The sequence below is a fragment of the Emys orbicularis genome, chromosome 2 (assembly GCF_028017835.1).
Source record: "Emys orbicularis isolate rEmyOrb1 chromosome 2, rEmyOrb1.hap1, whole genome shotgun sequence".
Lineage (NCBI taxonomy): Eukaryota > Metazoa > Chordata > Testudines > Emydidae > Emys > Emys orbicularis.
This window is the reverse complement of record NC_088684.1, coordinates 238082689-238328429: the sequence shown is the minus strand read 5'-3', so window position 1 is coordinate 238328429 and position 245741 is coordinate 238082689. Positions and strand designations below refer to the sequence as shown.

At 46.2% G+C, this 245741-nt stretch overlaps 1 protein-coding gene and 1 pseudogene across 1 annotated transcript; both read left to right on the top strand.

Moving 5' to 3' along the window:
• The first annotated feature begins 48853 nt into the window (after positions 1-48853).
• On the top strand, positions 48854-159826 carry LOC135873819 (ATP-dependent translocase ABCB1-like). Its single transcript, XM_065398433.1, has 29 exons — positions 48854-48955; positions 82504-82674; positions 84013-84064; positions 85335-85393; positions 104549-104702; positions 105913-105940; positions 106138-106329; positions 107414-107585; positions 108306-108430; positions 111912-112089; positions 114014-114127; positions 116345-116455; positions 118852-118977; positions 120548-120751; positions 121231-121401; positions 125425-125586; positions 126490-126714; positions 129827-129973; positions 130923-131027; positions 131692-131769; positions 133152-133235; positions 138747-138950; positions 146146-146246; positions 148194-148334; positions 153816-153972; positions 156165-156362; positions 157245-157451; positions 158435-158581; positions 159629-159826. The coding sequence occupies exons 1-29, from the start codon at positions 48854-48856 to the stop codon at positions 159824-159826; spliced, it is 4113 nt and encodes a 1370-aa protein (XP_065254505.1).
• Positions 159827-166702: 6876 nt separating this feature from the next.
• On the top strand, positions 166703-201467 carry LOC135873818 (ATP-binding cassette sub-family B member 5-like; annotated as a pseudogene).
• Positions 201468-245741: the final 44274 nt, after the last annotated feature.

Genomic DNA, 245741 nt, shown 5'->3' with positions numbered 1-245741 from the left:
ACTGCTTTTATATTAATGATAACAAGCCTTTCCTGGAAATATATATTGACAAAATAGATCACAAACTGTTTGTTTATAAATTATTGTTAAAACCTGTATTATTGACCTAACGGAACTTACTGGTTCTTTTGAAATCATTAAGGCTATTTCAAAAAGACAAATTATTATTATTGGCCCAGTGACCATGATGGCTCCTTTTGGAGCTGATAAATAATTATTTACATGATTGACATTAAACAAAAAACTGGGGTGGGGTTACCATATGAAGTTAGATTTAAACATTTTTTTCAGCTTTTTAAATGGAGTTTTAGAAATGTTGATCGAACCTTCTATAGTCATAGTGGTTTACACAGCTCTGTTATAATATTTTATTATCAGAGTTTTTTTCCCTTAATATAGTCAACCATCATGCTTAAAACAACAGTTGAGGAACATATGTCATGAGAGAGACAGACAGACAGACTCGGGCAGCCCTGTTTTGGGTTTGCTTCTGGCAAACTCAACTTTTGGTTTGCCAAGGACAAAATCAAAACCACCTTTGGTTTTTGTTTAGTATTTATACCTTACAGGAGCTTGGAATATTTCACACTTTCAGATGCTTCTGCTTACTTGTGACAGACAGAAATTAAAAATTATAATGTCTTTTGCTCCTTTGTTTCCCTCCTTCTAGGTCTATGAGGGAAACAAAATATAAAAACATTTAAACTTTGCTCTCAACCTCGCCAAAATACATGTGATCACTCTTCCCCATTCATCCTCATCCCCAATCAGCTTTTCTCAGCAGCTACCAGGAAGGGCTACTCCCACTATGGAGCATTGAGCCTCTGTAGACACATTGGGAAGGGCTGGTCAGTTTCTGCTGGCACCACCGTGACGTGTGCAGGAAAGTGACTTTCCACCTCTGGTCATAGAGAAATCAATGGCTGTTCTCACAGTATTTCCCCATTATCCAAACTGGGATCAAATGTGTCCCTTTGTCTGGCTTTGTTTTTACACTGGAACCAATTGTTAAGTCTGTTTACTGTAAAGGTGAAGCATATAATAAATAATGTGGAAAATCATTCAAATATTACACAGAGAGGATTGCCAAACTTAGTTTATTTTAAGACCATGTAATATATGAACTATAGAACATCTGTAGCTAGTTAATGGGATCTCATAGTCACATCAACACAGATAATGTAGAGTAGAGGCCAAAATGCTTCACTGCTCAATCTGCTTCCAATCTGTTAATTTTGAACTTGTTTGAATAGAGCTGGGCAAAACATTTGAGGAGACATGCACAATTGGACATTAAAGGTTTAGAAAAGGGCTCTGCTTTGGTCAACCGACAGTACATATGAGCTGCCACATCCATTAGACATGTGGTCCTATCATTTTGCCATCTTAGAGAAAGGTATCAGCATTACATATGACATACAGGAAGATGATTGTACGTACATCATTCTTGGCATGTTGCTTAATGTTGTTCATCAGTGCATTCTTCTGTGGCAATAGCCAGCCAAATTCAATCAAGTCTGTATTGCTGGAAAAATTGTTTTGACATAAAAGGCCTGGAAGTGTCAAGTATCAGATCATTCTTTAAAATATTGTGGGATTAGAAGTTTCTGGGGCCAGAACAACCAGCTCTTGCTAGTTAGTGTATTTTAGGCCTGGTCTACACTAGGCATTTATGTCGAATTTAGCACCGTTAAATCAAATTAACCCTGCACCCGTCCACACCACGAGGCTATTTAGTTCGACATAGAGGGCTCTTAAATTCGACTTCTGTACTCCTCCCCAACGAGGGGAGTAGCTCTAAATTCGACATGGCCATATCGAATTAGGCTTGGTGTGGATGGAAATCGATGGTAATAGCTCCGGGAGCTATCCCACAGTGCACCACTCTGTTGACGCTCTGGACAGCAGTCCGAGCTCGGATGCTCTGACCAGCCACACAGGAAAAGGCCCGGGAAAATTTGAATTCCTTTTCCTGTCTGGGCAGTTTGAATCTCATTTCCTGTTTGGACAGCGTGGCAAGCTCAGCAGCAGTGGCAACGATGCAGAGCTCTCCAGCCGAGATGGCCGTGCAATCCCAGAATAGAAAGAGGGCCCCAGCATGGACTGATCGGGAAGTCTTGGATCTCATCGCTGTGTGGGGCGATGAGTCCGTGCTTTCCGAGCTGCGCTCCAAAAGACGGAACGCAAAGATCTATGAGAAGATCTCTAAAGCCATGGCAGAGAGAGGATACAGCCGGGATGCAACGCAGTGCCGCGTGAAAATCAAGGAGCTGAGACAAGGCTATCAGAAGACCAAACAGGCAAATGGACGCTCCGGATCCCAGCCCCACACATCCAGTTTCTACGAGGCACTGCATTCCATCCTTGGTGCGGCCGCCACCACTACCCCACCACTGACCGTGGACTCTGAGGATGGGATATTGTCGACGGCCGCTTCCTCGGACATGTTAGCGGACGGGGAAGAAGAGGAAGGAGATGAGGAGGACGAGGCAGTCGACAGCGCTTACCAAGCTGATTTCCCCGACAGCCAGGAGCTCTTCATCACCCTTACAGAGATCCCCTACCAACCCTCCCCAGCATGTAACCCGGACACAGATTCAGGGGAAGGATCAAGCGGTAAGTGCTTTAAACATATAAACCTTTATTTTTTACAAAACTTGAATATTAAGACTAATAACAATCTGTGATTCATGATTTCTTCCCCCTGGGCGCTTAAGTAATCAGTAACAACTATTTATAAAAAAATCAAACAGTGTCCGGTTGTGCATGATTGTGCTGCCCAAGCTGCTCCACTCTTTAGTCCCTGCTACTGCAGCTAGATGAAAATCCTGTCTATGTCCGGGGATAGAGCAGTAGTCCTCCACGGACATCTCCACAAAGCTCTCCTGCAAGTAATGGGATAGCCTGTTCATCAGGTTCCTGGGGAGAGCGGCTTTACTTGGTCCTCCGAAGTACGAGACGTTCCCGCGCCAGGAGACAAGCAGGTACTCTGGTATGAGTGACTTGCATAGCATGGCGGCATAGGGCCCCGGTCTCTGCAGGCTCTCTCGAAGCATCCTTTGGATCTCGGTGTCCGGGATCCTCATGAGAGTAATGTCGCTCATGACAACCTGCTTTGAATTAGGTAGGGGACTGTTAGTATTGGGACTGCTTGCAACAAGTTCCTTTACAGAACTGTGACCGCTGGTTTACAGCCACGCGGTGGGGGCGGGAGAGGGCCAGCATCCAGGGATCTTTCCCTGGCACATCCGCGAGGGGGTGGGACAGGGCCAGAGTTCCTGCTTGGCCGATTGCTGGCAGCACAGACTGGCAGTGCTTTCAATGTGAAAGGTGGCCAGTGGTACTCCTAAAGTTTTAATCTGCCACAAGTCTACGGCTTACCATGTTTGCCTGCTACAGAGAGTACCGTGTCCTGCCCCGGTTCCCAGATCGGCAGTGCAAAAGCCCAGGCACTGAAGGCGAGGTTCGAAAATTCGACCTTGTCCTCAGTGCACATGTGATAGGTGTGGTTCATGGTCTTGTTCACAGAGAAAGACTATGTTCTTGATTCACAACTACATTTATCTTTCGGAGGAATTCACTGCCTTTTCCTCATTCCCACAGCCACATCTGCAACTGTCTCCCAACCCAGCCTGGCATCACACTCCCAGAGGCTAGCGCACATTAGGCGGAGGAAGAAGAAGACGCGAGAGGACATGTTCTCTGAACTTATGGGCTGCTCCCGAGCCCAGGCAGCACAGCATAACCAGTGGAGGGAGAATTTGTCCCAAATGCACCGGACACACATGGAACGTGAGGAGAGGTGGCGGCAGGAAGACCAGGAGGCGACTCAAACGCTGCTTGGACTTCTGAGGGAGCAAACGGACACGCTCCGGCGCCTTGTTGATGTTCTGCAGGAACGGAGGCAGGAGGACAGAGCCCCGCTGCAGTCTATCAGTAACCGCACTCCACCGCCACCAAGTCCCATACCCCCTTCGCCCAAAGTCCAAAGAAGGAGGGGCGGCAGAGTCCGTGAAAACTCTCACTCCACCCCTGCAGACTGCTCAAGCACCAGAAGGCTGTCATTCCCCAAAATTTGAAAAGTCCTTTCCTGCCCGCCTCACCCAAGCCCCCATCCAAGTTTCACCCCCCAGTTTCATGTGTGGTTGTTAATAAAAAATCCGTTTCTGTTCATTACTGTTTCAGTCATGCTGTTTTGAGGGAGAGTCTGTCTGCAGGGGGGGAAGGGGCTTGGTAATTGGACAGGACAGTCACCTTTAGCAGGCTACAGAGGCGGGGGCAGGTCCAGCAGCAGGGCACATACACAGTGCAGTGACTAGTTACCCTGGTCAGTCTGGGAGGTGGTTTTCATGTTCTGTGGGGGGCGGGGGGGTGGGGTTAGTTGCTCTGTGACTTTGTGGCGGGGGAGGGCAGTTACAGATCGTATGCAGCGGTCCTTGTCCTGGATCACAGAGCCACGCAGCAGGGGATCTGTAACCCTCCTCCCCCTGCCATAAAGTCACATAGCCCCCACATACACGCAGTCCCACTCAGGAGGGCTGGCAGGCTCCGTTGAAACAACCAGTCCACTACTGTGAATCCTGTCATTCCTGGAGTTTAGAAGGATCATTTGCATCAGTACACTACACCCGCTCCCCACCACAGTCTGCGTCCCCGGTTTCAAAGATTCCCGCGAAAAGAGTACTAAAGACAACGGTGTTCAATAACAAAAGTAAAACTGATTTTATTTTTTTGGAAGGGGGTGGAGGGGGTCTGTAACTGGAGAGGATAGTCATCCTTAACTGGGTAAAAAAACGGGGGCAGGTTCAGCTTCTCTCTCCAGAAACTTAAGTCACTGGTTACCCTGCTCACTGTGGAACCTGGCTTTCAAAGCCTCCCGGATGCACAGGGCGTCCCGCTGGGCTCTTCTAATCGCCTGGCTGTCTGGCTGGGCGTAATCAGATGCCAGGCTATTTGCCTCAACCTCCCACCCCGCCATAAAGGTCTCCCCCTTGCTCTCACACAGATTGTGGAGCACACAGCAAGCAGCTATAACAATGGGGATATTGGTTTCGCTGAGATCACAGCGAGTGAGTAAGCTTCTCCATCTCCCCTTGAGACGGCCAAAAGCACACTCCACCACCATTCTGCACTTGCTCAGCCGGTAGTTGAAGAGTTCTTTTTCAGAGTCCAGGGCGCCAGTGTAGGGCTTCATGAGCCAGGGCATTAGCGGGTAGACTGGGTCCCCAAGGATCACTGTAGGCATCTCCACATCCCCAAGAGTTATTTTGTGGTCCGGGAAGTAAATACCTTCCTGCAGCCGTCTAAACAGACCAGAGTTCCTGAAGACGCGAGCGTCATGAACCTTGCCCGGCCATCCAACGTTGATGTTGGTAAAACGTCCCCTGTGGTCCACCAGTGCTTGCAGCACCATTGGAAAGTAGCCCTTTCAGTTGATGTACTGGCTGGCCCGGTGGTCCGGTCCCAGGATAGGGATGTGAGTTCCATCTATAGCCCCACCGCAGTTTGGGAATCCCATCGCGGCAAAGCCATCTATGATGACCTCCACGTTTCCCAGGGTCACTACCTTTGAGAGCAGTACCTTGACGATTGCGTTGGCTACTTGCATCACAACAACCCCCACGGTAGATTTGCCCACGCCAAACTGGTTCGCGACAGACCGGTAGCTGTCTGACGTTGCAAGCTTCCAGAGGGCTATGGCCACTCGCTTCTGGACAGTCAGGGCTGCTCGCATCCAGGTGTCATTGCGCTTCAGGGCAGGGGACAGCAACTCACAAAGTTCCATGAAAGTCCCCTTCCGCATGCGAAAGTTTCGCAGCCACTGGGATTCGTCCCAGACCTGCAGCACTATGCAGTCCCACCAGTCAGTGCTTGTTTCCCGTGCCCAGAATCGCCGTTCCACAACATCCAGATGACCCATTGTCACCGTGATGTCCTCGGAGCTGGGTCCTGTGCTTTGTGAGAGGTCTGTGCCCCTCTCAGAGTTCAGGCCCTCACCGCGGTGCCGTAGCCTCCTCGCCTGGTTCATCTGCATCTGCCTCTGGGAAAGGTGGATGATAACCTGCGAGGCGTTGACAAGTGCCACAACTGCAGCGATGGTCGCAGCGGGATCCATGCTCGCAGTGCTGTGGCGTCCGCGCTGTCACTGACCCGAAAAGTGCGCAAACTGATTTCCCGCCGGCGCTTTCAGGGAGGGAGGGAGGGCGGTAGTGACAGACGGATGACGAGAATTACCCTAAAGCACCCTCGACCCTTTTTTTTTACCCAGAAGGCATTGGCGGCTCGACCCAGAATTCCAATGGGCAGCGGGGACTGCGGGAACTGTGGGATAGCTGCCCACAGTGCACCGCTTCCAATGTCGATGCTTTCCCCGTTAGTGTGGACTCACAAAGTCGAATTACTGTCCTTAGTGTGGACACACAAGTTTGACTTTGCAATATCGATTCCACATATTCGATTTAAGTGAAATCGAAATACCCTCGTAGTGTAGACATACCCTTAGTCTATGCTTGGAGTGTGCGTTCAGTGATGATGCTGATCTTATGTGTGGAGAAAGGACATGACTCTGTGGCTGCACCTCACTTGTTAAAAAATGAATCTGGAAAACCTCCCTGTAGCAGTGCCTGCTCCTGGCCCCTCCACAAACAGTCAGAGACCAACTGAAGTGCAGCACCTGTGTCCTTTTATTGTTTGTGTCCATTCCCACCACCTATTATTTACAGGTATTTACAACATTCTGGGAGACTACTAACTTCCCAGCCAGCAGGGATCTAGAGCCCACACTCCTCCCTTTCCTGTCTCCCCCTGCTTCCTGTCTCTTAGCCAGCTTTATAGGGCAGTCTGGCTACCCAGGCCTGCAGGTGGATCCACTCTGGTAATTAGGGCATGGCCCCTCAGCCAGCCCAACTAATACCCTTCTTCCTGTGGAACAGGGCTAACAGGGGCCTGGCTTGTTTCTCCTAGGCAGCACCCTGTTACACTCCCACTGTATACAATTGGCCTCTTCACTTGTATTACGAAGGACGAAATTTAACAGGAAAATGGCAAATATGATGAAGGTAACATGGGTCGATTTACTTTGTCTTCCACAATTCTACACCCCCCACTACTTAAAAGAACCAATATTTATTTATTTTCAGTGTAAACATAATAAAACACACCAATATCAGTCTCCCATTATAATTACAATCCAGCGCAATAGAACACAACACAACAAAAGCAAATCCCAGACGACATAAAACAGCCAGTGACCAAGAAAACAGAACAAACCCTTTACCTCTTCAGATTTCCAAAAGAAACCCCACACAATCAAATGCCTGTTCAAGTATGTGGGCTGTACTGCATAAATCTAACCAGATCTCTGTGTTGCAAGCTTTGCTAACAAATGGCCAAACACTCCCACTCATGTCGGGGGTCCCATAATCAGCCATATTCTCTGATAGCTTCTCCCAATGCACCATAATCACCCCCCACCAGCCTGCTCTCATTTTTACTCCAGTCTTACCCCACCACTGAAGGACCCACTTGCATTTTCCAGTCCAGATCAGCTGGAGAGACAGGCCCAGACAGCCTGCAAACTGGTCGAGATACTGGCCAGCAGTGAAGAGGCAAATGTGGTATTAAGCCACCTTTGCAGCTGCCAATTCTGGAACCAACAGGCAACAACCTGGTACAAGACACAGGAGCCACGCCGGAGGACCTGTAGGCTAAAATGGCATTTTAGCCCCACCCGCTTCTGCCTGGCCACAGCTGCTACACTGGGCAGCATCTTTGCCGCTCTGCAGCACTAGATCATATCTTGGCCAGTTTGCAGGCTGTCTGGGGTGCACGGCCAGAGGGTTCCCCTACTTAAGAGGATTCCTCCCCTGCCCAATGTGGCCAGTTTGAACCAGTGTGGCCATGAGCCTGGCCCACAATGCTGGTTGTCATCAGCATTCTGGAAAAAACATCAGCCCACATCTACTCACTGACTCTAATGGCATCTCAAACCCATTGAAGAAGGGGGAGGGGCATAAAACATGTATGTCACAATCTATGTTACGTTAGTGCTAGGATGACCAGACAGCAAATGTGAAAAAGTGGGACAGGGGGTGGGGGGTAATAGGAGCCTATATAAGAAAAAGACCCACAAATCGGGACTGTCCCTATAAAATCGGGACATCTGGTCAGTCCTTATCTAAGCATGCTGGGTTATTGCTAAAGTATGAAGTCCTGAGAGAGCAAATGTGCACCAAGATTTTGGAGAGCAGCCATAACATAATTAACCATTCAACTCACCTGTAAATTCAACATAAATTGCTGTCAAATTTGATTAGCTCTTTGGGGTCAGGAATCAAATTTACACTGATACATGCTAATTCAAACTGCAGCCATGGTGAGGAGCATAGTATAAATACTTAGACAAACTGATAGTAGGAGATGCCAATTCTGCTGGTGTTTAGGAGATAAATGTCCTTGTATTCTTATTTGCATTAGTGTAGGACAGTCCCAATGGGTGCTGAAGTTCCCCATTCCCCTGATAGCTATACTTTTGGATTACCTGTCACCAGGTTGTCAGCCAAACAATTTCCAGAGTGGTAGCTGAGTTTAACATTTAGCATCATTTCCTTCCCAAATGTTTCACCTCCTCTACAGTCTATAAAACTCCTATTCACACCAATCTCAAAACTGCAGAGGATTGTATAACTCCATAAAGAAGCTACTTTGTGACGGCCTTATGGGGATAAGGAAGAATTTCATTGGAATCACCATTTGCAACCCTCAGATCCTTAGAAACTTTCTCCCTGTTAAAAACAGATTTGCTATAATTTAGGGAAATGAAAAAATAATAAGAGTTTATTCAATTCAGCTGAAATGCTAAATCAGTGTGTCTTTATTTTCCAGGGATTAGCTTTATGAGTCCAATTTAAATTCTGAGCGAGTTTATGAAATTCTGTGACACAATCCATGACAGGCGATAAATAATCTGTCTATTCCTGGCTGTAATAGACATATATTGTACCAATGACTTTTTTACTTATGTGTTTATAATTGTGAATATGTCGGACTAATGGAGAGCTTTTCGGTCTTATGACATACCAGTAGTTAGGAAAATTACTGTCACTCAAGAGCTGGCCTGTTTAAATGTTAATGGGATATGACTTTTCCCAATTAGGGGAACCATGAAAATACTCTGCAGAATTGTTAAGGTCTATTCACCTGACATTGCTGGAGGGTTTGAAGTGAAAGTGCTCTCAAAGACCTTGTACGCCGTGTTGTTGTAGCCCTGTTGGTCCCAGGATATTAGGATATGTCTACACAGCAACTAGACACCCTCAGCTGGCCCATGTCAGCCGACTCAGGATCGCAGGGCTCAGGCTGCGGAGATGTTTCATTGCCGTGTAGACTTCTGGGCTTGGGCTGGAGCTCAGGCTCTAGGACCCTGTGAGATGGGAAGGTCCCAGAGCTCAGGCTTCAGCACAGTCCACACAGCAAGCTTGTCCTACGCCTATATCCCCAGCTCTATCAACATCTAGAGCTCCTGAACGCCCTCCTGAAGACGTGGGCTATGAACGCTTCCTGGTTTTACCAGCTCCTGCCTCGCCATCAGCCGCAGAAGTTACCCTCATGCCTCCACCTCCACAAAACATGGATGACTTTAAGCAATTCCAGGAACTTTTTAAGAGAATGGCACTTAGACAGGACATCACTTTGGAGGAAGTCCAGGAGACACAACATAGGCTTCTCAAAATCCTCCAACCCTCTGCACCTTCAAAAAGATAGCACTACCCATCAACAAAGCTCTCCTAGAACCAGCTGGTACTCTCTGGCAGACCCCTGCCTCCATTCCACCAACATGCAAGAAAGCTGAACATAAATACTACATGCCCGTGAGGGACGTAGATTTCTCATTTTTCCACCCACAACCCAATTCTATTCTGGCGAATGCAGCGATGCAGAGAACAAAGCAGCCACACTACCGGCCCACTCCGCAGGACAAGGACCTCAAACCCTTAACCTCCTGGACCGCAAGGTTTATACCTCTTCTACTCTACAATTTAGAATTGCAAAGTATTCCGCCCTCCTTGCAAGCTATGACCATGACAACTACAACAAGCTCTTTGATTTGCCTCCCACATACCAGAGGACAGGAGAGTGGACTTCAAGTTAATCTTCGTCGAAGGTGAATTGGTGTCTAGGATGGCACTACAAGAGTCCATGGACATGGCTGATCCAGCAGCCCGCACCACTGCAGTGGTGATGCGCCGGTCTTCCTGGCTCTCGGCATCCGGTATCCCCAAAGATTTGCAGTCCAAAGTGGAGGATCTCCCCTTTGACAAAGATAATCTCTTTTCCAAAAAAAAAAAAAAAGCTGAAGCCCCTTCACACTATGAAGGACTCTAGAGCCACTTTGCGCACACTGGGCATATACCCATTCATCCCCAGGAGACCACAGTATCAACCTTATCAGAGCCCCAGCGCACAACAACATCACCGATCCCAGTCCAGACCGCATGACACTGGGAAAAACCACAACAGACCTCATAGGTGCAGGCAAAACCAGGCGCAACAAACTACTTCCCACCATCGGATAACAAACAATTTGGAAGCACTGCTCGGGGGTCTGCTCGACCACCTTGACTCCGCCGCCTATTTGCCCACTTGGCTACCGCCTCCAGGCTTTCCACCATGTCTGGCAACAGATCACGCAGGACCGCTGGGTCCTGGAAATAGGAAAGGGATGGAGTAATCTGACTGAGCTATCTCCCCCACCCATCCTTTCCCCTTCCCCGTCCCTCTTAGGGACCCCTCTCACGAGCACCTTCTCTGCATGGAGGTGGCTCATCTTCTCCACCTAGGTGCAGTCAAACATGTACCGACGCAACATCAGGGAAAAGGATTCTACTCCCACTACTTTCTAACCCAAAAGAAAGGCGGGGGGTGGAGACCTATATTGGACCTACACCGACTGAACAAGTTTGTACGTTTACAAAAATTCAAGATGGTCACGTTGGACACAATAATACCCTTGCTGGAACAAGTGGACTGGTTCACAGCCCTCGCCCTACAAGACGCCTATTTGCATATATCCATTCATCCAACCCAGCAGACATAGTTTCTGCACAACACTGACTCCGCCACCGAACGTACTGGCCTCCCTACATTGGTGGACAAAACCAGAGAACCTATGCGTGCGTGTTCCCTTCCATCCATACTCCCCAGTACTCATGCTGACCATGGACACTTCCCAGATAGATTTCAGAGCGCACTTAGGTGACCACAAGGCACTGAGCCGCTGGTCCCTATCAGAGACACGTCTGCACATCGATCTCCTAGAACTCAGAGCACAATCTCACTCCCTATGCACAGCAGCCATTAAACTATGGAATTGGTGCATACAAGATCACATAAACATCACCGCTTCCTACCTGCCCGCGTGTCACAACACTACCGCCAACACACTCAGCAGACACTTCTCCGAGGAACACGAATGGGAATTACATCCCACGATATTCCGACAGCTCTCTTCCCACTGGGGCACTCCGTCGATAGACCTGTTTGCCACTCCTCAAAACTGAAAATGCCATCTATTTTGCTCCAGAGCGGGACTCGGAAACGCATCTCTAGGGGATGCGTTCCTCATTCCTTGGAACAGCTCCCTCATGTACGCCTTTCCACCGATTCCCTCATACACAGGGTTCTACGCAACATCACAGAGGACAAGGCCCGGGTCATATTTATTGCCCCAGCTTGGCCCAAGCAGACATGCTATTCTTACCTGCTATGCACGTCCATCCATCCTCCCCAAACTCTCTCCAACAGACCAGGTCACCTCTCCCAGAACTGTCGTTGGCTTCTTCACCCGCAGCTCTGGAAACTCCATCTGATGGTGTGGTTCCTTCATGGTTTCAATCCCACAAATGAGCTTGCTCGGAACAGGTCCAACACATCCTCCTGCACAGTAGAAGGGACTCCACTTCTAACACTTACCTGCAAAAGTGGAAATGCTTCTCCATCTGGTGCTTCCACAGATGCCTAATACCCCAGACTGCAACCCTCGCTGACTATCTTTTCAAACTAAAACAGGACAGGCTTTCGCTCACGTCTATCAGAGTACACCTCGCAGCCCTTACCATTTTCCATGACACTCTGGACAGCTATTCACTTTCACCCACCCCACCATCAAACGCTTCTTCACGGGCCTGCAAAATCTCTACCCTGAGATGCATTCACCAGTAGCCTCCTGGAGTCTCTACCTAGTTCTCCGCACTCTTATGAAACCCACTTTCGAGCCCCTGGCCACCTCATCCCTGCTCCACATGTCCATGAAAGTGGCTTTCTTGGTTGCCATAATGTCAACAAGAAGGGTTGGTGAAATAAGTGCCCTGATGGCCTACCCTCCCTACACCATTTTCTCTAAACACAAGCTTACTATACGAACCCGCCCCAAATTCCTCCCCAAGGTGGTGTCTACCTTCCACCTTAACCAGTCAATACACTTACCTGTATTCCATCCCAAGCCTCACACGACTCCACAGGAAGCTGCATTACATACCCTCAATGTCTGACGGGCTCTTGCATTCTATCTTCACAGAACTATACCATTTCATAAATCCCCTAGGCTATTTTTTTCTACTACCAAGAGATCAAAGGGTGACGCTATCTCTAAGCAAAGACTCTCCAAGTGGATCTCGGTCTGCATCAGATGCTGCTATCAGACCCAGAATGTTCAACCACCAGCGGGTGTTAGGACTCATTTTACTAGAGCAATGTCAACATCCATTGCCTTCCTCCACAACGTACCTGTTACATACATATGCAAGGCAGCCACGTGGACATCTGACCACACATTTGCCAAACATTATGCTATCACGGGATACCATGGAAGACACCATAGTTGGCCATATGGTACTGTCTACCGTTGTCCCTCACACAACTCCAAAATCCTACCAGCCATAGTGGGTACTGCTTCACATTCACCTAGAGTGGAGCACCCACAGGGACAGCACTCGAAGAAGAAGAGAAAGTTACTCACCCGGCAGTAACTGAGCTTCTTCGAGATGTGTGTCCCTGTGGGTGCTCCACTCCCCACCCTCCTCCCCTCTACTTTGGAGCACTAGTATGATTTCTCCATGGTAGAGAAGGAACTGAGGAGAGTGCGGGACTCACACGCTCAGGAAGATTCCAACGAGATGGGAGATACCAACTGAGTGCGTGCGTCCCGACCAGGCACTGCTACCGAAGATCTCCGATCAACGGCGCCGGGACGCACTGTCATCTAGAGTGGAGCACCCACTGGGACACACATCTTGAAGAACCTCAGTTACTGCAAGGTGAGTAACTTTCTCTTTCTAACTTGAATTTGTCTGCACTTTTTAGTGGTGTAATGCCATCAGCATTAGATGGGGAGGTTGTACCATATCAGCATGGTTAAAGCACCAAAACTTTCTAGTGTAGACAAGGCCTAAAAAAGTAAATTTTCTCCTCTATCTGTGCTTAAATCTGCATATACCAATGGGAGAATTTAAAAATCAAACTTTACAATCAGAATTACATTATTTTAACTATTTTTATTTGACTTGTCTATGTCTTGCTCAATTTTTATGCAAGCAAAGTCGTGTGTGTGTGTTACATTAAAAGAACATGTTTTAATGTTCTGATGGGGGGAGGGATAGCTCAGTGGTTTGAGCATTGGCCTGCTAAACCCAGGGTTATGAATTCAGTCATTGAGGGGACAATTTAGAGATCTGCGGCAAAAATCTGTCTGGGGATTGGTCCTACTTTGAGCAGAGGGTTAGACTAGGTGACTTCCTGAGGTCCCTTCCAACCCTGGTATTACCCAAAGCGCTTTTACAAATTATAAGCCAAATTCTGCTCTCTGTGACACTGTTAATGTATAGCAGTGGTTTACAACCTTTTTTCATTTGCAGACCTCTAAATAATTTCAAATGGAGGTGTAGACCCCTGGAAATTTTAGACATAGTCTTCGGACCCACAGGGGTCTGCAGACAACAGGTTGGAAACCACTGATCTATAGCAACACTGTTGTCTTCAGCTGAGTTGTGCCTGGATATAATACCTGTGTCAGGGTTTTTTTGTTTGGGGTTTTTTTTGTTTGTTTTCTTTTTTTGGTTTATTTTAACAGAAATTATTTCACCCCTACTCAAATGCAGATGTTTATATATTGGACTGCAACAGCTGGTTATGCATAGTAACACTACACAACACTTCAGGACAGGATGATATGAAGAATGTCTTATCCAGTTGAAACTGCAGATGGAATTTAAGTAGCTAGAATGTAATTACACAGTGAAATGTAGGGAATACACTGGGCGTAACAACTCTGATGTTGAGAAAACGGATATTGACTCTTTAATGAGCACAAGTGGTAAGGGCCATAGCTTTTCATCTCATCAGCACAGTGTCCCCTCCTGCTCTGCTAGTGGGACATTTTGTGCAATAGTACTGACTCAAAGGGAAGAATGCCACCTACACTAACATCACTTCCTACCGAATGATGGGTTTTCTTGGTGGCTTCTCATTGAGGTGTTAAACAGGACTGACCCCATTTAGATCTGGGGAGGTCACAATCCAGGATGGTATGGCTGCAGGCCATAACTAACATAGACTGAGCAGACTCGGAAAAAACAGTTTAGTTTTTCCATGTAGAAACCTTGGGCCAGACACAACAGAAACCAGAACTGCGTATGTGTTGCCCAAGGTCCTAGAAAAGTGATTTTTCCCCCCCAGGGCTTCTGCAACATTGCTTGAACTATTGTAGTGTAGAAGTAACATCTTGCTTATTGAAATGGAATTGTAGGGGGCAAACCCTTCTCTCATAAAATTCAGAGGTGAAAGCAACTGCACCTGTGTAATTGGGAGGAAGTGATGGGCCTTTAGTTGCTGACTAATGGTTTATTAAAAAAAAAAATCATTCTGGCAGAGAAAAGTATAAGTACAAGAAAATTTAATCCATTGTACAACATTTTACTCTATTTAATCATCAAATTACAGGGTAAAATGTACCTTTAATATCAAACATAAAACTCCAACACAGGAGTTCTATAAACTGTGTAAAACACAGCACCGCTTACAGTAGTGTTAAACAAAGAGGCACTCAGATACAACAGCAATGACGGTGGTATAATTCCCTCAACAGACAAACAGAACATGAAGTGGATATATTTTACAAAATTAATATTGTTTGTTTTAAAGTGAGCGGCTGATGGACAATTTAAACTGAAACTGGACTAATTTTAACTCCATATTTTGAAAAAAGTAAAGAACTCAGTGAATGACATATGTCAATGCAGTACAGTGGAGGAGTCCTCAGTTTACTGTTTATTTCATAATGTATAATACTAACACTGGGTACGGTGAGATGGGAAAAGATTTTTAATTGTATTTAATTTCTTGGTGACTGTGTTTTACTTAGGGATTTATTTGTTCATTTAAACTCTGTTTGATAAATAGGGAGAGGAAATTTTATGACAAAGGAAGAAGCTAGGAGTCCAAAATTAGTGCACAAGCTGAACGTATCCTGGAAATGTGTATTATTAGCCCAATTTGTATATTAAGTTGAACCTTCCTCTTTGTATTTTAAAATGAATTGGACCAAATTTCCAAATATGGATGCAATGGCCACACCTGCCAAAAATTGCTCCTGCACGTACTCCTGGGTAGCTAGAGTAGGTGTGTGATCCCATGGACTGCATGTGCAAATGTGGGATTTGGGCAGGTGCCAAGTGTATTTCCTTTTCCTGGCCACATTTTAAAGGGTGAGGCCCACATTCCATCTTTGGACATTTGATTCACTACAATAAGCCATCAGACCATGGCATTTGCTTTATTGAATTACTTGATATGGGGACATGATAGAATTCAAGATCGCAGGTGAAATTTCTGGTCTTGTGATGAAAGCAGGGCCAACGAGAGAGGGGGAAGCCGGTACAAATTACCGGGGCCTGGCGGTCCGGAAGGGGGCCCAGGGCCCGGCTACCCTGGCTTCCCCACCTCTTGTCGGCCCTGTTTAGCCGGTCCACCCTTGCTGGGGGGCCCGAAAAAATTCCGGGCCCAGCTTCGCCGGCTTCTCCCCCCCCTCTCTCGTCAGCCCTTTTTAGTTGGTATGCCTTTGCTGGGGGGCCCAAAAATGTTTTTTCACCGGGGCCCTAACCCGCTCTCGGTGGCCCTGGATGAAAGTTCTCAGAAATAGAATCCTTTTCACAAACTGATTGCTGAAAAAAGAGTTTCTCCTTTTAAAGCCCCAATCCTGCAATTGGGTGCAGAGGTGTGCCCAGTCCGTGCCATCAGTTATTGGATCCAGGCCTAATTTTTGTTTTTGGGAACGCAACATTCTTTGTATTGATGAGGTGCATCTCCTAAAGTCATCTAACACTTTATATTATAACTAAAGATGGAGAGTGTTATCCCAGCTCCCATTAAAGTCAATGGCATATCTCTCATTGACTTGCAATGAACTCAGGATTTCACCCAAGATTTATAATGGGCTTAATTCAGCACAGGAGCCTGAATGGTGTAGCCATATTAGGGGGAAGCTCATATAAGGGGTAACTGTGGACACTAACTTCATTTGCTGGGTAATTAGAATGTTCACTTGCTGTACTGGCACATTGAGAGAGATGATAAGCCCCAAATATATTGCTCAATATTTGTGTTTTGTAAAATATGCCAGTAAGTTTATTTCTTAGACAACAGTAGGAAAAAGAAAATCTGCAATTCATTTCCCCTGGCAGCGTAGAGAGTAGAGTCAGTGAAAACCTTAACTCTTTGAATAGTTAATAATTGTGACTGTTTAAAAAGATAAACACTTAAAGATTAAAGTTAAAGAGCAGAATCATAACAGCATTACTCCAGTGTTATATCAGTGTGAATTCCATTGATAAATAGGGGTCTACTTAAATTTCAGAGAAATCCCACATTTTTCATGGGTTGGGGTCACAGCATAAATAGCAAATTTTGTGGATGTGTAACATGTCCATGAAATTTGTAATTTATGCCATGACCAAGCCACAAAAACGTGTGATGTCTCAGCTGCATTTCTCAAACTGGGGGCCCCGACCCCAAAGGGGGTCACAGGTCTATTGGGGGTAGTGGTACTGCCACCCTTACTTCTATGCTGCTGCTGACAGCAGTGCTCCCTTCAGAGCTAGGTGCCTGCCCATCAGCCACTGATCTCCACTTTGCCTTCAGAGCTGGCAGCCAAAGGCCAGATTTCATGGGGGTGACCAAATGTCACAGTCTGTGACATGATTTTCACACCCGCAAATTTGGTTGACCCCTATTTATAAAGCTGGAGTAATGCCGTGGTGAATCAGGCCCAAAATACATCGCAACCTCAATATAACGCTACCCGATATAACACGAATTTGGATATAACGCGGTAAAGCAGTGCTCTGAGGGGCCGGGGCTGCGCACTCCGGTGGATCAAAACAAGTTCAATATAACGCGGTTTCACCTAAAACGCAGTGAGATTTTTTGGTTCCCGAGGACAGCGTTATATCGAGGTAGAGGTGTATATGCATTGTAAAGAGCTGGCTGTAACTAACAATTTGCTTTAATTCATGCTAAGGAATCGGTTGCAGATTGTGGCATCAGCGAAGCCCTGAGACTAAATTAGTATATTGATTCTGTATCAACTATTATCTTCTCAATTGTTGTACAAGTACTGTAAATCAACACATTGATTTATACAGTGACCCAGTGACACTGCAAAGTTGCAACATCGTCCTCTACAGTGCATTGGATCTATGCCACCCGAGGAGTACTACTACTTTAGAGTAATCAGCCACTAGCCAGCACTGCCAGCTTCAGGTTCAATTTGTGCCAGTGGAGCAGGAAAATTGCAAGAAATTGATTTTTTGAGAGAGAGAGAGAGAGAGAGAGAGAGAAATGTATTTTCTTTTTAAATTGATTCTATGCCTTTAAAGATGAGCATTGTTTTATGAACTGAATATAGAATCAGATTGTAAATTGTAAACTCGCAGGAAAAATCTATAATGAAGTATGGCCAATACGCCCTTTTTAACAGCATCAACTAGTGCAGCAATTGTTGTATTCTAATCGTATCAGTATTTCTATTAAAAAGGACTGTTTTCATGATGACAAGCTATTACTTAACAGTGGTGTCTTGGATCTGTGAAGGAATATATGGAAGTATTTAACATGGGCTTTTTCAGTTTTATCCAGTGGTTTCAAATCTCAAGAGAACACTCCTTTCCTCATCAAGGAATCGCTCCTCCCAGGGCCGGCTCCAGGCACCAGCCTAGCAAGCAGGTGCCTGGGGCGGCCATTGAAGAGGGGGGCGGCACGTCCGGCTGTTCAGCAGCAATTCGGTGGCAGGGCCGTCACTCCCTCTCGGAGGGAAGGACCTGCCGCCGAATTGCCGCCGTAGAATGAAGTGACAGTAGAGCTGCCGCCGCTTGTGATTGCGGCTTTTTTTTTTTTTCTGCTTGGGGCGGCAAAAACACTAGAGCCAGCCCTGCCTCCTCCACACTTGAATTGGTCAGATATTCATATAACTACTATTTATTCATCTGTTTCGGAATTATGCCTATTAAAAATCTGCTTTGTTACAGCTTGGGAGACTCTGGGATTCTAAACTGGCCATGTGCCATTGTTTCCACATGTAAACTCTGAGTTATTCTCAATCTCCATAGTTGCTTTGTGTTTTTACTACTTCATGGTTATATTTATTTCCGTTCATTTTTACAGGGCCTGTCTGGGATTCTAGATGCCTTACAAATTTTAAAACCAATCAATTTAAAGTCATAAACACTTAGACTCCACTTCTGTGCCTTGTTTGGTGTGAAGAGACACCTGTTCTCATGCACCTTACTGAAGTCAGCAATACACCCATTAGATACAACTTCCAACAGCAGGGCCTGACGGCAAAATTCACCCTTGTGTGGAGGTTAAACACAAGGACTGTGCCCCTCTTTAGTTACACTTAAACCTGAGATCTTAAATTTGTGAAATTTGTGGTGCATAGGCATTGTGCTACACAGGGATGAATTGTCACCCTTATAGAATTTTCCATTCCCAATAACACAATAGCCCACCAGATTGTAGTAGCCTATAATCTAAACCCTCCATACCACTGCATATGTAAAATCGATTTCACATCTTTCTTACTTTTTTTAAAAAAAGGAACAACAGCAAGGCGGGGCGCTGGAACAATTTGTACAGTGGGGATACTGAAAGCCACTGAACCAAACTGTAATCCCTGTGTCTGATAGAAATTACTTCAAGCCGGGAGGCTGCGGTAGCACCCCCAGCACTCCTTGTTCCAGCACCTATGCAGCTAGATACAATAGTTTGAGTTGTGTATTGCATAATAACTAATGTCCTGGAAACATGAGGAGCCAAATCATAGTCCCAGTAAACTCAACTGTGAAATTCCCATTGACTTCAATGAGAGCAAAATTAGGTCCTATGAATTTTAATATTTTTTTTTTTAAATAAACAGGCCAAATTTCATTCTGTTAAACTTCTGTATTGCCACTGAAGACTTACCTGTCTTTATTTCTGCCTTTGTTTACTCCCTTGAAGTTAATGAAGTTGCACGGGTGTAAATGAAAGCAGAGTTCTGCCATTTGTCTATTGCTCAAATAATTGATTTTTTTTATTTGTTAAACTTAGTAGTTTTTGCACAATGTTATACACTTATGGATTCAAACACTGTGCTTCTTCCTTGCTGTACCTTGTTGGATTTGCACTTACATTTATTACATTGTTTTTAAGAGAAGTAGTTCAAATTGAGCCTGTTCATGTTATTTGTTCAAGTTATTTATTCAGTAAAAGAAAAACTGGTTTAGCATTATTTAAGTAGAGCAATTGTTCCATCCATTGGCTGGCTAGATGAACTCATATGAACTGTTTTAGTGTGATCATTCAGGTAGTTTCTTATTTAAGGATAGATTTAATTAACATGGATTTTTTAAAGTAAATGACTACAATGTGACGAGAGTAACAGACTGGATGTTGTGGATGTGCAAGAATCCACTCAATGCATTTTCTAAAAATAGATATTTGAGACAGAAAAATGTGAATGAGATGAATATTCCTATGGACTGTGCTGGTGCTGTCACATGCTTGAGAAATTCCAGGCTTGAGAAATTCAATGTATAACCACCCTCTTCTGTATATAGACATTAATGACACGGTACACAGTAAGAGGCACCGCTCCATGAGTCAATGTTTGGAGAAAGAGTGCACCATTACAAGGATGGTAGATTGCTAAGTTGTGGATGATGTATCACTCAACACCGAAAGTGCCCAACCCAGCCCGGTTTCATAGTGCAATACAGTGTGTATGGTAAGATCGGAAATATGCAAAGCTACAATACAAGTAAAGGGCTATATTGTTGCTGCTCCTGCAAGAGAGTTCGCATGGTAGAGAAGGATGCAAGGAGCCTTTTCCCATCCCTCTGCACTTCTGCTTGGGCTTGTCACAGGCCTTGTGCTCCCCAGGTTCAAGTACAAAGACTACCTAAAGGGACTGGAAAGGCATGGAAGCAAGGGAGAGCAGAGCTCCCATCTTAAGGCATATGTTGCACCCTGTATTGCAGCTCCCACTCTGATGTGTGCTCCCCCAGAGGAATTCTGACTGAATCAGAAACACCACTATCAGGGAGTCATAGTTCTCTTTCTCCACACAGCCCTAACATGGACTATGGCTTAATGAATCATGATATTGTCCGTAAAGAATTAAATTTTTCCCTGGGAATTGGGTATGTATTTTCTGTATGACAAGGGATAATAACTGCACAGTCAGCAGCTGAGAGTTTCTATAAAATCTCCTGGTAACATTGTAGTGTGATAATGCCCCTGAAAGACTTTACTTGCTGTGGGTTCTCACTGTATTTTGTAATTTGCAGTTTGATAGGAAAGAATAGTTGACCCAGTTGTAACTTTCTTCTTATGGAAACAGTGTGTGGTCTCTTGAGGGGAAGTGCTTTGAGCTACTCAAAATTATATCTTGGCCTAATCTTTTTTTCAATGGCTAGTTAGTTGGGGTGTTTGGGATTTTAGGTGTCCAATTTAAGACACCTTAAAATGGCTTTGTTTTCAGATGGTGGGAGCTCAGCCCCTTTTTCAAAATCAGGCCCCTCCAAGACATGGCACTTTGGACACACAGAAAGTAAGGCCTCCAAAATCACTAGTCATTTATTAGAATGTAGTCTGAGATGCCCGGGTCCCCCTAAAAATATCCACATCTGTAAAACAGCTTTGGTATGTGTCATTATATTGTAGCACTGAGGCTGAAAAAGGCACTTTTATTATTAACCTTTGTTTTCAGACACTGCCAACTTTCATGAAAAAAATCCATTGCCCTGAAATCTCATATTTGGTCTCAAGCTGAGGGTGACATTTTTGGTAAATTTAGTAACCTTATATTGGTTTATTTTTGAGTTATTCTTTCAAGGAAAGCCCAATTTTTCATGCTTAAAAAAATCAGATACTTATTTGTCCTTAGATAACTCAAAAATTGCACAATAGTTTTTTTTTGTTTGTATTTCATTCAATTCAATTTTTTCTCAGTTCTTATTATTTTCCTTATTGTTGAAGACCAAGGCTTGTTAAAAACATGTAAGCTTGGCCTGAACCTAGTTCCCACTGATAAAATGTAATGAGGAGAAGTTAAGGTTGAGTGGAGCCACCTGTTCTTGGTCCCCAAGGGAAATCCAGTCCTGGTTAGCTGACAAGAGCTTCTCAATCAAGGTTTCACTTAACTCTTCATTAATGCAATTCCATTTGGGAGAAGGGACGTTGACAACTTTAAGGTCAATGATAAAAAATTTTTTTGACTTCACTAGGAGTAGGACCCAGGGCCTCTGCGATATCGGGCAAGCTATTTAGAACTCGAACTTGGATTAACCTTTGTGAGGTCCTTTGAAGAAGGAAAGTGCTAATAGGTATTCTTACACTGCACTCCAACCACATTATTATCTGCAGTGCGAGTCTCTGCTGGGTATCCTATAAGTGTACAACAGATAGAACCCACAAGTGAAGTCAATGGGACTTTTGCAAGCAGATACAGATTCATACCAAAGATCTCATCTCTGCTATGTAAGGGCTATCTTTTCAAAGGGAGGCATCTAAGCTGTTCTAACACGTGTGTAAATGTGAAATATTGGGCCTGCATCAATGCTTGCATAAATTTTGCATGGTGCAACTTAAGTAATAATAAGCATACCTCACTCTTTCTTTATGTTGTGTACCCATACCTCCACCCACATATTTAATTTGTCATCCCATCATGAGTTTTTTGCCTTATTTAGACTGCATACTCCTCACAGAGCTTTGTACTTGGCAGCTATGGTATCTGTAACAGTGTGCACTCACCCCTGCGGCGCTTCCTGCTGGTGACTTCTGGGAACTAGCTAGTTCCAGCTCTGGAGCGCCCTCTGCAGGCTGGTGATCCACCTGTCCTCTGGCCTCTGTGTCCCTCCCTGGACTCCAGTGCCCTTGTACCTGGGGTGCTGCCCCCTAGCAGTAACCCCTCAGTCTTAAGGTGCACCCTGTGGCCCCGTGGCCCTCCCAGGACCCCAGTGCCCTTGTACCTGGGGTGCTGCCCCCTGGCAGTAACCCCTCAGTCTTAGAGTCTCCCCTCCCAGGGGAACCCCCACCCACTACCCCCACTTCACCTTAGTCTTGGCTACTGCCCAGTCTCCATCTAGCCCCATTCACTAAGGCAGACTGCAGTATCAGCCACTCATCACAGGCAAAGGGGTTCGGACCTGCTGCCTCTGCCTACCCATGGGCTGCCCCCTGCAACCGTACACCTACTAGGCCTTGCCAGGCCTGCAGTCTGGGGCTTTCCTAGACCGGAGCTCCCAGCTCCTCTGGCCCTTCCACAGCCCTGCTCCCAATCTAGGTATCTGGTAAAACGCCCTGCAGCCAGGCCCTTCTCTCTCTGAACACACAGAGAGAGACTGTCTGCTTGAGCTCCTGGCTCAAGCCTTTATAGGGCCATCTGGGCCCTGATTGGGGCATGGCCCCAGCAGGGCCTGCTTCCTCCCAATCAGCCCAGGCATCTTGCCCTTCCACAGCCCTCTTCCAGGGCTGTTTTAAGCTCCTCAGGGCAGGAGCAGGCGTCCACCTCTCTACAGAGCGTGCTCAGTGTTCTCTGGCTGCCTGGAGCTCTCCCTTCTCCTCCTTTCCAGCTGCCCGCTGGCTGGATCTCCTTCTCCCTTATTCCCTGGGCTGCTGCTGGCTAGAGCTCCTTCCCTGGACGACTGCTGCTGCTGCTGCCACTGCTACTGAGCGAGGGGTGGGGGGGCTTTGCCGGCCAGCCCCCCCTCCCCACCGTCTCTGGAGGGAGAAGCCAAGACCCCACCTTCACCATCACCACTACCACCTGTGGGGGGTCTTTCCTGCCCAGCTGCCAGGGTTGCCGGAGCTGCTGCTGCTGCCGCTGTTGCATTTGTCCTGGGGAGCTGCTGGAGCCTGGAGGTGGAGGAAGAGGACTACATAGACCATGGGCTGCTGGGGGAGCGCACAGGACTCTGGAGACCACTGTGGAGGGGGCCCTTCAGGACTGAGTAATTTTCGAACTGTGCTCTAGTGGTGGGGGTCTAGACTGTGTTTGTGGGGACACAGGGGGTGTGGCGTGGAGCCTGCCCCCTGGTCCATCTGTATCCCCCCTCAAACCCCCACCACCACCGTTGCCCCCTCCACCACCCCCACAGCCCATTTACCATCTGCCTCCGCTCCTGCCTCTGGGACTCTGCTGCTCTCCTGGCCTGCCACGCCCTATTGACATCGTTTGGGCCTGCAGCGGCAGGCAGCCGCACCTTGACTTTGCACAAGCGCTCGTGGGCGCACCTACCCCCCTGGACTGACCCCTTCCCCTTCGCAACAGGCCTCCCAACTTTGCCCCTTGCTGCCTACCTCATTTGCCCTCTGTAGCCTTTTGCCCCTCCCCAGCTTCAGTCTGTTTGCCTGCCCCGCCCTTTTCCCTCTGCAGTTTGGTTCGGTTGTCCCACTCCAGCCCTGCGGTTAGCTCCTTGGTTTCTCTGCCCCATTCCCAGCCTAGTTGCTCCCCTTCCTTTGTGTCCCCCCTTGCCTTGATTGACCCCTCCCCTCGTGCGCTTGTGCCCCCACCATGCGCTTGTGCCCCCCATCACATTTTGGTTAATCACTGCACCCCCTTCTGTTATTGTGACCTTCCCTCCCCTAGTGCAGCTAGAGGAGCCGGCGTCAGTGACTGTCCCTCCCACACAAGCCCTTGATACTCCCCCTGCCCCCCCCCATTTCAGCGCCCTCCTCGCCTGCCTGCAGCCTAGCAGGAAGGAGTGGTTGACCTGCTTCCCCTTTACCCACCCCCCTTTTTCTCCGGTGTGTTTTCCCCTCCCTCCTTGCTCGTTATGGAGGGGAACACGGCGGGTGAGCCCCTCCAAGTAGGCCCTGTCACCTCTCCCCCGCCTGCCCCCTTAGCCTCTTCCTCAACCTCCACTGCCAAATCACCTGCCACCGCCCCCGCTGCGGTGTCGGCAGCAGCGGGCGACGGGGTGACCTCCGCTGCTGTCACGTCCCTCGCTCCCTCCGATTCTGGGGGAGCTGCCCCAGCCGGCAGGAAAGGCCAGGGCGAAAAGAAGGGGAAGAGCCCCGCTAGGAAGACTGGGCCCTCCATGGCAGGGGCTACCCCCACTGCCGCAGCCCCGCCACCGGCCGCGGCGTCCCTTCCCGCTGCTCCCTCCACCAGCTCTGCGGGTGCCCCTCCCCGGCCCCCAGGGCGTATGCCCAGGTGGCGGCGGCCCCCCCGCCTCGCCAGTACACCATCTCGTCCATCTACCGCCTCCGCTTCCATCTATAGCGGCCTGGGCCCCTTCCCCACCTTGACTAAGAGGCATGGCATCCGTTGCCTCCAGGTGCTCTCCTCGCCCCATGTGGAGATCTACGTGCGGGCGTTGGCGAGGGTGGTGGGGCCCACGGCCATCATGGCGGCCTCCAAAATGTATGGCAAGGTTGTCTTCTTCCTTGCCTCGGAGGCCGCCGCCCAAGAGGCGGTGGAGAAGGGCCTGGCAGTGGGGGGCGTGTTCGTCCCCCTGGAGCCGCTGGAGGACCTGGGTGTCCGTGTGGTCCTCACCTCCGTTCCTCCTTTCCTCCCCAATGTCGCCCTGCTACCTGCCCTTTCTACCCTGGGGAAACCGATCTCCATCATCAGCCCTCTCTCGCTGGGCTGCAAAGACCCCGCCCTCTGCCACGTCCTCTCGTTCCGCCAGCACGTGCAGCTCCAACTGCCGCCGGCGGCGCGTGGCGGAGAGGGGTCTTTCCTGGTCCCCTATCAGGGGGCCCATTACCGGGTGCACTACTCCACGGGGGAGGCCCGGTGCTACCTCTGCCGGGCGATAGGGCACGTCCGGAGGGACTGCCCCTTGGCCCGGCACAGAGGAGCCCCAGCAGGGCGCCAGCCCTACCATTGCTGGCGCCCCTGGTTGCCCGGTACCTGGAGCCGCCCCTCCTCCTTCTCGGACCACCACTGCTCCCGCTCGGGGCTTAGGGGTACCTCCCCCACCATGCCCAGACGAGCGGGAGAGCCCCGCCTCTGCTACGTGCATTGTGGCGGGGCCTGTAGAGGAGGGTGCGGTGGGGGTGTTGCCGGGTGCGGGAGAGGGCCCTCCCAGGGGGAATCCGCCCCCCCTTCTGCTGCCCCATTGTTACCTCCTCGGGTCCCCGAGCCGTCATCTTTGCCCCCTGACCCAACCCCTGTCACCCAGCCCGCAGATAATGCCATGGAGGGCTGGACCCTAGTACAGGGAAAGCGGGGCAAGCGGAAGGCTCGAGCTCCGCTCCTGCCATCTGGTGCGGAGGCCCCACGGAAAACCAGGAAGGGGGGCACCGTTGCCGAGCCTTCCGCCTTGCCCGCGGGTACATTACTTCAACCGTTGCCGGCTGGGGAGGGTGTGGCGGCACCGGAGGCTACCGCCATCCGTTCTCCGCGGTCCCTCCTTGCGGAGGCCCCCGTTCAAGCCCCTCCTGCCCCCTTGCCATCTGTATCCACTGTGATGCCCGAGGAAAGTGTCGCCTCAGGTGGTAGCGGAGAAGACCCCGGGGTGGTGGGAGGTGAGCTGCCTTCTATCTATGAGGAGATCGAGGCCCTGGGTCTGACCCCGGTCACCCAGGGGGAGGACGACCCTCTGCCAGCGGGCCTCGATCTGGCCGACCTAACCCCATCCTCCCTTTCCCCGTCATCCGTGCCCCTAACTGCTGCTCCTGCTCCTGCCTTAGAGGAGCCCCTGGACTCTTTGACCTGCCCGGCTGCAGGTGACACCCCGCTGACGGCCGCCGAGCCTGTTGAGGCGACGGCCGGTGCCTCGCAGCCGGGACACGAGTTACCATGGGTATCCCTCGTTGGCGTGGGGCAACCGAGTTCCTTCCTGGGTGGGGGCGCCGTTGCAGATTGTTCTCCTCCTGCTGCCGTGGCTGTTCCATCTGCCGTAGAGCCTGAGCCCGGCATCACTGGGGACCCCCTCCCTAACCCTCAGACCCCTGAGCCCAACTGAGAGGAGCTACCTTCCAGCAGTCCAGCTCCTGGGGACCAGGATCCCACCTCTGTCCCTCTTCCCGACCTACTCCTGCCCCTGGCCCTGCCCTTACTCCTGACCCCGGCCCTATCCCCTCCACCTCCTGCGATGCCATTGCTGCCCCTGGGGATGTCTCCTTCTCTTTCCCGGAGGATGACCCCCAGGAAGTGGCCTTTGTTTTCCCCAGTCCCGACCCACTAGGGGCTGCTATCCTCCCTCCGCCGCCGCCCCCATTGAGCCGGGGTCTGAGGCGGGCCATGTGGCGCCGGCCCATCGGGCGCCACGTCAAGGGTCCGCCCCTTGCCTGCCCATCTCGGTGGGCCACGGGGCCGTGCCAGGGGCCCCAGCGGGGGATGACCAGAAGCCAGTGACCCCACTCCCCCCATATGCTGAGAGAAGAGCTGCGGGAGTTTTTAGAAGACATCCGTGGCTCCCGCAATAAGGTGCCGCTCGCTCTCCAGCAATGGGGGGATTTCCATCAGATCCTCCGGGCCGCGAGGGCCCTCATGGGGGAGGGTAAAAGGACTGGGAAGCAGGGTGCCACGGCTTACCAGCGGGTTTGCAGCTTCCGTGATGCTTTGCTCACCTTCGGGGTGGGTCACGGTTTGCTGCGCGGCCCAATGGGGGCCGTGAGCGTCCCTGCCAATGAGGATCCCCCCTCCAGCCCTCCTTATGCCACCTATCACCTTTGCAACATTGAACACCCGGGGCTGTAGGGTGGGTCTCCGCAGGTGCCAGGTTCTCTCCTTCCTTCGGGAGGGGCGGTACTCTGTGGTTTTCCTGCAGGAGACCCACACGGATCCGGCTGCCAAAGACAGCTGGCGGCTGGAGTGGGGGAACAGGGTCTATTTTAGCCATCTTACAGTTCGTACGGCTGGAGTGGCTACCCTGTTCTCCCCCGGCCTACGGCCAGAGGTGCTGGGGGTTGCCGAGGGTGTGCCGGGCCGCCTGCTGCACCTCCGGGTCCGCATGGAGGGGCTTGTGGTCAACCTTGTCAACGTCTATGCCCCGACATCGGGCCGGGAGCGGTTGCCTTTTTATCAGCAGGCGTCCGCCTTCCTCGGCTCCTTGGATCCTCGTGAGTGCCTGGTCCTGGGCGGGGACTTCAATGCTACCCTCGAGGAGCGGGACCGCTCGGGGACCGAGCAGTGCCCGGCCGCCGCGGACGTCCTCCGGGAGATTGTGGAACATCACTCCCTGGTGGACGTCTGGCGCGACCACCACCCGGACGATGTCTCCACATTCACCAATGTCCGGGTGGAAGCCCATTGGTCGTGCCACTCCCGGTTGGACCGCATTTACTTGTCACGCTTCCATCTTTCACAGGCCCACTCCTCCGACGTCCGGCCGGCCCCCTTTTCAGATCACCATCTAGTCACCGTGACAGCCTCTCTCTGTGCGGAGAGGCCGGGGCCGGCCTATTGGCACTTTAACAATAGCTTGCTGGAGGATGTGGGCTTCGCGGCGTCCTTCTGGGAGTTCTGGCTGTTCTGGCGAGGGCAGCGGCATGCCTTTCCCTCGGTGCGGCGATGGTGGGACCTAGGAAAGGTGCGCGCCCGGCTCTTCTGCCGCGACTACACCCGGGGCACCAGCCGACGGAGGGATGCGGCGATAAAGCAGTTGGAACGGGAGGTCTTAGAGCTAGAGAGGCGTCTGGCCGCCAGCCCTGAGGATCCATCCCTTTGCGGAGCGTGCCGGGAGAAGCGGGAGGAGCTCCAGGCCCTCGACGATCATCGGGCCCGGGGTCCTTTTGTTCGATCCCGCATCCGCCTCCTTCAGGACATGGATCGCGGCTCCCACTTCTTCTATGCCCTGGAGAAAAGGAGGGGGGCCAAGAGGCACGTCACCTGCCTCCTGGCAGAGGACGGCACCCCCCTCACGGATCCGGTGGAGATGTGCGAGAGGGCCAGGACCTTCTACGCACACCTTTTGTCCCCGGATCCGACCGACCCTACCGCTTGCAGAGTGCTCTGGGACAGACTCCCGATGGTCAGCGCGGGCGACCGGGACCGGCTAGAGTTGCCTCTCTCTCTGGCCTAGTTCTCGGAAGCCCTCCGCCGCATGCCCACCAATAAATCTCCGGGCATGGATGGGCTGACCGTGGAGTTCTACCGTGTGTTCTGGGATGTCCTCGGCCCGGACCTAGTCACCGTCTGGGCCGAGGTCTTGCGGAGCGGGGTCCTCCCTCTTTCGTGCAGGCGAGCCGTGCTCGCCTTATTGCCGAAGAAGGGGGACCTCCGCGACTTACGGAATTGGCGTCCCGTCTCGCTCCTGAGCACGGACTACAAAACCGTAGCCAAGGCCATCTCGCTGCGGCTGGGGTCCGTGCTGGAGGACGTGATCCACCCAGATCAGACCTACACCTTCCCGGGTCGTAGCATCTTTGATAACCTCTATCTGGTCCGGGATCTCTTGGAGCTTGGGTGTAGGGATGGTCTGTCGTTCGCCCTCCTGTCCCTGGATCAGGAGAAGGCGTTCGACAGGGTGGACCACGGGTATCTCCTGGGCACTCTGCGAGCGTTAGGCTTCGGACCCCAGTTTGTGGGTTTTCTCCAGGTGCTGTACGCTTCCGCGGAGTGTCTGGTCAGGCTCAACTGGACCCTGACCGAGCCGGTCAGCTTCGGGCGGGGAGTGCGCCGGGGTGCCCCCTCTCGGGCCAGCTGTACCCTCTGGCGATCAAGCCCTTCCTCTGTCTCCTCCACAGGAGGTTGACGGGGTTGGTGCTTCGGGAGCCGGAGCTGCGGCTGGTCCTGTCGGCTTATGCCGACGATGTGCTCCTCGTGGTCCAGGACCCGGGCGACTTGTTGCAGGTGGAGGCTTGCCAGACCGTGTACTCGGCGGCCTCTTCCGCCCGGGTCAACTGGGTCAAGAGCTCTGGCCTGGTGGTAGGGCCGGGTGGCAGGCAACCTCTCTCCCACCCGCGCTTCAGGCCATCCGGTGGAGCGCGGGTCCACTGCTCTATCTCGGCGTTTACCTTTCTGCCACACATCCGTCTCCGCCGGAGAACTGGCACGGTTTACAGGGCAGGGTGACGGAGTGGCTCCGGAAATGGACAGAACTACTCCGGTGCCTCTCCCTTCACGGGAGGGCACTGGTACTCAATCTACTTGTCCTGTTCATGCTCTGGTACCGTCTCAACACCCTGGTCCCGGCCCCGGGCTTCCTGGCCGACCTCCGGAGGGCGATTCTGAAGTTCTTTTGGCCAGGACTGCACTGGGTCTCTGTGGGGGTCCTCCATCTGCCCCTGGAGAAGGGAGGGCAGGGCCTGAAGTGCCTCCACACTCACATCCATGTCTTCCGCCTCCAGGCCCTGCAGAGGCTCCTTTATGGTGCAGGTAGTCCGGTGTGGAGTGTACTGGCGCACACCTTCCTGCGCCGCTTCCGAGGGCTCCGATACGACCGGCAGCTCTTTTATCTCGATCCGAGAGGTCTTCCGCGAGACCTCTCCAGGCTGCCGGTCTTCTACCAGGACCTCCTCCGGACCTGGAAACTGTTTTCAGCAACCAGGTCCGTGGCGGCCACCGGGGGGGCAGATCTCCTCGCGGAGCCCCTGCTACACAACCCCCAGCTTCGTGTGCAGGTGGCGGAGTCCCCCGCAGTGCGCCAGAGGTTGGTCCTGGCAGACGTCACTAGAGTCGGAGACCTCCTGGACTACGACCGGGGAGTCTGGCTGGATCCCCTGACGCTCGCTCAGCACATGGGGCTCTCCAGGCCTTGTACTCCCTGGCGCGTACTTCAGGAGGTGAGGGCCGCTTTGCCGCCCGCTGCTTGGGTCTACCTCGACCAGGTCCTGCGCGAGGGCACGCCCCACCCACCCTCCACCCCTGGTCCTCCGGACCTTTTTATCGGGCCCCTGCCCCGTGGACCCAACCGGCCCCCCCGCCCCTTCTCCGTGAGCCAGCTGCACGATTTGCAGCCGGTTCGTTTCCTGACTGCACCAAGGAAACATCTATACACGCTCGTGCTCCACACTCTTCACTTCCTCACCCTCATGTCCCGCCCCGATACGAAGTGGCGGGACCTCCTGCCACCTGTTGAGGGTGAGAAGCCCCGGTGGGCCAGCCTCTATTTCACCCTGGTCCCGAGGCCCGCCGGGGATGTCAGTTGGCGGCTCCTTCATGGGACCGTGAGCACGGGCGTGTACTTGGCGCGGTTTACCCCTGTCCCTGCCACCTGTCCTTTCTGCGGCGTGAGGGAGACCCTGGCTCATGTTTACTTAGAGTGTGCCAGGTTGCAGCCCCTACGCTGGCTCCTCACCGACATTATGTTGCATTTTTGGTTACACTTTTCCCCTCACCTTCTCATTCATGCACTCCCTATCCGTGGCCCCACAAAGTCACGGGACCTCCTGGTCAACTTCCTCTTGGCCCTGGCTAAACAGGCCATCTATAAAACCAGGGAGAGGAGGTTGGCCGATGGAGGTTCCTGTGACTGTGGGGCCTGTTTTCGATCCTCTGTCCGTTCACGTATCCGGGCAGAGTTCCTCTGGGCGGCGTCCACTGGCTCCCTTGATACCTTTGAGGAGCAGTGGGCGCTGTCCGGGGTTCTCTGCTCGGTGTCCCCGTCAGGTTCCCTTCTTTTGACCCTTTGACTGCACTCCTGTCCCTGTTTTTACATTAGTTGTCCCCCGTAATCATTTGGGTTCTAGGCCCTGTGGGTCCTCCCCTTAGGCTGGGGGGGGGGGGATCCTTTAGCAGTGGGCGGGCTTTGCCCGCCCACTTCCCGGAACCCAATATGTACAGTGCCATATACATAATTTTAAAAATTAAGTTTGATCTTTTACACAAAATGGTGAAAATAAGGGACATTTAATCAAATCATTGAGGAGCTTGTTGTTCATGGTATTTCCAGTTGAAACCTGGTTTTAGGCATAGGAAAACACACACAGGAAAAAAAGGTTGGTTGGCACCAGACACAGTTAGGATTTTCGGCAATGAGGGTGGCATCTGTTCTGTTTAGAGGGCTTTGAAATTATTAGCAAACTTTCTCCGTTTGGTGCTGTATCTGACATAGGATATGGGGCTGATTGGAACAGAAGTAGGAGATGTAGGTGGCATTCCAGGCTTCCTTCCAGAAGACCTCAACATGAGGGATTGGAAAGTCTCTGCTCTAGTTCTGTAAATACATTTTTTACTTTTGCCTTATTTTAACATAGTGAAGATACATGGGTTGGAGTGTAAAATCCAGGACTGCTGCCAGCTGTGCTCTTCTAATAATTCATTAGATTCTGACTAGAACTGGAAGGGGTGGGGGGAAGAGAGCATCACTTGGTCCTGTCATCTCCTCTTAAAAGGCTCTACGCTATCTCTAGAGGAAATACATATCAATCCCCCACATTCCAAATTTCCTTCTGAGGATAAATTCATTAGTGTTTGGAAGGCAGTCAGGCCCATATACTCAAAGGTATTTAGGTGCCTAATTCCCATTGAAATCAGCAGCAAAATGTCTTTGAGAATCTGGGCTTCAGTAACAACACTAATGAGACCGTATAAGTACTAAACTAGCTAGCTGTCCCAGTAGCACTTTGTGAGATAGTAATAAAAATAAGATCCTTAGATAGTAAAGATTGAAAACCACAAACCAGGGTACATAGAAGTATACATGGCAGAGATGTGGTGTCACTCATTTTCAGGTAAGTAGAATATAATCACCTTAGTATTTAGCCAAGAAAAGACATCACTCTTAGCAAAACCTCTATGCTTGAAAGAAATATCGTGGATTTTAAAGGAAAGCAAGTTCTCCTTTATTTGGGTGAGTATAAAAAGTCCTAGTTTGTCTTAATTTTGTGCCCTGCCCAAGTACGTTTTAATAAATATTTTGGGTATACTATAAAATATTTAACTTCACACTCTCACACATGGAAATATTTGAAATAACTAATTGAATGTGAGGAACGTGTTGCTATTTAGACTAGTAAGCCTGACTAATCCATATCCTACTTAAATGTCTCTAATTTATAATGTCCATTCTTACTTCTCCATAAGTAATTTTCTTTGAACTGGTTTGCATGTAATTTGCACCCACATTCTCCCCATTTTTGTTTAATATTTAGTTAACTATTTCTTTGTGCCACTGAAATTTGAAGACATGCTGTTAAACCTCGCAACAGAATTCTGTCACACCTACTGACAATACACCAGTTTTTCCTGAGATATCATTTATTATGTTAGTGCCAAATATACTATGTGCTGTACAACACAGAGAGAAAGACATTGTCCCTTCTCTGAGGTGCATAAAATATAATACAAGAACAGACACCATGTATAGGATAATAAACAGTAGAAGGTGAAGGGGCAAGGAAAGATGAGGATTACAAAAGTAAGATCACACAGGTACTCCATTTAGTTACATGCACATCTTGGTGTTTGAATTCAAAGGTGGCTTTTAAAGACAATACTCAGTATTTGTTATAGTTGACTCACGTATTGGGGGATCATTCTTTCATTGTTCATTTACAAAACCTTTTCAGTTCACCCTTAAAAGGCCCCCGGTGCTCCAACTGTGCTGACTGGGAAGGAAAGAGACATTGCCTAAAATTAAAATAAAATGTCTGTGTTTGAAAAAGGGATGGTAGTGAAGTCATCACAATCTCATTCATCTCAAGTTGTCTAGAATCAATTCAAATCAAATGGGCAAAGTATGAGAAACTGTATTTAGTACTTTGTGAAGCATGCTTTAGCTTAGAGAAATAATGGTTTAGATTTTAAAATAATATATATTGTTCTATTAACACACATTGAATCCTATGGATTTAGTTAAGTTAATTAAGGCCCCCGATTTAATTCCCCTTTAAATCTGGGCATCTTTCCATTGGTTTTGGTGGGAGCTGGATTGGGTCCCAAAAGAAGGTATGTTTTCAGAGTGAGTTTCAAATGAAGGAAACTGGATTGCTGATGCTATGACTTATGACTTTGTGCCTAATATGATCTGGAACAGTTTTAATTAGTTTTAAGGCCTAAAAGACTATTGGTTTATTATTCATTATTTTCCACTGTACATTTTTGTCCTTATATTTGGTATTCAATAATGAGGCAATATTAACATTTTTAATTTACAATATTTGGACATGTTAATACCATGTGCACATGAGTAATAATTACCATGAGATAGATTTTCACAAGCAGCTAAAGGATTTAGAAGCCCAGGTGCTTTTGAATATCTCCTTCACAGTTTTTATTAACCAGGAGTAACTGTGTGGGACTTTGAATGGGACTTAGGCTCCTGCAAGGAAAACAATGTTGCTTTCCCGCATTTCTAACTGGCTGTAGCCAAAAGCCTTTCAAAGCAACTACAGGCTGGAGTTGAAGAAGAATAGCATTCATTGGAGGCAGATTTTCAATGAGGTCTGTACACACCTCTCTAGCATATCTCATTGGCTTTATGTAATGTACTGAGTCTACAGGTCTCACCCAATGAAGTTTCTCCTTCTTTTTTTGCCTTTCTAGAGCCAGCTGTCCTTGCAGGCAAAACTCTCAGAGATGTAAATGCAAGAAAATTCCTATCAGTTAGAGAGCTTGATTCACTCTTGTATTAGTCCAGTTTACACGGGTCTAACCCAGTAAAGCATATTGAGTCCTCTACTCCATGGTATTTTATGTATATTTGCTACAAAACTGCACCGTGTGGAGGTATCCCCTGCCCCCACACACAGAGGAAGGCAGAACAGTTGAGTCTGACCCTTCAGCAGAATTATCTTTTACCTGGCTGAAATGATTTATCTTTTGGCCTGCCACACCAGAATGTCTAGATAAAGTGCCATGTAAAACGTTGTCTATAGTGTTCTGTCTGTAGTGTCATGTTGTCAGTAGTGTTGTCTCTATTGTTTCCTGGCTCTGACTGCAATGCAGCATAGTGTTTGCAAAACACTATGAAACCGATTGCTCTTGGAAATGAATTGCTCTAAGAGTCTGTGTGGTGAATGCCAATGGTACGATGCCTACCGTAGCTGTGTCTCCTTAGGCACAAGTAATGACTGTGCACATGAATAGAGACCCTTATTCACAGAACTTTAAAAGCTGATGGTAAGGGCATGACTATTTGAAGATGACAGCACACTTACTCTTTGCTGGAACTGGGACTATCTGATGTTACGTCATTTTTGCTCACCATTCGAGGGCACAGTAACGTCATTTTTCCTCCTTTGTTGTTCCATTCCTCATTATGTTTTCCAAGTTAGTCGCTTAGGTCTAACAGTCCATTAGCTAATAGTCAGGATTTATAAGTCAGCTTTTTGAAACAAGGGGGTAGTTTAGCAAGTCTTCAGTATTATGTTTAATAAAAAATAATATGGTGGATGCAGCTAAAAGTCCCTTTCCAGTTCCAATTAAGTTAAAGTGATTAGAAAAAAAAAATTGGGAACTGGATTTTTTTCCCAAGTTCTTTTTACTTTTTGTCTATCTAGAAATATTTCAGTCTCAATTACTGTACCTAATGCACTCCTCGTTTCTCATTACGATAACCAGGGAGGGAGGCAATGCTACTAGACAAACAAATTTACATTAAGGGTAGTCATGGAAAGTGTTTACATTATTCACAACTGACCTGACATAACTCAGCCATAATCTCATGCTCTATGACCTACTTCAGGAAGTTTTATATCCGTATTTCTAAAACTGATTGATGATTCTCCTCCTCCTGTGTTGATAGCATATAGTTTGACAGAAAAGAGGAAAGGCTAGGCAAACAAACTACAGAAAGTAAATAACCTTTCATACGCTATACTTTTGTTGGTTTGCTGGTATGATACAGAGACAATAAAAGTCCTTCTTCGAGTGATTGCTCATGTGTATTCCACAGTATGTGTGCGTGCTCACCACGTGCACTGGTTCCGGAAGTTTTTACCCTAGCAGTACCTGTAGTGGGGGAGCGTCCCCCGCGATCCCTGGAGTGGCACCTGCCTGGCGTAGTTTAAGGGGAGCTGCGCGCTCCCCCACCCTCAGTTCCTTCTTGCCGCCAGTGAAGGTGCGTCGGAACTGCTCATCTCCAGCCTTGCTACAGCTTGTCCCCAGAACTGTTAGTTCAGTAGTACCTGTAGTCAGTTTAGCTTTCAGCGAAGTTTAGTTAGTTAGTGAGCCCGGTCCGGGGCATGCCCCATGCCCCGGGATTTAAGTCGTACGGCTCCTCTAGACGTTCTATGCCAAGGAGTGACCCGCACACAGACTGTCTGCGCTGTTTGGGAGAAATCCATATCAGCGAAAGGTGTAAGATTTGCAAGTCGTTCAAGCCCCGGATTAAAAAAGAAAGGGACATTAGACTCTGGGCCATCCTGATGAAGTCGGCGCTGGCCCCGACCCTGCACGCCACTCCGATCCGGTACCCGGCACCGCGGCGTCGGTGCACGGAGACCCTCCGGTACCTTCGACTAGTCCGCACCGCTCCCCTTCCACGGGGCATGCCAAGAGGACCGGAAAGACTCCCTCTTTGCAACGGTTCTGAGGGAAGTCTGGAACAGAGACTAGACCCATGTTGGGTAGTCCTCGGTCCCCATCAGGCCCTAGGCCTCCGACTCACGCGGAGCGCATAGCCCGGCCTCTTTGGAGCAGGCCTCTCCGGATGTCTGGATGCCATCTATGCCCGAAGCCCTCCAGGCGGCTAAGGACGTCATGTCCATGCCGGTGCCGGGAGAGCCACCGATGTCAGCCCCACGCTCCAGAGGCAAGCCGCCACTGGGATCGCCACAGTCACCGCCGACCCAGTACCGGTCTCGGTTGAGGGAACGTTCCTGACACCGCTTGCTGCCCAGGGACTGTTCAGGGCTCAGTCCTTGTGGATCGCCCTCGACGCCGGCCAGACTGTCTGGATGGGTGTCATCCGATCGGGACTCCCGGCACTGCTCGTCTTCGTGGAGCGAGCACAGACAGGACCACGGCGGCCGTCACCAACGGTCCTCGTCTCAAAGGCGATACCACAGTTGGTCGCAGCATGACCATCGATGCCATTCCCACTTGGAATCCTGCTCAAAGTCTCCGCCAAGGCACCGTAGTGCCGGACATCGATCGCTGGCTCCTTGCTGTTGTGGGTCCACCCGTCGAGATCACTCGCGGAGCACCCACTTCCGTCAGTCCCGTTCTCCTACCTCGAGGTCACCCCCGCCACTCCTGGTCCAGAGGCAGCAGCGTGTCGTACGCCAGCCCGTCCTCCGCTCACAGTCGCCCGTCTACAGGCCAGGCTAGCCAGCCTGATTGGCAGGCCCCGCCGGTGCCTCAGCAAGTGCAATGGCACCGTGCGTCGTGGCCAGCCCAGTGGTCCCAGTGGGTACCGTGGACTCCAATGCAGCCCCCGGTGGGGGCTTGCTCTGTGGCCAGGGCGTCGAAAGTACCATCGGCCTCCATCCCTAGGCCGCCAAGAAAAGGGTCGATGGCTTCCTTGGTGCCATGCCCGGAGTCCGACCAGGTGGTGGACCCTCCGGTGCCGGCCGACACCCAAAGCACCGCACCGGCCTCCTCGCCTTGTCCTGAGGAGCTGATTGCGGCCCGCCCCCCTCTGTCCCGCAGGAGGACTACCGGGCCCTCAGGACTTACTAAAAAGGGTGGCAGCGAGCCTCCATCTCCAGGCTGAGGAAATGGAAGAGCCCTCAGGCTCCCTGTTCAATGTGCTGTTCCCCTCGGCACCGGGCAAGGTGACCTTAATGCTCCATGAAGGGGTGGCGAAAATTTCAAATGCCCTGTGGCAAGCACCAGCCTCGTTGGTTCCCATCTCTAAAAAGGCAGCGCGCAAGTACTTCGTACCCACTAAGGCGCATGAGTATCTGTATACCCACCCGGAGCCCAACTCCTTCATGGTTGAGTCGGTCAACCACAGGGAGCAACAGAGGCAGCCAGCCCCGACCCCACAGAACAAAGACTCTCAGAGGCTGGATGCTTTAGGGAAAAAAATTTATTTGTCGTCAAGCTTCCAGCTGAGAGTAGTAAACCATCAGGCTCTCCTGGGTTGCTACGAGTTTAACCTCTGGGGATCCCTCCCCAAGTTCGAGGACTCCCTCCAGGAGCGTGATAGAAAGGAGTTTAAGGCATTCGTGGAGGAAGCGGCAGCCACTGCAAGGGCGTCTCTGCAGGCCGTTTTGGATGCAGGGGACACGGCCGCATGGTCTATGGCCTCGGCGCTGTTCATGAGACGGGCGTCCTGGCTTCTGCTCTGGGCTATCCAGCAAAGCACAATCATTGATGCAGGATCTCCCTTTTGACAGGAAGGCGCTGTTTGCGGAGGAAACGGACACAAGGCTGCACAGCATGAAAGACTCTCACATGACCCTCCAGACCCTGGGCCTCTATGTCCCTGCTCTGGCAAAACCCAAGTTTAAGCCACAGCAGGCTCCCGCCCAGGCTGCCCTCCCAAAATACGAGGCTGCCCACAAGAAGCAACAGGACTATAAGAAATGCCCGCAAAGACAATACCGGCCTGCCCCCCAGCCTGGGTCCTCTAAGGGCAAGCAGGCGGGTAAAAGGCAGTTTTGACGGAACGCTCGGGGGTACCCCACCAATTTTCAGCAGGAATCCACCCCCAATAAAGCTCCCCTTTTCCAATGGATTGTGTGCGTTCCTCCCGGAGTGGTCACGGCTCACCTCAGACCATTGGGTCCTCAACACCATCTCCCGAGGTTACACCCTCCAGTTTACCTCCTACCCACCCAATCACCCCCCGCCCCCATCCCTCTTGGGGGACCCATTACATGAGGCTCTGCTCGAGCAGGAGGTTGTGAGGCTCCTGGAACTAGGAGCGATACAGGCGGTGCCCAAAGTGTTCCTGGGCAAGGGGTATTACTCCTGGTATTTCCTTATCCCGAAGGCCAAAGGGGGGCTCAGACCCATACTGGACCTGCGAGTCTGAACCGGTACTTGGTAAAACTCAAGTTTCGCATGGTTTTCCTGGCCTCCATCATCCCCTCCTTGGATCCCGGGGATTGGTACGCAGCCCTTGATCTACAGGACGTGTACTTCCACATCCACATATTCGAGGGGCACAGGCGCTTCCTCCGTTTTGTGGTGGGACAGAATCACTACCAATTCACCGTCCTCCCATTTGGTCTGTCCACTGCCCCCAGGGTCTTTCCAAAGTGCATGTCAGTAGTAGCGGCCTACCTCAGGCGCCGGGGGTCCAGATATTACCCTATCTGGACGACTGGCTGGTCAAGGGCACCTCCCAGTCGCAGGTGAGGGATCATGTGGCACTCCTTCTGTCCACATGCACTGCCCTGGGCCTGTTGGTAAACAACATCAAGTCCACGTTAGTGCCGGTCCAATGCATAGAGTTTATTGGGACGCTCCTGTATGCAACGTCGGTCAGGGCCTCTCTACCCCCAGACAGGTTCGAGACCCTGAAAGGCTCATCGACTTGATCATAAGGTTCCCGGTGACGACAGCCAGGTCCTGCCTGCAGCTGCTAGGTCACATGTTGGCGTGCACGTATGTGGTCTGCCACGCCAGGCTCAGGATGAGGCCCTGTCAAGGCTGCTTCCCCACTTTGAACTCAGGGTACAAATGTGGGGGCCTGCATGAAAACTTCTAAGCTTAACTACCAGCTTAGATCTGGTCCGCTGCCACCATCCCAAAGCTAATTCCCTTCCCTGGGTAGCCTTGAGAGACCTTCACCAATTCCCTGGTGAATACAGATCCAAACCCCTTGGATCTTAAAACAAGGAGAAATTAACCATCCCCCCTCCTTCCTTTCACCAACTCCCGGTCAATACAGATCCAACCCCCTTGGATCTAAAAACGAGGAAAAATCAATCAGGTTCTTAAAAAGAAGGCTTTTAATTAAAGAAAAAGGTAAAAATCATCTCTGTAAAATCAGGATGGAAAATAACTTTACAGGGTAATCAAACTTAAAGAGCTCAGAGGGCTCCCCTCTAGCCTCAGGTTCAAAGTACAGCAAACAGCGATAAACACTCTAGTAAAAGGTACATTTACAAGTTGAGAAAACAAAATAAAACTAACATGCCTTGCCTGGCTGTTTACTTACAAGTTTGAAATATGAGAGACTTGTTTAGAAAGATGTGGAGAACCTGGATTGATGTCTGGTCCCTCTCAGTCCCAAGAGCGAACAACCCCCAAACAAAGAGCACAAACAAAAGCCTTCCGCCCCCCCCCCCCAAGATTTGAAAGTATCTTGTCCCCTTATTGGTCCTTTGGGTCAGGTGTCAGCCAGGTTACCTGAGCTTCTTAACCCTTTACAGGTAAAAGGATTTTGGAGTCTCTGGCCAGGAGGGATTTTATAGTACTGTACACAGGAGAGCTGTTACCCTTCCCTTTATAGTTATGACAGGCCCCTACAACTCTGGCTGGCCTCACAGTTCTCCCAAGCCACAGACAAGTTGGACAAGGTCCTCACCGTGCCAAACTCGGTGGCTACCTCCCTACGGTGGTGGTCCACACCAAGCAACATGCTCCGAGGGGTCCCATTCAGGGACAGAGCCCCATTCGTGGAGCTGGTGTCCGATGCATCGGACCTGGGCTGGGGAGCCCATGTGGGGAATTTTCAGACCCAAGGCCTGTGGTCCCAAAAGAAGGTATGTTTTCAGAGTGAGCTTTAAATGAAGGCAACTGCATTGCTGATGCTATGACTTACGACTTTCTGCCTAACATAATATTTTTGCAGTTAACACTCCTGCTTAGTAAATTCCATGAGATAGATTTTCAAAAGCAGCTAAAGGATTTGGAAACCGAGGTGCTTTTGAATATCTCCTTCACAGTCTTTATTAACCAGGAGTAACTGTGTGGGACTTTGGCTCCTGCATTGCTTAGACGTTTTTGAAAATTTTACCAAGTCCCAGTGGAAACTTGAGCTCCTACATTTCCTATTTTTGAAAATCTCCCCATGTAGTTTAGTGAGCACTGAGTGAGCAGGAACCCAGCTATCCTCTGGTTGCAGAGATGGGGCAAGGCTGGGACAACCAGAGAATACTCAGCATCAGGACATCTTCACTGTTACCTTGGATAGTGTCTGGGTGGCCTTCTAACATCATCCCCATGAGCAACAATGGCTCTGTGTGATTTATGAGATGGCAAGGCCTACTAAGCTTAGTTTCTAACCAATGCAGCCTGGTTGCCCCAGGTATTGAATGGGGCTTGGGGAAAAGATTAGGTAGGTTGATGGAGTTATTTAGGTGAAAATCAGAGGCAAGTTTTATAGGGACCGAGGGTATGAAAGAAGCATGGAACACCACATCGTATGAGTCAGCAATGACATCACAGATCTCATAGATTCTCTAAACTGATATGTTTATTAAGAATTATGTATTCAGTGAGACATGGTACAGGAAGTATGCTCTGTTCCCTGATAGGAAGTATGGTCAAGCAGTTAGGGCATTAGCCTGGACCTCTACAGACAGGGATTCAATTCTCTGCTCCACCACAAACTTCCTGTCTCACCTTGGGCAAGTCACTTGGTCGCCCTGTGCTGCTGTTCCCCCTCTGTAAAATATGGATGACAGCACTTCCCCACCTCACAGGTGCATTGTGAGGATAAATGAATTAGACTCATAGACTTTAAGGCTAGAAGGACACATCATGATCATCTAGTATGACCTCCTGCACACTACAGGCCACAGAACCTCACCCACCCATTCCTGTAATAGACCCCGAACCTCTGCTCAGTTACTGAAATCATAATTTAAAGACTTTGAGTTACAAAGAATTCACCATTTACACTAGTTTAAACCTGCAAGTGACCCGTGCCCCAGGCTGCAGAGGAAGGCAAAAAAACATAGGGTCTCTGCCAATCTGATTCAGGGGGAAATTCCTTCCTGACCCCAAATATGACCATCAGTTAGACCCTGATCATGTGGGTAAGACCCAGCAGACAGACACCTGGGAAAAAATTCTCTGTAGTAATTCAGAGCTTTCCCCATCTAGTGTCCCATCACTAGCCGTTGGAGATATTTGCTTCTAGCAGTCGCAAATCGGCTACATGCCATTGTAGGCAGTCTCATACTCTCCCCATTAAAGACTATGAGTGATCAGATGTAATGGTACATTGTATGTACCTTAGATTGTGACAATGGCTCAGTAGTTCTGCATAAGAGTAAAAGGAAAGCAATGTTGCTGTCCCGCATTTCTAACTGGCTGTAGCCAAAAGCCTTTCAAAGCAACTACAGGCTGGAGTTGAAGAACAATGGCAATCATTGGAGGCAGATTATCAGTGTGGTCTGTACACACCTCTCTAGCATATCTCATTGGCTTTATGTAATGTATTGAGTCTACAGGTCTCACCCAATTAAGTTTCTCCTTCTTTTTTTGCCTTTCTAGAGTCAGATGTCCTTGCAGGCAAAACTCTCAGAGATGTAAATGCAAGAAAATTCCTATCAGTTAGAGAGCTTGATTCACTATTCTATCAGTCCAGTTTACACGGATCTAACCCAGTAAAGCATATTGAGACCTCTGCTCCATGGTATTTTATGTGTATTTGCTACAAAGCTGAACCATGTGGAGGTATCCCCTGCCCCCCCCCCCCCCACACACACACACACACAGCAGAAGGCAGAACAGTTGAGTCTGACCCTTCAGCAGAATTATCTTTACCTGGCTGAAATGATTTATCTTTTGGCCTGCCACACCAGAATATCTAGATAAAGTGCCATGAAAAACGTTGTCTATAGTGTTCTGTCTGTAGTGTCATGTTGTCAGTAGTGTTGTCTCTATTGTTTCCTGGCTCTGACTGCGATGCAGCATAGTGTTTGCAAAACACTATGAAACCAAGGACAAAGAGTCCTTTGGCACCTTTGTCACTTTTTACAGATCCAGACTAACATGGCTACCCATCTGATACTTGACACTATGAAACCAATTGCTCTTGGAAATGAATTGCTCAAACTGTCTGTGTGGTGAATGCCAATGGTACGATGCATACCGTAGCTGTGTCTCCTTAGGCACAAGTAATGACTGCGCACATGAATAGAGACCCTTATTCACAGAACTTTAAAAGCTAATGGTAAGGACATTTGTACATATTGGGGTCCAGGAAGTGGGCGGGCGTAAGCCCGCCCACTGCTAAAGGGTCCCCCCCTCCCAGCCTAAGTGGAGGACCCACAGGGCCAGAAACCCAAAAGATTACGGGGGACAACTAAAGTAATAACTGGGACAGGAGTGCGGTCAAACGGTCAAAAGAAGGGAACCTGACAGGGACACCGAGCAGAGAACCCCAGACAGCACCTACTGCTCCGCAAAGGTGTCAAGGGAGCCAGTGGACGCCGCCCAGAGGAACTCTGCCCGGATACGTGAACGGACAGAGGATCGGAAACAGGCCCCACAGTCACAGGAACCTCCATCGGCCAACCTTCTCTCCCTGGTTTTATAGATGGCCTGTTTAGCCAGGGCCAAGAGGAAGTTGACCAGGAGGTCCCGTGACTTTGTGGGGCCACAGATAGGGAGTGCATAAATGAGAAGGTGAGGGGAAAAATGCAACCAAAAATGCAACATAATGTCGGTGAGGAGCCGGTGTAGGGGCTGCAACCTGGCACACTCTAAGTAAACGTGAGCCAGGGTCTCCCTCACGCCGCAGAAAGGACAGGTGTCTGGGACGGGGTAAACCACGCCAAGTACACGCCCATGCTCACGGTCCCATGAAGGAGCCGCCAGCTGATATCCCCGTTGGGCCTCAGCACCAGGGTGGAATATAGGCTGGCCCACCGGGGCTTCTCACCCTCAACAGGTGGCAGGAGGTCCCGCCACTTCATATCGGGGCGGGACATGAGGGTAAGGAAGTGAAGAGTGTGGAGCACGAGCGTGTATAGATGTTTCTTTGGCGTGGTCAGGAAACGAACCGGCTGCAAGTCGTGCAGCCGGCTCACGGAGAAGGGGCGGGGGGGGGCCGGTTGGGTCCACGGGGCAGGGGCCCGATAAAAAGGTCCGGAGGACCAGGGGTGGAGGGTGGGCAGGGCGTGCCCTCGCGCAGGACCTGGTCGAGGTAGACCCGAGCAGCGGGCGGGAAAGCGGCCCTCACCTCCTGAAGTACGCGCCGGGGAGTACAAGGCCTGGAGAGCCCCATGCGCCGAGCGAGCGTGAGGAGATCCAGACAGACTCATCGGTCATAGTCCAGGAGGTCTCCGACTCTAGTTGACGTCTGCCAGGACCAACCTCTGGCGCACCGCGGGGGACTCTGCCACCTGCACACGAAGCTGGGGGTTGTGTAGCAGGGGCTCCGTGAGGAGATCTGCCCCCCCGGTGGCTGCCAGGGACCTGGTTGGTGAGAACAGTTTCCAGGTCCGAAGGAGGTCCTGGTAGAAGACCGGCAGCCCGGAGAGGTCTCGCGGAAGACCTCTCGGATCGAGATAAATAGCTGCTGGTCGTATCGGAGCCCTCGGAAGCGGCGCAGGAAGGCGTGCACCAGTACTCTCCACACCGGACTACCTGCACCATAAAGGAGCCTCTGCAGGGCCTGGAGGTGGAAGACATGGACCTGAGTGTGGAGGCACTTCAGGCCCTGCCCTCCCTCCTCCAGGGGCAGGTGGAGGACCCCCACAGAGACCCAGTGCAGTCCTGGCCAAAAGAACTCCAGAATCACCCTCCGGAGGTCGGCCAGGAAGCCCGGGGCTGGGACCAGGGTGTTGAGATGGTACCAGAGCGTTGAGATGGTACCAGAGCATGGACAGGACTAGTTGATTGAGTACCAGTGCCCTCCCGTGAAGGGAGAGGCACCGGAGTAGTCCTGTCCATTTCCGGAGCCGTTCTGTCACCCTGACCTGTAAACCGTGCAAGTTCTCCAGCAGAGACGGATGTGTGGCAGAAAGATAAACGCTGAGATAAAGTAGCAGACCCGTGCTCCACCGGATGGCCTGAAGCGCGGGTGGGAGGGAGCTTGCCTGCCCCTATCACCAGGCTATCCCCTATCTTGCCTGCCCCTATCACTGCCACCCGGCCCCTATCACCAGGCTAGAGCTCTTGACCCAGTTGACCCGGGAGGAGGAGGCCGCCAAGTACACGGTCTGGCAAGCCTCCACCCGCAACAAGTCGCCCGGGTCCTGGACCACAGGGGGAGCACATCGTCGGCGTACGCCAACAGGACCAGCCGCAGCTCCGGCTCCCAAAGCACCAACCCCGTCAACCTCCTGTGGAGGAGACAGAGGAAGGGCTCGATCGCCAGAGTGTACAGCTGGCCCGAGAGGGGGCACCCCGGCGCACTCCCCGCCCGAAGCTGACCGGCTCGGTCAGGGTCCAGTTGAGCCTGACCAGACACTCCGCGGAAGCGTACAGCACCTGGAGAAAACCCACAAACTGGGGTCCGAAGCCTAACGCTCGCAGAGTGCCCAGGAGATACCCGTGGTCCACCCTGTCGAACGCCTTCTCCTGATCCAGGGACAGGAGGGCGAACGACAGACCATCCCTACACCCAAGCTCCAAGAGATCCCGGACCAGATAGAGGTTATCAAAGATGCTACGACCCGGGAAGGTGTAGGTCTGATCTGGGTGGATCACGTCCTCCAGCACGGACCCCAGCCGCAGCGAGATGGCCTTGGCTATGATTTTGTAGTCCGTGCTCAGGAGCGAGATGGGACGCCAATTCCGTAAGTCGCGGAGGTCCCCCTTCTTCGGCAATAAGGCGAGCACGGCTCGCCTGCACGAAAGAGGGAGGACCCCGCTCCGCAAGGCCTCAGCCCAGACGGTGACTAGGTCCGGGCCGAGGATGTCCCAGAACACGCGGTAGAACTCCACGGTCAGCCCGTCCATGCCCGGAGATTTATTGGTGGGCATGCGGCGGAGGGCTTCCGAGAACTCGGCCAGAGAGAGAGGCAACTCTAGCTGGTCCCGGTCGCCCGCGCTGACCGTCGGGAGTCTGTCCCAGAGCACTCTGCAAGCGGTAGGGTCAGTCGGATCCGGGGAGAAAAGGTGTGCGTAGAAAGCCCTGGCCCTCTCGCACATCTCCACTGGATCCGTGAGGGGGGTGCCGTCCTCCGCCAGGAGGCAGGTGACGTCCTTCTTGGCCCCCCTCTTTTTCTCCAGGGCATAGAAGAAGCGGGAGCCGCGATCCATCTCCCAAAGGAGGCGGATGCGGGATCGAACAAAAGCACCCCAGGCCCGATGATCGTCGAGGGCTCGGAGCTCCTCCCCCTTCTCCTGGCACGCTCCGCAAAGGGATGGATCCTCAGGGCTGGCTGCCAGACGCCTCTCTAGCTCTAAGACCTCCCGTTCCAACTGCTCTATCGCCGCATCCCTCCGTCGGCTGGCACCCCGGGTGTAGTCGTGGCAGAAGAGCCGGGCGCACACCTTTCCTAGGTCCCACCACTGCCGCGCCGAGGTAAAGGCACGCCGCTGCCCTCGCCAGACCAGCCAGAACTCCCGGAAGGACGCCACGAAGCCCACATCCTCCAGCAAGCTATTGTTAAAATGCCAATAGGTCGGTCCCGGCCTCTCCGCACAGAGACAGGCCGTCACGGTGACTAGATGGTGATCCGAAAAGCGGGCCGGCCGGACGTCGGAGTGGGCCTGTGAAAGATGGAAGTGTGACAAGTAAATGCGGTCCAACTGGGAGTGGCACAACCGATGGACTTCCACCCGGACATAGGTGAACGTGGAGACATCGTCTGGGTGATGTTCCACAATCTCCCGGAGGACGTCCATGGCGGCCGGGCACTGCTCGGTCCCCGAGCGGTCCCGCTCCTCGAGGGTAGCATTGAAGTCCCCACCCAGGACCAGGCTCTCATGAGGATCCAAGGAGCCGAGGAAGGCGGACGCCTGCTGAAAAAAAGGCAGCCGCTCCGGGCCCGATGTCGGGGCATAGACGTTGACAAGGTTGACCACAAGCGCCTCCATGCGGACCCGGAGGTGCAGTAGGCGGCCCGGCACAGCCTCGGCAACCCCCAGCACCTCGGGCCGTAGGTCGGGGGAGAACAGGGTAGCCACTCCAGCCGTACGAACTGTGAGATGGCTAAAATAGACCCTGTCCCCCCACTCCAGCCGCCAGCTGTCTTCGGCGGCCGGATCTGTGTGGGTCTCCTGCAGGAAAACCATAGAGTACCCCCTTCCCGAAGGAAGGAGAGCACCTGGCACCTGCGGAGACCCACCCTACAGCCCTGGGTGTTCAATCTTGCAAAGGTGATAGGTAGCATGAGGAGGGCTGGGGGGGATCCTCGCCAGCAGGGATGCTCACGCCCCCCATTGGGCCATGCAGCAAACCGTGACCCACCCCAAAGGTGAGCAAAGCATCACCGAAGCTGCGGACCCACTGGTAAGCCGCGGCACCCTGCTTCCCGGTCCTTTTACCCTCCCCCATGAGGGCCCTCGCGGTCCAGAGGATCTGATGGAAATCCCCCCCCATCGCTGGAGAGCGAGCGGCACCTTATTGCGGGAGCCACGGACGTCTTCTAAAAACTCCCGCAGCTCTTCTTGCAGCATATAGGGGGGTGGGGTCACTGGCTTCTGGTCATCCCCCGCTGGGCTCCTGGCACGGCCCCGTGGCCCACCGAGACGGGCAGGCAAGGGGCGGACCCTCAACGTGGCGCCCGATGGGCCGGCGCCACACGGCCCGCCTCAGACCCCAGCTCAATGGGGGGCGGCGGCGGAGGGAGGATAGCAGCCCCTAGTGGGTCGGGACTGGGGAACACAAAGGCCGCTCCCTGGGGGTCATCCTTCAGGAAAGAGAAGGAGACATCCCCAGGGGCGGCAATGGCATCGTGGGAGGTGGAGGGGATAGGAATCGGGTCAGGAGTAGGGGCAGGGGCGGGGGCAGGAGTAGGGTCGGGAAGTGGGATAGAGGCGGGATCCTGGGCCCCAGGAGCTGGACTGCTGGAAGGTGGCTCCTCGCGGTCGGGCTCAGGGGTCTGAGGGTTAGGGAGGGGGTCCCCGGGGATGCCGGGCTCAGGCTCTATGGCAGGTGGAACAGCCACGGCAGCAGGAGGTGAATAATCTTCAACAGTGCCCCCACCCGGGAAGGAACTCGGTTGCCCCATGCCAACGAGGGATACCCCTGGTAACACAAGTCCCGGCTGCGTGGCATCGGCCGTCGCCTCAACAGGCTCGGCGGCCGTCAGTGGGGTGTCACCCGCAGCCGGGCAGGTCAAAGAGTCCAGGGGCTCCTCTAAGGCAGGAGCAGGAGCAGCAGTTAGGGGCACAGAAAATGGACAAAGGGGGGCTGGGGTGAGGTCGGCCAGATCGAGGCCCGCTGGCAGAGGGTCGTCCTCCCCCTTGGTAACCGGGGTCAGACCCAGGGCCTCGATCTCCTCATAGATAGAAGGGAGCTCACCTCCCACCACCCCGGGGCCTTCCCCGCTAGCACCCGAGGCGACGCTTGCCTCAGGCATCGCAGGGGGTATAGGTGGCAAGGGAGCAGGAGGGGCTTCAACGGGGGCCTCCGTGAGGAGGGACCGCGGAGGATGGATGGTGGTATCCTCTGGTGGTGCCACACTTTTCCCAGCCGGCAACGGTAGATGTAATGCACCCGCGGGCAAGCGGAGGGCTCGGCAGCAGTGCCCCCCTTCCTGGTTTTCTGGGGGGCCTCCACAGCGGATGGCAGGAGCGGAGCTCGAGCTTTCCGCTTGCCCCGCTTTCCCTGTGCTAGGGTCCAGCCCTCCATGGCATTGTCTGTGGGCTGGGTGACAGGGGTTGGGTGGGGGGGCAGAGATGACGGCTCGAGGACCTGAGGAGGTAACAATGGGGAAGCAGGAGGGGGGGGCGGATTCCCCCTGGGGAGGGCCCTCTCCCGCGCCCGGCAACACCCCCACCGCACCCTCCTCTACAGGCCCCGCCACAATGCACGTAGCAGAGGCGGGGCTCTCCCGCTCGTCTGGGCATGGTGGGGGAGGTACCCCTTGGGCCTGAGCGGGAGCAGTGGTGGTCCGAGAAGGAAGAGGGGCAGCTTCGGGTACCGGGCAACCAGGGATGCCAGCAATGGTAGGGCTGGCGCCCTGCCGGGGCTCGGGGGTCTCGGACACTCCTCCGTGCCGGGCCAAGGGGCAGTCCCTCCGGACGTGCCCTATCGCCCAGCAGAGGTAGCACCGGGCCTCCCCCGTGGAGTAGTGCACCCGGTAATGGGCCCCCTGATAGGGGACCAGGAAAGACCCCTCGAGCGCCTCTCCGCCACGTGCCGCCGGCGGCAGTTGGAGCTGCACGTGCCGGCAGAACGAGAGGACGTGACGGAGGGCGGGGTCTTTGCAGTCCAGCGAGAGAGGGCTGACGATGGAAATCGGTTTCCCCAGGGTAGAAAGGGCGGGCAGCAGGACGACATTGGGGAGGAAAGGAGGAACGGAGGTGCAGACCACACGGACACCCAGATCCTCCATTGGCTCCAGGGGGACGAACACGCCCCCCACCGCCAGGCCCTTCTCTACCGCCTCCTGGGCGGCGGCCACTGAGGCAAGGAAGAAGACAACCTTGCCATACATTTTGGAGGCCGCCACGATGGCCGTGGGCCCCACCACCCTCGCCAACGCCCGCACGTATGTCTCCACGTGGGACGAGGCGGGCACCAGGAGGCAACGGACACCATGCTTCCAGGTCAAGGTGGGGAAGGGGCCCAGGCCACTATAGATGGAAGCAGAGGCGGTGGATGGATGAGAGGGCGTATCGGCAGGCGGGGGGGCTGCCGCCAACTGGGCATACGCCCTGGGGGCCGGGGGAGGGGCACCCACAGATCTGGTGGAGGGAGCAGCGGGAAGGGACGCCGCGGTCGGTGGCGGGGCTGCGGCAGTGGGCGCAGCCCCTGCCATGGAGGGCCCAGTCTTCGTAGCGGGGCTCTTCCCCTTCTTTTTGCCCTGGCCTTTCCTGCCGGCTGGGGCGGCTCCCCCAGAATCGGAGGGGGCGAAGGACGTGGCAGCAGCGGAGGTCACCCCGTCGCCCGCCGCAGCCAATGCCGCACACTACCATATTGCTTTCATGGCTAAATGCCAAGATTCCTGTACTATAAACAACCTTAATATCTACATTAACTTGATGTTAATTGGGTTCCAAATATTTGCCAGAGCTTGTATGGATAAAGTAGCTGTTTTCTTTAGTTCTTGGCAAGATCACGTGAGACATACAGGAATCCTGCTGCAAGAGCAGATCCAATCCACTATTGTTCTAACTAAGTCTTACCTTTAGTTTGTAAAGAGGTTCAATCATGTTATTGAACATGACTTTGATAACCATTTTTGTTATACACTGGTATGACTTCTAACCCAATACTAGCTGTAGTGAGACAGACCCAAAGATGGGGAGCTCTTGGGATGCAGTCAGTGATGTTTGTGTTATCCCTTCCTGCATCAATTTTGCGTTGGGGGTGTGACGTTATTGATATAATCTGGGACCATATAGATCATTGTTGCAACCAAGGTCCTGTAGTGGCACCCAAATCTTGTATAAAGGGGGTCAAATGGGGTGTCTAAGACAAGGTTATGGTTTACTGGTTATGATTATGCTGTCTATATGTGTGTATCAGTTTTATAGTTGAAGTTATGAATATTGGCTCTATGCTGTCTGTATTGCAAACTTATGCTATGCTTCTGGGTGACATCCCAGACAAGCTGGTGTTAGCTCTGCCTAGCCTGCTTGATGGCCCGTTAAGAACCATCAGCTATACAATGGACTCATTGAGAAAAGGCAAATATGCCTTCAGACTCAGCAAAGTATGCAGGGACTGGCCCATGTGACTCCAGACTCCATTTTGCTGTAATTTTCCACAGTAAGAACAAAGAGGTGTTCTTACACCTGGAAAAGACTATTAAGGCTGATGCCTCATCTCCATTTTGTCTTCAATCCTGCTTCTTATCTCTGGAGGCACTTTGCTACAACTGAAGCTCTGAACAAAGGACTGAGGACCCATCCCACCTGGGGATGTTCCAGAGACTTGATTTGAACCTGCAGTTTATTCTATTGCTGCTGCAAGCCTGAACCAAGAACGTTGCCATTGCTGTATGTAATTGATTCCATTTAACCAATTCTAACTCTCATCTCTATCTTTTTCCTTTTATGAATAAACCTTTAGATTCTAAAGGATTGGCAACAGCATGATTTGTGGGTAAGATCTGATTTGTATATTGACCTGGGTCTGGGGCTTGGTCCTATGGGATCAGAAGAACCTCTCCTCTTTTTCTGGGGTATTGGTTTTCATAACCATTTGTCCCCATAACGAGTGGCACTGGTGCTGATACTGGGAAACGAGTGTCTGAGGGAATTGCTTGTGAGACTTGTGGTTAGCCAATGGGGTGAAACAGAAGTCCTCTTAGTCTGGCTGGTTTGGTTTGCCTTAGAGGTGGAAAAACCCCAGCCTTGGGCTGTGATTGCCCTGTTTTTAGCAATTTGTCCTGAATTGGCACTCTCAGTTGGGTCCCGCCAGAACCGCATCATCACGGGGGGGGGGGGGGGGGGGAGACACATGGAGCAGGGGTCAGGCTCCACGCCACAACCTCTGTGTCCCCACAGACACAGTCTAGACCCCCACCACTAGAGCACAGTTTGAAAATTACTCAGTCCTGAATGGCCCCCTCCACAGTGGTCTCCAGAGTCCTGTGCGCTCCCCCAGCAGCTGATGGTCTACTTAGTCCTCTTCCTCCTCCAGGCTCCAGCAGCTCCCCAGGACAAATGCAACTGCGGCAGCAGCTCCAGCAACCTCGACAGCCAAGCAGGAAGGACCCCTCACAGGTGGTAGCAATGGTGGTGAAGACAGGATCCAGACTTCTCCCTCCAGAGGTGGTGGGGAGGGGGGGCTGGCCGGCAAGGCCCCGTGCTCAGCAGCAGTGGCAGCAACAGCAGTCCAGAGAGGGAACACTCCAGCCAGCAGCAGCAGTCCAGGAAAGGAAGGGAAAAGGAGCTCCAGCCAGCAGGACAGCCGGAGAGAAGAAGGAAGGAGAGCTCCAGCAAGCAGGGCAGCCAGAGGACACTAAGCACACTCTGTAGAGGGATGGCTATCCTGCTTCTGCCAGGAAGGGCTTAACACAGTCCTGGCAGAGGGCTGCAGCTCTAAAAACACTGGCTGATTGGGGGAAGTGGCTGCAGCTGGGCCACACCCCAATCAGCCTTCAGCTGGCCTGTATAAAGAGGCTGGGAGCCAGACCCTCAGCAGTCTCTCTTTGCCTTCAAAGGGAGAAGGGTCTGGTTGTAGCAAGCTTGAGATGGAGTATCTGGGTGGAGCAGGGCTGGGGAAAGGCTAGAGGGCTCTAGCCTGGAAAGCCCCAGGCTGTGGCCTAGTAGAAGGCCAAGGGGGTACTGGGGGTTGCAAAGGGCAGCCCAGGGCTAGGTCAAGGCAGCAGGTCCAAACCCTCCTTGCCTGTGATGAGTGGCCTATACTGCAGTCAGCCCCAGGGAGCGGGGGCTAGTTGGTGACTGGCAGTGGCCTTATTCTGAGGTGAGGTAGGGATAGTGGGTGGGGGTTCCCCAGGGAGGGGAGACCCTAGTACTGAGGGGTGTACTGCCATGGGGCAGCACCCCAGATACAAGGGTACTGGGGTCTGGGAGGGACATGGGGGCCAGAGGACAGGTGGACCATTGGCCTGCAGAGGGTGCTCTGGAGGCTGGATTGCGCTAATTCCCAGAAGTCACCAGCAGGAGGTGCCACAGGGGTGAGTCTGCTCCTCTACAGCATGACTATTTGAAGATGACACTTACTCTTTGTTGGAATATTTCATTTTCATTTCCTCACTAGAGCTGTGCCTATCTGATGTTACTTCATTTTTGCTCACCATTTGATGTCACAGTAACATCATTTTTTGTCCTTTTTAGTATTGTAGTTCCATTTCTCATTATGTTTTCCATGTTAGTCACTTGGGTCTAACAGTCCATTAGCTAATAGGATTTATAAGTCAGCTTTTTGAAACAAGGGGGTAGTTTAGCAAGTCTTCAGTATTATGTTTAATAAAAATAATATGGTGGATGCAGCTAAAATTCCCTTTCCAGTTCCAATTAAGTTAAAGTGATGGGGAAAAAAATCCAGCTCCCCAAGTTCTTTTTATTGTTTATCTAGAAATATTTCAGTCTCAATTACTATACCTAATGCACTCCTCGTTTCTCATTACAATAATCAGGGAGGGAGGCAATGCTACTAGACAAACAAATTTACATTAAGGTAGTCATAGAAAGTGTTTACATTATTCACAACTGACCTGACATAACTCATCCATAATGTCATGCTTGATCTACTTCAAGAAGTTTTATATAAGTATTTCTAAAACTGATTGATGATTCTCCTCCTCCTGTGTTGATAGCCTATAGCTTGACAGAAAATAGGAAGGGCTAAGCAAAGAAACTACAGAGCATTAAAAACATGTGTAATCTTATAGTAAATAACCTTTCATATGCTATACAAGGTGTAACCTTTTGTTGGTTTGCTGATATGATATAGAGACAGTAAAAGTTTTCAACAGGCATCCCTTCTCTAACAACAACAATATTAGACTCTTATGCTTTAGAAAGTGGATTGGAGGTCTGTTTTCATACAATGAAATATTGAGCGCACCAACTGTTCTGCCCTTGGTATTTCATGTTTGCTCTGCCCGGCACTGTTGGTATTTCATGTTAAGGATTTTATAATTAAAGGTATACCCACCCTCAGTCGTTGCAGGGCTAAAAAACAAAGTGGTTTAGCATTCCTCTCTTCACCCTGGTCCACTCTGGGCGGTGGGGGACATAGCTGCAGGTGGATATACCCCCAGTTGTAATAGGGTGGGGCAATTAAAAAAAAACACAAAAATCCCTGCTCCAAGCCCCCCCCCCCAAAAAATCCTTGGTGCAAACACCCTCAGCCGTAGCATAACTAAGCATAAAAGAAGAACTTAGTGTTTCTCGCTCTGCCCGGGAAGGGTTTTATATTTGGTGTATGGACCCTCGGTGGTGGTAGGCTGAGTAATACAGGGGAAGGCTTAGCGTTTCTCCCTCTGGCGCAGGCTGGGTTAACATTGTAAGCCCCGGTGCCGGCATGGGCAGCGTAAAATCTCAAGTAACTAAAAAAACCTTAAAAGTTGTACTAACGAATTGTGACATGTTCAGGAAACAGAAGGGTACAACTGTGGACTCGAAAGTCCCGCAGTCGTGGGTGATGGCATCAACAATGGGTTCAAGGCTGGACGGATGGGCATTAGGGAGCTCGGACATGGGAGTCCCGCTGCCTGGCCCGCTGGTGTCACAGGAGGCTGGTGGACTTGATGCCCATGCCATGGAAGGGGCGACAAGAAGGGACGTGACTCTGTTGCCTCTTTCAAAGGGGGGGGGTAAGAACCTCACCAAGGTGGGATACAATCCCTGGGGTTCCATGGCAAAGCTTCAGAAAAGCGTGCATACTTGGCAAAATTAGTTAAACCTGTATGCCAAGTATGAGAGACAGAAGCCTAAAAACTTAGGGGCAGCTATGGGATTGATGTAAACTGCAGTGGCTATGTGGTACCAAATGTTGTCAAAATAAAAAAAAAAGTTGGGGGAAAAGGGCAGAAGTGTGTACCCGGCAGCTAGTAAAAATTAAGCAACTAAAAACAAATTACTAACCAAGCAGCAAACCAAGCCTGTGCTAATGAAAAGGGTTCAACAACACAAAATTGGCCCCAAAAAAGCAGGCAGGCAGCAACAACAACAAAAAATTAAAAACAGGTTGGAAGCCCTGAGGGCACAGTGGCAGAAGTAAGGAAAGGAGTAAGTGCAGACATGGAAAATTCAAATCCCTAAAATAGTACTTAACTTAGATTTTACCATTTTATCATTTTAAAAAATAAGCAAGTAATTATTAAAAATTAACAGAGGGTCCTGTGGCACCTTTAAGACTAACAGAAGGTGCCACAGGACCCTCTGTTGCTTTTTACAGATTCAGACTAACACGGCTACCCCTCTGATATTAAAAATTAGCGAAGGCTAAAAAAAATAAGCAGTGAAACTTGGTAAAAATATTTTTTAAAAAGTGTTATAAAAAATTCTTGGTTTCTTTGCAGCCGTTCTGAAGAAAAATTTCTAAATAATCCAGACAAAAAAACTATCCAATTAAAATATTTAACTATAAACAATTTAGTCAGATTTTCTAAAAAAAAATAAGGGGGGTTCTATTAAAACGTAATTGCCCCAAATATATAAAAAAATGTAATCTATATACAAGTATATAAAAACAAAACAGTGTAAAAAAATGTGCATTTTCCCCAGAACATGTGCAGTGTATATTGTAGAAGGGGTAAAAAAATTTGCAAACATACCATGCTACATAATTAAAATCCTATTCGGGCTCCAAAGAAAGCAACAAGAGGTTGTGTTTTCTTTTTCAAATTTTTGTAGGTTTTAAAAGCAAAAGTTAAAAGTAATCACAATTAACTTTTACCAGAGTTTTATCCCTTTTAAAACAAACTCTAAGCTGCTAATGGCTTTGAATCCAAAAGCAAGCCAAAAAGCATCTGGGTTAATGCAAATTACCTAACTAATAAAGGTAAAAACCATTAAAACCTGGCCTGCCTATAAAACAAACACAAAAAAATATGGGGGTAATTCCTCTGTTTTGCCTGCAGTCAGCACAGGTATTTATAAATATATATATTAAGCAATAATCTGCCACCCTCCAAGGGGTAAAAACATGTTTTTGTCTTTCAAAAAAAATCAAAAAAAGCTAATACCAGCAAAAAAGCAACCCAAAATACCATAAATCTACAGTCGTAATAAAAATTGTTTTGTGTTCTATGTTTTGTCTTGTGGTGTTTGTCTTGTTGCTAGCACTATTGTGTAATTAAAAAAAAAATACTGCAAAAAAAATCCTCAGGTAGTAAACACCATATTAGGGGAAATGGTTTTAAAGCAAAAATTATAAATACTGTATACCTAAAGGTAATTAAAAATAAATTAAGCTCTCTGTCCCAACTACAAAACAGCCTAATACAAAAACAAATAAAAATAAAAAAACATACTGCTATAGCTATAAAATGTACTAAAATGGAAATACTTGATTTGTCCACCTTAAAACACAAAATGTTTTGGGTAATATCAAAAAATACTAAGGTTTTAATATACTTGCTAAAGCAAAAAAAATAAATAAAAAATCACTGTCTAATACTTATCAATACAAATAAATGCAATGTGTTTCTAGCATAGTAAGGCCAAACCTTATAATTAAAAAAAAAAAGTTATTAAAAACGCATAACCAACAAGCTCTAAAAGCAAAAATATTAAAAGTTAGCCCACTCCTTATATGGCACATAAAATCCTTCTGGCTACCCCAGACCTCGAGCCAGTGGGCTGGGGAGGGAGAGAAGCTATTGAACACCAGAGGTTGTACCAAGTAAACTCCTCCAAAAGTGGGTGCGCTTGTCCTTGCCTGTTGCTCCAAAGCCCTGTAGTAAAAACATTTTACTGAAATCTTGTATATAAAAATAGATTAAATAATAAAACCAAAGTACTGTATAATGGGCAATGTGTGTGTTAATTCCTAAAAAAAGTGTTAAAAAAATAAGTGTTAGCAACCCGCTAGTAAACAAATGTAAATGTAATGTAAATACTGTGTTTACCAATAATCACATTTACTGTTTGCCACAACCAAAAAAGTCTCAGCTTTGCCCAGGTTTTTTTAAAAAAAAAACCTATGTAAAACCCGCAAAGCCGTAAAGGCCGCTTTAAATTAAAAAAAGGCCAAGTGTAAAAAAATCATTGTTATAAACATCTAAAAATGGCAAATTAAAAACAAAGTAATGTTGCAAAAGCTAAAAAAAGGCAGCCCACACTCTGAACACTAAGAGGGTGGGTCCGTACTCCATTGTAAATCGCATCTCCCCAGTAGTGTACGAACTTCAGCTACCAGGTAAACTAAAATGGGCGCATGCCAATCAGCTCAAAACATATGCTTCTCCCTAGGTTCCCGGTCATGGTGTCGTGGGCCTTGGTTGTGGACCTGCCATCTGCCTGGACTATCCGGGTCTCCATCTGCTCATGGGATTATCTGGATAATTATAATTAGGAGGAGGGAAAGTACCTCCAAAGCCTCTCCCTGGTTCAAGCAAGTGCTGGGGCCCAAGCCACAGCGTGGCATAAGGCTGGAGGGGAGGAGCCATAAAAGCAATGCATAGTCCAAATAAACACAGCAGGGCCACAGCAAAATACCTGGTGGGTGGCCCCGGACCCTCCCATGGACCCCCAAGGGGCAGATTCTGTTCCTCATGTGGTGGTTTGAAGCGAAATAAAAGTCCCTTTGGCGGGCAATAGCAAGTATTAATCCCTAAATGCAATATCGTTGTTGTAACCTCCTAAACCAGGCAAACAACCTCCATAACAGAAGCCAGGGTGGGCTGTAACAGGACAACTAATGGCTTAAAAAGTTTTTGTGTGTCTCAGTTTCCCTAATAGGTGCATTTCCATTGTCCTTTTTCTTTCCTTTGCTTTGTTAACAGAACAGGCAGTAATAGCGAAAGCCCAGGAACACTGCAAACAAAAGTGGTAAAATTGCTCCTGCTGCTTCAAGCCTTCAAAATCCTTCATTGTAATACAATGTATACATGGTGGCATATTTTTATAAAATTCCTTGTGTTTCTGATGTTTTTGTCCTCCTTTGTTAATTTTACCATTATCCAAAATTGGCCATGGTACAAAAGGTCTATTGTCCATTGGCAAGGGGGCAATTGCAGTGCATCATCCTGGAAGTGTGGCACCACGTATTACCTGGGCAACACCTGGCAGCTATGGCCTACAAAGCCCCCTCAAATAATGTGTGTATTTAAAAAAAAAAAAAAAAAAAAAAAGCAATGCCAGGCCGCTTTTATGAGGTGGGTCAACACATCTGCTGAAAAGGGGAGGCATCGGGATATGCCCCCACTAAGGGACATATGTTTACCAATACCGCTGCCTGTGTCTGAAGGACCACCTACCCCAGGGTGCCCCTTGATTTTCTGTTACACTCTCAGGTGCAACATTTTTCCATGCATTGGCCCACAATTTTAATATTTCTAACTATATTGTGTTTAATTTTTCATGGATTATGCCCAATGTTTTTCTCCCATTGATGCACATCCAGGAGCAACTCACCGTATTCCAGATAAATGTCTCCTCCTTTACAAAGTTGCAGCACATCTTCAATGTGGAGAAAGCCGCCTTTGCCACCGCCATTCGGATGGGGCATCTATGTCAAGAAGGGAATGTGTTATGCTATGTTACTAATAAAGCCAGAAGCCATTACTGGCTTGTGTATGCAATTGTTGCTGCCCTAATAATTTTGTTTGGGTTATATTGCTGCTTGTGCAGGAGGCCAACGGTAACACTGGCCATGGTGTCGAAGGGAGGGTGGAAACCTAAGTGGTGACCCCTCAATACAGAATGTTGATTCAGGGTCAAGGGGGGGAATGTCACAATAAAACTGCCCCCAGGGGGTCCCCTGGGTAAGCACCAGCACTGTATATTGCTAATGCTTTTACATGCATTGGAAAGGATTTGGGGAAGGTTTGGAGGTGTGAGTGTGGAGTGAAAGATTCCTTTGCAGGTTGCGAGAGGCGGAAGGGAGTAAGGAACGGGTTAACTTGATGATTCAGCTAGGCTCGACGATAAGGAGTGAAATTGCGGCTCAAGGCCAGTGCACACAAACAAGCTCCCTGCTGCCAAACAGCCAAAAACCCGTGGGAAAGGAGAACTGAACAAAACAGACCTGTAAAACAAGAAAGATTGTTTCTTTAACTCACTGGCCTTTGCAGTCTTGCGTCCCTGAAGCCAGTGTGTTTTGGGGAACCTAAGGGAGCCACAGAAGGTCAGTTTGCACTGGTACAGAAAGCACGGGAGATGAGGATCCCTGGACGAAAATGCCCCCAGAAAAAACCAGGGTTTAATCCGAGAGCTGAAGCAAGTTGGAGATCAACAGCGGACCCTGGATGGCCTGTGCACAGATCAGAACTCTCGTCCACCCTTCCCCCTCTTCTTCTTATGTTACACCCGGGCTTGGCCAGCCTTGGGTTATGTGTGTGCGAGTATGAAAATGGGTGAGGGCTTTGGCACTAATGCTTTCTTCCTTCCTTTGAGTGACCTGGGAAAAACCCAGCACTCACCGCTGTTATTTAATTAATAAAGCTTTAAAATTAGTGACTTAGTGTGCTCCTTCATCTCCTCCCCTAACTATCCTGCAGCCTCAGCCTAATCACTTGACGCCTCAGACAGATTGGTAACATAAATCTGTCACAATATGGAGAACACTTTAGAGTTCTCTACAATTTACACACCCATAGACCAGACTGTGGTGTCATGTAGACAAGTGCTGAGATTTCTTCCCTCTCATTTTTATGTGTTGTGGATGCAGGGCCATCCTTAGGATTTATGGAGCCCTACGCAGTATTCTTAAACCAGTGCCCTTATGCCTGACGTCAGCCCGGGCTCATAGCCCGGTGCGGGGGTGGATGAGGCATCAAAGGACAGCGAGACGCCCAGCCCACCTCAGGGTGGCGGGGAGTCAGTTCCCTGCAGAGACCCCGGTACTCTCTCCCTCACGCAGAATGAACATGCAGAAGGTACCTAATTAAAAGCACTAAACTTGGGAATAAAAGTCAGTCACAGGTTTTTTGATATGCCCTGAAATTTGTCAGACATTTATTTGCAAAAACTTTGTAGTAAGGGTGAGTCAGCTGTCTTCCTGAATACAACATTCAATATTATGGAATACATGATGCAGCTCTTCTCTGCTTTACATTTTCTTAATCAGTATTTCTAAACTGATTTTATATTTTAAATGTACTCTTAAGCCTTCATAAAGTAATCATTCCAGATTATTATATATTCAACTCCATAAAGACATTATTTTAAATTAATCATTCACAGAGGTTTAGTGTGTTCATAAGAATGTTCATTGCTTTTAGAAAAAGGGAACACTAATTTACTCTGTGTGATCTCCCTAACAATAGACATGTTTATGACATTTCACCAACTTTAAAAAATAAGTTTCCAAAGATTTTAGCCATAACAAAGGATTTGATATTTTACTAAGGTACTGATTTTGCTGGAGGGTTCTCTTAAAACTACTTCATCAGATAGTCAGAAGGAAGGAAAGGGAAACTTTGTCCAGCTATCTGAAAGGAAAGGGGTGTTGTCCCTTTAAGGGCTCTCTTCAACTGGGTGTGTGGGTGGGGGGGGAGGGGTCGGTGAAGGGAAAAAGGGATGGACAGGGAGGACTTTGAAAGCAAGTTTTTTTTTTTTTTTTTTTTTTTTTACTATAGTAATTAAAATTAAAATGTGTATTTTAGATAAGGGTGGTCTTTTGAAGGGTTTATTTAAAAAACTATGTCTGAAGATCCAAACATTTAAGGCTAAAGATGATTGTGCATCTAAAAATCTATGCAAGGATTTTTCAGAGATGTGATTTTATAATCTTCACCAACTCACTAATGAAATATTTTGAAAGCAAATTTTAAACTAAGGTCCTGTAGACTAACATGTTCTGAGTAAATATTACAGTAATGCACAACTGTTTTTGTTAGTAAATTCAGAAACTGACAGTATATACCTGGGGGTTGGCAAATGCCTGTTAAATGGATTCATTACCCTTTGAAAGGCTCTTTAACAGTTTCAATGTTGTGCTAATAGGTCTGGCAGGCTGGAGGCTTTTTCACTTTTAACTTACTAGATCCCCTATGGAGTAAGAGTGACCAGGCTGCAGCAGCCAGCTGTGGGAGCCTGCAGGAAGGGTCAGAATAGGGATAGGAAAGCTGGAGGGGTGGGGGGGGAGGGGGAGACACTCAGACCCAGTGGTGCCCCAAATTTTCAGGTGCCCTACGCAGCTGCGTATTTTGTGTATGCCTAAAGACGGCCCTGTGTGGATTCTTTGATGGTAGATCTGAATTGGGGCCTGTTCTGTATCTAAAATCAGTTGGGAACATGATTCTCTCTCTGCCTGCATTTTTCTACTTTTTCTAGTCGTGTTCATAAACAGGGCTAGTGTTCATTCTGCAACTTCTTTTAACATCCCAGAAGCTCCCATTTTTTGGTTAGTATAACACTGCAGTACTCAGTGGTGCAGTAAGGTTTCCTTGAAGCCCTTGTGTTTAACATCAAGCAGACTCATTGTGCACCTCTGTGTCTTCAAAAGCCCCAAATGGTACATGCTGTCAGTATTTAAAGATTCTCTACATGATAAAACAAATAAGAAATACCCTTTTATAGACCCTATCCTGCAAATCTTCTGCATAAGGAAGTACCATTGAGTGCAATAGGAGTTGAATCCAAAGGTTTTGCAGAATCTGCATACATTTTAAAGATGAAGTTTACTTTGGTTTCCTTTTGTGGTAAGAGGATAACTGAGAAAACTCTCTCACATTAATAAGTCAATCATAATGTCTCTTCTCATCACATACTCCATCCATAGGTGCCGACTCCATGGGTGCTCTGTGTCTGGAGCACCCAAAGGGAAAAATTGGTGGGTGCTCTGCACCCACTGGCAGCTCCCTGCCCCACCCATCCACCCCAGCTCGCCTCCTCCTTTGCCTCCGCCTCCTCCCCTGAGCGCGCCTTCCCCACTTCTCCCCATAGCTCTCAGCGCTTGCCACCGCAAAACAGCTGTTTCGTGGCATCAAGCGCTGAGAGGGAGGCGGGAGGAGGAGGAATATGGTGCGCTCAGGGAAGAGGCGGGGCCAGGACAGGGATTTGGGGAAGAGGTCCAATAGGGGCAGGGAGGGGGCAGAGTTAGGGCAGGAACTTTGGGGAAGGGGTTGGAATGGGGGTGGGGCAGGGACGGGAGGAGGCAGGGCAGCGGTGGAGTCGGGGTGGGGCCGGGGGCAAGGAGGGGGGCCGAGCACCCACCAGCACTGGGAAAAGTTGGCGCCTATGCGGGTGGGGAAAGTTGAAGCATAGTCACAAAATGCTGACTGCTAAATTCAGATGACAGCACTTAAGCAATGAGTGTATCAGCTGTATAGCTCCCTTTGCTCCAAGAATGTCCCCTACCAATAATAATGGACCTAACATGGGGCATACCTTGTTGAGAATTGGCCCTTCATTGGCCCTTTTAGGAATCTAAAATTGATTGCATGGGGTAGAAGGCCAATAGTTAATTATTTTCACATTCCTGAGTCACCCAAAATTGAAAAGGAAATATTATTATACATTATTACATATTAGAAGCAAGAGGAAGACCAAGGATAGGATAGGCCCATTACTCAGTTCGGAGGGGAAAACAGTAACAAAAAATGTGGAAATGGCAGTAGTGCTAAATGACTCTTTTTGTTTCGGTTTTCACCAAAAAGGTTAGTAACAATGGGACATCTAACACAGTGAATGCCAGTGAAAATGAGGTAGGATCAGAGGCTAAAATAGGGACAGAAAAAGTTAAAAATTACTGAGACAAGTTAGATGTCTTCAAGTCACAAGGCCCTGATGAAATACACCCTAGAATACTCAAGGAGCTGACTGAGGAGATATCAGAGACATTCGTGATTATCTTTGAAAAGTCGTGGAAGACGGGAGAGATTCTAGAGGACTGGAAAAGGGCAAATATAGTGCAATCTATAAAAAAAGAAATAAGGACAGCCTGGGGAATTACAGACCAGTCCACTTAACTTCAGTACCCAGAAAGATGATAGAGCAAATAATTAAGCAATCAATTTGCAAACACCTAGAAGATAAAGAGTGATATGTACCAGTCAGCATGGATTTGTCAAGGACAAATTGTGTCAAACCAACTAAATAGATTTCTTTGACAGGTGTGACAGACCCAGACCAGTGGGGTACAGGAGTCTGGTAGAGGGCAAATATACTGGTCACTGGATGAGTGGTTTTCTGTTCCCTGAGTGACCAGAGAAGGGGCTGCACTAGAGTAATCTGGAACCTGCTAGAACCAGTTAAGGCAGGCAGGCTAATTAGGACACCTGGAGCTAATTAAGAAGAAGCTGCTAGAATCAATTAAAGCAGGCTAATCAGGGCACCTGGGTTTTAAAAGGAGCTCACTTCAGTTTGTGGTGCGAGTGTGAGGAGCTGGGAGCAAGAGGTGCAAGGAGCTGACAGTGAGAGTGTGTGCTGCTGGAGGACTAAGGAGCACAAGCGTTATCAGACACCAGGAGGAAGATCCTGTGGTGAGAATAAGGAAGGTGTTTGGAGGAGGCCATGGGGAAGTAGCCCAGGGAGTTATAGCTGTCATGCAGCTGTTACAGGAGGCACTATAGACAGCTGCAGTCCACAGGGCCCTGGGCTGGAACCTGGAGTAGAGGGCGGGCCCGGGTTCCCCCCAAACATCCCAATTGACCTGGACTGTGGGTTCTTCCAGAGGGGAAGGTCTCTGGGCTGTTCCCCAACCCACATGGTGAATCTCTGAGGCAAGAAAATCCGCCAATAAGCACAGGACCCACCAAGATAGAGGAGGAACTTTGTCACACAGGGTAAGAAGTCTTGTGGATAGGGGGTAAGCGGTAGATGTGGTATACCTTGACTTGAGTGTTTTGATACTGTCTTGCATGACCTAGATGGAGCTACTATAAGGTGGGTGCATAACTGGTTGCAAAATTGTTCCCAGAGAGTAATCATCAGTGGTTCACAGTGAAGCTGAAAGGGCATAACGAGTGGGGTCCTGCAGTGATCAGTTCTGAGTCTGGTTCTGTTCAATAGCTTCATCAATGATTTAGATAATGGCATAGAGAGTACACTTATAAAGTTTGCGGATGATACCAAGCTGGGAGGGGTTGCAAGTGCTTTGGAGGAGAGGATTATAATTCAAAATTATCTGGACAAACTGGAGAAATGGTCTGAAATAAATAGGATGAAATTCAATAAGGACAAGGGAGTTCTCCAGGTGAAGGAGGAGCAATACAGCACCTTTTGGGGGTAAGTGACTGTCTGTAGCATGTGTTTGTTTGTGTTTGGGGATTACTTGCTGTGTGCTGAGCTTGTGTTTGTCAGTCTGTGTCAAGGCTGTATCCCCACTTTGAACTTTAGGGTACAAGTGTGGGGGCCTGCATGAGGACTACTAAGCTTAACTACCAGCTTAGTTCTGGTCCGCTGCCACCATTCCCTTCCCTGGGAAGCTTTTAGAAACTTCTCACCAACTCCTGGTGAATACAGATCCAAACCCCCTTGGATCTTAAAACAAGGAGAAATCAATCAGGTTCTTAAAAAGAAGGCTTTTAATTAAAGAAAAAGGTAAAAATCATCTCTGTAAAATCAGTATGGAAAATAACTTTACAGGGTAATCAGACTTAAAGAGCTCAGAGGACCCCCCTCTGTCTTAGGTTCAAAGTACAGCAAACAAAGATAAACACTCTAGTAAAAGGTACATTTACAAGTTGAGAAAACAAAGTAAAACTAAGACGCCTTGCCTGCCTTTTTACTTACAAGTTTGAAATATGAGAGACTTGTTTAGAAAGATGGGGAGAACCTGGATTGATGTCTGGTCCCTCTCAGTCCCAAGAGCGAACAACCCCTTAAACAAAAAGCACAAACAAAAGCCTTTCTCCCCCCCCGCCCCCTCCAAGATTTGAAAGTATCTTGTCCCCTTATTGGTCCTTTGGGTCAGGTGTCAGCCAGGTTACCCGAGCTTCTTAACCCTTTACAGGTAAAAGGATTTTGGAGTCTCTGGCCAGGAGGGATTTTATAGTACTATACACAGGAGAGCTGTTACCCTTCCCTTTATAGTTATGACAGTCTGTTTGTTTGTTTGGCTGTTTGAAGGACCGTGTGCTGTGGCTGGCAGTTGGAAGCTGTGAGCTTCAAAGGAAGGTTTGAAAGCTAGAAGCCTCTGGTAAGTGGCTGAGCCTTAATCAGTGGGCGGGGCATTCATACAGGCCAGGGCTTTATAAAGCAGCGCACAAGCGACCAGGGAGCTTTTGCAAACAGGGGCTGCTAACAGGGAGTTTCGCAAGGGAGTTTGGAAGGGGAGTGGGAAGGGGGCGAGGGTCCCTTGCTGGTTCTATCTGTTGTCCCTTTATTCCCCTTAAAACCTATAAACCAACTACATTCAAAACTTCTTGCTTAAACAACCCTTTCAGCGGACAGGGGGCTGCAGACAGGAGTTTGACAGAGGGAGGCTTACGATGGTTAGGAAGACCCACAACACCTGTGCCAGTACTGCTTCTGTCTCCTCCACCTGCGCCTGTAGCCAGACAGTGCGCCTGAGCATGGATGCTTCTACCCAGATCCTGGTGTGGTTTTGCAGAGACCGTAACTTGCAATTTCCACTTACTGATATCCAGGCTGGGGGGACCATCCAATGTGAAAGGTGCCTGCTGGTGGAATCTCTCAGGCAGCAGGTGGGAGAGCTACAGGAGGAGGTGGCTAGGTTGAGGAGCATCCGAATCCACGAGCAATTCCTGGACAGTGTCCATGTGGAGACAGCTGAGGTAGCTGTCCCAGTACACAGGACTGCTGATACACCACTGGTGGAGGAGGAGATGGCTCAGGGTGGACACTGGCAGCTGGTTACTTCTGGCAGCAGGCAGTGCCCCACCCCTGCTCCGAACCCTCCCGCCATGGTAATAGGTAACAGTTATGCTCTTCTTGATACAGGAAAGAAGGAATCACCCCCTACAGTAAAGGAGAAGAAGCCTCGTACCCCTAAGGCTGGGAGGTCTGCTGCCACCACTGCGAATAGGAAACGTAGGGTAGTGGTGGTCGGAGACTCTCTACTGAGGGGGACGGAGGCGCCCATCTGTCACCCTGACATTTCATCTTGGGATGTATGCTGCCTGCTGGGAGCCCGTATCCGAAATGTTACGGAGGCATTGTCGAGGATTATCCAGCCCTCTGACTACTACCCCATGCTACTCGTCCATGTGGGCACAAATGATACTGTGTGGTGTGACACTGAGCGGATCAAGAGTGACTACAGGGCTCTGGGAGTACGGGTGAAGGAGTTTGGAGTGCAGGTGGTATTCTCTTGGATTCTTCCTGTCAAAAGTAGGGGCCCGGCCAGAGACAGGTGCATCATGGAGGTGAATGCCTGGCTGCGAAGATGGTGTTGCCAGGAGGGCTTTGGCTTCCTAGACCACGGGATGCTATTCGAGGAAGGACTGCTAGGCAGAGATGGCGTTCACCTTTCGAGGAGGGGAAAGACCCTATTTGGACACAGACTGGCTAACCTAGTGAGGAGGGCTTTAAACTAGGTTCGACGGGGACAGGTGAGCAAAGCCCGCAGGTAAGTGGGGAACATGGAGACCTGGGAGATGGGTCAGAAACGAGAGGGAGCGTGGGCTATATTGGCAGAGAGAAAGGAGGGTCAGGACAAAACTGGGAGGAAAGATCAAACCAGTATCTTAGATGCCTATATACAAATGCGAGAAGTATGGGTAATAAGCAGGAAGAACTGGAAGTGCTAATAAATACAACTATGACATTGTTGGCATCACTGAAACTTGGTGGGATAATACACATGATTGGAATGTTGGTGTGGATGGGTACAGCTTGCTCAGGAAGGATAGACAGGGGGAAAAGGGAGAGGTGTTGCCTTATATATTAAAAATGTACACACTTGGACTGAGATAGAGATGGACATAGGAGACGGAAGTGTTGAGAGTCTCTGGGTTAGGCTAAAAGGGGTAAAAAACAAGGGTGATGTCATGCTAGGAGTCTACTACAGGCCACCTAACCAGGTGGAAGAGGTGGATGAGGCTTTTTTTAAACAACTAACAAAATCAGCCAAAGCCCAAGATTTGGTGGTGATGGGGGACTTCAACTGTCTGGATATATGTTGGGAAAATAATACAGCGGGGCACAGACTATCCAACAAATTCTTGGACTGCATTGCAGACAACTTTTTATTTCAGAAGGTTGAAAAAGCTACTAGGGGGGAAGCTGTTCTAGACTTGATTTTAACAAATAGGGAGGAACTCGTTGAGAATTTGAAAGTAGAAGGCAGCTTGGGTGAAAGTGATCATGAAATCATAGAGTTTGCAATTCTAAGGAAGGGTAGAAGGGAGAACAGCAAAATAGAGACCATGGATTTCAGGAAGGCGGATTTTGGTAAGCTCAGAGAGCTGATAGGTAAGGTCCCATGGGAATAAAGACTGAGGGGGAAAACAACTGAGGAGAGTTGGCAGTTTTTCAAAGGGACACTATTAAGGGCCCAAAAGCAAGCTATTCCGCTGGTTAGGAAAGATAGAAAATGTGGCAAAAGACCACCTTGGCTTAACCACGAGATCTTGCATGATCTAAAAAATAAAAAGGAGTCCTATAAAAAATGATAACTAGGACAGATTACAAAGGATGAATATAGGCAAACAACACAGGAATACAGGGGCAAGATTAGAAAGGCAAAGGCACAAAATGAGCTCAAACTAGCTACAAGAATAAAGGGAAACAAGAAGACTTTTTATCAATACATCAGAAGCAAGAGAAAGACCAAAGACAGGGTAGGCCCACTGCTTAGTGAAGAGGGAGAAACAGTAACAGGAAACTTGGAAATGGCAGAGATGCTTAATGACTCCTTTGTTTCGGTCTTCACGGAGAAGTCTGAAGGAATGCCTAACATAGTGAATGCTAATGGGAAGGGGGTAGGTTTAGCAGATAAAATAAAAAAAGAACAAGTTAAAAATCACTTAGAAAAGTTAGATGCCTGCAAGTCACCAGGGCCTGATGAAATGCATCCTAGAATACTCGAGGAGGTATCTGAGCCTCTAGCTATTATCTTTGGAAAATCATGGGAGACGGGAGAGATTCCAGAAGACTGGAAAAGGGCAAATATAGTGCCCATCTATAAAAAGGGAAATAAACTAACTGGTCTGTAGTTTCCTGAGTTGTTTTTAACTTCTGTGCCAGGGAAGATAATGGAGCAAGTAATTAAGGAAATAATCTCCAAACACTTGGAAGGTGGTAAGGTGATAGGGAATAGCCAGCATGGATTTGTAAACAACAAATCATGTCAAACCAATCTGATAGCTTTCTTTGATAGGATAACGAGTCTTGTGGATAAGGGAGAAGCGGTGGATGTGGTATACCTAGACTTTAGTAAGGCATTTGATACAGTCTCGCATGATATTCTTACCAATAAACTAGGTAAATATAATTTAGATGGGGCTACTATAAGGTGGGTGCATAACTGGCTGGATAACCGTACTCAGAGAGTAGTTATTAATGGTTCCCAATTCTGCTGGAAAGGTATAACAAGTGGGGTTCCGCAGGGGTCTGTTCTGGGACCGGCTCTGTTCAATATCTTCATTAACGACTTAGATATTGGCATAGAAAGTACACTTATTATGTTTGCGGATGATACCAAACTGGGAGGGATTGCAACTGCTTTGGAGGACAGGGTCATAATTCAAAATGATCTGGACAAATTGGAGAAATGGTCTGAGGTAAACAGGATGAAGTTTAACAAAGACAAATGCAAAGTGCTCCACTTAGGAAGAAAAAATCAGTTTCACACATACAGAATGGGAAGAGACTGTCTAGGAAGGAGTACGGCAGAAAGGGATCTAGGGGTTATAGTGAACCACAAGCTAAATATGAGTCAACAGTGTGATGCTGTTGCAAAAAAAGCAAACATGATTCTGGGGTGTGTTATAAGCAAGACACGAGAAGTCATTCTTCCGCTCTACTCTGCTCTGGTTAGGCCTCAGCTGGAGTATTGTGTCCAGTTCTGGGCACCGCATTTCAAGAAAGATGTGAAGAAATTGGAAAGGGTCCAGAGAAGAGCAACAAGAATGATTAAAGGTCTTGAGAACATGACCTATGAAGGAAGGCTGAAAGAATTGGGTTTGTTTAGTTTGGAAAAGAGAAAACTGAGAGGGGACATGATAGCAGTTTTCAGGTATCTAAAAGGGTGTCATAAGGAGGAGGGAGAAAACTTGTTCACCTTAGCCTCTAAGGATAGAACAAGAAGCAATGGGCTTAAACTGCATCAAGGGAGGTCTAGGGTGGACATTAGGAAAAAGTTCCTAACTGTCAGGGTGGTTAAACACTGGAATAAATTGCCTAGGGAGGTTGTGGAATCTCCACCTCTGGAGATATTTAAGAATAGGTTAGATAAATGGCTATCAGGGATGGTCTAGACAGTACTTGGTCCTGCCATGCGGGCAGGGGACTGGACTCGATGACCTCTCGAGGTCCCTTCCAGTCCTTGAATCTATAAGTGCAAAGTACTCCACTTAGGAAGGAACAATTAGTTGCACACATACAAAATCGGAAACGGCTGCCTCGGAAGGAGTACTGTGGAAAGAGATGATGGGGGTCATAGTGAATTGCAAGCTAAATAGGAGTCAACAGTGTAACACTGGTGCAAAAAAAGCAAACATAATTCTGGGTTGTACTAGTAGGAGTGTTGTAAGCAAGACACGAGAAGTAACTCTTCCGCTCTACTCCATGCTGATTAGGAACTGGAGTATTGTATCCAGGAAAGTATTCTTTTCAGGAAAGATGTGGACAAATTGGAGAAAGTCCAGAGAAGAGCAACAAAAATGATTAAAGGTCTAGAAAATATGACTTATGAGGGAAGATTGAAAAAACTGGGTTTGTTTAATCTGGAGAAGAAAAGAATGGGCGCGGGGAGGGACATAACAGTTTTCAAGTACATAAAAGGTTGTTACAAGAAGGGAGGAAAATTGTTCTCCTTAACCTCAGGATAGGACAAGAAGAAATGGGCTTAAATTGCACAAGGGCAATTTAGGTTGGACATGAGGAAAAACTTCCTGTCAGGTAGTTAAGCACTAGAATAAATTGCCTGGGGAGGTTGTGGAGTCTCCCTCAGCGGAGATGATTAAGAGCAGGTTAGACAAACACCTGTCAGGGATGGTCTAGATAATACTTAGTCCTGTCATGAGTGCAGGGGACTGGACTAAATGACCTCTGGAGGTCCCTTCCATTCCTATGATTCTATGATTATTATGTACCAGGGGAATTGAGGTGTGTGTGGTGGCACTATGTTAAGGATGAAATTTATTGATAAGATATTGGGTTGGATTGTAACTCCAGTGGATGAAGTGGAGTTCTTGAATTCAAGTCAGAAAACTTGTCCGTTTTCTTTTTAGCAATGAAATATATACTTTTTAAAAAAATATTGAATCTTGGATGCCTGTGAAGAGAAAAATGTGTTGTCTGAAAAGGAACTGATGAAGTCTCTGCTTATCAAAAGTAATTTTTATAAGGAAGGAAACTAAATGTATCAATCCTTGATCTTTCTGGTCTTGTTTAACTTAGCCAGCAGCACTTACTGTCTAGAAATCTCATCGCTTTGGAGGTGTTTTAATAGTCATGTGGTTAGATAGCTCTGCTAGGGTAGACCCTGGAAACTTCAAGAAACACAGACACAAGACACTTAGACATTTTGGGAAAGGAACTTAATGTCACTTGGAAAAGTCTCACTGAAATATCACATCAATGGGAAAAAATTACAAGTGCTGTACTTCCAAAGCAGATGGAAACTTTGGCAGATAGATTGGAGTGACAATAGGAAACAGCAAATTAAAAGAGTAGGAGACAAAGGTTCAGTGGAGGTATCCCGGATCCACCATTTCTGGGCATCAGTGCTTCAGGGAGAGGAGTGGAGAGAGACTTTGATAAAGCAGATTTACAAATAATAAACCTTGTCCTTATAGTAACTAGATAATAAAGAAAGATATGAGGGTTCTTGTGTAAAATTCATATTATTTTGTTCTAGGTCATTTTGTGAGACAGTAACTTAATTTTTTTCCACAAAAGCGATATTTTCACAGGGAAATCTGAGAGGTTAGCAATGTTCCAATTTCCATGCCAACTGATTTTACAGTCTGAAATAAATGTTGAATGTCCAGAAATGTTCATGTTTTGCTTAGAAAATAGATTCTGGTTTTGATTAGGTGGAAAAGCCAGAATTCCGGTTATTTTGGAGGGATTTTGTTTAAGAAATCAGACCATTTGAAATAAAAAAATCTTGGTTTCCCCACCCCTTAAGGTTTCCACATTCCTCCACTGGAAATTGCCCAGATCAATTTCTCAGGCTAAATTTCTAAAATGCCTAGCACATGGTGTTGGCCCTTATCATGAAATTATAGAAATTGTTTGGATGAAATTACATCAGTTAGTAAAAATGTTAGGATGCTGCCAGTAGGGAAGAGAAATATCCTGATTTGTAAACTAAGTAATAACAAGAAGTTCAAGATGGTGTAAGGAGGGCTCATGTTATATTTTCTATTAGTATATGTCCACACACAAAAGATCTAATAGAATGTATAGATTCTCCAACTTTGTTACTTTACTCAGCAATGAGAATCAACCTCTACCTTATTCACCAGGTATGAGGGCTCCATTGTACTAACAAATAACACAGAGAGGCCCTGCCCCAGAGAGCGCAGTCTGACAATATACACCAGATGCCTAAATAGACAAACAGGGAAGTACAACGTAGCCGTAGAGGCAAGTTATTTTACATTATTAATCACAATAGTCTATCTAGTCTAAGATACTTACAGGACCCACATTACCACAGTACCTGATTGCTTCACAAACTTTAATGTATTTATCTTCACAACACCTCTGAGATGGAATCTGGGGGTGCTGTGCTGACCAGAGAGAGGTTGTCACCATGGGTCTACAACCCTGGGTACCTTACAATGCTTTACTACTTAGATCCCATCTTGGGATGCTCACAACCAGCCTACAAGCGTGCAGGTCACACCCTGAAGTGTCTGTGCACTAGGCAACCCTAACTCAGCAGCTCTGACCGCAGCACCCTATCTACTACACCACAGCCCCACTCAGACTCCCAGCAGCCTTGGTTACAACCAGAAAGATGACCGCAACACACTCCTGGTCCTGAATTTTCCCAAATTAGTGTGTTCTCTATTATCCAGACCTCTCCTGGAGAGTTCAGAGAAATAAAAAGGTCCATTTGTTCCTCTAAAGACCCAAAAGCATATCACAGCCTAGTAACTTTAAAGGGAAGGGTGTACTTACTCCAGTTAACACACCATGGAGTTGGTTTATAATAAAAATAGAACAAATTTTATTAACAATAGGACATAGGTTAAGTGATGCCAACTAAAAGGAATAAAGTTAGAAATGGTTACCAGCAAATCAAAGTGAAAACATGCTTCTAAAAGTCTAAACCTTAATCTAGCAAGTTACAGGCTTTGTTTAAGATGGTTTCTCATTCTTCTTCCCAGCCATGGCTGACATTCCTTCAGTCAGGACCTTCCACAAAAGTACAAGGTGCTGGCTTTCCTTGTCTTCTTAGGCTGAAATATCTTTACCAAAGCAGGTTTCTCATCTATATTCAGTTCCAAAGACTTCACCCCCTCCCCACCCTTGGTTGAAGACCCATCTCCCTTAGCTTGCAAGAGCTCGGTTCCCTTGTGTGTCTAGTGATGGATGCCAAAGAAGCCTTCTGTCTATGCTCATACCTTCCAAAGTTCAATGACTTTGTTTCAAGAGGCAGGATGACCTCATGTTGTTCTTTGCTTCCTATGGGCTTCCCAGCCCCCTGTATGTAACTGGAGTTTCCATTGTTTTGATTCCAGCATGCTTAATTTACACAGGAGACAGGTAAATAGTTGCCTCTTCTCCTGTATGGGAGGGAAACTGTTTCTCCCTGTTTGCCTGCAGAATTTAAAACATAACATCATTAAGTATCCATATGTCCTCAGATAGTGGTAATACACACATTTCATAATGATATTATCGCTAGTGTGTCATTAGCTTTCAGAAAAGACCTTGGTCTATACACTCTTATAATACAGTAATATTGTATACAAGCCATTGATTCAATTGCTTATTACTTGAGGTTCAACCGCCTATGTTTATACACCAGTAAACTTTTAAAATGGATTCTTCTGAAGGTTACCCCCCAAAGTGAAGTTTGTTCAAGTTGTGAGGAAAGCAACATGGAGGTACATGCTCTTTCTTCCCTCCATTGTGTTTGCTGAAATGCAAATTGTTATGTTTCCTGCCATCTCCTCCCTCTGCTGTCTTGCTGTGAACTCCCCTGACATACCTGGTTTATACACACTTTAATCATAATTCCAGCATATATTCATAACTCTTAATACACATTGCATACATACATCACACAAGAATGTTAATGATCAGGATTAATTAGTTTTCAAATGATATCTCACAAGACATACTTTGTTCAAAGGTTATTCCATCAGTGTGTAAATACTGCAGTGCTTAGCGTCACAACCTCTGTGAGGTAGCGAAGTGTTATTCACTGCTCTACAGCCAAAATGCTTCTGAAATAAATGTAGTCAAACTTTACTAATTCTGGGTCACTGAGAACAAAAATGATGCTTAAAATTGTTGATTGGCTCTAGTTTTCAAGATATGCTATTGGGTCAGTATATACGACCCTTGACTTGGGAATGGCGGAGGATAAGTGAGTTATAAAGGGAAGGGATCTCAATTTAAACCAGAAATGACTAAAATACATCTTTGACTGGATCTATGAATAAATCTATGACTGGGTTTGGACAGTACTTGCTTTTTAGGCAAAACAATGAATGATGCAATCTGAAGCTGGTATTGCGTCATACATGATATGAATTGCATCATGTTATTCCTAGATGTCATGGATGATGCAATCATAACGAAGCTTACATCACTCTGCTGAACAAATTGCCCTATATCAGCTCTAGAAATCATACAGTGTCGTGCTCTCTTATTTGTCAGTGTTTGATTTTGCAAAGGGACACATTTCTGTTTAGCCAAAGTGAGCAGAGATGCCTCGTACTTGTGTGAACAGTGCAGATAACTTCTGCTATGTTTGTGGTGAAGTGACTTTTGCATCACAAAAGTGCAGTATAACCACTATGGTTAAGAAAGACTATCACCTTTATTTTGGCTGCAAAATTGGAGATCAGGACAAGAGGTGGGCCCCACACATATGCTGCAACACTTGTGCAACAAATCTTCGCCAGTGGTTGAACAGGAAAAGGAAATCTATGCCTTTTGCAGTGCCAATGATTTGGAGAGAGCCAACAGATCATACCAGCAATTGTTACTTCTGCATGGTGCCTCCAGTTGGGAAAGGTGTGTCAAAGAAGAAAAAGTGGACTGTGCATTATCCAAACATTCCATCAGCTATACGCCCAGTACCCCACGGAGAAGGACTGCCGGTTCCTGATGCACCAGAATCATTCTCACTTGAGTCAGATGAAGAGGAAGAGGATGAAACTTCTGGTCCTGAACCATCAATGTCACAGGACCCACATTTTCTCCCATCCTCCTCCTCTGAACCACACCTCATAACACAAGGTGAACTGAATGACCTTGTCAGGGATTTGGAACTACCCAAGAGTAAGGCAGAGCTGTTGGGCTCCAGACTACAGCAGTGGAATCTCCAGGCAAGTGATGTTAGGGTTTCCATGTTCCATGACCGTCAAAAGGATCTCGTCCCATTCTTCTTCATGGAAGGTGATCTTGTAGCCTGCAACAACATCGATGGTGTGATGGCAGCCCTCAACATCGTTCACGATCCAGATGAGTGGAGACTGTTCATTGATTCATTGAAGACGAGTCTTAAAGCTGTTTTACTGCAGAATTGCAATGTTTTGCCATCAATTCCAGTTGGTCATGCAGTCCATATGAAGGAAACCTATGACAACATGAAACAACTTTTGAGGTGCATAAACTATGACCAACATCAGTGGCAGCTTTGTGGCGATTTGAAGGTTGTTGCTCTCTTGCTTGGTCTGCAGACTGGATACACAAAGTACTGCTGTTTTCTCTGCGAATGGGATAGTCGTGCAAGAGATTCCCACTACATCAAGAAAGATTGGCCACTCCGAAAGTCATTGGAGCCTGGGAGGAAAAGTGTTCAGCATCCACCACTTGTTGAATCAAGGAAGATTTTGTTACCACCCATACACATCAAGCTGGGTCTGATGAAGAACTTTGTCAAGGCCATTGACAAAACACAAGCAGCTTTCAAGTACCTCCGTGGAAAATTTCCAAGGTTAAGTGAAGCTAAGATAAAGGAAGGTGTCTTTGTTGGTCCTCAGATTCGTGAACTTTTTCGAGATGATGCATTTGACCATACACTGCGTGGCAAGGAAAAGACAGCATGGAAAGCCTTTCAGTTAGTGGCAATAAATTTTCTCGGAAACAACAAGGCAGACAACTACAGGTTGTTGGTGGAAAACCACCTCAAGGCATACAAAAGCCTTGGTTGCAACATGTCACTAAAGATACATTTTTTGCACTCTCATCTAGATTTTTTTCCACCGAACTGCGGAGCAGTGAGCGACGAGCACGGCGAGCGATTTCACCAGGACATTGCAACAATGGAGAAACGCTATCAGGGCAAATGGAGCCCATCAATGCTTGCAGACTATTGCTGGAAGTGACAAGAGATGCTCCATTTAATGAATACAAGAGACAAGCCAAGAAGCGCCGAGTAGACACTGAATAGGACTAAACTACGTACAGAATAGTTTTTTACCTTTTGTTTCATAATAAATTTTATTTATATAACCCTTTTGCTGATTTTTAAAGTGTTACATAAACAGGACAGGTGAAATATTATCATGTAAAGCAACCATAAACACATGAAAAGACCTAGGTTTACAATTTATGATTAAAACTCTATCTACACAATATACATAGACATAAAATGTAAAAACTTAAATATCTTAGAAACAGTAGCCAATCAGTTGTTTTAATTGTCATATTTGAATTCAGCATATCAAAATACATAATAAATAGCACATTTTATTTCTGAAGCAGACGACTTCTCAAAAATTGTAGACCAGTGTTATCTGCATTTTATAAGTGGGGACCTGCGACACAGAGAGGCCAAGTGCCTTGCCCAAGATCACACAGGAAGTCTGTAACAGAGCAGGGACTTGAACCCAGGTCTTCTAAGTTCCAGGTAGAGTTCCTAGTCACTAAACCATCCATAGTCTCTAGTAGTCACAGGTGATCATAGGCGCTGACTCTGTGGTTGCTCCAGGGCTGGAGCACCCACGGGGAAAAATTGGTGGGTGCTCTGCACCCACCGGCAGCTCCCAGACCCGCCCCCCACACACCAGCTCACCTCCGCCTCCCCTCCGTCTCCTCCCCTGAGCGCGCTGCCTCGTCCTGCTTCTCCCCCCTCCCTCCCAGCACTTGAGCCGTGAAACAGCTGTTTCGTGCAGCAAGCGTTGGGAGGGAGGGGGGAGAAGCAGGACGAGGCAGCCCACTCAGGGAAGAGGCAGGGCCAGGGTGGGGATTTGGGGAGGAGTCCGTTAGGGTGGGGGCGGAGTCAGGGCGGGGCTGGGGGCGGGGTGGGCGCGAGCACCCACCGGTGCCAAAGAATGTTGGCGCCTGTGCAGCTGATCACCAACTGCTGCTTCCAGTTGTCACCTGAGATTTGAAAGAGAGTAACAGGTCTATTGATCTCTCCAAATCCCTGGAGCTATTGGTACTCAATTGGAAATCAATGGAGACTAGTTGAAAGAGTCTTCTGGGGTATAGCATTATTTTTACTGAGGTGTAGAAATATACCTCTCTATACAGTGTACAATTTTAACCCTCTCTTCATTGCATTGTTTTGGAAATAATTAGTCTTTCAAATTAAAATAAATTCTGGTTGACTTCTGAGTTCCTGAAAACCATACAGAGATCTTCCCATGGGCAAATGTGGACACAGCAAACACAAACAGACCATTTCTCTCTTTATCATTTATTCTCTCTTACAAATTATTTTTTTAAGGCAGACCAATATTACTTTAAAGATTCAGAGGCAAGCTCCAGTAGATGTAAATTCAAGCCTAGAGGCTATACAGATACAGTAGCAAATAACATACTTAAGGTTTCATATAGAGTTCCATTTTAATTTCCTGTTTACACTTTCCCATTGTAGGATTTGTGTCATATAGGATCATAAAATGTAGGGCTGGAAAGGACCATGAGAGGTCATCTAGGCTGATCTCCTGTGCAAAGAAAGGACCAAGTATACCTAGACCAGGGGTCTCAAACTCAAATGACCACGAGGGCCACATGAGGACTAGTGCATTGAACCGAGGGCCGCATCACTGACACCCCCGCCCTCGCTGCCTCTGGCCCCGCCCCCACTCCACCCCTTCCATTAGGCCCCGCCCCTGCCCCACCTCTTCCCACCCCTTACCTGCCCCATTCCAACCCCTTCCCTGAAGTCCCCACCCCAGCGCTGCGTCCAGGGGGTGCAGAAAGGGTGCAGGGTGCAGCGGGGGCTCAGGGCAGGGAGTTGAGGTGCAGGTGGTGTGCAGGGAGCGGCAGGGGTCTCAGGGCAGGGTGTTGGTGGGTGGGGTGCAAGAGGGTGAGGGGTGCGGCAGGTGGCTCAGGGCAGGGAGTGCAGGAGGGGTGCGGGATACAGCAGGGGGCTCAGGGAAGGGGGTTGGGGTGCAGGAGGGATGTGGGATGTGGCAAGGGGCTCAGGGCAGGGGGGTCGGGGGCAGGAGGGGTGTGGGATGTGGCAGGGGGCTCAGGGCAGGGAGTTGGGGTGTGGGATGTGTCGGGGGCTCAGGGCAGGGAGTTGGGGTGCAGGAGGGGTGCAGGGTGCGAGCTCCAGCCCGGCGCCGCTTACCTAGAGTGGCTCCGGGGTGGCAGCGGCGCACGCCAGGGCCAGGGCAGGCTCCCTGCCTGCCTGCCTGCCCTGGCCCCCGGCTCCATGCTGCTCCGTTCCAGGAAGCAGCTGGAACCATATCCCTGCAGCCCCTGGGGGAGGGGGAAGGCTCAGGGTTCCGTGCGTGCACTGCTCTTGTTCTAGGTACCTCCCACAAAACTCCCATTGGCCGCGGTTCCATGTTCCCGGCCAATGGGAGCTGTGGGGGGTGGTGCCTGGAAGGAGGCAATGCAGGAGCCCTCTGCCTTCTTCCCTCTTCTGCCCCGGCCTGAAGGGACGTGCTGGCAGCTGCTTCAGATAGCTGTGCGGGGCTCGCAGCACCATAGGGGGCAATCCCGCGGGTAGGCAGAGGGGTAGGGGAGAGCGTTGGGAGCTTGGCAGGCCACATGCAAGAGCCCCGCGGGCCGCGTGTTTGAGACCCCTGATCTAGACCATCCCTGACAGGTGTTAGTCCAATCTGTTCTTAAAAACTTCCAATGGCAGGGATTCGACAACCTCCCTTGGTAACCTATTCCAATATTTAACTATCCTTATAGTTAGAAAGTTTGTCCTAATATCTAACCTAAATCTCCCTTGCTGCAGATTAAGCCCGTTACTTCTTGTCCTACCTTCAGTGAACATGGAGAACAACTGATCACCATCCTCTTTATAACAGTCTTTAATATATCTGAAAACTGTTACCAGGTCCCACCTCAGTCTTCTTTTCTCAAGAGTAAATAAACCTAATTTTTTAACATTTTCTCAGGGTCAGGTCTCCTAAACCTTTTATTATTTTTGTTGCCCTTCTCTGGCGACAAAACTCTCTCCGATTTGTGCACATATTTCGTACAGTGTAGCACTCATGCCTGGACACTACAGTCCAGCTGAGGCCTCACCAAAGCCACGTAGAGTGGAAGTATGTCTTACATATGACACTCTTGCTAATACACCCTAGAATGGGGTTAGCCTTTTTCCTAACTGCAAGGCATTGTTGACTTATATTCAATTTGAGATCCACTATAACTCTCAGATCCTTTTCCGTAGTATGGCTGTCTTTACATTGTGGAGTTGTGTATTTGATTTTTCCTTAGTAAGTGACTTTCCACTTGTCTATTGAATTTCATCTTGTTGATTTCAGACCTGTTCTCCAATTTGTCAAGGTCGTTTTGAATTCTTAACTTGTCCTTCAAAGTGCTTGCAACCCTTCTCAGCTTGGTGTCATTCACAAGTGTTATAAGCATACTCTCCATTCCATTATCCATGTAGTTATCTAAAATGTTGAATTGTACTGACCCCAGTACAGATAAATCCTCTCATGTGTTAGATAAATCCTCTCAGTTTGACTGTGAACCATTGGTAATTACTTGTTGAGTTTGGTTTTTCAATCAATTCTGCACCTGCCTTATAGTAATGTCATATAGCCCACATTTCCTTAGTTTGCTTATGAGACTGTCATATGGGACAGTGTCAAAAGCCTTACTATAATCAAGATAAATTATATTTATTGCTTCATCCCTATTCAGTAGGCCAGTAATCTTGTCAAAAAAGAAAATTAGGTTGGCCTGATATGATTGTTCTCTTAGCAAATCCATGCAGACTATTACTTATCACCCTATTATCTTCCAGGTGCTTACAAAGTGTTTGTTAAATACTTTGTTGCAGTATTTTTCTAGCTATCAAAGTTAGGGTCACTGATCTGTAATTCTCCAGGTCCTCTTTGTTCCCCTTTTAGAGGTAGGTACTAGGTTTGCCCTCTCCAGCCCTCTGGGAACTCACCCATCGTCCATGAGTTCTTGAAGACATTGCTCAGGGTTCTTAGATTGCTTCAATTAGTCCCTTAAGTATATCCTAGGGTGAATTTCATCAGGCCCTGCTGACTTGAATACATCTAACCTCTTTAAATATTCTTTAACCTGTTCTTTCACTATTCTGGCTTGCGTTCTTTCCCCAGGTTGTTAATATTAATTGTGCTAAGCCTCTGGTCAGTTACCCTTTTTAGTGAAGACTGAAACGAAACAGGCATTAAACTCCTCAAGGATTCTTGGTATCATCTCTTATTAACTCTCCTTCCCTGCTAAGCAGTGGACCTACACTTTCCTTTGTGTTCCTCTTACTCCTAATGTATTTATAGAATACTAAAGATATATTACATTAAACATTAACATTGTTCAAATTTGACTTGTCTCTCACATGAACAGTCCTGGTTTCTGTAGGGAGGACTCAGTGAAGTTTAGTTGAATGTATGGCCACGTGTCTGGTTGATATTAATGTTATATCACCATGTAGTCTGTAAGATCGTGTTCTATTCAAATCTGTATTAAGGGGTTTAAATATTTCATGCTAGGAAGCTACTTTTAAAACAAATATATTGCAATTTTGGGGGTAAATTTTGCAGTTTAAAAAAAAAGTTCTAATTATTATTGAATGAATTTGTGGATTATGCTGCATATTGGATTACACCTGGTTAAAATATTTTTGAAAATGTTATTGTACATAAGCTATGAAAAGGAAGTGTCATTTCAAATATAAAGAAAAAATAATTTACCGACCAAAAAAAACCCACCACTTTTAAATACATTTTGAAACTTACATGAAAACAATGTTCAAAGTAAAGTGATTTTCCCATTGAAATTAATGTTGAAGCAGACAACAAGTTTGAACATTACTTTTTATTTTTATGGCTTTCTTTCTAAATATCTATATGGGATTTGATAGAAAAACACTGGTGATTCCCTTTAACACTGTGATCCAAACCAACAAAAAATTCAGGGAAATTCAGAGTTAAGGCTCTCTCTTCTCCACCTATATCCTTTTGTGGTTAGTTGTTACAGGACATCATAGGCACAATACATAAAAACATCTGTTGTTTGTAGACTCCGGTAATAAATAGTCATAGCAGGATAAGTTAAGCTTTACCCAGGAAACTAAAGGCCTGTCTACACTACAATCTTAAGCAGACCTATGTTACGTTGACTTACAGCCACTGCAGTAATTACTGTGTTGGCTGATGTCCACACTACCTTCCTTCTGTCAAAGGTGCATGTCTTCACCAGGAGTGCTTCCACCAACTGAAGAGGGGCATTGTGGGGGGCTGAGAGCCCGGGCTTCTCACCTCTGGCAGGGAGATCCACACCCAGAGTCTGGTTACCATGCTCCCAGCTGGGAACAAGCAGCCAGTACCTCACGGGGCAGCAGGGCTCCAGTGGGGAGCCTGGGCGGCAGCCCAACTGGGACCCTGGGTGGCAGCCTGACTTGGAGCAGAGACCAGCCACCCAGCTGGGGGGCCAGGAGCTGACTTTCTTGTCAATTTCATGGCTCCAGAGGAACTATGAAATTGACAAGACTGACAGCCAACAGTTGACATAAGGAGCAGTGTGTCTACACAGACACTGCCTTGCCCTAACTACAACAACATAAGCCCTATGCCTCTCCTGGAGGTGGAGTTATTGTGTTGGTGTAGTAGGGAACTTACAACAGCGGGAGCAAGGCTGTAGTGTAGACACTAACCTAGTTAGGTTGACATAAGTGGCTTTATACACCAAGCCTAAAGGACTGATCTTTCAGCAACGGAGTTTGAACATAGATTTCAATGGGAGCTGACTCAGACCCCTTATAGTTAAATTCCTTGTTCTTAAAATTAAGTTTATAACAAACCAACAAAACAATAAAATTAACAAATGTTTAACAGGTTTGGGAATTTTTAATAATCTCTTTGAATGCATGGGAGCATTGATTCAATAAACCAAGTGACTTCTCCGAATGTCAATTCACCTTGCAAATTGTAGAGTGCAAATAGACTGTTACCACACTTTTAGAGCTGTTACTCTCTGCTGTACACCAGTGTCAGATTTTTAAAACATGTTTTGACATACGAAGAAAAATATCCAGATGCAAATAATAGGTTTTAAAAATATATTTTTAAAAACCTTCATCTTACCTTAGCACCTGCAAGGTGGATCCATTCTTTCGCAGCCTTAGAAGTACTGGTAGCTGTGATGTCTTTGAATGTTGAATTCTGGGGCACTGCAGTAGAAATGGGCCTGGATATGTAACAATAAAAGACATAAGTATTTTGGTCCCAATTGTGCCTCCCTCATTGGGTGTAAGGTAGAATCCAAAATAACTAAGAATAATACAGTCCTGAGCCATTTTTCAATGAGATTTTGTGAATGCTCCTCTTATTCTTTCTATTTGGGACTTTCAACACACTGTATTATTTTGGGGCTGATTCATTCAAAGAAAAACCCAAACTTTCAAGAATGACTTCTAAGGTCTCTACCCACTTCTATTTTCTTTTTTAAATACCACAGTCAATGGTCTCATTCACCGTCATTTACAATAAAAATATTGCTATTATATGAAACATACACCACAGAGGGAAGTGCAAGTGCATCATGTGTTATTATTTCAAGGATGATCATTAAGCACCTGGTTGTGCAACCCTTACTCAGTTTGCCTTAGGGCTTGTTTGTCAGCGTGGAGTAATTGATGGGAATAAGCTGTTCTGCGATAGCTATTCCGGAACAGTTCCCTACGTGAACACAGAATAAAAATCACCTTATTCTGGAACAGTTACTCCATTTTGGATGTGCAGTAATATTCTGGAATAAAAGTGATTTTATTCCAGAAAGATTAAAAATTGAATTGAGTGTAGTGGAAATATAGTCTTTTTGTTCATATGTGGTTAACTGTTGTCAAATTAGTTCTTTTTCAGAACATGTATTTTATCAATATTCCGGATTTTAGACTAGAATACAGCTTTACAGACCGTGTCAGTGTCTGCATTATTAACTCCATTCTAAGCAATCTTTACTGAAGTGGCAATCTGCTGTAGGGGTGACATTTCAGATTTTGCGGGGGGGTGGGGGAGCCCAACTTTGAGCAAGGGCCCAGGAGCTACTTAGGCCCTTATAAACTCATGGATCTTTTTGAAGGATAAAATGTAAAAAAATCAGACAACTAACTAGAGTTAGAGGTGAATCATCTGCCAAGCTTAGCAAGAATTCATCCAGCACAGGATAGCAGAAACCGGTTTTTATATATTGTTGACTGCTCTTCAGAACATCATATGCAGACGACTGATCCTGTGTGCCAGAAACAAAGAACTGTGCCAGCTTGGAGTATATTTTGTTTGTTCTTTGTGGCCTTGCTGGTTTGCAGTGCTGAGGTCAACTTTTGCTACTGGCTGAGGGGAAAAGGCAATTTCAGGTTCCTTGGCTACGTGTTCAGCTGCCTCACATAACTCCTTCCATTTGCTTTCAGATGATCTCATTTCTTCAGAAGCAGGAGTATTGCTTGCTACTAATTCCAAGGAACTAGATAAATTCCGGCTTTAATTTTGCAGTTCTTCTGAAGCACTGTTCAAAACTTGAAGATCTATTCCTTTTTGCTGAGGTTCTTAATTTTTCAAAAATTATTCAGTCTCTGCAGGAGGTCCTTAGCAGTGCAAATACAGCTGTTATTAAATTTACAAAGAATTTTCTGAAGTGGAAGTCTTGCATCATTTATATCCTAAAACAAAAACAAAAACATATCACTTTCAACTGACCGACTGTAGTGAGGCGGATTGGCCGCCCACAGACCCGGAGGGGAGGGGCTCCTCACTGAACCCTGGTGGGCAGAGCCACGCCACGCTCAACCCTCCAGCCGGAAGTCAGTGGGCGGGACAGGAAGTACAAAAGTCGGGCTGGAAAACTCAATTGGGGCCCAGGTGCTGGAGGCACCAGAGGCTTCCTGCAAGCTCCCGAGCTGGGAGGCTGCCACAGACCCTGAGGAATCTGAGGAGTGGCCAGGGCCATTTAGAGACCCAAACACGGAGGAGCTGCAAGCCCTGACAGAGGCCCTCTTCCCCGACAACATGGACGACCCTCTACAGAGCCAGGTACGCCCTGAGGGAGAGTTAAGAAGTGGCCCAGAGGTAGCCGACCCCTGTCTGGCTGCAACACTGTCAGCAAGTGAGTCAGTGTGGTGCGCTCAGGATCCCCGCTGACCCATTGGCAGACCACTCTGGCACTGCTAGGGCCCTGCTGGGACGCAGGGGAGTGGATGGGCCTGCATCCCCCCTGCCACCCCATCCGTGGGTGGCAGTCTCCCCCTCTCTTAGGCAAGAAGCCTGCGCTTGTTGGTCCTCCGCTACAGTTAGGAGGCTCGACTGTTTTGCTGCACAGCCTGAGTGCAGGCCTGAGCCAGAGACTCTTTGCTGCCCCGCCCTGACCAGGGGCTGGGCTCTGTAACTTTGTTTGTCGTTCGGCCCTGATCACAGACCCATGCTCTCATCTCCCGTCGCCCCGCAGATTCCCCATGCCAGGCGACCTCCCAGGCATTTGTCTTCCAAAGAGAATAACACAGCCAGTAAGTACCCATAAGGATTACCAAGATAGTGAACTTATTTTGACATTTCCTTTGAGTTTCTTAGGTATGTTTGAGTTAAATTTACCACTCCTGTATTTGAACAGTATGAGAGCCTCTGATGAAAGGTGTTCTGTAAATGCCAAGTACTATTATTTTTAGCCTCTTATTCTGCCATTCCCCTACCTAGATTAAATATTAGACATTGACTGAAAGTCAATGCCCGTGGACATCCTCACAGAAAATAGAAATCCATTCCATTCTTGCCACTTTTGGCAAGGCAGCAATTTGATTCAGTGACATGATTGTGAGATTCATGATGCACATAAGGACATCTTAAACATGCTTGGATTTTATACTGGGATCCCCCTGGATGAAAGGGACTTGAAGCTAGTGTAACCAGATAACAAGTGTGAAAAATTGGAACACTTTTTTCTCTGGGGTGGGGATATAGGTGCTGTGACGCACGGCTAGAAGTGGTTAAATATCCTGCAAAATAAATAACCCTCAAAAGACATGTGGGGAGATAATGTTTGTGTTTTTGTGTGTTTACATATGTATGAGTAGGGTTGACAATGTAACCAACAGTCCCTGTCTATGCTGTATTCTGATAATTCAGAGGTCAAAAGAACATCCTATCATTTAAATGAATTGTAAACATGGGATATCTTGGTATTCATCTCTCTTTGAAATGTACTGTGAATGGAGGAGGAACAAGCAAATGGCCTTATGTTAATTCGTATAGCTAAGTACCAGTGATGGACCTCCTTCAAAGTCATCCTAATTACCTTTTGTTCCCTGAGGAACTCCAACTTGTCAAAAGATATGAAATTGTATAAAAGATCTTTAGGTCTTGATTCTGTCATTTCAGATCTACTTGGACTTCATCGGGAGAATTTTGAGTCGCAAGACCGAGATCCCAGGTATGCTGGTACACCCTGAATATGATATTTGGACATCGGACTATAACCTATGAACTATTTCTGAAAGAACTCTTTGCAACTACAAATCTCACCATCTCTGCTATGAATCTGCACCTCAATGAACTGAATTCATGCCTGTATGTATATTGATCTTTTAACCATACTCTCTTTAGTTTTTTAATAAATTTTAGTTTAGTTAATAAGAATTGGCTGTGTTGGGGCCTTGAGGTGCTACCTCCAGACTATAAATGTCATAATAAATGTTGTGTTTTATGTTTCACAATAATGCCCTAGAACTAGGGAAGGTGCGTGTGACAGTGGGGAATGCTGGGATTGTGGAGGTGACCTAAGAAACTGCAGAGTGTTGTGCCCTCAGTTTCCACCCCAGCTCCTGATTTTTAACAAATATTGGAGCAGAAGGAATTTTTGTTGGTTGTGGTGGTGATGGAGTACAAATTATGTCTCTATTTAAAATGTAGTAGCTTACACTATCAACTAGAATTGGTACAATGGGCTAAATTCTGCCCTCAGTTACACAATTCTAACCCCACACGGGTTGCATGGTTGTAACTGAAGGAAGGATTTAGCCACCAAACTCTTAACTCTGTAACAGTTGTCCAACACCAACCAGGTCTGGGTACTGCTGGGAGAGGCACCCAAGAAAGGAATTCTATCTTCCTGGTATTTGCCTACTATATCAGGGGTGGGGGTGGTAAGCCGAAAACGGTATCTATTATTTTACCATTGCCACATGCAGATATATTAATGTGAAAGTTGCCACACATTGGGGTATTTTCAGCTCAATCACTTCAGGAAAACAAAGTGTAGCTTGTTTTTTATGAATGCTATAGTGGGTATAGTCCAGCTGTAACCAGTATTTCCTTTAAGCAGATACCACTCTCCAGTCTAGCCAGTTAGGGCTGATGCTAGTTAACTCAACTTGACTGATGCTGCACCGTAGTGATTAGGCCCTTCCCATTAGCAGCTGCCTCTTGGAAGGGCAATCAAATACAGTGAAGTTATGGAACAGCCTCACAATAGGAGTTGCTGGGACAAGCAACTTAATTTTAAGAGAGAGTTGGACAAATTTATGAGTGGGATTGTATGATGTGGTTGGTTAGGGGAGCTGACTTCACAGCCCTGAGCGTCCCTTCTGGTTCATGTTTTATGTTCCTAAAATATCATGCTTAAGGGCTTCAGCTGGTCACCTGCAGGGATTCCCCCCTCCCGCCCCCCATTGTATTCTGGTGTTTATCTCCTTCCTCTAAAGCATCAGAGATGGCCATGGCTGGAGATGGGACACTGGATGAGGTGGACCGCTGCTCTCAGGTGTTACTGAGAATTTTCTTATGTGCTTAGCCAGCGGGCTCTTGCTCACATGCTCAGGGTCTAACTGACCACCATATGTGGAGTTGGGAAGGCATCTTCCCCAGGTCAGATTGGCAGTGAGCTGGGGGCGGGAGGGGGTTGCCTTCCTCTGCAGCATGTGGTGCAGTTCTTGTGTTAGAATCATCAGGGTATATCTTATTAATTCAATTCCTTGCCATGCCTGGTGCACCTCCGCGCCTCCTATTCTCTGCCTGTGACAGTTTAATCTCCTGAGGGATTTAATACTTTGGTCTAATTTCAGTTGTTCGGTTTGATGCCTGAGTGTTGGTGGCCTGTGATATACAGCAGGTCAGACTAGATGATCCGGTTGTCACTTCTGGCCTCAAAGTCTGACATTTGGGCCTGCAGATTTTCTATTTCTAACCAAAGATGATTTTTAAAATTAATTGAGTGGTTTGATAAAATAGAACACCTAAAAAAGGAAACGGCATTCTTCCTTCCAAAGCGCACACCTTCCTTAAATCATAAACAAAACAGTCTACAGTATTCTACAGTAATGGCCCAAAATACTACAGAGACACGATTGTAAACTATAGTGTTGTGAATCATGACAGTGTAAAAGCAAAAAAAAAGGGTTAAGTTGCCATTTAAGTATCAAAAACAAAGCATCTGTTAAGCTAAGTCTTATCCTAATATTGCGGAGCCTGTAAAAGCAGGGCTCACATCAAAAGCAAATAAAAACAGCAAAATGGTCAGTGTGACTCAGCCTTAAAATAGCAATAATTAAAAACAAAAATTAAAAAAAGCAAAACATAACATAAACAAACTGCAAATGTTTTAAATTAATGCATGCCACTAAAATGTATAAATGCTTGTGTAATATTGCTTGTACTTTAAAAAAACTAAGGCAAAGATGCTCTCTGTCAGCTGTGTTCTTCCCTTGCAATTGCATGTCCTAAATAAAGCTATCTCTAATTTTATTGCTTCCAACCTAAAAGTAAAGTTTGTTTCTTCCACAATATTTGGTGCCTTGTGACTCGGATGGCTACGCCTGGCTGAGGCAGTGACCACTACTACGGACCGTTCTCCTTCGAACTCCAGGCGTCAAGAGACCTTTTGAAATCTCTGCTGGGGTGTCGGAGGAGGACTGACCGTGGGGCCGTCTGTCCCTTTGGGCTCACGCCATGCGAACTTTTGCTTATGCAACAAGATCAGACGCAGAACAGTGTTGGGGAATTGGTTGCCCCATGTAAGGTCAGTAATATGCATGTGCGGGACTGGGAAATGTGTTGTTGCCCCAGGATCAGGGCCGGCTCCAGGGTTTTGGCCGCCCCAAGCAGCCAAAACAAAAACAAAACTGAACAAAAAAGCCGCGATCGCAATCGCGATCTGCGGCAGCAATTCGGCGGGAGGTCCTTCGCTCCCAGGCGGAATGAGGGACCGTCCGCCAAATTGCCGCCGAATACCTGGACGTGCCGCCCCTCTCCGGAGCGGCCGCCCCAAGCACCTGCTTGAGAAGCTGGTGCCTGGAGCCGGCCCCGCCCAGCGTAAGCCAATGTGTGGCTTAGGTCAGACCTATTGAGTTGAGGGGTTGTGGTAACGCCCTCAATAAAGCACACAAGTGCGTTCAGCTAAGGGGTTGTGATGATGCCCTCAGGTTTAAAAAAAAAAAAAGGGAGAGAAAAAAACCCGATGCAGCGTAGTAAAAATTTCCTATAAATTAAAAAAAGCCAACCCCCCTCAACAAACAAACAAACAAACAAAAAGCTTCCCCCCCAAAACCAAACAAACAAAAAAACAAAACAAAACAAAAAAAACCATAGCTAGCAAGCTTAGTCCACAAATAAAATGCTGGCCCTATTCAAAGACGCTGCTCACTGCTAAAAATTGGCTAACAAAAAAAAAAAGGCGGGACTTAAATATGCCCAAGCAGCTGTAAAATCTGCAAAACACTGCCAAGCATTAATAAAATGTGTTAGGTTTCTTTTCTCAGAAATAAAAAAAGCGCTACCCAAAAACCCTACCAGCCCTGCCACTCCTTAAAACCAAAAAATTGGATCTATGTAAAAGTCCACCAACAAAAAACTGCTTTGGCTCCACGCTAAAAAGCCCCTTACCAAGTCCTGCTAACTACCAACACCGCTGTAAAGTGCCAAAAACTAACTGCCTGGACCCATGTTTCTCACTGCAAAAAAAACCCCTCCGCCTCAAAATAATTCCACTCCTTCTATTAATCAGCCTGTCTCTCCTTCTAGTATTTCTTTTCCTCCTAAACAGCAAAAGAGAAAAACAAGGTAATGTGCTAGTAACCTCTCCCTTGTCCACTGACAAAGCTAACCTGAATTCAGTATTTGCTACAAAAACCAAAGCACTACAGGGCAATGTGCTGGTGACCTCTCCCCTTTATAATGCTAAGCCACAATTGCTTTAAAAAAAAAAAAAAAAAAAAAAACTCACTCCGCTAAAATTGCCAAAGTCCAAAAATTCCTAACTACAAAAAATATTATTAATTAACCCTAATAAAAAAAACAAAAAAATTATACACTGGCAAGAAAAAACCTTGTAAAACCCATGCTTAGGAATGTGGTATTAATTAAATTTTGGGGTTTATTCTACAGGCTGTGCCCTGTGTTTTTAAATAAGTACCTTCTGCATGTATTGCCCTCCCTAATTAAATTTTAAATAACAAATACCAAAGGCACCTTGTTGCCACTACTCCCGCCATCTCCTCCATTACACTATTACCCCTGTAATACATCCAAATACAAACAATGCCATATATCTAATAAAACCCAATGGCCAAAGCCTTCACACTTTGGTAATTTATTTAAATATTGTTTACAAAAATTATTTTTAAAGTTCAAAATATCCATATAAGCAAACAATTAAATAGAAAAAAAACTAATCAAAACAAATAAAAATATATAACATCACTACAAATAAGCTTCAAAAATTTAAAATTAAAGTTTTATAATGGGGTTAATAGAATGGCCAAACAAAAAGTGTATAGTATATTAAAAAAAAGTCCTTATTGTTTTGGTTACCCAATTAATAAATAATCAAACTCATACTCAAAGAGTATGTTCTGCTACTAAAAATTGTACATGTACTAAAATTATCCCAGTAACTAATAATTTAACCTGTACCATATTACAAAATACTCCTTCCTATGCTATTAATGTTAATGCCTCTCAAAAGTACCTAAAAATATTTAAACGATAAATATAATATAATGCTATCCCCCTAAAAAATATACTAAAATATCAAATAACAATAATTAATGCCACATTCAAAACTGTAAAATTTACCCTGCCCCTATCCAGCTTTCAAATCACTTTCATGTATCTAAATCACTCAAAGGGGCTGCTATTTGGCTAGCACAGCAAAAAGCCCAGGTCTCCTCTAAAAAAAAAAAAAAAGACTTAGCTAACCACGTATAAAATGGTGCAAATATTGCAGCAGCAATTTGAAATATTCTTAAGGACCAACAACATAGTAAAAAATTAAAGCAACTAAAAAAAGCCACTGGTCTTATTACTAAAGGACAGCTAACCCAAGTGCAAGCTACAGTTGGTAAATTACATGTTATTTCTGCCCTTAGTTTAATAACCCAAAAGCTGTTAACAAAAATAATATTAAAAATCACTAAGGCAAAAAAAAAATTGCAATAAAATCTAGCATGTTCAAAAATTCAAAATTTCCTAAATGACCAACTAATGGCCATTCAAAATAATCTCAAGCATCAAGCGTGGCCCACTGCCCTTACTAGTGCTTCAAAAATGCCATCTAATTTGTGGCCATAAAAATATACTTAAAAATTTTCTAAATAAATGTGCAAGTACTCGCAGTGCTCCTTCCTTCCAAGCATATGGGCCGATAGGAGAGGTGTAGGCTCCTACATACCAAATCCTGCCAAGCCCATAAAAAAATGCATGTAAAATTAAATAATTCACCATAATATCTAAAAAATGTCACCATAACTGCAAAAAATCACATTATTTATTGGCTTGCAAACAAGTCCAACAATCAAACCTTAGGTATCAAATTCTTTTAATTGAACCACTTTAATATCTAACCAATTTCAAAATTTGCGCTTACTCCTACCAAAGGTTCAAAAAATTTCTAACTTGCAGGGTCAAATCCATGTGCTTCAAAATATATATTAAATTAAAAAACATGCTTTTCATACAGCCTATAAAGTGTTTACTTTATGTACTAATTATAATGTAATGTGCTATATAACTAAGGCAGTAAAACAACCCCAGCATATTATTACAATAAAAACATTAATGGGTGTATTGCTTTTATTTAGTCTAAAAATAAGTTGTTGTTGTTGTAATAAATGTAATAACAAAAATGCCTTTCATGTTCATACTAATCATGCATTATTGTTATATCCAGTTAAAACTTAGAAGGCTAATTCTAATCCTCCTAAGCTAAAAACAAAAATACAAAGCTTAATGCAATTTAAAAATTTAAAAATGTTAGTTATGCTAAAAAAAGCACAAAAGGGGGAGTGTAAAAGCAAAAAAAAAAAAGGGGGGGGCGGGTTAAGTTGCCATTTAAGTATCAAAATCAAAGCAACTATTAAGCTAAGTCTTAGCCTAATATCGCAGAACCTATAAAAGCAAAGCTCACGTCAAAAGAAAATAAAAACAGCAAAATAATCAATGTAACCCAGCCTTAAAATAGCTATATTTAAAAACAAAAATACAAAATACAAAAATAAGCAAAACATAACATAAATGAATTACAAATGTTTTTAATTAATACATGCCACTAAACTATATAAATGCTTGTGTAATATTGCTTGTACTTTAAAAAAACTAAAACAAAAATGCTCTCTGTCAGCTACGTTCTTCCCTTACAATTGCATGTCCTAAATAAAGCTGTCTCTAATTTTATTGCTTCCAACCTAAAAATAAAGTTTGTTTCTTCCACAACAGTTAAATACTGAAGCTTTATTTATAAGCTTATGTCCGTTCTAGTTACCATCGCATTTATTTCAGTCCACTACTATCAGTTCTGTTCAACTTTTAAGTAATTGTGGTCATCTTTTACTTATAAAGGAGGTTTAAAAAAATAATGCAATTTGCTTTGACTTTCCCTGGTCTTCTACCAAGTGATAAGTAGTGGGGCCCTTATATCTCACTGGGTTACTGCAGGAATTATTTGCCAACTCTTCCCTTTCTCCTCCTCTCACTTTCCCTTTGCTTCCCTGGTTTTTACTTTTTAAAGTTGCTTATTAACATAACAGCTGGTCAAAAATTTTCAGATAGAACATTTTCCCATCATAAAATGCCATTTCATCAAAATCTAAACTTTCTGTGGGACTGTGTCAACCCTGACAACATTTTATTTTGGGGGGGGGAAAGCATTTTGATAATGCTGAATAACGTGTATTTACAATGCTTAGCACAATGTGGCTCCAGTCTTGGCTGGGGCGTCTACACACAAAAAGAGCAGAACCTCTGTTTTACAAACTAATTGGGGACTGAGGAGTTCATAACATTGAAAAGGTCACAAAATTGAATATCTCGAACTGACAGTAGGTACAGTGTGAGTTGCAGCATGGTGCACTGCATCACTTTCTTCTTGTCCTTCAAACCACAGCAAAACATTTTCCAACACACTGAAGGCCTCAAAATGTGAAGGGATGTCAACTTGTTCTTCATCAGATCACATTCATGCTGTGATTTTCTACTTCCTCCCCCCAGTCGGGGGGTGGGGGGGAGGAGGAGGAAATGATCCTGTAACTGGTTGTTCGTCAGATTGGTGGTCATAAAATCAAGGTTCTACTGTAATAGTAAAATGGCCTGATTTTCTGATGTGCCAAGCACCCAACAACTCCTCGAGATTTCAAATAAGAGTTGTGGGTGCTTAGCAGCTTCAAACTTTTGGTCAAGACCTTCCTATTTAATTCTGCTTATATTCTTATATGGCATTCATTGCTATGGTATCTGAGTTCAACCATGAGCACAGCTAAACCGATGGCCAGGTCTACTCTTGAAAAGTCTTTGCCAGTAAAGCTATCCCAGTATACTACACCGGCAAAACGCTCCTAGTGCGGATGCAGGAGTTGTTCCTGTTCCCACTGAAATGACAAAAATTCCATTGACTCCATTGGGATTAACACAGTTTGGGGCTTGGGACAATCATGTATTTGTGCTTCTCACCTTTCCCCCCTGCTAATCTACAGACACAGACATCTGAGCTATGGAAGCCAAGGAGTTAATAAACTCTTAGGAAGAGTCAGTCCCTGTCACAATGTGTTTTGTACAATGCCTAGCATAAAAAAATTATGAAATGGTAATGAGAGCGTGGGGCCCTAGAAATAAACAGACTTGAGGTGTAGGGTTTTGAGCAACATTGAAGTCTAACTGGAAAGTAAAAGGTAATGGTGGGGGGGGGGGGTGAAGAAAGCGATGGGAAATGTTGCCTTTTCTTTCAAAGGGAATTGTATCATTTTACCCTGAACCTTGTGGGGGGGAATGAAAAGAGGAATCATCACCAAGTGCCCATGTCTGAACACCTTAATCAGGCAAAACTACCACTGGTTTCCCTGACTTTCCAAAAACCTTGGGCGCTCAGATTCCAGCATGATGAGGATGATATCAGCACCCAGATGGAGGGGAAGATAATTATGGGATTTTGGTTTTGCACAGTTGAAAGGGGTGGGGAGCCACAGGGTACTGTAAGGTCTGCATAAGTTTTCCCTTAGTAACTGATAGACGTCCCTACAAGTGTGGTGAAGAATCTGAGCTTTGGGGTGTTTTTCTGAATCAACTCTCTGAACTTTTTAGGAGACATTTAAACTCATTTAAGCAGGAAAGAACCACAATTGGAGGCTTTAGTCCTTTTACCCATTTCTGGTCCATACAGCGGCATGTCTTCACCAGAAATGGTTTTCTTCCTTTGGTCGGGGGGTAACTGTGGGGAAGGAATCACTGATAGGAGATGTGGAAAGGGGGCCCCGGAGCATTACCTTGAAACCTGATCCTTCGGTCCATGGAGGAAGGGAAACAAGGTAGCTGAAAACTGGGCGGCGGGAAGCAGCCTGCTGTTTATAAGGGGCAGGGTAAAGCGGGCACTGAGGTTTAGGAAGAGCAGCATCTGGGACACACCACACCGGGGAGTCTGCCTTGGTTAGGGAGTGAAGGCAGGTGTGGGCACTCCGCAGTCACACCCGCTCTGGGAGCAGCGGGCAGGTGAGGCTCAGAACCGCTGGGACGGGGACAGTCTCCTGCTGAGGAATCTCTCCCATCCCCCGAGACAGGCTTTACCTAGCTGCCTCCACAGTCACACCCCCCCGCCCCGGGCAGGAGGCCGCCTGGGGTCGGCCCAGGGCTGAGCGATGGGGAAGCTCCAGCCGCTCTGGCGCCAGCGGCGTGTCCGAGCAAACCCCTCGCCCAGCCCCTCCGCGCTACTCGCTCTCCTCCCACGGGGGCTCAGCGGCGCTCCCCGGCCGCCGCACGCGGGCAGCGGGGCACCTTCCCCGGCAGGATCGGGGCCGGGTCTCTGGGAGCTGCGCGCTCCATGGCCAGTGGCAGCTCGGAGTGACACGCACCAAGGGAGCCCTGGCCGCTGGGACTGAAAGCAAAGGGATCGTGGCCACTGCGGGGGGCGGAGGTGAAAGTAACCGGGTCCGATCCTGTCCGCCCTGCGGGACCAGACAGGTGTAGTGTATGAAACTGCTCTGGGTAGGACTGTGTTACTGGTAGCAGTTACCGATAGGTAATGGATTATAAGAAACTGCTATTGTAGTAAACTGATATCTGATGTAGCAGATGCCTACAGGTAGCAGTTTCTTGCACTGTAGTATATGTGAAATTGCTAAGTGTAGAAATGTGCTATCTGTAGCAGTTATTTATACTTATAGATTGTAAGAAACAGCTTTTGTAAAAAGATGCTACTTCCCTCATAGGTCAGGTTTTCTAGACCTTATCTTTTCCCCCCTTCTCTGGACTCTCTCCAATTTTTACTACAGTTGAGACCTAATCAGCGCAGAGTAGAGTGGATATCCCAGAGTGATGTTCTGTTTTTTGGAATAGATCCCTTTCCACAGTACTGATATCCAGCTTGTGGTCCACTGTGACCCCCAGACCTCTTTCTGCAGTCGTCCTTCCTAGGAAGTCATTTCCCATTTAGTATGTGTGCAGCTTGTTATCATTCACAAACTTAATAATTGTACTCTCTATGCCATTATCTCAATCACTGATTCAGATTCTGAATAGAAACTTATCCAGAACTGATCCTTAGAGAGACCCATTTGCTATGCCCTTTCAGCCTGACTCAGCCCTTTCAGCCTGTGAATCACTGATAACTACTGTCGGAACTGTTTTCCAACTAGTTTTGTACCCATCTTATTTTAGCTCCATCTAGGTTGCATTTCCATCGTTTGTTTATGAGAAGGTCCTGGGAGACCTGTAACACTGCAATCTGATGAAGCTAATTCCTACAGATAGCAGTTTCTCACACTGTAGGTATGTGAGACTGCTGTCTGTAGGGCCAGGTCTACACTACCGCGGTAGTTCGACGGCTGGCAATCGAAGTTCCGGGTTCGATTTATCGCGTCTGGTCTGGACGCGATAAATCGATCCCGGAAGCACTCGCCGTCGACTGCGGTACTCCAGCTCGGCGAGAGAAGTACCGCGGACTCGACGGGGAGCCTGCCTGCCGCGTGTGGACCGCGTCTGAACCGCGATAAGTTCGAACTAAGGTATGTCGACTTCAGCTACGTTATTCACGTAGCTGAAGTTGCGTACCTTAGTTCGAATTTGGGGGTTAGTGTAGACCAGGCCTAGCAGTTAGCTACATCTGATGGCCTTTGTATAGCACTATCATTCAGAGGTTCCTATTGCACACAGTTCCTGGGGTAATCTTTATGTGTTTGTGCATTCCTTCAATAAGCCACTAACATTGTCTGGCCTCATCTAACAGAGCATAAGAACATAAGAATGGCCATACTGGGTCAGACTAAAGGTCCATCCAGCCCAGTAATCTGTCTACCGACAGTGGTCAATGCCAGGTGCCCCAGAGGGAGTGAACCTAACAGGTAATGATCAAGTGATATCTCTCGTGACGTCCATCACCACCCTCTGACAAACAGAGGCTAGGGACACCATTCCTTATCCATCCTGGCTAATAGCCATTAATGGACTTAACCTCCATGAATTTATACAGTTCTCTTTTAAACCCTGTTATAGTCTTAGCCTTCACAACCTCCTCAGGCAAGGAGTTCCACAAGTTGACTGTGCACTGTGTGAAGAAGAACTTCCTTTTATTTGTTTTAAACCTGCTGCCCATTAATTTCATTTGGTGGCCCCTCGTTCTTATATTATGGGAACAAGTAAATAACTTTTCCTTATTCACTTTCTCCACATCACTCATGATTTTATATACCTCTATCATACTCCCCCTTAGTCTCCTCTTTTCCAAGCTGAAAAGTCCTATCCTCTTTAATCTCTCCTCATATGGGATCCATTCCAAACCCCTAATTATTTTAGTTGCCCTTCTCTGAACCTTTTCTAATGCCAGTATATCTTTTTTGTGATGAGGAGACCACATCTGTACGCAGTATTCAAGATGTGGCGTACCATGGATTTATACAAGGGCAATAAGATATTCTCCGTCTTATTCTTTATCCCCTTTTTAATGATTCCTAACATCCTGTTTGCTTTTTTGACTGCCACTGCACACGCATGGCCGTCTTCAGAGAACTATCCACGATGGCTCCAAGATCTTTTTCCTGATTAGTTGTAGCTAAATTGGCCCCCATCATATTGTATGTATAGTTGGGATTATTTTTCCCAATGTGCATTACTTTACTTTTTCCACATTAAATTTCATTTGCCATTTTGTTGCCCAATCACTTAGTTTTGTGAGATCTTTTTGAAGTTCTTCACAGTTTCCTTTGGTCTTAACTATCTTGAGCAGTTTAGTATCATCTGCAAACTTTGCCACCTCACTGTTTACCCCTTTCTCCAGATCATTTATGAATAAATTTAATAGGATTGGTCCTAGGACTGACCCTTGGGGAACACCACTAGTTATCCCTCTCCATTCTGAAAATTTACCATTTATCCCTACCCTTTGTTCCCTGTCTTTTAACCAGTTCTCAGTCCTTGAAAGGATCTTCCCTCTTATCCCATGACAACTTAATTTACGTAAGAGCCTTTGGTGAGGGACCTTGTCAAAGGCTTTCTGGAAATCTAAGTACACTATGTCCACTGGATCCCCCTTGTCCACATGTTTGTTGACCACTTCAAAGAACTCTAATAGATTAGTAAGACACAATTTCCCTTTACAGAAACCATGTTGACTTTTTCCCAACAATTTATGTTCTTCTATGTGTCTGACAATTTTATTCTTTACGATTGTTTCAACTAATTTGCCCAGTACTGATGTTAGACTTACCGGTCTGTAATTGCCAGGATCACCTCTTTTTAAATATTGGCGTTACATTAGCTATCTTCCAGTCATTGGGTACAGAAGCTGATTTAAAGGATAGGTTACAAACCATAGTTAGTAGTTCTGCAATTTCACATTTGAGTTCTTTCAGAACTCTTGGGTCAATGCCATCTGGTCCCAGTGACTTGTTATTGTTAAGTTTATCAATTAATTCCAAAACCACCTCTAGTGACACCTCAGTCTGTGACAATTCCTCAGATTTGTCACCTACAAAAGCTGGCTCAGGTTTGGAAATCTCCCTAACATCCTCAGCTGTGAAGACTGAAGCAAAGAATACATTTAGTTTCTCCGCCATTACTTTATCGTCTTTAAGTGTTCCTTTTGTATCTCAATCGTCCAGGGGCCCCATTGGTTGTTTAGCAGTCTTCCTGCTTCTGATGTACTTAAGACATTTTGTTATTACCTTTTGAGTTTTTGGCTAGCTGTTCTTCAAACTCCTTTTTGGCTTTTCTTATTACATTTTTACACTTAATTTGGCAGTGTTTATGCTCCTTTCTATTTACCTCACTAGAATTGACTTCCACTTTTTAAAAGATGCTTTTTTAATCTCTCACTGCTTCTTTTACATGATTGTTAAGCCACGGTGGCTCTTTTTTAGTTCTTTTACCGTGTTTTTAAATTTGGGGTATACATTTCAGTTGGGCCTCTGTTATGGTGTCTTTTGAAAAGTGTCCATGCAACTTGCAGGGATTTCACTCTAGTCACTGTACCTTTTAATTTCTGTTTAACTAACCCCCTCATTTTTGCATAGTTCCCCTTTCTGAAATTAAATGCCACAGTGGTGGGCTGTTGCGGTGTTCTTCCCACCACAGGAATGTTAAAAGTTATTATATTATGGTCACTATTTCCACGCGGTCCTGTTATAGTTACATCTTGGACCATATCCTGCGCTCCACTCAGGACTAAATCGAGAATTGCCTCTCCCCTTGTGTGTTCCTGTACCACCTGCTCCAAGAAGCAGTCCTTTAAAGTATCGAGAAATGTTGTTTCTGCATTTCGTCCTGAGGTGACGTGTTCCCAGTCAATATGGGAATAATTGAAATCCCCCATTATTACTGAGTTCTTAATTTTGATCGCCTCTCTAATCTCCCTCAGCATTTCATCGTCACTATCACTGTCCTGGTCAGGTGGTTGATAATAGATCCCTCACGTTATATTCTTCTTAGAGCATGAAATTACTATCCATAGAGATTCTATGGAACATGCTGATTCACTTAAGATTTTTACTTCATTTGAAATACAGAGACACATTTGAAATACAGAGACATGGTAAATATTTCTATCCTCAGATACAAATGTTACATGCATACAGGTTGGATAAACACAGTCAATAGGTCTTCAGTTTTGCAATGATATCCCACATCAGCCATCTTGCATAAAGTATATATTAGCTCTGTCATATCCATATCATAAGCATATTTTCATAAAGAATGTAGAGTATAATGTCACACCCCACATGTATGTTTGCTGATCTGCAAACAGTAAAGGAGCATGCACCTTTGGGTGCAAACGCTCATGACAATAGTGCAGAGCCATGCAAGTTCCATGATTCTGTGTGAGATGGCAGACAGTGAGGAGGGCCAGGCAGCTTAGTGGGTTTAGAAAAAAAGGTGTAAACATTATGTATACATTTATGTACGGGATACATATAAAATTAGTGGATGGTTAACAATGCATTATAAGAAGTTGGATCCCATGGCCACAACCACCCCTGTCTGACCTGTTTGGTACCCAGCATACACTGCCAAAACAAAGCTTCCCAAAATACAGTGGGATATCTATTCATGGTGCACCTCACTCTGACTCTATACAAGTGCTTCTGGTGAGTACCCTGACTGCTGAGACAAGGAGTCCAGGAGGCATGCACACAAGTGACATAGTGACTCTATGCTGACATAAGTTGAGTTAACCCACACTTAAAGTGTAGATATGGCCTTAGGTATATTAAATGTTTGGGAGAGGTAACAGGAACTGTATGAGGGTAGACTAAGATTCATTCAGGTGTTTAGGTTCAAGGCATTGGAACTGGCCTTACTGCACCCTACAGGCACAAGAACAAAGAAGCACATAAAAAAAATCATTTATTTATTAAAATTTCTTGACTCGAGGGTGTATAACTCATGCTGGGAGTGGACAATGGGATGGTTCACTGAGTCATTGCCTCGTCTGATCATTCCCAAATTAGCACCTGGCATTGGCCACTGTCACAAGACAGGATACTAGATTAGGCGGACTATTGGTGTGACCCACGATGGCAGTAATTACAATAGATTTTTTTCCAGGGAGAAAGACGTTATAGGAGATAATATACTGCCTTTATTGAATATTTGAGAATCAAGTTGTACACAGTGGCATGCGGAAAAACACTAAGGGCTAGACTGAGAGGCAAAATAACAGTTGCAAAAATGCAGTCCCCACTGGTGGATTGACTCAACACAAACTTTTGACACTAGACCAGAAATTCAGTCAGCTCTAAAATGAGAAGAAAAAATTACATTTAAAAATTCAGGGAATTCAGGGAATCCCAGCAACAGATAAGACAACTGCTAGGAGACTCTATACCAGTGTTTACCAAACTTGGGACGCCACTTGTGTAGGGAAAACCCCTGGCGGGCCGAGCCGGTTTGTTTACCTGCCCCATCCGCAGGTTCGGCCAATCGTGGCTCTCACTGGCTGCTGTTTGCTCCAGGGGCTTTCCCTTCACAAGCGGTGTCCCAAGTTTGGGATACACTGCTCTATGCAATCTGATACTACACTGGCAAGTTAAAGTGCTCTAACTTGCTGGCTCAGGGGTGTGAAAAATCACGCCCCCCCCCATCACAGCAAGTTTGAGCGCTTTAAAGCGCTAGTGTGGACAGGCTCGGCTCCCAGTGCTCGGAGCTAATCCCCTCATCGAGGTGGATTACCAGGAGCACTGGCACCCGCAGCAGCGCTTTGAACTTTGTAGTGTAGACATAGCCTCAGTAGGTTAGATCAGACAAAGAGGAGTTGCATTGATTAGGCATTGGGATGCCTGTGCCTTTAAGAACCCAGCCCTGGGAAGCCGATGCTGAGAGGTGCTGTCTGTGAGAGAGGAAATAAAAAAAGCCCATTTCCCCCGACCATTTTTGCAAACACGGGTGTCTCAATGCCACTGGGGTAACTGTTACCCCTGTGCCCCTGCCTGTGCCGGGTTTTGCCCTCTGTCACCCTCTGCCAGCACCTCACCCCGAGCTTAACTCCTGATCCTCCCCCCAGCCCTGATTTTCCCTTTATCCCCTTTCCTAATGCTGCATCCAGCTGCTTGACCCCCCGACCAGTAAATTTCCACCCCCTTCTCACACCCTGGCCACCCCCCTCCTCCAAAGACCCTTTGCCACTTTTTAACCTGTCAAAAGCAAACCGCAGAATCTTACGGCTAATAAGGGCAGGGTGAAGGGCAGTGGCTTCAGCAGATGTACTGAGCATGCTCAGTACACCGTAAGTAGCACACTACTATGGAGAGCACTTTAATACACTACATCCGCCGCCGCTGCCACCGCTACTGCAACAGAGCCCCGGGCCCTTTAAATCTCCACCAGAGCCTCGAGCCCTGGGGTAGCGGCAGCAGCTGGGATCCCCCGGGGCTCCATCGGTGATTTAAAGGGCCCGGGGCTCCGCTGCGGCCGGCAGCCCCTGGCCCTTTAAATCACTGCCAGAGCCTCACTGCCGCTACCCCAGGGCTCCGACAGCGGGGCTCGGGCGTTGATTTAAAGGGCCCAGGGCGGTAGCGGTGGGCGGCCGGGAGCTTCTGGCCCTTTAAATCATCCTTGGAGCCCTGGAGCCCTGGGAAAGCAGGAGGAAGTCTATGAATAGCTCAGCTTTTCCCACCATGTGGGAGAGACCAGTTGGGAAGCAGAGGGGAGAGCAGGGCTGCCTGCAGTCTGCCAGCACAGCACTTCCAGGCCCAGCAACTGGCCTAACTTGTAACTCCAGCCTGCAGAAAAGCCCCAGGAGGGGACAATCCTCATGTCGCCGCCTGCCAGCAACCTTAGGAGATAGCCTGTCTCTCCTGCCATTTACTGCTTCCAGCCTGCCTGCCCTGCAGCCAGCTCACACCAGATCCGGAATTTTAGAACCCATGGGTTCCGAGCTTTAACGACTGTCAGCACTGTGTCAGAAGGAAGTGGGTGGTTAGTCCATTTCCAGTGATCCCTAGGCAGGACCTGCTTGCCTGAATCAGCCTCCTGATCACTCAGCCAGAAATGGAACCTGAGGGGGTATCCTGTATTAGGTCATGGCTACACTTGCAAATGTAGAGCGCTTTGAGTTAAACCAGCCTTCGGAGACCACAGTAGGGAAAGTGCTGCATTCTGTCCACACTGACAGCTTCAAGCACATTGGCGTGGCCACATTTGCGGCATTTGCAGCAGCATTGGGAGCGGTCCATTATGGGCAGCTATCCCAGCATGCAAGTGATTGCAACGTGCTTTTCAAATTGGGGGGGGGGGGGGAGTGTGACAGGGAGTGTGTTGTATGTATGTGGGGGAAGAGAGAGTGGGTTTTTGGGGGGCTGAGAGCATGTCAGCATGCTGTCTTGTAAGTTCAGAGAGCAGCAGACCCCCTTTCCTCCCCCTCTCTCTCGCACGCAGCATTCCACAGTAATGGTTGCTTTGTCTCGGAGCAGATAAGCATGCCGGCTGTCAGAAACGGAGCTTTGAAAGGGCATATCCGCATTCCTGCAGTGATTCCAAAACAATGACAAGAGTGGCCACTTGACTTAAGGGGATTATGGAAAATTCCCGGAGGCCGATCAGAGCATAGTAATGCAACACCCCGTTCACACTGGTGCCGCAGTGCTTCAGCGGGGGCGCATCAACTGTTATTCCACTCGCCGAGGTGGAGTACCAGGAGCGCTCTACGTGCCTTGCCAGTGTGGACAGGTAGAGCACCGGTGGCTGCTTTAATGCGCTCTAACTCGCAAGTGTAGCCAAGCCCTTAGAGTTATATGGGCAGTTGGGTTGTAATTTTGCATCATGAAGGCACATTGCATCTGCGGAAGGATTTTCATCTACCTGGATCATCAAGACCTGCACTGCCAATTCCCAGTATAATAAAGTGTGTTTCTATCAGCATCTCCTTACAGGCCTGCAACATGTCTCCACATGCACCAACTGAGACATGGGGAACAGACAGAACTTGGAGTGGGTGTGGGAAGAGACACTTTTGTTTAGGAACATTGAAAGAGTGTGTGATCACATGACCTAGCATGCCTCTCGGCAGAGCCTTTAGTAATTACATAGCATTATTGATCTCAAATAATTTTAATCATTTAATATTTTCACTGATTGTCTATTTCTCTTTGGTCAAGTCCTTACATAAAGTTTATAGTTATTGTTTTTAATGTGTTTGCTTGTGTGAGTTTGAATTATTTGTGAGTTCAAGTGCTGTAGCCACAGCATTAGTGTGGTTATCCCTTGTCTCACTGGAAGCACCACCAAGTAGCTTGATCCTTTAGCATACCAGGAGGGGGAGGCAGGCACCTACCAGCAGCACAGTGAAATGAGCCCAGGGTGACCGAAACTTTGGAACTGTCCAAAAGCTGTGAGGTATCCCTCTCCTGTTTGCACTGCATTCAGGTACTAAGCCCGCACTGAAAGGGGAGTTACATCTCTACTTTGTTAAATAAACTTTTGCTCGTTTTCACTATAAACGTATCTAAGTGTCGTGTGTTAAACAAAGAGGTGATCTGATCTGGAACTGGTAAGCTGGGGTGTACTGTTCCTTTCCAAAGAGCAAATCTGTAAATACTGTGAGTTTGCAGTGGAGCAGGCGCTTCACACTCCAGGGAGATGCTCGGAGAGCTCAGGGGTTGGAATGTGCCTATCGCTAACCTGTAAAGAGACAGCAGGGCCTGCCTAGGCCTAGAGGGGAGTGTTTGTGTTGCCTGTGGCCACTAGAGTTGGGGAGCTGACCCCCATCAGGCACAGACAAGTCTTTCTCATGCTAAGGGCAGGTGGCCACAGCCCTGGGTACCCCCAGGAAGCAGGCCACATTGTTGTCCTAATTTTTAAAAAAGAACATAGTTCTTTAGAAAAGTAATCTACCCTGATGTAAAAGTAGTATGTAATGATAAATATTTTTTCTTCTCTAGGAAAAGTTGTTGAAAGGAAACAAATAATTAATAAAGAAACATAAACATATCTTAATGTGAACTCTTTGAATGGCTATTGTCTCTGAAAGGTTGTGCTGTTTCCTTGTGTATGCAGATTTTATTCAAAGTGATTTACTTCTGCAAGTCTAATAACCATACAACAGAATAACACAATGAAGGATGATTTCATAAATTACACAGAAAAGGAACCACTTGATCCTAGTAAGTTTTTCGGTTAGTTGTTTCTTCTTTTGAATGTTAGGCTAGTTGTTGGAAGGATGTACTCCATTGCCACGAAACTAAGCCACATTTTGAATCTTGTCTGGTAGCCATGAGGGATTTCTATGGAAAAACTGATCAGCCCTCCCGTCGTCCTCCACAAATCATGCTACTCTGGCTATTAAGCTTTCTTCTGTGGTGTCTTTACCCAGCGTGTACGGACCCTTCTTGGGGATCTATGTGGAGGAAACAGCATTCAGAAAATATTCGTAGTTATCACTGAATACATGTATTCTCTTGTAACTTAATCACAGCACTGGCTGGGCGTAGCTCTGTGTGGCCTTTCTATCAACTTAAGTGACCCTGGTGTGGCACTCTAGCTTAACAATAACTAAGGCTCCCATCCTGCGAGCATTTATGCACACGAGTAGTCCCATTGAATTTCAATGTGGCCTCTCATATGCCTAAAGTTATTTACATGCATCAGCAATGGGGCCTAAGCGTGCAAATACTCCACTATGTGAGTCAGGAGCCAGTTAACTGCATTTGATTTGTTATATAATCAAAACAAACATAATAGTGTCCTGTAACACTCTACAAAGGTGTTCTAAAAGCACAGTAGGGTTGCGGTCTGTAGCTACTACTGAAATACCAACAAATAATAAGATGCCTGTTCCACTCTAAGGCCCCAATCCTGCAAAGACAAACGCCTGGTCTACACCTAAAAGTTAGGTCCACCTAGCTACATTTCTCAAAGGTGTGAAAAATTCATGCCCTTGTGAGACATAGGTAAGCCGACCTAAGCCCCAGTGTAGACACCATTGGGTTGACAGAAGAACTCTGCCATCAACCTAGCAGGTGGATTCACTAATCCCTTCCATCATTGTAGTAAGTGTATATGCTACAGAGAGCATAGCTGCAGCTGTGCCACTGTGGCACTTCCAGTGTAGACATACACTTAGGCATACCCTCAGTTTTTGCAAGACTGAGGCCCAAGTTAGTCTTTAATGACTTCCCTTAAAATTAGTTTGTTTGTTCTCAGCTTGGATGTGATTTTTGGGGAGGAAAAAATTGAAAGTGATTGAGCTGTTTCAAGAGCATGAGAAAAATGTAGTTTTCCTGTTTTAAAAAAATCAACTCTTTTGGTGCTCAGATAATTCAGAAAGGGATTTAATGTGCTTCATAAGAAGCTGACTTAAAAGACCTTACTATTTGTGAAAGCAAAACCTACTTTCCCCTCCACAGAATCTGCAAGGAATGGCTATGGCAATCCTACTTTCCAACATGATGAAAAACCTGAGCAAAATGACCAGTTACAGAACAAGAAAAAGTAGGGGTTCCTTGATCTTAATACTCTGTTAAATTTCTTGCCCTGCCTTTCAAGAAAGGGCCTGGATTAATTTTGCATTAATCTCTTTAGAAAGAAAAATGAGAAGTCAAAGGAAAAGATGGTTGGCATTTTGAAATTGGTTAGTGCATAGTTTATTGGTTTGATTTATATTTCTCATTGTTCCTTTTCTTTGCCTGTTGTACGTTATGGTGACAGACTAATGTGCAACCACAATACTGCATTTCGAAAGAGAGGAAAGAGGTCTGTGCAAAACTTAGTATTGGGCACAGCCATTTTTGTGTGTTGATCTCAGGCTTCCCGCTTTAAAAATATGGCCTGTTGTGCAAAGTTCCCCCCACAGCTAACTGCCAGTGCTTGACGATGTTTCAGCACTAGCACCATGACGGAGTGAAATTCACCCATGTTAAGGACTGAAGTGAAGCATGTGCGGTAGGTAGGGCCTTGCCCTGGCTCTCTCAACTGGAGATAATTTTACCATTCATGCATAATGTCTCATGAATTATCCAGGGAAACAAGTGCTGTGTTTTTCTTAAATGTGATAAAGGCTACATACCCGTTTCTATTGGTAGGCAGCAGCCAAATGTTTGTCAACTACCTTTTCTTGTTTACATTTTAAATGCACTGAGTAAATGTGTGATGTAGTAGAATGCACACAGAGAGGCAGTGAGTTGCACAGGTGATGTTATCACTTTGTGAAAAATGGAAGATAGATTCTTTTTTCTGCAGATTAGGGGATTCATCCTGCCATTCTGCCAACATGTCCTAACTCCCTCAATAAAAGCTGGCCTAAAACTGTGTGTAAGCTTTTTCAAAGTGCATCCGAAATGTTGTGTTTGCCTTCACATTCTCTAATTCATTGCTTCATAATGTGTTTTGGGATACCCAAATCATGAATGGTGCTATGTAAAAACAAATCCTATTCTATGTGTTTTAGGAGAATATTGTCACAATTATGTGAATTTGTCAACCTTCAATTAATACCTTTTTCTTTATATTCGTGTAGTTTGGGTATGCCGATTGGCTGGATATCATTTTGATGATAATAGGTTTGATTGCAGCTGTTGCAAATGGAACAGGGCTGCCACTTTTAATCGTTGTCTTTGGAGAGATGACAAACAGATTTGTGACGACTGGCCAAGCAGTAAATATGTCTTCAGGTAAATAAAGTTTGTTCAACTTCTGAAAATATTTGTTAGAGTCTCTTATTTACTGGATTGGCAGAGGTTCAGGATGGAGTGCTGCTGTGGTGTTAAAAGCCATGAAGAGCATAGTGAATTAAATAATATAATATATGGAGATATACCTATCTCATAGAACTGGAAGGGACCCTGAAAGGTTATCGAGTCCAGCCCTTGCCTTCGTTAGCAGGACCAAGTCCTGATTTTGCCCCAGATCCCTAATTGGTCACCTCAAGGATTGAATTTACCACCCTGGGTTTAGCAGGCCAATGCTCAAACCACTGAGTTATCCCTCCCCCAAATTCTGAGCAGTCCTTCCTTTTTACCCTGCTGTATAGTACAGTAGCAATATAGACACTTGATAAATTACAGAGCAGTACATTTGGTAACTGTAAAACAATTTACTACTTTCTATAGCGTATAGTTAATCCATGGAATGCACTGTCCCAGGAGGTCACCAAATCAAGTTATGTGATTGGATTTTTAAAACAACAAAATAGGACCATTAATACTACTTTGCCTTTATAAGAGCTAAGCTTCTGATAAGGGCAATCATAACTTACCCTAAAATATATGTGCTGACACCTGGAAGGGGTCTCCCATTTCTCCCTGGTCTGAACAGTTTTGCACCTTTGGTTAGGTGCATTATTAGTGAAATTTACCTTTTTGCAGACAGCCAGCAAAAGGCTGAGCCACCACTTGGACCCCACTTGGGCCCAGTTTTGAGGCTTGGGTGGAACCTAAGTGGTGCATAAAAGTCAGACTTGTGGTGTCTGTATGGATGAATTTTGCCTTGTGTGAGGTAGAAGGGGGAGTTATCAACTTCTGAAAAATCAGATATTGGCCACTGTTGGAATCAGACGGTCAGATCAGATGAAGCTATGATCTGACCAGTGCCCTTTGACGTGGTGAGCTAAATCCGTGACATCACTCTACAGTAACCCTCTGAGCTGACTCAGAAGTTTGCCCTGTTTGATCCTCCACTGGAAGGATGATGGCCACCATGAAAGTTATAAATCTACAGAGCTGTTGCAGGGAGTGTAGTGTCCTACAAAACACCCATAAGATTATGGCCTAAAACCGCCATGATTTGTTTTATGCCTGTTCTAATAAAACTGAATATTTTTCTTTCTTACAATTAATCTTTCAGTTGTGATGAATAGTAGCTCTACTTGTCCAGCAATTCCAGGTTTGGATATAGAAGCTGAAATGACCAGGTAAGAACCTCTGCAATTATTTTCATAAGAATAGCACAGTGTAGTTTCTATATATTTTTTTTGTCCATTAGGCTGTAAGCCAAATTTGGCCCTCAATTACATCCCATTGGCTTCAGCAGGGTTGAACGTGACCTGATGTGTCCAACTTATCTTGCAAGATGCAATTGACCTTATGGACTGTTACTGTTTTACCACAGGTTTGCCTACTACTATGCGGGTATTGGCTTTGCTGTAGTGATATTGAGCACGATCCAAGTCGGGACATTTTTGACCTCAGCTGCAAGACAGACAGCAAGAATCCGACAAAAGTTTTTTTTTGCAATACTTCACCAGGAGATGGCTTGGTTTGATACCAGCCAGATTGGAACGTTGAACACCCGACTGACGGAGTGAGAAGGCTCTATTTATCTATGCACCGGGAACATGAGCCAAAGAGAAGTCTGATGTTTACCTTGATAGAATTAGCTACAGGGAATGTCCAGGAAACCTTTTTAACTAAGACTCAACATATTACTGCTGTCTGAGGGAGGAATTCGTTATCATTTTGCACTTCATTTTCAGAGTTTCAGTGACATTCCATTGCGAGGGTCTATGCTGTGAAATGCAATATCTTACTCCTCTGACATTGGCTTTGTAGTGTCTATGAGCTATTTTGCAAACTACTGTAGATGAACAGCTCTGCTGTCTCCAGCTAGTTTACAAACACTGAAAACCCTGACATTGTATGAAATGAAACTGCACTCATAATTACAGGCACTGTGTTATCATTTTGAACCTGATCCAAAACCAATTAAAATCATTAGGAATCTTTGGATCAGGTTCCTTGTGCAGGGATTCAGAGGAAGGTATGATCAGGGTATGAAGAGTTTCTCCAGATTTTATTTTTGCAGGGAGGGATATGCCCAGTTTTTGGAAGATGTGAATCCTGAAGGGAATGAGAGAGGCTTGAATTTCACCAATCCTAGCTCCCACATATGTAACTAGCAAGAGAAAATTAGTGTGACACACAATGGTTTTCCAAATAATAATTTACTAACACTGTGCTTATCACTGTATAGGATGCAAAATGGAGATATTCCTGGCCTCAAAGATCTTAAAATCTAATAACAAAATTGAAGAAGATAGAATACATAGGGGAACTTGGAGGAAAAAGTACTGTAAAGGTTTTGGGGGTGAATTTTTGTTTTTGTATGGATTATTCCTTTTGGATATTGCATAAATGAATTGGGTCACGTGTGAATGAGCAGGGGTAGCAATGGCAGAAGTCTATCTAGAGGTTACATCACAGAAAATGAGTTGTGATCTGCTAGTTCCTAGCCCCACAAAGAGCTGTTCAATACCCATGTCCAAAATTCCTACTGCCCAATGATTTGAACAATTAAACTTCTGACAAGCTTTTCTCCAGCAAAACAGAAAAATTTGTGAGGAGGAGGCATTCATCAAAGTTAACAAATCTCTTTTTTTAATTAACAGTGACATTAACACCATCCAGGAAGGCATCGGAGACAAGTTCTGTATATTTGTACAATTCTTTGCCATATTTCTGACAGGGATTGTTATAGGATTCGTCTACGGGTGGAAACTGACTTTGGTGATTTTGTCAGTTATCCCTCTCCTTGCTGCAGCAGCAGCAGTTGGATCAATCGTAAGTGCTGGGGGAAAACAAATAAGAATTCTACTTCTAAAAACAGATTGAGAGGGAGTGAACCCCAAAGCAACATGACCCCAAAGTTTGGAGAGCATGGAGAGCAGCCCTTCTCCTACTCCACTGGCTCCTGCCCCAAAATTTGCAGAGCTCTGTCTACACTGAGCATCAGCAGGCAGGCATTGGCATGCCATGGAGGCCTGGACTGCTTCCAGTCACCACCACTCACCACATGGGAAGAGGATGATCAGCATTCATCAACTGTGCCCACATTAGTAGATATTGCTTGTAATGCACAAAAAAATTGATAAAGTGTTTCCATTTATAGGTTGTATTTTATTTTCTTTCCCCCACCCAACCACTGAAAATGGTGGAGGAAGAAACAGGATTGTGACCTATAATTAAGATAGCTAAGTTATTTACATGGCCTCCATTACTATAGTTTCTGAGTGCCCCACAATCTTCATTGTATTTAGCCTCACAACACCATGCAAGATAGGGGATTCCCATGTTACACATGAAGAAGTGAAACACGGAAAGAAGTTACGTACCCGAAGTTGCCCAGGAAAACTGTTGGAGTGGGGACTTGAACCCAGGTCTCCTAAATTCTAGGCTCTTCCCTAAGTGCTTGATCCTCCTTTGTATCTGTACATAATTTACACCACTTAAATAGATTGCAATAAAATACTTTCCCCTACCCCCACCCTCTGAATTTTCCAGTTCCTGGCATCGTTCACTACAAAAGAGCTGACTGCTTATGCTAGAGCAGGAGCTGTGGCGGAAGAAATTTTGACTGCTATCAGAACAGTGGTTGCTTTCAATGGACAGATGAAGGCATTAGCAAAGTGAGTTTTTTTAACCAATATTGATTGTACATAATATTTGGGAAAGTGATGTGGTTATTTTAAAAAAATCAAAGATGATCCATCAGTTTATTCCCCAGACAGCTGAGAAGTTCAGATGAAGATAAATATGAGCATATGGAAGGAGATGTTTTCTGTCACTCATGAATATTTGCAATCACTCAATTGACCTACATTATGGAGGGCCATTGTAAGGCCCAATTTCCCTCTGACACTAACCTGAAGTTGAATTTGGAAGCTGAAGCTATAGAAAATGCAATCTTCTCTAAGGCTCCAGTCCAACAAAGCACTTCTGCAAATACTTTAAGCACATGCACACTCCCACTGAAATCATTGATTAAAGTGTTTACAGTTAACCTCATGCTTTACTGGATCATGACCTTAGGTAAAATTGCCTATCACTTTCCTATGTCATCGACTTCAAGGGGGCTACCCACATGCTTAAAGTTAAATGTGTGCTTAGTGCTTTGCAAATATTCCTCTTCTTGATCTAATCTGAACAGCACCAATGATATATAGTGTATGTGGAAGAAATTAATTACACATCATTTTAGTATCCCTTCACGACTGCGCAAACTGTGCCATTCATTTTGGGGCTTCCCACTTTTGGTCAGGGCATTTTTGTACATATGTGTTGAGAGGTTCCTACAAAGCTTCTGAGCATGCCATTGAACAATAAAATGATATGTACGTCCTCCTGAAACGTTCTGAGAACATGGCTGGGCTGAGCGGTTCTTTCTGTAATGCCCTTGAGAAGCTAAAGGGGATTAGATAGCTAATGAGTGAACAGAAGCTGTTATTGATTGATGGAAAACCATAAGCTTGTAAAGGAATGGCAAGGAAAGAGAGTAATTTTTTTCATTAACTAACTGTTAATCTTTGTCCTTGTCTCACAGGGGTTAACTAGCATAATATGGTGCTTAATTTGTATTTGATTGCTTGCTATTGGCATATATCTTGGTAACTTAGCTTATGAGAATAGTTCCTGGCTTCCAACAGTGTTCAGCAAGAGCGAACTACTGCCAGGTTGTGGAGTCAAAGGGGATTCTGGCTTCTGTTTACTTGTTTGGTTTTATCTAAAGCAGTTTTTCTTCAACAATTGAGTGAGCACTAATTCTTCCCTTTGAGAGCTGATATTCATAGAATCCTAGAAATGTAGGGCTGGAAGGGATCTTGAGAGATCATCAGTTCCAGCCCCCTGCACTGAGGCAGGGTCAAGTATACCTAGGCCATCTCTGATAGGTGTTTGTCTAACCAGTTCTTAAAAACCTCCAATAATGGGAATTCCACAACCTTCCTTGGTAACACATTCCAGTACTTAACTATCCTAATATTTAGACAGTTTTTCCTAATATCTAACCTAAACCTCCCTTGCTGCAGATTACCCTGATTATTCCTTGTCCTGTCTTCTGTGGATATGGAGAACAACCGATCACCAACCTCTTTGTAACACTCCTTAGCATATTTGAAGACTGTTAGCCAGGTCCCCGCTTTGTCTTCAATTTTCAAGACCAACATGCCCAGTTCTTTTAACCTTTCCTTAGGTTTTCTAAACTTTTTATCATTTTTGTTGCTCTCTTCTAGACTTTCTCTAGTTTGTTCACACCTTTCCTAAACCGATACACTACTCTGGCAGAGGCCTCACCAGAGACAAGTAGAGTGGAACAGTTGCCTCCCATGTCTTAAATGGCACTCCCCTGAGTGCACCCCAGAATATTATCTTTTTTTCACAAATACATCACGTTGTTGGTTCATATTCAATTTGTGATATACTTGAATTCCCAGATCTGCAGTACTACTACCTAGCCAGTTATTCTCCATTTTGTATTTGTGCATTTGATTTTTCCTTCCCAATTGTAGTACTTTGCACTTGTCTTTATTGAATTTCATGTTGTTGATTTCGGGCCAATTTTTCCAATATTACATAAGAATGGCCACATTGGGTCAGACCAATGGTCCATCTAGTCCAGAATCCTGTCTTCTGACAGTGTCCAGTGCCAGATACTTCAGAGTAAATGAACAGAACAGGACAATTTTTGATTGATCCATCCCGTCATCCAGTCCCAGTTTCTGGCACTCAGACGTTTAGGGACATCCACAACATAGGGTTCCACCCCTGACCATCTTGGCTAATAGCCATTGATGGACCTAGCCTCCATGAGATTATCTAATTCTTTTTTGAACCCAGTTATACTTTTGGCCTGGCAAAGAGTTGTTCACTGCATTATGTGAAGAAGTACTTCATTTTGTAAGTTTTAAACCTACGACCTATTAATTTAATTGGGTGACCCCTGGTTATTATGTTACATGAAGGGGTAAATAACAGTTTCCTATTAACTTTCTCTTCATTCATTTTCTAGACCTCTATCATATCCTCTCTTAGTCATCTCTTTTCTAAGATGAACAGTCCAGTCTTTTTAATCTCTCCTCAGCTGGAAGTTGTTCCAAACCCCTAATAATTTTTGTTGCCCTTCTCTGTACCTTTCCTAATTCTAATACATCTGATTTGAGATGGGGCAACCAGAACTGAATACATTATATGAGGTGTGGGCATACCATGGATTTACACAGTGGCATGATGATATTTTCTGTCTTATTAGCTATCCCTTTCTTAATCGTTCCTAACATTCGGTTAGCTTTTTTGACAGCTGCTGCACATTGAGCAAATGTTTTCGGAGAATTGTCCATGTTGTCTACAAGATCTTTCTTAAGTGGTAGCAGTTAAATTAGACCCCGTCGTTTTTTATGTATAGTTGGGATTGTTTTCCAATGTGCATTACTTTGCATTTATCAACATGGAATTTCATCTGCCATTTTGTTGCCCAGTCACCCAGTTTTGTGAGATGCCTTTGTAGCTCTTTGCAGTCAGCTCTGGACTTAACTATGTTGAATAATTTTGTATCTGCAATTTTTGCCACCTCATTGTTCACCCTCTTTTTCATGTAATTTATGAATATGTGAGCAGCACAGGTCTCTGTACAGATCCTTGGGGGAACCTGCTATTTATCTCTCCCTGCTGTGAAAACCGACCATTTATTCCTACCCTTTGTTTCCCATCACTCTTATCCCATGTCTTTGCTTAAGAGCCTTTGGTGTGGGACCTTGTCAAAGGTTTTCTGAAAGGCCAAGTGCACTATATCAACTGGATCACCCTTGTCCCCATGCTTGCTGAAACTCTCAAAGAATTTTAATAGATCGGTGAGGCACAATTTCCATTTACAAAAGCCGTGTTGACTGTTCCCCAACATATCATGTTTATCTGTGTGCCTGATAATTCACTCAGAGCAGCCACGGGCCAGATCCTCTGTTGATGAAAATCAATGAAGCTGTGTTGATTCACACGATCTAAGAATCTAGATAATTTATTTTTATGGCAGAAAACCCTAGAAGCATGAAAGGAAGCTCGGGAACTGAATGTCATCTGGGTAAATACCAAATTTAACATTTTATCATCTGTTTTCAGATACGATGTTAACCTAGAGAATGCTAGGAAAGTTGGAGTCAAAAAATCCATTACCACCTACACATCTTTGGGTTTCACAGAGTTTATTTTATTTGGAGCCTTTGCTCTTGCATTTTGGTATGGAACCAAACTCACAGTGGAGGAGAAAGAGAATTATGACCTCGGATGTGTGTTAATTGTAAGTACAGCACAGTATAGTCTGATTAGCTGAGGCAAACTTTTTAAAAATGGTCTATAAATTAGAGAAAATGCTTTGTTGTTTAAGTACCGCGGAAAAAGATCTATAATTTCTACTCAGGCACAAAGTACCCATCAGACTAAATGTTAAAATATGTTTAATATAAATCAACAGAGATGTTGAATCTACATATTTAAGACCTCAAAGTTCCTAAACAAATATCTCATTTGGTCACTGTCATGCTGTCTGGAGTGGTTCACGACCAGGAATGCCTATCTCAGGGCAGGCTGTCAGAAAACAGGGCAGACACCCCAAACTGGTGGTGTGTTCTATAATTAGATTTTATCAAGCCAGTAACAAATGTGAATTCCGGGATCATTATACCAGTCTTACCATGGAGTCACAGACAGACTCTCTAGTCTATCTTGCCACCCAGACAAACTTGACTTCATGATAAAGGGTCATTTACACCAAAAATCACACCACATTCAGGTTGCTTCCAGTCCCAGAGTCTAATCACTTACCCCAGATCAATTAGTATCCTAGATTTTATACCAAAGACAACGCTGGTAGACATTTCTATAGTAAACTAACTAAAGGTTTATTAGCTAAGAAAAGGTAATAAGAGTTATTGAGAGATTAAAGAAGATAAAATATATGTACAGATGAGTCAGTCTATAATTCCAAATGGTAGCAGAGATGTAGTGATCTGCCGGTTTCCCAAAAGTCTCTCAGGGCGACCCAGAATAACTCATGGAATCTCTATCTCCATGTTCATTTATTCTGCCCTGTTAGAATCCAAACAGTGTAGAGATGAAGGATTTTTCCCTGAATCCATACTCATAGTTTTCTTCCCACAGAAAACAAGCTGACAGAGTCAATACCCCTGTGGGCTTTTCCTTTGATGGCAGAGAGTGAGGAATACATTTGGAGTCTTTGACCTTCGATCATCACACACAATGACCACTTGCTTTGAAATTAACACTTTTCTGTTAAAGTTCTTCATTTGCATTCCACAAGGTTTCTTTCTCATTTAATGGGTTATTTACTGACAGGGGCATACACTATGTGAATATTTGCTACAGCATTATAACGGGATCCAGATAAGTGAAAACAATGCATTAGTTAAAACAATGCATTAACATCCCATTAGTTTTCATGAAGTTTAAAGAGCAAATACATTCTGATACATTTAACAATCACGTTGATCTATACTAATACACAAGTGAATTGGCCTGGCTTCCAGCTATGCATCTGTAAGCATTCAGTGAAGTCTGGGGCTTTGGCATGAGCTGGCATCTGGTCTGCCGGTGTCAGCCATGTGACCATCTTTCATTTTTTTTAAATCCCTGCAAGGGATTATTGTACTTTACCAATACTTTTAGATTATTTTTCCTTTGGAAAGGAATAAGGCCCTGATCCTGCAAAGACTTAGGTACGTGCTTTATGCACTGTGAGTAGCCCCATTGACTTCTGATCAGAACTTGACTTCAGTGGAAGTAGTCACAGTGCATAATATGCACTTTGAAGGATTGGGGCCTCAGGAAACTGTGGATTAACTCTCTTTGAGGACACTGAGGTTTTTAATATTGCAAAGAGATGGAGAGATGGCTAATTTCACTATTTATTCTCTTCATGGGAGATAGTGAAAGCAGCAGCAACAAAAAAAGCTAATCCAACTGTTAAAGGGCATGTGGCTGCACACAATAGCTACATTCACCACTTCCTGTGTCAAATCCAGCGAAAGAATAAAAACTGGGGGAGCTGGAAAAATGCAGCCTGAAATTTTAGTTTTGATTTTCTTTTTTTATATTTTTTCTGGGAAAGCTCTGACAGAACCACCAGGATTACCATGACATTTAGCACTAAGGAAACTGCAGGTCTGGAACCACTGTACGCTAGCTCCTGTTTTTGTTCCCTGTAGGTATTATTCTCTCTGCTCCGTGGCGCATTCTTTCTCGGACAGGGCTACCCATACTTAGAAAGTGTTGCCAATGCTCGAGGTGCTGCCTATGAAGTGTACAAGGTTATCAGTAAGGTACTTAATGTTGCTTTTCTAGCAGTCTGAAATTTCTGATTTATTTCTCAAAAAATTCAAAAAGTGGATGAACTCCATAGACTCATACCACTGAAAACAAAAATAAGACGACATTTCTATTCATATTAAGAAGACACAAGCCTTAACCAAAGCCCTAAATGTGCTTATTGCAAACTTGGGGGAAATTCAGATCTATAGCTCAACTTTACAGATTGGGGCCCTCTTTCCTGTTAGGTTTGTCATTCCCTTATTTATTTATTTATTTATTTATTTATTAGAGTAAGTGGTGAAGAGCTAAGTGAAATTACATTGCTCTTTAAAACACAAGTATATGGAGTAGACATGATTTCAGTTCAACTGCTTTTGATTTGGAGATTAACAGTGCTGTTAAAAGCTATGGTAAGACTGTTGCTGGGGAAGAGGGATGCCACACTTTCAGTAACTAACTCTTAGAATTTTGTACAGCAGTTTGTTATATATCTGCAGTCTCACGTTCATATTAGGTTAGAACAAAGGGCTGAGTTTTGTCTTCTGTTATGGCCATAAATGTCTATTGGTTTCAGTGAGGTTGTGTGGATATAACAAAGTGTGGAATTTTGCCCAGAGAAACTAAATTAAGGGTGATCAAACTCTGTGTAACCACCTCTGGAGTTGGTTGTTCCTGACCTATTACAGTAAGCAAGTCTTTAGGGGACTCGCCCCGGACTACAGCAACAATGGTTACAGAGGCTCAGGACTCTGTTTCCCAGTTTGCCTAGAACATACATAAGAACATAAGAACGGCCGTACTGGGTCAGACCAAACGTCCATCTAGCCCAGTATCCTGTCTACCGACAGTGGCCAATGCCAGGTGCCCCAGAGGGAATGAACCTAACAGGTAATGATCAAGTGATCTCTCTCCTGCCATCCATCTCCACCCTCTGACAAACAGTCTAGGGACACCATTCCTTACCCATCCTGGCTAATAGCCATTAATGGACTTAACCTCCATGAATTTATCCAGTTCTCTTTTAGACGCTTTTATAGTCCTAGCCTTCACAACCTCCTCAGGTAAGGAGTTCCACAAGTTGACTGTGCGCTGAGTGAAGAAGAACTTCCTTTTATTTGTTTTAAACCTGCTGCCTATTAATTTCATTTGGTGACCCCTAGTTCTTGTATTATGGGAATAAGTAAATAACTTTTCCTTATCTACTTTCTCCACATCACTCATGATTTTATATACCTCTATCATATGCCCCCTTAGTCTCCTCTTTTCCAAGCAGAAAAGTCCTAGCCTCTTTAATCTCTCCTCATATGGGACATGTTCCAAACCCCTAATCATTTTAGTTGCCCTTCTCTGAAACTTTTCTAATGCCAGTATAACTTTTTTGAGATGAGGAGACCACATCTGTACACAGTATTCAAAATGTGGGCATACCATCGATTTATATAAGGGCAGAGTCCTGGATGGAGATAGAACAAGCTGGAAGCTACTACCAGAACCAATCGGAAACCAGAACTCAGAGACAAAGGGTTTGGTTTTATTTTTGGTTGTGCTGGTCTTGGAGTGGAGCAGAGAGAGCCGAGGAGGTCGCCTTTAATCTTCCCATTCCTACTCAAAGAGAAGTTTTGAACTCTGCCGGTGGTTACTGGGTAATTGAAAAGTGTCAGTCCAACAGAGATCAGCAACCTGGGAAGTGGAGGAGCAATTCCAGGTCAGGCTATTTAGCGCAAGGCTAATTTGCCATTGGACTTCAGACCAGGGAGCCTCAGGATGATGGTATCTTTTTAGGGGTGAAGACTTTGTAATAAATCCCCAGTTTGTTTATTTTGCTTGTGCATTTTAAGCCCACCAACAATTACAGGCTGCATCATTCCTCCAAGAACTAGTTCTCAACCCACATTCTGCCTAGGCAGATGTTGGGAGGGAGCTAAGGGATTTGGGCCCATTGTAAATGTTGGGAGATGGATGATTTAAGGTATAGTTGATGTTTTATTATTCTAGTTACTCCTGTTCTTCCCATGTCCCCTATCCCAAAATGCTTTGCAGGGTATACACAAGGATTGCATTTCACTGATATGCAGAATCCTCTGGGGTGAAATTCAGCAACCACTGATCAGTTAAACTGATATGTAGTGTTGCAGTGTTTCTTTTACTGTCCTAAACAACTTATCCATCAAAAGCCACAACTGTAAAATCACAAAAATGTGTAATACCTTTTCAAAATCTCTCTCCAGCACCATCTTCTAGATAGCAGTGCCAAGGAAGGATACAGACCAGACAAGCTCAAAGGAGACATTAAATTCAAAAACATCCATTTCTGTTACCCATCTAGACCTGATGTTAAAGTAAGTGTTCTTATTAAATTAATCTTTGCAGTGAAAAGCTGCTGCCATTATCTGTGTGACCAAAAAGAAAACTGATATTTTATCAATTTAATGTGTTTAAAAAAAATGAATTAAAATAAAATGTCCATCCTGTACTCTGGATGTATGGTCTAGTTGAAAGAACATTGGATTCTATTCCCAGCTCTGCCATTGTCCTGCAAAGTAACACTTGGCAAGTCACTTCACCTCTCTCTTCCTCAGTTTCCCCATCTGTAAAATGGGAATAGTAATACTGACCTCCTCTTTAAAGTCCTTTGAGATATATGGATGAAATGTACTATGTGAGAGTGAAATGTTATTATACTAGTTATAAAAATACAACAATAATGCAGGATGAATGTACTTCCAAAACTAAAGCTCTGTCTTCACCACCATCATCCACCTTTTCTTCATTTTCACCTGCTGGAAAAAGCAAGGGAGAACAAATGGGACTTACAGCATAACCTGAAGGTGAGTAAATTTGGCCTCTGGTGAATTGAATCAGAAGCAAATTCTTCTTTCAAGCTCTCTCACCAAGAATGCCTCACCACCAGCCCTCATGTGGTTAAATCCAGAAAGCTGTTTGTGTCAGTGCTTCAGAAGATCTCAGCTGCTGTGACATCCCATGTGGGGAGAGGTAATCTTGGAGATAGCCAGGACTCAACCTATTTTAAGGTCTATTGGTTAAAGCCATTATTCTATATCACTCCTGACAATGAAATGGAAGCCAGTGCAGATCACAGAGCATGGAGGTAAGATTCTCCCTACAGATAATGCCCTCTAAGAAACAGACTGCCATACTCTCCACCAGCTGAAGTTTGTGAGGGGAGTCATCTTGTTGTACAGTCCCACGTATGGTACTTTGCAGTAATCCAATACTTCTTTCTGGATTGACATCAGTACCAGAATTGGAAGTTCAGAACCTTCTGGCCAAGTGTAAAAGACAAACAAAATGCTATTAGCTATTACTGCTTCCTGCGTGCAAAAGCAGCTGTGGATCCAACAGGTTACAAACTCACTTGAGTGTGCTGCTGTTAGCTGTGCCAGTTCTTCGGATGGGTTCCTCCAACCTACAAGCATAAACTCAGTCATCTCTGAGGTGAGTCATAGCTGACTTGCCTGCATCAAACCCACCCTGTAACTTGCTGGCTAAGCCAGTCAACTTCTCCCAGCTGGGTCTCATGAAACAGAGACCTAGAGCTATGTTATCTGAATACTGAAGACAGTGTAGTCTGTACTTTCTCACTGTCTTCCCCTAACGGTCTTGCATACAAATTTGAGCAGGAGGGTGACAAGACAGAATCCCACATCACTCTACACAAGAGAAACTCTGGACCGGATGAGCCACCCTTTGGGCCTGTGGCTGGAATGGGATGGAGCCATTCAAGAATGATTCCATCCATCCCTTCCAGAGTTCACCCTGTGTCAGCAGTGGCTCATTATCAATGGTATCAGAGGTAGCTGGCAAAGCTAAAAGAATCATCCTGGATACCTGGTTCTCATCAATAACCAGCCAAAGATGATCAACATACAAGATCAAGGCAATCTCCATTTCGTACCTAAATTTGGAATGAACCGGGTCACAGAGAGCTGAAGATTCTAATTATTGTCAGCGTTAACTTGACATGCCCTTTCCTGCCTTACCTAAAAAGGGAGGTTAGAGATGGGATGGTCGTGATGAGAAATGATGTTAAAGGGGTGGAGAATGATGCTCTTGCTTGGTCAAGCAAACACCAAAGCTTATCTGCTATCAGCTTACTGGAAAACTGGAGCTCTTCTGGTATAGTATAAGGAGACGAGAACAATATTACTGTTGTTTTGATCTTCTATTGCAAAAAAAAGTGTAGTCATAAATCAGCCTAAATGTCAATATACATAAGAGTTCCCATAGGAGACAAATATTTTGGCCACTAATAATATTAGACATTTATAAGATGGGATAAACGGACTGAGGTAAAATGTTCCTAAATGTGAACATAGCAACAAAAGTGTCATTACTCCATAACTAATCCCTCCCTAGTAAATTCTAGAGATTGTCAAACCCTGACTCTTCATTCCATTGGGGATATTAAAACACCCACTTTGTTTTCAGAGCCAAAGGTTTTTTCTTAGGGCAGTCTTTATAGAATAAGAATAGAACAAAGCAAGATTGTTATTAGTAATAAAACCTTTTTCTTGTCATCTTCAAAGTGCTTTCCAACCAGGGTTGGAACAAAGGACTGAAAGCAGGCCTGGGAGTTCAATACACTGTTAGACCAGACCTCTCATTATTGGCTTGATCATGATGCCAAGCATCTTAATAGATCTTTTTCTAAACAAACCATTTATTTAAGTAGCTCTATATTTACTGGACTAACATATAAAGATGATATTTCCAGATTCTCAAGGGCCTGAACCTGAAAGTTCAATCGGGGAAGACCATCGCTCTGGTTGGTTCCAGTGGCTGTGGCAAAAGTACTGCTATTCAGCTGCTACAGAGATTCTATGATCCAGTCCAAGGAGAGGTTAGTTTGCATGAACTGTCGATATTCCTGGCTACTAGGATGAAGATTAATTTCCTGACTAGATTAAACCTACACTTTAAAAGGACATTACACAAAATTGGATTCTTAAAAGAACAAAAGATACGTAGCATCCAAAGAAATTCTGAAACTGATTTTTCATTACTTCTATGCCATGATGATGAGAATATTGTAAAAACCTAGATAGGACTTTACTGATATTAAGGGAAGTCAAAATTTGGATTTAAATATTTGAGGATATTGTTATGCTATACAAAGCACACGGGATCTTTTCAGGGAGAAAAGGCAAATACGCCACATTTATTGAAAATACAACAGTTAGCATATGCTTTTTACACACACACACACACACACACACACACACACACACACACACACACACACACACACACACACACACACCCCTGCCAGTTTCTGTTGATAGTTACCAGTTAGTTGTAGCTCGAGTCAATCTAATGGCCAATTAGATTGAGCACGACTGTGGAGCTGGGCTCAGTCGATCACGATCTGGTGCTCCGAGGCTTTGCAGGATTGAACCCAGAGTTCCATGACAAAACACCCCAGCTTTATAGTTCTAAATTCCCATTTGAGCCCATGAATTTTGTAATGTCATCCTGTCCTTAAGTGGTGTTAATCTTGGGGTTTTCTGCTGTTATCATTTGATGGTTATTGTCGGGCTTCCCATCCTTATCTCCTATTTGTTGTCTCACCTTCGGTGGTGCCTGCCTCACCTTTGAGGTCGTCAATGCTGTTAACATGTTTAGCATCAGATACAATGGATGTTTACTGATTGTCTCCTGGTCTTTCCAAGTCTCTCACTTTTTCTTGACCATCTGGACATTTGTGATAGCTTTCACACCTTACCTTTTCCTGATGCATGCATTCCTCATTCACACAAACAATCTCTTACAGAAACCTTCAAAGGTATAGAGACAGCAGTATTTTATATTCAGCAGAATACATTGTAAATCAAGCCTTGCTAAATCTTATAACTAAAACAATTCACATTGGGGCTTTAGGCCCTCAACATTCCTCTAATCTCCTTAACATAGATACAATACAAGATCCTGTCTCTTACATACTAAAACCTTAAAACAAAGAAATGTATATTTAACTAGAGTGCCTAATTTGTAATACATATAGGAAACCATAGTAGACATTATAACTTATCCTAAAACAAAAGGGTGACCATAATCAATCATAAGGATTGTTCTGGTCTGTCATTCCTTTCTGCTATTCAAAAAGGGTGGCTGGCAGGATGAAATCAAATCATACATTAATTCTCAAAGTACAATTATAAAACACTGCTCCGACAATATCCTTTTTGTTTATCCTGCTCCTTCCATTCTTCTAATCTGAGGTGATCGTGAAGATATATTTTTAATTTTTCCTGGTCATTTTGTTTAAATGTTATTGCTTTATTCCACGTGAGAAGCTGCTAAACAAATACTTAAGTCAATTATTATATCATTATTATTTTACCATTATAACAACTAATTATTTTAAACATAATACATTTCCCCAAACTCTTCATTTATGCCTTTCCACTCAGATTACCTTAGATGGACGAGATATTCGGACACTTAATATAAAGTGGCTAAGAGAACATATTGGCCTTGTAAGCCAGGAGCCTATTTTGTTTGCTACAACAATAGCTGAGAACATTTGCTGTGGCAGAGAGGGTATTACTGATTATGAAATTGAGAAAGCAGCTAAAGAAGCCAATGCTTTTGATTTTATATCCAGACTGCCTGATGTGAGTTCATGTACTTTTGAGTACCTTATAACTATGATGGATTCTTTGGTCTCTCTCTCTCTCTCTCTCTCTCGGTTCTTCTGAATTTTTGTGGCCCAAATTCTCTGCTGGTGCAAATAGACGGTGCTTCACTAGTTTTTCACTAATGTTTTGTCATTTATTCCAATTGACAATTTGGCCCACAATGTTCTTAATTTACAATACTAACTGTATGTTACATGGCAAAAAATTTTAATAGGGTGGATAAGGAATTTCTATGGACAATGAGAGATTTTTTTTTACCAAAAACACTGAATGTAATTGGCCAAGACAGTTCTTATAGAAGTAATTATTCTTAAAGCGTTTATTGGAGTATCCATCATAAAACTTTTAAAAGAGGGAATTTCTGTTTGTGATGGTAACAATATGATGGGAGTGGGGGTGTAAAAGGATTTCAACTGACCCCTTCTGCAATCTCTATGCTCCTCTTGTTTTCTCAGAAATTTAACACCATGGTGGGGGAAAGGGGAGCTCAGTTGAGCGGAGGGCAGAAACAGCGAATTGCTATTGCCCGTGCCCTGGCAAGGAATCCCAGGATTCTGCTGCTGGATGAAGCCACATCTGCTCTGGACACTCAGAGTGAATCTATTGTGCAAGCAGCTCTTGATAAGGTAGGAATCCTATTGCTAGAGTTATCAATCAATCAATATTAAGAAGCACAACAACCATATGGCAAGCTTGACATTAAAGACTATAGCATGCCATCCGTTTTTAAGCACAGCTCTCCACTGGTTTCAAGGAGGGCATTGAAATCAATAGGGATGCATGCTCAAATTTTGGTGTCAGGCTATGACCCTGTAATATTTAATCAAAACTCCATTAAGCAATCTCGGGTTGCCACCCCTGAAGCCCCTCCCCCTCTTCCACCTCTTTCCCAGAGGCCCTGCCTCCATCACTCGCTCCTCTCCCCACGCCCCCCATTGCTCGCTGTACCATCTCAAGGAGCTTGCCTGCAGGTAGGAGGTGGCCCGGCTGAGCAGAGGCTGGTACGCATTAATGACCTGGCACTCTCCCTGCCCTGCTGTAACTGAGCTTTTGGTTCAGGTGCCATAGGGTTGCCAAGTCACCAAAAGCTGGGCACCTGGAAACCCTAAATCGCACCTGGACACAGAAGCCAAAAGCCAGACTGTCCGGATAAAACCCAGACAGGTGGTAACCCTAAAGCAATCACAGGCTCTGTTTCTGTTAGCGTCATTCCTGATTGCCAGGATATTTGCATGTGGACAGAAGTCGTCTTCTTTAATGCTGGCCTGCACCACATCCTGCCTCACATCACAATTGCTTGCCTGGTGGTAAACTGTGAATGTGGCATCAGGAATTTAACTCCTACATTATCAAAGCAAGGTGCCAGCATTGTATGGATTTCTACAGGGCAATAATAAAAATACATTGTGCTTATCCAGCACTGTGTCTTCTCCAATCACTAAACAGATGTTTTAATAATCTTCATAACACTGCTGGGACTTAGGAATTATTTTCTCCATTTTGCAAATGAGGAAACTGAGGCACGGACAGGTCAAGTGGACACACGGTGAGTCGGAGACAGAATCTGGAGCTTTGCCTGAGTGAGGCCTACAGGACTGGGCTGCAGCACTGCTTTAAGTTTCTGATGTGTATTTGTATATAACCAGTGGTGTATCCTAAAAATAAGCTCTATAAAAAAGCCGGCCTCCCACTAGTACTCAGTAATAGTAAACACAGAATAGCATAAGTTCTATGCATGGCTCAAGGGCACTATATGGCCCCCAGCATTTATCTGCAATAAATTTTAAGTCTATGGGCTTAAATTCTGCCTTCACTTATACCCATCTGACCACACTGATATCCGTTAGGTTTGCAACCCTCCAGGATTGGCTTGGAGTCTCCCAGAATCGGCATCGATCTCCCAGTGACCATTGGAAGCAATCCAGGAGATTTTAATGGGATGTTTTAAGAAAATGACATTGTCGTGTTGGGAAAAAAAATCTCCTGGAATAGCTTCAGTCAGAGTTGGCAACCCTAATATCAGCGGTAGTGCACGGTGTAATTGAGGGTAGTATTTGGGTGCTGAGCCCTTATATTCTGCATAGATAATATCATTATTTATACTGAATTACACACACACACTACATGAAAAGACCATTAAGATTCCAAAGTCAAGCACTCAAAATTTAGGGAATGACCGAATTAAAGTTGCTTGGTCAGCATTAATAAACCCTTGTGTGTCTGCATTAGGGGACAGTCTTCGGTTACATGATCACTGTAGCAGGGTGGACACCCGCTCCTGCCCTGAGGGGCTTAAAACAGCCCTAGGAAAGGGCTGTGGGAGGAGAAAGCAGCCACTGCGCTGATTGGGGGGAAGCAGGCAGAGCTGCAGCCACGCCCCAAACAGAGCCCAGCTGACCCCTATAAGAGGCTGTGAGCGAGGAGCCCAGGCAATCTCTCTCTGCCTTCAGAGAGAGAAGGGCCTGGCTGCTTGGTAGCTCATGGTGCCTAGAGTGAGGCAGGGCTGGGGAAAGGCCAGAGGGGCTGGGGAGCTAAAAAGCTGGTAACTCCCCAGGCTGCAGGGCGTTATCCAAGGCCCCATAGAGGCACTGGGTTGCAGAGAGAGGCAGCAGGTCCAGACCCAACCTTGCCTATGATGAGTGGCTTACACTGCAGTCTGCCCCAGGGCGTGGGGGCTAGTTGGTGACTGGCAGTAGCCTACAACTGAGGTGAAGTAGGGATAGGGGATGGGGGTTCCCCGCGGAGGGGAGACCCCGAGAGAGAGAGAGAGAGAGAGAGAGAGAGAGAGAGATGAAAGAGGCACTGGAGTCCAGGGAGGGACATGGAGTCAAATGGCAGCGGGACACCGGCCAGCAGAGGGTGCTCGAGAGGCTGGATGAGCTAATTGCCAGAAGAGACAGCAGGAGGTGCTGCAGGGGTGAGTCCCATTGCTACAAACACATACTATTTCTTCCACAGGGCCCCTGCTTCATTCAGTGCACAGGATGGTGCTATTCAACATTCAGTGCTAGTCAATATTTCTTTTTATCCTCAGCATTCAATGTATGCCCCCATGCCATTCAAACCCTGCTCTGAAAGCAAAATTATTAACTTCCTCATGGGCTTTTTTATACCTCTCATCCCTCTAGTATCTGAGTGCTTCATAAACACTAATGAATTTATCTTCACAACACCCCCGACAGGTAAGGTGGTAGTATTACTCCCATATTACAGAAGGGGAACTGAGACACAGAGATGTTAATGTTGAAAGTTCATACTACTTTTGGGTGCATGATCTGCGATGCCCAGGACTCAATATTTCAGAGAATTGTGCATTATACAGCGCTATATATGTTAAAAGCACATCTCCCATTGACTTCAGTTGCAGCCGTGAATGCTCAGCACTTCTGCAAATCAGACCCCACTGCCTCAAGTCAGGCATCCAGAAAATGAGGACTACACAATTAGTATCAGCATCACATAGTAATAGGGTGACCAGATGTCCCGATTTTATAGGGCTAGTCATGATTTTTGGGTCTTTTTCTTATATAACTCCTATTTGCCCCCCACCCCTTGTCCCGATTTTTCACACTTGCTGTCCGGTCACCCTACATAGTAACTCTGTGGCAGAGACAGGGCTAGAATCCAGTTCTCCAGGGCAGTATTCAACTGCTAAAACAACGAGACCATCCTTTCTTTTCCTGCAATTCTCTGCCTCATTCACTACACACCTTACAACTTCTGCAACAAATAAGGTGGGTTTCCTGCATAACTTTGATTCCTTCCATAATCACTGTTCATTTTGCTCTCCCTACTCTTGTTTCCTGTGCCTGGAGCCACAACTCCCCCTGACTATAGGGAGGAGAAATTGCAGGCAAAGTCCTGCTCAGGCCCCACCGTCCTGAGCTGGAACATGCTTAGTCTCTCTGTGGGGATGGCGCATGTGCACTCCTGTCATACAATGCAGTGAGCTCAGACTGTCTCTTTGGGGAATTTAGCTGTTGAGCTCTAAGAAGTCTCTACTGAACACATGCAAATTGAGATTTTCAGAGCCTCATAACTCGGCCACATTTGGACAGATTTTCATGGGAATGGTAAAAGGCACATCCCTGATAACCAGTGAGACATGCCCATCTCCTCCAAATTTCAAGTCCCTGCTCTCGAGCATTTAGGTGATAAAGCTTCTCAATTAAACAGTTATAAGAATTTTTTTAATATGTGCAAAACAACATTATTTTTTCTCTAACCTCATTCTGAGAAACCATTGAACCATTTTTGCTGAAATTAAAAAAAAAAAAAAAAAAAAAGACAGCCGAGGCATTTACCAGCATGGAAAGTTTCAGCCCAAATAATTAAATCTTGGCAAAGTTATAAGCATCTTACAATTGGAAGTGTCAGGCAACCTTAGCTATAGGAATTGGTACTTGCATAGTAGCCTATAAAATTAATCCACTTTTCCCTGTCATTATTATAAATGTGTATTTTGTAATCAGAAGTGTCCTTTGGCTGTTAAATCAGACAGTATGCATGGAAATAATGATCAGCTATAAAGGGTCAGAAGGGCTTTTACGCTTGTATTTTCCACACTATTGCTGTGCTGTTAGGTAGAGATTTTTTTTTTTTCCCCACCACATTTTAAAGTAAATCTATCGTTTTTTCCCCCCGGTAAGGCTAGGGCTGGACGTACCACCATTGTGATAGCTCACCGGCTCTCCACAATCCGGACAGCTGACATTATTGCTGGATTTCACAATGGTGTTGTTGTTGAACAGGGAACACACAATGAACTCATGACACAGAAGGGTGTCTACTATTCTCTTGTGATGCAGCAGGTAATGAGATGTGATCGAGCACTCCTGACTAAATGCTTCAGATGTACTGGCCATCTCTCTACTCCAGAAAATTATCTGTATATCTCACTCACAGGTGCTGATTTTTGTATTCGCTGGTGGGTGCCCTTCCTGTGTGACCTGTGGGCAGGGACTCGGGGGGAGGGGGGGCAGAGGGAGAGCGAGAGGGAGAGGGGGAGGCTGAGCAGGGATGGGACCTCTGGGTAGAGTGCGGGTGGGGCCTTAGGGAGGAAGAGGCCAATCAAGGGAGGGGCCCTGGGGTGGAGTGGTGGGCGGGGCCTTGGGGCGGAGCAGGGGCGGGGCCACAGCCCAGGGGCCCACAAAACATTATCCAGCCATGGGAGAGCTGAACACCCCCTATTTTTTGGGGTGGGTGCTTGAGCCACGGAGCACCCACAGTGTCGGCGCCTATGATCTCACTGATACTATTGCTGACACATGCAGGTTCTGCACTCAAACAGCTGGGCCATTTTCGCTTTGCAGTTTCTGCATGTTTTCTAGTTGAGTGAAAGTTGATCATTCAATCTTCTTTATAAGTTGGAAGTGGTTGTTTTTCACCGGTAGCAGTGCTTCATATTTACCCAAAGTAATGAGTCAAAACATAACTGAGCAGAAGAGGTGGATGACCTCATAGAGCTGTTAGATCCCAGATTTGACTGACCTTTATAGATAGCAGGGCGGGGACATACAGAGCCAAATTCTCTGCTGGTTTAAGTTGCAACTGCACCAACTTATCCTGGCAGAGAACTTGGCCTATACAAATTACAATGTGAAAGTGACCACGAAACCAGTGTTTTTGTTTGTTTCCATACCAAGTATACTGTTCCTTCCCCTTGCTGCAAAGTGTCTTGTGACTGTGTATCACTGTTCTTTGCTTGTCACTAGGGTCATGCTGGAAACACTCAAAATGGGATGTCAGAAGATGAAGACTATGAGGAAGAGGATCTAGATGATCTCAGGATGGAGAACCTAACTGATGTTGGTGGTTTTGAAGAACCAGGAATCATTGAGATGGGAAGCATTCCTAAGGGATCCAGAAGGCATAAAAGCAGAAAGACCTGTTCTAAGAAAAAGTCGTCTGAAAAGAAGAAGAAAACAAAGGAGAAAGAGGTTAGTGTTAAAATTTAGTTTAATCCTAAAGTTTAGTGATAGCTTGTGAGAATAGGAACAAAGGTGATTCTGTTTTCTTTTTTTAAAAGGCCTTAAGCCATGTTAAGACCATAGCAAGGCCTTTGCTATGATCCTGTCATATGCATCATTAACCTGGGTGAATACTTGAATTGGGAATCTTCAGGGAGAACACAGGTCTAAATAAATCAGTCTGACCTCTTGAGACCAAATTAACCTGATACACAATATGGTGTTAAGGAGCTTTATGCTTGTTATCTTTTTATTAAGATGTTCAAACAAGTTCTCAACCTCTTGTCAAACTTCATAAGATTACGGTGTTAAGGCCACTGTCCTGGCCACGTTCCTACTCAAGTAATTAAATTATACCTACTTACACAGACATGGCATTTTACCAGTGGATGAGACGATCCTTGTGATATGTATACCAGTTTTTAAAGCACTTTGGGATGAAAGGTGCTATATAAATGGAAATTATCAAAATTAATAATAGTGTTGGTCACATACTAAACAGAGAAAATGTTCAAAACTCTATTTTGAAATGCAGCCTAAATTAAAACGATAGAAAAGGTTTACCTTTTTCTCCAACCACCTCTCTCTCTGTTTCAATTGGGCCAGCTCCTGAGGTCCTTACTCTATTTTTATTCAGACAAAATTCCCCTTCATGTTAAGGTATTTTGCCTGAGTTAGAACTGAATAAAAACCAGGTAAGGGCTTCAGGTTTTAGGCCCTGCTTCAATGGACTCATTGAAGTCAATTAAAAGAATTTCAGTGGTCCCTGGATTAGACCTTGGCCATGGGGCCAAGCAAGGACTTTATTGCAGAATATATATAGTTTGAACTGCACACAGTATAATTATTCACATCCTTGTATGAGGCTGGTTGTAGAAGACCTACAGAACATTTTTCAATCATCTGCCAGTGCAAAGAGCTAGAATATAAATTTAGGGTGAAATCCTGCTGACATTGAAATCAATGGGAGTTTTTCTGGGATTTCTCCTATAATAAAAGGTTTGATTAGTGAATACAATTTCAGAATCCATAACATACCTAACCTTGCCAGATGTTTCTGTTTGTTTCTCAACCTTTCTCAGCTCAGACCCTATTTGTAATGGTCTGTTATGACACAGAGACTTCCTGAGACACTCCTAGACTCAATACTCCTCCCTCCACCCCCTTTGCAGGGATCCGTCAGGGGCTTGGTGGGCCTCAGAGCTAAGATTCCAGATGTTCTAGCCAGATGTAAATAGCTGGGGAACTCCCCCCACCAGCAACTGGGGGGAGGGGTGGTAAACCAAGACACCCCCTCCAAAAACACACAACCCTCCCCCACACACAGCCCATGGGGGGGGAGAATAAGGGGTGGAGAGGAATAAGGGCTGAAGGTAAAATGGAGAGACTGGGATTCTGGGGATGTAATGAGGAAGAAGTTGGAAGGTCTGGGGAAGGAAATGGGGGCAGAGGGGTGTGGAGGTGCAGTTGGGGGCTGGGGGAAGGATATGGAGGCAGACAGGTCTAGGGGAGGGGTGGCAAACTGATAGCTCCCCAAAAACCACAGACATGTGATGCAGCCCCTGGAGAGAAGAGGGTAAAGGAGTGGGGGGATTTGGGGTACAAGGGTTACAGTGAGAGGTTGAGGGAAGGAGGTGAGGGGGCTGGGAGCCAGGATAGATGGTATGACAGAGGGAGGATCACTTGGCTGTGGGGGAAGGCTACATCATGGGGTCCAAAATGGGGTGCAGGACAAGGGTTATGGAAGAGGGAGTGTTGCCCAGCTGTGAGGTGGGGGTTACATCAGGGAGCCAGTGTTTACCAGAGATTGGGATACCAGCTGTTCTCCCAGCTCCTGTCCCGCAGGGCTAGCTGGGCTTGGCTCCTTACTCCAGGTGTTGCAACCTCAGAAGTTGCAGCACTGCTCAGGTTTGGCCTGGCCCCCCTGATGAGGGGGCCAACCAGGCCAAATTAGTGAGAGTGGCATTGCGACCACGTGCACCTGGTCACAAAGCCAGAGAGGGGAGCTGAGCCCATCCAGCCCTGTGATCCTTTAACACGTTCAGATGACCCAATTTTGGGTCGCAACCCACCAGTGAAGAAACCCTGCTCTAGGAGCTCTTTTTTTATTATAGTACAGTCTACTGGTAGAACACGATGCAAACAATAAGCACTGGATGCATTCTTACAATGCCCAGAAGTCCAGAACACACTTTTTATCTATTCATAAGCGTTGCATTTGGGCCTTGTCAGAGGAAATAGATGGCAAGATACATGGCTTCAGAATTCATACTGTTTGCAGTAAAGTGAAGAAATCAGATGGGAAGACATGCAATTTTTGATGTCACAAAGTTCAGCAGGCTTGTATGGTTGAAGTGTGGACAGGCTTTTCCAGTCTCTGAAACACAGGCAAAGATAACCAGGCGAGGCCATCGCAACTGGCTGAAAACCTCATCTAATAATTTGTACCAGTTCCTATGTTTTCATTTCATTTTCCACAACTTCCTCAACAAATGTATGGACATTTTGAATAGTTCAGTGAAGCTGAACTGAGCTGCCATGTATTTTTCAAGGGAAATGAAGCCTAAATCACTGTTTCATATGCCTTTTCCATGCATCTGGTAATGATAGTCTGTTTTGTCTTTTACAAAATACAGACTAACTGACATAAGTAGACCCAATTGTATTACTGCCAACCCACTAGCATTTAGCAGAGGCTGAACTAGACTGATCTCTTTGTGCTCTGAACAGTGAGACTTTTAGGTCGTTATAATGATTCATGTGTTAAAGTTGCAATCCATGGTCACTGACCCTATTTGATATTTCACTGAACTATATATACCCCATCCCATCCACCCACCCCAGTTAACCTTTTGTTAAATTTATGCCTGCAGATTTTTTTGACTTGCAATTGCAGTTTTAAGACCTTAAATTACAGAGTGGCAAATCTTCAATATGTTTGCTCATTCAGTGTGTATGTTGGAGGCTGGGGCGAATTATCTGTGAACAGTTGCTAGGACAGTTTACTGATTTACCCCCTAGCTGAGGAAATTGTCATGTTCCACAACTTTCAGGGAACAGTTGAATTTTATCTCTTATATAGGAGGAAAATCTCCCGGCTGTGCCTTATTCCAGAATTCTGGCTCTGAACAAACCTGAGTGGCTGCATATATTCTTTGGAGTGATTGCTGCTGCCTTCTCTGGTGGCATCCACCCTGCATTTTCTGTTCTATATGGAAAAATCGTTGGGGTAAGTTCAGAACTGTATGGTAAACTAACGAACCAGGCACAAATGCAGAACTTTAAATCCTGCTCGACCCTCCAGCTAGTCCTCTCTAGTGATGCCTTAGAGCCTCCTTCTACTCCCACCGTCACTGAACTCTACAAGTCTTTCCATTGACTTTAGTAGGAACTTGATCAAGCCCTTGATCTCCTCTCCCCACTTGAGATTTCTTGCCTATTTTCCAGCCCCGTATTTGGAATGACTTCACCTTTCCAGTGAAGCAAATCACGTTCCCTTATCAAACTCAGTTTTCGTTTACCACTCTCCACTGTTGAGCACATTCCCTGCCTTGTACCCGACCCTACTCTTTGCATTGTACCCATTCTCTTCAGACAGTAAGCTCCTTCAAGGTACTTTGCATTCCAACATGGTTGTAAGTACCAGGGACGTCCATGGGACCGTCTGAATAATTAACCCCTTAATTCCTGAATCATTGCAGGAAAGAAATGGAGTCTTCCTTTGGATTCCAGTATATGATTGTTGGAAGCTGCTGGGAGTTGGAGCAGCAGCCAAGGGGAATGGTTGGAGCAAGATGTTTAGGAAATCTTTTATCTTCGGGCAAGAGAAGAGGGGTGTTGTAGTCAGCTTGAGGGGAGGTGGATGGTCTGACGGAGCGACAGCATTCAGTGGAAGGCAGATAAGAGCTGGTGAAGTGGCAGCCTGGAGGCAGGGTTTAGTGGAACTGCAGCTCCCAGGCAAATGAGGAGAGGGTCTGGTGGAGGGTTGGAGAAGGAGCAGCTGATGAGAGGCAGGTCAGCTGGGAGAGGTGGAGTGACCTCCTGGCCAGCAGCAGAAAGCTGAGAGGTGGCAGAGTTCAGGTGCCGGGGAAGAGCTGAGAGGAGTTGAAGTTCAATAGTTTCTACAGTGTTTCCTGAGCTATTGTAACTGGTGGTCACTTTGTGCTTTTCTTACATAGGGTTTTCAAGAAACAGATCCTGAAAAAAGGAGCAAAACCACCACATTGCTTTCTCTAATGTGTCTTGTACTGGGAGTGATCAGCTTAGTAACACACATAATCCAGGTAAACTTCACTACATTAAAAAGTCAAAGCTGAGTATCTGGTCACATACATTATGGTCAAGATTTTCAGATCTCGTTGAGAGGCTATGTTGGGGACATAATGCAACTTTGTATGCACTATGTTTCTTAAAAATTGTTCCAGAGCCAAGCCACTGAATGACTCAAGTGGCTGGTATGGAATACAGAGCCATACCCTTCCCGATTGCCAGTTACAAAGCAGCCCAGGGCAGCAATGTCTGAAAGGTGCTGCTGACCGTTCTGTGTCCTTGGGGGAATGTGTTTGGGCACAGCCCAGTTCCACTACATTGTTGTGTACGTTACAAAAAACACCGGCCCAGTCGGCACTGTTAGATAGCAGAGTGAGTAGTGAGGCTAAGGAATGAGTAAGCAGGGAAGGTGACTCCACTGCTGACCTCTGCAGCTGGCTGCGGAAGCATGTGGGTGGGGCAGTATGAGGAAACTTCAGTTTCCAGGAATGTGTGTGGTACCTTTCACCAGCTTTAAACTAACATCTGAAACCATATCCCAAAACACTGTGTAGGTTCTGTAAAATGTGTGGCTGAATGGTTGAAATACCATCACATTTACAGCGGGTTGTTCTAAATATGACTGTACAGCCCAGCACATACAGTTCAACTGTTTTATTTCCCATTCTCCCTTTTCAGGGATTCATGTTTGGAAAGTCTGGAGAAGTTCTGACCAAGAGATTGCGATCTTTGTCATTCAAAGCATTGCTTCAACAGGTATGGGCCACGTTTCTGGGTCAGAGCGATAGACAGCAAATATGCAGCACTCCTGCCATGTGAGCCAGATGGCTTTTGTGGGCTGATGTGTGTATAACAGCATGAAAATTCCTGGTTCCCTGCAGCCTGTGTAGAGCCTCCCTCCAATACGGCTTGGAGAGAACCCATCCTTTTAGTGAAACTTTACCAATGCACAAGCGGCAAGTCTCTGAGCACACGTGCAAAACAAAATAAAGCAAAAACATGTACAAATTAACTCAGTGCTGCTAGGAGAGCTGTCTAATTTTGATGCCATCTCTTTCAATATCGACCATACTGAAGAATGTATAAAACATGCATGTATCTGAGTGCATTGGTATATTTGCAGAGATTAACAAAACAGAAGTTAAATCTCTATCTCACCCTGATGGTCATGATATAAATGTTTAGATAAATAGGTTTAGATCTGTTTGCATCAAACTCCATAGCAAACGGACCATATCATAACAGGTATATAGGTTCTCAAAGCATTATCTTTGCTCACTAGAGTGATTTCTCTAGTCAAGGTGACCAGCTGGATCGTGAATGATTTACAATAATATTATTGCAAAATGACTGCCCTTGGATACTTCCTGCTGATGGATCCCTGGGAAAGGACACACCTTTATTTGTTCCTTGCAGAGGATTCTCTGTGGGTGAATGATTAAGCACCCTGCACACCCATTGGTAGCGCTTGGTATCACAGGGTTCTGCATATGCACAGGAGCATTCTAAGGGGATAGGGGAGGAGAGGGAAAATTACAAAAAAAACCCCAAACCTCTCCTTCTTTTCCACTACCTTTAAAGATAATAAAGTTGATTCTCCTCCCACATGCACCCATATTGATCAGGAATAGGTCTACAGAAGTCAGTGTAATATAAAACGTGGACGAGAGGAGCACTGTGCGTATCAGATGTTGGTATGGGCGTGGAAGGCACTCTCATTATGGTGTAAAAAGAACGAGGAGTACTTGTGCCACAAGTACTCCTTGTTCTTTTTGCTGATACAGACTAACATGGCTACCACTCTGAAACCTGTCATTATGGTGTATGACACATACGTGACTCTAAATTCTAAAATCTTTGCAGGTGTTAGCACCTGGACTGTTAACAGTTTAATGTTCTGAGGGTAAGAATAGTTTATTTTAAGATCGTTTTCAGTTTATCTGACAAATGTTATTCATCACAAAAGAAAAGTGAGTATCTTAATGGTTATGTTGTGTCTCTCTCTCTTCCCCACACACACATGCTAGTCAAGCTTTAAATGTCCATACATTGTAGAAATGACTCTGACAAGTCTGAGTTACAATAAGAACATTTCATTTGCAAAAGCAAAAATAACTGAACCATCTATTCCTTTGCAGGAGATTGGGTGGTACGACGATCCTAAAAATGCCATAGGGGTTTTGTTAACCAGACTAGCTACAGATGCTTCACAAGTCAAAGGGGTATGTTTGTTTTTGTTTTTACATTTTGCTTACAAATATGAATTTCAGTGTTGCCCAGGGACGATGAAATTATTTTGGACAACAAGTTGGTAAATCTTCTCTAGGAACTGGCTGACACATTTAAATAGCACACTATCAACATCTTGGAAACAGTTTCACTAGTCCCAATTTATGACGATTATAAAGCTTCGGCAGATGTCCGTACACCTTCCATTTCCTTGCTGTAAGCGGCTAAGTAAACACCTTAGTAACTTTAAAAGTTAGCCATGTCCAAGGGCCAGTGTAAGCACTTCTGCACCACTTAAACTGCCTGATGGAGCAAAGTCTTCAGTGTATGAAGTGGCCCTAAAGCCCCACTTCAGTTGCTTGGAGGGGCTGTAGTGTGGGAGAATTGCATTGCAGCCAATGCCTGGCCTCATGTTGACATGGGTACATTTCTTCTTCCCAGCTCTGTACACTGCATTTCATACACAGAAAGACGGTTTATGTGGGCTTTATGGGGTGAAGTGAGTTGTCATTAATACAGAGTATCAGTGATGGCAGAAGCACGAGGGACTGTGTGACTTCGGGGAGTGGTGTAGGATAGGAGCCACTGAAAATCCTGCAGGTAAGTGGCAAATTCTGCAGAATTTGCCAATCTCCCCTTTCCTCCCCACCACACGACCCCATCAAAAAAATTTCGAAGAAAAAAATTAGCCATACTTTTTAAAATAAATTCACTCATGAGCAAAGAGTAATAAGTTTCCTGATTTATTCAATATTTTAAAATAAAATTAAATTTCTACTTCACTCGTCTTTAAATAATAATAATCTTCCTCAACTCCCGGATTCACTAGACTGACTAGATCCTCAGACTCACTAGATTTCATACTCCCTCCCATCTCCTCTTTACTGGCCAGCACAGAGTGGGAATCAATCAAATATTTGACTGAACGTATAATTACACTGCTCTACAGCCAAAATGCTTCTGAAATAAATGTAGTCAAACTTTACTAATTCTGGGTCACTGAGAACAAAAATGATGCTTAAAATTGTTGATTGGCTCTAGTTTTCAAGATATGCTATTGGGTCAGTATATACGACCCTTGACTTGGGAATGGCGGAGGATAAGTGAGTTATAAAGGGAAGGGATCTCAATTTAAACCAGAAATGACTAAAATACATCTTTGACTGGATCTATGAATAAATCTATGACTGGGTTTGGACAGTACTTGCTTTTTAGGCAAAACAGTGAATGATGCAATCTGAAGCTGGTATTGCGTCATACATGATATGAATTGCATCCTGTTATTCCTAGAAGTCATGGATGATGCAATCATAACGAAGCTTACATCACTCTGCTGAACAAATTGCCCTATATCAGCTCTAGAAATCCTACAGTGTCGTGCTCTCTTATTTGTCAGTGTTTGATTTTGCAAAGGGACACATTTCTGTTTAGCCAAAGTGAGCAGAGATGCCTCGTACTTGTGTGAACAGTGCAGATAACTTCTGCTATGTTTGTGGTGAAGTGACTTTTGCATCACAAAAGCGTAGTATAACCACTATGGTTAAGAAAGCCTATCACCTTTATTTTGGCTGCAAAATTGGAGATCAGGACAAGAGGTGGGCCCCACACATATGCTGCAAGACTTGTGCAACAAATCTTCGCCAGTGGTTGAACAGGAAAAGGAAATCTATGCCTTTTGCAGTGCCAATGATTTGGAGAGAGCCAACAGATCATACCAGCAATTGTTACTTCTGCATGGTGCCTCCAGTTGGGAAAGGTGTGTCAAAGAAGAAAAAGTGGACTGTGCATTATCCAAACATTCCATCAGCTATACGCCCAGTACCCCACGGAGAAGGACTGCCGGTTCCTGATGCACCAGAATCATTCTCACTTGAGTCAGACGAGGAAGAGGAAGAGGATGAAACTTCTGGTCCTGAACCATCAATGTCACAGGACCCACATTTTCTCCCATCCTCCTCCTCTGAACCACACCTCATAACACAAGGTGAACTGAATGACCTTGTCAGGGATTTGGAACTACCCAAGAGTAAGGCAGAGCTGTTGGGCTCCAGACTACAGCAGTGGAATCTCCTGGCAGGTGATGTTAGGGTTTCCATGTTCCGTGACCGTCAAAAGGATCTTGTCCCATTCTTCTTCATGGAAGGTGATCTTGTAGCCTGCAACAACATCGATGGTGTGATGGCAGCCCTCAACATCGTTCACGATCCAGATGAGTGGAGACTGTTCATTGATTCATCGAAGACGAGTCTTAAAGCTGTTTTACTGCATAATGGCAATGTTTTGCCACCAATTCCAGTTGGTCATGCAGTCCATATGAAGGAAACCTATGACAACATGAAACAACTTTTGAGGTGCATAAACTATGACCAACATCAGTGGCAGCTTTGTGGTGATTTGAAGGTTGTTGCTCTCTTGCTTGGTCTGCAGACTGGATACACAAAGTACTGCTGTTTTCTCTGGGAATGGGATAGTCGTGCAAGAGATTCCCACTACATCAAGAAAGATTGGCCACTCCGACAGTCATTGGAGCCTGGGAGGAAAAGTGTTCAGCATCCACCACTTGTTGAATCAAGGAAGATTTTGTTACCACCCTTACACATCAAGCTGGGTCTGATGAAGAACTTTGTCAAGGCCGTTGACAAAACACAAGCAGCTTTTAAGTACCTCCGTGGAAAATTTCCAAAGTTAAGTGAAGCTAAGATAAAGGAAGGTGTCTTTGTTGGTCCTCAGATTCGTGAACTTCTTTGAGATGATGCATTTGACCATGCACTGCGTGGCAAGGAAAAGACGGCATGGAAAGCCTTCCAGTTAGTGGCAATAAATTTTCTCGGAAACAACAAGGCAGACAACTACAGGTTGTTGGTGGAAAACCTCCTCAAGGCATACAAAAGCCTTGGTTGCAACATGTCACTAAAGATACATTTTTTGCACTCTCATCTAGATTTTTTTCCTCCGAACTGCGGAGCAGTGAGCGACGAGCACGGCGAGCCATTTCACCAGGACATTGCAACAATGGAGAAACGCTATCAGGGCAAATGGAGCCCATCAATGCTTTCAGACTATTGCTGGACAGTGACAAGAGATGCTCCATTTAATGAATACAAGAGACAAGCCAAGAAGCGCCGAGTAGACACTGAATAGGACTAAGCTATGTACAGAATAGTTTTTTGCCTTTTGTTTCATAATAAATTTTATTTATATAACCCTTTTGCTGATTTTTAAACTGTTACATAAACAGGACAGGTGAAATATTATCATGTAAAGCAACCATAAACACATGAAAAGACCTAGGTTTACAATTTATGATTAAAACTCTACTATCTACACAATATATAGAGACATAAAATGTAAAAACTTAAATATCTTAGAAACAGTAGCCAATCAGTTGTTTTAATTGTCATATTTGAATTCAGCACATCAAAATACATAATAAATAGCACATTTTATCTCTGAAGCAGATGACGTCTCAAAAATTGTAGACCAGTGTTACTTGAACCTTTAAAAACTGCAACTTAATTCTTGAGGATAAGGTCCATCATCCCAGCTGTCAAGGTAAAACAGGAAGAAGGTGGTGCATGGGATCCAAACTATTAAAAAAGCTTAACAGATCAAAATGAACATCAGAACATTTCATTCTCCGGAGCAGTGGTTCTCAACCGGCTGCGAGAAGGTTTCAGGGGGTCCGCCAAGCAGGGCCAGCATTAGACTCGCTGGGGCCAAGGGCAGAAAGCCAAAGCCCCACCTCATGGGGCTGAAGCCCAGTTCCCTGAGCCCCACCACATGGGGATGAAGCCAAAGCCTGAACAATGTAGCTTCGCGGGGGGTCCTGTGACATAGGGCTCCAGGCAGTTGCCCTGCTTGCTACCCCATAATGCCGGCCCTGGCTTTTATATGCAGAAAACCAGTTATTGTGGTACAGATGGGCCATGAAGTTTTTATAGCATGTTGGGGGGGGGGGGGGGGGCTCAGAAAGGAAAAGGGTGAGAACCCCTGCTCTGGAGAACAAAGAAATATCAGTGAGTGAGAGACAAGGTGGGTGAGGTAATATCTTGTATTGGACAAACTTCTGTTGGTGAGATTGGCAAGCTTTTGAGCTTACACAGAGCTCTTCTTTAGGTCTTCTTCACCAAGAGAAGTTGGTCCAATAAAAGATATTACCTCACCTACCTTGGTTCCAGGCTATTAGAGAGACAACACGGCTACTGCTAAGTACGTGGGCAGCCATATGTTGTGCTAGCTGAAGTCTCAAAGTGATCTTTATGTATAAGCCCCTAGAGTATATGGCAATAATTCATCTTGGCATTGGTTTGGTTTTATAATTTTATTGAACACAAAAGTCTCTTGAGGGCAGGAAAGCCTCTGGCTAGCAAAGAAAGAATCATACTTCCCACCCAAGGTTCTCTTGGTTTGTCCACAGTGCGATATTTGAAAGATGGATTGTTTCCACAAAACTTTCCATTTCATCTGCAGGCATGAGTAGAGTTGGCCAACATGTTTTCAGTGAATGGTATTTTTGCTGAAATATGTGTTTTTAGGGACCCCAAATCTATTCATGAATTTGGGTAAAATTTGACAAATAGTCAAAAGAGATAGGAAGGGAGATTTGTTTTAAGTCTAAATGTTTCATTTTGACCATTTAAAAATATGCCATTTCTACTTTTGTTTTGAAATGGTATTTCATTTTCAAATTTGACCAAATAAAAAAGAGAAGAAAAACACTGCAAAATGGCCAAATCAATACCAAAAAAGAGTGGGGGGGGGGGAGGGGGAGAGTTTTTAGTGAACCAAAATGTTTTGGTCAATTTGAAGTATTATTTTTTTATTCCACAAAATTTTTTTTTAAAATTGTTTCAGATCTAATCAAATCAATCCCCCCCCCCCCAATTTTCCAGTTTGGCCCCCAGCTGGAAAATCCACAGTTTGCTCAGCTGAGCCATGAGTATTGTCACAGTTTACATAGATCCGGTGTGCCAATTATCACTTTTAAATTTCTTGATGACATGGATGTGCAGATCCTCAGGGAGAGAAGAGCTCTTTGGTGTGAACGCTCATTTCCTGCTGCTAACGCTGCTGAAAACAAAGTGCCTAATTAAAGGAACCTGCAGCTTCCATCATCTTCAGCTGATTTACAGCACCTATGAAAATCAGGACCTCGGTGCCTTAAGCTGGGCACCCAATAACTGACATGCCCCAAATTAGAGGCTGTTGGCTCTTCATAATTTCTGTGCCTTGTTGTGGCACAGGAGGACCCTGATATTTTTTGTTGAATTGAGCCCATGTGGCCACATTTTCATCAGGCTTCCTGAACCTAACGCACAGCTAGGGGTATTTGCATATGTAATTGTCCATATGGGTTTTTGCATATACAATTGTCCATTTTAAATGCATAACATTTACTATTCTTCTCCCTCTGAATATTTGATCCTGAGTGAACGATGATTTCATACATTTCATCTCTATTTTGTGTCTCAGGAATTAACTTTGGACTCTTTTGCTTTTAATAGGCTACTGGAAGCCGACTTGGCTTGTTCACTAAGACTGCCTCTACCCTTCTGACCGCCATCATTATTGCTTTTGTATATGACTGGCGATTAACTTTGCTTATCCTGGCCTGCATTCCTTTCGTTATTGCTGCAAGTGCTATTCGACTGAGCTCTGTGGCTGGTCAGGCATCAAAAGATCAAAAAGCTTTGGAAGAGGCCGGACGAGTAAGATATCCAATATAAACTAAATGGGTATAATGTTATATCGTTTTAAGGACAACATTGTCAGTGGTGATTTTCTATAGAAATTACTCTGAAAATATATTAAATAAAACAGTGATAAAGAGAGACATTCTATTATAGTGGGATGCTAGCTCCACTCTAGTTAAGGTTGAGGATTACTTTTTTTCTTATTGCTTTAAAATCCACACAGTTACTCATATTGCCTTGAAATTCAATGGCAAAACAATTATGTTAACCCAAAGTTAAGGTTGCTTGGTGGCAGGTCATCCCCTTGGAGAACCTTGAGTTGAGCAAAACTCAAACTTCTGAACATCAGGAATTGCAGAGTTAAAGTTGCCCAGGCAACCTTAACTCTGCCCTCTTTCAGTAATTCCCCAGTGCTCCCTGTTAACACACATACCTTTATTCTGCCAACCCCACAATTGCTGAAATGTTTAAGCTCTTCACTTTCTTCTACAGTCCATTCAATGTCACCCCCAGGATTCCATCTTACACTATGAAAGGACCAAAAAGGGTAGGGGAAGGTTGACCATGCTAGCTTCCCTCTAGCCTCTTTCAGCTATGCCTCACTGTGCATGTACTCTCACTGGTCCTTGGCACTATAAAGATTCAGAAGGTTCCAGATCGTGGCGCTCACTCTCACACTTAGCCAACTCCCCAGAAAGAATATCATACATGTACAATGTGAGAACCGCTTTACAGCCTTTTACAGCTCCCGTGCCCTGATGGTACATCTCAGCTGGGAGGTGATTCCCAGGTCTCATAGACATACCCATGCTAGCTCTGCTTGAGCTAATGCACTAAAAAGAGCAGTGTAGCCAGGACGGTGGCTTGGGTGAGCCTCACAAGTAGTATGTGCCCAGGGGGTCTGGGTGGGTTTGTACTCATGCAGGTAGCTCAAGCCACTGCTCATGCCACCATAGCTATGCACAGTGGGTACATCTATGCGAGCTGGGACTCTCACCTCCCAGCTTAAGTGTAGGGCTACTGTTACATACAGGATACCATCTCAACGTACACTTTCACTTAGCCATCCTGAAAGCATTAGAATCCTTTCAAATTCCATCTCACAGCTGGCAATATCTTTGTAATTAAAGCCCCGTGCCCTGTTACTGACATAACCTACACAATTCCCCATAGAACTGAGACATTTGGAGGGAGGGATAGCTCAGTGGTTTGAGCATTGGTGTGCTAAACCCAGGGTTGTGAGTTCAATCCTTGAGGGGGCCACTTAGGGATCTGGGGCAAAATCAGTATTTGGTCCTGCTAGTGAAGGCAGGGGGCTGGACTCAATGACCTTTCAAGGTCCCTTCCAGTTCTAGGAGATAGGATATCTCCATTAAAAAAAAAAACAAAAAAAAATACTTCATCCTGAAGGTACACATCCTCCTCCTGCCTTTTCACACACACATAGATCTCTTTATATCTCTGTCACACATCTCCAAGTCATCCATAGATCTCGCTAACACACCTACCAAGCAGAGCTAACTACTTCCTCAGCTCTTCAGTTCAGCTCCATCTGCCACTGAGCACACTCACTTTGCCTGGAGTGTGCATAGATAATAAATGCTTAGATTGCTCATATGCCAGCTCGCTACTGAAAATACCCTTTCTAATACAGCCCCTGTGTCCTGCTAATGATATAAGGTACACAGGATCCTGAAGGTACATACCTAGCTCCTCCCTTTGTTCGGACATTGGAGGGTGGCAAACACAGAGTTCCTCCTGTCCTAAACTCTGCTCTGCTCTCTCACATACCTCAGAGTGATCCACACATCCTCACATCACCAACACACTTACCAAGCAGGCCCAGCTACTGTCTCCACCATTTAGTGTAGGTACACCTAGCATCCTGATTGCAACTGGAGTATATGCAAATAATTCCCATCGGCTACTGACAGCTGTAGGGAACAGATGGAACATGGGGTGGGCAGCCTTTTTTTTTTTTCTTGTCCTGTAATATTGTTAGATGGAATCCTGTGGGTGAGAGTGAATGGGCTGTAAAAGGAGGTAAAGAGCTTGTACGTGTCAGCAGTTGCGGGGTTGGAAGAGCAAAGGTATGTGTGTTAACTGGGCACTGCGGAAAGAGGGTAGAGGTAAGCTTGCATGCACAACCTTACTTGTGCATCTCCTGGTTTTCAGTAGTTTGAGTTTTGTTCCACACAGCATTCTACAGGGGTACGACATACCCCCAAGCAACCTTAACCCTGCATTTAACGGCGTTCTTTGCCATGGAATTTCCAAGGTTTTTTGTGTTTTTTTTTTTTAAACAGGAAAAGCTCTGGTGGCGTTAGGAGATAGTGGCCATATAGGTAGTTGTACATCTAGTGTTCCTCAATTAGCATTCTGAGCCATCTGCACCCCCTGACACACACATTCATCAGCTGTGCCTCACCAGCCCTGCTTCAGCACACCTCCCCCGCCATACCTCTGACCCAGTCACTGCATTCCCCCATCCCCACTACCATACAGAGGCCTCCCTATTGCAAGCAGGGAACACCTCTCCCTGAAGTTTTCACTCCCTGTGTACTAACTTTTCTATTGCTGTCACTTCCTCCCTCCTCTAATCTGACTCACATGCAGTGCCTGGGGTGAAGGACAGCTGTGTTCCAGTGGCATAGTGTTCCTGGTCGTGTTTCAGAATGGCTAGAGGGTGGGGTTTGTAGCAGGCTGGTGGGAGAAATCACAGATAGGGTTTGTGTTCCAAAACACTGACAATTTTATGTTTCAGAGAAAAATCCTCTGACCCCTTTCCGATAGATGTGCCCCATCTCCAAGAACAGTGCGATGTCAGAGCTTGTAATGGTTTCTGGTAGGCCACGAACCCTCCAATTAATGTGCGTCCAGTAGCTTTCCTGTAGTGTTGGGGTGCACTGACAGAGCTGGGAGGTGCAATGGGTCAGGTGCACTGGTAGAGGTGGGGTATAGGAAGGTTGGGGTACACTGGAAGGGCTCGGGCTGCAGGAAAGTTGGGGTGCAAAGACAGCTGTGGGATGCAGGGGGTTAGGATGCCAAGACCAAGCTGGGGGTTGGGGTGCAGGAAGGTTGAGGTGCAGGATGGCTTGAGTTTATTGGCAAAGGGGGCACATGGGTTGCAGTGCACGGCTCGGGGTGCACTGGCAGAGCTGGGGGGTCACGTGCCTCCATCACCTGAACCGCTTATCTCCCCTACCACCTATTCCTAGTTACCCCAATCCACCCTCCCAGCAGGGTTGCCAATTCTGGTTGAACCTATTCCTGGAGGTTTCCTCACATGACACAATCTTTAAAGATTAATCTTTAATTCCTGAAAAACAACGAGGAGTCTGGTGGCTTTGTGGATACAGACTAACACAGCTACTCCTCTGATACTTTAATTCTGGGAAACTCCAGGACAATCCTGGAGGTTTGGCAAGTGGCAACCCTCATTCCAAGAAAGTTTACACATCCAATTTTCCACCCAAATGCTTTGATTGCATTTCTCCCAAAATGAAATTACCTCCTATGACTCTCACATTGTAGCAATCTCCAGCCACTCAGTTCAAAATTCCTTTTGTCTTAGGTGGGTGTTGTAATTAACTTATCTTTAGCAGTGTTAATTGAAGGGTGAGTTCACAGCCATCCAGTGGTCTATGATTCATCTTCCAGTCCTTAGTATCTACCTATGAATTCTAGATCTAGAGTTCTAGCTCTAAATTTTTGGGTTTTTTTAAACACCCACCACCTAGAAACTTTTTTTTAAAAATGGCTGTTTTTAGGGCTTATATCTCCAGAACGTCTGGCTCAACAGATATCAAGTTTGGGTCACTAACCCTACCCTACCGTCTCCTGTGGTGCACCACTATAAATTGGTGAACCTTATGGGTGTGCAAGATACGTGTAGTGATCCAAATTTGGGGTCATTTGACCAAGGGGTTTACAAGATGTTATTTCCCACCAAATAATCAGCTTTTCTAAAGGTTCGTTCTAGAAATGGTTTTTTGCCCACAGCTAGAGATCAGACCACGGGTCTAATCCTGGCACAAGGGTCTCACTCACTTGAGGGTTACCTCCAGAGAATGCATGGCATCCATTAGCCCTTTGGGGGAAGCAAGATTCAGAACATTATCAGCAAAAGAGTTTGGCCATCCACTTAGGCTCTTGAGTAAAGGTCAAGCACTCCACAAGTTACACTGAGCACGTATGTAAAAAGAACCCCAAAGGATTTGCAGGTAGAATATGGTCAAAGCAGCTGGATAGACTGAAGAGATGCACAGTAAGTGTTTGTTCCTGAACTCCCCCAGCTAGTGACAGTTCACGGCCCCCCTTTGCTGAAAACCTGGGAAAGCTTGGCTGGAATGTTGCTAAAATCTGTTATTATCAGGCTTTTATTTTGGAGGAGGGTGTAATGTCATCAAAGTATTTTTGTTTTAAAATATAGGCGTGCAAATGCTTGCTGGCAAGAGAGGAGCATTTTAGGGGATGGAGGAGTTAAGGGAATAGGGTGAGAGGGGTTTGGGGCTGCACGGAGAAGAGGGGGGATTATGGGGAGGGAGATAAATGGGAACGGGTGGTAGAGGAGGTTGGGTTTGGGGAATGGATACTGGGAAGCAGACATGAGGGTTTGTTGCAGAGGGTCTGGGGGGAATAGGGGCAGCTCCACATTCTCCCCGTCTGTCCCTTTTGTGTGTGTGCTTGAATCTCGGGGACCCCCTAGCTCTCTAGGGGAGTCTTAGCTTCTCTGTCCACCCCCTGCATGTGAGGTGGAAATTGGGGGGGGGGGACTTGCCTCTCTGGGGGTGTCTGAGCCCTGCACCTGACCCCCCTCTGTTTGCCAGGCTCTGAAGCTACCTTGCCCAGCCGTGGGGATCTATCTGCCTTCCATGCCCCCTCTCATGTGAGCCAGGGTCTGCAGTAGGCATTGCTTTCTGGAGACATCTAAGCCCCCCTCCCTACCTCCTCACATGAATTGGAATCTGGGGTGCTTTGTCCCTCTAAGGGAGTCTGGCCCCCTCTCTCTACCTCTCCCCATGTGAGCTTGGATCAGGGAAATCCGGGTGCACTGAGTGGGAAGCTTAGAACAGGCATGCTCAGAGCATGCCCCAAGAATACACTGCTGAGAGAGCGGTGAGGAGCTGAGAATGGGCATGTCAGAAACTCTACAGTCCTCGGGAGGGGGAATGGAAAAATCCACTGGCATGAATGGAGCAGTTCATATGTCTCAGAGCTAGGTGACCAGGTGTCTCAATTTTAGAGGGACTGTCCTGATATTCGGGGCTTTGTCTTATATAGGTGCCTATTACTCCCCACCCCGTCCCGATTTTTCACACTTGCTGTCTGGTCACCCTACTCAGAGCTAGATTCTGGCTGAATTCAGGCTGGGTGTTCACTTTCAGCTGAGAACATCTCATTGAAATGAATGGGCCATTTCACAGCTCTCTGAGACTATTATGATGCTGATGGATGTGTGGAGCACCTCTGCTCCATTGGCCTTCTAATTTTATACAGCATTACAACTGAGCACCAGCTCTGCTCTAGCTAAGGTGGGGAAGCCCTTCCTGTTTAAAGGATGACTACTAAGTATGCTAAAATCTGTGTGTTTACACAGATTGTCTTGAAATTTGCTATGTGTCATGAAAGCATAGGGTAGGGTGAGTGATCCAAAGATGGGTCATTTGAGTATGGGGTTCCCCACAGCCTCCAGGGGGAAAAAATTAAGTTCACAGATTTTAGCAACTTTGAAGTTGTAAGCTCACCCTGAGCAGAAATCTGAAAATGAAATGTAAACTTTTGTTTTAATTTGGAGAAATGGAATCTGAGCACAGCCGATAATTAAGAAGGCTCTCAAACTATGTTTGAAAAGAAAATTAATTACAAGGGGTGATTGCCGTGTAAGAGTAAGTGGGAAGAAGGGGCTGTTTGGGGTCTAGAGCAAGGGATGGGGGCATAGGTGCTGACTCTGTGGGTGGAAAAAAATTGGTGGATGCTTAGCACCCACTGGCAGCCAGCTCCATCCCTTCTCCCCCAGTGCCTCCCACCCACCGGTGGCCCCGCCGATCAACTCCTTCCCTCTCCCTCCCAGCGCTTCCTGCCCACCACAATCTGCTGTTCCGCGGTATGCTGTGGGGAAAGGGAAAGCAGTGGGGATGAGGTCCGCTCGGGGGAGGGGGGAGGAACTGGGTGGGAATAAGCAGGGTGGGAAGAGGTGGGATGGGGGTGGGGCTTTGGGGGACTGGGTGGAGTGGGGGTGGGGCCTGGAGCTGAGCGGGGGTTTGAGCACCCCTGGGGAAAGGAGGAAGCCGGCACATGAGGAGGGGGATTAATGAGGATGGGTGGTGGGGGAGGGAAGAAGGGTTAGGGGCTCAAATAAGGGGGAGGGTGGGGATTGGGAGAGTGTGAGGGGAGAGAATGGGGAATGTGAGGGGTGGCAGAGGAAGTTGAGGATTTGGGGGTGGGCTGTCAGCCCTGAATTCTCCCCTTCTGTGTGTGGTTGGATCTAGGGGAGCCCTGCTCCTCCATGTGAGCTGGGATCTAGGGACCCTGCTCTTCTTGCAGTTTCTGAGCCTCTCACCTTGCCCCCCAATGAAGCCAGGATCAGGGGGGCTAAAGAATATGCAAATTTAAACATCTGAAATCCAGAAAATGAAAAGTGAAGATACACGTCACCCCTGTGGGAGTGCTGGCCAAAGTGTGTGGGGGAAGGGCCTGGTTTGGAGGACTGGCTGGGCCTGGCACATGGCTGGGGAAGCCTGGCAGAAGCAGGAGCAGGAGTCCCCACTGGGGGTGGGTAGTAGGAGTGTGGGGCTCACCCAGCTCAATGTGCCGCTCAGGCTGCATAACCAAGGTAGCATGCAGCCCTCCAGTGAGCTGCTGCCTGGGATATGTGTACTCAGAGCAAGGAGCAACTTCTTACCTTTTAATGGCTTCTTTAGTGCCAGCTAATGCTGCTGTACAACAAAATGTACAGATGCGGGGAGGAGTACTTAGGAATCACACAGCAGCCATGTTGGCTTAGTAGAAAGACCACTGTGACCTTAGGAAAATAATTTAATGGTTGTGCCTCAGTTTCCCTGTGAATGATACTTAATCTCCTTTTTTTAAAAGAAAAACACTTGGAGAGCGAAAGATGAAAAGTGCTACAGATGTGCTAACTACGTAGTGGTAGGAGGAGACTCAAACATAAGAGAATACTTCATAGCTGTCTTGTCTCCCGATTTAGATTTCAACGGAAGCAGTTGAAAATATAAGAACTGTGGCTTCATTAACTAGTGAAGATGCATTCTATGAGAGATATAATGCAAGTTTGAATGGTCCATACAGGTAGGATTTGCTCTCAGACAATGCTGTTTTTTAAAAGCAATGAATACATATTTTCTTAATTTAAAACAACTCAAGATTTATTCATATTACATTCATTTTCAGACTGAAAATATTAAACATATAAATGATTTGAAAAGATATTGGCAGGGTAAAATGTATTTACTCTGTATCTTTAAAATACGTTCTTAGATGCTACTGTGTGTGATGTAATATTTGTGTGTGAGAGAGAATGTAATGACCTGGTATAAAGTTTTTATTAACATGAATATGGGATATTTACTTGCTTCACAAGTACTGCAGCAGAATGAGCTTCATGGGTCAAGTGGCAAAGACTTTCTACTACATAACGTCACCATATATTATGACTTTAACTACAAGTAAGGACTTGCAGGTCTTGAAATAAGGTGCATTTCTTTTTCCCCTTTGGCCTTTTCATTCACACTCTACAAGCTAAACCACTGCAGGGGCTAACTTCTAATATCCAAATATGTCAGACATTTTCCTAGTCTCCATTTTATTTAAATGAAATGATCTACCATCCATTTTGTTTCTTTCCCCTTAAATATGCTTTAAGTAAAAGTAGGGATTGAAAATTATAGTCCTCTGCCAATGACAGTTTTATGATTCAATATTCTATAAACCATCAGTATGAGAAAAAAAAATCTATATTTCATTGGAGAAATGGGATTCTCAGCTTTAGCACTTGTCTCTAGTCCTCTCAGATCATTGTATCACAATATTATGATTTTTAGAGAAACTATTTTGAAAAACATTTTAAAAATATATGAGCACTAGAGATGAGTGAAAATCTGAATTTCTATCCTGTGGGAAATTCTAATATTTCAACCTCTGTTTTGCTCTGAAGTGGGACAAAATGTGAAAATATATCAATTTTTTTTCACGGAAAGAAAAGTTTTTTAGAAAAATTTCAATTTAGAAATGGCACATCATTCCATTTTTGCATTTTTTCTCCAAACAAAATATTTTTATATTCCCAAATAATTGAAATATTTAATTTTCTTTTGTTTAACTGACCTGAAACTTTTTGTTTCTATCTAGTTCAACATCAAACTGCATTTCCCTGTTTTGGAACATTGCCTCTCTTATGGGCCAGGATCCCTGGTTGGAGTATATCTCCCATGATGCAGTGTGGTCTCCCCTCTGACTGACTGGCATAATGCATTATCAGAGTCACATGGCTATGGGTGCAAAGCAGAAATATTTCAATTCAGGTCAAACCAACCCAGAATAAAATATTTTGTTACCTTTTTCCCAATGGAAATTTTCAAATATGCAGAAATTGCGTTTTCTGTTGAAAAATCATTTTGCCAGTTTCTTTGTCACAGCAAGGTCTGCACATAATTAAGGTGATCCAGTTTTACCATCCCACACAACAACATTGGTCACCATTTAAAAGTCACCACTGTACAGGGTGTCTGAGTTGCTACTTTTTCCCCTCCTGTACTCAGAACAGGCAATATCTGCAGTGCTTCAGTTATGCTGTGTTGTACACATTGACTGTTCTATGGTGACCACTACATTTATCCAAATTGTCCAAAAATTCAAGCATTCAAAGATCATAAGAGACTTATCGAAATTATCAATTTGCTTTGTGTCAGATCCTTGGCCATCCATAAACATTTATTCTGGAAACCAGCATTCAAGTGTTAAAATGTTATGACTATTAAAGGGAATTTTATCATAAGGTCCTATCCAACAAACAGCTGGTTGGGATGAAGGGGTCTCATTTGCCATAATTTCTCTCCAGAGGCACCTTCATGGAGCCTCTAGCATGCAGCTTTATTAATTATTATTTATTATTTGAGTGAGTGAGGTATATGGTTTGCCACCCCTAATCCAAAGGTCTGACCTTCTCCCGGCCAGTCTCTGTTCTTGGCATTTCATGACAATTTTTTCCTTTAACATAAATCTTTTTTTTTTAATCAGGGACTCTCTAACAAAAGCCCCCCTATATGGACTTACTTATGGAATAGCCCAATGTGCAAACTACTTTCTCAATGCAGCAATCTTCAGATTCGGGGCATGGCTCATTGCTAATTGTTATACAAACATTGAAAATGTATTTATGTGAGTACACATCAGTCCAAAGACAGTGATTTCAACACATGGTAGTTGTGTATAAGTCTAGTTACTAAGGCAATAGTGCAAGAGGTCCAACAGTTTAGAATCTGGTCAGGAGTTCAATTCAGGCAGAAGGGTTATTTCTGGGAGAGGAAGTTTGAAACAGGTGTGTTGGCATGTATAGAGCCTGGCTCAGTTTATTTACTATGGAGAAACTTTTACTGTTGACACTTCATTGCAGACAACGGGCTTTGTGAAATGCTTCTGCGTGGAGAAATTACATACCATTAGGGTATGTCTACACTACGAAATTAGGTCGAATTTATAGAAGCCGGTTTTATAGAAATCGGTTTTATACAGTCAATTGTGTGTGTCCCCACATTAAATGCTCTAAGTGCATTAAGTCAGCGGACCGCGTCCACAGTACTGAGGCTAGCGTCGACTTCTGGAGCGTTGCACTGTGGGTAGCTATCCCACAGTTCCCGCAGTCTCCGCTGCCCATTGGATTTCTGGGTTGAGATCCCAATGCCTGATGATGCAAAAACAGTGTCGTGGGTGGTTCTGGGTACATGTTGTCAGGCCCCTCCCCCTCCGTCAGAGCAACGGCAGACAATCGATTCGCACCTTTTTACCTGGGTTACCTGTGCAGACAACATACCACGGCAAGCATGGAGCCCGCTCAGCTCAGCTCACCGTCACCATGTCATCTGGGTGCTGGCAGACGTGGTACTGCATTGCTACACAGGAGCAGCTAATTGCCTTTTGGCAGTAGACGGTGCAGTATGACTGGTAGCCGTCATCGGCTATCTGGGTGCTGGCAGACGTGGGGCTGCATTGCTACACAGCAGCAGCTCCTTGCCTTTTGGCAGTGGATCGTGTATTACGACTGGTATCCGTCATCGTCGTATTCCTCAGTGAGTTCAATCAGAGGCACCTGGGCAGACATGTTTTGTCTCCTGGCCTATTGAACCGTCTTGACGATGATGGCTAGCAGTCGTAGTACATCATTTTCTGCCAAGCATCCAGAAGATGCCGATGGCTATCAGTCATGCTGCAACGTCTGCTGCCAGCTTAAGATGTAAAAAATAGATGGATCAGATTTGTTCTGTATTCATTTGCTTCCCCCTCCCTCCGTGAAATCAATGGCCTGCTAAACCCACGGTTTTGAGTTCAATCTTTGGGGGGGCCATTCTGTGTGACAGTTGTTTGTGTTTCTCCCTGATGCACAGCCACCTTTGTTGATTTTAATTCCCTGTACCTGTAAGCCATGTCGTCACTCGCCCCTCCCTCCCTCCCTCCCTCGGTCAGACAATAGTTTCGCGCCTTTTTTCAGCACAGACGCCATAGCACTGGGATCATGGAGCCCCCTCAGATCACTGCGGCAATTATGAGCACTATGAACACCACGCGCATTGTCCTGGAGTATATGCAGAGCCAGAACATGCCAAAGCAAAACCAGGCGAGGAGGCGATTGCAGCAATTGCAGCGCGGCGACGAGAGTGATGAGGAAATTGACATGGACATAGACCTCTCACAAAGTACAGGCCCCAGCAATGTGAAAATCATGGTGTTACTGGGGCAGGTTCATGGTGTGGAATGCCGATTCTGGGCCTGGGAAACAAGCACAGACTGGTGGGACCGCATCGTGTTGCAGGTGTGGGATGATTCCCAGTTGCTGCGAAACTTTCGCATGCGTAAGGGCTCTTTCATGGAACTTTGTGACTTGCTTTCCCCTGCCCTGAAGCGCCAGAATACCAGGATGAGAGCAGCCCTCACAGTTGAGAAGCGAGTGGCGATAGCCCTGTGGAAGCTTGCAATGCCAGACAGCTACCGGTCAGTCGGGAATCAATTTGGAGTGGGCAAATCTACTGTGGGGGCTGCTGTGATCCAAGTAGCCAATGCAATCAAAGACCTACTGATATCAAGGGTAGTGACTCTGGGAAACATGCAGGTCATAGTGGATGGCTTTGCTGCAATGGGATTCCCAAACTGTGGTGGGGCGATAGACGGAACCCATATCCCTATCTTGTCACCGAAGCACCAAGCCACCGAGTACATAAACCGCAAGGGGTACTTTTCAATGCTGCTGCAAGCCCTGGTGGATCACAAGGGACATTTCACTAACATCAACGTGGGATGGCCGGGAAAGGTACATGATGCTCGCGTCTTCAGGAACTCTGGTCTGTTTCAAAAGCTGGAGGAAGGGACTTTCTTCCCGGACCAGAAAATAACCGTTGGGGATGTTGAAATGCCTATTGTGATCCTTGGGGACCCAGCCTACCCCTTAATGCCATGGCTCATGAAGCTGTACACAGGCAGCCTGGACAGGAGTCAGGACCTGTTCAACTATAGGCTGAGCAAGTGCCGAATGGTGGTGGAATGTGCATTTGGACGTTTAAAAGCACGCTGGCGCAGTTTACTGACTCGAATAGACCTCAGCGAAGCCAATATTCCAATTGTTATTGCTGCTTGCTGTGCGCTCCACAATATCTGTGAGAGTAAGGGGGAGAAATTTATGGTGGGGTGGGAGGTTGAGGCAAATCGCCTGGCCACTGATTACGCGCAGCCAGACACCAGGGCGGTTAGAAGAGTACAGCAGGGCGCGGTGCGCATCAGAGAAGCATTGAACACGAGTTTTGTGACTGGCCAGGCTACAGTGTGAAACTTCTGTTTGTTTCTCCTTGATGAACCCTCCCACCCCCACCCCCGGTTCACTCTACTTCCCTGTAAGCTAACCACCCTCCCCTCCCCCCTTCGAGCACCGCTTGCAGAGGCAATAAAGTCATTGTTACTTCACATTCATGCATTCTTTATTAATTCATCACACAACTACGGGGATAACTGCCAAGGTAGCCCAGGAAGGGTGGGGGAGGAGGGAAGCGCTGGGTGGGGTGGGGGAGGAGGGAAGGACAAGGATACACTGCAGTTTAAAACTTTAAAACTTTAACTCTTATTGAAGGCCAGCCATCGGGGGTGGAGTGGCTGGGTGGCCGGAGGCCCCCCCACTGTGTTCTTGGGCGTCTGGGTGAGGAGGCTATGGAACTTGGGGAGGAGGGCTGTTGGTTACACAGGGGCTGTAGTGGCAGTCTCTGTTCCTGCTGACTTTCCTGCAGCTCAACCATACGCTGGAGCATTTCAGTTTGATGCTCCAGCAGCCGGAGCATCGACTCTTGCCTTCTGTCAGCAAGCTGATGCCACCTATCCTCTTCAGCCCACCACTTGCTCTCTTCAGCCCGCGATTCAGCCCGCCACCTCTCCTCTCATTCATATTGTGCTTTTTTGCACTCTGACATTGACTGCCTCCATGCATTCTGCTGTGCTCTGTCAGCGTGGGAGGACATCTGGAGCTCCGAGAACATATCATCTCGAGTCCGCCATTTTCTCCTTCTAATCTTCACTAGCCTCTGCGAAGGAGAAACATTTGCAGCTGGTGGAGGAGAAGGGAGAAGTAGTTAAAAAAGACACATTTTAGAGAACAATGGGTACACTCTTTCACATTAAATTTTGCTGTTCACATTACACAGCACATGTGCTTTCGTTACAAGGTCGCATTTTTCCTCTTATATTGGGGGCCTGCCGGTTTGGTGTGAGAGATCACTCACGCAGTGCCAGGCAACAGAATTCGGCTCGCAGGCAGCCATGGTAAGCCACAGTCTTTTGGCTTTTTTAACCTTCAAACAGCAGCGCCCTCATTTCCCATACCAAGGACCCGTTGGGTTGGCCATTTAAAATGGGTTTGCAATGTAAAAGGAGGGGCTGCGGTTTCCGAGTTAACATGCAGCACAAACCCAACTACCCACCCCCCCCCACCCCACCCCAATTCTCTGGGATGATCACTTCACCCCTCCCCCCCACCGCGTGGCTAACAGCGGGGAACATTTCTGTTTAGCCGAGCAGGAACGGGCACCTCTGAATGTCCCCTTAATAAAATCACCCCATTTCAACCAGGTGACCATGAATGATATCACTCTCCTGAGGATAATAAAGAGAGATAAGGAATGGATGTTGTCTGCATGCCAGCAAACACCGGGACCATACACTGCCATGCTTTGTTATGCAATGATTCCAGTCTACGTGCTACTGGCCTGGCGTGGTAAAGTGTCCTACCATGGTGGACGGGATAAGGCAGCCCTCCCCAGAAACCTTTTGCAAAGGCTTTGGGAGTACATGAAGGAGAGCTTTCTGGAGATGTCCCTGGAGGATTTCCTCTCCATCCCCATACACGTTAACAGACTTTTCCAGTAGCTGTACTGGCCGCGATTGCCAGGGCAAATTAATCATTAATCATTAAACACGCTTGCTTTTAAACCATGTGTAATATTTACAAAGGTACACTCACCAGAGGTCCCTTGTGTGCCCTCAGGGTCTGGGAGCACGCCTTGGGTGAGTTCGGGGGTTACTGGTTCCAGGTCCAGGGTGATAAACATATCCTGGCTGTTGGGGAAACCGGTTTCTCCGCTTCCTTGCTGTGAGCTATCTTCATTGTCTTCATCATCATCGTCTTCTGCGTACCCCGAACCCGCTTCCCTGTTGCGTGATTCTCCATTGATGGAGTCAAAGCACACGGTTGGGGTAGTGGTGGCTGCACCCCCTAGAATGGCATGCAGCTCCGCGTAGAAGCGGCATGTTTGCGGCTCTGCCCCAGACCTTCCGTTTGCCTCTCTGGCTTTGTGGTAGGCTTGCCTTAGCTCCTTAATTTTCACGCGGCACTGCTGTGCGTCCCTGTTATGGCCTCTGTCCTTCATGGCCTTTGAGACTTTTTCTAATATTTTGCCATTTCGTTTACTGCTACGGAGTTCAGCTAGCACTGATTCGTCTCCCCATATGGCGAGCAGATCCCGTACCTCCCGTTCGGTCCATGCTGGAGTTCTTTTGCGATCCTGGGACTCCATCATGGTTATCTGTGCTGATGAGCTCTGCGTGGTCACCTGTGCTCTCCGCGCTGGGCAAACAGGAAATGAAATTCAAAAGTTCGCGGGGCTTTTCCTGTCTACCTGGTCAGTGCATCTGAGTTCAGAACGCTGTCCAGAGCGGTCACAATGAAGCACTGTGGGATAGCTCCCGGAGGCCAATAACGTCCAATTCCGTCCACACTACCCCAAATCCGACCCGCAAAGGCTGATTTTAGCACTAATCCCCTTGTCGGAGGTGGAGTAAAGAAACCGGTTTAAAGGGCCCTTTAAGTCGAAAAAAAGGGCTTCGTCGTGTGGACGTGTCCAGGCTTAATTCGATTTAATGCTGCTAAAGTCGACCTAAACTCGTAGTGTGGACCAGGCCTAAGTCACCCCTAAAAATGTTTGTAGCTGTAAACGTCTGTCTCTAATCCTTTGTGTGTAATTTTTCTAAACCATAAATTTGTAAAAATGTCACAGTTCTCAGATTTATAGATAGTGTTAAATAAGGAAAACAATATTTGTAATTTATGAACAATAATAAAAAAAGTCTCTCTTTAGATGAACTGAAAGATGTTTTGTGTTTGGTTTTCAGAGCCGCCTTCTCAGTTCTATACGGTGTTATAAATGTTGGGCAGTCCACTTCTTTGGCACCAGATTTTGGCAAAGCTAAAGTTTCTTCCCAACGAATCTTTCAGCTTTTGGATCGGAAACCCTTAATTGACAGCTATAGTGAAGAGGGTACAAAACTGGTAAGGCCATTCAGAAAGTCCTTGAAACAAACAAACCTGGTGGTACTGTATTGTCCTTAATTGTATTAATCTTATTAAATTGCCTTTTGCAATGTCACAGAAGACAGGACCAGACAGGTAGGGTAAAATTTAACAGCAATAACTGAATAATTTTATATTTGCCCAGTGCCATTTAATACCTTTTTGCTTGAGAAATTAATAGAATACTTTTAAGTGCGGTTCTGTTTTGAAAAATGACTGGAAGAATGACATTTCATTCACCTGTTCTGTCCGTTGGATGTATTCTGAGGCCTTGTCTACACTACCGGGGTAAGTCGACCTAAGTTACGCTACTCCAGCTATGTGAATAATGTAATTGAGTTTGATGTAGCTGAGGTCGACTTACCGCGGTGTCTTCATTGTGCTGCGTTGACGGGAGATGCTCTCCCATCGACTTACCTTACTCTTCTCGTTCCGGTGGAGTACCAGACTCGATCAGAGAGCACTCCGCTATCGACACCCGCTGAATCAATTGCAGCAGTGTCCATCCCCTGGTAGTGAAGACAAGCCCAGAGTTATAACTGCTTTCTTTAGTAATACAAGTATGTTTTCGCTGCTTTTTAGGCCTGTAAACTATGCAGCTGTGGGGGAGAGTGAGTTAGAGTCTATTCCTTCTTGTGCATTATCAGCAGACTTGTTTGCTAAGTTCCAGTCAGTTACATCTGTGTAACAGAGAGTCAAGGTGGGTGAGTTAATATCTTTCATTGAAACAAATTCTGTTGGTGAGAGAGACAAGCTGTCAAGCTTACACAGAGCTCTTCTTCAGTTCTGTATAAGCTCAAAAGCTTGTCTCTCTCACCAACAGAAGTTGGTCCAATAAAAGATATTACTTCACCCACGTTGACTCTCTAATATCCTGGGACTGACACGGCTATAACAACACTGCATACAACATTTGAGTAACCTCATTCAAGTCAAAGGGGTTGCACAAGTATTAATGAGGACGTAACTTGGCCTGCAGAACCTTTTGTTCCTGGTGATTATACATGAGATGGAAAGAACCCAGCTTGTCTCTCAAAGTCCAGTGTTGACAGTTAGAAACTCATCTTTGTATTTGTAAACTGAATACATTTCATATTGTCTCTCAGTGCTTTTCATAAATGCTTTTACAAGCTGAACCAGCCTTTCAGAAACTTGAAATTGCTTTAGAATTCTAGCTTTTGGATAGTGGCCTCGATTCAGAAAAGGACTCAGGCACATACTGTAAGCATGCCAGTAATTCATGTGCACAACTTTAAGTCACACATGTGCTTGACTACTTTCCTGAATCAGCTCTACATGCCCAGACTATTAATGCTCCAGGGGAAATATCTTCTTGCGGATAAAGATGTTAATTGAAAGTGAAACCACTCTGGGCCAAATCCTGATGCCAGTGAAGCAGCTGCCTTTGACTTCAATGAAGCTAAGATTTGGCCCAAAGAGTTTAAACCTTGAAAGTCCAGTTCTCTAGGTGCTGTAAGAGCCCATTGTACTCGCAGTGCTGGTATTGTGGTCCTAGAGCTGTCCCATCCCCCAGGCATCAGAGGAGGCTTCCACAGTCTCTCCTAACATCTCCTTCACTCACCCTTGTCTTCAAGTCTTCTTCCTTGCTACCTCTTATACTTAGAGCTCCCTTCCTACATAAAAGAGACAATCAGCTACCCTTTCCTTATTCAAACCTACACTTAAAACATAGTTGTCCTTGAAAACTATGAATAATCCACCAAAGTAAAAATGTTTAACCCAATCTGAGATCTGATGTCCGCCTTGTACTATGTTCATCCTGCGTACTATGTGTTTAAATGACACTATTTAGAGAGTGAACTCCCAGGGGCAGGAACTATGTTTTCCACACACAATGATAGTGTCTGGATTATATGCAATGATGACATAAAAGAGAGGTATTAGGGTTGTTTACTTACCTAAAGTAATGATAGTCCTTGTGAACCAGGCTGAAAAGGAATGATATAAATGAGAGAGAGATGCAGAAAAGAACCACTCAAGAAGGAGGTCCCGTACACAGAAGATACCAATACAATCGCACTGCATATTTAAGCAATAATAAACTGACTTGTCACGCCTTCATTTAAATGACCATAATGAGTTGTGTTTGATGCTTCAGTACAAGATAGACAGGTCTTCTGTCATACATTTGTATTTTCTACCGTTTCCAGAGTCAGTTTGATGGCAACATTGAATTCAGGGACATCCATTTTATATACCCTACAAGACCAGAAGCTCAAGTTTTGCAAGGACTCAGCGTGAAGGTTAATAAAGGACAGACGCTAGCCTTGGTGGGGAGCAGTGGTTGTGGCAAAAGCACATCCATTCAGCTGCTGGAGAGATTTTATGACCCTATGGCAGGACAAGTGGTAAGAAAAGATTTGTGAAGCTGTTAACGCTAAGAGATTATAGAACAGTTCTTCAAAGTATTTTACAAACATTATATCATCCGCACAACACCTCTTTTGAGGTGGATAAGTGTTGTTACAGGTCCGGGTACTGCAGAGAAGACTTGGGACTTCCTTAAGGTAGAGCCGGGAGTAGAACTTTGGATCTTCTGACTCCCCATCCTGCATTTAGATCACTGGAAGGCATCTCTTGGTTGATTTACTTGATATATTGGAGGGGACATTAGAATATACTTCCCATAACGTAACCCTTGCCACTAGTCCTGTAATCATGTTAACATGACACAATTTGAGGTCTAATTCATCACTTGATGAGACTTTTGATGCAAGTCCTATTAATGATGATGAGAGCTCCAAGAAGAATAGCCTAGAGATGGTGAGTCAAAGGACGTTTGAATAAATGCCCAAAGATGTGGATTCTTATTGGAGCTCTTCAACCTTCTAGGTCTAAGAAGCTCATGAACAGACTTTCTCATGAGATCTCTGGTACCTGCCATCATCAGTAAAGATGGAAATTCTGTGGGCACATCTCATTATAGATTGGCAATTCCACATCTATTACGGAAGCTAGCAGAGCAGACGTGCACAAAAAAATACTTCTGAGAAGAAAAGGTTATCTGATCTTCTTTTGAATTTTCAGAGTTTTGGTTCAGTTCAAGTTTGGATGAAAGATCTGATCATCTATTATTTGATCAGAAGTGGTTCACTAACCACTTTACTTTTACTGTAACTCTAACACAGGTCAGAGGATTTTTACAGATTGGTGTTTCACATGTACATTGTACGCCTGAGGAGGAGTATTGCATTCTGCAGGGAATGATTTTTCCCTTTTTCTGTTTCTAGTTTGCAGATGGGTTCGATACCAAGTCTTTGCATTTACAATGGTTAAGGTCCAAATTGGGTATTGTGTCACAGGAGCCTATTTTGTTTGACTGCAGCATTGCTGAAAATATCCAGTACGGAGACAACAGTAGGGTTGTCAGTCAGGAGGAAGTTGAAGAGGCAGCTAAAGCAGCAAATATTCACACCTTCATAGAAAATCTCCCAGAGGTAAATGAAAAAGTCTTTCCAGTCTCAGTGTGGGGTAAATACTCACTGTGACTTATCGAAGCAACTCCCATTAATGCAAAACAATATGCTTTAAAAAAAAAAAAAAAAAAAGCTTATTTTCTTGTGTTTACAATTCTCAAAGAGGAAAATAGGAAGCTGATGTTTAAAAATGTAACTTGCAATATGTATTAACACATACACAGTCATAATTAGCTAATTCAAATGCAAAATCTGAGCTCCAGTTTTCTTGTTTTCCTCTACCACAGTGATGTTATATAACAACTATAAAAGAGACATTCAATTCTAAACCTTTATTTTCATTTCTTCATAAACTTTGCCAATTCTTTTTCCTTTTTTGGCTGAAACTTTCTCTAGTTTTAGTCTTATCTGAAAGGTAAAATGTTTCAAGTACCTCTTAACCTTCATGTTTGCCATGGACTTAGTTCTCAAAGTGGATAAAAACCTTGGAAAAGCCCAAAGAAATCAGGCTTCCTGTAGAGTTGCATGGAATTGAAAATGACAATTGAAAGTTGAAAAAAACAATATTTCTTTTTCATTACCACCTAGTTTTTGAAAATGTACTTAGAAGAAAGTTTTGGATGTGTAAGAAATAAACCGTCACCTCCTGAGTGTGGGTCTCTAGGGCCTTGAAATTATAAAAGTATCTTGAGATCTATATGTTTAAGTACAGGTGTCTTTGACTAGACTAGACACATCAGTGGTTGCACCACTTGGGAGTTAGTCTTTTTCTAATGCTGAAATGAATTTTCATTACAGAGCAGTTATCAATACGTGTAGCTGTAGATATGCATTTTGATTCAAACAGTTAATAAGATCTTATAAAATTTTATTTTTTATTAAAAACCATTACATTATTCTTTTTTCTTTCACGGTGGAAATGCTTAATATAGTACATTATCTGCTATTAAAAATATAACTTTCTGTTTCTAACTTTCCTTCACAATGAATATTTACTTATACAGAAGTATAATACCCGAGTGGGTGACAAAGGAGCACAACTTTCTGGAGGTCAGAAACAAAGAATAGCAATTGCTCGTGCTCTAGTTCGTAAGCCAGCAGTTCTGCTTCTGGATGAAGCCACATCTGCTCTTGACACAGAAAGTGAAAAGGTTAGTAATATGCATTCTACCATTTGTAATACACACAAAATTATAGGGTTCTAACACTTCACTGCAAGAACACAGGCGCTCCATGTACAATACAATTTTGAAAGTTCCACAGAACGATCCTTAGCTCACTCTCTGTCTACAGCCTGCTTTTGCAAGGTGTAGAGTGCCTTCGACTCCTGGTGTCTAAATTGGGAGTTGATGGTAGTCAGCAACACTTGGGGCTGGAGACAAAGTGGGATTTTCAGAACTCCTCAGTTTGGGCCTGCCTCAGTTCCTTCAAAGTCAGTTATGAAATCAATGGGACTTTTAATGGGTTCACAGTTAGGCCAATGCTGAGCACTTTGGAAAATCCCATTGATAATTAGCAGCTTTGAGTTTGAGACAGGTGTCTTCAAACAGTAGACTGTGATCTACTAGAGGAGGCTTTGTAAGGCAAGTCACCAGCTCCGTCCTCTTCCCTTCAGCCAGCAGCACTAGCAGCAAAGTGGGTCTCTTTCTGCACTATTTCCTGCTCTGTCTGGGTGAACAGGTGTTGCTACAGAGACCGAGAGGGATCCACTCTGCCAGTAGAACTGCTGGCTGTCAGGACAGAATGGAACAATAAAGAAGTTTAATGTTGTCCTGCCTCTGTCCGCTTCCCAGTCCTTTTATCCAGTAGTTGGAAACAGTCAGGATGCAATGTCAAATATAACACACACATTTGGTAAGCAGCCAATATAACAGACAGTTCATTACACCTCTGCAAATTAGTTGTGTTGCATGGTAAATCTAAGTTTTATGTTGGTCCAAACTAGATCCTTATGGACCTCGTTCTGCTAGCCTGTGTTCATGAGAGTAGTCTCAATGACTTCAGTCGAATTACTCACACAAATAAAGGTTGGAATATCAGGCCCCTGTGTTTGAGGCCTCCTTCATGCATGGGAAGTACTGACTCCTAAACCCCAGTGAGGAATACCTAAGTGATAATGTGAACTATAAAGGCAAAGATGTTACCTATGAAAGGGAAGATTCTCCAAGTAATAAGTTTTTCACTGCATCTGTCTACAGATTGTCCAGAAAGCCTTGGACGATGCCAGGAAGGGTCGAACCTGCATTATTATTGCTCACCGCTTGACGACCGTCCAGAACGCTGATGTCATAGCAGTGATTCATAATGGAAAAGTAGTGGAACAAGGGACTCACAGCCAGCTGCTGGCAAAGGAAGGACATTACTATGCACTTGTAAATGCACAAGTTTCTCATTAACATTAATGTTACAAACTAATCTATTTATATAAATACACACACAACCCACAGCTAAGTAATATTAAGGATGCACCTCATTACTGAGATGTCTGCAGGTTCAATATACAGGCATGTAGTAAAAAACAGAGACGAGACATTTATTTTTAACTTGTGTCACAGCTTTAGTATTACTTAATCCTATTGGTAAAATCCTTTGGGGCGTGTTGGTTAATTTTAATCTGCTTTTATATTAATGATTACAAGCCTTTCATGAAAATATATACACCTCTACCCCGATATAATGCAACCCGATATAACACGAATTCAAATATAACGCGTTAAAGCAGTGCTCTGTGGGGGCGGGGCTGTGCACTCCGGAGAATCAAAGCAAGTTCAATATAACACGGTTTCACCTATAATGCGGTAAGATTTTTTGGCTGCCGAGGACAGCGTTATATGGGGGTAGAGGTGTATTGACAAAATAGATCACAAACTGTTTGTTTATAAATTATTATTAAAACCTGTATTATTGACCTCACAGAACTTACTGGTTCTTTTGAAACCATTAAGGCTATTTCAAAAAGACTTAAACATAATTATTATTTGCCCAATGACCATGATGGCTCCTTTTGGAGCTGATTAATGTCAACCATGTAAATAGCTATTTAACAAAAAACTGTGTGTGGGGGTTTTACCATATGAAGTTAGATTTAAACATTTTTTTTCAGCTTTTTAAATGGAGTTTTAGAAATGTTGATCGATCCATGTATAGTCATAGTGGTTTACACAGCTCTGTTATAATATTTTATTATCAGAGTGTTTTTCCCTTAATATAGTCAACCATCATGCTTAAACAACAGTTGAGGGACCTATGTCATCTACTAGAGAGAGAGAGACAGACAGACAGACAGACTCGGGCAGCCCTGTTTTGGGTTTGCTTCTGGCAAACTCACTTTTTGGTTTGCCAAGGGCAAAATCAAAACCACCTTTGGTTTTTGTTTAGTATTTACACCCTACAGGAGCTTGGAATATTTCACACTTTCAGATGCCTCTGCTTACTTGTGACAGACAGAAATTAAAAATAATTATAATGTCTTTTGCCCCTTTTGTTTCCCTGCTTCTAGGTCTATGAGGGAAACAAAATATAAAAAACATATAAACTTCGCTCTCAACCTCGCCAAAATACTCTTCCGCATTCATCCTCATGCCCAATCAGCTTTTCTCAGAAGCTACCAGGAAGGGCTACTCCCACTATGGGCGATTGATCCTCTGTAGACACATTGGGAAGGGCTGGTCAGTTTCTGCTGGCACCACCGTGACGTGTGCAGGAAAGTGACTTTCCACTTCTGGTTATAGAGAAATCAATGGCTGTTCTCACAGTATATCCCCATTATCCAAACTGGAATCAAATGTGTCCCTTTGTCTGGTTTTGTTTTTACACTGGAACCAATTTTTAAGTCTGTTTACTGTAAAGGTGAAGCCTATAATAAAGAATGTAGAAAATCATTCAAATATTACACAGAGAGGATTGCCAAACTTAGTTTATTTTAAGGCCACGTAATGTATGAACTATAGAACATCTGTAGCTAGTTAATGGGATCTCATAGTCACATCAACACAGATAATGTAGAGTAGAGGCCAAAATGCTTCACTGCTCAATCTGTTTCCAATGTGATAACTTTGAACTTGTTTTAATAGAGTTGGGCAAAACATTTGAGGAGACATGCACAATTAGACATTAAAGCTTTAGAAAAGGGCTTTGCTTCGGTCAACCAACAGTACATATGAGCTGCCACATCCATTAGACATGTGCTCCTATCATTTTGTCATCTTAGAGAAAGGTGTCAGCATTACATATGACATACAGGAAGATGATTGTACGTACATCATTCTTGGCATGTTGCTTAACGTTGTTCATCAGTGCATTCTTCTGTGGCAATAGCCAGCCAAATTCAATCAAGTCTGTATTGCTGGAAAAATCGTTTTGAAATAAAAGGCCTGAAGGTGTCAAGTATCAGATCATTCTTTAAAATATTGTGGGATTAGAAGTTTTTGGGGCCAGAACAACCAGCTCTTGCTAGTTAGTGTATTTTAGTCTATGCTTGGAGTGTGCATTCAATGATGATGCTGATCTTCTGTGTGGAGAAAGGACATGGCTCTGTGGCTGCACCTCACTTCTTAAAAAATGAATCTGGAAAACCTCCCTCTGTATACATCTGGCCTCTTCACTTGTATTTCGAAGGAGGAAATTTAACAGGAAAATGGCAAATACGATGAAGGTAATATGGGTCGGTTCACTTCGTCTTCCACAATTCTACACCCCCACTACGTAAAAGAACCATTATTTATTTATTTTCAGTGTAAATATAATAAAGCACACCAATATCAGTCTCCCATTATAATTACAATCCAGAGCAATAAAACACAACACAACAAAAGCAAATCCCAGACGACATAAAAAAGCCAGTGACCAAGAAAACAGAACAAACTCTTCACTTCTTCAGATTTCCAACAGAAACTCCATACAGTCAAATGCCTGTTCAAGTATGTGGGCTGTGCTGCATCAATCTAACCAGATCTCTGTGGTGCAAGCTTTGGTATCAAATGATGGCCAAACACTCCCACTCATGTAGGGCGTTCCATAATCAGCCATATTCTCTGGTACAAGACATAGGAGCCATGCCGGAGGACCTGTAGGCTAAAATGGCATTTTAGCCCCACCCGCTTCTGCCTGGCCACAGCTGCTACACTGGGCAGCATCTTTGCCACTCTGCAGCACTAGAGTGTGTCTTGGCCAGTTTGCAGGCTGTCTGGGCTGCACGGCCAGAGGGTTCCCCTACTTAAGAGGATTCCTCCCCTGCCCAATGTGGCCAGTTTGCACCAGTGTGGCCATGAGCCTGGCCCACGATGCTGGTTGTCATCAGCATTCTGGAAAAAACATCAGCCCACATCTACTCACTGACTCTAATGGCATCTCAAACCCATTGAAGAAGGGGGAGGGGGCATAAAACATGTATGTTGCAACGTATGTTATGTTAGTGCTAGGATGACCAGACAGCAAATGTGAAAAATTGGGACAGGAGGTGAGGGGTAATAGAAAAAGACCCAAAAATTGGGACTGTCCCTATAAAATCGGGACATCTGGTCACCCTAGTTAGTGCTTATCTAAGCATGCTAGGTTATTGCTAATGTATGAAGTCCTGAGAGAGAAAAAGTGCACCAAGATTTTGGAGAGCAGCCAAAACATAATTAACCATTCAACTCACCTGTAAATTCAGCATAAATTGCTGTCAAATTTGATTAACTCTTTGGGGTCAGGAATCAAATTTACACTGATACATGCTAATTCAAACTGCAGCCATGGTGAGGAGAATAGTATAAATACTTAGACAAACTGATAGTAGGAGATGCCAATTCTGCTGGTGTTAAGGAGTTAAATGTCCTTGTATTCTTATTTGCATGAGTGTAGGACAATCCCAATGGGTGCTGAAGTTCCCCATTCCCCTGATATCCATACTTTCGGATTACCTGTCACCAGGTTGTCAGCCAAACAATTTCCAGAGTGGTAGCTGAGTTTAACATTTAGCATCGTTTCCTTCCCAAATGTTTCACCTCCTCTACAATCTATAAAACTCCTATTCACACCAATCTCAAAGCTGCAGAGGATTGTATAAGTCCATAAAGAAGCTACTTCATGATGGCCTTATGGGGATAAGGAAGAATTTCATTGGAATCACCATTTGTAACCCTCAGATCCTTTGAAACTTTCTCCCTTTTAAAAACAGATTTGCTATAATTTAGGGAAATGAAAAAATAAGAATTTATTCAGTTCAGCTGAAATGCTAAATCAGTGTGTCTTTATTTTCCAGGGATTAGCGTTATGAGTCTAATTTAAATTCTGAGCGAGTTGTAATTGACATATATTGTGCCAATGACTTTTTTACTTATGTGTTTATAATTGTGAATATGTCTGGCTAATGGAGAGCTTTTTGGTCTTATGTCATACCAGTAGTTAGGAAAATTCCTGTCACTCAAGAGCTGGCCTGTTTAAATGTTAATGGGATATGACTTTTCCCAATTAAGGGAACCATGAAAATACTCTGCAGAATCTTTAAGGTCTATTCACCTGACATTGCTGGAGGGTTTGAAGTGAAAGTGCTCTCAAAGACCTTGTACGCCGTGTTGTTGTAGCCCTGTTGGTTCCAGGCTATTAGGATATGTCTACACAGCAACTAGACACCCTCAGCTGGCCCATGTCAGCCGACTCAGGATCGCAGGGCTCAGGCTGCGGAGATGTTTCATTGCTGTGTAGACTTCTGGGCTTGGGCTGGAGCTCGGGCTCTAGGACCCTGTGAGATGGGAAGGTCCCAGAGCTCAGGCTTCAGCACAGTCCACACAGCAATGAAACAGCCTCGAAGCTCATGTCCTGCATGTCCTGCATGTTCTGGGTGTCTAGTTGCTGTGGAGACATAGTGTTAGAAACACAAGGGGGACGAGAAAATCTCTCTTATTGGACCAGCTTCTCTTGGTGAGAGAGAGACCAGCTTTCAAGCTTTGACAGAGCTCTTCTTCAGGAGGAAGAAGATCTCTGTGTAAGGTCTGTGTAACCTCGAAAGCTTGTCCCTTTCACCACCAGACAATGGTCCAATGAGAGTGATTATCTCACTCATCTTCTCTCTCTCAAAGACCTTGTCTACACTAGGAAAATAGCTACCCTTGTGACACAAAAATGCCTGTTCTTGATCTACATTAGAACTTACGCCATGGATGATAGATGTAATGGTGCTGAAAAACAGCTACAAAATACCCTAGTGCATCTCCACTCAATACTTTAGTAAATGTGTTACAATAAGAGTGCTGCTGCACCAGTGCTAAGCTGCTACTGTAGCCTGGGATTGGGAACTTTTTTTACCACCTGTTCAGAGAAGGTTTTCATGGCATTGTGATAAAAATGCCCAAATGCAGCTACACTAGCGCTTACAACATTTTTGCAACCACTAATGCTGCTGCATTGTTAGTGCCAGTTGCTATCATACAGATACTAATTTTTCGGGTTCAAATGACACATACAGAGATCTAGCAGTGTCTTGCTTCATTCTCCTACACCAGGAGAAAAAAGGGACACAATGACAGAGCAAAAACTTTTCAAAAGGAAGAGTCTCCATTTGAAGACAGGCTTTGCTAAACTAAACTAAAGAAATTTGTCAGGCTGCTCGCCCTGTAGCCTCGCACACCTGTAACATATTTCATGTCCACCCATATAAGTCCTCCCACGGGGCACAGGCACTACAGTTACCATTTCAATTAGACTTATTTCAAGCAAAGTTAACTGTTGCATGATTGCCACTGTGCCAGCACCTGCCACTTAAATGCCAGTGTATGTGGAACTCACTGCCATAGTAACCCTAATGGTAGAAATAGTCCTTTCACTACTAACACACACTGTACAAGTCAGTGGTTAAGGGGCTCGTATCGAGTACTTTCTGCAGCCCAGTGTCTCCCACAATTCTGGGCATCCAGACTGCTCTCCTCTCTCTGCAGCTTCGTGGCGGCAGATCAGCTCCACATGCTCTGGACATACCTCCTCTGCTCCTGCTTGCTGCCAGAGTCTCTGCCTCCACTGCACCAGACTGGGGCAGTTTCTGTTGCTCCTGCCTGTACTTTCCAATTTGAGCTGTTTCTTCCCAGCTTTTGGGCAGTGGGGAGCAGCGTTCTCCCTCTCCAAGATTCCTCTCCTTCCTGGGTCAGTTAACCACTTGGGGGATTAACCATCTCTGAACTCTGCTGCACTGCCGGCTCCTCTGCCCCTTGCAGGCATGGCAGAGTAGCCAAGAAAGCACAGGATTTAATCCAAGAAGTGCTCTATAGGTGAGGCTGCCTGCTTCCAGCCTTTCCCTCCCTCCCTGACTCTGTTAGGTCCTGAGGCTAGGAGTCAGACAGGCAGGTCGGTTCCCTTCCCCACTGTGGTGGGGTGCCTGCCCCACACTGGGCTCTAAGGGGTTAATAGAGCCCAAGGAATGCTGTGCAGGAGGCAACCAATCACAGAAGGGCTGAAGGAAGCAGCCAAGCAGGCCCATATAAAAAGGGAGCTGCAGGGCAGAGGAGGGCAGTTCTCTGCTACGAGCCCAGGGTGGAAAGACTTTGGCATGGTCTACACTACAATTTTAGGTTGAATTTAGCAGCGCTACCTCGATTTAACCCTGCACCCGTCCACACGACGAAGCCCTTTTTTTCGACTTAAAGGGCTCTTAAAATCGATTTCTTTACTCCACTCCCGACGAGGGGATTAGCACTGAAATCGGCCTTGCCGGGTCGAATTTGGGGTAATGTGGATGCAATTCGACCCGGCAAGAACTTGGAGAGCTATCCCAGAGTGCTCCATTGTGACCGCTCTGGACAGCGCTCTCAACTCAGATGCACTGGCCAGGTAGACAGGAAACGTCCCGCGAACTTTTGAATTTCATTTCCTGTTTGGCCAGCGTTGTGAGCTGATCAGCACAGGTGACCATGCAGAGCTCATCAGCAGAGGTGACTATGGAGTCCCAGAATCCCAAAAGAGCTCTTGCATGGACCGAACGGGAGGTACGGGATCTGATCGCTGTATGGGGAGACTAATTTGTGCTAGCTGAACTCCGTTCCAGTAAATGAAATGCCAAAACATTTGAAAAAATCTCCAAGGGCATGAAGGACAGAGGCTATAACAGGGACTCGCAGCAGTGCCGCGTGAAAATTAAGGAGCTCAGGCAAGCCTACCAAAAAAACAGAGAGGCAAACGGCCACTCCAGGTCACAGCCCCAAACATGCCTCTTCTATGATGAGCTGCATGCCATTCTAGGGGGTGCAGCCACCACTACCCAAACCTTGTGCTTTGACTCCATCAGTGGAGTAGAACGCAACATGGAAGCGGGTTTTTGGGACGAGGAAGATGATGAGGAGGAGGTTGAAGATAGCTTACAGCAAGGAAGCGGAGAAACCAGTTTTCCCAACAGCCAGGATCTGTTTCTCACCATGGATCTGGAGCCAGTACCACCCGAACCCACCCAAGGCAGGCTCCCGGACCCTGAAGGTGGAGAAGGGACCTCTGGTGAGTGTACCTTTGTAAATATTATACATGGTTTAAAAGCAAGCATGTCTAATGATTAATTTGCCCTGGCATTCGCGGCCAGGACAGCTACTGGAAAAGTCTGTTAACGTGTCTGGGGATGGAGCGGAAATCCTCCAGGGACATCTCCATAAAGCTCTCCTGGATGTACTCCCAAAGCCTTTGCAAAAGATTTCTTGGGAGTGCAGCCTTATTCCGTCCTCCATGGTAGGACACTTTACCACGCCAGGCCAGTAGCGCATAGAACAAAGCATTGCAGAACAAAGCATTGCAGTGTATGGTCCCGGTGTTTGCTGGCATTCAAACAATATCCGTTCTTTATGTGTTATCCTCAGGAGAGTGTTATCATTCATGGTCACCTGGTTGAAATAGGGTAGTTTTATTAAGCGGACATTCAGAGGTGCCCATTCCTGCTGGGCTGTTTGCCTGTGGCTGAACAGAAATGTTCCCCGCTGTTAGCCACGCGGTGGGGGGAGGGGTAAAGCCATTCCCACATGTTATGAAGGTTAAAGAAGCCAAAAGACTGTGGCTTTCCATGGCTGCCTGCAAGCCGAATTCTGTTGCCCAGTCCTGCGTGAGTGATCGCTCACACCAAACCGGCATACCCTCAATAAGAGGCAAAATGCGACCTTGTTACGAAAGCACATGTCCTATGTAATGTTAACAGCAAGGTTTACCGTGAAAGAGTGTACCCATTGTTCTATAAAATGTGTCTTTTTAACTACCACTCTCCTTTTTTTTCCTCCAGCAGCTGCATATGTTTCTCCTTCGCAGAGGCTAGCGAAGATTAGAAGGCGAAAAAACCACACTGGGGATGAAATGTTCTCTGAGCTCATGCTGTCCTCCCACACTGACAGAGCACAGCAGAATGCGTGGAGGCAGACAATGTCAGAGTGCAGGAAAGCACAATATGAGCACGAGGAGAGGTGGTGGGCTGAAGAAAGTAAGTGGCGGGTTGAAGATGATCGGTGGCATCAGCTTGCTGACAGAAGGCAGGATTCAATGCTCAGGCTGCTGGAGGATCAAACTCAAATGCTGCAGCATATGGTTGAGCTGCAGGAAAGGCAGCAGGAGCACAGACTGCCGCTACAGCCCCTGTGTAACCAACCATCCTCCTCATCAAGTTCCATAGCCTCCTCACCCAGATGCCCAAGAATGTGGTGGGGGGGCCTCCGGCCACCCAGCCACTCCACCCCAGAGGATTGCCCAAGCAACAGAAGGCTGGCATTCAATAAGTTTTTAAGTTTTTAAGTTTTAAAGTGCAGTGTGACCTTGTCCTTCCCTCCTCCACCACCCCACCCGGTGCTTCCCTCGTCCACCACCCCTCCCGGGCTACCTTGGCAGGTATTCCCCTATTTGTGTGATGAATTAATAAAGAATGCATGAATGTGAAGCAACAATGACTTTATTGCCTCTGCAAGCGGTGATCAAAGGGGGAGGGGTGGGTGGTTAGCTTACAGGGAAGTAGAGTGAACCAAGGGGGGGGTTCATCAAGGAGAAACAAACAGAACTGTCACACTGTAGCCTGGCCAGTCATGAAACTGGTTTTCAAAGCTTCTTTGATGCGCAGCGTGCCCTTTTGTACTCTTCTAACCACCCTGGTGTCTGGCTGCACGTAATCAGCAGCCAGACGATTTCCCTCAACCTCCCACCCTGCCATAAACGTCTCCCCCTTACTCTCACAGGTATTGTGGAGCGCACAGCAAGCAGTAATAACAATGGGAATATTGGTTTTGCTGAGGTCTATCTGAGTCAGTAAACTGCACCAGCACGCTTTTAAACGTCCAAATGCACATTCTACCACCATTCTTCACTTGCTCAGCCTATAGTTGAACAGATCCTGACTACTGTCCAGGCTGCCTGTGTATGGCTTCATGAGCCATGGCATTAAGGGGTAGGCTGGGTCCCCAAGGATAACTATAGGCATTTCAACATCCCCAATGGTTATTTTCTGGTCTGGGAAGAAAGTCCCTTCCTGCAGCTTTTGAAACAGACCAGAGTTCCTGAAGATGCGAGCGTCATGTACCTTTCCCGGCCATCTCACATTGATGATGGTGAAACATCCATTGTGATCCACCAGTGCTTGCAGCACCATTGAAAAGTACCCCTTGCGGTTTATGTACTCGCTGGCTTGGTGCTCCGGTGCCAAGATAGGGATATGGGTTCCTTCTATCGCCCCACCACATTTAGGGAATCCCATTGCAGCAAAGCCATCCACTATGGCCTGCACTTTTCCCAGAGTCACTACCCTTGATATCAGCAGTTCTTTGATTGTGTTGGCTACTTGGATCACAGCAGCCCCCACAGTAGATTTGACCACTCCAAATTGATGCCCGACTGACCGGTAGCTGTCTGGCATTGCAAGCTTCCACAGGGCTATCGCCACTCACTTCTCAACTGTGAAGGCTGCTCTCATCTTGGTATCCTGGCACTTCAAGGCAGGGGAAAGCAAGTCACAAAGTTCCATGAAAGTGCCCTTATGCATGCGAAAGTTTCACAGCCACTGGGAATCATTGCAGACCTACAGCACTATGCGGTCCCACCAGTCTGTGCTTGTTTCCCGGGCCCAGAATCGGCGTTCCATGCCATGAACCTGCCCAATTAACACCATGATGTGCACATTGCCGGGGTCCGTACTTTGTGAGAAGTCTATGTCCATGTCCTCATCACTCTCATCACCGCGCTGCCATCTCCTCCTCGCCTGGTTTTGCTTTTGCAGGTTCTGGTTCTGCATGTCCTGCTGGATAATGTGTGTGGTGTTTACAGTGCTCATAATTGCCGCGGTGATCTGAGTGGGCTCCATGTTCCCAGTGCTATGGCGTCTGCGCTGAAAAAAGGCGCGAAATGATTGTCTGCCATTGCTCTGATGGAGGGAGAGGCGACTGACGACGTGGCTTTCAGGGTTGGCTTACAGGGAATTAAAATCAACAAAGGGGGTGGCTTTGCATGAAGGAGAAACACAAACAACTGTCACACAGAATGGCCCCCTCAAGGATTGAACTCAAAACCCTAGGTTTAGCAGGCCATTGATTTCACAGAGGGAGGGAGGAGGGAGCAAATGAATACAAAAAAAATCTGGTCTATTTCTTGTTTTGATCCACTCCATCTATCTTATACATCTTAGGCTGTCAGCAGACGGTGCAGTACAACTGCTAGCCATCGTCATCTCCTGGCTGCTCGCCAGAAGACGATGCAGTACGACTGCCGGCAGGACTGAGTCTCCATGAGACGAAACTTGAAAAGGGAATGACCTGGCTGAGTCACTCCCATGTCTGCCCAGGCGCCCCTGACCCACCTCACCGAGTTTGGCTAAAAGAGCACCCAGGAGTATGACGACGATGGCTACCAATTGTAATGCACCATCTGCTGCCAAAAGGCAATAAGCTGCTGCTGTGTAGCAATGCAGTACCATGTCTGCCAGCACCCAGGAGACGTACGGTGATGGTGAGCTGAGCGGGCTCCATGCTTGCCGTGGTATGGCATCTGCACAGGTAACCCAGGAAAAAAGGAGTGAAACGATTGTCTGCCGTTGCTTTCAGGGAGGGAGGGGGGGCCTGACGACATGTACCCAGAACCACCCGTGACACTGTTTTTGCCCCATCAGGCATTGGGATCTCAACCCAGAATTCCAATAGCCTCGGTACTGTGGATGCAGTCCGCTGACTTAATGCACTTAGAGCATTTTGGTGGGGTCACACACGATTGACTGTATAAAAACGATTTCTAAAAAAAGACTTCTATAAATTTGACCTAATTTCGTAGTGTAGACATACCCTTTGTCTCTGGGGGGCTGAGAGAACTGACAGCACCCTGGACAGAGCAGTGCTGCGAGCAGGGACCGGGGGAGCGAGAGACAGCTCCTGGCTGGCTACTGGGGTTTACAGGCTGAGGCCCTGAGGCAAGGGCAAAGAGGATGCTGGGGCCACGAGCAAGTGGCCAGACAATTTGCAGTTGCCACTAAGGGAAGTGGCTGAACAGAGGACTGCAGGGAGACACCAGGTGTGTGGCACGGCCGGAGGGCTGTGCCATTGAAGAGGATGCCGTGGTCCTTGGAGAGATGTGGGTCCTAGAGCAGGAGTGATGGCAGTGAGGCACCACCTGAAGAGAGCACACTACCATGCACAGCTAATTCCAAATACATCCAGCAGGAGGCACCAGAGTGGTGAGTGAACCCCATTACACATGGTGGAGAATGTGGGCACAAGGTCACCCCTGAGATAAGGGGAGGAGAGAGGACTGTGGGGACGATTGCCTAGGTACACGAGTGTTTGAGAGAGTAAAGGCGAGATATTGAAGGTGGGGACGATGGATCCAGAGTATGCAGAGGTCTTCTTTGCAGACGGTTGTTGTGCCATCCCAGGCTGGACTCTGGGGTCAGTACCCTGGCAGAAAGGGACTGACAGACAGCACGGAAGGTTCGAGACCCTGCTGCATGAAATCCAGGAGAACCAACAGAAGGAATGGGAGACACAGTGGTACCTCCAGACTTATTTGGGGAAGCTGGTTAAGCAACAGCAGGCCCTGGTAAAGCTCCTATGGAGAAAGTTTAATAGAAGCCACAGAGAGCTTGAGGAGAAGCCAGGTACCAGGACCAGGAGACCTGTGGCTGGGCTGACTGATTGTTATGCCTGTGGGTGGCAAGGACACTGGAAAAGAGATTGCCCCTACTGGGATGGGGGACTGAAGCCTCAATCAGAGAGTGGGAAGGATTGAGAGCCCAAAAGAATCCCCCCGTCAGGAGAACAAAGAGAGGATGGGCATGTTGGGCCTGTGGGCAACAGAGGCACCTACAGAGGGAGTGCCCTTTCATAAGTTGCAGGGTCATGGCTAGCCCAGGGGATGGGGCTGAACAAGGGAATGACTATGGGAGACCCATGGCCAAGAAGAGACAAGGAGCTTGCTTTTGGTGCGATGAGGGGGGGCATATAAATAAAAAGGTATTGCCCCCTTAAGAGAAGGCAGGATAGGAAAGGCGTGCCCGGGAACCAGGTTGGATCAGAGACTGTCAGGGTGGATGCAGCGGTGATGGCTGTAGACTTGCCAGGGAGTCATCTCCCACACTCAGTAGGAGGTAGTAAGGAGGTCACGGACAAAATGACTGGGACAGAGGGGGCCCAGGGAGAGGTAGGAACAAACGCAGTGGTGGAACAGGCTACTGTGGGACCCCAGACTCTGAGAGAAAAGGGACTGGGGGAGTCCAAAATACAAGCCCAATTAGCAGTGGCAGCCTAAGGGCAGAAGGAGACCTGGCAAGCCTGAGGGAAGAATTTAGGGATGCTATAAAGGAGAAGGAAGATGTGTGTCTCTAGCTGAGGGAAATCAAGAAACAGCAGGATAACATAAAGGGGCATCTCAGAGTAGTGAAGAGCATGAGATCTTCCTACCCCCAAGAGTTGTAGGCTTGAGGGGGGAGAGTGTGTGATGGGGCGCCTGCCCCACACTGGCCTCTACAGGATTAATAGAGCCCAGGGTGGCTGCCTCCTGTGCAGCCTATCAGAAAAGGGCTGAAGGGAGCAGCCAATCATGGCCAAGAAGGCCCATATAAAAAGGGAGCTGCAGGGCAGAGGAGGGCAGTTCTCTGCTGGGAGCCCAGGGAGGAAAGACTGTGTCTCTGGAGAGCTGAGAGAACTGCCAGCACCCTGGACAGAGCAGTGCTGCGAGCAGGGACCGGGGGAGCGAGAGACAGCTCCTGGCTGGCTACTGGGATTTACAGGCTGAGGCCCTGAGGCAAGGGCAAAGAGGATGCTGGGGCCACGAGCAAGTGGCCAGACAATTTGCTGCAGTTGCCACTAAGGGAAGTGGCTGAACAGAGGACTGCAGGTCCCCCAGAAGGGGGAAACCCAGTGTGTGGCAAGGCCGGAGGGCTGTGTCACTGAAGAGGTTGCTGTGGTCCTTGGAGAGATGTGGGTGCTAGAGCAGGAGTGCCGGTGGCGAGGCACCACCCGAAGAGGGCGCACTACCATACAGAGCTAATTCCAAAGACCTCCAGCAGGAGGTGCCAGAGTGGTGAGCAAACCCCATTACACCCACCAAGGCAGCCACAACCCCAGCAGGGATAAAATGGACCAGGAACCTGGGCGCAGAGCAGGGAGCGGCTCCATAAGCGAGGAGTCTCCTCCCTGACCACTCTACTCAGGGGGTAAGTCCCAGAGGCCCCAACAGAACAAAGAGGGGAAACTTGGAGGGCCACAAATCCCCCCCACCCATGTCTAAAAGTGGGTCCTCAGAGCCCTGGGGAAAGAAGCAGGGCTTCTAATCAGCTCCCACTCCCTCCCAAGCTGACCAGCAGGACTCAGACAACTCCCAGGAGGAATGGGTACCAGCGGGAGAGGATTCTGAGACAGACCTCTCAAGAGTGCTGCAGAACCGATGGAAGGCAAGCAGCAAAAGCCTTCACCAAAGCTGCAGCAGAGCGTCTAAGCTCCCAAAGCACCCTAAAAAGGTTCCAAAAAGGGAAAGAAAAGGCACACAAAAAATCCAGGAGACAGAGTCCTCTGACTCTCTTCCTCCACTGAGGAAGGTGAGCTGTCTGGTTCTGAATCCAAACAGAAAGGGTGGGAATGCAGAATTTTTTTTTCACCTTTGAAATTTCAAGCTGTGTGCAACAATGTTGTTTCCACGATTCACATGCAGCTTGAGTGGGCTCCTGAGATCAAGCCTCAGAGTAAATTCCTCCCCTCAAATTCCTCCCCTGAGGCTGCGAGACCCCTTCACTCCTCCTTTAAGAAAGTGATTACGGATGAATGGAACAAGCTGGGTCAGGGCACACACATTAACAAGAGTGACTTCAGGTTTTCTAAACATTCAGAAACCAAAAGGGGTCTATGGCTGAGACACCGAAGGTTGGCGCCACTGTAGCATCCCTCACCAGGGATATGGTTATTCCCTCAGAAGGGAGTTCTACCCTAAGGATCCCAAGGATAGAAAGATGGAGGGCACCCTCTGAGTGTCCCTGGCAGCTACCTGCTTTGCAAGAGCAGCTCCATTCCTGGCTGGAAGGGCTCCAAGCCTAAGGACAGAGAACACCCTGACTTTGGCTCCACTTTAACAAAAGTGTCCTTAGCAACAGCATTTGTACCTAATGCTTCAATGGATGCAATAAGGTTCTCTACCCAAGCCATGTAGCCAGCTGCCAGCTATGGCTCTGACCCTAGAAGATGGACACTAACTCTAAGCAGGTCCTATGCTTGGCCAAGTTTACAGGCTTCCTTCTTGTTGGAGAAAAGCTGGAGAAGCTGCTGGCTGACAATGTGGCAAAACCAAACAGTCTCTCCCTGGCCCACTAAGTGCCCACTGGAGAGTGTGTAGACCAGCCTTCAGACAGAGATGCTTCTTTCACACCTCATCCTCACAGAGGTACCAGCAAAGGTATGACAGATTCCCCAAAGGAAAACGGTGGAATAGAGGTCCAGGGGATAGTCTGGAGGGACCTCAGCCCTTTCCCCTCCCCCAAAATTTTCTTTGAGAAAGATCTTGAAGACATCTGCCCAGAACTGAAACTAGGGGGCAGGATTCCCCATTTCCTGGAGGAATGGTTTTCATCGACCATAGACAAATGGGTCAGAGAGATAGTGAGCCAGGGATACTCCCTCAAAAGATAATGGAGCAAATAATAAAGCAATCAATTTGCAAATGTCTAGATGACAATAAGGTGATAAGTAACAGTCAACATGGATTTGTCAAGAACAAATTGTGTCAAACCAACCTGATAGCTTTCTTTGACAGCTAGGGTAACAAGCCTTGTGGATGGGGGGAAGTGGTAGACATGGTATATCTTGGCTTTAGTAAAGCTTTTGATACTGTCTCACATGACCTTCTCATAATCAAACTAGGGAAATACAACCTAGATGGAGCTACTACAAGGTGGGTGCATAACTGGTTGGAAAACCGTTCCCAGAGAGTAATTATCAGTGGTTCATAGTCATGCTGGACGGGCATAAGAAGTGGGGTCCCACAGGGATCAGTTCTGGGTCCGGTTCTATTCAATTTCTTCATCAATGATTTAGATAATGGCATAGAGAGTACGCTTATAAAGTTTGCGAACAATACCAAGCTGGGAGGGGTTGCAAGTTTTTTGGAGGATAGGATTCAAAATGATCTGGACAACCTGGAGAAATGGTCTGAAATAAATAGGATGAAATTCAATAAGGACAAATGCAAAGTACTCCATTTAGGAAGGAACAATCAGTTGCACACATGCAAAATGGGAAATGACTTCCTAGAAAGGAGTACTGCAGAAAGGGATCTGGGGGTCATAGTGGACCATACGCTAAATATGAGTCAACAGTGTAAAACTGTTGCCAAAAAAGCGAATATCATTCTGGGATGTATTAGCTGGAGTGTTGTAAGCAAGACACAAGAAGTAATTCTTCTGCTCTACTCCATGCTGATTAGGCCTGAACTGGAGTATTGTGTCCAGTTCTGGGTGCCACATTTCAGGAAGGATGTGGACAAATTGGAGAAAGTCCAGAGAAGAGCAACAAAAATGATTAAAGGTCTAGAAAACATGACCTATAAAGGAAGATTGAAAAAATTGGGTTTGTTTTGTCTGGAAAAGAGAAGACTGAGGGGACATAACAGTTTTCAAGTACATAAAAGGTTGTTACAAGGAGGAGGGAGAAAAATTGTTCTTCTTAACCTCTGAGGATAGGACAAGAAGCAATGGGCTTAAATTGCAGCAAAGGCGGTTTAGGTTGGACATTAGGAAAGAATTCCTAACTGTCAGGGTGGTTAAACACTGGAATAAATTGCCTAGGGATGTGGTGGAATCTCCATCATTGGGGATTTTTAAGAGCAGGTTAGACAAACACCTGTCAGGGATGGTCTAGATCAGGGGTCGGCTCGCCCGTGCCGCTTCACGCCGCCCCCATTGGCCCGGGACGGCGAACTGTGGCCAGTGGGGGCCACGATCGGCCGAACCTGCCGCATCAGCAGGTAAATAAACTGGCCCGGCCCGCCAGGGTGCTTACCCTGGCAAGCCGCATGCCAAACGTTGCCGACCCCGGTCTAGATAATACTTAGTTCTGACTTGATTGCAGGGGACTGGACTAGATGACCTCTCGAGGTCCCTTTCAGTTCTATGATTCTATGATAGTAAAAATCTTAAATGAATCAAACTACCATAGAATCTCTATGGATAGAAATTTCATGCTTGAATAATAAGAGTATAGTAGTTGGAATATACTATCGAGCACCTGACTGTGATGGTGATTGTGAAATGCTTAGGGAGATTAGAGAGGCTACAGAAACCCATATTGACTGGGTACATGTCACCTCAGGATGGGATGCAGAAATAAAATGTCTAGACACCATTAATGACAGCTTCTTGGAGCAGCTAGTCCTGGAACCCACAAGAGGAGAGGCAATTCTTGGTTTAATCCTAAGTAGAGTACAGAATCTGGTCCAAAAGGTGATATAGCTGAATTGCTCAATTAATAGCGACAATAATATCATTAAATTTAACATCCTCGTAGAGGGAGAAATACCAAAAAAACCCACCACAGTAGCATTTAAGTTAAAAAAGGGGTGTAGCGTGGTGGTTACCCACTCCAGCCCTGACAGGGTTAAAACCAGCCCTGGGAGAGGGCTGTGGCTGGGGCAAGAAGCCTGGGCTGATTGGGAAAAGTAGGCTCAGCTGTGGCCATGCCCCAGTCAGGCCCAGCTGGCCCCTATAAGAGGCTGTGAGCCAGGGCTTAGTCAGTCTTCCTCTGCCCGTAGAGGGAGAAGGGCCTGGCTGCAAGATGCCAAGCAAGGAACCTAGATTGGAGCAGGGCTGGGGAAGGGCCAGAGAAGCTGGGAACTCTGGCCTGGAAAGCCCTAGGCTGCAGGCCTGACAACAGGCCAAATAGGTGCAGGGTTGCAGGGGGCAATCTATGGGTAGGCAGAGGCAGCAGGTCCGAACCCCTTTGCCTATGATGAGTGGCTTACACTGCAGTCCGCCCCAGTGAGCAGGGGGCTAGACGGGGACTGGCAGTAGCCTAACACTGAGGCAAAGTGGGGATAGTGGGTGGGGGTTCCCCTGGGAGGGGGAGAACTTGAGGCTGTGAGGGGTTACTGTCAGGGGGCAGCACCCCAGAAAACGGGGCACCAGAGTCCATGGAGGGACACGGGGGGCCAAGTGGCAGCAGGACACCAGCCTGCAGAGGGTGCTCCGGAGGCTGGAGAGCTAATTCCGGAGACGACCAGCAGGAGGCGCCCCAGGGGTGAGTCATGCAACGCCAAAAGGGGACTATACAAATCTGAGGAGGCTAGTTAAATGGAAATTAAAAGGAACAATCACAAGAATGAAATGCCTGCAAGCTTCATGAAAACTTTAAAACATCATAATAGAGGCTCAAACTACATGTATACTCCCAAATAATAATAAAGAAAAACAGTAAGAGGACCAAAAACATGCCACCATGGCTAACCAACAGAGTTAAAGAGACAGTTAGAGACAAAAAGACAAAAAATTGCTGTTAGTTTTTGTGTCTTTTGCTAATTGTGCTTCAAATTCTTTTTTGGCCTCCTAGTTACACTTTCATACTTGACTTGCCAAATTTTATGCTCCGTTCTATTTTCCTCAGTAGGAGTTTACTTCCATTTTTTAAAAGAACAGCAATTTTTTTAAGTACTCAAGAAGGAGGAAGCCTACCAGACAATCAGTGGGGCCACTGGATCATTGAGGTGCTAAAGGAGCACTCACGGAAGACCAGGTCATTGCAAAGAAACTAAATGAATTCTTTGCATCGATCTTCTGTGCAGAGGATGTGCAGGAGATTCCCACACCTGAGCTGTTCTTTTTTGGTGACAGATCTGAGGAACTGTCCCACATTGATGTATCAGTAGAGGAGGTTTTGGAAGAAATTGATGAATTAATAAGTCACCAGGGCCAGATGGTATTCACCTAAAAGTCCTGAAGGAACTCAGATATGATGTTGCAGACCTACTAACTGTGGTATGTAACCTATCACTTAAATCAGTCTCTGTACTAGGTGACTGGCAGACAGCTAATGTAACGCTGATTTTTTTTTTTTTTTTTTAAAGGCTCCAGAGATGATCCTGGCAATTACAGGCCAGTAAGCTTAACTTCAGTACCATGCAAATTAGTTGAAATTATAGTAAAGAACAGAAGTATCAGACACCTAGATGAACATGATTTGTTGGGGAAGAGTCAACACAGCACTTTAAAGGGAAATCATGTCTCGCCGATCTATTAGAATTCTTTGGGGGGGGGGGGGGTCAACAAACATGTGGATAAGGTTGATCCAGTGCATTTAGTGTATTTGGACTTTCAGCAAAGGGTTTTAAGCAAAATAGGCAGTCGTGGGATAAGAAAGACGGTCCTCTCATGGATCAGTTAAAAGATAGGAAGCAAAGTTTAGGAAAAAATGGTCAGTTTTCACAATGGAGAGAGGTAAATAGCAGGGTCCCCCACAGATCTATACTGGTACCAGTGCAGTTCAACATACACCTCTACCCCAATATAACGCTGTCCTTGGGAGCCAAAAAATCTTACCGCGTTATAGGTGAAACCACGTTATATCGAACTTGCTTTGATCCGCCGGAGCATGCAGCCCCGCCCCCCCACTACTTTACCACGTTATATCCAAATTCATGTTATATTGGGTCACGTTATATCGGGGTAGAGGTGTATTCATAAATGATCTGGAAAAGAGGGTAGATAGCGAGGTGGCAAAGTTTTGTACCTGTCTGTAATTATGGGAGGAAGCAGTACATTAAAAGGGGAGCAGGTGTTGAATGTCTGGTATGCCAGGAAGGGATTGCTGGGTCAGAATACCAGCCTCTAGAAATAGTCTTTGGGGTCCACCTTGGAACAAAAAAACAACAACAACAACAACAAAATGGGACTCAGACCCCAAGCACAATAGGGAATAAATGGTTTCACACATTTTACAGGCATTCTGTTGGTGAGTATTTCTAGGATGAGGAGAAATCAGTTCCCTGGTTTTTGGAGGGGTAGATGCAGGAGTAAAGCTCTGAAAAGCAGAGTTATTGTTATTGAGTATATAAAATGGGAAAGGTATTGTAGATTACAGCAGCAGTAGCGCCCAGAACATTTTACAAGAATGACTGAGTGAATAACCAGAGTGCCTGGGATACAGATTTTTTTTTTCTCTTGGGTGTGCTCGTGGGACATTATTTTGATCTTTGAACAATTTTAAGTAAAACTTCTGTTTAAAACAAACGGCTTCTGTGACAATTCTTACCCTCAACTTGCCCGTTCTTATGAACCTTCCCCTCAGGTGATAAGTAGAATTCTCATTTTCATATCTGCTATTCATATGAACACACCTGGCAATTTAGTTTTTGTTGCTTCAGAGGAAACTGGATCAAACCACTATCAATTTATGCAGTATTAATGGGCTTAGTGCTTTATTTACTATAAATGAAGTGCATAACACATCGGCAACAGTGAGCATGAAAACAAAAATTTAATGGGTCACTTTTATGATGCAAGAGTGAAGTGAAGAGACCTCTGTTGTGTGATTTACTTTTAATACTTGGTAAAGTAGTTTTAGTTGGAATAAAGAGGATTCCCTATTAAGACTCACATTCCTATTTTTTTTCCACTTTCTTATTTCACACACACTTTGAGACCTGAAGCAACTTTTTCCATACCTGTGTACCAATCCTTTTAGGGGTTTTCCACTGTTATGTTTTTCATTCCTCCCCACCACCTTTTAAATAACATTTGCAATTGTTTTTCATTCATGCAGTCAGTTTCATGACATGGCAGTGTGACTTGACACAAATAAAATCTTTCTGCATCCATAGTAATTAATTACATTTTAGTAATCATTTTAAATGTTCCTACTATATAAATGTATTCATGAGCTTGCTTGTTACAAGTAAATGTCTGATACATCCTTGTGAAGCAGACATAATTGCTTTTGCAGAGGTATACACATTGAAAAAGTTTTGTAAATAAACAAAAGTTGGCTAGTGATGAGCAGGTGGGAAGGGAGCAAACGGTTTGATGAATCATAGGAAATTCCTACATTTTTTCAGTGGATTCTTTTAATCATGCATAGGGTCTTAAGAAAGTAATTAACCTTTGTTATTACAAGTTGTCTATTCAGTCTGGTCAGTCGCGTAAACCATCACACACAGATGTCATGTGAACACGTGCCAACGTGATGTTAGTTACCCATACAGAGCACATCTATACAGCAGCTGCGAGGGGTGATTCCCAGCTCGGGTAGATGTACACATGCTAGCTGTGCTTGAGCTAGCTCCTAAAAATAACAGTATGGTCAGGGCAGCTGCCTGAGGATGTACCCAGGGGGTTGGATGGGATTGTACAATTAGTTAAACCAATGCTACCTCTTGTATGTAAGCCCTTATGACCAGCCCTCCTGGGAAAAGGTCCTATTCCCTGCACTTAAATAGCCAAGCTAGTTCATTTCATGATGGGGATGGAGGAAATGTAAGGAGCCCAGAATTTGTCCCTTGGCTTTAATGGGAAATTGCATAATAAAAGGCTGCAGAATTCAACCCTAAATCTTCAGAAAGCATTTCCGGCCACAAAATCAGAGCCTCTTGTGTGGTCTCATTTCTTTGCCCACAGACTTTCCTTCTTCCAAAAAAAATACAGCTTTGCCTAGAAAGTCGCATATTTTCATTCTCCACTCAGCCATCCCACAAACACACAGCACCTATAAAGTACTCAACAAAAACATGAAGCCCAATTCCGATCCCAGCTCCTGTACGCCACTCTAGTGGCATATAGGGGACATAAAGGAACCACAACTGGCTATGGGAGGATTCTCCCTCTACAGGAGCTGCTTAGGACCACCATATCCCATGAGTTCAAAATAAAGAAAAATCTAATGTCTTTAATAATCAGTTTAATCAGGACAAAGTAAGATTGCTTGAGTGCCTTACCTGAGGATTTCCACACTTTTAACAGGTTTTGATTTTTTTTAAATGAAACTTTAACTATGACTTTCTTAAGTTTCTATTGCTTGTTTTGAGGACAATTACAACATCCCTGTAAAGTATTTTACCCTAAATTACTGCTATGAACTCTCAAACTTAACACCATCTTAATGTAGTTTTTGTCTCAGCGTAATCTCTTATTGTTATAGTTTCTGATACGCTGTTTAATCAGATCAGATTTAAATAAAGTCCTTATTACTCCGTATAGTATGAGTAAAGACAAATATGAACTGGTTTAAGGGTGTTAACCATGTTAGTCTGGATCAGCAAAAACAACGAGGAGTCCTTGTGGCACCTTTGAGACTAACAAATTTATTTGGGCATAAGCTTTCGTGGGCTAGAATTCACATCATCAGATGCATGGAGTGAAAAATACAGGAGCAGGTACAAATACATGGAAGGATGGGGGTTGCTTTACCAAGTGTGAGGTCAATCTAACAAGATAAATCAATTAACAGCAGGATACCAAGGGAGGAAAAATAACTTTTGAAGTGGTAAGAGAGTGGCCCATTACAGACAGTTGACAAGAAGGTGTGAATAACAATAGGGAGAAATTAGTATTGGGGAAATTAAGTTTAGATTAGTATTGGGGAAATTAAGTTCATGTTGGATTCAGGCCTAATCTGATGGTATCGAGTTTGCAAATCAATTCCAGTTCTGCAGCTTCACTTAAAAAACGGACTCCAACGTGAAGCTGCAGAACTGGAATTAATTTGCAAACTGGATACCATCAGATTAGGCCTGAATAAAGACTGGGAGTGGTTGGGTCTTTAGTCCTGCAGCTAAAAGCGATTGACAAAGTTCTACCCGGCATTTCCACATGCAGTGAATAATGACCTTTGGGGAAAGCTTTATGGGGAAAGATTGAAAAAAAGAGAGAAAATCTCTGATGGGAATTGTTGGTCACCCAATGACTGGGAAGAGAGATGTCAGAAGGCTGCATATTAGTAAAAAGCCTTGTTCTCTTTGGATCACGTGGCTGTGAGTTTCTCCATTCAGTGACAGCAGAGGTGAGCAATGGGTTAGTTCGGTTCCAGCTTTTAGAAGCATGAGAGTGTGTCGGCCTTTTTCATAAAGCTCCCCTTGACCTTCATGTGGTCTCTACAGGAAATTGTACAAATGCCATTAACAAGTGAGTCTAGGGGAACAACAGGGAGATTGACATAGGTTGAAGAACTGGTTATTTTGTTAGATCTTGCAGGATCAGTACTAGACTATGTGTCAGAAGCTGCAGATCCACTGGTGACAGGCTGCACCTGGGGTGGGAAGGACCCCTCACAGGGAGGCAGTGAGAAAGAGTGTTCTGCTCCTGCTCCTCATTTCCCTCCTCTGTACTGCATGCAAAGGGACAGTGTGAGCAAGCTGAGCTGAACCTCTCGCTGTATCTCGAAGACTCAAAACCCTTCTGGCTAGATTTTGCCACTCCCCAGCACTGGGGCACCAGCCGAGCCACACGCGCACAACTGGTGGGATATAAATGAAAAGGAAGATTTAAGAGGAATAAAAGGGGGTCAAGGAGAAAGGAAGAGGCTGTGGCTCCTGCCTCCCAGGTGCCTTGCCTGATGCTCCTATTGTAGCCCTTGGCTGAGGAGTTTTTCCACCCCCTCCTGGTGGCTGTTCCTGCCCAATCAGAGCCTTTTACCAGACTCTTTCTGACAGGGGTCTGCAGACCCTGGTTGGGCTTGATCTAGGGCCCCTCCCCCCTTGCGGATACTGCTCTGCTCCTTCACAGCAGGTTATTCCCCTGAGCTGGTCTCATTTTTTTCATGGAGCTGCTTTCCTGTCCCAAATGGGGCTTCCTCTGGCCCCTTTGCAAGGTTGATCCACTACCGCTGACCAGGGCTTCCTTTGCACTTTCCCCCCACCTGCTGCACATCTCCTGCCTCCATTGGGGTTTTCTGTGACCCCCCCCCCTCCTCCTCAATCTTCCTGTCACCTGCTGACCTCAAGAACTTCGTGATTTGAGCCAACCTCTGCCCAAGTGGCTCCTGCTGCTCAGGTAAGAAGATTCCTTCTGGTGACTTTTGCCCTCTCCGCCTGGTGGCACCTGTTGCCTTATTGTGGCAGTTCCCTTCCCTCAATTCTGGCACTGCCCTGCCACTTAGAGCTGCCTGCTGCTTCGTGCTCCTGCTGCTTCCTCCCTTCTCTCCACAACGTTTTTCTGCACCTTCAACCCCACAGCTTGCTCAATGCTGCACTTTTGTACGTTTCCCTCGGCTGTCCTCTCAGCCTCACCGCCAGCCCATTTCTGCACCCAAAATAGTAGCTTTTTATTTCAGCCAACATACAGTTTTAATTATAATCCCAGAGGCAGGAGGAAAAACATATTACATGGGAAGGAGGAGATAAACCTGAGGTGATTCTCAGGGGGCCATGGACGTGCTTGAATCAACCCTGCACTAATGTATATAAATCAGGAAGCAAAGCTGGTGTTCTAGCAAGAACTAGACTTAGTGATGCTGGATTGCATCCCTTCCCAGAGGTTGTCTAAATCCCATTTTCATCATTTAATAAAAGGCAGCAAGAGATTAGCAGCTAGTATTATATAAAACTCCATTCTTACCCACCTCCTAAAGAAAACCCACAAACCTCTCACTGCCTTTTAATTCTTCAGCGGACAGTTGAAAATATTTTAAAGTTGCCATAAATCAAGGAGATGTTTTTAGTCAAAATAAATGAGAGCAGTGCTTTCCTGAGAACTCCGCAGGCATCCCCAATTCAGGAAATATCCGAGATTCCTGAGGAAAGAGAAGAACTACAGTGGGTGATATTCTGCAGTTTTGTAACTCCACATTTTGTTATTATGAGGAAACCAATTATCAACTAAGAGTTCAATCTAAAAGTATTAATTCACTTAGGACACTTTAATGCTGGCTCCTCCAGCCTGTGACACTCTGACTTTTGAAATATATTTAACTATTCACTTGTTTATTGTTCTAATTAGTAACTGGCAAATGGATTTAAAAAACATCTTAACCCTGAATCAAATCATTAACTTTGTTACCAAACCCCCCCCCCACAAAACAAAACAACAACATCACAAATATTTTGACATTATTTTTACAAGACAGAATTAATCACCAGTTGCTCTATCATGGCTAATTTAAACTGTGATTTCCTCATGTCAGTGACCTCTCTACACAGATTTTCTTCTCCAGTCTTCAGAGAGAGAAAGACTCTTTAGGGACACAAAGGCTACTGAACCCTCCAGGCTTAGCATCTCCAGAGAAACTTCATCATCTGGTGAGAAAGAGTCCACCTCCCTCAAACCCCATGGAAATACCCAGCACGCAAACCAGTATTTGGGTTGTGTAGAGAATGGGAGGATTTAAGTTGAAATGATTTGGCAGGCATGATGAGGAGTTTTTTAATGAGTCAATGTGATGGGAAGGAGTTATTAGTCATATCTATTACACCTGTGCCATAATTAATTAATAGAGAGACAAGGTGGGTGAGGTAATATATTTTATTGGACCAACTTCTGTTGGTGAAAGAGACAAGCTTATGAGCTACACAGGGTTATTTTTCAATACTGCAAACAATAATTAGCTAATTGCTTCTCAGCCAGAAGAAAAGAACTAAGAGGCAGTAAGTGCTGCTTAATGGACACCTGGCCCTCATAAAAGAGGGAGAAAGTTCACTGTGAAGGGAAGAACCACAGAGAAAAGAGGGACTCCTGTAATGGGGTTGGGTGTGTAGGAAAACCACAAATCTCAGAAAGTCTCCTCTGGTATTGGAGGAAGGCGACTAAAGACAGAGTCCAGAAAAGGGTAGATTTGTTGAGAAACTTTGGATGCTGGTCTGAGTTTGTGTTGCCCTGAAAGGGGTTGGACTTAGATGCTTCTCAGTTGGAGGGCTGAATTGTGTACAGACAGAAGACCTGCAGGTGGCTCTAGAGGCTAAGATTCCTGAAACATCACACCCTGACACAAGCGGGAGGGATAGCTCAGTGGTTTAAGCATTGGCCTGGCCTGCTAAACCCAGGGTTGTGAATTCAATCCTTGAGGGAGTCATTTAGGAATCTGGGGCAAAAATATGTCTGGGGATTGGTCCTGCTTTGAGCAGGGGGTTGAACTGGATGACCTCCTGAGGTCCCTTCCTACCCTGATGTTCTAATGGTGTGCCATAAATTTGTTTCTGACAGTCTTGGATCCAGATTATTACAGCTGTGGAATAGACAATAATCTAATGAGATGCAGGGAATTCAGGAACCCCCAAAAAATCTCTGGGATCTTACAAACAACATCCTGTGATGCAAATATTGGATGCACTGGTGGGGTCAAAATCTGCCTTATGTCATACCTATCAGCCTTACTGGGAGCATGTTTGGCATAAATAAAAAGAAAAAGGTTGGAACAAAAGTATTAAAGCATTTTCATTCCAGGAATAAAATGTGGATGACTCATTAGAAAAGAATGAGAGAACAAGGAGGATGGGACTAGTAGCAAGAAATTAATGGTAGTAGCATTTTCTATTTCTGCAAGCCCCCTGCCCTGTAACCAGGGCCAGAGGAAAATGTGTGTTTTGAAATGAGCTGGTCAGAGCAATTCAGTCAGAAATTAAAGTAGCTATCGATCTTTTGTTAGAAATACAAGCTCCCTCTATTGAAGGATATGCTGTTTCTCCACACAGTAAACTGAGTTTCCCATCAGAATACTGAGACAGCTGTGACAGAGGGTATTGCTGATGTCGGAGAAAAGCTTTGTTTGGTGGCCTTGCCAAATGCTCTGTGCTAAATATGGTTCTCAGTTTCATACATGCAACCCTATTGACCTCAGTGGGTGCAAGTAGAAATCTGCCCAGTGAAGGATACCGTGGCTCATTTATAATTGAGGTATTGGAGTGTGCCCATACTATGATAAGTGACTCTAACATTGACATTGTGAGGGTTATTGTTTTTCAGTAATATCAAATCACCAATTTACAATTAAGGTGTTTTTTCTAGCTACCAGCTTCACAAATTAAAACTGAGATCAAGGGTCCAACTGTATTATTTTTGGCACCATCTGAAATATGGGACTCAGTTAACAATTCTGTAGGTTGTGCATAAGCCTGAAGACCGTCCAACTCACATCCCAATGTTGTATTGGGTAGCTCTGTTGCAGTAAGAGTAGCTAGATCTACAGGGGCCAGATCTGTAGAGTAAAAATGGGGCCCTTTATACAGTCACTTTTCTGAGCACAACCGTGCTGTAGTGTTTGCAAGAAATGTGTAAGCAAGTTGGCATTACATACACAACAGTGACCTCTAATGGTTCAAGAAGGAACCCTGCACTTGTTTTTTCTGTTTAAAATGTCTAGAGTAATTGTTAGGTGTATTATCAATAACATGAATGTGTTTAGCAGTCTGTCTTTAACTAGCAGTCTGTCAAATAATAGTATTTAACAACTTAAAGTAGAATACAACCCTGGGAACTAATCCCTGCAGACCAGCAAGATCCAGACATAGGTGCAAGCTGTCTGAAAACTTCTATAGGAAGGAGCTGAACTTATGGTCTTAAAGATGCAGGCTATATTTTCACTATAGATTCACTGATTCCAAGGTCAGAGGGAACCACTGTGATCATTTGTGACATCCTGTATAAAACAGTCTATAGACCTCCCGAAAATTATTTCGGTTGAGCTAGAGTCTATCTTTTTAGGTGAAACTAATATATCACAAGCAGTTTATATTCTTGCAATTCATCTGTTTTGGAGAAAGTTGGCTAGAATCTCCCTTTCCCTTCCCCCATGTTTGTTGGTTGGTTTAAACACTTAATGAAATCAGCTAATCCAAGAAGAGGAGTAAGGACAAACCATTAAATCCTTTTTTCCCTATCTCTTTGGGAATCTCTGGTATTCCAAGGCCATATAGAGTGAGAAGGCTAATGTGACAGGGTAGCCCATTCTCTTAAGACTGATAGGACCTGGGGTCAGTCCACCTCTGTTCTAAGATTTTTGGAGGTCTTATGGATGCAAGGACTTAGGAAACAGGAGCTATTGGTGAAGGGATGCAGTTCCAGGAATAAGTTTTATTTTAAGGATAAACTCAGGCTCTGCTCCTGGCCTGGTCCCAGCGCTCTGCAGCCGTTATCAAAAATTACACTACAATTAGCTTTAAAACTTGAAAGCTTCCATGCTGATGATGGGTTCTGCTCAATAATGATCCAATACAGTGCGGACCGACACATGTTCATTTTCATCATCTGAGTCAGATGCCACCAGCAGAAGGTTGATTTTCTTTTTTGATGGTTCAGGTTCTATAGTTTCCACATCAGAGTGTTGCTCTTTTAAGATTTCTGAAGGCACGGTCCACACCTCATCCCTCAGATTTTGGAAGGCACTTCAGATTCTTAAACATTTGGGTCGAGTGCTGGAGCTATTTTTAGAAATCTCACATTGGTACCTTCTTTGTGTTTTGTCAAATCTGCAGTGAAAGTGTTCTTAAAATCAACAACATGTGTTGGGTCATCATCTGAGACTGCTATAACATGAAATATAGGCAGAATATGGGTAAAACAGAGCAGGGGACATACAATTCCTCCCCAAGGAGTTCAGTCATAAATTTAATTAACACATTTTTTAACGTGTCGCCAGCATGGAAGCATGTCCTCTGGATCGGTGGCTGAAGCATGAAAGGACATATGAATGTTTAGAATATCTGGCACGTAAATACCTTGCAATGCTGGCTACAAAAGTGCCATGAAAATGCCTGTTCTCACTTTCAGGTGACATTGTAAACAAGAAGTAGGCAGCATTATCTCCTGCAAATGTAAACAGACTTGTTTGTCTGAGCGATTGGCTGAACAAGAAGTAGGACTGAGTGGACTTGGAGGCTCTAAAGTTTTACATTGTTTTGTTTTTGAATGAATTTATATTTTGTACATAATTCTATTTTTATAAGGTCAACTTTCATGACAAAGAGATTGCACTACAGTACTTGTATAAGGTGAATTGAAAAATACCATGTATTTTGTTTTTTTACAGTGCAAATATTTGTCATCAAGAATATAAAGTGAGCACTGTACACTTTGTATTCTCTGTTGCAATTGAAATGAATACATTTGAAAATGTAGAAAACATCCAAAAATATTTAAGTAAATAGTATTCTATTGTTTAACAGCACGATTAATGATGATTAATTTTTTAATCGCTTGACAGCCCTAATAAAAATGAGAGAGAAATAGTTTAGAGTAATATGTATATTATCTCTATCTTCAGCTGAAAAAATTGCTTCTCCCCTCCCCCAGAGACATTAATTAATCAGTGATGGCATTGGAGAAAAATTCACTCAGCTATTTCAAAACATGTCAATGTTCACAGTAGGCATAGTGATTGGCTTTGTGAAGGGATGGATATTTACACTTGTGATCCTATCCACAAGCCCCGTCGTAGTACTATCAGCAGCATTTTGTTCTAAGGTAGGCAAGATTTTAAAGATTAATATGTAACAAAAGGCAATTTCATGGAAACTGTTTTTGCTATATACTTGCCAAAATTACAGTTACCGAAAAGCTCAGATTTCCACTAGTGAAATCCTGTGTCTTATTCTTATGTGTGAATAAATGTACAGTTTGATCTCTAAATTACCAAATTACATTGTAAGTGTTAACTTTCCTTTAGTAGGAGTTTAACAGCTGTTCACAATTGCTAAGAGCATGGTTCATGAAAAGGAAATAAACTAAAAGAAAAATGCCTGATTTAAAAAAAAATAGTTTCTTTGCACAGATAGACAGGTAGATAGATATATTTAGGCCAATTCAAATTGTTTTATCTTTAAAAATGGAGAAACTTTCTAATATTAATTAATATTAGACAATCTCTTCATTTTAACAAGTAAATTATCCAGATAAACATTGTGTTGTCTTTATTAATAACAAAAAAGCTGCCACTAGGCTCATCAGAAGATGATAGGAAAGAGAACTATTCTCCTAGCAAATCTAGTAGGTTTTATTCATATGTTACAGTGATAAATGAAAACTCTGATACAATAAGCAGCTAACACATGTTCAGTGCCATTTGTTTACTCTAAATACATGTCATACTTTGGATGGCTTTGAATCACATACAATATGGGTAACAATGTCAGATTTCAATGATTAACACGACTAGAGAAGTTTAGACAAGAGATACAAACACAGGATAGCTATTGATCACATGTACAGAGCACATCATGTATGACATGTAAATTCTGATAATGCTACAGCCGGTTTAATGTGCTTAAACCCAGTTAAATTTCAGAGTAAAAAAAAAGAAGAGTCTCAAATCCATCCAATCGGGTCCTTATTGAAGGCAGTGCTGGAATCCAGATGCATAAAGACATAACAAAATGGCTTGAGATGATGGAATTGTTAGCAGTAGCACAGAAATAAATAAAGATGGGTCTTAAGACCACATGATTTACTATTGAGTCAACCACTCAGGCTTGATCCTGCATTAGGATATGAACCCATATCCTCTTTGAAGGGTGTAACCTATGGCAGGATAGATCCCTAAAACAAGCTCAGGAAATCAATAGGTCTGACTCTCAATAGTTAATGTCTTTTTTAATTTATGACTTTGTCTGCAGCCACAATGACTAACCTATGTTTGTCTTTTTAACAGATGTACAAGTAAACTAGGAGAAGCAAAAAACCTTGGTATAAAAAAGGCTATTGCTTCTAAGCTGTCTCTTGGTTTTTTGCACCTAATTATAAATGGATGTTACGGACTTGGGTTTTGGTATGGAACTACCTTAATTCTTGATGAGAATACTGGCTATTCAGTTGGGACTGTCCTGGCTGTAAGTGTCGTATTTTAACCTCAGTGTCTTTCTACAAACTAACTTCATTGTGAAGGTGATGTTGAGTATATGACATGTTGGCTATAGGCAGGGACAAGAGATATCATATGTCTGGAGAATCCACAACCGCTCAGGCACTGGGTTCTTTCTATAACTTCCTGCAGAGTTGGTTGTGTTCTGTAAAATATAAGTTAAAATTAAGTTCCTTGCCCTTTTGGTTGTGAAGTTGTGTTTGGATACCAGGGTAATGCGCACTAATACAAGAATTTAGATAGGCAGAAGAGAATCTTCACTACGTAACTGGTTTGCTGTTGTCTTTTTAATGTAACAACAAAGCAGATGTAAATTTTTCATTCTTCTCAGTGAAGTGTTCACTCTGAGATCAAATAAAGATGACTTAAATCCACCTGGTTTTGCACTTCACAGTCATAGCTGTTTCAGCTAACATGCTTATCTAATAGAGTGAGGCAAATAGTGATTTCTTTCATGATATTAATTTGAATTTATATAAAAATTTGTCTCCGCCATATTTGCGTCTCTTCTGTGTTTGTTTTCCATGAACATTCATGCAGTTTGTTTTACCGGCACAAATGTGCATAGAAGATGAATGTTAAATTTACTTTCCAAAAGCATTCACAGCAGACACAAGGATTATAATAACTGCAGTCAGGGAACAGAAACAATACCATGCGACTATATGACCAATCACAACTGAATAGCAGTAAATGAAGTTAATTGAAAACGTAATCAGATAATTTAAAATAACAAATTAGAGAAAATCATAATCTGCTCATGGATTTTCCACAACCAGAAGAGGAGGTGAAATTTGCCTAATAGATTCTTCCTCACAAATTACTGTTAGGTAGGGTGGCTGTTTGTACTCCTCACATCTTGTGTTTCTATTCATTTGAAGGATATTCTATAGAATAAAGTTAAAAGTTTGACTATGTGGAGTCTTTAATTGTTTGGAAAATTGGAACTCTATTTACTGCTTGCCTTAAAACTCAGAGTTATAGTGAGGTTTATGGTGTAGTCAGCTAAAGATATGTTGGACTTTCACAGTGTGGTTTGCAGGTTTTCTGAGTTTTCTGTAAAACTTTATCTAGCAGTGGTAAAGGCCATTCACTTTAATGGGTCAATAAATATTTTTGAACGGCCTTTTTGTATTTTTTAACAATATTTGGTGTTAAAATATACTACAACAGAGGCAAGTAGAATAGAAAACAAAAATAATCATTTTCTTTCTTTCTTATGTAGAAATTCCATAGAATTTTGGCAAAAATCCTTCTCAGTTTCTATTGGTCCAGACTATAAGGTATTGTGCTGGCATTCCAAGGTTTAAACTTTATTCTTTTGATACTTAGGAATGTCTTGTGAATGACACAGCAGTGCTGGGGCTGATCCTGCGGTCTTTTCTGAGGCATAGCTCCAATGGTCATAAATGGGAGTGTTGCCTAAATCAAGACTATAGGACCAGCCTTTAATTTTGGATTTGTTTTCAGTGTGGGTTTCAACTTCTTCCTCCTCTAGGTTTTCTTCTGCGTAACTTTTAGTAGTTATTGCCTGGGCACAGCAGCACCACACTTTGAAACTTTCTCTATTGCTAGAGGAGCTGCCTTTAAAGTTTTCAAGATAATTGATCAGGTATGGATCCTTCTACCCTGTCCTCATAATTGGGCTATTATTTTGTATGAGAGCACTAATGATGCCAATAGAAAAATAAAGTAGTAATAAGCAAAAAGCCATGGTAATTTCCATTGAAAAATAAAGGAGGAAAAAATTAGTGTTTGCCAAAAGGAAAAAGACCAAACTGGCTTAGAAAGAAACATTATGTTCAGGCTCTTAAAAGGAAATTACAAAGAACAGAATGCAGTTACCAAAGCAAAGTAACTATGGCAGCTAGCCTTAGATTGCAAACTACCCAATGCTAAAATGGGTGTGGTGTGGAAGATGTTTTAAATTGTAGAATAAAAATATGAAATATTCAGGCTATAATGATATCTCCCTCCCTCAACTGTGCATTTGTAAATTATTTGCTTAAATTTTAATTTTTGTCCACTCCCCAGAAACCCACTATAGATAGTTTTTCTTCAGATGGACACAATCCGATCACATAAAGGGAACACTTGAATTTAATAATGTACAGTTCAGTTACCCTTCAAGACCAGATGTCCAGGTAGGAGAAACACCTATTCTGTGCTGTGTTGTAGTCACTGTGACTACAACTTGAAATATGGCATGTTACTTGTGTATTATGCTAAAAGAGTTGTGTGCTTTAGAGGACAGGATGGAAGCACGGCAGATTGGAGTCAGGCGGTTGATTTGAGTTCCATGCGTACAGAGGAAACATAAAAGAAGGCATGGAGAAGAGTGATGGAGAAGAATGTAAAAAGGGGTTGTCAGCCAATGGAATGTTTGAGCTGAGTGAGGCAAGAAAGGTGTGGCCTCTAAAAAGGACAAGAGAAGAGAGATTGGAAGAAGCAAAGTTATGCAGGGTCCTGAAGGTGAGCCCAAGGGCTTCACTGTGATGCAGGAGGCATGCAGGAGCCAATGGAAGGACTTCAAGAGGGACTGACTGTGGTCAGAATCATGACAGTAGATGACTTTTTGCTGCAGAACACTGGACAAATTAGAGTATGTGAGGTGTCAGGAAGGGCAGGTTCCAGTGGTTGAGGTATGAGACAAGATCAGAGCCAGAATTTGCAATGAGAATGAGTGGGTTTTGAAAATGTAGCAGGGATAAATCTGGCAGAATTTAGTGACAGTAGGGTGACCAGATGTCCCAATTTTATAGGGACAGTCCCAATTTGGGGGGCTTTTTCTTATATAGGCACCTATTACCCCCCACCCCCTGTCCCGATTTTTCACACTTGCCCTCTGGTCACCCTAAGTGACAGAATCTCATTAATTTGAGATTGTTCTACATTTTATTTTTTAACTACCACAAGGTTTTGAAAGGTCTCACTCTGAAAATTGACTGTGGACAAACGGTGGCATTGGTTGGCAGCGGTGGATGTGGTAAGAGCACAATGGTCCAGCTGCTTCACAGGTTTTATGATCCACAGGAAGAAGTGGTGAGTACAGCCATTCTAGAGCATAGTACTGTTTACATAGGTATTAAAATAGTAATATACAAAGAATTATAGCTATACAAGTCCTCAAGGAGAAAGGAGACAAGTGGAGCACAAAGTTGGGGATATTGTACCCAACTATAATACACAAGATTTTGGGCCAATCAGCCCCTGTTCCTCCCATCTGATGCAGGGAGATTTAACAAAAGTCTAACTCTTACAAAGTGAGCCTTACAGCCTTCAGAGAGTGGATCACTTGGAAGTTATATAAATCACTGGCAAGCTTTTTAAATACTGTAGGGTGTTTTCTGTTCTGAGCAGCCTCACCTTTTACATTAGGAATTTGTTGCAGATGCTGGGCTTGGATTTAGAACACCCAAACACACACTTTGCTGGTGTCCTGCATATTGGGTAGCCTACTTGCTTAACAGTGTTGTTTATAGGGTTTCCTGTGGAGGGTAGATATTGTCTTGAATTGAAATAAATATAATGTTTAACTATTAAATATTATTTAGGAGGGATCATCTAAATGCAGATCTGTCCTTTGCTGGCAGATCTTTGCCAATGAGTCTGGCCCCAGATCTCAGTTTGAATCACCTGCTACCTGCTATTCAGATCTAGCTCCAGTAGATTTAGCTGGAGCGCTACTAGTAGATCAGATCTACACTCCTCTGAGGGACCTGGAGGCTCATGGTATTTAAGACAGTATGTGATGAGAGGAGAGAGAGGCTATTGTTTTTTAAGCTTAACTACTTTAGAGGTGTTCATGTGCCACAGTGATAGGGGCCATATATGTATCTAAATCGATTGAGGTAACATGACCACGTAGGAAGATGAGGCCACTGATTATCCATACTTAAGTTACTCCATCCTTGCGGCTCACTCCAGAACCTGAACTTCTTGTCCTGGCGCTGTGACTTGGCAAGCGAGTTTTGGAGAAGTGGGCCAGGGTCCTGATAGGACAGTCTCTGGGCTTGGCCTTCTCGCAACTCTGTCCTCCAGGCCACTACATAATGGTGATCCCCTTCATGTGTGAAATGGGAAAAAACAGCACTGTAATAAAATACAGCCAAGCACACCCCACCCCGGCTCCGGTGTCACACAGTCCTGTGAGAGTGCACGTAGAAGACCGGTGTTCATCTCAACGATTGCCTTATATCTGACCTGTCCTATTTGCTATCCAGACAAAGAATTTTCATGGGCATTTCTGAGCACAGCTAAAGTGTAAAGTGCCAAACCTTATGTTACCTCCTCCACCATATGGATTACCTGCATAGGACTGATCTCCCATTTAAGATACATGATGGTTGTTCTTTTTCCCTTCTATCCTCCCTGCACCATGCTTCATGCAGGCCTTAGGGCGTGTGTCAGTAAACCATAATACCATATGATTGATAAGCAGAGATGGCCTCTGCTGGTTTCAAGTTTTCCTCTCCTGCAAAAATGAAAAGTATCTCCAGCCAACACTATGTAAGGGATGGTAGGATTCAGATTGAGAGCCCCTTCCTCTTTCCTTTACTTTGGCCTTACTCCAGATGTGGTGCCGGCAGAGGCAAATCTCCACTTGGTGTATGGAAACATCTGGCCAAGGACTATTTCTTCACTGAAACAAAAATAAATCCTCACTTTCCTCACGAATCCTAAATCTGCCCTAACAAACTGAATGGGAAGATTTTGTCCTAAACGTTTGTAGGTTTAGAAAGATTCAAGAACAGGACTGTCTTTTTGATCTGTGTTTGTACAGCGCCTAGCACAATGGGGTCATGGTCCATGACTAGGGCTTCTAGGTGCTACGGTAATACAAAATAAGAAGAAAAATAATAATATACAACCTCAGGCTCTCATAGTCTTTTTTTTTTCTTTAGATCACAGTGGATGGACATGACATAAAGTCCCTTAATCTGAGACATTACAGAGAATTCATTGGTGTGGTCAGTCAGGAACCTGTTCTGTTTGGGACAACAATTAGAAACAATATAAGATATGGTCGAGAGGATGTAACTGATGAAGAAATTGAGAATGCAGCAAAAGAAGCAAATGCTTATGATTTCATCATGGAGTTTCCTGATGTAAGTATGGTACTTAAAATAACCTGCATTCTTAGAAATAAAGTGAGATATTGCGATATGACCATAAAAGAAACCATTTTGTGTGTGTGTGACAGAAGGAATTTACATCAATTGCAATGTTTCTCTAAATTCTCTGAAACAGACATCTAAGGAAATGGAAATAAATCCGGGCTGGGTCGGGGGAGAGATAACTGTGAATCCAAAAGCTGGAAGCATGGATGACTCTGATATAAATGCATCTTAAAAGTAAGAACTATGGTTGTCTTTCCTTCAATCTCAGCCCCAAGTTGAGGGACAGCTGCCCTGCTGCAAAATCACAGAATATGGGTAACCAAAACTCAGCAACAGCTGATAAATGTAAGCAGGGAAACATTGATTTTTACAGCCACCTTGTGGCCAAGAGTGGAAATTGCAGTGTCATTCAAAATTTGTATTTTTAGGCATATAAGGTGGTGATCAGGGTAGTGCTTATGGCACAAAGGCCCCAGTTCAATAAGGCACTTGAGCATGTGCATGACTTCAGGCACATGAGTATCCTCACTGTCAATAGAACTACTTACGTGCTTCATAGGGTGACCCGATGTCCCAATTTTATAGGGACAGTCCTGATTTTGGGGGCTTTTTTTTATATAGGCGCCTATTACCCTCCACCCCCATCCCGATTTTTTACACTTGCTGTCTGGTCATCCTAGTGCTTCAAGTTATGCAGGTGCTTCAGTACCTGGCTGAATCAGGGCAGCAGACCTGACATGTATTTTTTTGAGGGATGCTGCGGCTGAGTGGATAAGATTTGGGTCTTTCACATCAGAAACCTGTGTTCCAGTACCAGATCGAGCAGAAACTCCCTCTATTGCCCTGGGATGCCCCTCTGGTCCTGAGTACCCCATCTGAAAAAATTCCATGACCACCTGCTTGTGGGAACGTTTTTGCTACTGAAAGTGACTTTGTGTAGATTTCATTCCAAATGGGATTTGTGTCCTGCACTCTGGGGATCAGACAATATATAACCTTAGCTTTCATTTCACTAGGGTGCTCCCATAATACAGAATTATCTTGCTCTCACTGTGGGCCTGATCCAAAGTCCATTGAAATCAAGGTTGGGGGGTGGCGTATCTCTCCACAGACTTCAATGGACTGTGGATCAAGCTCTATTTAGTGGTTAATTGTTTAGACTGCAAAACTGATGGTGTCTCTGCTATTTTCTCAGAAATTCAATACCCTTGTAGGAGAAAGAGGAGCCCAGATGAGTGGTGGCCAGAAGCAGAGAATAGCCATAGCTCGAGCTTTGGTGCGCAACCCTAAAATTCTCTTGTTAGATGAGGCCACATCCGCCCTGGATACAGAAAGTGAGTCAGTAGTGCAAGCTGCACTGGAAAAGGTAAATGCTGGGTTATTGACACAACCTCTAGTTCCATCTTCTTGAATCAAATATATTTTCTTTCAAAGCAAGGAATAGATGAACAAGATTATTATTGTACTGCAAAGACAGGGATGATTTACTCAATTACTGCCAAATGCTGCCCATTGCTCAGCAGTAACAATGCTGTAACCCCACTGGGAACAACAGTAACCACGTGGTAACTCTCACCGTGGCCCAATCCTGCAGCGAGGCTCTGTATGGGTGAGCCCTCAGTGCAAGACTGGGGTCTAAATCACGTAGATATAATGAATGTATTGTTATGTGGTTATGGGGCCGAAAAGTTGCCCTGATGCACATGCAAACCCATTGGCTACCATCAGATTGTAAATAGGGTGCAAATCAGTGAGGGCAACATTTGCCCTTTGGCAAATAATTTGTCACCGTTAGAGCTTTTAGAATCAACATCTTGTCCTTTTCTTGAAAATCAATTTTAAATACACAAACATCTGAATTGGTACAATAGATATTTCTGTACTTTCAGATCATCAGACCAATGCTAACAAAAATGCAAATGGGGTATTAAGAAGTGCTACAGTAATGTTAATCTTTTGAGTGTGTAAATATTGATTCCTTCTAGTTCATGCTTTTCATAGAGATGTGCACTGCCGAAGAAGTGTGCATTGATTATTATTCCACTGCATGTCACTCGTGGCTACTCCCTCCAGAAAACAGATCCTGAGCACTGATGAACGATTTGTCTACATGGCACTGGCAAAGTGCACCAAAGGGGTGTGATTTGTGAAGCGTGGTACAGTGCTGTGCTCTCACTGCCCTTTAAAAGGTACCTAGCTCATGTTAATATCGTCCTGTTTCAAATGGGACTACATGAATGTGAACCAGGTACCTTTTAGGGTATATCTACACGGCAATTAACCACCTGTGAGTGGGCCTGTGTCCGCAGACTTTTGCTTGTGGGGCTGTCAAGGCTGTATCCCCACTTTGAACTTTAGGGTACAAGTGTGGGGGCCTGCATGAGGACTTCTACGCTTAACTACCAGCTTAGTTCTGGTACGCTGCCACCATTCCCTACCCTGGGAAGCTTTTAGAAATTTCTCACCAATTCCCTGGTGAATACAGATCCAAACTCCTTGGATCTTAAACAAGGAGAAATTGACCCTTCCCCCCTCCTTCCTTTCACCAACTCCTGGTGAATACAGATCCAAACCCCCTTGGATCTTAAAACCAGGAGAATTTGACCCTTCCCCCCCTCCTTCCTTTCACCAACTCCTGGTGAATACAGATCCAAACCCCCTTGGACCTTAAAACAAGGAGAAATCAATCAGGTTCTTAAAAAGAAGGCTTTTAATTAAAGAAAAAGGTAAAAATCATCTCTGTAAAATCAGTATGGAAAATAACTTTACAGGGTAATCAAACTTAAAGAGCTCAGAGGACCCCCCTCTTTCTTAGGTACAAAGTACAGCAAACAAAGATAAACACTCTAGTAAAAGGTACATTTACAAGTTGAGAAAACAATGTAAAACTAAGACGCCTTGCCTGGCTTTTTACTTACAAGTTTGAAATATGAGAGACTTGTTTAGAAAGATGGGGAGAACCTGGATTGATGTCTGGTCCCTCTCAGTCCCAAGAGCAAACAACAACCTTAAACAAAGAGCACACCAAAGCCTTAACCCCCCCCCAAGATTTGAAAGTGTCTTGTCCCCTTATTGGTCCTTGGGGTCAGGTGTCAGCCAGGTTACCCGAGCTTCTTAACCCTTTACAGGTAAAAGGATTTTGGAGTCTCTGGCCAGGAGGGATTTTATAGTACTGTACACAGGAGAGCTGTTACCCTTCCCTTTATAGTTATGACAGGGGCTCATGATGTAAAACTGAGGGTAGACTTCTGGGCTTGGGCTGGATCCTGAACTCTGGGACCCTCCCCTCTCATGGGGTCCCAGAGCCTGGGTTCCAACCTGAATGTCTACCCTGCAATTTTATAGACCCACAGACTGAGCCCCATGAGTCTGAGTCAGCTGACCTAGGCTAGCCTCAGGTGAGATATTGCAGAGTAGATGTGTCCTGGGTGTCTTTATGCCACTCTGGCAGCAAAGAAGACACTTACAGAAGCCTCAGGAAGACAGTTGAGAGCTCCCACAGTTCAGGAAAACTCCTGGGAGGTGTGAGGGTAGCATAGCCAACTTCATGCTACCTGGGCCCCTATATAGAGGCATGTTAGTGTTGGATCATATTAAAGAAGGTCTGTACTAAAATCACAAGTAAGTTTTTGATTCCTCATGGTTTAAATTACAGGGCATTGCTAATTAAGAGGTCTCTTGCTTTCTGTTTCTCCCCCTCTCTGTGTGAAACTCTCAAGCTGCTAATTGTGTTAGTACATCCTAAGACAGAGTCTGTTCTCAAAACGATACTTTGTAACAACAACTGCTCACAGAGAGGGAGACTCAAAGCGGTACTTTGTAACAACAGAAACAGCACACAGAGACTCCCACCCTTTGTAGTTTTTATCTCGCTTTGTTATGAATGTTATATGGCGGGAAGCTCAAGTAACTTTGTAACACCCCGAGAGTTGTTAAAGTCGGGAGGGACAGCAAAATAACAATTGTGACTAAAATAGAGATAGAGAATGGATGTGGATGGATGCTTGGTGTAGATAATAAATGAATGAGCAGGGAAGTGCCAGCCTAAGAGTTCAATATCCATCGGCAGAAGAATGCGCAGAGTGGAGACAACTGGATGGCCCCCAGAGGGCAAACCGGAATCTACCCAACCATCCCAAGGATGAGAGAACTGAAGAACAAAATAAACACCTGATAGTCGTCATGGAGCCATCATGACAACAGCATGATGAAGCAATTCCCATAGACTAACATAGGAATAAATTCCTATAAAAACGGATTCTAAGGGCTGAGGACTCTGAGACTGGTTATGCGACCACCCTCTAGGAGCATCGGATGCGCATCTGACAAAGACTCGGCTCCACCCTTGTGTACAGGCTACCTGGCCAGTACTCTGTCACGAGCAGCCTCTAGGCTGGTAACTATAACAACTCTGCAGAACTTGTATGAATGATTGTATGAATGGATATATAGATAAGTAAGGAATAGTAGCAATATAGAATTTTATATTCGGATCTTGTTATTGTATTTACAATAAATGCAGCATTTTGCCTTATCTCCCTTACAAGATCCTGTTGGTCATCGTCTTCTTCTTTTTATTATTATTATTATTATTATGATATAACACTGGGGCAGGGCTAGAGCACATGTTGCTCCATCTGCTCCTCTGTAAGGATTCAGTCCCTATGAGACTGTTCCACACGGCATAACCTTAAGCAGCTCAGAGATTAGCTCCCATTGATTTTATTTGCTAAACATCCTGACAATCCATCAGTTTTTCCACAACTGACAACTAAAACTTTTCGTATCCTGGTTCTGTCTCTGCTGAGCTACAGGACACCTGCTTGCCGGCATCCACACTAAACAAAATCAGAAAGCTTGTTTTGCTTCCCCTGATTTTCTTGACTCTCTCTCTCTTTAATTATTCTATTCAAAATTTAAAAAGTAACTACAGTCTCAATATGACCAATTAGAGTAAATTACGCTAAATCTCCAAGCCACAGGGGACACAAATTACAATGTGGTTGTTTGTTTACAGGCCAGCAAAGGTCGAACCACTCTTGTAATAGCTCATCGGCTTTCCACCATTCGGACTGCAAATGTAATAGTGGCCATAGCTGATGGTGCTGTGGCTGAAGTAGGAACACATTCAGAGCTGATGGAGAAAAGGGGGTTATATTATTCACTTGCAGCAGCACAGGTACCTTACAAAGATACTAAAGTTTTGCTGTGAAAGTCCTTGTTTGTGACATATCAACTTCATTTATTTAAAAGATAGAGCAATAAGCAGGTCACGCATACACTAGTACATGCGTTAAGTTCTTTACTCTGCCAAGAAGTGAGAGGCACAATGGTAACAAAAGCCAAATCACCACCTCCTGCGAAAAACCAAGATTGTTCTGTTTGTACATGTCATTGGGGTTTGCTCCTCCCCCCATGCCTCCCCAAATCCACAGATACCCGAGGATGTGCTGAAATCAGGCCCCCTTCCCCACCCTCCAGCTTCCTTGTAGCACAGTTCCTTTGGCAACTGCTGTGTGTGGAATCCCAACTAAAGGGATGGATGGAAGCTTTCACAGCACAAAGGGGGTTCCAAAGAAAAGGTAACAGTCTAGTCTGTAATTCTATTGCCTAATTTTGATGTTGGATCCACACTACACACAGAATCTGTCAGAATACAGATGCCCCCTAACTTTGCTAGACAACCGGGTGCTTGTACAATTACAGTTGTAGTGCAGTATATACACACAGGTATATACACCATTTTCAGCATTTTCCCCCACTGTTGCTCTAGCACCCAGTGCAACTTCAATGGTAGAAATGGTGCTAGTGTACTGTAGGCAGAGCACAGGCACTTTTACTACCATGTTCTCTAACCAGGGTTAGAATAGAGGCTGATCTACCTGGTTCTGTCACCGTTGCTAGCCCAACTGTGAGAGACGTGCTAGTAGTTTTGTTTAATGGAGACAAGGCCTGGACTGGCACTAAGGCTGTGACAGTGGAACAATTTTAAAGCAGTGTTTTTCATACCATTTATGTTACCATGGTTTTAAAACCACTCCTGTTAACAACACAGTTTAAGAATGGCCAATAGATAAAACTAGGCTGTTTTTAAGCCATATTTTAGAAAACTCTTGAATATACTTTGAAAATTGTTTGTTTTTAAAACACAGTTTCAAGTTGAGTTTGGCCTGCTCTGACCCTGGAAACAGTGTTTTAAACCATATTAGTAGGAAACTTTCTTTGCTCTTATACGCTATACTTTAGAACTGTTGTACTGTCATGGATTCTTTCATCTGTGCAATTCAGAATCAACCCACTTTGATACTCTGGGGCTGTGGGTGTTATACTAATAAAATAATACCAACAGGATCTTATAAGAGGGATAAGGCAAAATGCCACGTTTATTGTAAATACAGAGAAAGAGAGAGAAATCAGGATATGCAGTTCAATATTATTTCACTACTATTCCTTATTCATTTACACATTTATACAAGTTCTGCAGAGTTGTTATAGTTACCAGCCTAGAGGTTGCTCGTGGCAGAGTACTGGCCAGGTAGCCTGCACACGAGGGTGGAGCCGAGTCCTTGTCAGATGCGCATCCGATGCTCCTGGAGGGTGGTTGCAGAACCAGACTTAAAGTCCCTGAGTTTTTGGTTCTGTTCTTATAGGATCTTGTCCTTCTACAAGTCTATGGGAATCGCTTCATCATGCTGATGTTTGTTTGAAGTGATAATTAATCAGCAGATGGCACATCCCTGATGGCTGAGTGTTATTTTGTTCTTCGAGTCTTCAGCCCTCCATTGGGGAGGGGGGGTACTTGGGTGGATTCTGGCTGGCCCTGTGGCGTCATCTGGTTATCTCCGTGCTACGCATTCTTTGGCCATGGGAGATCACAGTTATAACTTTTAGGCTGGCACCTTTGATTTGCTAATTATTTATTTGCATTACACGCATTCATTTACATTCATTTTTTATTTTTAAGTCACATCTTGCACTTATGTTTTATTACCTCCTCTTCCTGACATCCTTATTTTACAATTCTATTTTCCAGATATGACAGACTTCCATCAATTTATTTAACTTCTTTGATACAGTAGTAGAAAACAAGCAGGAGAATAAATGAAGGGGGTAAAGGATTTTTGCAAGACCAATTCCAGAGCACAGTTGTTTTTACAACAACTCTTATCACCTCCTCAAACAGACTCTTTGTCTGTGGATGTGCTAGTACTATTAGCAAGTTGTCCTTGTAACTTTTCACATAGAGATACAGGGAGGATAGTTTTAATTAGCTTGTCCTTGGTGCTCGCGCTTCTATATTCCTTTCTGTTGGCTTGATTTGGTTTGGAGCCTAAAAGGGGATCTATCTATACCTATGAAATTACAAAACCATATATAAAACTATCAATATCTCAACATGGAAAGATAAACTAGAAGGAAATTCAGAAGAAATTGTTTCAAAATACTAGGAACGAAATCCTCCCCCTATCAAAGTTGATAAGAATTTTGCCACTGACTTCAATGGGGCCAGGATTTTGGCCTAAAATGGGAGAACACACATGTATTCTCATGAGTTTTGCAAACCATTTAAAAAACAGAATTAAAACAATATGTCAAAGTATTTTTTAATGTATTGTTTGCTTACAACCTTTTGGGCCCACTTCTGGAAGTCAATGGAAGCTCACAGGAATAACTGCACAGGATTAGGCTCTTTGGAAGAAAGTGAGCATGGCTTCCTTAATGCTTGGCACAAAATGTTAGCTTTTTGTGTAAATATGTAGAGAACACAGAAGATGCCTGTAGCTGGATTTCAGGACGTGAGGAGTGAGAATCCAAGAACTAGGAGAAATACTCCTGTTTCTGCCAAATAAGGGTATGAGTAACAAATTCAGTCAGAGGACTAAATCCAAAATAGCAGTCAGGGTCTCACAGAACCTACATGACACTGCAAATGGAAGTGGAGTCTACCTACCTAATGCAACTACACTGACCTTTTGGATATATTTGTGACTGAATTTATGTTGTGTTAAAGTCTATTAAAACAGAAGACCATGAAGAATCAACAGAAACTATTACCTTAAAAGATGATGAAGAAGTCTTCCCCATCAATGGGTTGATTTCGAAAAGAGCAAGCATAAAACAAGTTCCACAAAAAGAGGCTGAAGAAGAAGCTGCACCTGAAGAGGTAATGGTTTACTGGAGCTTAGTCGAGATTTTTTTAGTTTGGTTGTTTGGTTTGTGGGTCTTTGTTTTCATCCTGCAAAGCTTCAGCAGCTCAGTGGTAAACCTGCACAATTCTTCCAGAGAGATCAGAACATTTCTGAAAGGGGGTGTATATCAAAGATTATTTCAGTGGGAGTCAAGAGGACTGTCCTCTTCCTAAAATTGTATCACTGATTCAATGTGCAACTTTCAGCAAATCACTTCACTTCTGAGTGTGTCGTTTCCTCATCTATAAAATATGGGTAATACATAACCTCCTTTGTAGAGCTTCTTTCAGATCCTTGATTGAAAGGTGCTACTGAATGTAAGTACAAAGCATAATTATCCATGTAAAGTTTGCTGTTAAGAGTATTCCAGGGAGTTTTTAGAATGGATTTTGGCCAGTCCTGTCACCTGTAGTCGTTTCATTTACCTGCCTTGTTCTCTCCTAGTCCAGGGTTCTTAAACTGAACTCTTCCTGTAGGCACCTGTCATGAACATACAGCTAAGGGTAGCATAAAATCCCTCCTTTACCTGTAAAGGGTTAAGAAGCTCAAATAACCTAGTTGGCACCTGACCAAAAGTACCAATGAGGGGAGAAGATACTTTCAAACCTGTGGGGGAGGGTTTTTGTTTTGTCTGTCTGTGGGTTCTCTCCAGGTCAGCAAGGAATCAGGGCAGGGAAAATACATCTCCCAAAGCCATACCTGAACTAAGCATCTAAAATTACAAATTGTAAATAATAGGAAGGAAATGCATTAGATTATCTTTTGCTTTAGCTTGTGAATTGTCCCTATGCTAAGAGGGAGGTTTATTCCTGTTTTTTTGTTTTTGTTTTTGTAACTTTAAAGTTTGGCCTAGAGTGGAATCCTCTGTGTCTTGAATCTTATTACCCTGTAAAATTACCTTCCGTCCTGATTTTACAGAGGTGCTTCTTTTACTTTTTTCTTTATAATAAAGTACTGTTTTTTAAGAATCTGATTGGGTTTTTAGTGTCCTAAAAACCCAAGGGTCTGGTCTGTGCTCACCTTGGTTACCTATTCGGTTGATATATTGTTCTCAAGCCTCCCCAGGAAAGGGGGTGAAGGGGTTTGGGGGGATATTTTGGGGGAACAGGAACCCAAGTGGTCCTTTTCCTGAATCTTTGTCTAATTCACTTGGTGGTGGCAGCAGTACCCATCCAAGGACAAGGAAGGATTTGTGCCTTGGGGAAGTTTTTAACCTAAGCTGGTAGACATAAGCTTAGTGGGTCTTTCATGCGGGTCCCCGCATTTTTACCCCAGAGTTCAGAGTTGGGAGGGAACCCTGACGTGGTGGCAGAGCGGTGGGATCATTTTGAACCAGAAGCACAGACCTCAGGATATTAAAAGAACATTTTTTTCTTTTGGCTGATTGAAAACCAGGGAGTTTTTCTTTAAAAAGGACACTTTTTTTTTCTTTTAGCTGAGAGCAGCTGGAGGTTGTTGTTTTTCTCTGCCTCAGGGCAGAGTAGTTAAGTCCTGCAAGGGAATTCACAAGCTTTTTTTTTCTTTCTAGCTCTCGGGTTAAGCTAGGATAACGGCAGGGAGGCTAGGATGACGGAAAGTGATGTCCAAAAGAAACTAGATTTAGCTAGATTGGAAGCAAAAGAGAAGGAAAACAAACATAAGAGACGGATGGAATTAAAACAATTAGAAATTAATGTAGAGGAAGCTGCCCACAAGAGAGCTGTGGAGGCCCAGAGGGAAGCCCAGAAGCATGCTCAGGAGGAGAGGGAAAGAGATAGGAAGCATGATTTGGCTGTCATGGAGTTGAAAAGACAGAACCCTTCAGCAGCTGACTCCACTTCCCCAAAAATCCACAAATGGGAGCGACTATGTCCACAGTATGATGGATCCAGCAATATTGCTGAATACTTCATCACCTTTGAGAGACTGTGCACCCTCCATGCAATTCCTGATGATCACAAGATGACCACATTGGTAGCAAAATTGGCTGTCAGAGCTCTGGACATATTCAACAAGATACCTATTGAGGATGCTTCGGACTATGGTAAATTTAAGGATTTGGTTTTAAACAATTTCAAATTACACCTGAAACTTACAGAGTAAAATTTAGAGCCCTTTAGAGGGGGGCTGGACTAATCAATGTGGCTTATGTAAACCAGATGAAGGATCTTTAGATAAATGGGTCAAAGGAAGGGGTGTAACTAGCTTTGAAGGAATGTGTGATTTGGTTGTCCAGGAGCAGTTCCTGACTCTGACCAATGATGATGTAAAACAGCATTTATGGGATAAGAAAATGGACTCAGCAGAAAGTCTTGCTTCTTATGCTGATCAATACGAGCAGTCCCAGACCATCAGAGAGGTGGGGCAAATTGGAACAAAATGGGTGGAGGTAGCAGAGAGGAAAAACCCTGGTCGCAGTTTGGGCAGATACCAGAAGGGACACCCCGAGACCACACCATACCACCAGGGGCAGCCCAAGACCCCAACTACACCCCAAGAAAAACCCCAGACACCTTATCGTCCCACCACACCATTCTCCAGCAACCCACCTCACCCCAGTGGATGATGTTTTAAATGTAACGAGCTGGGGCATGTAAAGGCCAACTGCCCCAAAAACCCCAACAGATTACAGTTCATTGCACCAGGGTCACACCAAAGGTTCTCAGGCCCAGATGCCTCCCAGATACCCTCAGAGTGAAGGGAAACTTTGAGTGTGGGCGGGAAGAAAGTTATCGCATGGAAGGACACTGGAGCACAGGTGTCAGCTATCCACCAATCCCTAGTGGACCCCAAATTCATCAACCCAGAGGCATAAGTGATGATTCAACCCTTCAAGTCAAACTCTTTTGACTTGCCTACAGCCAAGTTGCCTGTCCAGTACAAGGGCTGGTCAGGAATGTGGACGTTTGCAGTCTATGATGATTATTCCATTCCCATGATGCTGGGGGAAGACTTGGCCAACCATGTGAAGCTAGCCAAGAGGGTGGGAATGGTCACCCGCAGCCAGGCTAAGCAAGCCTTCACACCTAGCTCTGTTCCTGAGCCTTCTATAAGGGCCCAGTCTGTGTTACCAGAGAGCCAGATTGAGATGGTGGGACTGGACCCCATGCCAACATCTGCGACAGCAGTAGTGGATCCAGTTGCAGAGACCCAGCCAGAGCCAGTCCCAGAACCGGAACTGGCGTAGCAACCAGCATCAGTACCAATGCCAGCACTGAATCCAGTGCTTGCGACCCCGTCGGCAACTCCAATGCCAAAGGGCACCAGTGAGCCTGCACTGGCAGTAGGAGCTAAACTTGCAAAAGAGGCTCAGCCAGAGCCTGAAACACAAGCTAGTGCACCAGCAGAGAGTGGTTCACAGTCAACAGAAACAGCCCCATCCCATACATTGCTTCCAGAGGGACCAAGCCCAAGTCCACAATCCAGTGACGAACTGATGTCTCCAGCATCAAGGGAACAGTTCCAGGCTGAGTAGGAAGCAGATGAAAGCCTCCAGGGAGCTTGGATGGTGGCACGGAGCAACCCACCTTCTTTTCCTCTCTCTAATGCGGATGGAGGGTCTTTCTGCACTGAATAGAGTGAAGTAGGGCCTCTTGTAGTGCTCCTGTTCCTGAAAGATTATGCCTATTGGAATATCATCAAGAAAAAGGGTTTCCTGAAGGCACTAGAGGGCTAACTTCTATTGGGAAGTCACTGACCAACCAGTTGCTAACAAGATTGCTTTTTTCATTCCTTCTCATTTTGACTTCAGTGCTGTGTCAGCGTTCCAAAGCCAGGGAATGGGCACAATAATTACTGCCGTCTCTGACACCTGTGCCTAGAGGTCTGAACAAAGGTGATTCTCTGTAGCCAGGCAGCAGAGGTACAGCACCATGACTATCAGGAGGGAGCCAGTGTGAGGCAGAAAAGTTAGTGTGAGGCTTCTGAAAATTTAACCATAGTCCTTGTTAACTTTAACCTTGAAATATTCATTCATATAAATACTCTCCTCTCTTCTTCCCCAAGTATGTAAGAAACTCCATTCTAGTCTATATAGTGATATACAGCATCTATTATAATAGGCTGGCTAACAAAATATTTGGATGTTTTTCCTCCTATTTTTGCAGATCTTCTCAATAAAAGATGATCCGGAGAGGATCCGGCATGAAGCTAACATTTTCTCCATCACATTTGCTGTTATAGGTGGTGTTTGCTTTATCACTTGGTTTTTGCAGGTAAACTCTCATAATCAATAAAACAATTGGTCGGAACAGCAGTTTGCATTCTAGTAACTGCTTTAATCAGCTATGGATTTAAAGTTGGCAGCTGAGGGATCATGGCATGACGGGATGGGGGAATGTCTGTCTGGTTCTCTACAGCTGTATTGTTCAGCTCTTGTTGGATTTTTTAATTTTATATTCATATCTCACCATTTTGTGCTATGCTTGTAATAAATGACTGCACTTGATGTATAAATAGCATCAGACTGCCATTTAAATTACAAGTAGTAAAAATCAAAGATATGAGGCACTACTGTTTTATTTTTTCTTACAAGGATTCCTTTATGGGAGGTCGGGAGAAATCCTAACAATGAGATTAAGGCATATGGCATTTAAAGCCATGCTGCGGCAGGTTAGTGTTAAAGTTTTTCTTATAAATACACCATTTTCTCACTTGCCTTTCTATAATAAATTGCAAATGGATTAATCCACCCTCTTTCCTCATACACAGCGCAATTTTACTGCACCACCTTTCACATGAAGATTTAGATATTAATTAATTATTATTATTATAATTATGTGTATACTTATTCTATGCAAAGTAGGAGAAGAACTATGCTAATTCTAACCATGATTAACCCCTATTATTGCAAATTTCCTTGACCACTCTGAATAGAGATTTGTTTGACTGGAAATCATGTTAGAACCTCATTATGAAAGTATGCTACATGCTACCAAGCTAAGACCTCATTTACAGGCTAAAAACAACCACACCTAAAACAGTCATTACATTTGGTTGAAGTTCAAGCTTGTTCTAACAACTTGGATAGGGTTCTGAATCCCATTATAACGTGATTCTGTCCCATCCATGCAATCTGGGCTATACCATGTAAGAACAGAGTTGAGTGGCAACCAAGTTTAATTGCAGTTGTTAATCAGGTTTCTGTGTGTGTGTGGATGTGACCTGAGGTTACCACCTACTTCGTTTTAAAACAGGTTAATTTTAAACCAGATGGCTTTTTTGAATGACCAAATTATATTCCTGCTTTTTACCTGCTGAACCTGGTTTTCTTTGGTCTGCTGACAGATGCCCACCATCATCCTAAACATCATTTTTATTTATGTCAAGCACATGCTTATCTTCTTTGGCCAGTGGCACTGAGCAATCAGGAGGGCCGGGTATGAATTTTAATCTTCCTGACAGTAGCACCTGACATAAGATGCTCAGTACCTGATGCTGGCCTAAGTTAGTGCATTCAAGGAGAGGTGTGTTGTGCGGCCGCCTCAGATGCCAGACTGTGTGCGTGTGTGTGTGTGGGGGGGGGGGGGGGGCGCCAATAGAACCCAGAGTGTAGAAAATTGTGTTTGCTACTGGTGCATGTGTTGAGTGCTGTACTGGAGGAAAGAGGGCACAAGAGACATCAGGGTCGGCTCTAGGCACCAACAAATCAAGCACATGATTGAGGTGGCACATTTTCAGGGGCGGCATTCCGGCCATCTTTTTTGGTTTTTTGCTTTGGGCGGCAAAAGCCTAGAGCCGGCCCTGGCAGCAGCAGTGCGTGGTGCGCGGGGGGTGCCCTGGGGCTGCTGCGGTTCGCGCCGCAGGGGAGCAGTGCCCGCACCTTGGGGCTAGGCCGGGCAGGCTCCGAGCGGGGGACACTCAGGCTGGGGGATGCCCCGCGGGGCACACGGAGCCGCCTGCAGGTGCCGCAAGGCGGCCGCCCCCCAGCGCGCCGCCGGGGCGGGGCGAAGTGGCCTGAGCCACCCAGGGACTGCGGCAGCGAGGCCAGAAGCAGCAGCAGCAGCAAGGCCATAGAGGGCAGGGCACTGCTGTGCGGAAGAAGTTTTGTGCCTATTCAGCTTCCGGATGCTGTCCACTCATCCTGTTGATGATTGACATTCATTATCCTTCTTAGCAGGTGTGTGTGTGTGAGGGGGGGGGGGTCTTGTTACACATGTAGTAACATTTCATTCTGGGAAATGTTTTAGAAATACATACAAGAACTCTGCAAGTAAATTACCTATATTATTCATATTGGAGTCTACATCTATCGTGGGGACTCTCTTAAATGAATATAAGAAATTCACTGGACCAAATTCATTTCTGGTTTAACTCCATTGATTACAATGATTACAAGGGATTAATTTGGCCCAGTTTTGTTTATTTAGTCATACAGCCAATACACCATATTAAAAACTCTTAAGGGAAATGGCAACAGTAGAATTGATCTTTTCCATGTAACTAACAACCTTCTCCTTATTTCTGCTGAAGGCACTTTCTCCCTCCTGGTTTTCCTTGGCCTTAGTGCAGCCTTCAGTATTGTGGATCACTTTCTCCTGCCGGTTTCCACCTGTAAACTTTCTGCTCTTACTTTGTCCCCCAGTGGCCGGGACCCAACTTTTTCCTACCCGGTGCACTGGCCTCAGTGATACCCGTGGTCAGCTCCTGCCACAACTCCTCCTTGCGCCCCTTCTACCAGACAGCAAGCTTGTCCTACGCCTATATCCCCAGCTCTATCAACATCTGGAGCTCCTGAACGCCCTCCTGAAGACGTGGGCTATGAACCCTTCCTGGTTTTACCAGCTCCTGCCTCACCATCAGCCGCAGAAGTCACCCTCATGCCTCCACCTCCACAAAACATGGATGACTTTAAGCAATTCCAGGAACTTTTTAAGAGAATGACACTCAGCCAGGACATCCCTTTGGAGGAAGTCCAGGAGACACAACATAGGCTTCTCAAAATCCTCCAACCCTCTGCACCTTCAAAGATAGCACTACCCATCAACAAAGCTCTCCTAGAACCAGCTGGTACTCTCTGGCAGACCCCTGCCTCCATTCCACCAACATGCAAGAAAGCTGAACATAAATACTACATGCCCGCAAGGGACGTCGATTTCTCATTTTCCCACCCACAACCCAATTCTATTCTGGCGAATGCAGCGATGCAGAGAACAAAGCAGCCACACTACCGGCCCACTCCGCAGGACAAGGACCTCAAACCCTTAACCTCCTGGACCGCAAGGTTTATACCTCTTCTACTCTACAATTTAGAATTGCAAAGTATTCCGCCCTCCTTGCAAGCTATGACCATGACCACTACAACAAGCTCTTTGATTTGCCTCCCACATACCAGAGGACAGGAGAGTGGACTTCAAGTTAATCTTCGTCGAAGGTGAATTGGTGTCTAGGACGGCACTACAAGAGTCCATGGACATGGCTGATCCAGCAGCCCGCACCACTGCAGTGGTGATGCGCCGGTCTTCCTGGCTCTCGGCATCCGGTATCCCCAAAGATTTGCAGTCCAAAGTGGAGGATCTCCCCTTTGACAAAGATAATCTCTTTTCCAAAAAAAAAAAAAAAGCTGAAGCCCTTCACACTATGAAGGACTCTAGAGCCACTTTGCGCACACTGGGCATATACCCATTCATCCCCAGGAGACCACAGTATCAACCTTATCAGAGGCCCAGTGCACAACAATATCACCGACCCCAGTCCAGACCGTATGACACTGGGAAAAACCACAACAGACCTCATAGGCACAGGCAAAACCAGGCGCAACAAACTACTTCCCACCATTGGATAACAAACAGTTTGGAAGCGCTGCTCGGGGGTCTGCTCGACCACCTTGACTCCGCCGCCTATTTGCCCATTTGGCTACCGCCTCCAGGCTTTCCACCATGTCTGGCAACAGATCACGCAGGACTGCTGGGTCCTGGAAATAGCTCAGTCAGGTTACTCCATCCCTTTCCTATCTCCCCCACCCACCCTTTCCCCTTCCCCATCCCTCTTAGGGACCCCTCTCACGAGCACCTTCTCTGCATGGAGGTGGCTCATCTTCTCCACCTAGGTGCAGTCAGACATGTACCGACGCAACATCAGGGAAAAGGATTCTACTCCCACTACTTTCTGACCCAAAAGAAAGGCGGGGGGTGGAGACCTATATTGGACCTACACTGACTGAACACGTTTGTACGTTTACAAAAATTCAAGATGGTCACGTTGGACACAATAATACCCTTGCTGGAACAGGTGGACTGGTTCACAGCCCTCGCCCTACAAGACGCCTATTTGCATATATCCATTCATCCAACCCAACAGACATAGTTTCTGCATAACACTGACTCCGCCACCGAACGTACTGGCCTCCCTACATTGGTGGACAAAACCAGAGAACCTATGCGTGGGTGTTCCCTTCCATCCACACTCCCCAGTACTCATGCTGACCATGGACGCTTCCCAGATAGATTTCAGAGCGCACTTAGGTGACCACAAGGCACGGAGCCACGGGTCCCTATCAGAGACACGTCTGCACATCGATCTCCTAGAACTCCTAGAGTTTGAGTGGGAGTGAGTCTCATTGGAGGAGAAGGTATCGGTATTTGCATCTGTCTTTGTAGTGCTTGTGTGTGTAGAGGCCTGTAGGGGCAGTGTGCTGGGAGGGCAGCTGAGCCCCGAGCCCTGAGTAGGGGGCCTATAAAAGCGGCCGCCTAGCCAGGCAGCAGCACAGCTGCGAGCAGCAGCACCCAGGAGCCGGCACCCAGGGCTGCTAACAGGGGAGTTTGAGTGGGAGTGAGTCTCATTGGAGGAGAAGGTATCTGTATTTGCATCTGTCTTTGTAGTGCTTGTGTGTGTAGAGGCTGTGACGTTATTGATATAATCTGGGACCATATAGATCATTGTTGCAACCAAGGTCCTGTAGTGGCACGCAAATCTTGTATAAAGGGGGTCAAATGGGGTGTCTAAGACAAGGTTATGGTTTACTGGTTATGATTAGGCTGTCTATATGTGTGTATCAATTTTGTAGTTGAAGTTATGAATATTGGCTCTATATTGTCTGTATTTCAAACTTATGCTATGCTGCTGGGTGACATCCCAGACAAACTGGTGTTAGCTCTGCCTAGCCTGCTTGATGGCCCATTAAGGACCATCAGCTATACAATGGACCCATTGAGAGAAGGCAAATATGCCTTGAGACTCAGCAGAGTATGCAGGAACTTGCCCATGTGACTCCAGACTCCATTTTGCTGTAATTTTCCACAGTAAGAACAAAGAGGTGTTCTTACACCTGGAAAAGACTATATAAGGCTGATTCCTCATCTCCATCTTGTCTTCAATCCTGCTTCATACCTCTGGAGGAACTTTGCTACAAGCTGAAGCTTTGAACAAAGGACTGAGGACCCATCCCAGCGGGGGATGTTCCAGAGACTTGATTTGAACCTGCAGTTTATTCTATCGCTGCTGCAAGCCTGAACCAAGAACTTTGCCATTACTGTATGGAATTGATTCCATTTAACCAATTCTAGCTCTCATCTCTATCTTTTTCCTTTTATGAATAAACCTTTAGATTTTAGATTCTAAAGGATTGGCAACAGCATGATTTGTGGGTAAGATCTGATTTGTATATTGACCTGGGTCTGGGGCTTGGTCCTTTGGGATCAGGAGAACCTTTTTCTTTTACTGGGGTCGTGGTTTTCATAACCATTTGTCCCCATAACGAGTGGCACTGGTGGTGATACTGGGAAACTGGAGTGTCTAAGGAGATTGTTTGTGAGACTTGCGGTTAGCCAGTGGGGTGAGACCGAAGTCCTCTTAGTCTGGCTGGTTTGGTTTGCCTTAGAGGTGGAAAAAACCCCAGCCTTGGGCTGTAACTGCCCTGTTTGAGCAATTTGTCCTGAGTTGGCACTCTCAGTTGGGTTCCGCCAGAACCGCATTGTCACAGTGGCGTAGTCGTGCTTGGATCCACAGAACCAGGTCAATTAAGCTTTGGGTCAGAACCCCACGCTATCCAAATTTGAATTTTGGGATTGAGAGTTTGGTTGGTTAAAGAACAGTTGCAATGGCTGAGCAAAGAGCATATGAGGGCCTTGACAAAAAAGCCCTGAAAGATTTGTGTTCAGAAAAGGGGATAAGCTTTAGAAAGAAAGCTACAAATCAAGAACTGAGAGATCTGTTAATGGCCAGTGATCAGAAGGCAGAAGCAATTGAAATGCAAAAGGCAGCAAGTAAACTGCAACTTGAGCATGAACAAAGACTGGCAGAAATTCGATTGCAGGAACTAGAAGCTGAGGCAAAAGTGCAAAGATTTCAGCTCCAAGTCCAAAAAGCAAGGGAAGAGAAGCAGAAATTGTATCCTCTTGAAAGTCCAGTTTATAACAATGTTGGTATGTTGTATAACTCTGAGCAGTTGTCTGGGTGTAACCAAATGTACCCCAATACTGCCACCTTTTATGTAAATGCTTTTACTGTGTGTTCAGTAGAGGGTGGCTCCATAACTTGTGCCAATGCTCTGTATGGGAGTGGTAATGAAAAATTCACAGAGAATGTAAAAGTCAATGGTAAAAGCTGTTTAGGGCAAATTATGGCTTCTAACATCACTCTTGTTAAAGCAGATCTTGTCAAAGAGGAAGATTATTTACCAAATCAGAGTGTGAATGTTGTAGTCCTCTATGAGTTTACTGTAAGTGTGCCTTTAGCCAGAATCCACCTTGAATGGAATAGTACTCAGCATGAAGTTATAGCTGGTGTAAGGAAGCTATTGCCTAAGGATCTTTTGATTGGGGAAAATGTTAAAGCTTTGTTCAGTGCAGGTAGTCAGTCACAGGACAGGAATGATCTTAAATCTCTGTCTATTGTGGGCAATGATTTGCCTGGGGAGGGTTGCTCCAAAGGTTTGTCTGAGAAGAGCTATTTGTCTGTAAATGAAGTTTCTGAATGTCGGTCTAGTGTCTCAGAAGTGAATCTGGAGTTAAATCAAGAGCAGCAAAATCTTATTGGGCAGGGAAATGTTTCTCTGGAGCAGATTAAAGTGGATGGTCAGGTGGAAGCCCTAACTGAGGAAGGAAAGGGTGGATTTTTTTTAATGGGTGATGCATTGGTGGCTAGTACAGCTTGTAAAAGTGAACCTGAAAAGGGTAACTGTGATTTGCTGGCAGTGGCTCAGTGTAGTAAGAAGAGCAGTTTATCTGTTGGGAGTGGCAAGGTGCCTGGTAAGGAAGCTGCCCCACTCTCCCAGTCTTTGTCTGTAATCGGCCCTGTGTGCTGGGACAAAGGAGAGGAAGGCAGGAAAAGTTTGGAGGAGCCAAGGCAGCCTTGTGAGCTAATGGCTTTGTCTAGTCAGCAGTTTGGGAAGGCAGGGATAGTGGAAAATGAATGTCCTTATACCTTACCTGTTTCCTGTGTGGAGAATACTGATAGTGAAGGAAATGTGCCTGTATCTGTCAGGGGTATTGACTTGCCTATGGAGGAAGCTACCTCAGTCTCCAAGCAGTTGTCTGTGAACAGCCCTGTGTGTTGGGACAAGGGAAATGAAATCCCGAGCTGTGGGTCTGGTAAAAAAGGTGTCTCCAGCTCTTCTTTGTCTGTGGAGCAGACAGAAGGTGCCTTTCAGCCTGTGATGGTTGAGAATAGTGCAGTTGTCTCAGAGTTGGTTCTGAATTCAACTAAAGCCCAGGAAGGGAATGGTCCCAAGTTTGTGTCTGCTGGGGAGAATGGCACTGTAACTAAGTTGCATCCAGTTAGTGTCTTAGCAAAATCCCAGAGACCAGAAAATTCTGGTGCTTATATTTTGCCGATTGCTAATGTGTGGTTGGTAAAGGGTGTAGCAACTCTGTCTAATCAGGGTAATACCCTAGCCAGGGCACAAGGAGAGCATGAAGGTGATTTGGTTGTGTTACCTACTGATGGTGTGGAAACTTGTAGCAAGAAGGAAAGGATTCCTGAACTTGTGTGTGGCAAAGGGAAGGGAAATGTTTCTAACCTTTTATCTAGGAAGTCTATGGGTTTGCCTGAAAGGGGATTGTGTAGAAATCTGCCTGATGGGCCAAAGGTGAGCCTGGATGTAAGTAAGACCCAGAAAAAGTCTGTTGTTGCTCAGGGAAGTGTTCCTTTAGAGCAAGCCCTAGGTGAAGAGGGTAAGGGCAAAATTTCTGTGAGGGGTGATTTGCTGCTTAGAAAAGCTCCTGGGGAAAGGAATCCTTATGGTAATCTGTGCGAGCAGTTCACTGCAACTGAAGGGTGTGAGAGTGATTTAATCAAGGAAGTTTCAGTTCCTAACAGCCAGAAATTTTCTGTTGTGAATGGATCCACTGACTTTCCTTTCGAAAGATCCAGTGTGGGTAGCTTTGAGAAGGACTCAGATGGAGTAAGAGCTGTTAAGAAAGTTGAGCAGCCCTATAACCAAGTGGCTGTGTGTGGCCAGCTTGTTGGGAAGACAATGGTGTTGGGACAGGACTGTCTCCATGCTAATTCGTAAAGTGAGCAGTCTGTGCTTCAGGGTCTGAGGACAGATTTGATTACTGGTGTTTCAAAGCAGAACAGTTTTATGGCCGAATGCTTGAGGATGCAGGGGAGAGCAAGCACACTCTCACCCTCAGACTCTTTGGATTTGTGTGGTATCTCTTTAAGACAGAGTCCAGCCTTGGAAATGATAGCAGTTAAGGATATGAAAACTGGTGGACTGGCTCCTGTCTGTGGTAATGCAAATTACTTGCCTGGCTGGGAGAGGAAGGACTTGCTAATAGCTGTTAGCACAGAGAGCCCACCCCATCAGCCAGTGAATTCTGTTAAGCAAGAGAAATCAGGGTTTGATCCTGCAGGACAAGGAGGAAAGAGAAAACTGAATTTTGCAAAGGGAAGCAACAGGTTAACCCTAAAATGCCCAAATTCCAATGGTATTGAGCCAAAGCTGTGGCATGACAACCATGATTGTAGATGGACACTTGCAATGGATTTGTTGTTAATGCTAATGGTGATTTTGTAACTAACACTGCTCTACAGCCAAAATGCTTCTGAAATAATTGTAGTCAAACTTTACTAATTCTGGGTCACTGAGAACGAAAATGATGCTTAAAATTGTTGATTGGCTCTAGTTTTCAAGATATGCTATTGGGTCAGTATATACGACCCTTGACTTGGGAATGGCGGAGGATAAGTGAGTTATAAAGGGAAGGGATCTCAATTTAAACCAGAAATGACTAAAATACATCTTTGACTGGATCTATGAATAAATCTATGACTGGGTTTGGACAGTACTTGCTTTTTAGGCAAAACAATGAATGATGCAATCTGAAGCTGGTATTGCGGCATACATGATATGAATTGCATCATGTTATTCCTAGAAGTCATGGATGATGCAATCATAACTAAGCTTACATCACTCTGCTGAACAAATTGCCCTATATCAGCTCTAGAAATCATACAGTGTCGTGCTCTCTCATTTGTCAGTGTTTGATTTTGCAAAGGGACACATTTCTGTTTAGCCAAAGTGAGCAGAGATGCCTCGTACTTGTGTGAACAGTGCAGATAACTTCTGCTATGTTTGTGGTGAAGTGACTTTTGCATCACAAAAGCGCAGTATAACCACTATGGTTAAGAAAGCCTATCACCTTTATTTTGGCTGCAAAATTGGAGATCAGGACAAGAGGTGGGCCCCACACATATGCTGGAAGACTTGTGCAACAAATCTTCACCAGTGGTTGAACAGGAAAAGGAAATCTATGCCTTTTGCAGTGCCAATGATTTGGAGAGAGCCAACAGATCATACCAGCAATTGTTACTTCTGCATGGTGCCTCCAGTTGGGAAAGGTGTGTCAAAGAAGAAAAAGTGGACTGTGCATTATCCAAACATTCCATCAGCTATACGCCCAGTACCCCCCGGAGAAGGACTGCCGGTTCCTGATGCACCAGAATCATTCTCACTTGAGTCAGACGAGGAAGAGGAAGAGGATGAAACTTCTGGTCCTGAACCATCAATGTCACAGGACCCTCATTTTCTCCCATCCTCCTCCTCTGAACCACACCTCATAACACAAGGTGAACTGAATGACCTTGTCAGGGATTTGGAACTACCCAGGAATAAGGCAGAGCTGTTGGGCTCCAGACTACAGCAGTGGAATCTCCTGGCAGGTGATGTTAGGGTTTCCATGTTCCGTGACCGTCAAAAGGATCTTGTCCCATTCTTCTTCATGGAAGGTGATCTTGTAGCCTGCAACAACATCAATGGTGTGATGGCAGCCCTCAACATCGTTCACGATCCAGATGAGTGGAGACTGTTCATTGATTCATCGAAGACGAGTCTTAAAGCTGTTTTACTGCATAATGGCAATGTTTTGCCATCAATTCCAGTTGGTCATACAGTCCATATGAAGGAAACCTATGACAACATGAAACAACTTTTGAGGTGCATAAACTATGACCAACATCAGTGGCAGCTTTGTGGCGATTTGAAGGTTGTTGCTGTCTTGCTTGGTCTGCAGACTGGATATACAAAGTACTGCTGTTTTCTCTGCGAATGGGATAGTCGTGCAAGAGATTCCCACTACATCAAGAAAGATTGGCCACTCCGACAGGGCATTGGAGCCTGGGAGGAAAAGTGTTCAGCATCCACCTCTCGTTGAATCAAGGTAGATTTTGTTACCACCCTTACACATCAAGCTGGGTCTGATGAAGAACTTTGTCAAGGCCATTGACAAAACACAAGCAGCTTTCAAGTACCTCCGTGGAAAATTTCCAAGGTTAAGTGAAGCTAAGATAAAGGAAGGTGTCTTTGTTGGTCCTCAGAGTCGTGAACTTCTTTGAGATGATGCATTTGACCATGCACTGCGTGGCAAGGAAAAGACGGCATGGAAAGCCTTCCAGTTAGTGGCAATAAATTTTCTCGGAAACAACAAGGCAGACAACTACAGATTGTTGGTGGAAAACCTCCTCAAGGCATACAAAAGCCTTGGTTGCAACATGTCACTAAAGATACATTTTTTGCACTCTCATCTAGATTTTTTTCCACCGAACTGCGGAGCAGTGAGCGACGAGCACGGCGAGCGATTTCACCAGGACATTGCAACAATGGAGAAACGCTATCAGGGCAAATGGAGCCCATCAATGCTTGCAGACTATTGCTGGACAGTGACAAGAGATGCTCCATTTAATGAATACAAGAGACAAGACAAGAAGCGCCAAGTAGACACTGAATAGGACTAAACTATGTACATAATAGTTTTTTGCCTTTTGTTTCATAATATTTATCTAACCCTTTTGCTGATTTTTAAAGTGTTGCATAAACAGGACAGGTGAAATATTATCATGTAAAGCAACCATAAACACATGAAAAGACCTAGGTTTACAATTTATGATTAAAACTCTACTATCTACACAATATACATAGACATAAAAAGTAAAAACTTAAATATCTTAGAAACAGTAGCCAATCAGTTGTTTTAATTGTCATATTTGAATTCAGCACATCAAAATACATAATAAATAGCACATTTTATCTCTGAAGCAGACGACTTCTCAAAAATTGTAGACCAGTGAAATGTGTTGCTATTACCAAGAACTGTAAGAATGTACAATGTTCCTAATCTGTTGGAAAATCCCTTGAACATGTTAAAAGGAATACATGAGAACACACGTTATGTTAAAAGGCCTTGTTATACTGGTGTTTCACAGGTAATGCCTGTAAACAGTCTTGGAACTTTTCACAGGGGAAAAGACATTCCAGACCTGATGTGCTGTATAAAAAGGGAAACCGAGGCACACTACTATATTGCTTTCACGGCTAAAGGCCAAGATTCCTGTACTATGAACATCATTAATATCTACATTGATTTAATGTTAATTGGGTTCCAAACATTTGCCAGAGCTTGTATGGATAAAGTAGCTGTTTTCTTTAGCTCTTGGCAAGATCACATGAGACATACAGGAACCATGCTGCAAGAGCAGATCCAATCCACTATTGTTCTAACTAAGTTTTACCTTGAGTTTGTAAAGAGGTTCAATCATGTTGTTGAACATAATTTTGATAAACCATTTCTGTTATACTCTAATATGGCTTCTAACCCCAATACTAGCTGTAGTGAGACAAACCCAAGGATGGGGAGCTCTTGGGATGCAGTCAGAGATGTTTGTGTCATCCCTTCCTGCATCAATTTTGCGTTGGGGGTGTGACGTTATTGATATAATCTGGGACCATATAGATCATTGTTGCAACCAAGGTCCTGTAGTGGCACGCAAATCTTGTATAAAGGGGGTCAAATGGGGTGTCTAAGACAAGGTTTTGGTTTACTGGTTATGATTAGGCTGTCTATATGTGTGTATCAATTTTGTAGTTGAAGTTATGAATATTGGCTCTATACTGTCTGTATTTCAAACTTATGCTATGCTGCTGGGTGACATCCCAGACAAACTGGTGTTAGCTCTGCCTAGCCTGCTTGATGGCCCATTAAGGACCATCAGCTATACAATGGACCCATTGAGAGAAGGCAAATATGCCTTGAGACTCAGCAAAGTATGCAGGAACTTGCCCATGTGACTCCAGACTCCATTTTGCTGTAATATTCCACAGTAAGAACAAAGAGGTGTTCTTACACCTGGAAAAGACTATATAAGGCTGATTCCTCATCTCCATCTTGTCTTCAATCCTGCTTCATACCTCTGGAGGAACTTTGCTACAAGCTGAAGCTTTGAACAAAGGACTGAGGACCCATCCCAGCGGGGGATGTTCCAGAGACTTGATTTGAACCTGCAGTTTATTCTATCGCTGCTGCAAGCCTGAACCAAGAACTTTGCCATTACTGTATGGAATTGATTCCATTTAACCAATTCTAGCTCTCATCTCTATCTTTTTCCTTTTATGAATAAACCTTTAGATTTTAGATTCTAAAGGATTGGCAACAGCGTGATTTGTGGGTAAGATCTGATTTGTATATTGACCTGGGTCTGGGGCTTGGTCCTTTGGGATCAGGAGAACCTTTTTCTTTTACTGGGGTCGTGGTTTTCATAACCATTTGTTCCCATAACGAGTGGCACTGGTGGTGATACTGGGAAACTGGAGTGTCTAAGGAGATTGCTTGTGAGACTTGCGGTTAGCCAGTGGGGTGAGACCGAAGTCCTCTTAGTCTGGCTGGTTTGGTTTGCCTTAGAGGTGGAAAAAACCCCAGCCTTGGGCTGTAACTGCCCTGTTTGAGCAATTTGTCCTGAGTTGGCACTCTCAGTTGGGTTCCGCCAGAACCGCATTGTCACAGAGGCCTGTAGGGGCAGTGTGCTGGGAGGGCAGCTGAGCCCCGAGCCCTGAGTAGGGGGCGGAGCTTGGCTGATTAGGGGGCCTATAAAAGCGGCCGCCTAGCCAGGCAGCGACACAGCTGCGAGCAGCGGCACCCAGGAGCCGGCAAACAGGGCTGCTAACAGGTACATTTACAAGTTGAGAAAACAAAATAAAACCATCGTGGCGGCCTCCAAAATGTATGGCAAGGTTGTCTTCTTCCTTGCCTCGGAGGCCGCCGCCCAAGAGGCGGTGGAGAAGGGCCTGGCGGTGGGGGGCGTGTTCGTCCCCCTGGAGCCGCTGGAGGACCTGGGTGTCCGTGTGGTCCTCACCTCCGTTCCTCCTTTCCTCCCAAATGTCGCCCTGCTACCTACCCTTTCTACCCTGGGGAAACCGATCTCCATCGTCAGCCCTCTCTCGCTGGGCTGCAAAGACCCTGCCCTCCGCCACGTCCTCTCGTTCCGCCGGCACGTGCAGCTCCAACTGCCGCCGGCGGCGCGTGGCGGAGAGGCGCTCGAGGGGTCTTTCTTGGTCCCCTATCAGGGGGCCCATTACCCGGTGCACTATTCCACGGGGGAGGCCCGGTGCTACCTCTGCCGGGTGATAGGGCACGTCCAGAGGGACTGCCCCTTGGCCCGGCACGGATGAGCGTCCGGGACACCTTAGCCCCAGCAGGGCGCCAGCCCCACCATTGCTGGCGCCCCTGGTTGCCCAGTACCCGGAGCCGCCCCTCCTCCTTCTCGGACCACCACTGCTCCCGCTCAGGGCTTAGGGGTACCTCCCCCACCATGCCCAGACGAGCGGGAGAGCCCCGCCTCTGCTACATGCATTGTGGCGGGGCCTGTAGAGGAGGGTGCGGTGGGGGTGTTGCCGGGTGCGGGAGAGGGCCCTCCCCAGGGGGAATCCGCCCCCCCTTCTGCTGCCCCATTGTTACCTCCTCGGGTCCTCGAGTCGTCATCTTTGCCCCCTGACCCACCCCTGTCACCCAGCCCGCAGATAATGCCATGGAGGGCTGGACCCTAGTACAGGGAAAGCGGGGCAAGCGGAAGGCTCGAGCTCTGCTTCTGCCATCTGGTGCGGAGGCCCCCCGGAAAACCAGGAAGGGGGGCACCGTTGCCGAGCCTTCCGCCTTGCCCACAGGTACATTACTTCAACCGTTGCCGGCTGGGGAGGGTGTGGCGGCACCGGAGGCTACCGCCATCCGTCCTCCGCGGTCCCTCCTTGCGGAGGCCCCCGTTGAAGCCCCTCCTGCCCCCTTGCCATCTGTATCCACTGTGATGCCCGAGGAAAGTGTCGCCTCAGGTGCTAGCGGAGAAGACCCCGGGGTGGTGGGAGGTGAGCTGCCTTCTATCTATGAGGAGATCGAGGCCCTGGCACTGACCCCGGTCACCCAGGGGGAGGACGACCCTCTGCCAGCGGGCCTCGATCTGGCCGACCTAACCCCATCCTCCCTTTCCCCGTCATCCGTGCCCCTAACTGCTACTCCTGCTCCTGCCTTAGAGGAGCCCCTGGACTCTTTGACCTGCCCGGCTGCGGGTGACACCCCGCTGACGGCCGCCGAGCCTGTTGAGGCGACGGCCGGTGCCTCGCGGCCGGGACACGAGTTACCAGGGGTATCCCTCGTTGGCGTGGGGCAACCGAGTTCCTTCCTGGGTGGGGGCCCCGTTGCAGATTGTTCACCTCCTGCTGCCGTGGCTGTTCCATCTGCCATAGAGCCTGAGCCCGGCATCACTGGGGACCCCCTCCCTAACCCTCAGACCCCTGAGCCCGACTGAGAGGAGCTACCTTCCAGCAGTCCAGCTCCTGGGGACCAGGATCCCACCTCTGTCCCTCTTCCCGACCCTACTCCTGCCCCTGGCCCTGCCATTACTCCTGACCCCGGCCCTGTCCCCTCCACCTCCTGCGATGCCATTTCTGCCCCTGGGGATGTCTCCTTCTCTTTCCCGGAGGATGACCCCCAGGAAGTGGCCTTTGTGTTCCCCAGTCCCGACCCACTAGGGGCTGCTATCCTGCCGCCGCTGCCCCCCATTGAGCTGGGGTCTGAGGCGGGCCATGTGGCGCTGGCCCATCGGGCGCCACGTCGAGGGTCCGCCCCTTGCCTGCCCGTCTCGGTGGGCCACGGGGCCGTGCCAGGGGCCCCAGCGGGGGATGACCAGAAGCCAGTGACCCCCCCCCCATACGCTGAGAGAAGAGCTGCGGGAGTTTTTAGAAGACATCCGTGGCTCCCGCAGTAGGGTGCCGCTCGCTCTCCAGCGATGGGGGGATTTCCATCAGATCCTCCGGGCCGTGAGGGCCATCATGGGGGAGGGTAAAAGGACTGGGAAGCAGGGTGCCGCGGCTTACCAGCGGGTCCGCAGCTTCCGTGATGCTTTGCTCACCTTCGGGGTGGGTCACGGTTTGCTGCGCGGCGCAATGGGGGCCGTGAGCATCCCTGCCAATGAGGATCCCCCCCAGCCCTCCTTATGCCACCTATCACCTTTGCAACATTGAACACCCGGGGCTGTAGGGTGGGTCTCCGCAGATGCCAGGTGCTCTCCTTCCTTCGGGAGGGGCGGTACTCTCTGGTTTTCCTGCAGGAGACCCACACGGATCCGGCTGCCAAAGACAGCTGGCAGCTGGAGTGGGGGGACGGTCTATTTTAGCCATCTCACAGTTCGTACGGCTGGAGTGGCTACCCTGTTCTCCCCCGGCCTACGGCCAGAGGTGCTGGGGGTTGCCGAGGTTGTGCCGGGCCTCCTGCTGCACCTCCGGGTCCGCGTGGAGGGGCTTGTGGTCAACCTTGTCAACGTCTATGCCCCAACATCGGGCCCGGAGCGGTTGCCTTTTTATCAGCAGGCATCCTCCTTCCTTGGCTCCTTGGATCCTCGTGACTGCCTGGTCCTGGGCGGGGACTTCAATGCTACCCTCGAGGAGCGGAACCGCTCGGGGACCGAGCAGTGCCCGGCCGCCGTGGACGTCCTCTGGGAGATTGTGGAACATCACTCCCTGGTGGACGTCTGGCGCGACCACCACCCGGACGATGTATCCACGTTCACCTATGTCCGGGTGGAAGCCCATCGGTCGTGCCACTCCCGGTTGGACCGCATTTACCTGTCACGCTTCCATCTTTCACAGGCCCACTCCTCCGACGGCTGGCTGGCCCCCTTTTCAGATCACCATCTAGTCACCGTGACGGCCTCTCTCTGTGTGGAGAGGCCGGGGCCGGCCTATTGGCACTTTAACAATGGCTTGCTGGAGAATGTGGGCTTCGTGGCGTCCTTCCGGGAGTTCTGGCTGGTCTGGCGAGGGCAGCGGCATGCCTTTCCCTCGGCGCGGCGATGGTGGGACCTAGGAAAGGTGTGCGCCCGGCTCTTCTGCCGCGAGTACACCCGGGGCACCAGCCGACGGAGGGATGCGGCGATAAAGCAGTTGGAACGGGAGGTCTTAGAGCTAGAGAGGCGTCTGGCCGCCAGCCCTGAGGATCCATCCTTTTGCGGAGCGTGCCAGGAGAAGCGGGAGGAGCTCCGGGCCCTCGACGATCATCGGGCCCGGGGTCCTTTTGTTCGATCCCGCATCCGCCTCCTTCGGGAGATGGATCGCGGCTCCCGCTTCTTCTACGCCCTGGAGAAAAGGAGGGGGGCCAAGAGGCACGTCACCTGCCTCCTGGCGGAGGACGGCACCCCCCTCACGGATCCGGTGGAGATGTGCGAGAGGGCCAGGACCTTCTACTTACACCTTTTGTCCCCGGATCCGACTGACCCTACCGCTTGCAGAGTGCTCTGGGACGGACTCCCGACGGTCAGCGCGGGTGACCGGGACCGGCTAGAGTTGTCTCTCTCTCTGGCCGAGTTCTCGGAAGCCCTCCACCGCATGCCCACCAATAAATCTCCGGGCATGGACGGGCTGACAGTGGAGTTCTACCGCGTGTTCTGGGACGTCCTCGGCCCGGACCTAGTCACCGTCTGGGCCGAGGCCTTGCAGAGCGGGGTCCTCCCTCTTTCGTGCAGGCGAGCCGTGCTCGCCTTATTGCCGAAGAAGGGGGACCTCCGCGACTTACGGAATTAGCGTCCCGTCTCGCTCCTCAGCACGGACTACAAAATCATAGCCAAGGCCATCTCACTGCGGCTGGGGTCCGTGCTGGAGGACGTGATCCACCCAGATCAGACCTACACCTCCCGGGCCGTAGTATCTTTGATAACCTCTATTTGGTCCGGGATCTTTTGCAACTCGGGTGTAGGGATGGTCTGTCGTTCGTCCTCCTGTCCCTGGATCAGGAGAAGCCGTTCAACAGGGTGGACCACGGGTATCTCCTGGGCACTCTGCAAGCGTTAGGCTTCGGACCCCAGTTTGTGGGTTTTCTCCAGGTGCTGTACGCTTCCGCGGAGTGTCTGGTCAGGCTCAACTGGACCCTGACCGAGCCGGTCAGCTTCGGGCGGGGAGTGCGCCGGGGTGCCCCCTCTCGGGCCAGCTGTACGCTCTGGCGATCGAGCCCTTCCTCTGTCTCCTCCGAAGGAGGTTGACGGGGTTGGTGCTTCGGGAGCTGGAGCTGCGGCTGGTCCTGTCGGCGTACGCCGACGATGTGCTCCTCGTGGTCCAGGCCCGGGGCGACTTGGTGTGGGTGGAGGCTTGCCAGACCGTGTACTCGGCGGCATCCTCCGCCCGGGTCAACTGGGTCAAGAGCTCTGGCCTGGTGGTAGGGCCGGGTGGCAGGCAAGCTCTCTCCCACCCGTGCTTCAGGCCATCCGGTGGAGCGCGGGTCCACTGCTCTATCTCGGCGTTTACCTTTCTGCCACACATCCGTCTCCGCCGGAGAACTGGCACGGTTTACAGGGCAGGGTGACGGAGCGGCTCCGGAAATGGACAGAACTACTCCGGTGCCTCTCCCTTCGCGGGAGGGCACTGGTACTCAATCTACTTGTCCTGTCCATGCTCTGGTACCGTCTCAACACCCTGGTCCCAGCCCCGGGCTTCCTGGCCGACCTCCGGAGGGCGATTCTGGAGTTCTTTTGGCCAGGACTGCACTGGGTCTCTGTGGGGGTCCTCCATCTGCCCCTGGAGGAGGGAGGGCAGGGCCTGAAGTGCCTCCGCACTCAGGTCCATGTCTTCCGCCTCCAGGCCCTGCAGAGGCTCCTTTATGGTGCAGGTAGTCTGGTGTGGAGTGTACTGGTGCATGCCTTCCTGCGCCGCTTCCGAGGGCTCCGATACGACCGGCAGCTCTTTTATCTCGATCTGAGAGGTCTTCCGCGAGACCTCTCCGGGCTGCCGGTCTTCTACCAGGACCTCCTCCGGACCTGGAAACTGTTTTCAGTGACCAGGTCCGTGGCGGCCACCGGGGGGGCAGATCTCCTCACGGAGCCCCTGCTGCACAACCCCCAGCTTCGTGTGCAGGTGGCGGAGTCCCCCGCGGTGCGCCAGAGGTTGGTCCTGGCAGACGTCACTAGAGTCGGAGACCTCCTGGACTACGACCGGGGAGTCTGGCTGGATCCCCTGACGCTCGCTCGGCGCATGGGGCTCTCCAGGCCTTGTACTCCCTGGCGCGTACTTCAGGAGGTGAGGGCCGTTTTGCCGCCCGCTGCTCGGGTCTACCTCGACCAGGTCCTGCGCGAGGGCACGCCCCGCCCACCCTCCACCCCTGGTCCTCCGGACCTTTTTATCGGTCCCCTGCCCCGTGGACCCAACCAGCCCCCCCGCCCCTTCTCCGTGAGCCGGCTGCACGATTTGCAGCCGATTCGTTTCCTGACCGCGCCAAGGAAACATCTATACACGCTCGTGCTCCACACTCTTCACTTCCTCACCCTCGTGTCCCGCCCCGATACGAAGTGGCGGGACCTCCTGCCACCTGTCGAGGGTGAGAAGCCCCGGTGGGCCAGCCTCTATTCCACCCTGGTCCCGAGGCCCGCCGGGGATGTCAGTTGGCGGCTCCTTCATGGGACCGTGAGCACGGGCGTGTACTTGGCACGGTTTACCCCTGTCCCTGACACCTGTCCTTTCTGCGACGTGAGGGAGACCCTGGCTCACGTTTACTTAGAGTGTGCCAGGTTGCAGCCCCTACACCGGCTCCTCACCGACATTATGTTGCATTTTTGGTTACACTTTTCCCCTCACCTTCTCATTTATGCACTCCCTATCCGTGGCCCCACAAAGTCACGGGACCTCCTGGTCAACTTCCTCTTGGCCCTGGCTAAACAGGCCATCTATAAAACCAGGGAGAGGAGGTTGGCCGATGGAGGTTCCTGTGACTGTGGGGCCTGTTTCCGATCCTCTGTCCGTTCACGTATCCGGGCAGAGTTCCTCTGGGCGGCGTCCACTGGATCCCTTGACACCTTTGAGGAGCAGTGGGCGCTGTCCGGGGTTCTCTGCTCGGTGTCCCCGTCAGGTTCCCTTCTTTTGACTCTTTGACTGCACTCCTGTCCCTGTTTTTACATTAGTTGTCCCCCGTAATCATTTGGGTTCTAGGCACTGTGGGTCCTCCCCTTAGGCTGGGGGGGGGGGATCCTTTAGCAGTGGGCGGGCTTCACCCGCCCGCTTCCCGGAACCCAATATGTACAGTGCCATATACATAATTTTAAAAATTAAGTTTGATCTTTTACACAAAATGGTGAAAATAAGGGACATTTAATCAAATCATTGAGCAGCTTGTCATTCATGGTATTTCCAGTTGAAAACTGGTTTTAGGCATAGGAAAACACACACAGGAAAAAAAGGTTGGTTGGCACCCGACACAGTTAGGATACGCGGCAATGAGGGTGGCATCGGTTCTGTTTAGAGGGCTTTGAAATTATTAGCAAACTTTCTCCGTTTGGTGCTGTATCTGACATAGGATATGGGGCTGATTGGAACAGAAGTAGGAGATGTAGGTGGCATTCCAGGCTTCCTTCCAGAAGACCTCAACATGAGGGATTGGAAAGTCTCTGCTCTAGTTCTGTAAATACATTTTTTACTTTTGCCTTATTTTAACATAGTGAAGATACATGGGTTGGAGTGTAAAATCCAGGACTGCTGCCAGCTGTGCTCTTCTAATAATTCATTAGATTCTGACTAGAACTGGAAGGGGTGGGGGGAAGAGAGCATCACTTGGTCCTGTCATCTCCTCTTAAGAGGCTCTATGCTATCTCTAGAGGAAATACATATCAATCCCCCACATTCCAAATTTCCTTCTGAGGATAAATTCATTAGTGTTTGGAAGGCAGTCAGGCCCAGATACTCAAAGGTATTTAGGTGCCTAATTCCCATTGAAATCAGCAGCAAAATGTCTTTGAGAATCTGAGCTTCAGTAACAACACTAATGAGACCGTATAAGTACTAAACTAGCTAGCTGTCCCAGTAGCACTTTGTGAGATAGTAATAAATATAAGATCCTTAGATAGTAAAGATTGAAAACCACAAACCAGGGTACATAGAAGTATACATGGCAGAGATGTGGTGTCACTCATTTTCAGGTAAGTAGAATATAATCGCCTTAGTATTTAGCCAAGAAAAGACATCACTCTTAGCAAAACCTCTATGCTTGAAAGAAATATCATGAATTTTAAAGGAAAGCAAGTTCTCCTTTATTTGGGTGAGTATAAAAAGTCCTAGTTTGTCTTAATTTTGTGCCCTGCCCAAGTACGTTTTAATAAATATTTTGGGTATACTATAAAATATTAAACTTCACACTCTCACACATGGAAATATTTGAAATAACTAATTGAATGTGAGGAACATGTTGCTATTTAGACTAGTAAGCCTGACTAATCCATATCCTACTTAAATGTCTCTAATTTATAATGTCCATTCTTACTTCTCCATAAGTAATTTTCTTTGAACTGGTTTGCATGTAATTTGCACCCACATTCTCCCCATTTTTGTTTAATATTTAGTTAACTATTTCTTTGTGCCACTGAAATTTGAAGACATGCTGTTAAACCTCGCAACAGAATTCTGTCACACCTACTGACAATACACCAGTTTTTCCTGAGATGTCATTTATTATGTTAGTGCCAAATATACTATGTGCTGTACAACACAGAGAGAAAGACATTGTCCCTTCTCTGAGGTGCATAAAATATAATATAAGAACAGACACCATGTATAGGATAATAAACAGTAGAAGGTGAAGGGGCAAGGAAAGATGAGGATTACAAAAGTAAGATCACACATGTACTCCATTTAGTTACATGCACATCTTGGTGTTTGAATTCAAAGGTGGCTTTTAAAGACAATACTCAGTATTTGTTATAATTGACTCACGTATTGGGGGATCATTCATTCATTGTTCATTTACAAAACCTTTTCAGTTCACCCTTAAAAGGCCCCGGGTGCTCCAACTGTGCTGACTGGGAAGGAAAGAGACATTGCCTAAAATTAAAATAAAATGCCTGTGTTTGAAAAAGGGATGGTAGTGAAGTCATCACAATCTCATTCATCTCAAGTTGTCTAGAATCAACTCAAATCAAATGGGCAAAGTATGAGAAACTGTATTTAGTACTTTGTGAAGCATGCTTTATCTTAGAGAAATAATGGTTTAGATTTTAAAATAATATATATTGTTCTATTAACACACATTGAATCCTATGGATTTAGTTAACAGTTAATTAAGGCCCCCGATTTAATTCCCCTTTAAGTCTGGGCATCTTTCCATTGGTTTTGGTGGGAGTTGGATTGGGTCCCAAAAGAAGGTATGTTTTCAGAGTGAGCTTCAAATGAAGGAAACTGGATTGCTGATGCTATGACTTATGACTTTGTGCCTAATATGATCTGGAACAGTTTTAATTAGTTTTAAGGCCTAAAAGACTATTGGTTTATTATTCATTATTTTCCACTGTACATTTTTGTCCTTATATTTGGTATTCAATAATGAGGCAATATTAACATTTTTAATTTACAATATTTGGACATGTTAATACCATGTGCACATGACTAATAATTACCATGAGATAGATTTTCACAAGCAGCTAAAGGATTTAGAAGCCCAGGTGCTTTTGAATATCTCCTTCACAGTTTTTATTAACCAGGAGTAACTGTGTGGGACTTAGTCTCCTGCAAGGAAAACAATGTTGCTGTCCCGCATTTCTAACTGGCTGTAGCCAAAAGCCTTTCAAAGCAACTACAGGCTGGAGTTGAAGAACAATAGCATTCTTTGGAGGCAGATTTTCAGTGAGGTCTGTACACACCTCTCTAGCATATCTCACTGGCTTTATGTAATGTACTGAGTCTACAGGTCTCACCCAATGAAGTTTCTCCTTTTTTTGCCTTTCTAGAGCCAGCTGTCCTTGCAGGCAAAACTCTCAGTGATGTAAATGCAAGAAAATTCCTATCAGTTAGAGAGCTTGATTCACTCTTGTATTAGTCCAGTTTACACGGGTCTAACCCAGTAAAGCATATTGAGTCCTCTGCTCCATGGTATTTTATGTATATTTGCTACAAAACTGCATCGTGTGGAGGTATCCCCTGCCCCCACACATAGAGGAAGGCAGAACAGTTGAGTCTGACCCTTCAGGAGAATTATCTTTACCTGGCTGAAATGATTTATCTTTTGGCCCGCCACACCAGAGTGTCTAGATAAAGTGCCATGTAAAACGTTGTCTATAGTGTTCTGTCTGTAGTGTCATGTTGTCAGTAGTGTTGTCTCTATTGTTTCCTGGCTCTGACTGTGATGCAGCATAGTGTTTGCAAAACACTATGAAACCAATTGCTCTTGGAAATGAATTGCTCTAAGAGTCTGTGTGGTGAATGCCAATGGTACGATGCCTACCGTAGCTGTGTCTCCTTAGGCACAAGTAATGACTGTGCACATGAATAGAGACCCTTAGTCACAGAACTTTAAAAGCTGATAGTAAGGGCATGACTATTTGAAGATGACAGCACACTTACTCTTTGCTGGAACTGGGCCTATCTGATGTTACGTCATTTTTGCTCACCATTCGAGGGCACAGTAACGTCATTTCTCCTCCTTTGTTGTTCCATTCCTCATTATGTTTTCCAAGTTAGTCGCTTAGGTCTAACAGTCCATTAGCTAATAGTCAGGATTTATAAGTCAGCTTTTTGAAACAAGGGGGTAGTTTAGCAAGTCTTCAGTATTATGTTTAATAAAAAATAATATGGTGGATGCAGCTAAAAGTCCCTTTCCAGTTCCAATTAAGTTAAAGTGATTAGAAAAAAAATTGGGAACTGGATTTTTTCCCAAGTTCTTTTTACTTTTTGTCTATCTAGAAATATTTCAGTCTCAATTACCGTACCTAATGCACTCCTCGTATCTCATTACGATAACCAGGGAGGGAGGCAACGCTACTAGACAAACAAATTTACATTAAGGGTAGTCATGGAAAGTGTTTACATTATTCACAACTGACCTGACATAACTCAGCCATAATCTCATGCTCTATGACCTACTTCAGGAAGTTTTATATCCGTATTTCTAAGGCCTGGTCCACACTACCCCCCCACTTCGGACTAAGGTACGCAAATTCAGCTACGTTAATAACGTAGCTGAATTCGAAGTACCTTAGTCCGAACTTACCGCGGGTCCAGACGCTGCAGGCTGGTTCCCCCGTCGATGCCGCGTACTCCTCTCGCTGAGCTGGTGTACCGGCGTCGACGGCGAGCACTTCCGGGATCGATCCGGGATCGATTTATCGCGTCTAGACAAGACGCGATAAATCGATCCCAGAAGATCGATCGCTTACATCCGGACCAGGAAGTAAGTATAGACGTACCCTAAAACTGATTGATGATTCTCCTCCTCCTGTGTTGATAGCATATAGTTTGACAGAAAAGAGGAAAGGCTAGGCAAACAAACTACAGAAAGTAAATAATCTTTCATACGCTATACTTTTGTTGGTTTGCTGGTATGATACAGAGACAATAAAAGTTCTTCTTCGACTGATTGCTCATGTGTATTCCACAGTAGGTGTGCGTGCTCACCACGTGCACTGGTTCCGGAAGTTTTTCCCCTAGCAGTACCTGTAGTGGGGGAGCGTCCCCCGTGACCCCTGGAGTGGCACCTGCCTGGCGCGGTTTAAGGGGAGCTGCGCGCTCCCCCCACCCTCAGTTCCTTCTTGCCCCCAGTGAAGGTGCGTCGGAACTGCTCATCTCCAGCCTTGCTACAGCTTGTCCCCAGAACTGTTAGTTCAGTAGTACCTGTAGTCAGTTTAGCTTTCAGTGAAGTTTAGTTAGTTAGTGAGCCCGGGCCGGGGCATGCCTCATTCCCCGGGATTTAAGTCGTACGGCTCCTCTAGACGTTCTATGCCAAGGAGTGACCCGCACACAGACTGTCTGCGCTGTTTGGGAGAAATCCATATCAGCGAAAGGTGTAAGATTTGCAAGTCGTTCAAGCCCCGGATTAAAAAAGAAAGGGACATTAGACTCCGGGCCATCCTGATGAAGTCGGCGCTGGCCCCGACCCTGCACGCCACTCCGATCCGGTACCCGGCACCGCGGCGTCGGTGCACGGAGACCCTCCGGTACCTTCGACTAGTCAGCACCGCTCCCCTTCCACAGGGCATGCCAAGAGGACCGGAAAGACTCCCTCTTTGCAACGGCTCTGAGGGAAGTCTGGAACAGAGACTAGACCCATGTCGGGTAGTCCACGGTCCCCATCAGGCCGTAGGCCTCCGACTCACGCGGAGCGCGTAGCCCGGCCCCTTTGGAGCAGGCCTCTCCGGATGTCTGGATGCCATCTACGCCCGAAGCCCTCCAGGCGGCTAAGGACGTCATGTCCATGCCGGTGCCGGGAGCGCCACCGATGTCGGCCCCACGCTCCAGAGGCAAGCCGCCACTGGGATCGCCGCAGTCACCGCCGACCCAGTACCGGTCTTGGTTGAGGGAACATTCCTGACACCGCTTGCTGCCCAGGGACTGTTCAGGGCTCAGTCCTTGTGGATCGCCCTCGACGCCAGCCAGACTGTCTGGATGGGTGTCATCCGATCGGGACTCCCGGCACCGCTCGTCTTCGTGGAGCGAGCACAGACAGGACCACGGCGGACGTCACCAATGGTCCTCGTCTCAAAGGCGGTACCACAGTTGGTCGCAGCATGACCATCGACGCCATTCCCACTTGGAATCCTGCTCAAAGTCTCCGCCAAGGCACCGTAGTGCCGGACATCGATCGCTGGCTCCTTGCTGTCCTGGGTCCACCCGTCGAGATCACTCGCGGAGCACCCACTTCCATCAGTCCCGTTCTCCTACCTCGAGGTCACCCCCGCCACTCCTGGTCCAGAGGCAGCAGCGTGTCGTACGCCAGCCCGTCCTCCGCTCACAGTCGCCCGTCTACAGGCCAGGCTAGCCAGCCTGATTGGCAGGCCCCGCCGGTGCCTCAGCAAGTGCAATGGCACCGTGCGTCGTGGCCAGCCCAGTGGTCCCAGTGGGTACCGTGGACTCCAATGCAGCCCCCGGTGGGGGCTTGCTCTGTGGCCAGGGCGTCGAAAGTACCATCGGCCTCCATCCCTAGGCCGCCAAGAAAAGGGTCGATGGGCCCTGCTTCCTTGGTGCCATGCCCGGAGTCCGACCAGGTGGTGGACCCTCCGGTGCCGGCCAACACCCAAAGCACCGCACCGGCCTCCTCGCCTTGTCCTGAGGAGCTGATTGCGGCCCGCCCCCCTCTGTCCCGCAGGAGGACTACCGGGCCCTCAGGACTTACTAAAAAGGGTGGCAGCGAGCCTCCATCTCCAGGCTGAGGAAATGGAAGAGCCCTCAGGCTCCCTGTTCAATGTGCTGTTCCCCTCGGCACCGGGCAAGGTGACCTTAATGCTCCATGAAGGGGTGGCGAAAATTCCAAATGCCCTGTGGCAAGCACCAGCCTCATTGGTTCCCATCTCTAAAAAGGCAGCGCGCAAGTACTTGGTACCCACTAAGGCGCATGAGTATCTGTATACCCACCCGGAGCCCAACTCCTTCGTGGTTGAGTCGGTCAACCACAGGGAGCGACAGAGGCAGCCAGCCCCGACCCCAAAGAACAAAGACTCTCAGAGGCTGGATGCTTTAGGGAGAAAAATTTATTTGTCGTCAAGCTTCCAGCTGAGAGTAGTAAACCATCAGGCTCTCCTGGGTTGCTACGAGTTTAACCTCTGGGGATCCCTCCCCAAGTTCGAGGACTCCCTCCAGGAGCGTGATAGAAAGGAGTTTAAGGCATTTGTGGAGGAAGGGGCAGCCACTGCAAGGGCGTCTCTGCAAGCCGTTTTGGATGCAGGGGACACGGCCGCACGGTCTATGGCCTCGGCGCTGTCCATGAGACGGGCGTCCTGGCTTCTGCTCTGGGCTATCCAGCAAAGCACAATCGTTGATGCAGGATCTCCCTTTTGACGGGAAGGCGCTGTTTGCGGAGGAAACGGACACAAGGCTGCACAGCATGAAAGACTCTCGCATGACCCTCCAGACCCTGGGCCTCTATGTCCCTGCTCTGGCAAAACCCAAGTTTAAGCCACAGCAGGCTCCCGCCCAGGCTGCCCTCCCAAAATACGAGGCTGCCCACAAGAAGCAACAGGACTATAAGAAATGCCCGCAAAGACAATACCGGCCTGCCCCCCAGCCTGGGTTCTCTAAGGGCAAGCAGGCGGGTAAAAGGCAGTTTTGATGGAACGCTCGGGGGCACCCCACCAGTTTTCAGCAGGAATCCACCCCCAATAAAGCTCCCCTTTTCCAATGGATTGTGTGCGTTCCTCCCGGAGTGGTCACGGCTCACCTCAGACCATTGGGTCCTCAACACCATCTCCTGAGGTTACACCCTCCAGTTTACCTCCTACCCACCCAATCACCCCCCGCCCCCATCCCTCTTGGGGGACCCATTACATGAGGCTCTGCTCGAGCAGGAGGTTGTGAGGCTCCTGGAACTAGGAGCGATAGAGGCAGTGCCCAAGGTGTTCCTGGGCAAGGGGTATTACTCCCGGTATTTCCTTATCCCGAAGGCCAAAGGGGGGCTCAGACCCATAATGGACCTGCGAGTCTGAACCGGTACTTGGTAAAACTCAAGTTTCGCATGGTTTTCCTGGCCTCCATCATCCCCTCCCTGGATCCCGGGGATTGGTACACAGCCCTTGATCTACAGGACGTGTACTTCCACATCCACATATTCGAGGGGCACAGGCGCTTCCTCCGGTTTATGGTGGGACAGAATCACTACCAATTCACCGTCCTCCCATTTGGTCTGTCCACTGCCCCCAGGTTCTTTCCAAAGTGCATGTCAGTAGTAGCGGCCTACCTCAGGCGCCGGGGGTCCAGATATTACCCTATCTGGACGACTGGCTGGTCAAGGGCACCTCCCAGTCGCAGGTGAGGGATCATGTGGCACTCCTTCTGTCCACATGCACTGCCCTGGGCCTGTTGGTAAACAACACCAAGTCCACGTTAGTCCCGGTCCAACGCATAGAGTTTATTGGGACGCTCCTGTATGCAACGTCGGTCAGGGCCTCTCTCCCCCCAGACAGGTTCGAGACCCTGAAAGGCTCATCGACTTGATCATAAGGTTCCCGGTGACGACAGCCAGGTCCTGCCTGCAGCTGCTAGGTCACATGTTGGCGTGCACGTATGTGGTCTGCCACGCCAGGCTCAGGATGAGGCCCTGTCAAGGCTGCTTCCCCACTTTGAACTTCAGGGTACAAATGTGGGGGCCCGCATGAAAACTTCTAAGCTTAACTACCAGCTTAGATCTGGTCCGCTGCCACCATCCCAAAGCTAATTCCCTTCCCTGGGTAGCCTTGAGAGACCTTCACCAATTCCCTGGTGAATACAGATCCAACCCCCTTGGATCTTAAAACAAGGAGAAATTAACCATCCCCCCTCCTTCCTTTCACCAGCTCCTGGTGAATACAGATCCAACCCCCTTGGATCTTAAAACAAGGAGAAATTAACCATCCCCCCTCCTTCCTTTCACCAGCTCCTGGTGAATACAGATCCAACCCCCTTGGATCTAAAAACAAGGAAAAATCAATCAGGTTCTTAAAAAGAAGGCTTTTAATTAAAGAAAAAGGTAAAAATCATCTCTGTAAAATCAGTATGGAAAATAACTTTACAGGGTAATCAAACTTAAAGAGCTCAGAGGGCTCCCCTCTAGCCTCAGGTTCAAAGTACAGCAAACAGAGATAAACACTCTAGTAAAAGGTACATTTACAAGTTGAGAAAACAAAGTAAAACTAACACGCCTTGCCTGGCTGTTTACTTACAAGTTTGAAATATGAGAGACTTGTTTAGAAAGATGTGGAGAACCTGGATTGATGTCTGGTCCCTCTCAGTCCCAAGAGCGAACAACCCCCAAACAAAGAGCACAAACAAAAGCCTCCCTCCCCCCCCCCAAGATTTGAAAGTATCTTGTCCCCTTATTGGTCCTTTGGGTCAGGTGTCAGCCAGGTTACCTGAGCTTCTTAACCCTTTACAGGTAAAAGGATTTTGGAGTCTCTGGCCAGGAGGGATTTTATAGTACTGTACACAGGAGAGCTGTTACCCTTCCCTTTATAGTTATGACAGGCCCCTACAACTCTGGCTGGCCTCACAGTACTCCCAAGCCACAGACAGGTTGGACAAGGTCCTCACCGTGCCAAACTCGGTGGCTACCTCCCTACGGTGGTGGTCCACACCAAGCAACATGCTCCGAGGGGTCCCATTCAGGGACAGAGCCCCATTCGTGGAGCTGGTGTCCGATGCATCGGACCTGGGCTGGGGAGCCCATGTGGGGAATTTTCAGACCCAAGGCCTGTGGTCTCCACAAGATCTGACCCTTCACATAAATGTCAAGGGACTCAGGGCGGTGCAGCTGGCGTGTACGGCCTTCCGCTCACACCTGAAGGGCAAGGTAGTCAAGGTTCTCATGGACAACACGGCCTTGATGTTCTATATCAACATGCAAGGCGGGGCCTGATCCTCCGCCCTCTTCCACAAAGCCCTCAGCCTGTGGGACTTCTGTATAGCCCACGACATCCACCTAAAAGCCTTTCACCTACCGGGCGCCCAGAATGTGAGGGCGGATCACTTGAGCAGGGACTTTTCCTCTCAGCACGAGTTGTCCCTCCACCCGGAAGTGGCCCTCCAGCTTTTCCAGAGGTGGGGAACTCCCCAGGTAGACCTATTCATGACCCCGACAGAACCGACGATGCCCCTGGTTCTGCTCCGGGGGGCCTGGGGAAGGGCGCTATCTTCGATGCCTTTATCCTGCCCATGTCAGGCCACCTCCTATACACCTTCCCTCCGTTCCCGCTGATCAGCAGGGTTCTAGAGAAAATAAAGACGGACAAGGCCAAGGTCCTCCTCATTGCCCCAGCGTGGCCCAGGCAGCACTGGTACGGGACCCTCTTGGGCCTGGCGGTGGCTCCGCCATGGTCGTTGCCGCTCTGCCCGGATCTGCTCTCGCGGGACCAGGGCCGTCTCCTCCACCCCAACCAGGCAGCTCCTCACCTCACGGCATGGCTGCTCAGTGGCTAGGTGGTGAGGAGAGGACATGTTCAGCTCCAGTTCAGTGCGTCCTCCTTGAGAGTAGATGGCTCTCCACTCGCCGCTCCTACATGGCGAAGTGGTCTCGTTTTGCTAGGTGGGCGACTGACCAAGGTGTATCCCCAACGGCCGCCCCGATCCAACTTATCCTTGATTACCTCCTCCGCCTGAGAGCCCAGAGCCTGGCACCCTCGTTGGTCAGGGTGCATCTGGCAGCCATATCGGCTTTCCATCCCCCGGTGCAAGAACACACGGTGTTCTCCCATGCTATGACCGGCCGGTTCTTTAAGGGGTTGGACCGGCTTTACCCATATTCTAAGCCCCTGGTCCCACAGTGGGACCTGAATCTGGTGCTGGCTCGGCTTACGGGGCCCCTGTTTGAGCCGCTGTCCATGTTCTCCTGGTCTCACCTCTTATGGAAGGTGGCCTTCTTGGTTGCTATCACGTCGGCCAGACGGGTCTCGGAGCTCAGGGCCCTGACCTTCGAGCCACTGTATACTGTGTTTCATAAGGACAAGGTACAGCTCCGCCCACACCCTGCGTTCCTCCCGAAGGTGGTCTCTGCCTATCACATGGGTCAGGACGTTTTTCTACCAGTCCTTTGCCCCAAACCTCATGTGACTAATAAGGAATGCCGCCTCCACACACTCAATGTGAGGCGGGCTCTGGCTTTCTACCTAGAGCGAACCAAGCCATTCAGAAAGTCCTCACAGCTGTTTGTCGCCTCGGCTGAGTGTGCGAGAGGCCAGCCGATTTCCACTCAGTGACTGTCCAACTGGATCACTTCACTCCTGTTATGAGCTGGCAGGTGTTTCCCCGCCGCCTATTGTTAAGGCACACTCGATGCGGGTGCAGGCCTCGTTGGCTGCCTTTGTGGCCCGCCTCCCCATTCAGGACATCTGTAGGGCCGCCACGTGGTCTGCGATTCACACGTTCACCTCGCACTATGCGATAGTTTCCCAAACCGGGGATGACGCTGGGTTCAGCAGGGCGGTACTCCATCCCAAGAACTTGTGAACTCCTACCCACCTCCAGCAGATACAGCTTGGAATCATCTACTGTGGAATACACATGAGCAATCACTCGAAGAAGAAAAGACAGTTACCATTTCTGTAACTGGTGTTCTTCGAGATGTGTTGCTCATGTCTATTCCACATCCCGCCCTCCTTCCCCGCTGCCAGAGTTGTCTGGAAAGAAGGAACTTAGGGTGGTGGGGAGCACGCAGCTCCCCTTATACCGCGCCAGGCAGGTGCCACTCCACAGATTGGGGGGGCACTCCCCCACTACGGGTACTGCTAGGGGAAAAACTTCTGCCACAGGTGCACGTGGTGAGCATGCACACCTGCTGTGGAATAGACATGAGCAACACATCTCGAAGAACACCAGTTACGGAAAAGGTAACTGTCTTTTTCCAACAGGCATCCCTTCTCTGAGGAGCATAAAATATAATATAAGAAAAGACACTATGTATAGGATAACAAACAGTAGAAGGTGAAGGGGCAAGGAAAGATGAGGATTACAAAAGTAAGATCACACGGGTACTCCATTTAGTTACATGCACATCTTGGTGTTTGAATTCAAAGGTGGCTTTTAAAGACAATACTCAGTATTTGTTATAATTGACTCATGTATTGGGGGATCATTCATTCATTGTTCATTTACAAAACCTTTTCAGTTCACCCTTAAAAGGCCCCGGGTGCTCCAACTGTGCTGACTGGGAAGGAAAGAGACATTGCCTAAAATTAAAATAAAATGCCTGTGTTTGAAAAAGGGATGGTAGTGAAGTCATCACAATCTCATTCATCTCAAGTTGTCTAGAATCAACCCAAATCAAATGAGCAAAGTATGAGAAACTGTATTTACTATTATGTGAAGCATGCTTTATCTTAGAGAAATAATGGTTTACATATTAAAATAATATATATTGTTCTATTAACACACATTGAATCCTATGGATATAGTTAACAGTTAATTAAGGCCCCCGATTTAATTCCCCTTTAAGTCTGGGCATCTTTCCATTGGTTTTGATGGGAGTTGAATTGGGTCCCAAAAGAAGGTATGTTTTCAGAGTGAGCTTTAAATGAAGGAAACTGGATTGCTCATGCTGTGACTTACGACTTTCTGCCTAACATAATATTTTTGTAGTAAATTCAATGAGATAGATTTTCAAAAGCAGCTAAAGGATTTGGAAACCCAGGTGCTTTTGAATATCTCCTTCACAGTCTTTATTAACCAGGAGTAACTGTGTGGGACTTTGGCTCCTGCATTGCTTAGATGTTTTTGAAAATTTTACCAAGTCCCAGTGGAAACTTGAGCTCCTACATTTCCTATTTTTGAAAATCTCCCCATGTAGTTTAGTGAGCACTGGGTGAGCAGGAACCCAGCTATCCTCTGGTTGCAGAGATGGGGCAAGGCTGGGACAACCAGAGAATACTCAGCATCAGGACATCTTCACTGTTACCTTGGATAGTGTCTGGGTGGCCTTCTAACATCATCCCCATGAGCAACAATGGCTCTGTGTGATTTATGAGATGGCAAGGCTTACTAAGCTTAGTTTCTAACCATTGCAGCCTGGTTGCCCCAGGTATTGAATGGGGCTTGGGGAAAAGATTAGGTAGGTTGATGGAGTGATTTAGGTAAAAATCAGAGGCAAGTTTTATAGGGACCGAGGGTATGAAAGAAGGATGGAACACCACATCGTATGAGTCAGCAATGACATCACAGATCTCACAGATTCTCTAAACTGATATGTTTATTAAGAATTATGTATTCAGTGAGACATGGTACAGGAAGTATGCTCTGTTCCCTGATAGGAAGTATGGTCAAGCAGTTAGGGCATTAGCCTGGACCTCTACAGACAGGGATTCAATTCTCTGCTCCACCAGAAACTTCCTGTCTCACCTTGGGCAAGTCACTTGGTCTCCCTGTGCTGCTGTTCCCCCTTTGTAAAATATGCATGACAGCACTTCCCCAGCTCACAGGTGCATTGTGAGGATAAATGAATTAGACGCATAGACTTTAAGGCTAGAAGGACACATCATGATCATCTAGTATGACCTCCTGCACACTACAGGCCACAGAACCTCACCCACCCATTCCTGTAATAGACCCCGAACCTCTGCTCAGTTACTGAAATCATAATTTAAAGACTTTGAGTTACAAAGAATTCACCATTTACACTAGTTTAAACCTGCAAGTGACCCATGCCCCAGGCTGCAGAGGAAGGCAAAAAAACATACGGTCTCTGCCAATCTGATTCAGGGGGAAATTCCTTCCTGACCCCAAATATGGCCATCAGTTAGACCCTGAGCATGTGGGCAAGACCCAGCAGACAGACACCTGGGAAAAAATTATCTGTAGTAATTCAGAGCTCTCCCCATCTAGTGTCCCATCACTAGCCGTTGGAGATATTTGCTTCTAGCAGTCGCAAATCGGCTACATGCCATTGTAGGCAGTCTCATACTCTCCCCATGAAAGACTATGAGTGATCAGATGTAATGGTACATTGTAAGTACCTTACATTGTGACAATGGCTCAGTAGTTCTGCATAAGAGTAAAAGGAAAGCAATGTTGCTGTCCCGCATTTCTAACTGGCTGTAGCCAAAAGCCTTTCAAAGCAACTACAGGCTGGAGTTGAAGAACAATGGCAATCATTGGAGGCAGATTATCAGTGTGGTCTGTACACACCTCTCTAGCATATCTCATTGGCTTTATGTAATGTATTGAGTCTACAGGTCTCACCCAATGAAGTTTCTCCTTCTTTTTTTGCCTTTCTAGAGTCAGATGTCCTTGCAGGCAAAACTCTCAGAGATGTAAATGCAAGAAAATTCCTATCAGTTAGAGAGCTTGATTCACTCTTGTATCAGTCCAGTTTACACGGATCTAACCCAGTAAAGCATATTGAGACCTCTGCTCCATGGTATTTTATGTGTATTTGCTACAAAACTGAACCATGTGGAGGTATCCCCTGCCCACCCACCCCACCCCCACACACACAGCAGAAGGCAGAACAGTTGAGTCTGACCCTTCAGCAGAATTATCTTTTACCTGGCTGAAATGATTTATCTTTTGGCCTGCCACACCAGATAAAGTGCCATGTAAAACGTTGTCTATAGTGTTCTGTCTGTAGTGTCATGTTGTCAGTAGTGTTGTCTCTATTGTTTCCAGGCTCTGACTGCGATGCAGCATAGTGTTTGCAAAACACTATGAAACCAAGGACAAAGAGTCCTGTGGCACCTTTGTCACTTTTTACAGATCCAGACTAACATGGCTACCCATCTGATACTTGACACTATGAAACCAATTGCTCTTGGAAATGAATTGCTCAAACAGTCTGTGTGGTGAATGCCAATAGTACGATGCCTACCGTAGCTGTGTCTCCTTAGGCACAAGTAATGACTGCGCACATGAATAGAGACCCTTATTCACAGAACTTTAAAAGCTAATGGTAAGGACATGTGTACATATTGGGGTCCAGGAAGTGGGCGGGCGTAAGCCTGCCCACTGCTAAAGGGTCCCCCCCCCAGCCTAAGTGGAGGACCCACAGGGCCAGAAACCCAAAAGATTACAGGGGACAACTAAAGTAATAAGAGGGACAGAAGTGCGGTCAAAGGGTCAAAAGAAGGGAACCTGACAGGGACACCAAGCAGAGAACCCCGGACAGCGCCCACTGCTCCGCAAAGGTGTCAAGGGAGCCAGTGGACGCCGCCCAGAGGAACTCTGCCCAGATACGTGAACGGACAGAGGATCGGAAACAGGCCCCACAGTCACAGGAACCTCCATCGGCCAACCTCCTCTCCCTGGTTTTATAGATGGCCTATTTAGCCAGGGCCAAGAGGAAGTTGACCAGGAGGTCCCGTGACTTTGTGGGGCCACAGATAGGGAGTGCATAAATGAGAAGGTGAGGGGAAAAGTGCAACCAAAAATGCAACATTATGTCGGTGAGGAGCAGGTGTAGGGGCTGCAACCTGGCACACTCTAAGTAAACGTGAGCCAGGGTCTCCCTCACGCCGCAGAAAGGACAGGTGTCTGGGACGGGGTAAACCACGCCAAGTACACGCCCGTACTCACGGCCCCATGAAGGAGCCGCCAGCTGATATCCCCGTCGGGCCTCAGCACCAGGGTGGAATATAGGCTGGCCCACCGGGGCTTCTCACCCTCAACAGGTGGCAGGAGGTCCCGCCACTTCATATCGGGGCGGGACATGAGGGTAAGGAAGTGAAGAGTGTGGAGCACGAGCATGTATAGATGTTTCTTTGGCGCGGTCAGGAAACGAACCGGCTGCAAGTCGTGCAGCCGGCTCACGGAGAAGGGGCGGGGGGGGCCGGTTGGGTCCACGGGACAGGGGCCCGATAAAAAGGTCCGGAGGACCAGGGGTGGAGGGTGGGCGGGGCGTGCCCTCGCGCAGGACCTGGTCGAGGTAGACCCGAGCAGCGGGCGGCAAAGCGGCCCTCACCTCCTGAAGTACGCGCCGGGGAGTACAAGGCCTGGAGATCCCCATGCGCCGAGCGAGCGTCAGGAGATCCAGACAGACTCCCCGGTCGTAGTCCAGGAGGTCTCCGACTCTAGTTGACGTCTGCCAGGACCAACCTCTGGCGCACCGCGGGGGACTCCGCCACCTGCACACGAAGCTGGGGGTTGTGTAGCAGGGGCTCCGTGAGGAGATCTGCCCCCCCCCGGTGGCCGCCATGGACCTGGTTGGTGAGAACAGTTTCCAGGTCCGGAGGAGGTCCTGGTAGAAGACCGGCAGCCCGGAGAGGTCTCGCGGAAGACCTCTCAGATCGAGATAAAAGAGCTGCCGGTCGTATCGGAGCCCTCGGAAGCGGCGCAGGAAGGCGTGCGCCAGTACTCTCCACACCGGACTACCTGCACCATAAAGGAGCCTCTGCAGGGCCTGGAGGCGGAAGACATGGACCTGAGTGTGGAGGCACTTCAGGCCCTGCCCTTCCTCCTGCAGGGGCAGGTGGAGGACCCCCACAGAGACCCAGTGCAGTCCTGGCCAAAAGAACTCCAGAATCACCCTCCGGAGGTCGGCCAGGAAGCCCGGGGCTGGGACCAGGGTGTTGAGATGGTACCAGAGCGTTGAGATGGTACCAGAGCATGGACAGGACTAGTTGATTGAGTACCAGTGCCCTCCCGTGAAGGGAGAGGCACCGGAGTAGTCCTGTCCATTTCCGGAGCAGTTCTGTCACCCTGCCCTGTAAACCGTGCCAGTTCTCCGGCAGAGACGGATGTGTGGCAGAAAGATAAACGCCAAGATAAAGCAGCGGACCCGTGCTCCACCGGATGGCCTGAAGCGCGGGTGGGAGGGAGCTCGCCTGCCACCCGGCCCCTATCACCAGGCTAGAGCTCTTGACCCAGTTGACCCGGGCGCAGGAAGCCACCGAGTACACGGTCTGGCAAGCCTCCACCCGCAACAAGTTGCCCGGGTCCTGGACCACAGGGGGGAGCACATCGTTGGCGTACGCCAACAGGACCAGCCGCAGCTCTGGCTCCCAAAGCACCAACCCCGTCAACCTCCTGCGGAGGAGACAGAGGAAGGGCTCGATCGCCAGAGCGTACAGCTGGCCCGAGAGGGGGCACCCCGGTGCACTCCCCGCCCAAAGCTGACCGGCTCGGTCAGGGTCCAGTTGAGCCTGACCAGACACTCCGCGGAAGCGTACAGCACCTGGAGAAAACCCACAAACTGGGGCCCGAAGCCTAACGCTCGCAGAGTGCCGAGGAGATACCCGTGGTCCACCCTGTCGAACGCCTTCTCCTGATCCAGGGACAGGAGGGCGAACGACAGACCATCCCTACACCCAAGCTCCAAGAGATCCCGGACCAGATAGAGGTTATCAAAGATGCTACGACCCGGGAAGGTGTAGGTCTGATCTGGGTGGATCACGTCCTCCAGCACGGACCCCAGCCGCAGCGAGATGGCCTTGGCTACGATTTTGTAGTCCATGCACAGGAGCGAGACGGGACGCCAATTCCATAAGTCGCGGAGGTCCCCCTTCTTCGGCAATAAGGCGAGCACGGCTCGCCTGCACGAAAGAGGGAGGACCCCGCTCGGCAAGGCCTCAGCCCAGACGGTGATTAGGTCCGGGCCGAGGACGTCCCAGAACACGTGGTAGAACTCCACGGTCAGCCCGTCCATGCCCGGAGATTTATTGGTGGGCATGCGGCGGAGGGCTTCCGAGAACTCGGCCAGAGAGAGAGGCAACTCTAGCCGGTCCCGGTCGCCTGCGCTGACCGTCGGGAGTCCGTCCCAGAGCACTCTGCAAGCCGTAGGGTCAGTCGGATCCGGGGAGAAAAGGTGTGCGTAGAAGGCCCTGGCCCTCTCGCACATCTCCACTGGATCCGTGAGGGGGGTGCCGTCCTCCGCCAGGAGGCAGGTGACGTGCTTCTTGGCCCCCCTCTTTTTCTCCAGGGCATAGAAGAAGCGGGAGCCGCGATCCATCTCCCGAAGGAGGCGGATGCGGGATCGAAAAAAAGCACCCCAGGCCCGATTATCGTCGAGGGCCCGGAGCTCCTCCCCCTTCTCCCGGCACGCTCCGCAAAGGGATGGATCCTCAGGGCTGGCGGCCAGACGCCTCTCTAGCTCTAAGACCTCCCGTTCCAACTGCTCTATCGCCGCATCCCTCCGTCGGCTGGCACCCCGGGTGTAGTCGCGGCAGAAGAGCCGGGCGCACACCTTTCCTAGGTCCCACCACTGCCGCGCCGAGGGAAAGGCATGCCGCTGCCCTCGCCAGACCAGCCAGAACTCCCAAAAGGACGCCACGAAGCCCACATCCTCCAGCAAGCTATTGTTAAAATGCCAATAGGTCGGTCCCGGCCTCTCCGCACAGAGACAGGCCGTCACGGTGACTAGATGGTGATCCGAAAAGCGGGCCAGCCGGACGTCGGAGTGAGCCTGTGAAAGATGGAAGCGTGACAAGTCAATGCGGTCCAACTGGGAGTGGCACGACCGATGGACTTCCACCCGGACATAGGTGAACGTGGAGACATCGTCTGGGTGATGTTCCACAATCTCCCGGAGGACGTCCATGGCGGCCGGGCACTGCTCGGTCCCCGAGCGGTCCCGCTTCTTGAGGGTAGCATTGAAGTCCCCACCCAGGACCAGGCTCTCGTGAGGATCCAAGGAGCTGAGGAAGTCGGACGCCTGCTGAAAAAAAGGTAGCCGCTCCGGGCCCGATGTCGGGGCATAGACGTTGACAAGGTTGACCACAAGCGCCTCCATGCGGACCCGGAGGTGCAGTACGCGGCCCGGCACAGCCTCGGCAACCCCCAGCACCTCGGGCCGTAGGTCAGGGGATAACAGGGTAGCCACTCCAGCCGTACAAACTGTCAGATGGCTAAAATAGACCCTGTCCCCCCACTCCAGCCGCCAGCTGTCTTCGGCGGCCGGATCTGTGTGGGTCTCCTGCAGGAAAACCAGAGAGTACCCCCCCTCCCGAAGGAAGGAGAGCACCTGGCACCTGCGGAGACCCACCCTACAGCCCTGAGTGTTCAATGTTGCAAAAGTGATAGGTGGCATGAGGAGGGCTGGGGGCATCCTCGATTGGGATTGGGCCATGCAGCAAACCGTGACCCAGCCCAAAGGTGAGCAAAGCATCACCGAAGCTGCGGACCCACTGGTAAGCCGCGGCACCCTGCTTCCCGGTCCTTTTACCCTCCCCCATGAGGGCCCTCGCGGCCCGGAGGATCTGATGGAAATCCCCCCATCGCTGGAGAGCGAGCGGCACCTTATTGCGGGAGCCACGGACGTCTTCTAAAAACTCCCGCAGCTCTTCTCGCAGCGTATGCGGGGGTGGGGTCACTGGCTTCTGGTCATCCCCCGCTGGGCTCCTGGCACGGCCCGGTGGCCCACCGAGACGGGCAGGCAAGGGGCGGACCCTCGACGTGGCGCCCGATGCGCCAGCGCCACACGGCCCGCCTCAGACCCCGGCTCAATGGGGGGCGGCGGCGGAGGGAGGATAGCAGCCCCTAGTGGGTCGGGACTGGGGAACACAAAGGCCGCTCCCTGGGGGTCATCCTCCGGGAAAGAGAAGGAGACATCCCCAGGGGCGGCAATGGCATCGCGGGAGGTGGAGGGGATAGGAATCGGGTCAGGAGTAGGGGCAGGGCCGGGGGCAGGAGTAGGGTCGGGAAGTGGGACAGAGGCGGGATCCTGGGCCCCAGGAGCTGGACTGCTGGAAGGTGGCTCCTCGCGGTCGGGCTCAGGG

Excerpts from the sequence above, each read along its gene's own strand:
- LOC135873819 (XM_065398433.1), top strand. The coding sequence starts at position 48,854 with ATGGCCGTGGGCCCCACCACCCTCGCCAACGCCCGCACGTATGTCTCC. Across the intron at positions 118,978-120,547 it reads ATGATCCAGTCCAAGGAGAG|ATTACCTTAGATGGACGAGA; the intron begins GTTAGTTTGCAT and ends CTTTCCACTCAG. Across the intron at positions 131,770-133,151 it reads TCAAAGCATTGCTTCAACAG|GAGATTGGGTGGTACGACGA; the intron begins GTATGGGCCACG and ends ATTCCTTTGCAG.